The sequence below is a fragment of the Callithrix jacchus genome, chromosome 15 (genome assembly GCF_049354715.1).
Source record: "Callithrix jacchus isolate 240 chromosome 15, calJac240_pri, whole genome shotgun sequence".
Taxonomy (NCBI): domain Eukaryota; kingdom Metazoa; phylum Chordata; class Mammalia; order Primates; family Cebidae; genus Callithrix; species Callithrix jacchus.
Window position 1 is genome coordinate 65,150,754 of NC_133516.1, and position 288,358 is coordinate 65,439,111.

The 288,358-nt window shown below is 39.7% G+C and overlaps 3 long non-coding RNA genes across 12 annotated transcripts; 1 reads left to right on the forward strand and 2 right to left on the reverse strand.

Moving 5' to 3' along the window:
* Positions 1 to 33,827: 33,827 nt before the first annotated feature.
* Positions 33,828 to 42,565, reverse strand: LOC118148047 (uncharacterized). Its single transcript, XR_004734809.3, has 3 exons — positions 39,149 to 42,565; positions 37,028 to 37,880; positions 33,828 to 36,814 (listed from the first exon to the last, which is right to left on the reverse strand). It is a non-coding gene; the product is annotated as an uncharacterized LOC118148047 (long non-coding RNA).
* Positions 42,566 to 42,678: 113 nt separating this feature from the next.
* Positions 42,679 to 198,454, reverse strand: LOC118148048 (uncharacterized). Of its 9 annotated transcripts, XR_013527466.1 has the most exons (14): positions 191,030 to 198,454; positions 181,055 to 181,333; positions 179,550 to 179,612; positions 178,122 to 178,298; positions 177,697 to 177,913; positions 167,889 to 168,076; positions 121,394 to 121,506; positions 101,293 to 101,504; positions 99,561 to 99,781; positions 94,993 to 95,182; positions 69,926 to 70,061; positions 62,231 to 62,393; positions 56,956 to 57,140; positions 45,157 to 45,248 (listed from the first exon to the last, which is right to left on the reverse strand). It is a non-coding gene; the product is annotated as an uncharacterized LOC118148048 (long non-coding RNA). The 9 variants fall into 9 exon arrangements; XR_013527463.1 differs by having other exon boundaries at positions 178,122 to 181,333; positions 191,030 to 192,383; positions 193,024 to 198,454; XR_013527462.1 differs by having other exon boundaries at positions 178,122 to 181,333; positions 191,030 to 191,166; positions 191,249 to 198,454.
* LOC118148049 (uncharacterized) lies at positions 46,957 to 74,028 on the forward strand. 2 transcript variants are annotated; one of them, XR_004734822.3, is made up of 4 exons: positions 46,957 to 47,193; positions 66,305 to 66,418; positions 70,280 to 70,354; positions 70,498 to 74,028. It is a non-coding gene; the product is annotated as an uncharacterized LOC118148049 (long non-coding RNA). The 2 variants fall into 2 exon arrangements; XR_004734823.3 differs by having other exon boundaries at positions 46,957 to 47,073.
* Positions 198,455 to 288,358: the final 89,904 nt, after the last annotated feature.

The following is a 288,358-nucleotide window of genomic DNA, read 5'->3' on the forward strand; positions in this document are numbered from 1 at the left end:
AGAAAAGGATCAGGTGATTCTGATGGGAGTGGGCAAGTAACACACTTGGAGAATCTCTGTCCTAAAATAAGGTGGTTTCATACATTCATTCCTATGTTGAGTGTTTACCACATCAAATAATGAATATATAGAAGTGAATTCTTGCCTTCACAAAGTTGAAACTCCATCACAGCACAATCGTGCAATATTGTCAACCCCACATCCACCCAGTTAGTCTGGAAACCTGTGTGTCTTTTCTTCTCTGTTTTCTTAATGGGATAATAAGGTATGCTCAGTAAATGCTTAGCAGTTGAAGTAATAGTAAATTTGTGATCACATAGACATGACTTTAAATACTGGTTATGCAACAGGGATTCGGGGACTCTAAAAATGAATGAAAATGTATAAAACCTGGCCACTCCTGGCAAACTGGTGAGGTTGAACCATCTTCTGGCTCAGATTTCCCCCTTCTTTCTGTTCCTCTCTCCAGCCACAATATACTTTGGAGATCAAGGTCTGATACCCTATCTCATCAAAGAAACCCCTCTGCCCCATGCTAAAATGTCTCCTACATTTCCCCAAATCTGGATACTTTAGCTCTTGCTCTGAGCCAAAGGCATCAGTCCCCAAAATTAACACCTAATGTTGCTGTTTTACACATCAGCAAAATGATGATTTGTAACTGTTTACTGTGTATATGAGCCATTCCAAGAGAAGATGCTCATTAAAGCAGAAACAATGAATTGTTTTGTTGATTGAAATCTAGATAAATTGATACCTAATAATAAAGTTTTAGAAAGTATACTATACTTAAAGGAACTCATTTTTGAATCACGGACCTTTCCCCTGACTTTTAAAAGATATAGAGGAATGTGGTCACCCTTGATAATAACACACACCCCCATGCAGTTGCTAGTGCATTAAATTATACAAAGCTTTGAACCTTCCACTTAGTAAAACTGTCTGTGGGCTTGGTTCACTATTCCTGTTTTATAGATGAGGAAACTGGGATATGTCAGGTTTAAACCATTTGATTAAACACAAAATGCCAGAAAAGGACAGAGTCAGAATCCAAACTCTGATCTTCACCCTTGAGTTCCAGTCCCCTTCCCACCTCATTGTACCCAATGGGGATAGAGACTACTGGGGGAAAGACTATTATCAACATGATCTGTCCTTGGTCTCTGAAAATCACACTCCCACTTGGGTGGTTATCCGCCATGAATCTAATCATCAGTTCCAGCATCCTGAACATGGCCATGATTGGTAAAATTCACAGTGAAGCACAATAAGGGAGTGTGCTATCTCAACTGGAAATACAGTCTGGGTACAGCAAGCTTCCTAATTCAATAGCATTGGACCAGAAAGGCACCCTTTCTCGTTTCCGTAGCTTTAATGCCCTCTAGTGAGAAAATCTGACATCACACCCGAAAGGGATGTGCTGAGTGAGAGGGTGTTACAGCCCTTTCTTATAGGGTGTGACATAACTCCAACTCGCAAGCTACAATGTGCCTGAGAATAACTCAGCCTTATGCATCATTGCAACGTTGGGTCACGGTCTCAGATTAAGATGTAGGAGCCTCCTTACAGCCTCAGAATGAAGACTTATGTCATAGATCATTTTGTTCCTTCATTTTGAATTGTGCAAGTTTCTTACAGGGCATTGCCTCCTTACACAGAGACATCACACACACATCATAGAAAGCAACAGCTGGACCTGAAAGCTATCTAGCCCAGAGATTACAAACAGGAGCGCCGGGGACCATGGAAGTGTTTTTGCCTGCCCTGCACAGCGTTTTGCTTGTTCGTATGCTATTTTTCTAAAATAAATTTAAATGCTTCTAGGTAGATTTGCACTCTCCAATTGCTCACAGTTTTTACAACTTCTTGTTGGCTTAGTTTCCCGAAAGCCCATCCAAAACAAGATCTTGTATATAGGAAGTTAATTTGGTAGCGGACCTGTAGAGGTAGTGAGAGATAGGGAGAGTGAGACAGGAGGAGAGAAACACCAATGAAGGGCATGCCAATAATGGGCTGAATCCTGTGTGCCCCAAATCCATGTTTAAGTCCTAACCCCAGTACCTCAGCCTGTGACTGCATTTGGAGCTAAGACTTTTAAAGAGGTAATTAAGATGAAATGGGGCATATGAATGGACCCTGGTGCAATATAACTGGTGTCATTATAAAAAGAGATTAGGACAAAAATGAGTACAGAAGAGAACACCATGTGAAGACACAGGGGGAAGGAAGCCATCTATAAGCCAAGAAGAGGCCTCAGAAAAAACCAACCCTGCCAACACCTTTATCTCGACTTCTGTCCTCCGGGACTGTGAGATGATCTATTTCTGTTGTTTATGTTGCCTGTCGTACTGTGTTATAACAGCCCTGGCAAGATCAAACAGTGTGTGTGGATGAGGGGCCACTACTGTGGGCAGCTGGGGCTTAGACTTGCCAAGGGCCCTGAGAAATTTCAGGGAAGACACCTCAGAATTATGTCAACAGGGAAGTGGGAGGCTGGGACGTTTATCCTGAGACTGGTTCCCCTTGGCTGAGGGCTGGTCCCATCCCCGTAGCATTAACTCCCCTGCATTTCCAGGTTGCCCTGTGAATTAAGGACCAGGAACACCCACAGAGAGAAAAGCAGGCAGTTGGAGTGAGAAGCATATGGAATGTTAGAGGTAATTGTCCACCTTCCCTGCTGGACTCTGAGATGGGCCAAGGGGGCACAGCTGAGTATCCACTGCACCTGCCACACTATTATCTCACAGCTAACTGTTTTGCACATTTCCATCAATCACGTGGTTTCTAAGTAACTCACAATAGCAGCCCTTCCATCATAAACCCCCATCCCCTGGACTCAAGCACAACTTTCTTCTGGTTTTTCAGATCTCAGCCCAAGTGGCTGTTCCAGAAAGCCCTTCTCTGACCGCAATATAGTGCTAGTGCTGCCCACCCTGTGGTGTGCTGGAGAGACTTGTCTAACACAGAATTCCTGCTACTCCCTGCAAGTGTGTCCATGGTGCTAAACGTCCCCAAATATTTGTATATAGTGCTTTTTATATGATGATTTATGTGCATTCATGTGATGGTTCTGAATCTTAATGAGAAGATGTTTGTCCCTGCTGTACAAAACAAGGTATACGACAGCTACGAACTTATCTTTTACATTTATCAATTTATCATCTACCCTTTTCAATCACACGGATTTTTCCTTTAGTATTCGGCAATGCCAGTGCTGATGACCTTGCACTGAGTGCTGCTTTCAGAGCTACAAGATGCTTTCATACGCTTTCCTTCAGGGGACCCTCAAGCTCATGAAATACAGTAGCAAGGCAATACTACCACACATTATACAAATTTGGAAACCAGAGGCCAGGGCAGCTGTGTGATGTGTCCCAAAGTCACTCGGCGAGGTTCTGACAGACTGAGACCCACACTGAGATCCCAGGTCTCCAGATTCCTGGCTTGGAGTCCTTCAATTTGCAGAGGCTAATAGGAAACATACTCTCCTTTCACAAGCAACATAGAATGATTGCAATAAAAAAAAAAAAAAAGTATCAAATCTGGCTTCCAGGAACTTCCCCTTGAGAACTTGACTCTTTCATTGGCTAGATCTTCCTCTTTTAATTGAAATTATTTGGTTATTTGGTGAACAATGGTTTTCAGCTGCTACTGTGCAATTCAACTCCTTGCTGATTGAAAAAGAAATGATATGATAGCATACTGGAGTGGCTTATTCCTCCTCCCATGAAGAATCTATGTGCTTATTTTTCTAAGGTTTGTTTTCTGTCTAAATGATGTCACAAATTAACAGTCAACGATTGCACTTGTAATCATGCCAAAGGCATCCCAGCTTCTCTCTTTGTGTTTTCCCGACTCCACACAGCAACCAGAGTGATCATTTGAAACCACATGGCAGTCTCTGTCACTGCTTTGCTCAGAATCTTCCAGTAGCTTCCTATTGCTATAGGAGGAAAAGACAAAATCATTACTAGACCCTGGAAAAGACTCTGCCCCCACATCTCTCAGATCTCTCTGTTCATCTGCTCCTCCCCCTTCCTCATCATTCTGCTCTGGCCTCACCAGCCTCCTATCTACATTTACATTTTTTTAACACACCAAATGTATGTGTGTGTGAGACTTTTGCACTTGCTGTTTTCTTTGCTGGAAGTCTCTCCCAGGTGTATACATGCCTGCCCCTTTGTCTCCTTTAGATCTTTGCTTAAATGTCATCTTTCCAATGTGCTCTTTCAGCAGGGAAAGGATTTGCTTGTTTGGTTTGCTGCTGAATGCTCAGCTGCTAGAATACTCAATACATATTCATTGAACTGGTAGAATGAACAATAAAGAGGGATACACACACACACACACACACACACACACACAGTGTTTATCATATACCCTATTTAAAATAATTTACATGAGGAATATAAACTTATGCAATGAATATATTATGACCCTCTTCACAATAGAAGTCTTAGATACTGACCTGTTTCATTATAGAGAAGTGTGTGTAGTTTCTGACACTGGCAGAGAGAGACAAACAGCCAGTGAAACTTCATGTTCAAACATTAGCAGGGACTACTCACCATCAGTAGGGCAAATCAGACAGTGGGAAATCAGGTCTTGATGTATATACAACCCTTTAATATCTACCTTTTTCATAGTCTGAGGTGGCACAATATTCGGTAAGTAACTTAAATCTCTCATACTGACTGTTCACCAAGGATCCACTCTTTGATTAAACCAAAAAAATAAAGGAGTACTCTTAGGAGGCCCACTGTTTTGTTTTGTGTTTCTTCAGAGCAGACCCTGAGAAAAGAACTGAAGGGCACATAATTTATTTGGGAAGGGATCCCAGGAAACAAGACAAGATAAAGGAGGGATGAGACAGGGAAAGGAAAAATGCCAATAAAAGGACCTTTAATAAGCAAATGATGACTGAAGACAAGTGGAACTGAGTCTCCTTGGGAAATCGGGGCGGGGGGAGGCTGGATAGGAAATGCCTCCAGGAAAGGAGGATGCTTAGTGGTCTCAATAGTAGAGGCGCACACACGGGGCTAACAGCCTGGAGGAGGGAGAAACCGCATCTGTAGGAACTTCTGGAGACATCTAAAGGAGGTGATGCTCAAGAGTAGATGTGCCAGGGACAACGGAGCAGGGCAGTCAGGCCCTGGGGGAAGCACAAAGGGCCATTAAAGATGTCAACTCACATACCTGGCTGTTCTAGACATGAGACCATTTCTCCAATAGTTGAATTTAATTCTTCCTTGATCCTGCATCCACTGGATGGCAGATAATCAGTTTATCTTATGTCTCCCCTCCATCTCACTCCAGGGATTTGCAGAAGCCCCAGAGAGAATAAGGGAAGTGGAAAAATCTGATTCTCTGTTTTGGGGTTCTAGTGGTTTAATTTTGTGGGTCAACTGGCTGGGCCACTGGATACAGGTATTTGGTCAAACTTTAGTCTTGATATCACTGGTAAGGCATTTTTAAAATGAGATTAACATTTAAATTAGTAGCCTGAATAAAGCAGATTATGCTCCAGCATGGGAGTGGATCTCATCCAATCGGTTGAAGCCCTAAACAGGAAACCAACTGACCTCTTCATAGGAAGAGAGAATTCTGCCTAGAGATGGCTTCTAGACTAGAACTGCAACATCCATTCTTCTGAGTCTCCAGCCTACAGCCCTGCAATGCAGAATTTGGACTTACCAGCCTCCACAGTCTTGTGAACCAATTCCTTAATCTCCTCTCTCTTTTTCTCTCTCTCTAAAATATATACTATCTATGAGATTAGCTACTTCAACAGCCTAAGCCAAGGATGATCTGTCTTGAAGTCTCCAAACTTACATTTTCATTTTCCAGCCCCTTGCCAGAATTCACTGGGGAATGGGTTTGCCAAGTGTGTGGAAGGGAGCAGAGAGGGGTCTTTCTTGATGACTATGCTAGTAAATCACTCTGATTCCCCTCGAGCATCCCATCCCTCTCCACAATCCTCAGCTGTCACTTACTCATCCTGTTTTCTTCCTCCTGTTTTTTGTTTCTTTGTTTCCTTGTAGAATCATTTTTATAAATGTTGTTTTAATTGTAAATTGACATATTATAGTTGAATATATTTATGGGATACAAAGTGATGTTATGATTTATAAATACAATGTGAAATAATTAAATCAAGCTAATTAATATATTTATTACCTGAAATACTTATCCCTTTTTGTGGTGAGACCATTTAAAATTTACTCTCTTAGTTATTTGGAAATGTATGAAACATTGTTACTATATTCACCCTGCTGTGCAATCTATCCACTCTTAACACATACATTACATTCCTCCTTTATCCCAATAAAATAGTATTTCCAATGCCTATAAACTGTATTACAGTAGAGCCAAATGAATGATTTCCTGATGACAATATTAACTAGCATTTATTCATATTTTTAAATGTTAGTTACTCTTTCTCTGACAGTCTCTGACAGAGACATGGAGGTAACTTAATCATGTTTCTTTTGGCACCATTTTCTCTGAAAAATAAATTCTCAGAAGTTGTTTACTTGTATATGCAGAAACTTTCTTTTATTGAGTTTTGTATAAAATATCATAACCTTTCCTGCAGAACACATTGTAAACTGTTTATCTTTGGTCTGCAAGTTTTCCAATGGCCTGCACCCAAAGCAACAAAATTCTGACATTTAGAAAGAGTCAAATATCTATCTCAAACAAGTTGTTTCATTTTGTTTTTTTAGTCTAAAAAAATCCAAGGTGATCCAGCAGCTGCAGATGATTAGAAGTGAATGGCAAAGCAATGTCAAGGGGTTCTACATCCACAAAACAAGAATTTCAATCAAAGAAGTGGATGAGGAGACAAACTCAGACTCCAAAGTTGTCAAGTGCAAATAATACAAAGCAGCCAGGCACAGTAGAGCACACCCACCATAGTAGTGCCCTTTGGGAGGCTAAGGAAGGTAGATCATTTGAGCCCAGGAATTCAAGACTAGCCTCAGTAACATGGCAAAACCCCATCTCTACAAAAAATACAAAAAATTAGTTGGGCGTGGTGGCACGTACCTATAGTCCCAGCTGCTCAGGAGGCTGGGGCAGGAGGATTGCTTGAGCCTGGGAAGTTGAGGCTACAGTGAGCCTTGATTGCACCACTGCACTCCAGCCTGGGTGACAGAAAGAGAAACTGTCCCCAAACAAACAATATGAATCACTGATCTGGAAGACATGAGATCGCGAATCACCCAAGTATTTTAAACAATCTGGGCCTTGTTTTCCTCATAGCAAACCTGGGGAAAAAATATAATTCCCAACAGAATTATTTTGAAGTGAAGTTCACATGTAAAAAACACTATGACATTTTATATATACAATGTCAGCCATCATTAGTAACAAACCATTGCATTTTATTTACTAAACAAAACTATACACAAAACATTGCATCTAGATGGGATATCCAGAACAGTTTGAAGCAGATGCTTGCTGTAAGAATAGTCTCAGGAGTCCAGGCACGGTGGCTCAAGCTTGTAATCCCAGCACTTTGGGAGGCCGAGGAGGGTGGATCACGAGGTCAAGAGATCAAGACCATCCTGGTCAACAAGGTGAAACCCCGCCTCTACTAAAAATACGAAAAGTTAGCTGGGCATGGTGGCGCGTGCCTGTAATCCCAGCTACTCGGGAGGCTGAGGCAAGAGAATTGCCCGAATGCAGGACGCAGAGGTTGTGGTGAGCTGAGATCATGCCATTGCACTCCAGTCTGGGTAACAAGAGTGAAACTCCGTGTCAAAAAAAAAAAAGAATAGTCTCAGGAAAAACCCATAGGAACTGGAGAAACAGAATAGGGCAGAGAGTGAAAAGCCCAGACAAGATGGGGTTTCCACTAAAGTATAGCCTCAGCCTGATCCCATGGGGAGCTCTGGGATGTAAATGGCATCGTAGAATCACCTTGAGACAAGGGGTCTTTTGTATCCTTACAATGACATCTGACATCTGAGGAAGGTGGGAGCAATGCAGTATCCCAGGGATTTGCAGGTGAGATAGCTCCATCTATGAAGAACAATTCTCCAATGAAGGATATAGATATAGCTGACTGCAGCTAGCCCTCTGACCATGGGGTGCATGGACCAATCAGCTACCTTTCCTATCTGGACAGGGTATCAGCAACACCTGCTATCATCTCCTTGTTGACACAGAAAAATACAATGGTGCCCATATCTTTCTCATCTGTATTCCCTATGTAGAATCAGATTCTTTGCTAGTTTGCTCAAAGCCTTCATCAACAAAACCAGCAACAGGTGAAGTTAGATTAACTAGAACTAAGTTTTAGAATCACCAGCTACGTATTTTTCAATAATGTAATCCACAGCCTAAAGCTAGACATGAAAATGATGTTTGTCCCTGTTAATAGATCCATCTGATATTTACTGAACTCCTACTATGTGCTAGGCACTCTGCTAGCTACTTACACATGGTATTTCATGATATCCTTAAAATAGTTCTGTGAAATTGGTGTGTCATCTTCCTTCCGCCCACTTTTTATTTTTATGGTTCAGGAAAACTGAGGCTTATTTGAAAAGTATTCATTTTGGAGACAGAACTGCAAATGTTAATGCCCAATGCTTCAAAGTACCAAGACTTGAGACCCTCTTTGTGATCTCTAGTTCATACTTAGGCAATGTTGAAAGTTATATTTGGTAATTCAATTTCATAAACAATTTAAATTTTCCATTTACAATACATTGCATATGGGTGCAATAAGGAAAAGATCAGTAAGACTTAGTCCTGTCCTCTAACAGTTAAGGGTACATGTATTTGATGGTCCAATGGTTCTGCAGTAGTGGTGTATCTCCAAAGAGAGTAAAGGAATGAATTCAACATGTCTTCACTAAACATCTATTATGTTCCAGGCCTTAAATCAGGATTAAGGGTAGGAACATAAAGGAATAAATCACAGTCCCTGCTCCAGAAGGGTGTATGGTTTAATGATATGATTTCTTTTTAAAAACTCTATTTTTTGGCACTTAAGTCTAAATCTTAAAATGTAACCTTATTACTACCCCAATGTTCTGTTTAATTTGTTACAGAATGGGCAGCAAGGCAGCCATTCCATAGGCTACATCATTTAACCAATTCATTCATGTGCAATGCATCGAGTTATTGCTAGAGAATAAAAATTGACATTGGTCCTACTGGGACCAAATAAGACAAAATAAGAGTTAAGTTAGATATTTTTACTTTTGTAACACAGAAAAAGCATACTCTTAGAGGACAAGGTTAGACATTAGCCATAATCTGGAATAATCTGAATTGCAATGGTAGCCACTTGAAATAGATATATTTAACTTACTGGAATAAAAAGTTCAATCATGCTTTGCATTTCAAGATCTGTAAAATGGAAGCAGTAATTTAATTATCCTCCCTCCTCCATAAGATTTCATCTTCATTTCAGCCAAGATATCAGGTATCATTTCTTTTTTTGAACTTATTAGGGATTTATCTATTTGTGACTAATGATATTGGTCAATTCTGTCTCAAATGAGAGAACTTCTTTATATGTCTCATGTCTTATTTCTTTTACTAGATCTCTGCTTTTATTTTTTTTCTGTTTCCATAACAGAATACCACAGACTTGGTAATATATAAAGAAAAGAAGGTTATTTAGGTTATGATTCTGGAAGTCAAAGACCATGGCATGGCATCTGGTGAAGACCTTCTTGCTGCATCACAACATGACTGACAGAGGGCATCACATGGTGAGATGTCAAGAGCAAGAGAGCCAGAGAGAGCTCACTTTTATAACAAAGCCATTCCCCAATAACTAACCCACTCCAGTGATTGCAACACTATCCATTAATGGGGGCAGAGGGGTTAAGTTTCCAACACATGAACTTTTTGAAGATGCATTCAAACTATGTGATTTCACCCTGGCCCCTCAACTTTATGTTCATCTCACATTCAAAATATGTCAGTTCCGTCTCAGAAGCCCCAAAGTCTTAACTCATTTCAGCACCAATTCAAAAGTCAAATGTCCAGAGTCTCATTTAAATAGGATATGGACGTGATTTAAGGTGCGATTTATACCATAGCAAATTCCCCTCAGCTGTGAGCCTGTGAAATCCAAACATGTTATCTACTTCCAGAATACAAAATGGGACAGTAATGGAGCAGACATTCTCATTCCAAAAGGGGGAAAGAGGCAACAAAAGAGGGGTAACTGGTCCCAGGTAAGTCCTAAATCCAACAGGAAAAATAATTTTAAACCTTATAGCTTCAGAATATCTTTCACTCCATGAGCTGCCTCCTATTCACACTGAGGGATTTAGGCCCGCAAAGCCTTGAGCAGCAGTGCCGCTACAGTTTTGCTGTTCAGACCACGCAGTGGTTCTCACAGGTTGGTGTTTCAGGCCTGCAATTTTTCTAGGCTGGCAGTGCACAGAGGTAACTCTACAGTTCTTGAGTATTGAGGGTGGCCCTGTCCCTGTGGCTCCACTTGGCATTGCCATGGAGGAGATTCTCTGTGGTGGCTTCAGCTCTGACACCACGTTTCCATTCAGCATTGCCCTTCTTGAGACACTCTATGGTGACTCTGCCCTTATAACAAGTCTCTGCCTGGGCCCCTCTGCTGTTGGAGACATCTTTTGAAACCTAAGTGGAGGAAGTCCTGCCCCTACAACTCTTGCATTTTATACACCTGCAGAATTAGAAACACAGGGACACTGCCAAATCTTACAACTTGTAGCTTCCAAAGTCACTGGTTGAGTACCACATGGGGTCGCCACTCAAGCTACAGCAGGAGTGGCCAAGATGTGCTGTACCAGGATGCAGAGAGCACAGACCTTAGGTGGCCCTTTGCACTGACTCATCTCCTGAAGCTATTCTGCCCTCCTAGAGCTCCGGGCCTGTGATGGGATAAGGAGCCTGAAAGATCTCATTCATGCCTTCTGGATTTTTCTCCCATGATTCATATGAATAGCCTCTGCTTAGTTCTATCCATATTAATTCCTTATCAATCTTGTGGCTTGGTCACACACTTGATTTCCTCTGCTGAAAAAGTTAATTTATTCTCTACATGGCCAGGCCACAAATTTTCCATATCTTTCCACTATTCTTCCCTTTTAATTATAACTTCTGTCTTTAAATCATCTCTTTCCTTTTAACATAAAAATCACACAATCTATACATTTGGAAAAGGAGACTTTTTTTAATAAAGAATTACAGCCTGCAAGGTGGCTGTCCTGTAGGCTGGGAAATGCAGCCTTCAGCAAAGACAAGAGCCAAGCACTTCCAGGGAGGTAGGAATAAAATAAGAATTTATGCTGAATGGGTTGGCTAAATATATTCAACAGGATATAGGAGAATCTGTGAATATTCATGAAAGGTGGTCTTGCACATTTATTATAAGCAAACATGCATGTTACATGTCACCCATATTCACTATGAGGTGGAAACAACATTTAAGGCATTAAAATTAGGGTATAGGCCGGGCGCGGTGGCTCAAGCCTGTAATCCCAGCACTTTGGGAGCCCGAGGCGGGTGGATCACGATGTCAACAAATCGAGACCATCCTGGTCAACATGGTGAAACCCCGTCTCTACTAAAAATAAAAAAATTAGCTGGGCATGGTGGCACGTGCCTGTAATCCCAGCTACTCAGGAGGCTGAGGCAGGAGAATTGCCTGAACCCAGGAGGCGGAGGTTGCGGTGAGCCAAGATCGTGCCATTGCACTCCAGCCTGGGTAACAAGAGCGAAACTCCATCTCAAAAAAAAAAAAAATTAGAGTATATACATCAAAAGGTGAAGCAGGGACACAAAAACACTGAAATGTTCAGCCTCTGTAGACTGGCCAGAAGGAGTTCATGGTTGAGGTCTTCTTATTAGAAGAAAGTTCCTGATATCAGTCTCTTGTCCAGTCAAGGCTGCAGTTATGGCATGCAGAACAGAGATCAATTAGCACCTGGCAGTAGATGTGCTGCAATTGTTTTAACATTTCTTGTCTTGAGATCAGTGCTTGCTTGGCTGCTAGAGAGAAAGAAAACCCTTGGGGCAGTAAGAACAAAGTTTCTTCTTTAAGTGTAGAGGCAAGTGCCTTAACCCTTACCTGGCATGACCTTAGGCCCTGTTTATAATTTGATATTTTATTGCCACAATTAGTCCTTCTGTTGGCCTTTTGATCCTTATTTTAACATTTTTTAACATTAATGCTGGTTGGTTGTGTCTAAAATGCAAAAGGGAGGGGGCATAATGAGGCACATCTGATCTCTGGTCCCAGCATGGCCGGGAACTCTGTTTTTAAGGTTTCTTTGGCATCCCCTTGGCCAAGAGGGTGTCTGTTCAGTTGGTCTGGGGACTTAGAATTTTATTTTTAGTTTACACTCTGGTTTTACTGTAAGCAGTTAAAAATAGCCATGTAGCAGCCTGAATGCTTTGTTGCTTAGACATTTATTCCACCAGATATTCTGGTTCATCACTCTTAAATTCCGCCTTTGACAAAGCCCTGAAGCATGTTCATTCCGCCAAAGTCATTCCACTTTATAACGAGGATGGCCTTTGCTCCAATTTCCAATAGGTATTTTTGTGTCTATTTCAGACCTCATTGGAATGGCGTTTATTGTCCATATTCCTACCAACATTCTTTTTTCTTTTATTTTCATTTTGAGACAGAGTCTTGCTCTGCTCTGTCACCCAGGCTGGAGTGCAGTGGCATAATCTCGGCTCACTGCAAACTTCGTCTCCCGGGTTTAAGCAGTTCTCATGTCTCAGCCTCTTGAGTGGCTGGGATTGGGATTACAGGTGAGCACCACCACACCTGGCTAATTTTTGTATTTTTAGTAGAGATGGGGTTTCACCATGTTGCCCAGGCTGGTCTCGAACTCCTGACCTCAGGTGATCTGCCTGCCTTGGCCTCCCAAAGTGCTGGGATTACAGGCATGAGCCACTGTGCCCAGCACCTACCCAACATTCTGTTGGTAATCACTTAGGTAATCACTAATAAGTTCTGAACGTTCTCTAGTCCTTTATTCCAAATCCTCACCAGAATCACCCTTAATGCTCTGACCATGGCAAGGTAGGCCTTTTTCTAGCCTGCTCCTTCAAATTCTTCCAGGCTCTACCCATTACCCTTACCTAGGTCCAAAGATGCTTTCACATTTTCAGGTATTTGTTATAGCAATAGCCCCCCTTTTAGTACCAGTTTTTGGTCTTAGTCCATTTTCTGTTACTATAACAGAATACCATAGACTGGAAAATTTATAAAGAAAAAGGTCATTTACTGCAGAGGATATCACATGGCAAGAAGGCAAGAGCAAGAAAGTCAGGGAGAGCTCATTTTTGTCACAAAGCCACTCCTGAGATGACAAACTCACTCCTGTGGTAGTGACATTAATTTATGGATGAGGACAGAGCCCTCATTAATCCATTAATCTATTTTTGAGAGCAGAGCCAACATTAATTTATTCATGAGTGAAGAGGGATTAAATTTTCAACACATGAACTTTGGAGAAACACATTCAAACCATAGCAATCTAATTCTAAATTTTCAGCCCCTTGAAGGCAAACTATTTTTTTCTGATTGGTCTTGGCCTCTTTTGCAGCACCACGAAGGCATTCAATAAATGATAATTGAATAGACATCTGGACTGACAAAAGGACTAATAAATACATACATGAAAAACACTGCACTCTCTGCTAATATTCTCTTAGGGCAGATAAATACTACAGACATGATTTGATTCACCCAGAACGAAGAATAAAGGGTAGAAACCTAGGGGCAGAGAAGTTGCCAGTGGGAAAAACCAATGGCAGATGACATAGGCTTTGCACATAGTATACTCAGAAAATTATTTCTGAATTATATCTGAATTGCAGAGTTTCATGCTAGGTTTGGGATTTTCTGCACACATATACCAGGACAATGGATTGGTCAAAAAAAAACAAGAAATTAATGTATTAAACAGGGCCCTCCATCCCATGGGCTATACAGTAGCCCTGTCTTGCTTTTGGCTCCTGACATCTAAAACCTCTTTAAGAGATGATGGTTAAAGAAAAATATTGAAATACAATTCCCCTGGGTGATCATACTAGATAGTTCTGTTTTGGCTTCACAACATCTATTGTTTCTCCTGTAGGAGAAAGCTTCAGCTTTCATTGGGGATCACTTCTCCTCAACTTTAACCCATGGAATCTGGACTCAAGTTGCAATAAACCAATTGGTGCATCACAGTCCCCAGGCCATAATGATTTGTTCAAAGGTTGGCATGTGACCTAGGCTAGTCCAATCAGAGTGAAGTTTAGAACTTTGGCTGGACATTCTAAACAAAAATGTTGATTCCTCTATTGAATTTGAACTTAGGAGGATATAGAGCCACATGTTGCTAGCAGCCACTTTTGGGCTATAAGTAAAGAGCATTTAAAATAGTGCTACCTCATGGTGGAAATGGGAATGACTTAGTGCCACAACCCCTGCATAGTTCAGCCCCTAAAGCCAAAGTTTCTTCTGGACTTTTACCTGATCCAGCAAATTCCTTTTTGTGGTTAAGAGCCAATTTGGGTTCGATTTTCTGTCAATTACAATCAGACTTGAGACAGGACTCCAAATGTCTTGAAAGAGAGGTGATCCAATGGCTTGAATTCACAATTAAAAATAAATGGTTACATCACACACAATTGGTACCCCCTTCCAATATTCTCTTTCTGCTCCCCTGGTAGACATGAGAACTGCAGCTTCAGGGGACAATAATCATACCTGCTGATGCCTTTCTATCTCAAATGCCCACGTATCTGGAAACATTATCTGGCCACAGGAGTATATTCCTTTGTGCATATATCCCATGCACAAAGCAGAATGGATAAAGTCCCCAGGAACAAACTTTAGCCACTGAAGGCTAAGAGTTGACTTTCCTTCAGTGGGACCATTCTGAGGTGGGTTTCACAGAGCATACCTGATGGAATGGAGTCCTGATTGTCAGCATTAACTCACTCCTGGTCCTTCCTCTCTCTTCTCTCTTTTTCTCTCTGTGTGATACCTCCCAAATAAAAACCTGTGTGATCATCTCCCAAATAAAAAACTTTCACCCTAAACTTGGTCTCAATGTATGTTTTGAGGGGAGCTCAAACTAAGAAAATGATTGATAGAAATTGTTTCTAGAAAGCAGTGGAAGGAGAAAAAGAAGAGTGCAAGGGGAAGCAAATGTCATTAGGAAACTCAAGGCACAGAACAAATACTGGAGCCATCTTCTGTAAGGAGTGCCCCACTGCCCAGTTGTTAGGGCATGGAGTTAGTCTTTTTACTCAAAGCATTTCCTTCTCTGTTATTATGAAACACAGCACAAGATTTGGAGCTCTAAGATCTGAAACTGACTTTCAGCTCTACCCCTTCCTGTTACTGTCAACCTTCAGCAAGTGACCTAACACATTTAAACCTTATTTTTCTTATCAAGGGATAATATCTATTGTAAGGAGTGGTTTTTGGACACAGGATAAAAGATGGGAAATAATTTGCAAACTATAAAGCACTAGGCAAAAGCAATTATTTCTGACTGTTGAGTAGAGAAAAGACATTTCCAGACTAAATCCACATCTGAACGTAAAGGAGAAAACCACATTGAAAATGCAAAGTGAAAATATTTTACCCCAGGAGAGTTCCCAGACATGAAAAAGGCTAAGTGCATGATTCAAAAGTGATCACCAGTTTATGCTGATTTCTCAAATAAGGAGAGCATTCATACAAAACCTATCCTCTACAAATGCTATAAGAATCAAATTGCTTTTAAAAGAAGAAAGTGGATATTGTTATTTGAACACATGAGAAAGGTCCCAGCTGGCTATTTTGGAAAAAGCAAGGCAGAAGTGAAAGTGTTTTATGGCCTTAGAAACTTAACTAATTTGGACTCAGAAGTTTACTGCTTCACCAATATTTATGGGATAACAAATTTATCTAAGAATTTGTTTTTGTCCCACACACCCAAAGTTATTAATGGCCCACCTGCTGGTTATTAATCTTCATTTCCTAAAACAAAACTAGCCCTATGTTTCTTGCTGGCTGTACATCTTACATACAGACCACATCCTGGAATCCAAACTGAGCTCAAGTCAATAGCTCATAAGAGCTAAGAGTTGTGAGCAAAAGCCATCGGGAGCTGCATGCCTGGAGTTGTAATGCTAGAACCACATTTAGATGTAGAAAGATTTCGGAAACACTACATTTTTTTCATTTAGCAAATAATTTTTGACTTTACACCTTGTTTTTTTGTTTTGTTTTGTTTTTTAAACTCCACTCTCTTTTTGCACAGATGTTTCCTTTCTTAAAGACTGAGCTTCAAAGACAAGGGGTAAGGAGGGCTGAGCCATAACCACGTATTGACAGGTGAGAAACAACAAAAGACTGTGCTCATGAAGGGAAATGCTAATAGTATACATTTGATTGTGAGCTCACCATGTTCTAAGAGTTTTGCTAAGTGTTTCAGTGACAATTTTATTCCTAATTTACTAACATGACACTGAGACTCAGAGAAATTCAGTGATATATTCAAGGTTATACAGAGCATTAGTTTCACAGCTCAGATGTGAACTCAGTTTATTCCAGGGCTCTGTTCTTATTAACTATGCTTTCTGTATCACCTACAAGAAACACATTAATTGACTTTAATAACCCATGTTGGTCAGGAGCTATAACAGAATGTACCAAAAAATTGCTTGGACTTTCAATATTCTTTACCAGAGTAGATGGTATTTTACACCAACTTATAAACTGAATTTGAAACTGACTCATTGCAGCAGATGACCAGGGTAAGGAATAGCTCAGATAATTTGGGAGGAGTCTATAAAAGGTTGGAAGCAACAAATGAGGCTTTAAAAATGAGTCCAAATTCCATCCTTTGTAATGCCAGCTAAGAAGTTGCTCTGTATGTATACACTAGGGAGTGAGGGTGCAGGATGGCCAAAAAGTTCTAAGATGAGCAGAGAGTAACCCCAGTTCTGAAACACAACTACCTCTGACCCCTCTCCACTCTCTGATCCACAAATTTCTGGCCAATAATGGACTTCAGTAGCATTTTGATATCTTTTAACACATAGTGAACATGGCTATTGTCTTATATGGCTACATAAAGAGTCCTCCCTTTTGGAACTCAATGTCTCAAACAGTGTTCCATAAATTCAATAAGTGTATCAGGACAGATAACAAGAGAGGCATGGCCCTTCTACTTCTGTGGCTAACATTCTAGTTCTGGCTCTGTATTCCTTTTTCACACTTACCTCTGGATTGATGTATGCCTCTCTAAGACAGCTCAGTAAAATGGAAGTTTTTATGTTTTTTACAACAAATACCATGCAAAACATGTTCCCCCAAAATGTAAACACAGCTTGGAATTCTACTTGCTAGGGGTTAACAGGAGATCCCATGTTATCCATCAGTGGGACTCCCTCTCATAGGGAGTGCAGAACTCCCACGGAGATTAATTCAGTATAAGAAATTTGAGAAAGACTTTTTGGTCTTCACTGCACCACAGTCCCATTGGATCATTTACTGTTCAAGGCCATTTGGTCTATTCGAAGTTAGAAGCCTCAAATGCCCCAGCATTCAGGTCCCTTATGCTCAGCTTAGCTACTGGACATCTGATGCTGCAAAGTTTATAATCACTCCTCATCTTAGAGAACCTACCCATTCCTTGGGGGCTGCATGGATATGGAACAATGGACTGTGTTAACCTAGGGATGGGCCACTTTGTTTTTCTGCCTTAGTCTTAGAAACCAAATTTCTCCTAGAATGAGGCTTTAAAACTACATTTAGCCCTCCCTTTCTCAGGCAAAAGAATATTTAATTTAGCTTTCTCCTGGGAAGCACTTGGGAAGAAGCAAGAAAGCATGACTCTTATTCTTTCAAGATAAGAGTACAAGAAGTGAATACATAAAACAGTTAATTTTCAACTGTATTCCCTTGCTACATCTATTTATACAAAGCTTCATGACTCTTCTTTCCTCATAGAGAGGATGCTGCTACAATGCTTATTTTATATATTTTACTCTGTGGGTGAGATGTGTCAATGAACAGCAAGTGAACAGATCTGCTCTGCCACACACAGTAGGAGAGGTGGTGCACTGCGTAACCTTGAGCGACCATTCATGGCAACTTATGATGGACATGATTCCCTTCGACTTCTGAGCACACTCATTTATGCTCTTCTGAGGTTGGACAAGTAACATGAAGGTTCTACAGAAAAGCTTTTGACATTATTTTCATCAAGTAGATATTCATGGAAATCCATAAAATCCTTTTATTAAATGAACATGTCAATGACTCTAAGCAACTCTTTTGGAAAGAAAATATGTGAGGTCATTGTTGCCCTTCTGACCAAACCAAAGATGTAAACTCAAGTAATCTTGAAGTATCATTTTATACTGTAAAATTAGCAAATATTACTATTAATAATTATGAGTTAATGTTCATCCTATATCAAATGGACTGGCAATCCAGTTCTTGTGCATTTTTCCTCTGCTACACCAGGTTGCTAGGTTGAGATTGCTTCAGATTGCTTTTGATAGAGCAAACTCCTCAACCACTGATAATAATTTACCTCCAAACAACATTTTTGGAATATAATACATAGAAAAAAAACCATAATATTCTCATTCACTTTGATGTAGTAACTCCACTATTGGAATAAATACTTCAAGAGAAGAAAAACAAATATGCAAACAAACAAAAAGCAGTCATGTGAATAATGAATATATTACTTATCATCCCAAGCAGGAAGCCATCAAAATGTTTAATAATGGAGAAACAACTAAGTTAATTGTGATCCATCCAGACAATCTGTAACACCAAACATAAAAATCATAAGCAGAATTAATTAATTAAAACTATAAAATCAGAATAACAAATGACATGACTGCAAATATGTAATAACACAAAGATACGTGAACAAAGTTGGGAAAATAATTTGCAAAATGAAATTGTTATATTTGAAAGATGGTTGAGTCTTCTTTTGAAAATGTTTTAAATACCTATTTTTCAATTTAATTTTTATTTTTTACAAAAGTAATGCTTTAAAAATGTTTAAAAATTAAAGTGGCACACATGTTAAAGAAATATTTTTTACCCAACCCTTCCTACCTCTGATATCCATTCCCTGGAGACAACCACTTGGAACTTCTACAAGTTACTTCCACATTTTTACATAAAAATTTATCTGCTATTTATTAATTTTAAAATTCCTCTATTACTTTTTATTATGAAAAATGAGTCCAGGCATGGTGGCTCACAGCTGTAGTCCCAGCATTTTGGGAGGCCGAGGAGGGTGGATCACCTGAAGTTGGGAGTTTGAGACCATCCTGGTCAACCTGGTGAAATCTGTCTCTACTAAAATAGAAAAATTTGCTGGATGTAGTGGTACACATCTGTAGTCCCAGCTACTCAGGAAGCTGAGGCATGAGAGTCACTTGAACCTGGGAGGTAAAGGTTACAGTGAGCCCAGATTGCTCCATTGCACTCCAGTCCGGGTGACAGAGTAAGACTCTCTCTCAATAAAAAGAAGGAAAGAATAATGACGATTTGCCTTTTTTACATGGTTCCCACAAAGCACACACATGCACACTGTCCCTGTCTGTATCATTCTGGAATAGTTACATTGCATTTCTTAGTTAAACCAATATTCAGAGATACGCTCTTTTTGTTGTTGTTTTCATTTGCCTAATGTCCTACATAGGTCACACAAAATACAACTATTACTGCTATTAACTACTTACTATGCAATAAGCAATCTGTAGAAAAACATATCATTCTTCCCTGTGAATTAGAAAGTATCTCCATTTTACAAATAGAGATTAAATAACCTGCCCAAGCTCTTACAATTAGTGCTTTTCAGAGTTGGAATTTAAGCCCCAGTCTGTAGTCTATGTAATAAAACATCATGATATATTGCCTATCGCTGTGGGGTTTAATGTTGCTTTGCATCCAGAGAAACATTATAGATTCATAATACTTTCATATTTTTATCCTCGGCATTTGTGGCAGGCAACCTGCCAGACGGCTCTCAATAAACCCTGGATCCTGGTAGTCATTGCCTTGGGTAATTCCTTCCCTGTGTGCATGGATGGATCTAGTGAGTTGATTCAAACAAGAGTGTGGCAATAGTACTGGGATTTCCAAAGTTACATATGAAAAGACTGTTTTTATCTTGCTTACATTCCCTATCTTATCATCTTGATTGCCCTCTCTGACAATGCAAGCTACATGTTGCAAGTGATCCTGTGGAGAGGCCCCTGTGGCAGAGAACTAAAGGAGGCCTCTGCTGGCAGCCAGGGAAGAACTCAGGCACTCTGTTAAAAGCCCATGAAGAATGGATTCCTGACAAAAATCTCTTGAGTAAACTTAGAAGCAGATCCATCCCCAATCAAGCCTGAAAATGAGACTGCAGCCCAGCAGGCACCTTGATTAGACCTCATTAGTGGCCAGAGAACTCAGCTAAGCCATGCCTAGGTTCCTGATGCACAGAAATTGTGAGGTAATGACTAATGGTTTGTTTAAGTCACTAATTTGGAGAGAGCAATTCATTAAACAACAATAACTAGTACAGCAATGTTGCTACACATATACATCTTTAGGACTTAGGAAATCCACAGTAAAATAACCAACTAAACAGTGGAGGTTATCATTTTGAAGAAGGGCTGTCCATCAAGATAGGGGTAAGCAACCAGAAGAAAAGTTTTGCAATTATCCACTTTGAAACTTGAAATTTATGTACTTGTTTGATGATGCATTAACTTGAAGTGCTTACAATAAAAGGTTTTCCATCATGATGTAGAACATTTTTTAAAATCATTGGAGGCAGCAGAGAAAGTAGACTTTCAAATTCAATGATGACTTAGGACTGTCCTTTGTATTCATCATAAAGCTCTTTACCCATAATAAAGTCATTAGCGCAGGACACTGATATTCTCAACTAAGTTGTGTTTCCAGAATGTGTGTAATTTATTTCTCATTTATGTTATGCATCTTTGTCTCTCTAATTTCTTTTTGTTAGGTATTTGGAAAGACATTACTTCATAACCAAGGAATTAAAGGGAGACCAGTGACAGGCAAATGGCTTTACTAAATGCTCTCAACCTTTTCTGAAGACTTTATCCTGTATGGAAGATGAGCCATTATTAGGTTCTAAACAATAGCTTACTTACTTCTGGATTTTATTTCCACTTAATGAATAGAGATGCACTAAGTAATAACCACTTATCATCCTTTGCAAATCCTAATGCCTACACTCTATAGTTTATTATTTTGTTTTCCTACACTTGCTTCCACCTCCTGAGAGGGGTCTGTAACTTACATTCAAGATCTTGCTAGAAAAACAAGTGGTGAGAAACTTACTTTAAATGATGTGAGGGCTAAATTGTGAGTAAAGGAAGTTAGTAGCAGAAAGTCAGGGACCTGAAATGGTTGGATCAGCATATACAGTGCTTACATCAGAACAGAGAAGGCGAGGGGGCTGTAACTTAACATTCACTTGTAAAACTCAAGGTAGTAAGTGAGACCCGATGTTCCAGGCATGTGGGTATGTATTCTCTGTTCTAGAAAAAGACTGGGACCAGGTGTCAGGACGTCTCAGCTTCCCTGTGGACTGGCTGCTAAATAAATAGACCCATGTTTATTATTTGACTTGTTGCCTTATTAAGTATAAAGGAAGTTCTTTTCCCTTCTGTGTGTTTTGTTTTCAGAAAGCAAATATAATCCTAATAGGACATTTCTGCAGAAACTTGACATGCATTGCCAGACATGGGGATGGCACTATACAATGTCAGCCTTCTGTGATGGCACAGATTGATCAGTGTCTCTCCTCCACGCCCCACTAGGGAGGTCATGAGAGGAAATTCTGAGGTATTTTCATGAGTTTGACACAGGACTATAACTCTAAGCCCTGTGAGTCAACTGCTTCTTTGTTTCTAGTTTTTGCACACTCTATAGATATTACTCAAAATGCTTTATGACCATTTTTCATTGGTCAGCCCAAGTTTGGGTCCTTGACTGGGACCAGGGTGTGGTACCAGGGAGGACAAAAGTTCATGGTGCAGAACTGATGTAGGAACTTGAGGACAAGTCAGACTGAACGTATAGCTGACTTCCAGAGTGCCAAAACTGTTTCATGCCCTTACTGTTGGACTAAACCAATCTTATTTAATCCTCACAGTGACACTGTATGGCAATACCTATTTGTTATTTCTCACTAAAGTCTCAATTTGCAGTGAAGGAAGCTGAGTCTCAGAGAAATAAAGTGACTTGGTTCAAGCACAGAATACATATGTGAAGGAGGCTGGATTTGAAACTGGATCTCCCAGTGTCTCAAGCCACACAGGGCTGCCTCTGGAAATTGCTTGTTCAGAGGACTAAGGAGATACCCTGAAGCATCAGGACACCACCCAGGAAATGACAGGAAGGAAGGGAAGCAAAAGCCAGTGAGGGTCCCTGAACAAGAATGTGGTGACAGCATCTTTATCAGGAGTATCTGGGTCTGTGGTTCTAGATGGGGACCTCAAACTCTACTCAGCAAACAACAATTCTTGGGAGAGACATTGTATCCCAGGGAGGAACAGAAAAGGGAACTCATTCACTCATTCTGTCCTTTATTCATTCAGCAAATATTATTAAACATTGATTCTGTGCCAGGCACTGCATCAGGCATTTGAATATAACAAAGGGTAAGAAGAGAGGTAAAGTTCTCTACTCTAACAATGTTATACTCTAACACAAGAAACAGGTAGAAAGGGAGACAGGCAGATTTTTTTTAAAGAATGATTGCAAACACAGTTGACTCATAAACAATATGAATTGAAACTTCACAGGTCCACTAATAAGCAGATTTTCCTTCACCTCTGCCACCCAAGAGACAGCAAGACCAGCACCTGCTCTTCTTCTTCCTCTACCTCCTCAGCCTTCTCAATGTGAAGACAATGAGGTTAAAGACTTTTATGATGATCCATGCCCACTTAAGGAATAGTAAATATATTTTTTCTTCCTGATGATTTTCTTAATAACATTCTCTTCTATAGATTATTGTAAAAATACAGTATATAATACATATAGCATATAAAATATGTATTAATCTACTATTTATGTTATTAGTAAAGCTTCCAGTCAACAGTAGGTGTTATTAGTAGTCAAGTTTAGAGAATCAAAAGTTATACTCAGATTTTTTATTGTTCAAGAGGTTAGTACCCCTAACCCCCACATTGTTCCATGGTCAACTGTGGTGGTAAGAATTATAAAGGGATAAAAAGGTTAACAGCATAGATTGACATAAATATCTCTGGGCACCATCTGGGTCAGCAAGGTTTCATTGAGCTGAAAGATAACGTAAGAGGAAGAGCCTGTGGGGCATGATGTGAGGGACATGCCTTCCAGGCCAAATGGAGCAAGGAGTTCAAAGGCCCTGAGAAGTGGCAGGTTTGGCAGGTTTGAGAAACAAAAGATCGTTTTGGTTGGAGCACAGTGAACAAGAAAGAAACAGAAAGATATATGATTACGTGGGTGCTTGTAATATTATAGTAAGTGGTCCAGGAAGCCTTTAGAGGGTTTGGACTAGGAGAGTAACAGGACCCCAAAGAACCAGGAGACTGCAAGGAATTGAGAACCACAGCCAGGGCGCCAGGCTTGTGCTGCCATGTGGGACACTAGCTGGAGAAGGTAAGGTCAGGGCCTGCACAGGGAGATGGGATGAGAGAGGGCTGGGCAGCTACTTGAGAGTAACATGGGAGCCTAGGGACAGGCCTTGGAATCTGCCACCTAATGCCTGCTGAAATATTCATTCAACATTTTTATTGACAGCTACTCAGTACTTGGGTAAAGGATTCAGTGCACTTAAAGAGCTGGGTATTTGATGGCAGAGATAAATTAAACTCAATTAGATAATTCTTCCTTCTAATAAGTGCTCCTGAAATAGAGAAGCTGGGATTGAGCTTGCTTAGATCAGAGATGGTCTCATGGAAGAGGTGACTCCTGAGGGTGAGAAGGAACCAGTCCCTAGAGGTGAGGGTGAGGGTGCTGGAGGGAACAGCATGGACCAAGACCTAGAAGCTGAACAACTGCCATGTTGGAGGAAGAGGAAAGCCGCCCTGTGCCTGGAGCTTAGAGGGGTACTAGAAGAAACTAAGAGGATCCTAGGGACAACTCATGTTGCTAGGGTCAGAGCTGGGAATCTATCCAAAAGTATAATGGTTTTCCTAAGAATAAATGCACAATTCACTGTTTTAACTTTTAAAAGGTTATGATGGTTTAATGGTAACTCAGTACTTGCTGACGAATGAACACTATGTCTGTGTTGCTGTCACTATACGTTGAGTGGGCCTTCTCTGAAGTAGGTGGGACGAGAAGTGCTTTGGGTTTCAGATTTTTCCAGAGTTTAAAATATTTGCAATATACTTACAGTTAAGCATCCCTAATCTGGGAATCCAAAATCATTTGATCATGACTCTTGAGTGACATATCGGTGCTCAAAAAGTTTCCGATTTTGGAGCATTTCAGATTTAGGATGCTCAGCCTGTGCTATGTGCTAGTATCTGCTATAAGCACTTTGCTTATGTTAAAGCTTTTACTCTTCAAAACCACACTTCAAGTTAGGCATTCTTTCCCTTATTTTGCAAATGAGAAAATTGAGGAACAGAGAGATTCAGCACCCAAGGTCATACAGCTCATGAATGGCATAGCTGGTATTTGAATCCAAGCATTTTGATTTCAGATGCCTTCCCAGCCACTGTCTCCTTTCTTCTGAGAAGCAAGGGTTTTGGGAAACCTACTTAGCCCCATTGGATATAAACTTGATGGGACTATTATTCAAAGTGGTCAACTTGGGGTGAGCATCAGAGGCTCTTTCCTGGGAATATGATCTTTGAGCACAGATATATATTCTATGGATGTGAAGAACCTTGGAGAAGGCGTTTCATATATGCCTTCAACCCAGGTTCTCAGAGCTACCTTCTTTCAATCCTAGTTCTTAGTACTAACCTTCCCTCCAATAATTTCAGTTGACTCACTGGATTACTCATTCATTTACCCACTCACCCAAGTACCATTCTGTAAGTTTCTACCATGTGCCAGAAACTAGAGGCCCATTCTAAACCAGAAATATTTCTTAGGAAGAGCTGTTCATATAGTTTCATATATACTTGACAAAAGTAGTATGTAATATGTACTTACCATTTTATTCAGAAAAATATCAACAGAAACTTGGTTAAAAGCATTACTCGAAATCCAATCCCCCTGGAAAGCAAAAAACAACCCCTCAGGAAAGAAGGCGGGGAGGAAATTCTTAATATTTTGCTTTAACTTTTGCTGTAATAGCTAGCTAGCTAGACAGAGATAGACATAGACATTCATACAGACAGATTAATAGATGGAGATAGGTATACATGTATATGTATTTATAAACATAATTTATGTATAAAATAAAAATCTAAACCAACTCATACTCTATTTTATAAATGGTTTTTGAAATAAATATTATAACAAGGATGGGTAGCCTGACAATTTCTAGTTAGGAATTTCTAATTGAAAAACACCTTCATATTGGGTATTCATCAGAGAGCAATATGTTCTTACCATACTTCACTTAGTGTTATGACAAACATTTATCCAGTGAGCCTGGGCTTATTGTACACTTACGGAGCATCTTCTGATACAATTTTTCCACGTTTTACATATAACTGTGTTTCTACCACCTGGGATTAAATTCCCTCTAGCTTCATATTTTTCTGATGGGTATAAATTGATTTCTTTTTTACTATGGCTCCTTCAATACAGTTGCTATGTTCCATATATAATAATTTTGTTTAACTGAAAGTATCTCCCCAAAGCTTAGAAAGATGAGGATGGGGAAGGAAGTGAGAAATCAAGAACAGTGAGTGCAGCTGGTTCTTGAACCTGCCTCTGTCTCTATTTCCTATGTCAACTCAGATAAGTAACTTAATAGCTTCTGGGTCAAGTTTCTTCATTTACAATGTGCCCTAGATCCCAGACTCGCCCATGTGTTTTAAAAGTTCATGTTTCTGTATTTTACCTCTGATCTATTGAACCAAAAATCCTGTAGTTGGAGAATCAAAAACAATTTTACAAAGCCTCTCCTAGTGATCCCAAACCAATTGATCCCTCGATGAGTATTTAGGAATAATAAAAACGTAACAATAGTGGCTCATGTGTAGAGAGCAGTTGCCAAGTGAGCTCAGTACTGCTGTTATCTTGCTTTTATAGCTAAGGATTCTAAACCCAGAGATGTTAAGAAACTTGCCCGAGGGTTTGCATCCAGTAAGTGGGGAGCTGGAGTCCCTGTGGAGCCAGTCCACCTCCAGAAGCCTGCCTCTTTTCACTGCACTAGACTATTCCTGGGAACCACTGGGTTAGATTATGTCTATGATCTTTGATAAATGTATTAGTAACTTTGATTTTGCCCAATAGCTTTGTTTGTTTCTGAAGGTCTATTTTGTTCGTGATGTTTTAAACCTGTACTTAAACAATTTCTTGGCATATAGGGAGAATCCTTTTATCATTAATAATGTGGTTCTTTAAAATGCTCCTCTGCCTGTAATACCTTCTTCCCAATCTTAGCAACTTTTTCACTTGTTCTCCAAGATCTTACTTAGGTGCCTTCCCATCTGAGAAGTCTTCATGACACTATTACTATTATTAGTGTGCATGAAGCACTTAATGTGGGGTAGATTACATATTATCAATTGATGGCAACACTTACATCTCTGACCTTTCAGTGGTTGGGCTAAAACCATAGACATTTACCAGCCTTTCCTTAGACTTTTTGCCTGGGAAGTGCAGCCAAAGTTGCTGAGGAATGGATGAAGCTACTGGAGGGCTCAGTCCCATCCTCATAAGCGGTGTACTTTTCCTCTCATCTCCAGAGTCTGGTCCTCGACTTCCAGCAGCTCCTTCTAGACAGTTTTCTAAACATCTAAGCTTTGGGTCTGTGCTCCTCTGTCTTCTGCCTAAAGCATGTATGTCTTGGGATTATTGTCTGCAACTAAGATACACACATATGCATGCACATGTGCGCTCTCTCTCCTTTTCTCTCTCTCTCAAGCAAGCATTATCTAATTTGGCAAGAACCTCTTTACTAATTCTTTTTCTTTAAGGAAAATTGTGTAATTTATTGAAAATGAAAATAAAAACTTCAAACTCAAAACTCATTACTATCATATTTCCAAAAGGAGTCTGGCCCTGCAACTTGATCCATCTATTCTAGCCCACACCTAGGTATCTTACTTAGCTGCCCCCTCACATTCAATCTAATCCTGTCGCAATATAGACCACCATCATCTCTTGCCTCTTAATAGTCTTGTTGCCTCCAATCCTGCTCCTGTCCATCCATTCTAAACAGAGTGATCTAGGACACAAGTTTTATCAAACCACCGTAACACCTGTCAGGAGCCTCCCATTGTTCCAAGAATAAAGTCAAATTGTTTAGTTAATGAAACAATCTGCTTGCCTCAAGGCAACTCACTCTCCAATCTTGCTGAACAACTATATTTTTCCATACATTCTCCCGTATATGGTTATTTCCATAGCTCTTTCTTTTACCTGGTAAACTTTTGTTATGCTCTACTATTTTGTTAAGCATCTTGTTTGCCCTTTGCTACCCACCTTAGATGTCATTTCATTCAACGAGCCTTTTTTGACATTCTCTTCTCAACTCTCACCAAGTGGGTATGATGACTCTTTTTGTAGTTCTTGTGTTATCATCCCCACTTATAATACTTTGTTCTCACTGTAGGCTGATTTTATTCTCCACTATAAGCTCTTCTAGGAAAGGAACCCTGTCTTCTTGAATCCTGATTGCATGTTTTAAGAATTGGCAAATGTTCAGCATTTCGTACATCTTTAATAAACAAAGTAAGATTAATATGCTTCTGATCAGCCAAGGGTTTTTGGTATATTTAATGTCCATAATGGCAGCCTGGTTAGAACATGACTTGAAAAATAAATGTTCTAGCAAGAACAGGCAGAATTTACTTCTCATGTTTTCTGGAAAGGTGTGAAGCTCTAAAATCACTATACCCATCGATTTAGATAAATATGATAAGACACAAGGAGTGTTCTATTTTAAAAATAGAGACCCTCTTTGTTTCCCTTGGATAATTCTGAAAATAAGAAAAAGAACAAATTTATTTCCAAGTTAATACCCAAGATCTTTCTGTGGAGGTAGTTTTAGCAGCCATAATTTGACCTGAGTGTATCTGAATCCTTGTGATAATACATAACATTATAACAGATTGGTACTTTCAGAGTAATATAGAACTCAGAGAAATTTATGATACTGCAATAAAATAATACAGATTTTAAAGACTACTTTCTGGATATAGATTTCAAAGGCTACAAGCAAAATATGTTGTTGTTTTCTCTATTTCTCTTTACTTACCCAAATAATTTATAAAGGGTTTCTCTAAGATATAATCATCTCTCTCATCTCAGGGACTATTAAGAGATGGTGTACCTTGACATAATGCAGAATGGAAAGCACAGATTTAAGGACATTGCAAATTACATGGGACTAATTCCAATTCCTTCAGAGGACAAATTTCTGAAGGAAAATTTAGAATCTAGCCTGGTTGCACAGCTCTTTCCCAATCAGCTGAATGACCAGCCTTTCAATCTCCGATCATTTAGCCGCATGGGGACCTCATTTAATGCTGTGTACAAAAAAGATCAACAATTCCTCACATCGAAAAAAAAGGAAAAAAGAGAAGCCCTTCAAGAAAAACAACTGAATAAACACTGTAAATGTTGCTAAACAGGAAAGTACAGAGAAGTACCTGCTGCAAACAGATCCTTGGCAAAACAACAATAACACAAAGACAGATTCTCTGTCATCCATCAAGGTCCAATAGCAGTTCTCCAGGCTAAGCAATGATTTGATTAATTAGAGATTTATCACCTGTTCAGATTTCCGATTTTTAAATAAATAGAACAAAAATTAAATACACTCAAAGTCATTTACTCTTTTTCTGGCAATTCAGAGAGTTTTAGGACATGCCAGGAACTCAGAGAAACCCAAGTCAAATGATTTCTTCATTCTTATATTTTATTCTCCACCAAGATCAAGTTTCTCCAAAAGCTCTGCCACCAAGAGCATCAAAACGTCAACTACACTGGGGCTTCATAATATTTGTTCAATATTATTGAACAAATAAATGTGACCAAGATTCTAGCTCTCTCCCAGTTTTAACTAAATAATAATAAATAAATTCTCTTTGTTGTGAAGTTATACTGATGAGGAAAATCCAGTTATTGGCTTCTACAACCACAGTTTTGTTTTTCTATATAGACAAGTGCTATGGTCTCTGACCATTGTTGAATTCCTTAAAGGAGTTGTCAGAAAATCAGATTGGAGAGACAACTTCTTGTGTTGTTAGATTCATTAATTTAGAGATAATCATTTGGTGTGTTTAAGTGTCTTGAATTTTTTACATACTTTCTCAGATATAATTCCTTTATCGCATCTGTGTGTTTGTCTTCACAGTTAATATTCTGACACTAAGCAATCTGGAGTAGAGACAATGAGCAAAAGATAGTTCACTAAAGTCTAAAACTAGAGCTTCAAAGGAATACACAAATGCTAGGTTATTTTTTCTTCTAAAGAGGAGGACATCACTATTATTAGCTGCTGAAAAACCAACCTTTTTCTAAAACTTTCCATATTATTGACAGCTCTTAAGAATTATTCTCATTAAGAGGTTAGGAGTCATTACACTTTATTATCTTCCATGTCAACAAATATTATTGGGAACAAGTGAATTAAATATTCAAGGCATTTAATGCATTCATTTACAAATCCCAGGAGTGGATTTGTTCATGCAGTTTCTGCTTCATCAAGCATTAAAAGCCTTATACCTCATGCCTTTCATAGTTTGACAAGTCTGTCAGCCTAACTTTACCCATGTGCATGAATAGGTAAATCCATAAAGATACAAAGTAAGCTTTAAAAAATTTGGTTGTTTTCAAATGACTGCACTAATATTTTAATTGTACTTTTGCTGAAATACCTTCTTAAAGAACTCCAAACTGGCCAGGATAGTAACAAATTCTCCTCCATACTAGGTCAAGCCAAAATTTCCCATACATTTGCCATTCATTTTGTCTTTTCTTTTCAAATCTGTGGGTGATTTTGTTTAAAAAAGTCACTTAAAAGAAACAAGAAAAATAAAGCTGGAAATCTTCCAAAACAGGCGAGTAGCTAAATCACACAATAGCCAATGCCCTGTGGGAAGATTGACATAGTAATGCCAATTCAGACGACACCCTAAAGTTGTGTTTGTTGAGTGAGTTGGAATCCTGCAAGGTAAGAATTCTCTTTGGAACTGGTATGTTTTTGAAACAACATATTAGTACCAGATTGAATCAGATATAAAAGAAGACCACTGACCAATCACCGTTTCTAACTGAATTTCTGAGTGATCCTCTGAATAAATTAAGCCACATGATTGCCCTAGTAAGCAGAGAATAATAACACGACAATTTAAAAACAACTAATATTTTGTTAATGGTGGACATCACAGAGTCCTATAAGGAAAATCTGCATTCTCTTATTTAAAAAAAAAGAAAAGAAAGACTTTAGTGGGAAGGAAAAATTAAAATAAAGCCAGTGTAACTGTCAATGTAGATGAGAAGTTTGGGAAAATATTTAAGAGGTTTATTAAGATTTATTACATAAAAGTTGAGCATACAGATTACAAAAAAAAGTTCTTGAAAATATTTAGGCAAAGAAAGATGAAAAGCATAGAGAACTAATAAAAGAATTCAGGAAAATTTATTTTTTAAAGTATTTTTCTCCTAAATATATCATCAGGAATGCTAGTATTTTGTTTTTTGTTTTGTTTTGTTTTGTTTTTTAACTAAGCTTAGGAATGACCCATTTTGATGTCGTAATGTTTTATTCCCTTGGGGTACCTACTAGATGAATATCTGAAAAGCTCCCTTACAGATCAAACATATAGGGAACATATAACACCAAAAGACAGATCTGGAGGGAAATTATTTGACCTGTAGCTATAGCAACCAGAGTAATCAAGCGGCACACCTTCTGAGTTGGGAATAAAAATGATTCAAAACATTATTAGAGGGAGAAGGACTCTTCCTTAACTCACTATGGGGTAAGTGGTGATGGAAGGAGGAGGTTTTGATGGATTTGTGTTGAATGAGAGAGTCAAGAGTACTGTGCCAAAGCTAATGTAGGATTTTAGCACATGATGCAGCCCACCCACATCCATTAACATAAGTTGCAGAGTAACAGTTGATGTGCTTCTTCAAACTAGAGATTGTTCAAATTGTAAAGCCTTGGTGAGATTGAAGGAAAGGTAAATCTCAGCAAAAGGGATACTCTGCTAAAATCAGAGGGAAGATGCATTATCGTATTCATGTATCTGTTCCCTCACCTCACATCTATATCTGAAGCACCTGCACCATTGGGCCATCCAATCAAAATGAGGGTTGTCTAAATGGGAGAATGACCAGAAAGTGACAAGTAGACTGGCAGAAGAGATCTTTTTAGAGGGAACAAAAGTCCTCTGTGTAGCTATCCAGAAGCACAAACCCTCCCCTAGCCTCCTCTTCTAGTCTATAGGGGCATGCTCTCTGCTTCTCCACCACCAATTTCTTCTGTAACGTGGGACCCTACATGCATGGGATTCCATTAAAGCTTATAGTGCTGGTTTTTAAACATTAGCATGCAAAAGAATTATATGGGGAGTCTGTTGTATATTTGGATTGTGAAGTTACAAACCTAGTGATTCTAATTCATTAAGTTTTCAATAGACCCCAAGGATCTGTATTTTTAACTGGACTCATATTTGATTTAAGGCAGGAAGTGCTTGGACCTCAATTTGAGAAACATTGGCCTTAGGAACCCATACTTCCTTCTTGGAAATATGCACCCTTGGAAAGTCCAGATAATATCAGGTAGAGTCCACTTCCTCCACACATGGAGAGCGGGGAGAGAGAGAGAAGTAAACATTTGCTTTCATTAATAAAAGGTAATTAATATATATAATATAACAAGGGTTAAATTTTAAGTCCTGATATTTGAATCACTCAAAACTCATCCTGGAAAAAATGGACATCTTGCAATTAGTTATAGTGATTGTCTGTGAGAGGTCCCAGTCTGATAAAATGACAGTGGAAATGAATGAGACTTTGAGAATCATATCTGATCTTAAGAAAGTCCTCATCTGTACCACAACCATTCCTAGCAAAAAGTATACACATGCACAACGGCCAAGTAGATTCTTTTCCTTTTCAAATAAAGACATTATCTTTGGAGAGGAGACTGGACTCTGTACTAGGGCATTCTGTTATGGTCATAACATGACCAACTGAAACAAAGAAAATACCATAATGCGATAATCATGTGTTTTTTGTCTTTGCTTCTGTTTATGTGGTGAATTATGTTCATAGACTTACACATGTTGAACCAAACTTGCATGCCTGGGTGAAGACTATTTGATGGTGATGGATAAGCTTTTTGATGTGCTGTTGCAATTGGTTTGCCAGTATTTCACTAAAGATTTTTGTTCATCATGGATATTAGCCTAATAGAAAAACATGAATATCCATCCCACTATGAACTGTCTTTGTCAAATTTGACTTTTCATATAACAAAGCTAATTTCTTATTTCTAAAGTATGAGTAAAGGAGACAGAGAAACCTGTAAGCATACTGTTAAAAATTAAGATTTTTTTTTTTTTTTTTAAGAAAGGGTCTTGTTCTGTCAACCAAGCTGGAGTGCATTGGCATAATCTCTGCTCACTCCAACCTCTGCCTCCTGAGCTCAAGTCATCCTCCCATCTTAGCCTCCTGAGCAGCTGGGACCAAAGATGTGCACACCATACTCAGATAATTTTTGTATTTTTTTTGTAGAGATGAGGTTTTGCCAAGTTGCCCGGGCTGGTCTCAAACTCCTGAGCTTGAGTGATCCACCTCCCTGAGCTGCCCTAAGTCATGGGATTACAGGCATGAGCCAACTTGCCTGGTCTAAACTGAAAGCTTTTTAACACAAAGGATTAGCCCTTTCTCTCTTTGATAAGTTCATTATTATTGTCCTGTGCTCCAGGCAGTATTATTCTGAAAACCTTAGATTCTGAACTCCTAGAAAATTGAAATTCTATTCTAGCCCAACATTTTATCTTAAAAGGCTCACAATAAATACACTCTAATTATCAAAATATCCTAGACTGATTTCCATCCTACAGCTCTGATCCAGATAAGTTCATTCCCATACCAGAAGATTTGAAGAGAAATAAATAAATAGCAGCCATTAACTTTGGCCATCAGTGGAATAGCTCACTTAGCTGTCTCTGGCTGTTTCCTAAGTCTTACTTTAGAGACAGGCTGATCTTGCTGATTCATCTATGAGACAAGCTTAGTAGCTATAGAGGAGACTAGTTGACATTTTCCAAAGTGCATTGATATCTCTTTTCTCATTTACTCTAAAGCACTGGACTAACTCAGCTAGAGCAGAAAGTATTATTCACAATGAAAATAGCAGAAACATAGGCTAAAGGAAGTGATATGCTTCATATAAGATATTTATGGTATCACTTGGGCCTTAAACTCAGATGTCTTTACTCCCAGTCGCAGCCGTGTAGCCCTGGCCAAGTCCATTATTTTCCCACTTGATTGTATTCTGCTCTGAAAGCTCCTCATCCCAAAGATTCATCATCAAACAAACATTTACTGAGCATCTATTATGTGCCAGACACATAGTTCAGCTATACAGGTCAAGATTTCTTGTTTGCAACCTCCTCTAAGAGGGCCACAGTATCCTGATCTGTACAAGATAGACTGGACTTTCCTCTAGTTTTTTTTTTGTTCATTTGTTTTTGTTTTTTTGCTGGGTCCAATTATGTGTTTGGTTTTCAGTATATAACAAGAAGAAGGAAGGTACAAGTTATCCAGGTATTAATCAAAAAGTTTGCCTAATCAATTTCCATTTTATTTTCAGAGAAGGCGAAAGACCTAAGCACCCTCACTTGTTTCCAGTAAATTAATAACTTTTACATTATATGAAATGCTAGGTTGCTTAATGATAGATCATAATAAAAGGTTGTAATAACCAGAGGGTGGATGCTTGTCCTGACCATTTGTCATGCTGTTGACTTGAAATCATTTATTTCTCTTAGTCACTATGTTACAGCCCCAGTTTGCATTTGTCTTGCAACATTAATCAGTGGTTTAAATGGGAAAGAGATCAGAGTCCTATTAATTGCAATTAGTCTATGAGACAACTTCTCAAAAAATGTGTATATGTGTGTGTGTGTGTGTGTGTATATGTGGGTGTGTATGTGTGTTTCTGCATGTGTGTGTGTTTCTCAAGTGAGCAAACACAACAGGTGTAATTTAGTCTACCTAGTTCTTATCTCCTAAATCATTTCAGAAGAAATTGCTCTGACATAGTACAATTCTGATATTACATCATTTATATATAACCAGGAATTTAAAAAATATTTTTCCAATAAATTGCCTAAGAATGAAAGCCTTACTCTAATATATTTTCTGCAGTGTAGGATTTGGCTTCAGAGGGCCCAACTTGTACTCTTAAGAAGATTAAAGCAAGCATTTCTCACTTTTTGAAGTGCTTTTATTGTTTGCCTTTCCATAGATACCTACCACAAGGTAGGAACATTGGATGAAGTTGCAGATGAGAAAGGAGCTATATTTACACAAGCCAATAGTGAACAGCCTGAGGTCTTATATCAAGCCGATGACATAGACAAAAATTAGACCCAGCATCCCTGGCGCTTGGTTCAGGGGACTTTGCCTTTCACAGTGCTATGGTTTTACCTAAAATAGGCTGAGTGTTAGACAGAGAACCACCGCAGTGTTAGCCTCTGGGCTCCGATTCAGTGCTCTCCACAAATGGGTTGCTCCTGCCTTTCTTCTTCCCTGGCCTCACCCAGCTGATTCATACATGAAGCTGGGCCATTGATTAGGTCCTGATAAGATGCTCAGAGACTCAAGTAATGCAAAGTGGTGGTGCACATGTCAACCCAAGCAACGCTAATTTAAGTAATAAGTCAGAGATGTATCAGAGAAGCCAAGGTAGTTCCTGGTTCTCCTCGAATGATTACCTGGATGTGTTTATTCACATATCAAAATTTTCCAAAGAACATTTTGTAGGGGGTCTCCTGCCTTGTAGATACCTTAAGTATGTACCCACTGGGATGTCAAAGTTGGCTACTGAAAAAGAAGCAAATGGTAAAAAATACAACCCTCTCCCCACACAGACACACTCCTCCTCATCCCACCCATAACCAATGCCCATAGAAGGGGTCTCTGCCAAGCCAGTGCCACCTGAGGCCCAGTTCCCTGGAGTCTTCTGTCAGATCTCTGAGGAAATGCTTCTGTGAAGAAAGTTATGATAAACAAGGAGCTTCCCTGAGGAGCCATGCTGTCAATTCTGTTTGTTTCCACCAGGGCTAGAAGCTCGAGTGCTTTTCTAACTGAGTCAGAATCATTTAACTCATAAATAATCCTGTCACAACCAGTGACACGCTCCACTAGAATCATTCAAAGTTAATAGAAGCGTAAGTTTAAGAACTTGATGGAATCCAAACACAGCTTCCCTGATGGGGGTGAAAGTTGTGGTAAATGAGAGGAGTCCTGGGCCCAATAACTTGATAACAAATCTGAACCTTCAGTTGTCAGTGGGAGGGGAAAATTCCCATGTGTCCATTAACTCAGAAACTGCTCCCTCCATTTGCGAGTGAGTCTTAAGGAACAATTTGCATTTCCAACCACGATGTCTGGAGCCAGAGACAAGATTTAAGTTCCATATCAAACTTCACTTTGGCAACTGTATATTATCCTGTCCTAACTCTTCGATTAGACATTCAGTTATGAAGCAATTTCCCTGGCAGTTGTTAATTCTGTGCAATGGAAGGGAGGCAGAGTAACGTACTGATGTGAAGCCGCCCTCACTTGCAGCTCCAATTTGCTCATGTAGACATGCAAATCATATGTCTGTTTATGGCAGCAGCCGGCCATAATGGCCCAGTTATGTTTGAATTCAAAGTACAAACCTTAACAAAATTATTCATGATTTACTATGGAAGAAAGCTGGGGTGACGGCTAGCCACTTTCTTAGTACATAACCAAGATAATAACCAGGCAGCAAATGTAAATGATACCAGTACACATTTTAAGCAGCTATGGTGTCTCTGCTAAAACAATACTTTATTCTAAATTATGTTTCATCTAAGACCAATAATATTAGGGGTGAGTTATTAGCCTCTGCACCTCTTTACAAGAATCTGATTGTGTGGTATTGATTGCAAAGGACTATTTGTAGAGCTGAGAGCTACACAAAAGCCTTCAGGATGCTTGCTTTGCCAAGCCAAAAATAACTTTCCCCACAGGACTTACATTCCCTGCCTCCATGAAGTTGAGCACTGTCAACTGGATGATCTGCTGAAATAGAAGGTTTAAATTTGGGGAACAGGGAATGAGCTCATTATAGCCTCATTGTCCTACTGGCAGAGAGCAGGGTCTTGTGGAGTTAGGAAAGAAAAGAGATAGGTTTTGACCCTCCTGACTCCTACAATCTACTCCTGTTTCTATGCTTGGAGCAGCCTCGCTCCTTCCACCTCCCTCTGACTTCAGCTCCCTCACCCACATGTATGCTTCTGCAGGCACAACCTTATCCTGGGTTCCAAGATTAATCCTGACCTGAGATTGAAAGGAAGAGTGAGTCAACCCCAACGTCACCCTCCTGCAGGTCGCGTTTTCCTCCATTATCTCTTTTTCACTTGGAGTAAATGGTGTAGACCTGACAGGGTCAAAAGATGGAAAGACGCTGGACCCCTAAAAAACCAAATGGAGAAGAACTTCCACTTACTTGTCGTTAACTTAAACTTGAGCAAAAACCAAACCCGATCTGAGCTAATTCACTGAGATGGGATTTATTAATTGTTAACAAACTATGAAATAATGTGTGTCTCTTTTCCTGGACCCCCACTAAGCACCATCATTTAGCCAGCATGACATATGTGCTGTCATTTCAAAAGCAAATCTTACCCTTTAGAATCCTCCTCGATCATTAGTCTTCCTTTTAAATCTGGCAGCTCTCCACCACCCATTGAAATGTTGGCCATCCTTCCACTCTGTGATGGGGTCAGTAAGAAATGAAATGAATCAAAGCTCTGGCTGTGGCCTGGCAGGTCTGCTGCAAGTACAGCCGGTCTTAATTGATGGAGCCACTTACTGAGTCTCTAAATTAAAATACTGGATTTGAGCCACATGACATCCTAGGATCAGCCTGACCTCTCTTTGAAGCTCATAGGTGGTGACATCAGAATACAGCAGGCAGTGGCTGAGTGCACTGCTTCTGTAATTAAGGTCCTTCTTCAGCCTCCAGGGAATGGTGACAAAGCTGTGACTTAAGACGTAGGGCAGATAAAATGTTAATTGCAAACATGTAGGAGGAGGCACAAGGTGTTAGCTGCACTGCTCACCTTGCTCAGACTTCAAAAAGGTGGCATCTGAGGGTTGATGGCTTTATTAGTGTTCTGACTGCGCCTTTCAAGCCTGTAATGTTGTGGAACAACTCTCTCCCCAAACATACAGTTAAGAAGAAGAGAAAAAGGTGCCCAGTAGATAATAGCAATGGGGCTCACAAATGGTGATAACGTATAGGATTGGGGGTATATTATCCATGAAGAATCACTATTATTAAGGTTTTTACATTAAGCTTGGCAGGGCTGAATGCTTATTACCTAATTATATCAAGCATGGAGCACCAGAAGGCATGTGTTTTCTTAAAATATGTTTCCTTCAAAAATATCCAGATGAAGATACTTGCTGGACTAACTTACAAGCATGTGGTCCTTTGGTATATCAATAGGTGGTTGAAGAATTGGCAAATGCAACCCTGAAAAGCAAAGGAGAAATGTTGGGTATAGCTCAGAAATCAGGCCTAATAGCAATCCAACTGGCTGTTCCCTGTACCCCTGTCAAGTGTCACTGTGGTAACACCCTTCCTATCGGTACACTAAGGTCAAATATATGGCATTTGGGTAGATACTATCTATCTCCACCTGTGCCACATGTAGCTAATCAATCTCAGTACTATTTCTGAGCCACATTCTCCAGATGACCACTACCAGTGTACCAAGGTTAACAAAAGAGATAAAACAGTTTTTCACCCAGGTACTAGATAATGCATTTATTTTTCTGCTAATAACTGCTTAGGTCTAGTGCACTAGCCCCAACCTCTCTCCCCACGCCCAGACTCTCCCCCACAGTCTTCTCAGAAAGTGAGGCTGGACAGGGCTCAATCCACCTTCATTACTCACTAGCTGTGGGTCCTTGAAGAACTCAACTGACCTTTCTGGTCCTCAGTTGTTTTATGAATGTGAAATAATGAAACATCTCCTTGATTGGGAGGATTAAATAAGATAACATGTATGAACATGCTCAGCACCATGCCAGGCACATAGTACATGCTCACAAAACATGGGTTCATTTCATTTTCCAGTATGGAAAACACAGACACACCCCCAGGGGCAAAAATACTAAGAGATGAAGATTTCACTGTTTTCTCAGAACAAAAAACTAGAATTTAGAGCCCACAGAACTCTTCTGGAGCATTGTAGAGGCTGGATAAAGTCAGTAGGTTATAAATATCCAGCTTTGAAATGCAAACAGAAGCTGCAAGCCCACAGGCCTGGCTCTGGTGGGGCTGGGGAGCTATAACACTGCAAGATTGAGAGTTTTGAGCAACAGATAGTGTCAGCAACCTCTGACCAGTGAAAAATCCCCAGTGCCATAGAGAAGACCAACGAGACCAGAGTGAGCCAAGGGAGTTAGGACACTAGATTACCTAACATGTCTGATGGGCATGTTAGAGAATGAGGTCTGGGGCCAATTCATTTAATCCTGGCTCCCCACAGACTTCAAGATAAAGACATGAAGATAGACTTCAAGGTAAAGACCATACTTCTAAGCCTGACCTACAAAGCTCTCCATGGCCTGGCCCCTCCATTCCATCCAGTCTCATCTCTTACTACTCTGCCTCATTCAGCATCTCCACATGGCTTATAACACCAAGCATCCCATGGTGCTCCTCTTCCATGGATCTCTGTTCATGCTGTGCCCTCCATCTGGAAGGTCCTTCCTTCCTCACTGCCTTCCACCAACCTCCTGTAATTCTCCTGCTTGATTCCTTGTCTTTTAAAACTCAGTAATCCCTGGAAGTCTACTGTAGGCTGTGCTGCATATGCTTCACATGTGTTAAATGGTTGTTATATGTACACCATAACATTCTCAGCATTGGTTCCTTCATTGCGCTTATCATCTCTGGAAGACAGAACAGGATTATGAAACACAACAAAAGGACAGGAATCATGACTGTACCTCCCAGTGTTGTACCTCCAGTGCTTAGCATTGTGCTTGGTGCAGAGAGTGTGGGGTAGTGCAGAAATGTTACTGGATGAATAAATAAGTAAATGAATAAAGTGGGGAAAGGAGGGAAACTGTCCCTTGTAGACCAACTAATATCCGCTCTGAAATAATGGGAGCCCTGGCCAGCCACACCCATGTATACAGAAGTGCCCAGGTGACTATGTATTGTAAACCCTTTAAGAGTGGGGTTTCTAGGTCAGACACTGTGGCTCACACCTGTAATCCCAGCACTTCAGGAGGCCAAGGAGGGTAGAGTTGTTGAGGTCAGGAATTTGAGACCAGACTGGCCAACATGGTGAAACCCCATTTTTACAAAATGCAAAAATAAATAACTAAATAACTGGGCATGTTAGTGCGTAGCTGTAATCCCAGCTACTTGGAGGCTGAGACAGAAGAGTTGCTCAAACCTGGGAGGCAGACACTGCAGTCAGCCAAGAGCACACCAGTATACTCCAGCCCAGGTAACAGAGTGAGACTCCATCTCAAAAAAAAAAAAAAAGTGGGGTTTCTAGAATTATCACACCAGACTTCTTACCCCACATGGCAGCAACTTACCTACCTAGCCTGAATGTGATCCAGTGTCTTTCCCCAAGATCAACTTAAGGTTTGCATTAAAAGAAAAAAAAAATCTTCTTCAATGAGGAATCCCCAGTGCTCAGTCAAACACTAATTACATTAGACTATTTGTCACTTCAGTCAACACAAGCCTCGAAGCTATGTCCATCATAGCCAGGGCTTCCCATCAAACATGACAACACTGAGCGGATAAGAAGTGACAGTAGACATAGCTGGCATACGCGTGCCACCCACTCTTGGTGCTGGGTGAGACTTAGCTAAAAGGCCTTTACGAGTGGGAGGAAAGGAAGATTTTTTTCCCAAGAATGTGTGGTTGGAATGCAAAGGGTAAATGCCAGCTGCTCTCCAGATACTATCATGATGCAAACAATATTAAGGGGTGTAGTGTTTTCCTCGAGTGATTGAACCCACTACTGTTTCCTCCCTGTCATAACAATAAATATGTTACAAATGTTCAGCTCACATTACAGCCTTGCTTTCCAAGAGACCAGCTGATCAGTTACTTATACCACATAGGAGTTAATATAGGAGAGAAGAAATAGAAGAATGTCTATGTTACTGCTCCTCAAGAGCTTATTAATTCAGTCTATTTGCGACAACATATACTTTCTTCCATTCTACACTTAATGAGTATTTGCTGGGTGCTCACTCTATGAGAAACTTGGTGTTAGGCTTGAGGCACAGTGGGCTCAACAGGTAGAAAGGAACACAGGACTGGAGGGTTAACTGATATCTAAAATTGAAGTAAATGGGATTCTAAGAGAAATCATCACTTGGGAATTTTTCAGTGGCTAGTGCCCCCGTTAAGTCTGCAGCTCTAAATTGGACTTGCATCATTTGTAAAGGTATGTGCCAAGTTTATCCTCTATTTATCTTAAGAGTTGAATCCGTAGCTTTTGAATACAAGGGGAGCCATTCACTTAAGACGCAGCAAAGGTTGGTTTACTTATTAATAAAATATACAACGTCCCCAGTAACCCTGCTGCAGAACAACCTGATACAAAACTAGGAAAGTGAAAAGATGACAAATGACCTTCAGGGGCTTCAAAATAATCTAAAGAATGAAAGGTATTAGAAAGTTAAGTAGTTAACTGAATAACTAATGCATAATAAAATTAATAGTAACTAATAGCAACACAACATGTCCTTTTAACACCTGGCATCAGATGTCATCTTAGGGAGAGAACTTAAATTGCTGGAGAAATCACTTATAATTACTTAAGTAAGTGCTGTAAGCCTAAGAATTTCAGAACAGAATGTCTGAGGAGGGTAAATAAAAAAGGGAAGGAGCATAGTTTTCTCCCAAGGGCAGGGGAGATGAGTGAGAAGGGGAAATGGAGAAGGCAGTTGCAAGGCTGGGCACCAAGAGGCATGCTGAGAGAGCCACCTGGCAGGAGCATGGCTCCAAAGGATCGTAGGGAAGAGAAATCCTAATATCTAAAATTGAAGTTGTTTTGTGTGCAAGTATGGAACGTAGACTTCACTATCCCTCTAACACCTTCCATTAAGCCTACAGTTCTCAAAATACTTGAGGCTGATAGAGTTTTCATGGAATTCAAGAAGTTTTAGATTCAATTATACAGAGAAGCATAGAAAACTACATGTGGGAATGTGATTTAAGGAAACACTCTCAAACTGTGTTTCCTCTGCTCTCACACAATCACAGCAATCATCAACAAAGAAGACATTTTTGACCAAAGGTGTGGAAGATTTCCCATAAACCAAAGAGCAACACCAGCTGGATGTTCTCCAATTCAATTCAAATCTTACCTACATGGAGATGGTCTCATATCTCACAGCAAGGGGGCTCAGTCCCCAAAGCTGCCCTCTCTTTAGACATCAGTTGAAAGTCCAGGCCTCTGGAACTTCTGACCAACCAGGTTCAAGGTGGGGTGCCCCCAACTTCTCTTTGGGCTCAATTAATTTGCTGCAGAGACTCAAAGAACTCAGAGAAACATTTACTTAGGTTTACTGGTTTATTTAAAAGGATAGAGATACAGAGGATAGAGATAAAGAGACAAGTCAGGTGAGTTATAGAGGAAAGGACACGGAGCTTCCATACCCTCTCTAGGCACTCCACCCTCTAGAAACCTCCCCTGTTCAATTCCTCAGAAGCTTTCAACCTGGTCCTCTTGGATTTTTGTGGAGGCTTCATTACATAGGAATGATTGACAAACATGTGGAAATGTGATTGAACAAAAAGCACGTGATCTAAACCCAGCAAGGCTTGTGTGTTCAGACTTTTCTTGACCTCTCTATGTAGCCTTCTTTCCTCTAGGGTCTGGGGCAGGATCCCCTCTGGAATGAGAGTCTTTGAACCAACAATCAAATTAGAGTCCTGCCTTGAGCAGGTAAAAGGAGAAAAGGAGAAAGAGAGATTATGTTTTTCTAAGGCCTGCTCCTGAGACCTAATGCGCCCCAACATTATAACAAAAGGCTGTAACGAGGGCTATGAGAGTTATGAACGAGAAACTGTGGACAAAACACACACACACACACACACACACACACATATACACACACATGCACGCACATATATAGGAAGTATATATTTATTATATATGTATTAAAAATAGGTTTATTGTATATATATATATTTATTCCATATATAGTACATATGTATTATATATTACATATATTATATATATAATCACGATTTTATGTATGTAAGAGATTATATATAATAAATACTATATTTATTAATATAAAATTATACTATGTCAGAATAAAATTCCTAGAGGCAAACCAGGGGAAGGGGATATAATCCCTTCAAAGAACTCACTGAAATCTTAAAAACTCCCACAGACTAACTGGCAGAGATTCAAGCCAGTTTTACCTAGATCTTAAGGAATTGATTCCTAGGTTACTTTCAGCTTTCTTTCATATGAGAATCCCTGCCTTTGGTGATAACTAAAGAAAAATTGAGACTATTTTGCAGATATTTATGGGCACTGGAATTTGGTACCAGGGCACCAATTGTTGTGCATCTATCTGGGTTATTGTGATCTTGTCAACATCCAATGTCAGCTTGCCCTCACACGGTCAAGATCAAAAATATAATCTTTCTTTCCCTGAAAAAAATACATGTTTCTTGTCAGAAATAAAATTTTGGAATTTTAAGTACAGTTGAGTTTTCATTAGAGTGGTCAAGTGGTGCTACATTTTTCCACACTCATCTGTCACAAAGCACAAATAGGCAACAGAGATAAACATTTCATAACATAAATCCACGTAATTTGACCACAACTTTCAAGGGGCAATTGAAATCAGCAGTTGAGGTAAACCTGTTTTCTCATCTGCAAAATGAAGTCATTACCAGTGAGACTTGAGTAAGGTGAATAAGGTCTGTAGTCTAGATAACTGTATTGTACCAATGTCCGTTTCCTAGTTTTGATAATGTGCTACAGTGATGTAAGATGTCATCTTTAGCTGAAGGAAGGGTATATGGGGCCTCTTTGTATTATTTTTGCAACTTTATGTGAGCTTATAATTATTTCAAAACAAAAGGTTGAAAAGAAATAATGTTAATAATATCTTCTTCATGGGGTAATGATGATTACATGGGATTAAAAAATACTAATATATTGTTAAACTGCCAAAAGTATATGATTATTGGTTGATTAATGAGCCCTCCTATTTTCAAGCTCTCAAAATCAATGTTCTAGTCCTTTTTTCCCCAGATAATCATAGTTAACACTTATAGCTCTTACATGGGCCCGCCACAATTCTTAGTTCTTTACTTTTATTATATCATATAAGCCTCTCAACAATTCTAAGAGAAACCAATAATGATTTTTCTTTGTGCAGGTGAGAAAACTGAGGTTTTGCATTTGGCAGAATGCATATAGTTTGTAATTGGGTAGAACTGAACCACAAACCTGGGTCTAGGATTCTGGAATTAGAGCTCTTGATTGCCACTTACATTGCCTCTCCTCCTGTGGTTTCGTCTGCCGCAAATGTCAACAGAAAATGGGTGAGGTCTTCTATTCATTTTCTATTGCTCCATAATAAATCACCACAAACTCAGTGGCTTAAAGCAATGCTAATGCATTATTTCACAGCTTGTAGATCAGAAGGTAGGGTACACCATGGCTGGATTCTCTGCTCAGATACACATGGGCTAAAATCAAGGCACTGGCTAACACATTCTTAACTGAAGTTCAAGATCCTTCTCCAGTGATTGTCACAGAATTCAGTTCCTTGCGGTTATAGGACTAAGGTCTCTGTTTCCTTGATGCTGGCCAAGGGGCACTCACAGCTCCTGAGGCCACCCTTAGGCCTTTGTCATGTGGCCTCCTCCATCTTCAAGCCAATAATAAAGACTTCACATGGAATCGCTTTTGCATTTTAAATCTCTCTCTTCAGGAAGAGCCCAGGTCATCTAAATAGGTTAAGTCTACCTAAGATAATCTCATTTTCTTAATTTTAACGGTTTCACATAACTAACCTAATGACAATATAAAACCCATCATAGATGCAGTCTTGGGAATTACATGGGAATCTTGGGGGCCATCTTAAAATTCCACCCACTTTCCAAAATGATCAAGTGTATTCTTTATCCTTAAAAGATTGGAATTTGATGGCTGGGCACCCCAGTACTTTGAGATACCAAGGCAGGTTGATGACATGAAGTCAGAAAGTCGAGACCAGCCTGGCCAACCTGGTAAAACACGATCTCTACTAAAAATACAAAAATTAGCTGAGCATGGTGGCATACATCTGTAATCCCAGCTACTCAGGAGACTGAGACAGGAGAATCACTTGAACCCAGGAGGCAGAACCTGGGTGACAGAGACCTTGTCTCAAAAAAAAAATAACAAAAAGGATTGGAATTTGAAAAAATAAACTATCATCTGATGTTAACCTCCAAATACAGTTAATTAATGCACCTAGTCCTTCCATATATATGACACAATTGATAAAGGGATTTTGCTTATTTCCATTCCAAAGGTTGCCTAATTAATGGAGCTTTTAATATAGATTGAGAGTTGAAGTCAATCTTTTGTTGTTGTTTTTTTGTCACATTCTTACTATAACATAAATAATTATAAAAATAATACATAAAGAAGCAGACAAAATGATAATTTATCAAGATAACCAAAAGTATCCATACCAAGACAACAAAGAGACTCTTACTGTTGATATCTTCCATTCCTGAAAAAAAAAAAAAAAAAAAAAACAGAATATAATGAACTGTTCTGGCACAAAACTTGTTTCAGCTTTCAGGGCTGGATATTCATACGCCTCTGGTTGGGGAACACTGAAATCAGAAAATTATCCTGTTAGCTTCTTATATATGTCTCCCTGAAACTTAGGTTATGTGACTCATCTACTCTTCAGAAGACTCAGATAAGGCAAAATTCTCTAAAAATATAGTGTTTTGAAGATTTTTCTGTCAGATCAATTGATGATCAATGAAAGTTATGCAGAGGTAAAAAAAATATATTAATTCCTAGGTCTCCCCCTCTATCAGAAGCAATTAAAAAAAATAGCAATACCATATGCACCATTCACTCTCCTTATCCCTCTCTACACCTGGGAGTGCTCCCACTCTTCAGAAGAGGCCATCACACCCAACTGATTATTAAATTTGTCAGTTTACAGTTAGAGGATGGGCAGAAAGACACAAAATTAAGAAGGATATAGAGGCAGGAAAGTCTAAGACTAAGAAAGATTGGGTCCCTCTACATAAGAGAACCCTTGCAGAGAAAGGGGTGATGAAAGAGAAAATTGTGTGTAGGCTGAGAGCAAAAATCAGAGGGGTTCAGAATAAGAAATAAGAAGAACTAGGCCAGGCACGGTGGCTCAAGCCTGTAATCCCAGCACTTTGGGAGGCCAAGGTGGGTGGATCACAAGGTCAAGAGATCAAGACCATCCTGGTCAACATGGTGAAACCCCGTCTCTATTAAAAATACAAAAAATTAGCTGGGCATGGTGGTGCATGCCTGTAATCCCAGCTACTCAGGAGGCTGAGGCAGGAGAATTGCCTGAACCCAGGAGGTGGAGGTTGCGTTGAGCTGAGATCATGCCATTGCACTCCAGCCTGGGTAACAAGAGTGAAACTCCTGCTCAAAAAAAAAAAAAAAAAGAAGAAAAGAAAAAGAACTAAGAAGAACTAAGAATCATATAAAATCATATAAAAAGATTATGAGAAATTTTGAGAGTGTCAATTGAAGTCACATTTATTGTATTTTTGAGAGACAAGTTAACGATTGTAATTTTTTTAGGGAAATAATTACTCTTGGCTATTTAGAAATCGGACCACATGAATAAATTCTGATTCCTGCATAAATTTTTCTCTAATTAATATATAGACTGCCTTTTACCCTCTTCTAGGAAAAAAGCGAAACAAAACCTTAACTCCCTCTAAATAAGTATTAATAATAAGGGGAGGAGTGCTCCTGAGTCTACTAAAACTATATGCAAAATGGTCTATGAATTTATTTTTCTTAAAAAGTATGTTTATACTTTGAGAAGGTTCTGAAAAGGTTATTTGACTCCAAATATTTGTGGGAAAGATACCACAAGTGTGGTATCTTAAATTATAATTATAATCAAATCATAAAAGGTCTGGATTCTTTTGGGGAAGATAGCAAGAGATTTGTTACTATTATAGAAAAGGACTCCAGCCATTGCTGGCATAAAGGAGCCCTGGAGATATAAGTCAATGGCTTCATGGCTATGCATGGGGTATAACATACCTATCAGATACAAAATAAAAATGTACTCAATCTCTGTTGATTGATAAAGCTGGCCTTAGTAGGTATTCTATTGTCCCTTGATAATAGTCAATAGCTGCCAGATCCCAAAATAGTCACAAATGATCCTTGATTCCTTGTTTTCACACCATTTTGAGCTCTGTTTCCACCTTGAATCAGGGATGACTGATGTAACAAATAGAATACAGTACCAGTAATGATGTGTGCCTGCCAAGGTTATGTCATGAAAGGCATTATGGCCTCTGCCTTGGCCTTTGGGATGGCTCATCGGAGAAGCTAACCACTGTGTCGAGACGTTAAGAGCCATGATGTGTGGACAGACCCATGTGAAGAGGAACTGAGATCTACCATCAATTTGTCAGTCATGTGAGTCAGCCACATTGGAATTGGATCTCCATCCCCAGTCAAACCTTCTGATGACTGCAATCCTGGATAACAAATGATTGCAATCCTGGATAACAAATGACTGCAATCTCATGAGATACTGTGAGTCAGAGTGACACAGCTATGCTCTTGCTGAACACCACACACACACACACACACACACACACACACACAGTAAGAGATAATTAATTATTGTTCCAAATTTTAGGTTAATGTGTTATCCAGTATTTAATTAATACACAGACCAGTGTTCAGAATTGGTGCTCAGTATCAATTGCTAATATTGGTATTTAATCCAATATAAAAAAGGTAATATTCAATCCAGTGAAAACAAAAAGGTGTCTGCTAATGTTGGATGATAATATTACTATTACTTATAGACACAATAATGTGTTTTCAAAACTGACTAATTGTGATGTTTATTCTGAGGCACACCATAGGCATTCCATAATTGTTGACTGATAATGTTGGCATTTGTTTATTTCTGGTTACTTTGGGAAATTACTGATATTTGCTTTTGATATTTTGATATCACAAATGCACTATACATATCTCTCACTCTAGAGTAAAATCACCACCTCCCTACAAAAAAATTAAAAGCCACATCCTTTTCATATTGTTTGCCTTTACAATAATAAAAAAGAAAGGCTTATGCTAACCCTCAGCTGAATTCAGAAATGGAAGAAACTGTAATTTGGTAATACCTTTAGTGGCATAATAATGAAAATAATCAAATCAGTATTAATACTCTTGATGGAATTTATGTAATGAATTTAAATGTATTTGCTGCATACCTTGCATAATTTAATGTTCTCTACAATCAAAAATTAATGAGCATAAAAATCTACAATGTATTTATTCCTGAAAATAATAAGTATTATGGCCTCATAAGAACAATTGAATGATCTCAATATTTTTCCCCTCAAATTTAACACAATTAAAGATAAATCAACCAAGGAAAAAACACAAATAATTACAAAATGGAACCCATTGAAGAGAACTTGCAAACAAATAACAGAGTGTGTAAACTAGATAGATCATTAAAGCCTCGTAATTTCCAAGGTCTTGCTGAGCAGATAAAATATTACTTACAAGATAAGAAATTACAGTTTTTCGCTTTTGTAATATTCTGCTAATGACATACATGGTGTCACTTGACATATTTTAGGAGGCAAACTATATATTTTTAGAAGTTAACTGTAATTAACTTGTAATTGGTTTCAAAGAGAAGTCCAGGAAAAGTCGCTAGGTGATCCCTGAGCTAAACCTTTTCTTGTTTGTTTGTTTTTGTTTTTGTTTGAGGTAGAGTCTTGCTCTATTGCCCGCCCAAGCTGGAGTGCAATGACATGATCTTGGCTCACTGCAATCTCTGCCTCCTGGGCTCAGGTGATTCTCCTTCCTCAGCCACTCTAGCATTTGGGACTATTGGCATGCATCACTACCCTTGGCTATTTTTGTTGTTTTTTTTGTAGAGACATGGTTTTGTCATCTGCCCCTGGCTGGTCTTGAACTCCTGGCCTCAAGTGATCCACCTGCCTCAGCCTCCCAAAGTGCTGGGATTATAGGCATGAGCCACCACACCTAGCCCCTGAGCTAAACTTTTAAAAAGTCTAGTAGCAAGGGTAATAATGTCTGTAGCAAGTAATAGAAAATAAAGCAGTTTAACAAACAATAATAATGTCAGCAACATATAGTGAGATTTATTGAACACTTAATGTAGCAGATGGAAAAAGGTAGCCGTGATCATTCACAGTTGGACTGCAGCTTCTCCCATGTAGAGGTAGAGTCTACTTTATGATTTGCTTTGGTCACTAGAATGCACAGAAAAGACACTGTGCTAGTTACAAGCCTAGGCCTCAAGGGGCCTTCCACTCTTCCTCTTAAAACTGTATCTAGCCACCAAAAGGTTGTGGGCAAGCCTGCTGAAGGATGTGTGACCACATGGAGGTGAACTAAGCCATCTCAGAAACTGACCAAGATGCATGAGTAAGCGGAGCTGAGATGAGAATAACCACCAAACAGGACCCAACCCAAACAGCCAGACAATCCACAGAATTGTGATCTCAATGAACAATTCTTTTAACACTAAATTTGGGGGTGTAATAAATAGTTTGTAATGCAGCAATAGCTACCTGATAAGTTTCTTCACTTTGTTTTGCATGCATTATTTAATGTAGTCCTTGCTACATGCTACAAGGTAGGTAGTAGTATTATCCACCTTTCACAGGTTAGACCTGAAGCATAGAGCAACAGAGAATTTGCTGCTTAATGAAACTGGAAAATCTCAAGGTGATAATCTTGCTGGATTCAGGTCTAGAACTTCAATGTCACCAGAGCTTTGCTTTAATTTTTCATTTTTGGTTCATTTGCCTCTGCCTAGATTTTTTTCTCATACAAGCTCTTTCCATGCCACACATGTTAACTGTTTGTAGCCTCACATTTGCTTTGTTCTTACAGCTCATAATCCAGAGAAAGTTTGCTTAGGTGACAGTCTAGAGAGGTTCTGATTGGCCAGAACTAGTGATGTGTCCAATCCAAGAACTAGGGGGCAGGTAAAGCCTTGTGATTGACAGTTCCACCAGAATCACCTGATAAGGAGGGGTTGAAGCAGGAACAGTTTTTGAATGGAGAAAACAATATTGGGAGGCAGTAATGTTATGTCCTCCACAGTAACTCACAGGTTCACAAAGTGGGTTCTAAGAATCCTTAGTGGTGACATAATTAGAAACCTTTGAATTCCTTATCTAATTCATCTAGAAATTAGTGGTCATTACACAGAATCAACAACCCCACTCCTTGGGTCCTAAGCAGTCAACTCTTCCCACATCTCTTCAAACAGCCTCACGGCAACTGCTCTCCCTGAATAATAAGAACATCCTCTGGCACTTTTTAGTTTTATAGATTTACCTGATGTTTGAAGAACAGCATTTTCTCCCAAGCTAAATTGGAGAGTGGATTATTTGCTTTACAAAAGGATTCTTGACTTTACAAAGGATTTCCAGAATAGGACTTTAAATAGCAACCACCCCTGGTGCATTTAAACTATGATTCCATCTGCAAGATATTGTTTCTAAATACCTCAAATTCCGTTTACCTGGGGGCTAGGTTAGGCAGTTTCTAAGAGCCCTTCCAATGTAAAAATTCCATGAGTCTGTAACTCAGAGCACGTAGCTGCAAGGAGGCAAGGGCTCAGAACTGAGCAGCCTGGGCTCTAACTCTGGCTCTCTTACTGATTAACTAGCTGTGTGCTGACTTCGGGCAAGTTGCTAAACCACTCTGAGCCTCGGTGTCCTCACTTGTCAGTGAAACCCTCCTCAGAAGTGTGTTGCGAGGATTAAATGAGTGAAAACATAAAATGTTTAGTACATTCCTAGGCACATATTAAGTGTCAGTATTCTGCCTGCAGCTACTTTTTGGCTAGTTTCCAATCTATTTGTTCTCTGCAGACAGAGAGATCCCTTCAAAATGTAATTCTGCTTTTGTCAAATTGCTCTGCTTAAAATCTCAATGGTTTCCCACTTCTCTAATAAAAACCCCAATATCTTAGAATGTCTTACTGGGGCCAATATTACTGGCCTCCCCCTGCACACCCAGGGTTGTTATGCACCACACTCATTACCATCTGCACACAAACCTGCTGCTGCTTTTCCCAAGTTCAAAACAAAACAAGACTTCCTCTTGATCTCACTTCTCGTTAGCCTCAGCTTTACTTCTCTGCTCTCATTGACCATGAAACTTCCCAAAAGATTTGTACATATTCTCCTTCAAATTTTCTCCCCACAACTACATCCTTGGCGTCTCCACTTGCACATATCATAGAAATCTTGTCACAGCATCTCCAGAAATGAACCCTGATCCAATTCCTTCCCCAACTTGCTTTCCTGGACGCTTCCTTGAATCAGTCAGTGGCAACTCCAACTTTCTGGCTGCTCCAGCTGGAAATCTTGAAGTAATGTCTGACTGTCCCTAACCACTGTCCACCCGCTAATCTTGCTGCCTCCCCGTCACAGTGTAGCTGAAAGATTCCCATTCTCCCTACCTACACTGCTGCCTCTCCCTGGCCCAGGCCATGGCCATCTCCCTGTGAATCACTGCCATAATCTTCTTGTGGTCTTGGCTTCATCTTCATTCCATACCCCTCTGTTTGTAGTAATGGTAACAGGAAAAAACAAACTCTGTAAAAATTTTCAATAGATTCATTCTAAGCCAATATGAGCAACCATGGCCCAGGGAACACAATCTCAAGAGGTCCTGGAAGAGTGTGTCTCAGGCAGTTGGGTTATAATTTGTTTTTATATAATCCAGGGAGACAGCGGATGCAGCCAAAGACAGAAATCCATACCTGGAAAGAATACATTCTCTCTTCCAGGAAAGGTGTGATACCTTAAAGTGGGGTATACAGCTTATAGGTGTATCCAGAGATTCTTTAGTTTGCAATTGGGGTTAAAGGAGTAAACTTTTATCTGAAAATTTGGAGTGAGCAGAAAGGAAGGTTTTAAGTTAAGATAAAGAAGTCTGTTAACCAAAATACTGGGTCAGGGTGACCAGGGAGGGTGTGTGATTTAACCTTTGTCTGGCATGGCCTCAGGTCCTCTATCTTCTTGTCATCAAGAGTCTGTTTTGTTAGTTTCTTTTGTTGTTGTTGTTTGAGACAGAATCTCACTCTGTCGCCCAGGCTGGAGTGCAGTGGCATGATCTTGACTCACTGCAACCTCCGCCTTCTGGTTTCAAGCAATTCTCCTGCCTCAGCCACCTGAGTAGGTGGGATTACAGGCGCTCATCACCAAGCCCAGCTAAGTTTTGTATTTTTAGTAGAGACAGGGTTTTGCCATGTTGCTCAGGCTCGTCTAGCCTGACCTTAAGTGAGCGCCACCTGTGTTGGCTACCCAAAGTGCTGGGATTACAGGCATGAGCCACTGTGCCCAGCCCATTTTGTTAGTCTTATTGCCTCTACTTTAACATTAATGCCAATCAGTTGTGATACTTAAATTTCACAAAGAAGGGAGTATAATGAGGTGTATTCGACCTTTCATCCTGTCATGGCCAAGAATTAAGTTTTTAAGTTTTCTCTGGGGTCCTTTTGAGCAAGAGGAGGTCTACTCAGTCAGTGAGGGGCTTTCAATTTGAATTTTAGTTTACAACACTCAGAGAAGTCCTTTTAAAACAGAAGTCAAGGTCGGACGCGGTGGCTCAAGCCTGTAATCTCAGCACTTTGGGAGGCCAAGGCGGGTGGATCACGAGGTCAAGAGATCGAGACCATCCTGGTCAACATGGTGAAATCCCATCTCTACTAAAAATACAAAAAATTAGCTGGGCATGATGGTACGTGTCTGTAATCCCAGCTACTCAGGAGGCTGAGGGAGGAGAATTGACTGAACCCAGGAGGCGGAGGTTGCAGTGAGCCAAGATGGCGCCATTGCACTCCAGCCTGGGTAACAAGAGTGAAACTCCATCTCAAAAAAAAAAAAACAGAAGTCAGATCATGTCTCAGCTGCTCAAGGCCCTCTAGGGCTGCCTCACTCTGTCAGAGTAGAAGCCAAAGCCCAGCGTGGCCCTAAGGCCTCCATGATCTAATGCCCCAGGCGTGCCTCTCAGGCTTTATCTCTGACTTCTCTCCCCATCATCTGTTCTGCTCCAGCCACACTGGCCTCCTTCCATTCCCGAACATGCCAACCGTACCCTCACCTTTGAAACTGCTGGTTCCCTCTGCCTGAAATACCTCCCTCCAGGAATCTGTAGAGCTAACCCCATCACTCAACTGTCACCCATGTCATGAGGCCTGACTTGATCCTTCTATTCAAAGTGACTCACCCCAACCTAAGACACTCATGATCCTCCTTGCCCACTTCCCCCTTTTTCATATCATTTATTAAACTATGGAACTTAATTATGTTTTTGATTGACCCCCTGTTTTCCAAATATAAGCTTTTCAAGGACAGGTGCCTTTGTCCATCTTGCAGATGTATCCCTATCAATCAGCAAAGTGCCTGTCACATAATAGATGCTCAATAAATAGCTGTTGACTAAGCATATGCTCTTGCCACTCTGGTCTATTCTCTCATGACCTGAAGTTGCATTTGATACATCATTTCCTCAGAGAAACCTTCCCTGACCTCCCTGATCAGCTCCACAATTATAGGCTCAGTTTCTCTCTCCTCCATAGCACTTTTGAGAGATTCAATTTTGTATTGGTTTTGTGACTATGCAAGCCTCATCACGGCAGGTTCAACCCTGTAGGTTTCTCCTTACGATCTTATCATTAATACCTAACAGTATCTGGCACATAGTAAGTACTCAATAAATAGTTGTTAAATACATGAATATTAGATGGTTATCCATATTATTTTAAGTAGTTAATATTTCTTTACTTATTAACAGCCTTCAAGTTCATGCACAACACGATTAAAATCAACCTTTATTTGCTACTTGATAAACTGCTACTTGCCCCTAAAACGATCAGTGGATATCTTCAGGGCTTTTAAATATACACCGTTTGCTACTTTATGTAGCTAAAGAAGTGTACCAAGGGAACTGTCTGCCGTTCATTAGAATTTCACCTGAGTATTGTTTATTTGCATCTGAAGCAGATCCCTTCCTCTCTGTCTTCGAGGCATGCAAACACTTTTGTTTATCCGAGTGATGAATCAAAATTTGTAGATTGTACCCAAAAACAAAATTCACTTTTTAACCTTGCCAATCTAAAGTGTTGTTTTTTTCCATACCTACTTTATGTATGAGGAATCCAAGATTCACATCAGGGTGGTTAGAAAGATGAGCATACTAATCTAGTACAAAGAAAATGGCACATTTCTAATCTATAGACTGTGTAACTCCCATAATTCCATGGGCATGGAATCATGACTAATAGAATTAAAACTAATTCCATATCCCCTAGTTTAGTTGGTCATATCAGTAATTTAACAAATTATTTATACAATACTGTGCTTATTAAATGTAGTGTTTCCATCTTGATATTTAGCAGCCATTTGTCTAGATTTTTAGATGGCTTCAGAAGGAAGACACTTGGATTAACTACTTATGTATTCTTAGCTTTTTCCGCAGAACATTTACATAGCATGTCCCTGTTGGAATGACTGCTGAGCACTAAATAGACGGGGCTCACACGCAGGAATAGATTAGTACACAGAGCCTGATGGAATTTTCCTCTGATAAAAAGCTCCACCCCTCCTTCCCACCCTATTTCTGAACACACACTGTAACTCTTGTGTGTTTGAGGCCTTGGCAAATGAAGCAGCCGGTACAGAGGAAGGATCGCACACCTTACATTTGGCAGGGACTCCTGGGAGTAAAAGCAGACACTCTAACAATTTCATTGCCAAATATTTCAAGCATATAAAATGCACCCAAAATAATAAAATGAACACCCTTGCACCTACTGTCTAACAGAATAGGCGTTAGGCTATATTAAAAATGGCTATGTTAGAAATAATCACAGTTATGTTTTTTTTGATTTAACTTTCTCATGTTAATATTTGCCTTAATTGTGTCAGACCCTTTGGAAACAAAAAGAAAGGAACTGCCAGAGGCATCGCTGAGGCTTCACTCAGCACTCCTTCTATGCTATCTATTTGCCCATCTTCTTCTATGGAGATATTTACTTTCTTGAGGGTGAGGTTTACTTTGACATATGTGCTTTTATTCTTGTTACCTACAAACTTTAATTTGTGTGTGCTTTAAAACTTTATATAAAGGCTATCATACTCTATGTCTCTTTATGCAAGCTCTTCACACACATAGACATAGACTTCTTGGCTCACTATTCTATTTTTGAGATGTATTCATGTTAAAACATAAATATATACTCATTCTCATGGAATTGTGTGTTTACATGGTTTTCTTTTTTCTGGTGGTGAGGGGCTCATGGCAGGGGTCAGTGGAGGATACAGAGGTGCTGTTTCTTTCTAGAGATTTAAATCTGTGCCCAGCAGGAGAGCCTGTGTGATTAAAAGATGTCTGCTATGGTTAATTTAATGTGTCAGTTTGGCTGGAACACAGTACCCAGATATGTGGTCAAACACTACTCTAGATGTTTCTGTGGAGTTTTGAGGATCCAATTGCGATTTAAATCAGTAGGCTTTAAGTAAAGCAGATTACCTATCCTTCATAATAAGGCAGTGATAGAACTAGACTAACCTCCCCCAAGCAAAAATGAATTCTGTCAGCAGAATGCCTTTGGACTCAGACTGCATGGCTTCCCTGGGTCTCCAGCCTGCTGGCCAATCCCAACAGATTTGGGACTTGCCAGCCACCTCAACACATGGGCCAATTCCTTTCAATCAATCTCAATCAATACCTCTCTCTCTCTCTCTCTCTCTCTCTCAGATTATTCTATTATGCTACATGTCATATTGACTTTAGGGACTGAGATTAATCTCTCTCCCCCTGGTAGGCACACAACTAATGTTTAATGACTAATTAGTTAGATAAGTGCATAGTAATTTTAGAAAGTTCAAACACAGGGCAGTGGTGAATGCCTATAATCTCAGTACTATGGGAGGCCAAAGCAGGTGGATCACTTGAAGTCAGGAGTTTGAGATCAGCCTGGCCAAAATGGTGAAACTCCATCTCTACTAAAAAAAAAAAAACCACAAAAATTAGCCGGGCATGGTGGTGTGTGCCTGTAATCTCAGCTACTCAGTAGGCTGAGGCAGGAAAATTGTTTGAACCAAGGAGGTGAAGGCTGCAGTGAGCCGAGATAGCACCGCTGTACTCTAGCCTGAATGAGAGAGTGAGACCCTGTCTCAAAACAAAAATAAAATAAAATAAAAATAAGAAAGCTGAAACACAGGGATTATACTAACAATGAAATCAGTTAACCAACAAATCCATCAATAAAAATGTACCTCTGAGGCATGGTCACTTATTTAGCACTATGCAGGGAGCTGTTGGATAATGGGGAATCCACAGAGACTAAAAAAATTTTCAGTTGGTGGTGTTTCAGGTCCAGAAATAATCACTGAAAAAATTCTGGAGCAAATGATAAAAGTAATTTGGTCTAAAGGCAGTGAATGATGAAAGTAATTGTTTAAAAAATTATAAGAAAATAATGATGAAAAGTAAATATGATGAGGGTGAGTTTGAGGGGAATAACAGCTAGCATAATAGAATACAAAGAATGCTGGATTTTGAAACTGCAGGTCCATATTGAAATCATAACACTATCGGTGCCTTTTCCATACAATTGTTGGTTGAGATAATTAGCTTTTTATCCTTGATGCCACTTCTACAAAATGATGTTAAATCGTTATCTCTTTGTGGCCATCCTCTAGCTCACACATGTATTGTCTGGTGAATAGGCCAGTGATTATAATCACTAATTTGCTGATTTTTTTTCCCATTCACTATCCCCCAGACAGAAAAGCTCACCCAGCTATCCAGAGGCATCAGTATTCAATACTCAAGGGTACCATCATCAAAAGAAACTATTGATCTCTGTTAACATCCAATGACATGAACTAATGTAGGATGCAACATCCCATTTTCTCTTGGGTGATTCCACATTCCACATTCTATTCTGAAAACTTCAAACTCTTGTAACATTCATGAGATAATGGAATATGGGTCGAATAAGTGCCTCCAAGTTGCTCACATCAGCAATCCCATAACTAAACAGGCAGTCAGATGAAACTGTCAGAAGCACAGATGGCACTTGACTGTGTTTAGCACAGGAGAATTTCCTCTCAAAACATACATGGCTTGAGTTCTCCCTTATGCTACTCCCTTTGTGGAAAAATGTTATGTGTAATCAACCTCTCTTTTCCCACATGTCTGAGAAATGCAATTCCCTTCTTGATAGGGAAAATTGGCCCCTGACTGATTTTCATTATATTTGTATAGTCTCACCCTTGCTGGGCCTGCATCAGCTGGGTCTCTGCAATGCGAAAATGATGGATGGGGCTCTGTGGAGCAAAAAGGAGATGCATTCCCATGGGATGAAGTTTCGCTCCATCTCTCTGTTCTGAAGGTATATCATCTCACAGCTGGTTGCCACAGGAACAAAACACAGAGATCCTGAGACACAAAATGTTCTGAGAAAGAGAATTTGCGGATTTAAAATACAGTGAAAAGGTTCAGAGTATTCAATTCTAGTCTTGGCTCTGACACTAGCTAAATTGTGACCTTGCATGCATCACATAAATTAATTGGTAAATGAGATTCTTTCCTCTGCCTTACCTATTTCAGGGACCAATTTGAAGGTGAAAACTGACATTAGGAATGGAAAGTGTTTTGATAAACATTATCACACACCATCTATCTGAGATAAAGACTCAAGGTGTTTCCTGCAGAGCACTCATTTGACCCACAATAGAACAGCTTTGGGCTTACTTGTAAGTGGCGTGTTGGAGGGTTCCCCAGGCTTTCAACCCCACCTCCAACTCTGGCTACATGTGAGAGCCCTGGCAAATTACTCAAATTTAGCTATAAACCTTATTTTCCTTAGCTACAAAATAGTTAATTCACAGTTATTGTCAGGTACCTGCCATGGATGACAAAATTTAACACTAGTGGGTTGATTCTAGCTCTGGATGTTCTGAGGGTTTGATTCCCCGCTGGGTCTATTTGGTGCAGTGTTTGTTTAAAAAAATGAAGTCAACTCATGGAATGTTCAAGACAAGTCATGGAGGAGGCAAAGTTGCTTTCTGGGTGCCTGTACCAGTGCTCACCATCAGGCCCTTCTTCCTCCTCTCACGCCAAGCATCTCTTCAGTGAGCCCAAGTTTTGGGGGGGATATTAATGCAAATCTTTCTTTACACTACCCAATGAAGAGTAACTTAAACACAAGACACTGTTTCCCAGAATGAGCATCTTGTGTGGCCAGGCAGAGGACACGAGGGAGTCTGGAGGGTAATGCTGAAGTATGCTTAAAGATGCTCAAGAGGTAGGAAGTTAGAGAAGAGAATGCAGCAGGGGAAATATCCTAGTGGAATATTCTCTCAATATTCCATGGCTATATTAGAAATAATCACAGCTGTTTTTTGAGCATCTATTGTGCAAACGTTTTCCAACATACTGTAATGTATATAATACCATTCAGTCCTCATAAAGGTGCTGCAGGTTAAACATTATCGTTCCCATTTTACAGAGGAGAAGAAGACTCAAAGTTATACTGCCTGGCTGAAGTCAGACAGAAGTGAGGAAGAGGATTGGTCTAAGGAATCATGTTGCCTCGCAGCTACGTCTTACACCCCACACTCTAGGGTTTTCAAAAGTTCATTTGGCCAAGCATATCATTCACCCCCAATGGCCAGGGCAGTCTACTGGACCTTGGGCATAGGTTTTCCTCCCTTTATGAATCCACAAAAAGCCCCAGTTCCTAAATCTCTAAATAAGAAGTAGTTCTCTGGATTTAAAAGAGAGAAGGAAATAATAAATAGAAAAGATCCCAGTTACACACAGAAAAAAAATGATGGTGAAAAAAGGCCACTAAAAATAGAAACCAAAATTTCCTAGAAAAATGGAGAGAGAAATTTAAGACTTTATATTAAAAAAATGAAAATGTATGAAAATAAGATGATTTGAAATTTAATAGAAGCACAGGCTATATTGCGATTATTTACTAATTATTAAAATTAACACCTAAGTGTTTTAAGACCAGTTTTCAAAGAAACTGTGATGTGTTAGCATTTCACTGCACAACATAAACACCTTTTCAGAAAAAATGGAGGTTTCATCAGTTTTCCCAAAAGAGAACCCATTCTCTTTTAAAGCCTATCATGTCATCATTCTTGTCAATTTTCTCTTCTTCAGTTATTAATGGTCTAATTCTGTCAGATCCTCATTTGTCAATTACTTTGCATGTGATTAGAGAAATATTCCATCATCCCTTTCATCTTGGCAAACCCTGCCTCTTTTCCAAGATATGCAGTTTCCTTTTGCAATCAAATTGCAATATACTTGAACTGTGTTATCAGACATTGAGGAGCAACCTGCAAGGATACTGATGCTGTGAAGAGCAAGGAATAAAGAGGGACCCTTGCATAGGGACTAATTTTAATAAGTTCAGTTTATTAGTACAGGCTGTCATCAATGATGTCTTTTGTCTCACTCTCCTCCATAACCTTTTAGCTTCAGGGATGGTGATAAATAATATTTGGTAAGAGTATTCTCTCTGGTAGAAAAATAATAATTCTTAAACCATGCAAAGCCCTTCACAACCTAATCTTGTATCCATCTCTTTGTGTCACCCTAACAGCATCCCTTAGAGATAGGTGGCACATGCATTTCACAGATGAGAGAGCAGAAACTTAGCAAACTGTACACTTTTCAGAATTTGCAAACTAACCCATTCTCTGTCTTCTAGCAGTAATTTTCATGTATTCTCTTCTTGCTTGGTATTGGGTACTGTGTTAAGTACTCAGCATGTATCACCTCCTTTATTCCTGATAATTGTCCTACTAGGTGATGGGCATAATTAATTTTATTTTTAAAAGAACAAAACTTGAGAATAACTAAAGTTAAGGAACTTTCTGTGCTGTCAGTTATTGTTGTAATAATATCACACAACAAATGACCTCAAAAATCTCAACAACTTCCAGTAATCAACATTTATTTCTCACTAAAAGGATCAGCTGGAGGGTTGAGCTCACTCTGATTTAGGCTATTGATTGGGTTCAGTTATCTTCCATGTGTCATTCATTTGTAACCTAAGCTGAAGGTACAGCAGCTACTTGGGGCAAAATCTTCTCCTGACTAGTGGCAGTAGCATTCATCATGGGTGGCATGAGGCCAAGCTAACCCATCAAGCATATTTATAGCCTATCCCATTGTTATATCTGGTAACCTATCGTTGTCCAAAACAAGTCACTGAACAAACTACAGTCAGTAAGATGAAGACAAAGAATCTGTCTATCTACTGGTAAGTATTGAAAGTTACATGACTAAGGGTATAAATGAATAATCTTATTGTGGATGTGTATTGGGGTGGGGAGAAGGGTCATAATTAAGAATCTTCAACAGTAGATTTCTCTGTACTACTGACCTAAGTTCCTACAGAAAGTTCTGACTCCAGAACTCATGCTGCTAACCATCTCACTTCCCTGGGACCTGCCTACAACCTTCAAAGGTGAGTTCTCATCGTCATGTTGATATGACATCATCTCCTACCCATGAACAAGGTTGTTTGGCATGTCACGGTTGGACTCTTTTCAACCTGTTCTCTATGTTTGGCCCCACACGGCTTTAGCACCAACCCAGACCTCCAGGTAATGCTGTCTGTGTCTTCAGGCCAACAACTAAGCAACAAGAAAAGATTTCTTTTTCCTGGCCTACTCTAATCTTAAATACAGTTAAACAGAAATTCCCAGTTCACAAAGCATTGTCATAGCTCTTATCCCCACAAAACTTTCTTTCCCAAATTCCATGGAGTAGGTGTTGTTAGACCCATTTTATATATTTACAAGTTGAGACTTAAGGTGAAATGACTTGCCAAATATACAGCTTAAGAGCTCTGTCGTCCTGATGTGACCTGTGGCCTTTTATTTAATATACTTTTATATATCTGAGCACTTCCTCTAGAGTCCACGACTGGCTGAGAGTACTACAAATGTGACTCCATTTAATTTTTCCAGCACTGCACTCGGAGGGGGAAGTGTTCTTATCCAGTTGTGTTCATGAGAGGGTAAAATGTTTATCCCAGGTCGTGAGCCAGGAGGTGGCAGAACCACAAATCCCATCCAGTTGTGTCTCACTGCAGTGCCTTTGCCCTGAACCCCACACGATGCCTCTATCTGATTTATCCTTGTTCTACTTCACTCCTTAGTAACCTGACGCCAAGAGCTGGATGGTCTCTTGCCTTGAGCTCTGTGATGCAGCCAAACTACAGTCTGATTTTTCATCTCCAGCATGTGTTCTTGACTCTATGCCTGAACTTCTGCTTTTGGTTTCTGTTCTCAGACCCTTGTACTTGACCCTGACCTTTACGTCTATGTGGGGACAGTTACTTTCTGATCCTCCGGCCCCTTGGCTAGGTTACACAGCCTGTTCCATCTCATCCTGTTATACACATCTCCTCCCTGCATCTGCTGCCCCATGCCAAGGCTGCCTCTCTTACATAATGTCCTATTTTCAGGCATTTCTGCATATAGAACTCTTATTTCAATTTATATTGAAATTTCTTCAAGGTCAAACTTGGGATTAACAAATGGTCAATATGTTTATAAGAATAAATTTATTATTGCACCTTCCATCTTCAATATTTCTCAAATATTTACTTTGACCTTTAAATTAACATATTATAAAATCGACCTTTGGTATACAGTTCTATGAGTTTCAACACATGTCTAGATTTGTGTAACCACTGTCACAATCAATACACAGAACAATTGTACCATCTCCACCCACCCCCACCTGTCCCCATCATTATAGTTGTGTATTTTCAAGAATGTTATAGAAATGAAACCATTCCCTATGCAACTTTTTCAGACTGGCTTCTTTCACTCAACATAACACCTCTGAGGTGCATCCATGCTGCTGTAGTTTTAATAGTTCATTCGTCTTACCACTGAATAGTATCCTATTATATGGATATACCACTGTTGTTTGTTCATTCACCTGACATCTGAGGAGTTTCTATTATGGAACGATTATGAATAAAGGTGCTACAGGCAGTCCTATAAACAGATTTTTGTAGTAGTGTAAGTTTTCATTTTTATCCAGAATAAGTATCCAGAAATGGATTACTGGATTGTGTGGTAATTTTGGCTGTGTTCCCACCAAAATCTCATCTTGAATTGTAGCTCCAATAATTCCCACATGTTGTGGGAGGGACCCAGGGGGAGTTAATTGAATCATGGAGGTGGTTCCCCCACACTGTTCCCATGGTAGTTTCATGAGATCTGATGGTTTTATAAGGGAAAACTTCCACTTGGCTCTCATTTTCTCTCTTCCCTGCCACCACATAAGACGTGCCTTTTACCCTTCTACCATGATTGTGAGGCCTTCCCAGCCACATGGAACTGTAAGTCTGTTAAACCTCCTTTTCTTTATAAATTACCCAGTCCTGGGTATGTCTTTATCAGCAGCATGAAAACGGACTCGTACATATGGTAGGAATATGCTTAAGTTAATAAAAACACTCCAACCTAACTTCTAGAGTACGGCAGTTTATTTTCATACTTACCTGCATGCAATTTTATAGTATAAGCAGATTCTATTGCTGTCCCTCCTGTTTTCCGTTTTTTCCTCCAAATTGACCCTCGAGCCTTTACCATGTCTTGGGAGACTCATGCCTCTGGGCTACACCAACAGAGTCCATGGTCCTCTGGCTTGGCTGAAGAAAAGCACTGTCAGGAGAGCAGAGGGCAGGAGAAAAAGGCTGTTCAAACAAACAAGGAAGTCGCCCCCAGCAGAGCCCTGGCTCTTGGTGCTACAGACAGTTGCACATCTCTCTAGAGCATCCACTGTTTGTGGAAGGTGCCCCTGGATCTGCCTTTCACTACCCTTTCCTCCTCAGGCCTCCTCCTGCTCACCACAGATCACTGCACTGTCCCTGATTATTTATATATTCAGTATCTTACTTAACCCTTCCAAAACCTCTTTGAACAGAAGTGATGAAGGCAGATAAAGAAACTATGAAGGCAGACAAAGAAACTGAAGCATAACTTGCCTGAGGTCACATTGCTGTTAAGCAACAAAGCCAAGCAAGACTGAAATCCATGCCTTTTGACTCTTAAGCCCATCCTTTTTTCAACAGACTCTGAGTTCACCCCATTTGTGTCAATGCTTTTGTGTCCGCCTTGCAGGGCATGTGATTGGGGTGCCGCTCACTTCTTCAGTGCCCTGCTGCTCAGACCTCTAGGGGAGCATACAGACGGGCAGGCCGTGGGGCTCCGACCCCACAGCAGTGTCTAGGGGTGAATGTTACAGCTCCTGAAGCCCCAGTGGATGTTTGTTACAGTGTGCTCTTTTAGTTTAGCCTTCTGTAGGCAGCTTGTGTTAGCTCAATTAGACCCCTGCCTTATCTCAACAACAGAGGGCTTTCTATATCCTGGGTTCTTCCCTTGGTGTACCAGAAGAATTGGATCACACCTCGGCTTGGAGAATGAGTGCAAGGTTTTAATGAGTGGAGGTACCTCTCATCACACGGAGGAAATTAGAAGGGGATGGAACGGGAAGGTTTTCCCCTGGAGTAGACCCGGCTGTCCTCTGACTGCTGCAGCCAAACTCTGCCTTGTTCCACCAGTGGATGGCCTACCAGTCTGCCCATGCTCTTCTTGACGTCCTCTCATTGTCCACCTGCTTGTCTTCTTCCGCCAATGTGTTCCTCTTGCCATCCAGCATCTCCTTGCTAGGGTCTCTGCTTTGGTAGGGTCTCGGGTTTTTATAGGAACAGGATGGGGGCATGGCAGGCCAGGGTGGACTTGGGAAATGCAACACTTGGGCAGGAAATGCCTGTCCTCACCTAGGTCTGTGGGGGCAGGGCCCTACCCAAGGACAACACCCTTCTCTATCCAGCACTTCCCTTCCCCACTTTGGTAGCATTTAAGGGGACCAGGCTCTTCCCTTCCCAGCACTCCCATATCACTTTTGTTACAGTTTTACAAATATTGCATTGTACCTGCTACAAACATTTAAAATAGACTCACTAGTTCTAGAATTCATGATCCAGTTCTTCTGAGCAGGTTATATGTATTAATTTGATTTTTTCCCTTAATTCCCAATACTCATGGTATCTTTTACATCAATTCTAATAAAAATGATCAATATTTCTAAATAAAACATGCAAAGGCTAAATAAAATATTTTTAAGTGAACATTGCATAATGCTAATATGTTTTATATTCATTATTTGAATGAATTGTTGATTAGATTTATTGTGTATTTTAAACTTAAATATTTAAAATAAACTACTACTGGCATATAATTAGCAATAGTGAAGCTGAAAGCAACTGATTTTGCTTAACTAAGCAACCAATGCCTACTATTGAACTGGCTTTATGGAATCATAGCAAGGAACATAAATACAGGGGAAATGGGCAACTCTACATGCACAGTCACTTATTCATGTTTTTGCAAATAACCACTGACTTTATTTAAACCCTTTACCCAAGATCTCACTTCTAGTGAATATGAAACTAGTTTTCTTGATTTTCAGAGCAGGACTCTGTTTCCTACATAAACTTACATGTGTAGCTTTAACTGGGGCCTGCAGATTCCTAGGGGTCTATATGCCCTCTTGAGTGTCTCCTAGGTGGCTGTAATTCAGGGTAACCACTGTCCTGAATTCAGAGGAATTCCCTGAAATGTGGGACTTGCAGTGCTAAAACTGGGAAAGTTCTAGGCAAACAGGGTCACTATAACCAGGCATCATGTGCTCAAATTCATTTATACGAAGGTCACCCAGATCATCTAGTATATGTTTATTGTATTAGCCATTAGCCAGGGTTCTTCAGAGAAACAGAACCAATAGGATACATACACACACACATACACACACACACACACACCCCAACATAATACAGATAAACACACACAAACACACACTTATATATATAATACACACACACATATGTATTTCTGAACTTTATACCAACTAGATCTCTAATTAAGAGAAATTACTCAGATTTCTGACAAAGCCTCTAGAAGCACATGGACCTAAAGAGTGCTTAATCTAATCATTCTCAAACAGTGTAACCCAAAGCCTCAGGGTCCACGGCCATACTTCAGAAGCTGAGCAGGAGAAACTCAGTAGGGACCCAAAGGGAGATGTAAAATTTCCTCATCTTTTCATTAAACTGGCATTAAACAGGCAGCTCTACTTCTCTGTTTTGTTTATTGATGTTTCACTGGTAAGATTTCACTGGTTGAAAACTACTAAGGAATCCAATCCTATCAAATTACACAAAAGGAAATGACACCCAGATAGAGGAGGGAATTGGTGGCTTAAAACTCACAGCAGAATTCTACATGTGGCAAAAATAAAATGATAGCCTCCTCCAAGTGGAATAGTTTCAAAGTGGCCCAAATCTCCCTTTCTATCAAAACAGCCCCCAGAGCCCTCTCCCTATAATATATACTGTGGTTGGCTGATCAGACAGCATTATTGATATCACTTAGAAAGTATAATGGTCATCGCTAGTGACTTGCTGAGAATCTCAGTGTGTGGGTCTGTGTCATTCTGTTCACGTATGTGGGCTCCAGGGACTCTTCTGCACAAGTAATCATCCTGTCACTAAGTCTCTGTAAAGCCACACTGCCAGCGGTAATTGTGGCAACATCTGTAACCAGCATAACATCGAATAGATATTTCAGGGAAAATGGACACATCTAGGCTTTACAAAAATAGAATGAACCCTGGCATTTGCATTTGCATCTTGGGTAGTAGGTTCTATCTTCTTTGACTGTTTCTTTCCCATTTAGTCTTTCTGCCTCTCTAATGACATACAGGTATAAGATACTTGTTTTCCTATTTTACAGTCCTGCATGTAGAGTCACCGAAAATATAAAATTAAGTTCATAAAAAAAGGAAATTATTTGAGGAACTATATACCAGATAATATAGAAAATCTCCTAGCCCAGTGGAAACTCTTTATTTTTTAGAAACATTGCCACTAATTTAACTGTTCAAAGATATTTTCTTTACCCAAATGCTCATGATAGAAAGAGACAGAGAGAGGCAGACACACAGAGAGAGAAAGACAGAGAGAGAGAGACATGCACAGAGAAACAGACCTCTGATGGAGAAGTTCAGAAATGATGGAAAAAAGGTGGATAGCAAAATGCCTCTTCAAGAGTTTATTCAAAGGACAAAAGTATCTCTCAACTGCTATTTTCAACGTCTTTTGGTCTTAATATAGATTTCTATACTTAAAAAGAAGACCCCAAAGACCATTTACTTGTGGGAAATAAACATCTTTCAATATGTTCTATACTTAAAGTTAAGAAACATAAAGGATACTTATTAATTTGTTTTAAAATAACAATAATAAACTCATTACATGTTAACATACACATTTCCATAAAAATAAAAAAGAATAAAAAAATACCATAAGCATTGGCAAGCCACCAAGCTCTGATTAGCAGATGCAAGTTTTTCCAAAATTCTAAAACTGTTATTCAACTGATGCTTGAATTTTTTCATTGGCAACAAAGGTGGTTAGTCATGTCTCTTGAAGTAACAAGAACACTTCATTTATTTAAAAGGAAATGTAATGCCCATGTCTAAATAACCATGATTTGTCTGTCATTTATTTCAGGTGTCAATGTCTTCAGTGAAAAAAGCAGTTAGTTCTGCTTACAGTCTCAACAATTGCCAAAGTGCTTTCTCTCAAGACAGCCATCATGCTTGGTTTGCAATGGAAATATTTCACGTGAGTTTCTTATTTCTTCACACAGTATAATATACAAGATTCAAAATTTAATAAGATTAATAATTTTATTCCTTCATCGAAGGTATTCTTCTACACTAACATGAGTTTTATTTTTAATTTTCATGGATACATAGTAGGTGCATATATTTCTGGGGTATATAAGATCTTTTGTTATAAGCATAATAATCACATCAGGGCAAATGGAATATTCATCACCTCAAGCATTCATCCTTACTTTGTGTTACAGAAAATCCAATTATACTTTTTAAAGTTATTTTTAATGCACAATATATTATTGTTGACAGTAGCCATCCTCTTGTGCTATTAAATCGTCTATCTTATTCATTCTATTTAACTACATTTGTGTACACATTAATCATCCCCATTTCACCCCCACTACCCTTTTCAGCTTTTGATAACCATCATTCTACTCTGTCTCCATGAGTCCAATTGTTTTGATTTTTAGCTCCAGAAATAGGTGAGAACATGCCAAGTTTGCCTTTCTGTGCCTCGGTTATTTCATTTAATATATTGACTTCCAGTTTCATTCATGTTGTTGCAAATGACAGAATCTTATTCTTATGTCACGTGTCACAATTTCTTTATCTATGCATCTGCTGATGGACATTTAAGTTGCTTTGAAATCTTGGTTATTGGGGAATATTACTACAATAAAAATGGAAGTGCAGGCATCTCTTTGATATACTGATTGTCTTTCTTTGGGGTATATACCTAGCTGTGGGATTGCTGAATAATGTGGTAGCTCTATTTTTAGTTTTTTTGAGGAAGCTTCACACTGTTCTCCATACTAATTTCTGGTGCTTTATGTATTTCATTTGGTGAGGTCATGTTTTCCAAGATGGTCTTGATGTTTATGGATGTCCTTGGTATCCAGGTATTGAACAGCTGTGGATTTATTGTAGTCTTCACAGTCTGGGCTTATTTGTACTCATCCTTCCTGGGAAGGCTTTCCAGGTATTTGAAGGGACTTGGGTATTATAATTTAAATTTTTACTCTCTGCAGCCATATCTTCATGAGGGGATACCCAAACCCCAGTAACTCAGCGGTGGCTCTTGCCACAAGACAAGGCTGTTCCCACTCTTCCCTCCCCTTTCCATAAGCAGCAGAGTCTCTCCCTGTGACCACTACCACCCCAGGCCCATGGTGAATACTGCCTAGCTACGTTCACTCAACGCCCAAGGGCTCTTTAGTCGTCAGCTTGTGGTGAATGCTGCCAGACCTGGGACCCTCCCTTCAGGGCAGTGGCCTCCCTTCTGGCCAAAGGCAGGTCTAGAAATGCCATCCATGAGCCAAGACCTGAAATCAGGGATGCAAAGAGCCTGCCTGCTGTTCTACCCCACTGTGGCCAAGCTGGTACTTCCTGGCTGGGAATGTGCTGGGTCTCACCTGAAGCCAGCACATCTCTGTATCTCACTCAAGGCCCACAACAAGTATTGTCTGGCTACCACTGCTGATTATTCAGAGCCCACATTCTCTTCAGTCAACAGGTGGCGAATCCTGCCTGGACTGGGTCCTTCCCTTCAAGGCAGCAGGTTATCTCTCTGGCCCAGGGTGTAGCTTTAAGCGTTATCCAGGAGGAAGGGCCTAGAATGGCAGCCCCAGGATTTGGCCTAATACCCTATCCTACTGTGGCTGAACAGGTATCCAACTTGCAAGACAAAGTTCTCTTTACTCTTCTTACTCTTCCCTCTCCTCTCCTCAAGTAGAGGGAAGGAGTCTTTCCTAGAGTTGAGAGCTGCACTGCCTGGGATTGGGGAAGGGATGGCACCAGCACTCCCTTGGCTGCCTCAGCTGGTGTTTCACTAGGTCTTGTGCCTGCCAAGTCCATTGGCTCCGATCCCAACATAGCACCAGGACTTATCCAGGAATTGCAGGCCTTGTGGCCCAAACTGCCTTTCAAGCTTCTTTAGGACCCCAGAGCATCCAGTGCAAAGCTTGATGGAATTCAGGTTTCAACTACTGGGACGGGCAATTCCCCTTTGGCTAGGGCTGGTATAAATGCACCCACCCTTAGTGGGTGCCCGCTGAGCTCTGTCTGACATTGCTGTCCACTGTGACAGGGAAGCACTGAGCTCCAAGGCAAAGTTCCACCATCACCGTGCTCTCCCTCCCACAACCACACAGATTCTCTTTCTGTGCCATGTGGCCACTGCCAGGGGGTGGGGAAGGGGCCACTGCCAGGGGGTGGGGAAGCAGCAATTCAATTCCTACTCTCTTCTGCGCCTCTTTCAGTGATATGAAATTAAACCCAGATACTGTGACTCTTCACCTGACTTTTGGTTACTATGAAGGTGCTTTATTGTGTGGTTAGTTGTTCAATTTGGTGTTGCCACAGAGAGGACAATCAGTAGAGGTTTTTAATTCAGCTATTTTGCTCTGCCTCCAGGCTGCCTTTTTTTTTTCAATGTAAGTGCATAGTATAAAAGAATACAATAACTGCTAATATAGTTTGGTGTCACTACCTCAATTTGTGCTAAAGCACCAGTAGTTTTACTTCATTATTTTTGGATTACCAATAACATTTCAATGGAAAATGTATATCACAAATTTGTATTATTGTGAAGACTTCTGAACTCTCAGAATATCTGAAAGGGCCTCAGGGACCCCCAGGGGATTACTGACCAGACTTTGATAACTACTGTCTTAAATTATGTCTTTCTTCCCTTTCTTTCTTACTTCCACCTGTGAAAAAGTTTAAGATAAGCTTGAAGTCAGATACTAGTGAGTAATCATGGATAAATACAACATGTTCTCCCTCCACACAGACCCCAGTTCCTTCCTCGAAGAGCTTATTTCCTAGTGATACAGGCCTTTTCTTACCTCCCGCTCCTGCTAGTTGGTTGACTCTGTCACTTAGAATCAAAGGTTCCTAATCAAACAGAGCATTCAAAAGGCCAAACCTGGAGCCCTCCAGTCTAATTCCACAACCAAAATTCATAGTGCTTATGGACTTTGCACTACATACTTAATTTATTTTCTAAATCTATAACTAATTACCATGGATTAATTACTTGATTAATATTCAAACACTCTCTTTCCTCGTTTCCCTTTCTCCTTCTCATTTTCTTATAAATATTCTGCATCATATTCTATCTATATTTATTAGGGTGAGCTACATGAAATTGATGCTTTTGGTGGGTAAATATTACACATCATCAGTTTCATGTAGTTCAACCTCATAATAACCAAAGCATTGTTTTCCACCATTGTTAGAGAGGTACCAAAATACATCAATTGAAAGAAAATTCCCAGTGGTTGGGTGAACATTACTCAGAGAAAAAGGGAAGATTGTGAGGCAAACATCACGTGACTTTAAGTGTGTCTTAGTCAAAACTACTAAGGCAATTTTGGACAATATGGGCCTCGTCCAAATATCGAGCTCACCTGTTTTATGTTTCCGTGACCCCATGTTGAGGACAGATTTCCTTCTGCTGTGGAAGGAGATCCATCCATCACTGGAACATTCCCAGCCTCTCTCTACTTACCTTATCACTTGCTCTTCCTCAGTGAAAAATGTGAAAGAAGGAACAGGGCGTGCGTGGCTCGGCCCTTCCCTTCCTTTTTCTCTTAGGATTACGTGTTCTGTCTCCTCTTCCAGGTGCACGTTGTTCAGTGGCAGATCTCCAGGTAATAGAGAGAGAGGGACAGTGTTAATGCAGTGTTATCTCAAACTGGGGGGCAAAGTTTGTAATACTCAGGGGTTGAAAGTAAAGAAGCCACCACTGCCACATGTCTACGACCATGGGCAATAAAGATACTATTTCAATCTCTGTTTTCATGGCTCCTCATTGGCTAGCTCCCAGAACAAGAAAGATTTTTTTTTTTTTTTTATTCTTTAGATACCAACAGACATCTGCTCATAGAAGTTGATGCCAGAGAACTCACAGTATAGAAGTGGAGCCCCCAACATTTGTGTGAGAAAACCTTAGTTTTACTTTTCACTATAGGTTCTTGGGTAGGTGTTGGGGAAACGAAGAGAAATGTGAGATGGTGATAGCCCCAAGCAGAGGAAAAGCTCAGTTCATGCTATAATTTCCTCTCTTCCAAAAAATTTCAGAGAATGCACTGACTGAGTCCTGGAAAAGGGATTGCAGATTTACCTAAGAAGACTAAGAATAGCAATATTCTTATCCGAGTTCTTCTACTTACCGGCCATGCCTCCATAGGCAAGTATTTTACCTGTCTATACCTTAGTTTCCTCTTCTGTAAAATGTAGATAATTATAATCTGTCCCTCATCTCATTGTTCCAAGGATGAAATACATTATAGAAATACAATTAACTACACTGTATTGTTATAAGCAGCTGATCTTCATTTATTTATTCAACAGATATTTGAGTTAGATTCATATAAACAGCACACTCCTAAGCCTGAGGATAGTGACAATGAAGACAAAATTCCTACTCTTAAGAGCTTCCATACTCTGTTGGAAATCTCTAAAACAAAGTGAAATATATTGGAGAAGGGGGACATTCTTGGAGACCTCATTTTAGATATGAGTGAATATATATTCTGGGTAGCACTGCTGTAAATGGTTAGTGGTGAAAGGCTTGGTGTCAGGCAAATACTTTTAGGCAACTAAAGAGAATTTGTGTAGTGTCTTTAAAAAGTAGGTAGAATGTGGGAGTATTAATTTATATTTGCAAAGTACTTTAGCCTTCAAATTGCAATCATAGCCTTTTGATATTTAAGGCAGCATGAGACGGTGAGAAATGAACATGCCTCTGAATCAGAACAAGAGGCTACAATCTCATCTCTAATAGCAATTTTCGGGTTCCTTAACTGCATAGTAGGGTTAATCACATAAAAAAAATTAGTAACACCCCCCCGCACACTATTTCACAGAGTCGTTGTGTAGATGAGATGATACACTATGAACAGGAGAGCATGCATTTTTTCAGCAAATATTTAGCCAAGCATATAAGGTATGCTGGGCTTTGCTGCACTGCTTGAGGCCCTGTCCTTATGCATTTACATCTTAATGATGGGAGCAGACACTAAAAGAGCAGCAAATAATTGAGATAATTTTCACTTACAGTATGCGCTTTACATATACATATATGCATGGTGTTGTAGAGAAATTCTCCCTTACAAGAGAGTTCAGGGAATGTCTCTTGGGAGGAAGAAACTGGAGCTGAGAAGGGGCTTGGGGCAGAGCTGGAAGCAAAGTGCTGGATGGAGTAAAGAGTGTATAAAGAACAGAAAGCAGAATAAGCTGTAGTGTGCAAAGGAAAAGAAGACAAGCAACTGGAACAAGGCACGTTAGGTAAGGATAGCCTGAGACATAAGAAAAGGCCCAGACATAAGAAAAGCTCAAGGTTTGTAGGGCTTTGAAAGCCATGGGGAGGAGTTTGCATTTTATGTTAAGGAAGGGGGACCCCAATTGAAGGTTTTAAGCAAGAGAATACATAATCAACTTCCTGTTTAAAATTATAATTAAATACTGTGAAGGCAAGTGAGAATGTGTTTCTGCTGGAAATGCCAACACGGACAGGTGGAGGGGAAGGCAGAGAGAGGATGTCATATGGGTCTGTTTCCATCTCATTACTTTCACGGTCTTCTGTCTGGAGGTGAAACAGGGACATTTGCATCTGCTTGATCTCAATAGGTAAATACTGTTACTCTTGTCACCTGCCTCACAGTGCCTGGCTCTTTGTCCTTGGTACAGTCAGGCCTCTCTGGGGCCTGTGATGACAATGTCAGTATTTCCCCCAGTGGGAAAATAAAATTGACCCTGGAGTATTATTGATGAGGTTCAGCGATCTGCTTCTCAGAGATAAAAAGCTTTCCACACATTCTATGACTAACAATCTAAACACTCTTTAACAGTCATTGTAGTCTGTTGATTGTGGGTGTCAAATGGGGACACACTAAAGATGTGTCTTTGCTTTCTGTCTCAGAACTGCTTTGTAACCAGACTGGATGGAACATCCCAGAAATGACAAGGGTCTTATGGACCCGCTTCAAGGTTTTTAGAGTAAATTTACTGCTTTCTGCCCTTGACTGGGGAATGGACCTCTCCTCTACGAGAAAGTCATCTTAAGTAAAGGCTACCACATCTACAGCAAGGATGGAGGAAGAGGCTGCCTGCTCCATTAACTAAATCAATAGGGTCAGTGATAGGTATTGGAGGAAGACCACCTGCACAGCCAAATGGTAAAAAATTTCTGAAGTTGGAGTTCAATCCAATAGTGATCATGAGTACATGAAAGTAGGTTTTACATTTTCACAAGGTTCAAATAGAAGCTATTATCAAGTAAAAGTAACAGGAAGCGTAATAGCTGTTGGTATTTTTTTCCCAGAGACCTCAACACTTTCCATGTGGATTCCTGCTGGGTTAAGAGGCTTTAGATCATTCTTGCTAGTGAACAACACGTGGGTGAAACCATACCACCCTTCCAGTTTTATGCATGACTGAGTGTTGACCTTTATCATTGCCAGATTCTCCTGAGAAGTGCTTGCTTATAACTTCAGTTGTGCAGCTTTTTACATGGATAAGCCATAGAGTCATATACTTAAGAAGCTAAATATTTGTAAACATTCATTGATTTAACAAATTTTCAGTTAATAGGTGCTGTGTGTCAGGCATTGCTGACTGGGTAAACATGTTTGAACAAAAGAGGCAAAGCCTATGTCCTCATGCATACATATAGATGCAGGCACGTGCAGAATTTAGAATTTTCCATTTCTAACTAAGGTATCATGAAGAGCAATTTAGTCTACCTTATCATTATACAGATGGGGATAAGGAAGGAGACTCAAGCATCTAAGATCACTTCCCCCTTGACTTCCGCACTGCATTTCAATAGAAGAAAAGGCTGGCTGACTGGCACATCCTAAATCACCTTCCTATAGATGGCAGGCATGGTATGGGGGAATCTCTCCAGAAGGCATCGTTTTTACTTAAACAAGATCAAACCCCCGCCCCACTCCTCCATCGACCAAGACCCTTTCACATGTAATTTCTAAGGCTGTAAACCCAAGACCCCTTCACGTGTAACATCACACAGGTAGTGGACAGAAGGATCATGGGTGGTAATAAGCATTGTTAGCCCTTTTTGAATGCTAACTATGTGACAAGTATCCGGTTAACAAGTACTTGGCATGGCTTATTTTCATGAATTTTCACAAAAATCTCTCTGAAATAAGTACTGTTATTATCTGTCCTTTTCTGGATAAGAATACTGAGACCCAAGTCTACAGGGCCGTGAAACCGTTGAGCTGGGAGTTAAATCTAGGCAAGAGGATAACAGAGAAAGTGCTTCTACTCATTGTCATACTGCATTATTCAGGGTTCTTTAACTCCAACATTCAAAAAATATGATCTCTTTAACAGGGTTGCATTTCAATCCCACAGCCACTCGTCACCAGTTGTTCTAATACCTGACAGTATCCATAGAAAGGGAGGAATTTACCCAACTTATAAAATGATGGTGATGGAACCCTCTGTTTGCTTGCATTTAAGCCAGCAGTGGCTATTAGGAACCAAAATAGGTTTGAGCGTCTCAAGAAATACCGAAATATTTTCTACTGGTATTTTACAATATTAAGTTTTCATGTCGGAGTGACACATGGAGATAGAAAACAATTGTCCCCTGTAATCCCAGCACTTTGGGAGGCCGAGGCGGGTGGATCACGAGGTCAACAGATCGAGACCATCCTGGTCAACATGGTGAAACCCCGTCTCTACTAAAAATACAAAAAATTAGCTGGGCACGGTGGCGCGTGCCTGTAATCCCAGCTACTCAGGAGGCTGAGGCAGGAGAATTGCCTGAACCCAGGAGGCGGAGGTTGCGGTGAGCCGAGATCGCGCCATTGCACTCCAGCCTGGGTAACAAGAGCGAAACTCCGTCTCAAAAAAATAAAAAAAGAAAAGAAAACAATTGTCCTTAATAAATGGTGAAAGCAAAGCTGATTTCGTGTAAAGATAAGTACTCTTCTTTTTCCCACATGACTGTCAAGGCCAGTGGAAGGCCCAGATCACATTTAATAAATACTTTTCTCTTTCTTGTCTTGAAGAAGGCCCTTGAAATACTATAGGTTCCAGACCCCTCCAAGCTTACATTTGTCCATGCTTTACCCCAATATAGAAGTTTACCTCAAGGTTTTAGAGACAGTAAAACCTCAATTTACTAACTCTGGCTTTGCTGTCTACCAGCTGTGAGAATTTGGGCAACTTATTTATCTCTTGTAACTTCTGTTTCTGTATGTGTTAAATGGAAATATATACTCTTGAAAGGATATGGTTGTTGAAGAAAAAGAAGAGTGACTATTCATCTAACAACAAAGATAAAATGTTAATAAATGTTGACTCAATACATTTCCCTGAGAATTGTGTTCATCTACAGTAACAACACATGAACACCAGTGGCTTCATTGAGCCCAGGTCCATTTTTCTCATTTAATAAGAAGTCTGGAAAGAGGCTCAGACATGTCCTGGGGACATAAACTCATAGTACCTTTCTCTTTAGCCTTCTGTAGTGCGGACTCCAACTTCATGGTCACAAAGTGGCTGCTCTCTTCTAGGCATTGTCTTTGCCTTCAAATAAGAGAGGACACAAACAGATTGAGAAACATTCCATGTTCATGGTTAAGAAGAATTAATATCGTGAAAATGGCTATACTGCCCAAAGTAATTTACAGAATCAACGCTATCCCCATCAAGCTACCATTGACTTTCTTCACAGAACTGGAAAAAACCACCATGAACTTCATATGGAACCAAAAGAGAGCCAGCATAGCCAAGTCAATTCTAAGCAAAAAGAACACAGCGGGGGGCATCACACTACCAGATTTCAAACTATACTACAAGGCTACAGTAATCAAAACAGCATGGTACTGGTACCAAAACAGAGATATAGACCAATGGAACAAAACAGAGGCATCAGAGGCAACACAACATATCTACAACCATACAATCTTTGATAAACCTGACAAAAACAAGCAATGGGGAAAGGATTCCCTGTCTAATAAATGGTGTTGGGAAAACTGGCTAGCCATGTGCAGAAAGCAGAAACTGGACCCCTTCCTGACACCTTACACTAAAATTAACTCCAGATGGATTAAAGACTTAAACATAAGACCTGGCACCATAAAAACCCTAGAAGAAAATCTAGGTAAAACCATCCAGGACATAGGAGTAGGCAAGAACTTCATGAACAAAACACCAAAAGCATTGGCAACAAAAGCCAAAATAGACAAATGGGACCTAATGAAACTCCACAGCTTCTGCACGGCAAAAGAAACAGTCCCTAGAGTGAATCGGCAACCAACAGAATGGGAAAAAATTTTTGCAGTTTACCCATCTGACAAAGGGCTGATATCCAGAATTTACAACGTGGCAATCCCAATGCTAAGGGACATGGGGAAGTAAAAATTTTAACTACAACATTTCTTAAGGGAAATTGAAGTTCTGGATGGATGAGAGCAAAACTAATTTGTCTAGAGCAAGGGTTCTCAGACTTTAACTAGCATCACAATCCCAGATCACCAGGCCCCATTACCAGAGTTTCTAATTAGTAGGTCTGGAGTGTGTCCTGAGAGTTTGCATTTTTAACAATTTCCTGGATGATGCTGATATGGCTGGTCCAGGAATCATACTTTGAGAACCATTTACCTAGCAAAACAAAAAGAAGACTGGATTTGTTTGGCTTGTCTGTAACAACTTCTACTGAAGTCCATTTTATGGTCCAAACAAAGAAGCAAGTACTAAACCTGAATAGGGTTCATTTCTATTTTCCTGTGGAAAATGCATATGTATATAAAATGTGCATGTGTGTGTGTTCACCCGTGTTGTGTGTGTGTATGTATATATATATTTATATCTTTCCATTTCATTGGTTTTATTTGGTGTGAGGACCAGAAGAGTGCTAATGAAGGGGCTGGATATTTGGCCAAGGTTTTAAAAACCCATCTGAGAAGTTAAGAGTGAGCCATGTGTGCCAAGAGCCATATGAAGAACACGGAGGGAAAGTGACAGATGAATCCTAGGGACAGTCAGCTCTGAAAATGTCATTTTCCACAGTGAAAATATGGCCAGAGAGACCATGTGTTCAAGAAGCTGCCAAGCTAGAGTAGCAGGGAAAAGAGGGCAGTGAAGTTGCTAAAAGCTGCTGAAAATGGATGATCCCAGCCTTACATCTATTTCTTTACTTCACTAGGAAGAATGTCTTGTGGTCTGTCATGGTAAGGGGAGGTTGGGGCTTCCTAACAAGCCATCAGAAAAAGTCCCTAGACCAAAATAGCTTCACTTGAGAAATGACTAAACTGTCTCTGCTCTTCTGAGCGCTGAGGACCCATCTCCTATCCCTTGTTTGACACAGGTCTATAATCCCTTATCCACAGTTTCAAACTCAAAATGCTGAAATCTAAAAATTTGTAACTCCTTTGTCATGAAACATGCCCTGACCTGAACACATTCAGCAGCAACATCTGACTGACCTAACTACTCATATGCTTAAACATGTTCTTATTGGATGCTAGCAGTTACATATCTCACTGAAGAAAGAGCAAAACGCTTGGTTATGAGATGCTGCCCAGATATACTGCAGGGATTTTACATAATTAATGGAGTATACACCGTGTTACCCCTCAAAAATAACAAAAATTCTGAATTCTGAGACAAATCTGGCCCCAGAGGTTTAAATAAGGTACTGGGGAACAGACTCCTGGCTTGCCTGTTGGTACTGGTTCCCATTTCTGATGAACCTTTCAGCTGCAGCCTTGCCACAGCTCTCCTACTACTTTATTGAGCACTCTTTTTAACACACCCAGATGTTCCTGAGTTCCCTAGCAATTGGAGTTCCAATGCTACTAATCCTGGGCTGAGGCATATCTTGAACTCAGCAAAAATCCTTGTTGACAGAGTTCTTTCTCATTGGACTCGTAGAAAGGAGAGGAAGTTTCAGCATTCTGTCTCTAGTACTTACTTGGAAAAATAATCCTTATAGGTTAAGCCTTTGGTTTCCTCTCCTTAGACAGCAGTCTCTCTATATATACAAAGCTTCTTTATATATGCGATGTAGTCTCTTTATATATACAAAGAGAGGAAGCCAAGGCTTAGAGTAATTAAGCAAGTTTCTACGTTACTGTCCTAACATGATTCAAAAACACAAAGTTTTTAACTCCTTTAGGCAAGAAACAGAAACTGCCACCTTCTATGCAGAGAAAGCTGCCTCTTTTGCAGAGCCCTGTAAAAATAAAAATACAGGGCCCCTTGTCCAAAATTTAATAATTTTAAGATGGCAATAGCAGAGCATTTATTCAAGTGCAGGGCCCTGTGCAAGTGTACAAGTCAGATACCCTTGAAGCCAGCACTGTTTCTCTATTTTCCACAGCACCCAACATAATATGACTTGATAAAATATTATTTTAATTGAGTGTCATCAACAACAATCAACAGAAGATAATGCTGAGCAACAACATCTACAAAATGTAATAGAGACGGCTCCACAATATTCTCCTCCAGTTTAATGCTATCCATTAGATAGTCTGCTTAACTTGCAAACTGCTTTTTTATGGGTGGAATCAACACTTCTTGTAGCAGGCATATTGCCCAGAAGATGACAACACTCCTAAAAATCTATCTGTGCTCAAAGCCATTTGTTATCCTCAAATCTTTTACCTTTTTCTATGCACCAAGTTGTAACCTCTTCCAGAAAACATCACCTACCACTTTCTCAAAACACTATCTTTCAGCAGCAGCACTGTGGATTTCATGGTATGTCCATTTGTCATAGTGAGTTTATAGACATCCAGCTTCTTGCCATGGAATATTTCGTTTATTCAAGTGCTGCCAACTCATGATATGAAAAATAAGCTAACCAGCTGGTGAAGCCAGCATCTACAGACAGAATAACACCTAATGGGTAGAAAAGGCTGGACTAGTAGTTGAGCCAGTAATGTTAAATTACCTGTACAAATGAAAGGAAGCAGAAGCACATAAAATCTCCAACAATGCACAAAATCCTCTTTTGTGACTGGAGTTTTGTGAGGTTTTTGCTTTTTTTCTCTCTCTCCAACATTCTGATCAGTTATCATTCATGTATGCCACATGAAGAGCTCCATTTAGACTTAATAAAGACACAGGGAATTGAATCAGGTAAGCCAGAGACCTGTCTAGTGCCTCTATTTTGTTACCTTGTACAACTCTAAGGAGAAAAGAATGCTCAAGCTTTGCAAACCTTAGAGATAAACTGTTTCAGCTTCCCCATGTCACAGAGAACCTAAAGCTCAGAACTTCTCCTTGCAGTCCTATGCAAGCTGGAGACTGGAACAGGATTCCCATTTTTCTGCTCTCTCTTGAAATTCTCAGTGTTGCCAATGGCTTGGTTTCCACTATGGGTCTAGATTTTATGTCAGAAACAGGGCTTAGATGTCAAGGAAAAGGAAACTGTTGAAAGTAGGTCAGGTGTCTTAGTATTTTGACCCTTAAAGTGTCTGCAAAATAAGTTTCTAAGGTTGGTAGACCTTAACTGTTACAGTTTAAACCATTTACTGAGTCAGGAAATAGCACTTAACATTGGCTAAATACTTAGAACCCTGCCAGGCACTGAGGGAGTTAACTATGGCAACAAAGAATGAGTGAATAATATAGTCAGCCCCTTCATGAAAGGAGCAAACATCTAATTTTGAAGATAAAAGTGAATTCCCACCGGACCCTGAGCTCCTCTGGGGCATGTACTGTCTGCATGCCTTTTATCTCTGTGTAGCTGGAGTGATCTTTCAAAAATGAAAAATCTTTACTAGCTTCCCTTGCTCTTAGAATAAATGTAAAATCCTTAATATTCCTTATGAGACACGCCACAATATAGACTTGGGATCGGGAAACATTTGAGTAACGTGACAGATAGTAAATATTTTTGGCTTTGCAGGCCAAACAATCTCTGTGGCAACTACTCTATCATGGTAGTATGCATGCAGCCGTAGACACTTAGTCAATAAACAGGCATGGCTGTGATCTAGCAATGCTTTGTGCACAAATGCAGGCAGCAGGAAGATTTGACCTGCAAGAATAGTGTGCTGACCCTTGGTATGGATTGTGCATTTCAAGCTGTATATCTACTAATCACCTGGGATCTTGTTAAATACAGATTTGAACACAATAAATCTGGATGAAGGCCGGGCATGGTGGCTCACACCTGTAACTCCAGCACTTTGGGACGCCGAGGTGGGTAGATCACCTGAGGTCAGGAGTTCAAGACCAGCCTGGCCTACATGGTGAAACCCCATCTCTACTAAAAGTACAAAAATTATTCAGACATGCTGGTGCTGGCCTGTAATCCCAGTACTTGGGAGCTGAGAATCAGTTGAACCCAGGAGGTGGAGGTTGCAATGAGCTGAGATTGTGTCACTGCACTCTAGCCTGGGTGACAAGAGAGAAACTCTGTCTGAAAAAAAAAACAAAATTTGTAATGGAGTGTGCGATTTTGCATTGTTAGTAAGTTCCCAGCTGATCCTGATGCTGCCTGTACAGAGAATAGTGTCTCTATCATTCTAGCCTCACTTTCGACCTGGCTCTTCCTCACTTTCTGGGATGTTCCACACTCAGCTTCTCTTTCTTTTCATGTTTTCTCCTGCCCCAGGGTCTGTGTGCATGCTGTTTCTCTGGGCTGGATTTTTCTTCTCCTTTTACTTAATCTACTCTTTTAAATATTAGCTCAGGGTCCATGTGTTAGTCCATTTGCATTGGTATCAAGGAATACCTGAGGCTGGGTAATTTACAAAGAAAAGAGGTCACAGTTCTGCAGGCTGTACACAAATCATAGTGCCGGCATCGACTCCTGGTGAGGGCCTCAGGAAGCTTCCAATTACGGTGACAGATAAAGGGGAGCCAGTACGTCCCATGGCAAGAGGGAGGAGATGCCAGTTTCTTTTAAACAACAAGATCTCACATGAACTCAGAGTGAGCACATTACCAGGTCATTCATTACTATGAGGACAGCACTGAGCCATTCAGGAAGGATCCACCTCCCTGATCCAAACACCTTCCACGAGGCCCCAACTCCAACATTGGGGATTTCATTTCAACAAGAGATTTGAAGGGGTCAAACATCCAATCTGTATTAGTCCACTTCCTTAGGAAATGTGCTCCAGACTAGATCAAGCACACCTCTTCTATGCACTCATTGTTCTCAATACTTCCCCATCAAAGTGATTCTCACAGCTGTAATTTTATATTTACTCATGTCATTCCTCATCAATATCTGTCCCTCTTCCATTTGAATGTAAGCTTCTTGAGAAGAGATAACATTCTAGTTCTGTTTATCATTTTGTACTGTGCACCTAGCATAGTTCCTAGATGAGTTGCTGCTCAACACATAATGAACCAATCAATAAAGCAGTTAACAGTCCTCATTTTCCAGCCTCTTTTTCAAGATCCTTAGTAGACATAAGTAAAGAGGCACTCAGTAAAGATTGTTGAATAATTTTCAGAAGGTTTTGGAATTGAGAGGACTTTTAAAATTCGGAAACCTTTCAGACTCCTTTATCCTTCCCCTGATCTCCTTCTTCTCTTCAAGTCATCTCTCTCCTTACCACCGATGCCCAGTAGAACTTGGACTTTCATTCTGAGATGGTGGAAATTTCTGTGCTATCCAGTATCGTGGTCAGGTGTGGCTATTGAGCTTCTAAAATGTGCTAGTCCCATCAGGAAATCATATTTTTAATTATATATAAGGCACAGTGCATGAAGGTCTAGATTTCAAGGAATATGTAAGCATGTTTTAGAGCCCCTGATGAATATCTAATTCCCCAGATTTTTCTTTTGTTTTCTGATTAGCCTATGGCTTGCCTTAACTGCTATTTACTGCCTCCAGCAGATGCAATGTTAATCAATCAAGTTGCTGCTGATTGTTTTTGATAAATAGTCTCTTCAAGGAAAGGCAGTTTGTACAAGTAAGCTCCGAGTCAGGTCAAACAAGGACAATCATCCACTAGACTAGTCTAATGACAATTCTCTGAGAATGGGATTTTGAAGAATTTCCAACTCCGTTATGCCTCCTCCAGTGCCTACTAGAATTCTGGTTTTCACCATGGCCAGAGAATGTGGGTTTACAAGGCTACTGCAATGCCAGGGTGATGAGAAGGGCAATAGAATAAGAAAAACACAGGAATGCTCACCGTTCTTACTGAGATTCAACCATTGTTCTTAAATAAACCCTCCCCAGATGACTACAACATGTGATTAATTTCCAGCATTCTAAATTTTGATTCTGACATTTTTTTCATTCATTCATGACAGTGTTTTCATTGATTGATGGAGAAGACTTTCTGAGATCTTTACTCTACCATTTTTGCTGATGTCACATCCACATCCATTCTTAAAACCTTGGATCAAATGCCACCTGTTCTGAGAAAAAGCTGTTGACATGATTTGGTTCTTTCCCTGTGCTTCCTTGGCAATTCCTACACACTTCTATGAGATTCTATTATTTATACTCAATTCATTCCCTCCCTATGCAGATACATTATTTAATGAGCTCCTGTTGTGTATCTATTTCTCCCACATTAAATTGGATTTCTTAAAGGACTGAGACTATATCTGATGTGACTCTGTAGTCCCATTGCACAAAGCCTGGCACGCTGTAGGTACTTTAAAAACATTTGTGGCGCTACAGACCTCATAAGAGGACTGACTGCAGGTCCTTATGCGGGACTGGTCTGGAGCTGGCTGTCATTCTGAGCACCAGCCCTCTGCCCCTTTTCAGCCCCCTCATTTTTTTCCAGTGCTGCCTATGCTTTAATAACACACCTCTGACCAGTGTTTCAAAAATCTTTGACTCTTGAGTTTCTTTTATTTGCCTTTAAGAGACTCAAAATGGAAACTAAATGCACATATAAGAGGCAAGTTTCAAAATATTTGTTACTAAATACAACCCAAGCCAATGAAGCTGCAGGTGAAGCATTTCTGTGGGGTTCCATACTCTTCTCTGTGTTATTTTTGTTTGTTTGTTTGTTTTTTGAGACATCTTACTCTATTGCCCAGGCTGGAGTGTAATGGCACAATCTAAGCTCACTGCAACCTCTGTTTCCCAGGTTCAGGCAATTCTCCTGCCTCAGCCTCCCGAGTAACTAGCTGGGATTATATGTGGCTGCCACCATGCCCAAATAATTTTTTTTTTTTTTTCGTAGAGATGGGTTTTCACCATGTTGGCCAGACTAGTCTCGAACTCCTGACGTCAAATGATCCACGTGCCTCAGCCTCCCAAAGTGCTGGAATTACATGCTCTCCTGTGTTCTTTTTCCTCCGCCCTGCTGCTTCAGTTTCTTTCTGCTCTTCAGTGCTCCACATCCTTCTTTGTCTTTCAAGTTAACCAAGCACCTTCCTTTCCTCCAGGAAGCAGCCTGTGTGTATTCACTGGAAAGTATTAAGTGATGAGTGACTTATTACAAACAGTACTGGAACTTGGCCTCCAGAGATTTTTTTCTGTCCAGACTTGGTTCATAATTTATTTTGGAAAAGTTTCTTCTCCCTTTTGTGCTTCAGTTTCCACATCTATCAAATAAAAATATTGATCTCCATGGTTTTACTTCTAATGTTCCACAATTTTGTTACTATTAAGTCACCACCCCAGACACTTCCTTTTTAAATAACATATGAATTTAAAGGAGAATATAAAAAGACAATAATGCTGTATTGTAAGGAATGATTCTCCAGCAGTGAGATTTCAAACACCACATGTTTATTTTACAAACATTTATTGAGGTTCCATGCTCAAGGCCCTCCCTATGTGTTAGTAATACAGAGATATGGCTCTGCCCTATGAAAGTGGCTCCTGCCCTATGAAAGCACATAGTCTTATAAACAACTGACTTTTGGAAAAGATGTAAGCTAACCAAGGCTGCTAAATCAATTTTATATCCCCTGCCAATTTCAATCTGTTGGTAATGCCCACCTGAAGAGTTGTTTTGGCCCTGCAGCATAGTGTGTTGTGATTGATAGGTCACAATGCTGTCCTTACTCCAATACCTTAGACCACATCATTTAATGATTGTCTCTTTGCATTAGTTTCCATCTCCTTGTATTAGTTTCCTGTCTTGGTCCTTTAAGGCTACCAAACAGAACATCACAGATGGAGTAGCTTATAAACAGTAGAAATTCATTTCTCACAGTTCTGGAGGCTAGAAAGTCCAAGATCAAGGCTCTGGCATGTTTCATGTCTGGTGAGGGTCAGCTTCCTGGCTTATAAAGGCACTTCTTACGTCTTTGAATGGAAGCAAAAGAGACAAGGGAGTTCTCTAGAGTCTCTTGTATAACGGCACTAATCTCATTGCATATGCTCTTCCTTCATGACTTAATCACTCCAGAAAGGCCCCACTTCCAAATACCATTACACTGGGGATTACGTTTTAACATCTGAATTTTGGCAAAATACAAGCATTGAGTCTACAGCATTTCCCTTTTCATGTACTATCCTTCCCCTCCATCAATTTTATGATGAAGATAATGGCACTTACTTTATGGGACTGTGTAAAGATTAAGTTAGTTACTGTATTTAGAACACTAAACACAGAGTGTGACACACAGCAGACTGTCTTACTCTATTCCTGCTGCTATAATAAAATATCATTGACTGGGTAGCATATACACAACGGAAATTTAATTTATTTTTTATAGCTCTGGAGGCTGGAAAGTCCAAGATCAATGCACCTGTGGATTTGGTGTCTGACAAGTGCCCATTCATAGCAGTTTCTCTTTCTGTCCACACATGGTAGAAGTGGGCAGAGTAACTCTAGGGAATCTTTTATAGGAACACTAATCTTATTCATGAGAACTTCACTCTCATGACGTAATTACCTCCCAAAAGACCCCCCATCCTAATACCATCGATTTGAGAGTTAGGATTTCAACACATGAATTCTGGGGGACCCAAACATTCAACAATGGCATATGTTCATTATCCTCTAAATCAGTGGCTCTTTATGGTGGAGAGAGAAGTTTATTTTCTCCCCAGGGAACATTTGGCAATGTCTGGAGGAATTCTGTGTCATCACTACTTGGGGAGGCACATTACTAGCCTCTACTGTGTATAACCCAAAGATGCTGCTAACCAGCTTTGCAATGCACAGGACAGTTTGCCACAAAAACTTTATTCAGCCCAAAATATTGACAGTGTCAAGGTTAAAAAATTTTGCTCTAAATTAGTGCTAGGACAAATGCCAGAGCAAGTTATGAATATGAGAAATTAATTCTTGCTACCTTTTCAAGCTAAATATTTGTTTTCTTAAAATGATAACACACAAGAATCAAGAAAATTGATTGTTGCTCAGTTCTAGGTACCAGAAAAAGCAGAAAATAAAGCCTACTTTCCTTCCCTTCTGATAGGGTTTGGCTCTGTGTCCCCACCCAAATCTCATCTGGAATGGTAATCTCCACGTGTAGAGGGAGGGACCTAGGGGTAGGTGACTGTATCATGGAGGCAGTTTCCCCTATGCTGCTCTTGTGAGTTAGGGAGTTCTCACAAGATCTGGTTGTTTGATCAGTGTCTGACATTTTCCCCTGTGCCCTTTCTTTCTCCTGTCACCTTTTGAAGAAGGTGCCTGGTTCCCCTTTGTCTTCTGCCATGATTTTAAGTTTCCTGAAGCCTCCCCAGACATGTGGAACTGTGAGTCAATTAAACTTTTATCTATAAATTGCCTAGTCTCAGACAGTATCTATAGCAGTGTGAAAAAACTAATAATACACTTTCTTCCCTCCATCCTTTCCTTACTTTCTTCCTCCTCTCTGTCCCTCCTTCTTTTTCCTCTCCTTCCTTTTTGTCCAAACTCTGTAGAGATGGCTGCCAGGTGCAGAAGAAGATCAAGCCAAATAATATGCATTTCAATTTTACCATAAAAATGTATGCTTCCTGCAACAGGCAAGAAACATGTGAAGCTGAATTTCTCTATGACATATGCCCTCCATAAGGCAGAAATTGTTGCTGTCAGAAGAACTGAGCTAAAATATCAGGATATTTGCCTAAACTAGGAGAGCTTGTCACATAAATTGCCACTGAACCAGGGCTGCATATGAGATTAGACCCTGCCTTTTGGAGGGACGATTTGTCAGCCCCATTGGCAGAACTAGCATAGTAAATAACACTAAAATGAAATGAACTACATTCTCAGAAATGCTGTGTTTTATGTCACAATGGGCAGTCAGGGAAATAGAGAAAAGTAATGGCTGCTGCCTGCATTCTCCTATTCCTACCCAACCATCACTGCCTGGGCCATAGGCAGTGCATGTCAGTGAGGACCAAATATGGCCTGACATTCTTCATGGGACTGTATATATGCTTATGGTTCATAACAACATGGTTGCATATAAGCAAACCATAAGTAATACATAAGAGTCTTTAAAATAACATGAAAAACCATAATGCCATTGGGGTTAAAAGAGGTAGGTTAATTCTAACTGATTGGGATTTGGGAGGACTTCTTTGAGAAGGTACATTTGAGCTAAGCTTTAAAATATGAGTAGGATCTAGATAAGGACTTCTTAATTTGAAATCGATGGACCTTCAAGTGAAGTCTGTGGATTTGAATGGGAAACAAATTACATCTTTTTTTTTTTCCAATCTTTAGCTGACATTTAGCTTTTCCTTCAGGTACTAAGGTAGGCTACATGCACAGTAGTATTGGCAGAACCAGTGATTTTGTCCCCAGTACAAATCCCAGAGATTCTCATGTCGTGCTACTACTATTGCAGATAATTGAAATATTATTTATGCTAATCACTCCTTTGAAATAATAGTAATTATTAGATAAATTATTGGATCTTGCTATTTAATGCAACTGTTAAAAACATGTCTATTGCCATATCACAAGTTTAGCTATTTTAGGTCTTTTTAATTTTCTTTGTAAACTTATGAATTTTTAATTAAAGATTTAAAATTTTTATTCTGAAAGGATGTGAATAGGCTCTACCAGATGCAAGGTAAATTCATGGTACAAAGAGAGCTAAGAACTCATGCTAACACAGGTAGAAATGAGTGGGCTCCTATGTCACAAAGCAGCATGGACAAATGCATAGATGTCTCCCTGCATGATTGTCTTGAAAATGACAACATTAAGACTACCATTTTTACAGTGCTTGCCGTGGCTCAAATGCTGCTGTGTATTGATCAATTTAATTCTTTCAAATAACCATATTGGGTAGCTATGATTATTTTCTACATTTCACAGATAAGGCAAAGGGAGGTTAAGTGACTTTTCAGTAGCTGCATAGCCAGGAAGAGGTAAGCTGGCCCGCTGACTTCAGAGGCCAAGTTGATAACAATTATTATTATTTTACTGCTGCACAAGAGTAACAACAGCAATCATGGTAACAGCAACGATCACCTGCTGAGTGATGGATAAGTTTCAGCTATTGTGCTATTTCTTTAGCGACATCATCTGGTTTAGTCCTTACAACTCTAGAAGGCAGTTATTATCTATATTTATGAAACAGAGGCTTAGAGAAACTATGAAATTTGCCCAAGTTAGACATCAAGTAGCTGAGCTAAAATCAGAATCCAAATCTACATGATGTCATTCATGTCTGAGTTCTTAATGTCTGCAGCAAACTATGTAGCAGTGAAGATCAGAATCCTGTAGTGCAGAATGTACACCACATTAACTTGAAGCCAAAATACAGATAGCCTTGAATGCCATGCCAAGAAGTTTGATTTCAGTATATGGCAATGGGGAGTTATTGATGGCTTTTGAGCAGAAAACCAACATTATATAATCTTCATTTTAGGCAGATCATTGTGGCAACAATATGGAGAATGAATTGCAGGAGCAAATAGTTAGAAGCAATGGAACCAGTCAAGCAGCCATTGGAGCACCTGGCCTAGGGGAGGTTAAGCTAAAGGTAGAATACTTGAGGAAAAGACACTACCTGACACATGTTAAACATCATAGGAGGTGGTGTGGGGAAGTAGAGGTGTAGAGGTGTCAAAGATATCCTCGAGTATCCAGCCAGAGCAATTAGAATGAAGGTGGAACCCCTGACTAAGTCAAAAACACAGGAGGACAAACAAACTTAGTTTTAAGGGGCAAGGAGAGTAGAAACGTAATGGATTCTTCTTTGAACATATTGAGTTGAGATGCTCATGAAATACCTTGGCAGGCATATTCAATCAAAAGAAGAAAATTTGGGTATGGTACTCCATACTGAGATATAGTGTGCTCTTGAAGGATGCTCCTACATTTCAGAACTCAACCAAGACATGGAACCAATGATAGAGCTGAGAAATAGGCATAGTGGTACAAGACATAGAAGTCAGGAGAGGAAAGTGTTCTCATTAGTGGAGGGAGATAAAAGAGCCAACGGAAAATGAAAGTGTCATAAAAAAACGGAAATAGTTCCCCAAGGAAGATTTTTTTGGAGGCCTTTTAAAGAAGGTAGGAGTTGGCTTCTTTTTGGATTTATTTAAGTCATGATTTGTATAGAGGCAGAGAGATGGGAAAAAAATGGCATTTCTAGATTCCATCTGGCCCATTCACAGACTGCAAGTTCTATGATAAGTAAAGAGAGAAACATTAGAGTTTCCAGGCACAGGAAGGAGAGGAGTAAGCAGTTGTCTAAGAAACCTATTTTTTCATTGTGAAACAGGAATAATAAATGTGTGTGGGTCGAGTGGAGAGAGAGAGAAAGAGAAAGAGAGAAAGAAAGCAGGTGCATTTTGAGGATGGGGGAAAGCATTATTAAATGAAAGCTTTAAAAATTGGCCTTGAATTGCTCACAGATTTATCTGCCAATGCTACAACATTTTGTGAACCCTGGAAACAACTAACAGAGAAATTTCAACCATGGCTATTTTTAAAATAGCCTGAATATAAATGTGGCAGTATCTATAAAGAGCTATGGATCTTAGGGAGGGGTGGGAAATATAGAGTGGTGGATAATAAACTAGTCAAGCAGGTGAATCATTTTAAATACCTGGAAAATCTCATTAACCCAGGAAGGGAACGAATCCTGAAGCTAAGCGATTGAAATTTATTATAATAAACAACGTTAAAGAAGATTTACAACATAGTCACAAAGCTGATTATTAAATTTGGCAGGGAAACTTGGATGTGGAAGGGAGAAGATAAAAAAGACAATATGGTAGAAGCTGTTGAAATGAAATCTCCCCTTTCACTTGAAGCTTGGATAAGATTTTAAGAATGAAAATATGTTTTGGTTAATATTGGTAATCAGTGGCCAGAATTTGCTTAAACAAAAAAAGAGAAAAGATAAACTAGAAAACGTGTTGAGAGAATTACTAAAATCTAAAACTGTAATTAAATACTCAGTAGAAGAAAAACAGCTTGAAAATATTGCATAGAGAGGGACCTTGGAATGCCAGTTAGTCCAAATCAAACAAGCCATCACTTTGATGATCCTCTTTCATCAAAGATAAGTTTGCCCATCAAATTATGGGTCCCCACTTCCTAATGCAAAGGGCCAGCACTGGTCCTCTTGATGCCTGGCTCAATCATATGTACCCCATAAATATATGCTCCTATTATATAACCATAATAATTAAAAATTAATTTTTTAAAAGAGACATCATGCAAATTGTCAGTGGCAGAAATTTGCATACTCCCTGAGTAAACAGAAATGTCCTGACATGAATCAGGAAGTTCCAGGGCTAACAGTGTATCTAAATTCAACTGCAGACAGTGGCTCAAATGATTTCTCAAGAATCTGTTCTCTTTGTCTTTGAGATCAGCTCTGGTTTCCCCATGCAATCCCTTTCTCACCCAGGCTCTCTCCTCATGGTCTCAAAGTAGCTGCTGCAGTTCCAGACCTTACCTCCTCTCAGTTTCCCAACCAGTGAGATAGAAGCACTGCACGCCCCACAACAGTCAAGTATAGGTTCTGGGTATGATGCTCACTGGCCAGAATTAGGCCATGGGCTAGTCCCAAGTCAATCACTGTGGTCAGGGGAATGGGATATTATAATTGCCTTAGGCCAATCTGGACCCACCCTAATATGGAGGGAACTGGTTAACATTTAATCACATGAGTTAAAAGTGGGCGAGGAATGGTTTCCCTAAGAAAAGGTAAAGAATAGTTTTTATATATATAAGGGAGCAAGGATTGCAAAAACAATAAATGTTCATACAATAACGACCTTCAGTTTTGAAAGTCCTATTTTTATCTCATTTAAGCTTCTTGTGCTAAGGTTTCAATCCATTTCATTTTGTTTTAATCAGTAGAGATGTCAGGTACATATTATTAGGCAAAAAAAGTCCCTGAAAGATGGAAAAAGTCTTTTAACACTTTATATTTATTGTCTGCCTGTTACTTACTGGAGTAATTCTAGTTATTGTAGACAAGCTGTTCTTGTTCTCTTTCAAATAACGTAAAGAATATGATGACAGAATATATATTTAGGAAGATAAAATTATCTGCCCATACAGTCATCTGGCTATTAGATTGCATAATGTATAAAAAGCTATTTCTTTTTCTTTTTTAGTTCCACTTGTCATCATCTAAGCCTCTCTACTTTAGGGTGTCTGCTGTTTACTTGCTTCAGCCTGAGGAGGAAAAGTCTAAACATATGAATTACAATCTATTAGACTTTGGTACAATTAACGCTGTTGAGAACATATAATCACTTGGAAAATAACCATGGAAAAATAGTTGAGAGCACTGCAGAGATTCTGTGCGATACACAACAAAACATGGCACATTTTTTAAAGTACATAGAATGTGATTATTATACAGAAGAAGTCAAGCAGAGCTTGATCTGTTGCTCCTTGTGTGTGGGTAACTGAGCACATGAACAAATTAAACTCTTTTGCATAATCTTGGAAGAAAAGTTATACTCTCCCCTTACATTATATTTTCCCAGTGTGTAATTACAAATGCCAATCCAGATGCAGCAAAGACTTCCCTTGAATATATTAAGGTGAAACCACACATCTCTAGAGGGAGAGAAAGCAAGAGAAGCAGATTGTCTCGTGCCATCCATCAGGCTGGGGTAGTTATCTGCATAAAGAGTGCAGAAGAAGGAAATATATGCATGTGCAAAGATCCCAAAGCATGAAGATAAATATCAGCAGTGGTGGCATTTTATTCTCTCTGCTCAGCCCCACCCTCTTTCATTCCACACTCCCGCTTCCTTGCCTGAAAAAACCTCCACAAAGAATAGCAAAGACTGAGGAGTCATTAGAAAAATATGTTTCTTCCTAGAAAGCAAGATCTAATTTCTCAGAAGCTTATTTAAAATATGAGAGAATTTAAAGAAAAACAAAAAACACTCTGATTTTCCTCACATTTCGTTGTCAGAGTTTTCAAATACAAAATGAATTGCATTTCTGTTTCCCAGAAATGAAAATCTTCCAAGAGAATGCATTCAAGAAACTCAGCAAATCATGTAATACCAAACAACATGTTGCCTTAGAAGTATATAAACCAGCTCGTTGTCAGTTTCTACAAGCAAGAGAGAGACATTCAGGAGCACAATATCCCATCAGTATCTTCCATAGGGATTTCAGGTAGCTCTGAAGCACATTCATTCATTTGCCGAATCAACATTGGTTGATGCTTATTGTATGCCTGACATGTTTTATTAGGTTGATTTCAAAGTAATGGCAAAAACTGAAATTACTGTTGTACCAGCCTAATATTTGCATCTCTATGCTGTTTCATTCAATCCTTTCCTTATCCTTATGTAATGATCAAGAAACTGGGAGCTCAGGGAGGTTAAATAACTTGTCTAAGTTCAGAAACAAAGCAGTAGAGACAGTTTTGGACCAGTGTTTAATTTAAAAGCTCATACTGTCTCTAGTATGCCATGTTGCTCTTTGTGGAACGTACACAAGAAAAGTTCCCCATCCCACTGTGGTGGTAGAGCTTCGTGAGAATGATGCTAGAGAGTGCAGAAGAAAGAAACATATGCATATGGAAAGATCCGTAAGCATCAAGATCAATATCAGGAGTGGCATTTTGTTCTCTCTACTCAGACCCATACCCTTTTATCCCATACCTCCCCTTTCTTGCTTGGGAAAACCTCTACATAAAATAGCAAAGACTGAGAAGTCATTAGAAAAATGTGACTCTTCATAGAAACCAAGATGATGCTACCTGGACCTCAGGCCCTTCGGATGACAGAGACTCAGCTGAGGCAAAGGGTCAATCCCAGGACCTCCAGCCCCCCTGCATTAGCACTGTCCACATCAGGACCATGCCAACAAGAGAGGGGTCTTCCTTCAGGAAGCAATACCATAATCCAGAAAAGGATGGGTCTCAAGGAGGCACCACAGCTTCTCCTGGGCTCACCCTCAGAAATGAAAACCAAAGCTCAAGGTTGATGAGACATTCACCTAAGAAAGGAGGTCTGAACACAGACAGCTCAATGGCTTAGAGAATGCTTAGAGACCTATGGAATTTACCTCTTCTTTTTGCATCTTATTTATGTTAAATCTATGTGATTCATTTCATTTCAGTGATTAGAAATAAATACCCTGAAGCCAGAGAGGTGAATGGAGGAGACACAGGGATACGTTTGCCTCAGCAACCGTGGGAGATGGGGCCATGAAAATGGCATTCTCCTCCACAGCTTGTCCAAGGGAGAGTGTGGTGGTTTAAAAATATAGTCACACAACCAGGTGTGGTGGCTCACGCCTGTATTCCCAGCACTTTGGGAGGCCAAGGCAAAGACATCACCTGAGTTCAGGAGTTCAAGACCAGCCTGACCAACATGGCAAAACCTGTCTCTACTAAAAATACAAAAATTAGCTGGGCAAGGTGGCATGCGCCTGTAATTCCAGCACTTTGGAATGCCAAGGCAGGTGTATCATGAGGTCAAGAGATCAAGACCATCCTGCCCTACATGGCAAAACCCCATCTCTACAAAAAATACAAACACTAGCTCAGCATGGTTGCATGCACCTGTAGTCCCAGCTACTCAGGAGGCTGAGTCAGGAGAAATGCTTGAACCCGAGAGGCAGAGGTTGCAGAGAGCCAAGATCGCGCCTCTGCACTCCAGCCTGGGTGAGAGAGCAAGACTCCATCTCAAAAAATATACAGTCACCCCTTGCTTAACGATGGGGATACATTTGGAGAAAGGTGTGGTTAGGTGATTTTGCTGTTGTGTGAACATCTCATAGTGTGCTTATAAACCTTGAGGACATAGCCCATTACACACTGAGACTCTATGGGACAGCCTATTGCTCCTAGGCTACAAACCCATACAGCATGTTTCTGTACTGAATACTCAACTGGAACATAATTAAGGATCCATGTAGCCAAACATAGAAAAGATACAGTAAAAATACCATATAAAAGTTTTTTTAAAAAATGGTACACCTGTCTAGGGCGCTTACCATGAATGGAGGTTGCAGGGCTGGACGTTGCTTTGGGTGAGTCACTGAGTGAGTGGTGAGTGAATGTGAAGGCCTGGGACATTAATGTGCACTACTATAGACTTAGTAAGCTCTGTACATTTATGCCAAACCAGATGCAACAAAGACTTGAACATTGGTTGGTGCTTATTGTATGTGCAAAGATCCCAAAGCATGAAGATAAATATCAGGGGTGACATTTTGTTCTCTCTGCTCAGCCCCACCCTCTTTCATTCCACACTCCCCTTTCTGTGCCTGAGAAAACCTCCACATAGAATAGCAAAGAATGAGGAGTCATTATAAAAATACGCTTCTATTTTTCTTTTATGGTAAACATAAATTTCAATTTAGAATTTACATTAAATTTATTTTTAAAATTCTTTCCTGCTATGCTGGGTCATGAGAAAAAGAAATTATTTCCTCAATAACCAATTAACCTTAACTTACTGTAACTTTTTTACTTTATAAATTTAAATTTTTTTTAACTTCTGACTTTTTTTCTCGTAACATTTAGCCTAAAAGACAAACAGATTGTACAGCCATATAAAAATGTTCTCTTTTTAAAATCCTTATTCTATAAGCTTTCTTTCCCTTTTTAAAGGGTTTTATTTATTTTTTACATCTTAAATGTTTTTGCTAAAAACTAAGACTTAAACACATGCATTAGCCTAGACCTACACAGGCTCAGGATCATCCGTATCACTGTCTTCCACCTCCATGTCTTATCTCACGGGAAGGTCTTCAAGGAAATAACACGCATGGAGCTGTCATCTCCTAAGATAACAATGCCTTCTTCTGGAAAACTCCTATAGACCTGCTTGATGCTGTTTTACAGTTAACCTTTTCTTAAAAATAAATAGAAGGAATACACACTAAAATAATGATAAAAATATAATATGGTAAACACACAAACTGGTAGCATAGTCATTTGCTATTATTGTCAAGTATTACACACTGTACATAACTGTATACCCTAGACATTTATACAACTGGCAACACAGTGGTTTGTTTCCATCAGCATCACCACAAACATGTAAGTAATGTCTTGCACTATGATGTTATGATGGCTTCAATCCCATTAGGCAGCAGGAATTGTTCAGTTCCATTATTATCTAATGGGACCATGGTCATATATGTGGTCCATCATTGATAAAATGTCATTATGTGGAGCATGACTGTATATCCAAAAATTCATACTTCCTCCTTCAAGAGATAGAGCCTAATCGCCCTCCCAGGACTGGACTTAGTGATTTACTTCTACAGAATAGAATAAAGGAGAAGTCACAAAGGATGACTTCAAATACCAGATTATAAAAAGGTGTGTGGCTTGCTCTCTCTTTTTTATCTCAGCTCACTGCAACCTCTGCCTCTCAGGTTCAAGGTATTCTCCTGCCTCAGCCTCCAGAGTAGCTGGGATCGCAAGCACCCACCACCACACCTGGTTAATTTTTGTATTTTTCATAGAATTGGGGTTTCACTCTGTTGACCAGGCTGGTCTCACACTCCTGACCTCAGGTGATTCAACCACTTCAGCCTCCCAAAGTGCTGGGGTTACAGGCATGAGCCACTGCACCCGGCCTTGGTGGCTTGCTCTTTTGAATCACTTACTCTGGGGGAAGCCAGCTGCTGTGGATTTTAAGCATTTTATGGAGAGGCCCATGTGGCAGGGAGCTGGGTTCTCCTGACAACAGCCACATCAGTGAGCTTGGAAGTAAGTCCTCAGTCCCATCAGTTTCTGCACCTGCACTGCAGCCCCATGAGAGACTGAGCCAGGACCACCGACGTGAGCCACTCCTAGATTTCTGATCTTTGATACTCTGTAAACTGATAAGTGTTTGCTGTCTGAAGGTACCAGGTTTTGAGGTAGTTTTTTACACAGCATTAGATAAATGATACAGAGAGATACATTAATTTTCAGAGAAAAGAAGGGCAGCAGAGAAAAGAGCTGGATGATTCTTGAGGCTTTGCTGACTCTTGAAGTATTGCTTCTAGGCCCAATCTGGAAGAAAATAGCACAATCTGGATTCCACATGTGGAAAAAGTCCAAAGAAGTCCCCAAAGAGGTGACAAAAGGAAGCTTTCTTTTTTCCCTTGTGCATTTATTATATATAAACTAAACTGAGTTAAATATCTTCCACATATCCAATATAGAATGATAGGAAAGGTATTAAAATATGAACTAAAGAAATAACTATGTAAAGGAGAGTGGCCACACACAATTAGCTATCAAAAAATTAAGTTAAATACTCACAATATATGCTGCAAATGCATATTGATGGTCTGTTTTCTGGAAGATGTTGACTGGATATAGGAGATCAGCGGTGGCTCTCGTCATCAAGGAGCATGACATCTTGTTGGAGAGCAGAGAGGCACAAACATTCAGCATCTATTCAACAGATGATTCTCCACCAGTTCTTATGGGTCAGGTCCTGAATTTGCTCCTGAAAAGATGAGATGAAATAAGGTACAGTGTCGTCCTTCAGGATCTTTAAGTTCATACAGACACAGCCAAGATAAGAAGATGCCATGATATTATGTGTGATAAAGGATAAGACCTGGACATTCATAGAAGCACCTCTGGGAAGCGTGTAGAGAAGATAGCTAGTGATCTCCAAATGTTCTATGAGACCCACTAAGCTTCCAGGCCTCCCTGGCCTTGAAGTTGGGGTCTTGGAGCTAGTTGGAGCTGTGGTCTAGAAGAAGAAGAGTAGGATCATAGGTTCTAGCTGGTGCAATTCCAACATGGCAGAGCTCCCTCAACCTGTAGGTGACTGCGAGTGAAGTAGAGCCTTCCCATCCTTGCTGAAACTGACTTTTTGGACATAAGTGAGAGAAATGCTGTTTTGATGGTAAAGCCACCAAGGCTGTGGGTTCTGATCTGTATCTGCAGCACAGAGCAACTCGTCTTGACTGAGACAAGGGACATGATCTAGCCATGGAGAGGAAGAAAGGCTTTGCAGTGTAATGCCTGGTGTACTATGGTAACTGTCTGGATTCAAGTGTGTGTTGAGAAGACAGAGGTAGAAGAAAAAGTGATTCAAGTGTAAGGAACAAAATGCACAAAGGTCCAAAAGTGAAGATAGTACAATGTGTTCCAGGAAATGAAAATTACTCAACATGGCTAGAGCAGAGCTTATAAGTAGGGAGACAGCAATAAATGAGGCTGGTACTATGCGGGTTCTAGTAAGAAGCTTGTTCCCCATCCCAAGGGCAGAAGGATCTCCTGCGAGACTTTGAAAAGGGGACTAATATGGTCTGATATATGCTCCTAGAGAACTAGCAATATCAGACAAAGTTCAAGTTGTGAAATAAGAGGTGTGAACACTAAGTAGTTTAAAGAAGGGAAATGTCCCCGGGAGTTGTGGTCACCACAACAAAAATGATGGAAGAAGAAAGATATTGGAACTTGAAGGACGAGTGAAAGAGCAAAAGGTGAGGAAAATGGTCAAAAAATGTGAAGGGGACATATTACAGAGACCGCTTTACCAGCTTTAAGTATTCACATATGGGAGAGTTTAAAAGATGAGAAAGAGCATTTGAGTCCTCAATTGTCAGGACAGTCATTTATTATTGCTGTAGTAATACTGTGTAACCAACAACTTCCAAATCCCAGAGGCTCACAACAAGGAATTCATTTTTGCTCTCACTCACGAGTGTTTGGGCAGTGCCAGCAGCTCTGTCTCAGACTGTGGTTTGGGCTTAGCGTCACTCACAGGTCTTCACTCCACAACCAAGCTAATAGGATAAGGACTGCCGGGGACATGCTTTTCTTATGGTAGGCCACAGAAAGGAAAGCCTTGTAAGCAGACAGACCTCTGTTTGCATCATGCCCACTCCCCTTCCCTCGGGCCCCACAAGTCACATGTTTAAGTTCAACATCATTGCAATGGACAAGTATATAATCTGCTGACATGAAGAGGTACTGCAAAGGCTGGAAGGTATATTCATATTATAGGAAGTGAAGAATAGGAAACAGCAAATTCAATCTATCACAGCCAGTTGGAGAATTTTAAATTTATGGTACAAGCAATAAAGATCCATGACATTTTGAGCATCAGAGTGGCAGGCATTGGAAATATTTTAGCAGGACAAAGATAAGAAGTTGGAAGGGTTGGGAAGCAAGTGCAACCCTTCACATGTATGGTAATAGTACCTTTACTAAAATGTAACCACAGTGATCAAGAACAAATTTCTGGGGAAATTGTCTGATGGGCAATTAAGAGGACTTCAATGACTGATTGGAAATGATAACAGGCAGAAGGATGCCAGGATAATTCTGGTATCTCTGATTTGGTGGAGCAGAAGCTCTAGGTGGCATCAATCACTTAAAGGGCAGGAGCTAATTTGAAAGATGGGAAAAGAACAGAGTGTTGTGGGTAATATGGGGTCTTTCTGGTACGTTTGATGTAAAGATGGCAGAAACGCCTGGCAGAAGTTAGAAAGGTCTAATTAACATCTAGGAGAAAGGCCATATCTGAGTGTACAGAATTGAGGGTCAGCCACAGGAAAGAGTAGCTCAGATTTCCAAGGAAATGAGCATCAAACGAAAAGTCCTAATTTTACAGAAAGGGGATATGGAGGAGTGGAAATGAACAAAGATGGTGAGATGAGAATAGTGATGCTACTGCATTAAGGAAAAGAAAGTCTTTGGAGATAATAAAGCATAGGAAACAAACTTCCCACTGTGATTATCTTAGTTATGGCTTTCTCCACATTAAAATTGCTTTGAAATTTTGAAAACAAATTGCATGTCTGTTGCTTTGTAGGACTTAATCCATATAACAAGAACATGTAAAGATGGGAATTTATGGAAGTTAAAAAGCTGGAAGAGAAATGCAGCAGCTGGGATGTTAATGAAAGCATAATCTGTTATGTGTGGAAATAAGCAACATACATTTGCTGTGATGTGGCAAGTCTTACAAAACTTCAGTGCAGCACAGTGAAAAATCTGAGCAGGGAAACTTTTGCAGCCAAAAGGAAAATACATGATGAATTCTTTTAATTTTCTTTAAACTCAAATGTTTCCTTGCATATGCCAGTGTTGCAAGAGGGAAACAAAACTGGCTGTGTACTGGCATTGTACACTTTAAAAGAAATTAAGTGAAGCCATTTAATGTATTAGATAATCATCAAATCATTTATTAAAGACCATGTTATGTATGATGTCAGATCTGACATCCAAAAATAGTCTTTTTTTTTTTTTCTGTGAGTGAGTCTTGCTCTGTCGCCCAGGCTGGAGTGCAGTGGTGTGATCTTGCTCACTGCAACCTCTTCCTCCTGACAGGGCTCAAGCAATTCTCTTGTCTCAGCCTGCTGAGTAGCTGGGATTATAGGCACATGCCATCACACCCAGCTAATTTTTGAATTTTTGGTAGAGATGAGGTTTCACCATGTTAGCCAGGCTGGTATTGAACTTGCTGGTCTTGAACTCCTGACCTCGTGATCCACCTGCCTTGGCCTTTTAAAGTACTGGGATTACAGACATGAGCCACCATGCCAGGCCTATAATAGAATCTTAATTGAAGCATGGACTCAAAGTCACTGATTCTATCCTCCACTCTACTGCCTAGCCCATTCAGAAGGTTCCGATTTTTTTTTATTGCAGTTTTCAGTTCTGTGATTTTTTTATTATTTCCTATAACTTCTGAGAATTTTTTTCTAAGAATTTTATGAGAATTTCCATTTTTTAACTTGTTTCAAGATAGTTTGTAGTAGATTGTTGAAGTATTTTATAATTTCTGCTTTAGCATCCTTGTCAGATAATTCCAATGTGGTATTGGTGTCAGTTGTCTTTCCTCATTCAGTTTGCAATCTTATTGATTGTTGCTATGATAGATAATTTTCAATACATGCTAGACATTTTGTCTCTAATGTTAAGAGATTATGGATTCTACTTATTTCATTTTGGCACACAGTCACCCAGTTCAGACTTTGTGTACGGATCTTGGCCGTACACATTATTTGTAAGCTTTTTTTTCAATGGAAGTTTGTTTGTTTGCTTGTCTGTTTGTGACAGAGTCTCACTTTTTTACACAGGCTGGAGTGCAGTGGCACAGTCTTGGCTCACTGCAGCCTCTGCCTCTTGGGTTCAAGTGATTCTCCTGCCTCAGCCTCCCAAGTAGCTGGGACTACAGGAGTGTGCCACCACACCCAGCTAATTTTTGTGTTTTTTAGTAGAAACAGGGTTTCACCATGTTGGCCAGGCTGGTCTCAAACTCCTGACTTCAAGTAATACACACCCTGGCCTCCCAAAATGTTAGGATTACAAGCATGAGCCACCACATCAAGCCAAAAGTTTAATTTTAAGAGTTTCTGCAGTTTTATTTTGATCTACTTTGTTTATCTGGTTGATGACGGTGCCCTTTCCAGTCCCTGATGGTGCTGCCCCAGTGGGGCAAAAAGGAGGTTCCCCAGGCTGGGCCACCAGGTGTTTCTCAATGGGAGACGGTGTGAGGGGCTCTCTTTCGCCATTGCCCTCCCTGACTACCACCGACTGTGAGCAAAGGAGTAGAGTCTTGGCCCTTGGGGACAAAAAAGGTTTCCTAGACTAGGCCACTTGCTGTAACTGGGTTCCTTTTTCTGATTCTTGTGCCTGTCTGGAGTTTTGGGGATCAGGAGAAAAGTCTTGGGCCTGTAGGTACAAAGACATTTTCTAGACAGGGCCTACTATACCTAAGTCTCTCTTGCCAGCTCTGCCGACCTTTCTTCTGTATCTCTTGGTATAAAAGGGGAGTCGTCAACCAGTGAGGAAGGAGAAGCAGCTTCCTGTTTTTGGCAGAGCTCTCAATCTATCTCACTTGCAGGTGGTATCAGGCTCACCTGATGGTGTCAGAGGGACTTTTGTCCAGTCCAGGGGGAAAAACTGTTCCTGAGCTATTTTCTGTTGCTAGTTCAGGTATCAGGAAATGCCAGTTCTGATGACTTTCTTCTGTTGGGTGAGGGGCTTCAGAACATCCTGTCACCAGCTAACCTGCTTCTGATCATCTGTCAGAGTTTTCTTTTGGTTGTCTCTTGTACCATTTCCAGGGTTTGCAGTTGTGCTTAGCAGAGAGGAGCAGAGAGAACAGGTTTATAACATCTTACTTGAACCAAAACTCAATTGGTTATTTTTACATACCAATGCCAGGAATTTTCTTGCTATAATAACATTATTTCAGACATGAGTCAGTAACTTTCTCTACCTTTCTTGGTCCTTTCTTTGGCCCCTCTCTCCTTCTTTTTCCCAGCCTCCTTATAACCATCTTCAATGCCCTTACTACAAACTCACCCAACCCCTTTATATCACTGAGCTCCTGCAACTCTCCTAATTTCTCCCATCTTTCCTTAATGTCCTATCTAATAATAATAGCAACAAAACCAATCATCATCATCACCACAATCATCATCAAGAATGAAAATGAAGCTGGTGAGAGAAGCCCTGTAAAGCATGCAGGTATCACCACCAAGGCTAAGGGAAGAGAAGGACTAAGGGCTGAGACCACCCCTGAGGTCAACCAGGAGCAAGAATTCGCAATGGCTGAGGACTGAAGTGGAAGAATGCTGAAAATCAATATGGCTAATATTTTACATGATAAGTATAGTGCTTATATAACATTAGTATGTTCATAAATTTACATTTTACCTGCATTTCAAAGTGCTTATAAATTTATATTTTGAAATATATTTAATACTTAGCTTCACTCATTTACTAAATCCGGGAATTCTGAACCATTTTAAACACTACTACTGGCACTAGTATTTTTGTATTATATGGAATAAATAGTAAAATGCAGAAAATGACACCTTTTGGCAGAAATGCAATCATTAATCACACTATTGTTTGAACCTGTCAAAACCTGGACATTTTAATTTCCATTTATTTCTGGTGTTTTAACAAAATACAGGCTTCTGCTGTATTTTGCAAAAGACAAGAGCAGCCTTTGATCGTTTAGGTAAAACAGACACTTGGACAATATAGAAAACACCAGCTCACATCAAAGTTTGACATGCCCCTAGGCTACTGTTCAGCGTGGCAATCAGCAAGTCATCTTTGCACGTTGTAAATATATTACTGTAGAACCCACACATTCCAAAAATTCAAAGATACAAGTTAATGAAAACCCAGGGGCTTTGAGAATATTGAATCTGTAAGGAATAGGTATCATAAAATGTCATATTGCATGATAGAAAATAGACAGGCCCATTGAGTAAAACAAATATACCATTTCCATCCACACTTACTAAAACCACAGATATTATAATTTCAGTGGATGAATTTTAAAAATACAGCCATCTAACATTTTTCCATGAAGTACTTATTAATCCACTATTCTATTTTTTCTGTTTGATAATAACTATTTGAGAAAGATGAAAGGTAACTGCTGAAAGAATGTTTGAGTTTCCATTGACCAAACCTTATATGATGACTAATTAATAATAATAACAGAAAATTATTTATTTATATATGTGTGTGCATGTGTGTGTGTTTATTCATTGCTTATTCCAGCTACACATATATCCTACACAGAAGACAAATTGACAAAAGAGAAACAGTTGCTATTATCATACCTACCTCAAATAGGTCACCCATATAGCTTCCTCTTTTACTTTCCAGAATTTCATATAGGGTTCATTTTGTTAGAAGAAGTCTGCACTTCCAGGTTGCTAAAGCCCACATCTGTGTTCACAATATTTTCTGATGCAGAAAAGAGGCTCTGTCTTCTCTCCTTCCTTCAAACATCAGCTGGCCACTAGCCACAGAGAAGAGCCTGTCTCTCCCAACTCCTGGAGAATTACCATCATAAAATCAGATAATCTTCCGATGAGACTCAATTCTAACTTTTAAAAACCTGCCTTTGGATGCTTGAGTTCATTCATTTATCTGTTTATTATTCAATCAGCATTTATTAAGCCTTAGTTCATAGTCAGGCACTGTTCTAGACATGAGGATGTAACAGTTGAAGAGAAACACACACTTCATACCCACAAGGAGCTTATCGGCCCACCTTTTCTGAAGGTTAAACATAACAAGCCCTCTCTCTTTCACATTACAGCCTTTAAATAGCTCAAGATCTTGCTGCATCCCTTCTCTCTCTTGATCTGAATTTCTCCAACTCTACTGAACCACTTCTACTGAAACACTGCATAGTTTTTGCCTTTTGTTTTGTAGAGACAGGATTCTCACTTTGTTGCCCAGGCTGGTCTCAAACTCTTTGCTTCAAGCAAACTTTCTACTTCAGCCTCTCAAAGTGTTGGGATTACAGGCAAAAGCCACTGCCCTCAGCCCCTGCATTGTATTTTTAATATCTACCTATGTGTTGATTTCCCCACATAAGCTGTGAGCTTTTAAAAGCCAAGGTTCATGTTTTCTTAACCTGTATTTATATAGCATAGGGTTTCTCAGCCCTAACATGGTTGACATTTGAGGCTGGATAATTCTTTATTGTGAGAGGGCATCTGGGCATTATAGGATGTATAGCAGTGTCCCTAGCCTCAACTCACTAGCTGCCAAAACAATCCCCTCTCCTGTTTGTGACAACTGAAAAATGGGCACTATATCCTGCAAAGAACTACACATTGGTATGTAATTCACAGTAGAATAATTTACCATTTGCAAAACTTTTTTTTTAATAGAATCTCTCTCTGTTGCCCAGGCTGGAGTGCAGTGGCGTGATCTCAGCTCACTGCAACCTCTGCCTTCTGAAAACCCAGGAGGTTTGAGGATATTGGGTGTGTAAGGAATAGGTATCATAAAATGTCATATTGCATGATAGAAAAATACTTTCTATCATGCAATATGACCTCTGCCTCCCAAGTTCAAGTGATTCTTCTGCCTCGGTCTCACAAGTAGATGGGACTACAGGTGTGTGCCACTAGTCCCGGCTAGTTTTTGCATTTTTGCAGTAGAGAAGTGGTTTCACTGTCTTAGCCTGGCTGGTCTCAAACTCTTGACCTTGTGATCCTCCCACCTTGGCCTCCCAAAGTGTTAGGATTACAGGCATGAGCCACTGCGCTGGCCAAAACTTTTTAAATACATTGTTTCGCTATACAAATTATATTTTTTGAACTATGATTCCATGCCCATTTTGTATTTGAGATTTAAACCTGGATGCTCTGAATCCAGAGCCAGCACTCTGAACCTAGTGGTGTAATCTTGGGAGAGTTACTCAACATCTCAGAGCCTCAGTTTCCTCATCAATCAATAAGAGAAGAAAAATAGCCACATCTATCTCATAGTGTTGTGGTAAGGATTTAATGAGATGAACCGGGAACACAGGGGCTCAATGAAAGTTGATTCATATTATTATTGCAATCAAGTACAATGTTTTTTCTTTTGACCAGGATGACTGTTTCATTAAGTTATGAGAAAAAAAAATTAGCCATGTGAAAGACTAGATTCAGTTCAGAATTGACAAATGTATGTTGATGGGTAACCATACATCCTAGTTTGCCCTAGATAGTCCTTGTTTTATTCTGTTCTTATGAAATTATAATAGACAAAGGTATATGATAAACAATATGGACACATTAATTAGCACTCATTTTATACAAAACAATTTTTTAGGTCCTCTAATAGTACGCCAAATAAAAGTTGAGGTCATCTCTGATCTGATATGCATTTCTCTGGGGGGATGGGTACTCAACGTTTAAGAGATGGTATATTGAAGCATAAACACAGTTATTTGGGACAAAATTGAAAGATGAAAGAAGGAATTTTAATGCGTGGCTGATGCCAATTTTGCCTCCCGATGTACACATTTATGCCTGCATGCACACAAGCACATACAAACACACAAACACACACATCACTCTGTATTCTAATACCCTTTTAATCAAAAGGAAGATGAAGTAGAAATATACAAATACAAACATAAGTCCATGAAAATTACGACCAAATATAACAGTCAACTCAAGCTGTGAAGAAAGATTTGTCACATCATTGTCACCTCAAGTGCAGCATTAGATTTGTGGCCACAGTTCTCATTTATTGTTTGTAAGCCAGAAATTTTACTTTCAATCAGAATGAAGCTGAGCTGAAGATTAAAATCAGAGAGTTAGTTAAAAGTAGCAGAGAAAATTCGTCTCCTCACCATAAAACCATTCATCCAGAAGGTAAATTTGGGACTAGTAAGTCTTCTGAAAATATACAAATATGTTTTCTTTTCAGGCTATAATTTTTTTTCTTTTTAATAATCTGGCTTTTGCTACACCTCTATGGTATTCACATTAAGTTTGTGTTTCCTTCACTGATCATTGCTTCAAGTCTGACGTCTTACAGCTTTCTAATTTTCCATTTCTCAGCTTGCAAGAAAAGAAAATCCTCTTAGTCAAATATGTCAAGACACAGATTAACAAACTAAGCTACTGTTCAAATCTATGTACTCACTGTGAGAATGAACACATATGAACACTGAGAGAAAATTTACTTTCAAAATTGAATGGATCAATCATTCTGGCCCACCTATCCCAGGGGAGCAGAATGTGACGTTATAATAAGAGTCAACATTTTCACGGAACTTTGGAATTAAGAGCATTTTCTCACATTCATAAATTAATTTAATCCCCTTGCTGGGTTAAGATATACATGTTTTCACTTTTATTTTAAAGGGTGAGAAAATAGAAATTAGGAGAAAGTTAACAGACTTCTCCCAAGTTACCATCTAGAAAGCAATAGAGTTGAACATCAACTCATGAGTTAACTCCCATTCTCAATTGCTACAAAGAGAATAAATACCTAGGAATACAACTTACAAGGAATGTGAAGGACCTCTTGAAGGAGAACTACAAATCACTGCTCAAGGAAATAAGAAAGGACACAAACAAATGAAAAAAAAACACTCCATGGATAGGAAGAATCATTATTTTGAAAATGGCCATACTGCTCAAAGTAATTTATAGATTCAATGCTATCGTCATCAAGCTACCACTGAGTTTCTTTACAGAATGAGAAAAACTACTTTAAATATCATATGGAACCAAAAAGGGCCCATATAGCCCAGGCAATCCTAAGCAAAAAGAACAAAGCTGGAGGCAGCATGCTACCTGACTTCAAACTATACTACAAAGCTACAGTAACCAAAACAGCATGGTACTGGCACCAAAACAGATATATAGAACAATGGAACTGAACAGAGGCCTCAGAAATAATGCCACAGATATACAACTATCTGATCTTTGACAAAGCTGACAAAAACAAGCAATGGGGAAAGGATTCCCTATTTAATAAATGGTGTTGAGAAAACTGGCTGGACCCCTTCCTTACACCTTATACAAAAATTAACTCAAGATGGAGTACAGACTTAAACATAAGACCAAACACCATAAAAACCTTAGAAGAAAACCTAGGCAATACCATTCAGGACATAGGCATGGGCAAAGACTTCATGACTAAAACACCAAAAGCAATGGCAACAAAACCCAAAATTGACAAATGGGATTTAACTAAACTAAAGAGCTTCTGCACAGCAAAGAAAATTATCATCAGAGTGGACAGGCAACCTACATAATGGGAGAACATTTTTGCAATCTATCCATCTGACAAAGGGCTAATATCCACAATCCACAAAGAACTTAAACAAATTTAAATGAAAAAACAACCCCATCAAAAAGTGGGAGAAGGATATGAACAAACACTTCTCAAAAGAAGACATTTATGTGGCCAAGGAAAAATATGAAAAAAAGCTCATCGCTGGTCATTAGAGAAATGCAAATGAAAAGCACAATGTGATACCATCTCACACCAGTTAGAATGGCAATCATTAAAAAGTCAGGAAACTACAGATGCTGGAGAGGATGTAGAGAAATAGGAACACCTTCACACTGTTGGTGGAGTGTAAATTAGTTCAACCATTGTGGGAGATAGTGTGGTGATTCCTCAAGGATCTAGAGCTAGAAATTTGACCCAGCAATCCCATTACGGGGTATATACCCAAAGGATTATAAATCATTCTATTATAAAGACACATGCACGTGTATGCTTATTGTGGCACTGTTCACAATAACAAAGACTTGGAACCAACCCAAATGCCCATTAATGATAAACTGGATAAAGAAAATGTGGCACATACACACCACAGAATACTATGCAGCCATAAAAAAGGATGAGTTCATGTTTTTTTCAGGTATGTGGATAAAGCTGGAAACCATCATTCTCAGCAAACTAACACAGGAACAGAAAACCAAACACCACATGTTCTCACTCATAAGTGGCAGTTGAGCAATGAGAACACATGGACACAGGAAGGGGAACATCACACACTGGGGCCTGTTGGGGATGGGAGGGGATAGCATTAGGGGAGTGATAGCATTAGGAGAAATACCTAATGTAGATGATGGATTGATGGGTGTAGCAAACCACCATGGCACATATATACCCTATGTAATAAACCTGCCCAGTCTGCACATGTATCCCAGAACTTAAAGTATAATAATAATAATAGTCTAGTAAAACAAAGCAAAATTTGGAAAAAAAAATCTGTACGGAAGTCATGCTGCCTCTATGATCTTCCCCTTGAGACTGACAACCCCAGTCCAATTATGAGAAAAACATCAGAGAAAACTCAATTGTGGGACAGTCTACCAAACAACTGACCAGTACTTCTTGAAACTGTCAATGTCATCACAAACAGGGAGAGACTGAGAAACTCTCACAACCAGGAGGACCTAAAGAGACATGTTGACGAAATGTAATGTGTTATCCTGGGTGGGATCCTGGGGATTCCAGAGCAGAAAAAAGACATTAGGTAAAAACTGAGTGAATCAGTCTGTTACCATCATAATACAATAAATATTTATCTATTAATTTTAACAGGTATACCATACTAATATAGTAATGATAATATAACTTTTATATTTCATGAGTAATTTTATATGCAAGTAAGGTAATAATAACTTATAAACATTATACCAAATGTACCATACTAATAAGAACATTAACATACTAATGGGAAACTGGTTGAGGAGTATATGGGAACTTTCTATACCATCTTCACATTTTTCCCATATGACTAAAATTTTCCTAAAATAAAAATTTACTTAAAAATAAAATCAAAATAAAGGCTTTCTTGGGCTCATAAATTAACATACAACTTATCACCAGCTATCATGTACTCTAAGAAATTTCAAAGGATGTCCCTTAGGCAGAAGTATAATCAGACAGAAACTTGCATTTACATAAAGAAATAAAGAGATCTGATATGGCCAAAATAAAAGTAAACATAATTTTTTTTCTTTCTTGTAATGGAATTAAAAGAAAAGCCACTAAAGAAAACTTGTGACATTGTTTTGTAGAGTTTATAACATTTGTAAAAGTAAAAATGTATGACAATAGCACAAAGGACAGAAGAGTGGAATTGGAAGTACCATGTTTTAGGATGCTTGCCCTATATATGGCCTTAAATATCACTTGAAGGTAGACTGCAATAAGTTGAAAATAGAAATAATGGATCAAATAAGCTGCAAAAATGTAATTGTTGCCACAAAACTTAGCTTATGATTCAAAAAGGCACAAAATAGTTCAGAAAAGTACACAGAAAGAGACCAAGAGAGAAAGACAATGAGAGACAGCAGTAGCCACATCATATTTTTTAGAGGGTGTTTATGTGTGTGTTTTCTTGTAACTAGAAAGATAGTAATGTTTAAAGTAACAAAAAGACAATGATATAGTGATTTTATCCCTGAAGCTTTGGAGCTATGATTTTGCCTATCCCTTTCACCTTATGCCTGGTTTGGGGCAGAATGAATTAAACATGTGAAGATGAGGGACATACTTTTACATAACTCTGGACTCTCATAAGAAGGTAGGGAAAGATTAGGAATGTGATTACTTAAGGAGAAAAATAAAAGGAGAATAAAATGAATGAGCCAAGATTCAGCTCTTGACTTGGCCTCTTAAGAATGCACCCTTGGGCTGGGTGCAGTGACTCATGCCTGTAACCCAGGACTTTGAGTGGTAGAAGCAGGCAGCTTATGAGGTCAGGAGTTTAAAACCAGCCTGGCCAACATGATGAAACCCCATCTCTACTAAAAATACAAAAAGTTAACTGAGAATGGTGGCACGTGCCTGTAGTCCCAGCTACTTAGGAGGCAGAGGCAGGAGAATCGCTTGAACCCAGGGGGCAGAGGTTGCGGTGAGCAGAGATCATGCCACTGCACTCTAGCCTGATGACAGAGCAAGACTCCATCTCACAAAAAAAATAATGTGCCCTTAAGTAACACTTGACTTTACACAAACCTCAATTTCTCATGTATATAATGAGGCAAATGCTCTACTTTAAAGAGAAGCTATGAGGTGCATAAGAGGTCATCCATACATTTTTGCTGCCTTCTCTAAGAGAAAGATGTGGAGGGAGAATATTTTCCTCAAAATTAAGGGTGAGAATTAAAACATGTACCAGACAATACAGCAGAAACATTGCCCAATCCAGACAGAAGCAAGTCAGAATGATGTGCCATTTAAAAAACAAAACAAAAAACTTCAGTAAGACTTTGCTAGGTTAGACTGGCTGAATATCAGCTATGCTGGAAACTGCAAGTTATTTTGATTTCTAAAGTTGGCCCAGTCATCCTGTCCAAATTGCCAGAGGCTACTCCAAACAGAAATTGTTTATTATATTTTATTTGTTTCTATGATATGCAAAGCAAACAGCATTTAAAGAACCTATTTGTATGTAAAGGCTGAGTTTTAGATGTTTGGCCATAAATGAGCTGTGGGATGAGTTCATATAATATATCGACACATTATATTGTGCATTTCTCTTCTAGTTGGGAGCCCAGGATAGCACACAAGTCTGTCTCTAATATTTAGCTCCAGTTTTCTCTGGCACAAAATTATCATTGCTTCTTCTCCTCCTCTTCCTCCTTCTCTTTCCTCTTCTTTTTCTGTTTTTTTGTTTGTTTATTCTTCGTAACCTCTTCTGGAAGCTAAAGCTTTGTCTTACACTGTAGCTTTTATATTCACCAGCAATTTAGCCTAAGTTTTGTCTGATTTTTCTTTCTTTCTCTGATTTTAATTCATTTTGTTCAATTAACAGTCAGTGAAGATCAACAAGATACTAAGTGCCAAACCACTAATAAAAGAGTAAACCTGTAAATACACCGGTGAGAGCTTGGAAGCATTTCTGGTGGTGTAGAGAGATGAGGTCAGCAATGAGAATGGTTGCCATCCAGAGGTAGACATAGAAATGCATTTGCTTGTATGACTGAGTTGGCAACATCAGTGAACAGGAAAGCCTGAGTGACAAGTCAAGGGAGCTAGGCAGATGAAGGTCTCAATGAAAAGCCAACAAGAAGAGGAAAGGATTTTCTGAAAAGAAGTAGAGGACACTGTACTAAGAGGTTTCCCTGAGTAGATGGACCACAACCTGAGGCCCGAGCCGTAGCTTGGCCAAAGTGCCAGAGCTGCCTGACATGAGGAGGCTGACTCAGGTAATCAAACATACGAGATTGAGGCACCTGGTCCATTAGCCAGTTTGCTAGTTTCCAATGAGGCTTACACTGTTCTGATCAGTTGAATTCTTAGTCCCCCATTTAAGGCCCCACTCCTTAATTCAAAAACCTAAGACATCAAAAGGATGCCATGTCATAGAATGAAAGCTATATTTTGAATGCTAAACACCCACAAAACTTAGGAATGGCAATTCTGAATGTCTGGGGTGGCATACTCAGTATGTAACTGTGATCACTGAAATCACTCTGGTCCTGAGGAAGGAGACCTAAGCATCTAAGACCACCTCCCCCTTGGCTTCCACATTGCATTTCAATAGAAGTACAGGCTGGCAGACCGGGCGCCACCTTAATTGCCCTCCTATAGATCGCAGGCATGGTATGGAGGAATCTTTCCAGAAGGCATTGTTTTTGCTTAGACAGGATCAAATCCCCACCACACACCTACTTCATAGGTCAAGACCCTTTCACATGTAATTTCCAGAGTTGTAAACTCAAGACCCTTTCACATAGAGTTGTAAGCCCAAGATCCTTTCACATGTAATTTCTAGAGTTGGAAGCCTTTAAAAGGGCAGGGACTTTCTTTGTGAATTCGAACTTGGCTCTTGGGCAACTATGCCACCTTTCTCCCAGCGGAACAAATCAATACTTCCTTCCCATTTGGTGTTCGAGGGGTTTGTTTCTTGGTCTTTTCTGCTTTAGTTCCACGCTTGCAAATGTCAAAACATAACCAAAATAAATTATTTTCACAAACTTATACAATTGTTACCTTAACACAAGTCTAATTTAATGCAAGGTGAAATAATGTCAAAGATATATTTAGTATGTTCTTTTAAATGTTGCTGCTAAAAGTAATAATATCCTGGATCTTCTTTTTTTTCTCTCTAGGAATCACTTTTTTCATGATAGTGTACAGCTCTGATACTTTGTCACTAGGAAAGAAAGTTTCAGTTTATAAGAATTTGGTTTACAAGCTCTGAGCTGTTCGGCTGCTTTGTAGATGTGCTCCTGGATGTTCCCTGGTGGCTACCTAGAGTCAATACATCTCTCATAAATGCCCCACTACCAGCTCTTTTGGTTTCCCCTTTGAACAGACTGCAGCCTGTTCTGGGAATGTATTATCATCACATATTATTAATACATCTGAAAGGAAAACAGATATCATCTGCCTCCACTTACTCATTTTCAACCGGGGAACTAATGCCCAGAGATGCCAACATTATGTCCAGAGTGATAGAACCAGCCACAGACACAGCTGGGACTGAGTTTCAAATGGTCACACAACCAGAGCCCCACATAGTTTTATGAGCTCCCATTCAGCAAGCCAAGAAGCCTGCGTCTCCTTGTTTTCTTCTTCCATTGTGAATATATGCAAAACAGTAAAATTGTAATTGCAAGAATTGTATACCCTCATTGAGCTTATTTGGTTTAAATGCGGAGTGCTATGATTCTTGTCGTTTATCATCCAGAACTAAAACTCCTTCATGTATTTTGAAAGAAGGAAATGAAACAGCAGAATTATGATGCATCAGTCCACTTAATTAATGTTTACAAGTCTCAGTAAAGCAGCATGCCAAGAGTTTTCTTTGCCACCCAAGCTGTACTCTAGACAGAGAGCCATAGTTTCATAGCTGCCAGGGAGTTTGAATAGTCCTGCCAGATTTTCAGCAAGTCAATCCATCAAACTGGAACTAAGTGAGTATGCAACAAATACTAGAATTTCTACAAATGTGAGAGGAACAGTGAGCCTTGAGTCATTCAAAATAATTGTCTCAATTCTGAATATCTTTTTATGAGAGATGGCTCAGAGCCAAGGACTGCTTAGATCTTCAGTCAGGATGATAGGCTCCCAGAACAGTTCTAGTGGCCATTAGAAGAGATGGCCAAGTGATCTCTAACTGACAAACAGGAACACAAATGCCACAAAACAGAAAAATGATACAGATTCAATAAAGATGTTGGGGCCAATGAGAGATCCTTTCAAGTCACACCTGAATTACTTCATGTCCTTTTAACTCTAGACTCAGAGACTAGGTTTCAGCACCCATTAGTTATTACAGACCAACAGGTTCCAAACAGGTTCCTTCTATCCATGTATTCCAATTAAGTGCACAACCCTCTTGAAGGTCCCAAAAAGTTTTGTTTTTGTTATAATAAAGTCAGACAAAAGCCACAATAACAAGCAAAGGGAGATTTGCAGGGCTGGAAAAGTTGATCAGATTAAAAATAACACACACCTTGCCAAAGAAGATATACAAATGGCAAGTGAATATATAAAAATGCTCAATATCATTTGTCATTAGTTAATTCTAAACTGAACAATGAGACACCAATGCACACCTATTAGAATAGCTAAATCAAAAAAATAAGAATACCAATTGTTGGCAAGGATGTGGAAAAACAGGAACTTTCATATACTGCTAGTGGGAATGCAAAATGATATGGCCACTTTAGAAGAAAGTTTGGCAGTTTCTTACAAAGCTAAATATAGTCTCATCACACAACCCATTAATCATACTCCTGGATATTCACCCAAATGATCTGAAAACTTCTCTCTACACAAAAACCTGCCTGTGAATCTTCATAGCATCTGTATACATAATCACTAACCACTGAAAGCAAGCATAATGTCCTTCAATAAATGTGGAATGAATTAACTTACTGTGCTATATTCTTTTTATTTATTTATTTATTTGTTTGTTTTGAGATGTAGTTTCACTCTTATTGCCCAGACTGGAGTGCAATGGCATGATCTTGGCTCACCACAACCTCCATCTCCCAGCTTCAAGTGATTCTCCTGCCTCAGCCTCTCAACTAGCTGGGATTACAGGCATGTGCTACCATCCTCAACTAATTTTGTATTTTTAGTAGAGACAGTGTTTCTCCATGTTGGTCAGGCTGGTCTCAAACTCCCAAGTGCTGGGATTATAGGCATGAGCCACAACACCTGGCCTTATTTTTAAATTACATTTTATTCTGTTTATATGGAAATATAATGTTACATATATGTTATATAGATAATTATATATTCACATAATGGAATAGAGGTAAATTATCAAACCATGAAATGTCTTAGATGAATCTTAAATGTATACTGCTAAGTGAAGGAAGTCCCTCTAAAAATGCTACATACTATATGGTTACAATCATATGGCATTCTGGAAAAGTGAAAGTATAACAGTAGTAAAAAGATCAGTGGTTGCCAAAGGTTTGAGAGGTGAAGACAGGGTTGACTCCTAGGTGAATGAAATGTAGAGGATTTTTCGAGGGTGGTGAAGCTGTTCTGTATGGTACTATAATGGTGGGTACATAACACTACAGATTAGTTGAAATCCTTAGAACTAGATTCACAGAGAACTTTAATGTATATAGATTTTTAAAATAAATGTATTGTTCATATCTGAGGTTTACAACATGACATTATGGGATATATATGGATAGTAAAATAATTGGTATAGTGAAGCAAATTAACATATCTCTCAGCTCATATTATTACTTCTTTTGATAAGAGGGATTTTAACAAAATTTCCTAATCCAATACAATTTTGTTAGCAATAGTCTACATGATATACATTTAAAAATCATTCAAGCTCATGGATCCAAGATGGCCAAATAGGAACAGCTCTGGAGTGCAGTTCCCAGTGAGAGTGCAGAGGGTGAGTGATCACTGCATTTCCAAACGAGTTTTTACTGCCCACAGACCAGGAGATTCCTGGGCAGAAAAGCAACACGAGTCTCCAGCATGGCTGTTTCAGCTGGCACAGTGGGTCTCCGCACAAAATCTCACACAAACCTGGGCAGCTGTTTCAACTGGCACCTGGAATGCCTGGGAGACAGAGTCATCCATCCAACTGAAAGAAAGGGGGCTGAAATAGGGAGCCAGGTGATCTGGCTTAGTGGGTCCCACCCCCATAAAGACCAGCAATCTGAAACACTCTGGATTGAGAGTTTCACAGCAAGCACAGCTGGACCCAGGATGGTTCAGCTCTGTCAGGGGAAGGGCATCCACCATTAATGAGGCAGTCCACCACTACCAAGGCAGTCCACCATTACAGAGGCAGTCTGCATTACTGAGGCAGACCACCATTACCAAGGCAGTTCTAACTATACCTCTATAAAGAAAACCACAAGGAAGTCCACACAGCAGCTGGGCAAAGACCACAGCAGCTCAACAATGCCTTTTCTGGCAGACTGTGACTACATTACCTCCTTGCTGAGCAGAGCATCTCCCAAAAAAGGCAGCAGCACATCAAGAACTTACAAATAAAGCCCCACCTTCCCAGGACAGAGCGCCTGGGGAAAAAAGGCTCTTATGAGTCCTGCTGCAGCAGACTTAAACGTACCTGCCCAGCAGCTCTAAACAGAACAATGGAGCTCACAGCTCAGCACTTCAGCTCCTATAAGGGACAGACTGTCTCCTCAAGCAGCTCCCCGATCCCTATATATCCAAAGAGACACCTCATAAAGGAGAGCTCATGCTGACATATGGCGGATATCCTTCTGGAACAAAGATAACAGAAGAAGAAACTGGCAGCAACCCTTACTGTTCTGCAGCCACCACAGGTGATTCCCAGGCAAGCAGGGTCTGGAGTGGACCTCCAGCAGTCCTACAGCAGAGGGACCTGACTGTTAGAAAGAACACTAAAAAACAAAGAAATAATTTCATCATCAACAAACAGGACATCATTCAGAGACACCATCTGAAAGTCACCAACTACAAAGACCACACATGGATAAATCCACAAAGATGGGAAGAAACCAGTGTGAAAAGGATGAAAACACCCAAAACCAGAATGCGTCTCCACCTCGAAGGAATCACAACTCCTCACCAGCAAGGGAACAAGGCTGGATGGAGAATGAGTCTGACAGAAACAGGCTTTAGAAGGTGGGTAATAACAAACTTCTCTTAGGTAAAAGAACATGTTCTAACCCAATGCAAAGAAACTAAGAACCTTGAAAAAAGGTTACATGAAATGCTAATGAGAATAAACAGCTGAGAGAAGAATATAAATGAATTGATGGAGCTGAAAAACACAACACGAGAGCTACGTGAAGCATACACAAGTTTCAATAGCCAAATCGACCAAGCAGAAGAAAGAATATCAGATATTGAAGATCAATTCAATGAAATAGATTGAGAAGGCAAGATTCGAGAAAAGAGAGTAAAAAGAAATGAACAAAGCCTCCAAGAAATACGGAATGATGTGAAAAGAACTAATCTACGTTTGATAGGTGTGGCTGAATGTGATGGAGAGAATGAATCCAAGCTGGGAAACACTCTTCAGAATATTATCCAGGAAGATTTACCAAGCAAATGGAGAGCAAAAAAAAGCAGGAGTTGCAATCCTAGTCTCTGATAAAATAGACTTTAAACCAACAAAGATTGAAAGAGACAAAGAAGGGCATTACACAATGGTAAAAGGATCAATGCAACAAGAAGAGCTAACTATCCTAAATATATACACACCCAATACAGGAGCACCCAGATTCATAAAGCAAGTTCTTAATGACCTACAAAGAGACTTGACTCCCACACAATAATAGTGGGAGACTTTAACACTCCACTGTCAATATTAGACAGATCAATGAGACAGAAAATTAACAAGGATATCTAGGACTTGAACTCAGATCTAAACCAAGCAAACCTAATAGACATCTACAGAACTTTCCACCCCAAATCCATAGAATGTACATTCTTCTCAGCACCACATCCCACTTACTCTAAAATTGACCACATAATTGGAAGTAAATCATGCCTCAGCAGATGCAAAAGAATGGAAATCATAACAAACAGTCTCTCAGACCACAGTGCAATCAACACTATAAAGCTACTATTTTTCCTCTTTTTTATATACTTTTTTAAATGACTTATGGAAGTCATTATGCCACTATGAGCAGGGCACACTATAGGTATGGGACATCATATAAAAGGGGGTCTCCCTTTATTTATCTGCAAAGCCCCACTTCAGTCATGAGAAACCTGGCTTCAGCATCTGCCATTATTTAATTTCAGTATACATGTATAAATGTATCAGAATTGTTAACCTTTACTCAATGGGAAATAAGTTTATCAACTGGAGTACAGTGCTGATGTACAATTTATTCTGCCTTTAGTCTTACAGCCTCCACTCATTTTCAAAGCTACTTAGATCAGCAGGTTTCTATTAATAAAGAAGAAGGAGGAAACTCGTACAGGGGAAAACTAGCAGGCCTTTGTCACAGAGGAGGACCAGGCAAGGTCCACAAAGAGATGTTATTTCTTTCAGCCTGCACTGGCCAGGAGCTTACTAAATATCATTTCCTCCACTCAGTAACCTTTCCTACCTCCTCCCTTCTTCTTTTCCTGGACTAATTCTACTCAATATTCTGGTCTCTGCATATGCAGTGCACCAATTTATTCTGAAATCTTAGTCTATTTAGGCTTCTGTAACAAAAATGCAGGCTTCTGTAACAGTTGGATTGCTTATTTTTCTACTTTGATGTGTTTGGAAACAAAAATCAATCATTAACATATAAGTGTCCCTAGTCATTTTTTTTTCTTTTCTCTTACCCATTGAAAGAGTGCTATGGTCAGATTGGCTTACCAACAACAGAAAAGTACTTCTCACAATTCTGTAGGCTGGGAAGTCCAAGTGGTGAAGGAGCTTTCTGGGGTCCATTTTATAAGGGCACTAATCCCATTCTTGAGGGGCTTTACCCTCATGACCTAATTACCTCCCAAAGACCCACTCCACACAGATAACTCCACACATCCACAGATATCATCACATTGGGATTAGGTTTCAACATCTGAATTTGGGGGAAGGAGGGACACATATATTTACTCTATAGCAAAAGCCTTCTTTGACCTTATAACTTTGTGATTTTGAAAGCCCTAATGACCAGGTGAAATGTTCCTCTTTTGTGTTCTCATTATACCTACACTTACTTTTTAGTAACATATAAATCATTTGGTGGCAGTCACCTGGGTCAGCTGTCTATTCTCTCAACTAAACAATGCTCTCTGAAGGCAGGAGCCATACGTAACTTAGTTATCATAACAGTCACAAGGCTGACTAAATGGTCACTGAATAAATACCACTTGAACAAATATGTATATGAATAATTTATTAGTTTCTCCACTGGACAATTAGCTGTTGTGTCTGTTTATGCTTGTCTTCATTATTTTGTCTTCCTAGTATCTATTACTATGTATATATATATACACATATATATCTGAAAATAACATTACTGAGTTTGAAATAAATGCTGTCATGTGGAAGAGGACTCAGGGAGGAGAAACTCCCCCAAATAGAGGGCATTTTAGGGCTTATCTCCTCCAATTCTCTTTGCTCAGTAGCCATGTACTCCAGTTACCCTATGAAACATGAACATTTACATACACATGAATTACCACAAAAAATAGGAGGGAGATTATGAAGGTGGGAACAGGCAGATGTAAAAAATCCTTAAAGATGAATATTTGTAGCACTATTTTTGTAACTCTATTAGAGCCATAATCCAGGTGATCTAACTTACAGCAAAATTCAGGTTTAAGAAAAATGTCCAACAATCAAAGCATACTTTCAAAATAACTCCAAGGTCTTCTCACTGCATTTCTCAAATACCATAAAATATACTTTTTAGTGCTGTATCCTTTCCATGCCATCCCTCACACACCACGATAGTCCTGTGCTTTTCTATCCAAAATGCCATGACAACTTTCTGCTCCCAGGTGGAATAATTAACTCTTGCTCTTCTGTTTGCTCTTCACCTCATGAAAATAATTGATGCTGTAGCCAAGTCATCATGTTCCAGGCCAGAGTCATCCAACTCCCACTACTGCAATTTATAGTCACATAAAAATGCTAACTACTACACTCAGTTGGATTCGTTATTTTTCTACTTCAATGTGTTTGGGAACAAAAATCAATCATTAACATGTAAGTGCCTTGGTCATTTTTTCTTTTCTTACCTATTGAAAGAGTGCTATGATTTGCATGCTTCTATCCCCTCCAAATTCACATGTTGAAATCTCCACCCCAAGGTGACGGTATTCAGACTAGGACCTATGGAAGGTGATTGGGTTATGAGAATGGATCCCTCATGAATAGGACCAGTACCTTTATAAAAGAGACCTGGGAGAGACCTCTCACTCCTTCTACCATGGGAAGACACAGCAGGAAGGTACCCTACATGAATAGAAAGTGGGCCCTCACCAGACACCAAATCTACTGGCATCTTGATCTTGGACTTGTCAGCCTCCAGAATTATGAGAAATATACATAACTCTAGTGTATAAACTAATCAGCTTATGGTATTTCATTATAGCAAAGCAAACCGTCTAATACAAGTAGACAAGGCCTTGCTGATTAGTTTAGTGTCCTCACCAGCCCCTAAGTTCACTCTGTTTATAACAGCAGAGTGGCCCTGGGAATTATACCTGAATAATTCAAGGCAGTCTTGAATCTGACCCACCAGCCCTACCGTGATGTTGTAAATACTTAATTCCCTGAATGTCTGCCAAATAAAGCCAGAATCATTTATTTTTTTTAAAACTAGACCCCAACTTATTCAAACTTTACCAAAAATTTATCAGGCACACTAAATCCTGGATCTAAAGTAAAAAGGAAACTGTATAAATGGATGTTTGGACCCTTAAGGTAATTCTCAAATCTCTGCCAGTGAATGGGATATAAGCAAAATCTCAAGTTGTCCATGGTGTTGACAGATTTAACTCTGTGCTGTTTGCTGGTAATTGTACATGCTAATAGATTTGTCTGTTCCCATGAACATTTAACAGGATAATGTGGTAACAGCTAACTAAGCATTAGATAAATTTGAATTAATTAAGTTGGAAGCACAGATGAGTTCTTATTTGGGGTCCTTTCAGAGTACCTAGCATGATATGTTGTTGCCCAATAAAATCCTGTTGAAATAAACTATTCCACAGAAAAATCTCAGTATCCCAGAGGAACAAATTTGAAGGTACGTATATCGATGTAAAAATGCTTTTACTACCCTCACCTCATCCCACACCTAAGGCTTGTAAAATCCAAACACAGGGTATTTTATTTTCTGTGAAATTGTTGGGTTTTTTTTTTTCAAGTTTTAAGTCTTTTGTTTCATATACATTATCACATATATTAGTAAAACATAAATTTCCAATTTGAAACTTTTAGAAGAAAATAAACCTGACAAGAACTCACCACTAAAATATAAAAAGCAAAAACATTTGCACATAAAATATTAAATTTATTCTTTCCTACTAGTGAGAAGTCTCCATTGATTTTCTGAAGTCAAAGCCATGAGGTTAATTAAAGGTTTAATGATGTAATCTAGCTCTCTTTAAAGGGACTCTCTTCTTTCTTTGAGTCTTTGTGTTTTACATTATAAATGTAAAACTTGCTTCAGCAACTCTGGAAGGAACTTGGTTATTGATCTTCCAAAACCCATTACTTGAGATTTGGCCTTTTTGCTCCATGGCAGAATATATAATGTCTACCTGGGAGTCACTGAATGCCTATCCACTATCTGAAATAAAAATCAAGACATTATACAAGTGTAAAGAGGAAGAAATTGGGAAAAAGAAGTAAGGAAAGAATCAGTGGCCCTTTGGCCTCCTTTTACATCCCATCTTTGCAAAGTGGTAATTATCTGACATCTTTGCCACCATTTAGGAAAGAGGTCATGTCTTCTTGTCTTGAAAAGCATCATCAGAGCAGAACAGTTACGTGTTGCTTCTCCTTCATTCTTCTCATAGTACTGGCTACCATTCCAATTGGAGTGCAGCACTTACATGATGAATCACTGTTAGTTACTTGCATATTGCATGTATTTCTATAGCTAGATTGTGAACTGCTTGATCAGAGGGTCCCTCAATAGCTAATCGAGATTAGATTGCAGGAAGGTTGCTGAGGAATACTCTGAGAATACTACCTAAGGAACAGAAGGGAAGAAGTAAAACTGGGCAATGAAACAGTGGGGCTGCAGTGCAGTCTCAATGAGGTGAATCCTATGGAGAACTCTGAAGCGAGGATGGCCCTTTAGGGATAAAACTTCACAAGAAAACAGGTTTAATTGAGTCACAGTTCCACATGGCTGGGGAGGCCTCAGCAAACTTACAATCATGGTGAAAGGGGAAGCAGATACATCTTACATGGCAGCAGGTGAGAGAGAGTGAACAAGAGCAGAAAAAAACTGCCTTATAAAACCGTCAGATCCTGGGAGAACTCACTCAATATCACCAGAACAGCATGGAGAAACCACCCCCAAGATTCAATCATCTCTCACATGGTCCCTCCCTTGACATGTAGGGATTATAGAGATTACAATTTAAGATGAGATTTGGGTGGGGACACAGAGCCAAACCATATATATCTTTGCTATAGCGGATAGTACTGCAATGAACATTCATGTGTATGTGTCTTTATGATAGAATGACTTATATTCCTCTAGGTATATGCCCAGTAATGGAATTGCTGGGTCAAATGGGAGTTCTGCTTTTAGCTCTTTGAGGAATTGTCACACTGTCTTCCACAATGGCTGAACAAATTTACACTCCCACCAACAGTGTGTAAGTATTTCCTCGTCTCCACAACCTTGCCAGCATCTAAATGATGAAAACTAACGGACACAAAGCAGAAACAACAGACACTGGGGCCTATTTGAGGGTGGAAGGTGAGAGAAGGAGGAGGAATAGAAAACATAACTATTGAATACTAGACTTAATACCTAGGTGGTGAAATATTCTGTATAACAAGCCCCTGTGACATGAGTTTATCTATATAAAAAGCCTACACAGGTACCCCAAACCTAAAATAAAACTTTAAAAAGGTATGGAAAAATAATTTGAAAACATTAAAATGCTCTAAGATTTTATTCATAATTCATTTAGAAAATACTTTTTATTGTGTCTATTCATTGTGTTTCTAGCAATGGGCTAGGCACACATTTAAGAGACAGGGGCCTCATGTAGTTTACAGTGTAGAAGGAGAGACACACAAAAAACAAATGAATAAGTAATTCAGGGATCCGTTCTATGCCATAAGCAAACAGAAAACTAAAATAGAGAAGGAGAGCTATCTTGATAAGGTGACCACAGAAAACTTGTTTGAAAAGATCACATTTAAACTAAGAGTTGGACAGGCAAGAGGGCTCACCCTGGTAATCCCAGCACTTTGGGATGCCAAGGTGGGAGTATTACTTGAAGCCAAGAGTTTGAGATGAGACTGGGCAATATAGATCTGTCTCTATAAAAAAATCTACAAAATTGCCAGGTGTGGTGGTGTGCACACCTGCAGTTCCAGCTACTTGGAAACTGAGGAGAGAGGATTGCTTAAGCCCAAAAGGTTGAGCTACAGTGAGCCCTGATCATGCCATTGCACTCCAGCCTGGGCAACAGAGTAAGACTCTTTCTAAAATAAATAAATATATAACATAAAAATAAAGGCATTAAAAAATAAACTAAGAGTTCAAGGTTGAGAAGGAACCGAGCAATGTGAAGAAGAAGATGGTGACAGTATTCCTTGATGTCATCAAATATCTGGCCACCTTTTTTATTACTCTGCTTGTTTCACAACTTTCCTTTCCACAGTTTCTTAGGTCAGACCAGGATCCAAACAGGTTTAATAACTGGAATAATACGACTCTTAAGTCTCTTAAAATCCATACCTTCCCCTCCTTTTTCTTTGCTTCCAAATAATGAGAGTTTCCCACAGTCTGAATTTTGGTCTTTGTATCCCTGTGGTGACATTGTTTGCCAGCTCCTCTTGCCCCTGTATTTCCTGTCAGTTGATAGGTAGATCTTACTTAACTGATTCAGGATCAATATTCTGACAAGAATTCCTCATAGGAGGTTTTGTGTACTTCCATCAGGAAGCACATACTGTTTAGTTGCTTCTTTTTTGTGTGATATTAACAGCCACTGATGATCACTGCCTGTTATGTCCTTGAGATTACAAAACAATGGTCCTTTAATCCAGTAGTTCTCAACGGCTGGTGGTCACCCACTGGTAATATCAGCATCACCTGGGAACTTCTTAGAAATGCACATTTTCTAGCCCTACCCCGGGCTTACTGAACCAGAAGCTCTGGAGCAGGGTCCTGCATCTTTTCTTAACAAGTCCTCTGGGTGATTCTAATGCACACTGGTATTTGAGACCCATTCTCTAGTTCTACCATTTATATCTTATTGATTAGCTAGACAGCTTCTATAAAGAGAAACATCGCCTCATTGATTCTTTGGTTACCTTGACACAGTTCATGTAGCAAAAGCCAGTTAAATGCTTGGTTCTTTTCTTTCACTTATCAACTTCTGGAATAATGAGTTGTCTTCCCATCAAGGCCATTCTTTTGAAGGTGCCTGCATGGAGGTGACATAAGAGGAGAGCTACTCAGTTTGCTTCTTATTTATGGGGTTCTGTTGGCTCCAGCAAAAGGAAGGATGCTGTGATGATGGAGAATGAGCATAAGTTCCTGCAAAGGAAGCACTCACAAGTGTTAGCAGCCAAGGCACCCCAGGAAATCAGGCACTTGCCATTTTATACCATTTCTGATCTGCCTTCCCTACAGGTATATGTTACACAATATGTGCCAGGTTTTATTAATCCAATTTCCTGTCCCTATGCAAAGACAAGAAGGGCCCTAACAATGATCAATACCCTTACTCTGATGACAAACAAAAACAGATGAGCCTGTGAGGCCTGGATGGTATTTGTAATTACTGCCTCTGTAGGCACTCAATTACAGCTAATGAAAGGGTGACAGGCACTCCCCTCACTGACAGAGGAGCATTTATGCAGGCTCCCTCACTTGGCACGCAGCTGACAACAGATCTCTTTTCTTTCCTCCTCCTACTTCACTTTGCTGCACCAGCACAGTTTCCTGGGATATGGAACCTCTAAATGCCATGCCACCTCCCCTAATGGAATTTTCAAGAAAGAAGTCCATTTTGCTCATCATAATGCCATCTTGTCAAGCCACTCCTGAGCCTGCATGTGGCCTGTCAGCATGATTCATTGATGTGCTGTGATTCCAGTGGGTTGTGCAAAAGCAGGGAGGTGAGCTCAGGTGAGCAGCACTGCCTGTCGGCTCTCCACTAAAAGCTTTTACTTACAAGCCAGGCAGCAAGAAGGCAGCACAGGCAGCAGATTCTGCTTTTCAGTATTGCAGATCAGGGTGTATAAAAGTGTGTGCATGGTATACTTTTTTAAAAAAATTGAAACAGATGTCATTAAGGGACAATCAATTCTGTTTCCTTTGCTATGGGGCTAATTATAGAGGACACCTGTTGAGTGCCTGACTAGCATCCATTTCTAGTGGTTGCATCTTTACGGACCACCCCTTACACTGGACACTGGTGGTGCCTTGGCAAGACCCTTTTTCTGGGCCATGCAACTATCCCTGGCTGCTGTGTGTGTTGGCAGGTAACAACTCACAACTGTCACATTATCTAAAGAAATGTACTCAGCCAAAGAGAGCTGCCTCCCTCTGCCACTGCTAGACCTCAGCCAATGACTGATGGGCATGGGAACACAAAAAGCAGGCCCCTTTGCCTTACTTAGTGAGATCACTCTGAAGCTAGTCTTCGCCTGAAACCAGCTTCTTGTGTAGTATCATCCCCCTTCTCTGGGGCACAACTCTCCCCACTGGAGAGTTAGAATCTCGTTTCAGGTTCTACTTCCAGCAGGCCTTAATCTTAATAACACACCCTTCTTCAACACTCTCAAGATGAAAGGGACTGATCTCACCCTGGCTCCAACACCCAATCAAACCACTGCATTCCGTTTAAGCATCGATGATTGGTTCAGGGTTGGGCATGGGACCAATGCCGGGCCAATGACAATCATATCTGGGGGAGGTAGGAACTAGGAAGCTAAGAAAGGAAAGCTCTTTTGGAACTAGTGGGTATTGCTCTTCAGGACTGGAACTAGGGTGAAGTGAGCAAGACACTTGCTCATTTGCAAAATCTAAAGAGGGTTATTTAAAAACTCAGGAATCAAGTAAAAGTTTAACTTAAAAAAATGCATAAAAATATAATAAACAACACATCAAATTTTAAAACAAAGATAGGATCCAGATTATGTTGATTTTTCCTTTTGCCTCAGACTTCAGTCGGCTCAACATGGCACTGCAACTTTGCCACTACTCTGGAGAGTCTGCCAACAATCCAGCCAAGACCGAAGAAAACAGAGCCAAGAGATGTGAAAAGATAAATTCCTGTTGCCGTTCAAACTATCACATGGGATAGTGGTGAGGATTAAATAAGTTAATGCATGCAAAGCCCTTAAACATAGCCCAGCTGAGAGTAAGTCCAAGATAAATGTTGTTAGGGTTTCGCTATTGTCTCTTCTGTTGGAATTAATCTCTGCCTCCTCTGAACACCAACGGCATTCTCTCTTCGCCATGTCTGTTCTCAAGTTCTAGTCAGTAATAAGGGAGTATACAGTGCTAGGTAAGTTGGTTGGTAGATAGATAGATATAATAGGCAGATAATAGATACAGATAGATATAAGTACGTATGTAGATACAGAGATGGATAGATACAGGGATAGAAAAATATAGTTATAAAGAGATAGCTAAATGTGGGTGTGGTAGTGGATGTCTGTAATCCCAACTACTTGGAGGCTGAGGCAGGAGAATCACTTGAACCTGGGAGGTGGAGGTCAAGTGAGCCGAGATCTCACTATTGCACTCCAGCCTAGGAGACGAGAGAGAAACTCCATCTCAAAAAAAAAAAAAAAAAAGACATAGCTAGATAGCTAAATGATAGTCCCATTTTTTTTATCAGTTTCTTATCTCCTTGGGATAAGGAATAATTTATTAATTTTCACTTGCATTCCATTTCCAAAAGTCTCAGTCTAATGCTTCTCACACACACAAGCCATTATTTGTGTTAGCAGAAAAATGGGAGATTAACATGAGGGAAGAGCCTGAGAAAAATTCCATAAATCATGGTCTTGCATCTTCTAGGGAGCCTACATCAAATTATAGTATTAGATGTTGTGCTATTTCTTACTGTGCATATTCCAACAGCTAAACTTGGGACTACACAGTCTTAGCCACAGGAAGTATATCTCTCTTGTTTCTGCACTTATTCAAAACCTGCCCGTCATTGAGAACTGGCTCAAGTACTGCTTTTTCACTGGAGTTATCACATTTACACAAGAACCTAACCTTTGCTGCACCTCTCTTTCTTGCTTCCTGATGATGTATGTCATTGGATCCACCATATAGCAATATTTCTCCACTTCATTAATCCAAATTAGCTATGTGCCCTTGGGAAAGTGCACTGTGGACATGTTTCCTTGTGTGTTAAAAATAAATGGTCTAGACCTGATGGTGTCTGAGGCCCTTTCTGGCTAAAATTTGGCTCTATGTTTCTCTTTTGCTAGCTTCTCACATCTCAGTGTGAGAGAAGACATTTTACCTTCACTGAACTGCTTGGCATTTGTTGATTTTTATCATAACCTTAGTGTTATCCTTTTTTTTTTTTTTTTTTTTTTTTTTTTGAAGATGGAGTCTTGCTCTGTTCCCAGGCTGGAGTGCAGTGAAGTGATCTTGGCTCATTGCAACCTCTGCCTCCCAAGTTCGAGTGATTCTCCTGCCTCAGCCTCCCTGGTATCTGGGACTACAGATATGCCACCACACCCAGCTAATTTTTGTATTTTTAGTAGAGATGGAGTTTTGCCATGTCGGCCAGGATGGTCTCAATCTCTTGACCTCGTGATCTGCTTGTCTTGGCCTCCCAAATTGCTGGGAATACAGGTGTGTGTTAAAAATAAATGGTTTAGGTGTGATGGACTGCACCTGGCCATCACAACCTTAGCATTACTCTTTAAAGAAGATTTCTGTTTAAAAACAGTGCTGACTTATGTAGGGGAATAATTCCATGCACTTAAATCACCTCTTGGCTTCTGAGAGCTCAAAGCGCTTTGCAAGCAATTGTCTCATTAATCCTTGTTCCCTTTTCAGGATTAAAAAAAACCTGTCAAGAATAAAAGCTTTCCTCAAAGATTACCTGCTATTCAGGATAAGCCCAAGAGAAGGCAAAATAATGTATTTCTGATGTTGTCTGTCTCCATAATTCAAGACACTACCAACCTAGCGAAGTCTGACATGATTGAAACTTATATCCTGGTCAACATGTGGAAAGCGATTCTGAGGATGATACAAAACATCCGTTGTGCAAACTTTAGACTATATTTATCTTTGAAATACAATATGTGAAGATTATATAATGAGGTATGTGAAGACCATATAACAAGCTAGGAATCCAATTCTCTAATCAGAGTGCCTCGGCTTAAAATTCTAAACTTAAACAACATAACAGCTGCAGACTTTGGAAATTACTTCTCTTCCATTCAGGAATAAAAGAAAGAAAGAAAAAGAAAAAAGAAATACTTTACCACATTGGATTGTTGGTAAGATTTAACTGAGAAAGCTGATTAAATTACTTCCTCCCCCTCATTTGTTAGAGATGAAAGACTAAGTCTAGATAAACAAAATGCATGCTGAGGAGAGGCATGCTGAGGAGAAGAAAAGTTTTATTTTGTTGGTATTCTTTGGTATTAGCTTTCGACAGGTAACTAACATCCTAATAGCGCAGTGATTTCCAACAACAACAAAAAATTATTTCTTGCTTGTGTTGTGTGCAGAATTCAATTGGCTGTGACTGCTAGGCTTTGCCTCACATGCTTCCTCATACTGGGTCTCAGGTCGAAGGAAAAGCCATGGTCTGGAACACTCTGATCTCATGATGGGGGGCAGACAAGAGAAGCAAAGCAGGACTACTTAAACCTTCTGTTCAGACATATTTCTTGGCCAAAGAAAGTCACATGATTGAGCTAAAGGAGGTAGGATAGTATACTAATGCTACAGAAAATTCAGTCAAAAATGGAGCAGAAACAAATAGTTGTCAATAATACAACTTGCCACACCTGCAACAAAAAATGATAGCAAGCTTTGTATATTAAGATGAGAAAATGGAAGTGGCCATATTAAGTAAATGTAGGCTTTCCCTTGCAGAATGTAGGGTGCTACAGAAACACTACCAGTAGAATATGTATCTCCTAGTGTAGAGTTGGGGGAAAAAGTCAGAAAACAGGGTTTTTGGAGAAATGTGTTTGTTGCTTTTCACACTTCAAATTCTGGTTGTAAGAGACATATGCTTAAAAAACAGTTTTGTTTTGTTTTGAGACGGAGTTTCGCTGTTGTTACCCAGGCTGGAGTGCAATGGCGCCATCTCAGCTCACCGCAACCTCTGCCTTCTGGGTTCAAGCAATTCTCCTGCCTCAGCCTCCCGAGTAGCTGGGACTACAAGTGTGCGCCACCACGCCCAGCTAATTTTTGTATTTTCAGTAGAGACGGGGTTTCACCTCATTGACCAGGATGGTCTCGATCTCTTGACCTCATGATCCACCCGCCTCGGCCTCCCAGAGTGCTGGGATTATAGGCATGAGCCACCGTGCCCGGCCCGGTTTTTTTTGTTTTTTTTTTTTTTTTTTTTTGTATTACCTTATTTCATTTAAGTTTGTAAGAAAGAATGAAATATCATTCCTCAAGCATCACATTCTTACCTTAGTGGCTAACTATAAATTAATATAGGGCAAAATCAAAACTTAACTCTAAGAAATTCATCCACCTATGCAGTCATTACCTTACATATTATTTATTTGCCAGATAATAAGATTTACACCAGGTTTGGTTATATTTTTAACTTTAGGTATCATATATGAAGGGAATAATAATTTTTCAATGTTGTATTTTCAATTGAGATATATTTTAGACTTTTGAACAAAACCAATTAGCTGAACATACTATTGGTTTGTGGGGGACAATGTATAAAAGAATCCGATTTTTATGTTATTTTGTCCTGAAGAAAAAGTCAACAACCCTTTGCTCATTTAGAGATTTCATGCCTGGGATAATGAATATCAGTCTACTACAAAATTCAATAGTACATATTTTAAAGGTATTATTCTTGCTTTGATATTACAGCTTTACTTTTTATTATTTAGCATTTTCAGTCACTAGTGAGAACATAGCCATGGCCTCTGGTTAAAAAACAAACTATTGAGGGGCAATATAAACTAATGTTCAATTTGTTCCATTTCAAATTGACAAATACAGATTAAGCCAATGATAAATTTTAATAACCAGAAACCTAGGAAAAAATGGATTAGTTGTCTGAGCAAGAAGGGACTCAGAGATACTCAGAGATTCTTCAAGTTCAAATGCTGCTTTTTCTTTAAAGCCAAGTATCTCTGTGTCTTGATCACTGTTTGGGAATTGAAGGCAAGATTGATGATATAGGAGGTAATCTGAGAAAAGCACATTGGTTTCTGAAGGCTCAACCCTGAAATAATACAAACCCAGATGGGATTACTAAAGACCCTCTGTGACATTATCCCACTCTAATCTCTAATCCAAAACAGCCTAAAGTAAATGCTGTTAGTGCATTACATTTACTATGGTGAAAGAGCTTAGTCTCAAGATCAGCTATAAAACCTTTTGTTTACTACAGTGGAGCATGAAAGTGTTGTCTCTATTCCTTCCCACGTAGTTTTGCAGTATCCTGATAACATCTCTTAGACTCATACTAAGGAGCATTTAATTTTCCATTATCTTAACCCTCTTGATATATGAGAGTTGTGTGTGTGTGTGTGTGTGTGTGTCTGTGTGTGTGTGTGTGTGTGTAGTCTTGAGGTCTAGTTTTCTGAACTATCTGGCTCTAATACTATCTTTTTATTTACTATTAGCATATTTTTTATTAAAACATTGGAAATAGTTATAGTAAGTACTTTAAAATCCTTTTCTACTATTTCCAACTTCTGTATTATCTGAGATTCAGTCTCCACTGATTGTATGGTGTTTTTTTCCTTTTTCTTATCTTGTGGTAAAATATACATTTAAAATTGCCATTGTATTTGAAAGCATACAATTCTATGGCATTGAGAATTTTCCAATGTGGTTCAGCCATTACCACTGTCTAGTTCCAGAGTTTTATTACCTCTAACAGAAATCCTTCACCTCTGAAGCAGTAATACCCACTACCCTCACCCCACATCCCTGGCAACTACTAATCTGCTTTCTGTCTCTATAGAAATGTCTATTCTGGATGTTTCATATAAATGAAATCATAGAATATGTGGACTTTTATAGCTGAATTCTTTCACTTAACTTCATGTGTTCAAGGTTTATCCATGTTGTAGCATGTGTCAATAGTTTCTTTTTGTAGCTGAATAATGTTGCATTGTACAGGCTATTTGCATAAGGTATATCTCTACATTCTTTACATTTAGTTTTGTTTTTTTTTCTTGTCTTTGTATCTAAAGTGATTCTCAAGCAGACAGCATATAGGTGAATCATGTTTTTATTTCTAATCTATTCTGTTAATCTCTTTTTTAATTGGAAGATTTAATCCACTTACATTTAAAGTAATTATTAATTCAAAAAAAGCATTTCTGCCATTTTACTATTTGTCTTCAGTATGTTATTTACTGTTTCTTCCTCAATTACTCCACTACTTTCTTTTTAAAATTTAATTGATTTTTTTGTAGTGTACCATTTTGATTCACTTCTCATTTTTTCTGTATTTTTAAGTTCTTTTCTTAGTAATTACCTTGAGTATTGCAATTAACACCTAAAAATTAGACAACTACTTTGAATTAATACCAATGAAATTTCAATCATATACAATAACTCTGCCCCTATACACTTCTGTCTCTGTCTTCATACTGTTGTCACAAATTAAATATTTACATATTACATATACAGTCACATAGATTTATAATTACTGTTTTATAGATTTCTCTTTCAATTGCATAGAATAAAATGGGACTTACAAATCTGATAACCTATAGGTCATATTTGGCAGGCTTCCAAATTAACCTACTTGAGGGAAGTCATAATTAATGGCTTACATCCTGCCTCTGAATAAAGAATCTTGTCATGAGTCCCTCAAATCTTATTGTGAGTTCCTCACCAATAGCCTATTGACACTGAAAAGGACACTGATTTGTTTCTGAATCATGAAGTCATACCAATTGTCTTGCATGTAGACATTTTAGCCTGTGTGTTGTCATATAGCCATAGCCAATGATTTAAACTTCTGTAGGGTATCCTACAATGAAAAGGACAACTCCCATATAAGGAATCCTCTTCCCTTCTTCTAAGTGTTCCCATAAAAGCCTTCCAACCTATAGCAGACTTTGGAACGTGCCCAACTTTGTTGGTATGTCTTAGGTTGACCCCCAAATCTGGCTTCCAATAAATCTTTTCAAATTATTTCTACCTCATTTAGTACTAAAAGACATATTTTATTTGTCTATGTAGTTACTTTTATCAGTTTTCTTTATTTCTTCATATGGCTTTAACTTAATAGTGCCTAGTGTCTGTTCATTTAAGCCTGAAGAACTTCCTTTAGCATTGCTTGTAAGCATGCCTATTACTAATAAACTTCTTCATCTGGGAATGTCTTAACTTTTACTTCATACTTGAAAGTTAGTATTTCCAGGTATAAAATCTGTGGTCTAAGCTTCATACGAAAAAGAGAAATAAAACCCTTTAAGGACAAGCAACTGCTGAGAGATTGCGTCACCACCAGGCCTGCCCTACAAGAGTTCCTGAAGAAAGCACAAAACATGGAAAGGAACAACCAGTACCAGCCACTGCAAAAACATACCAAACTGTCAAGACCATCAACACTACGAAGAAACTGCATCAACTAACAAAATCATATGACAGGATAAAATTCACACATAACAATATTAACCTTAATATAAACAGGCTAAATGCCCCAATTAAAAGACACAGACTGGCAAACTGGATAAACAGTCAAGACCCATTGGTGTGCTGTATTCAGAAGACCCATCTCCTGTGCAAAATAAAGGGCTGGAGGAAATTTTACCAAGCAAACGAAGAGCAAAAATAAGCAGGGGTTGTAATCCTAGTCCCGAATAAAACACAATTTAAACCAACGAAGATCAAAAGAGACAAGGAAGGACATTACATAATGCTAAAGGGATTAATGCAACAAGAAAATCTAACTATCCTAAATATATATGTACCCAATACAGGAGCACCCAGATACATAAAGCAAGTTCTTAATGAACTACAAAGAGACTTAGACCCCCACACAATAATAGTGGGAGATTTTAACACCCCACTCTCAATATTACACAGATCAATGAGACAGAAAATTAACAAGGATATCCAGGACTTGAACTCAGATCTGGACTAAGCAGATGTAATAGACACCTACAGAACTCACCACCCCAAATCCACAGAATACACATTCTTCTCAGCACCATATTGCACTTATTCTGAAATTGACCACTTAATTGGAAGTAAAATACTTCACAGCAAATGCAAAAGAACAGAAATCATAACAGTCTCTCAGACCACAGTGCAATCAAATTGGAACTCAGGATTAAGAAACTCATTCAAAACCACACAACTACATGGAAATTAAACAACCTGCTCCTGAATGACTACTGGATAAATAATGAAATGAAGGGAAAAATAAAGATGTTCTTCGAAACCAGTGAGAATGAAGACACAACGTACCAGAATCTCTGGGACATATTTAAAGCAGTGTCTAGAGGGAAATTTATAGCACTAAATGACCACCAGAGAAGTGAGGAAAAATATAAAATCAACCCTAATGTCATGATTCAAAGAAATAGAGGAGCAAGATCAAACAAATTCAAAAGCTAGCAGAAGGCAAGAAATAACTAAGATCAAAGAAGAACTGAAGGAGATAGAGACACAAAAAACACTTCAAAAACATCAAAAGGTTTTTTCTTTTTTTTTTCTTCAAACAATTTAAATATGTCATTCCACTGCCTTCCAGCCTTCATGGTTCCTGCTGAGAAATTGATTATTAATTCTGTTTTTGATCAATTGTATATTATGCATCAATTCTCTATTGCGGCCGTGAAGATTATCTTAAACTTTTGAACGTTTGATTGTAATGTACCTCAGTGTTCATATCTTTGAATTTATCCTATTTAGAATTTATTGAGCTTCTTAGATATGTAGATATATGTATTTTTTTATAAAATCTGGGAAGTTTTAGACTATTACTTCCTCAAACATTTTCTACATGCTTCCTCTGTCTTTTTTATAGGAATCCATTATATGGATGTTGGTACACTGGATATTGTCAAATTTGTAATTTCCTAATGGCATATGATGTTGAGGATCTTTTCATATTCTTATTTGTTATCTGTATATCTTTTTGGTGTGGTGTCTGTTTATATCTTTTGCCCATTTTTAACTAGGTTGTTTTATAATTGAATTTTAAAAATTCTTTGTATATTTTGGATATCAGTACCTTATCAAATGTGTTTTCTCCCAGTCTGTGATTTATCTTTTCAATCTCTTAACACTATCTCTTACAGAACAGACGTTTCTACCTGTAATTAAGTTCAAATTCTCAATTTTTTTATTTTATGGATTATGCATTTCATGTTGTATCTAAAGTCACTGTCAAGCCCAATGTCACCTATATTTTCTCCTATTCTAGCTTCTAAGTTTTATAGTTTATATTTTACATTTATATCTATGATTCATTTGAGTTAATTTTTGCAAAAAGTATAAGGTTTTTGTCTAGATTTCTTTCTTCTTTTCATGTGGATGTCGGTTTGTTCCAGTGTCATTTGTTAGAACATTTAAGCAAAGAGAAGAAAAGAAAAATCACTCAAACAGGTGGCCTTTTCTCTGAAAGGTATTGTTACTTATGGTTGTAGGTACATTATATGAAAACGGTATTTTCCAGTGTCCCACCAATCTAAGAAAGCTTAAAATTGAGAGAGGACAATAGGTGAACAAAACAATAAATTAGGGATGTAAGGAGTCATCATGTATGCTTTGGGATCAAATATAGAGAGATGCCCTGTAATTTGTAGGAATAAAATGGTAAGGAAGGAGACAGGGGGAGTTCTTGTGGCCCTAGATATCTTCATGCTTTTGTACAGAGCATGAGACAACAGTTCAATCCAGCAAGATGTCAGGTTCAAGAATCTCCCTTCTCTCTGCTAACAACTATTATCAATGGAATTCATTCATAACCCCAACACAACTCAAATGGTACATCTAATTCCTATCTTATAACCACCAGAGGAAAACGTATTTTAGAAGATTAAAAGGCCCAGTTAGTAAAGCCATGGACTTTACCTAAGAGTTTTTTAAATAAATCCCATACAAGTTCACTTTTGTAAGAATCCACACTTTACATTCAAACTCCTATTGAAGTTCCAAGGCTAACCAAAGATAAAATTCTTCAAGACTGGACCAACAGTCTACAAATCAGATAACCTATGCCTCTATAGCCATCCTTGTTTCAAGTGCCAATTGTTCTTCAGACTGAGGACCTATTCCAAGTCCATTCACAACCAGATGCAACTGGCTACAATATAATTCACAGCCAAGTTTGGCTATCTTTTGGCTATAACTGTAGAGCAAAGTAGGCTGACATGCCTATATCCCCCACCAATATCCCACCAGTACCAGTTGGACTTGCAGCTGTTTGCCTTGAAATATTTTTCTAAATGTTGGTTATGTAGGCAACATTTTATGATAGTACACTGTTGATATGTACTATCATGTGTATGTATTTCCTGATGCTCTGAGCACAGCTGTACATGCTGTACACAGCTTTCCCAGTGGAAAGCTCAGGGGCCAGACTTCCCCACCCTCTCCCAACCAGTGAGCACAATCCATGCTGTCTTCAAGTCCATGCTGTCACAGACACATGCTGTGTCCTCTACTATGGCCTCACGTCCTATCTATTTTGTATCTAGTGAACAGTCTTGATGCATAATGGATGATAACAGGTGTACCAGAGGAGCACTGAACTTACCAATATCTAATATTCTTCATAATGAATATAAAATGTAGGGCAGTTGAAAACGTTTTGAAGAAATGATTGAGAAGCAAAAATTAAGATCAGCAGGCAGCTGAGGAATAGTGGAAACCATTGCATATAATGAAGGTTACTCTAGCCAACAGAATGAAACAGTTATTGCATGTAGAGTGTATATCGTAGGTGGATAAACATAGAGTTCAGAGCTTGTAAGAGCGTGAGGAGATTTGGGGAAAAAAATGGAAGAGGTATTGCAAAGATACAGTGTTGGGAAGCACCTCTGTAGAACTGTGATACAAACTGTCAAATACGATGCTGTTTAGTTACTGTACTCATGTCTAAGAACACATTTTAAATAGCACAATTTTGTAATATTAAGTCCACAGGAAGAACTGTATTTTGAAGCCTGTATTAGAGTACATGATACCTGATGCAACAAACAGCCTTAGTAGATTAATTCAATAAGAGTTTATACCTTGATTATGAAAAGTTTAATGTGGATGCTCCTGGACAAGGGGCTTTCTTGCATGACTTTCCTTCAAGAAAGAATGATAGGAGGAGGGGACTCAAGATGGCGCTGTGAGAACAACCCAGGATTGGAGCCCGCGTTGAATCCACAAACGGTGAGTCAGTGCTGCATTTCCAGACTGATCTTTGTTGCCCACAGAACGGGGAAACTCCCAAGTATAAAAAGACACGGGACGCCAGGCAGTAGGTCTGCCTGGCGAAGCCGGCAGCCGGGCGGCAGCGGCCGGCCCTACCCAGCAATCCCCACAGGGCACGCTTATCCGGGTGCCTTGTTGAACCGGCAACCTGAGACTTGAGAGGGCTGGACTTGAGACTGAACGAGACTTGCACAGTAGCCCAGCCCAGGGGATTGCAGGGACAGATCGTTTGGGATACCCAGTGGGACGAACAAAATCGCGATTTCAAACTATCCCAAGCAGACGGCCTGAGACGCTCTGTGGGGGAGGGGCGTCCACCACTACCGAGGCAACCCACCCCAACTGAGATACACGCCCACTGCTGCAGCCAGCCGTTGCCGAGGCAACCCGTCCCTACTGAGATACACGCCCACTGCTGACGCAGCCTGCCGTTGCTGAGGCAACATGCTACAACGAAGAGACTCCGCCGCAGGACGTGGCGGAGACCACAGCAGAGCCTGCAGGAACACGGCGAATCACACAACAGCAGGGCGGAGCCTGGCAACCAAACAGTGGCTAGTCTGCCTTCTAGCTGGGCAGGACACCTATTCGAACATCCAAAAATAAAGCCCAAACCCCTCAACACAGAGCATTTGAGAAAAAAAAAAAAAAAGGGTTTTTTAATGAGCTCTGTTGCAGCAGAATCAAACATAGCAGCCTAACAGCCCTGAAGGAACAACAGAGCGCACAGCTCAGCAATTAAACCCCTATAAAGTACAAACTGTCTCCTCAAGCAGCTCCCTGACCCCTCTATATCCAAAAGACTGACATTAGGCAGGCATCATCCTGGGACATAGATAGCAGAAAAAGAAACTGGTAGCATCCCTCGCTGTGCCACAGCTGCTAGAGGTGCACCCCAGACAAGCAAGGTCTGGAGCGGACCTCAGCAGTCGTACAGCGAAGGGGCTAGACTGGTAGAAGGAAAACCAAGCAACAGAAATACTTCATCATCAACATTCTGGGTGTCCACTCAGAGACCCAATCGAAAAATCAGCAACTACGCAGACGACCAGCGGAAAAATCCTCAAAGATGGGAAGAAACCAGCGCAAAAAGGAGGAAAACACCCGAAACCAGAACACCTCACCTCCTAGAAAGGACCAAAACTCCTCACTAGCAAGGGAACAAAGCTGGACGGAGAATGACTGTGACGAAATGACGGAATTAGACTTCAGAAGATGGATAATGAGAAACTTTTGTGAGCTAAAAGATCATGTATTAAATCAATGCAAAGAAACTAAGAACCTTGAGAAAAGATTTGAAAAAAGATTCGAGGAAATGATAACAAGAATGGATAACTTAGAGAGGAATATGAATGAATTAAAGGAGCTGAAAAACACAATACGAGAACTTCGCGAAGCAAACACAAGTTTCAATAGCCGAATTGACCAAGCAGAAGAAAGAATATCTGAAGTCGAAGACCAACTCACTGAAATAAAATGAGAAACCAAGATTAGAGAAAAAAGCACAAAAAGGAATGAACAAAGTCTCCAAGAAATGTGGGACTATGTGAAAAGACCTAACCTACGTTTGATAGGTGTACCAGAAGGGGACGAAGGGAATGAATCCAAGCTGGAAAATACTCTTCAGGACATCATCCAGGAAAATTTCCCCCACCTAGCAAGACAGGCCAACACTCAAATGCCGGAAATACAGAGAACACCACAAAGATATTCCGCAAGAAGAGCAACCCCAAGGCACATAATCGTCAGATTCAACAGGGTTGAAATAAAGGAGAGAATACTAAGGGCAGCCAGAGAGAAAGGTCGGGTCACCCACAAAGGGAAGCCCATCAGACTCACAGCAGATCTCTCGGCAGAAACACTACAAGCCAGAAGAGAGTGGGGGCCAATATTCAACATTCTTAAAGAAAAGAACTTTCAACCCAGAATTTCATATCCATCCAAACTGAGCTTCAGAAGTGAAGGAAAAATAAAATCCTTTGCGAACAAGCAAGTACTCAGAGATTTTGCCACCACCAGGCCTGCTTTACAAGAGCTCCTAAAAGAGGCACTACACATAGAAAGGATCAACCAGTACCAGCCATTCCAAAATCACACTGAATGCTAAAGAGCTTCAACATAATGAAGAATCTACAACAACAGGCAAAACAGCCACTTAGCATCAAAATGGCAGTATCAAATTCACACATAACAATATTAACCCTAAATGTAAATGGACTAAATGCACCAATCAAAAGACACAGACTGGCAAATTGGATAAAAATCCAAAACCCATCAGTGTGCTGTATCCAGGAAACCCATCTCACATGCAAGGATACACAAAGGCTCAAAATAAAGGGATGGAGGAAGATTTACCAAGCTAATGGAAAGCAAAAAAAAGCAGGAGTTGCAATTCTCATCTCTGATAAAATAGACTTTAAAGCAACAAAGATCAAAAGAGACAAAGAAGGCCATTACATAATGGTAAAAGGATCGATACAACAAGAAGAGCTAACGATCCTAAACATATATGGACCCAATGCAGGAGCACCCAGATACATAAGGCAAGTTCTTAATGACTTACAAAAGGACTTAGACTCCCACACAATAATAGTGGGAGACTTTAACACTCCACTGTCAATACTAGACAGATCAACCAGACAGAAAATCAACAAGGATATCCAGGGCTTGAACTCAGACCTGGAGCAAGCAAACCTGATAGACATTTACAGAACTCTCCACCCCAAATCCACAGGATACACATTCTTCTCAGCACCACATCACACCTACTCTAAAATTGACCACATAATTGGAAGTAAAGCACTGCTCAACAAATGCAAAACAACTGAAATCATAACAAACAGCCTCTCAGACCATAGTGCAATCAAGTTAGAACTCAAAATTCAGAAACCGACCCAGAACCGCACAGCTTCATGGAAACTGAACAACTGGCTCTTGAATGTTGACTGGGTAAACAACGAAATGAAGGCAGAAATAAAGAAGTTCTTCGAAACCAATGAGAACGAAGACACAACGTGCCAGAACCTCTGGGACACATTTAAAGCAGTCTCTAGAGGAAAGTATATAGCAATAAGTGCCCATATGAGGAGAATGGAGAGATCCAAAATTGACACCCTATCGTCAAAATTGAAAGAGCTAGAGGAGCAAGATCAAAAAAACTCAAAACCCAGCAGAAGACAAGAAATAACTAAGATCAGAGCTGAGCTGAAGGAGATTGAGACACGAAAAACCCTTCAAAAAGTCAATAAATCCAAGAGCTGGTTTTTTGAAAAGATCAACAAAATAGACAGACCACTAGCCAGATTGATTAAAAAGAAAAGAGAGAACAACCAAATAGATGCAATAAAAAATGATAAAGGGGAAATCACCACAGATTCCACAGAAATTCAAACCATCATCAGAGAATATTACAAACAACTCTATGCGCATAAACTAGTAAACCTGGAAGAAATGGATAAATTCCTGGACTCCTGTGTCCTCCCAAGCCTAAACCAGGAGGAAGCTGAAACTATGAATAGACCAATAACAAGGTCTGAAGTTGAGGCAGCAATTAACAGCCTACCACACAAAAAAAGCCCAGGTCCAGATGGGTTCACAGCCGAATTCTACCAGACACACAAGGAGGAGCTGGTACCATTCCTTCTAAAACTATTTCAAACAATCCAAAAAGAGGGAATCCTTCCCAAATCATTTTATGAGACCAACATCATCCTGATACCAAAACCCGGCAGGGACCCAACAAGAAAAGAAAACTTCAGGCCAATATCCATGATGAACATAGATGCAAAAATCTTCAATAAAATATTGGCAAGCCGATTGCAACAGCAAATCAAAAAACTTATTCATCATGATCAAGTAGGATTCATCCCGGGGATGCAAGGCTGGTTCAACATACGCAAGTCTATCAACGTAATTCACCACATAAACAGAACCAAAAACAAAAACCACATGATTATCTCAATTGACGCAGAGAAGGCATTTGACAAAATTCAACAGCCCTTTATGCTAAAAACCCTCAATAAACTCGGTATCGATGGAACGTATCTCAAAGTAATAAAAGCTATTTATGACAAACCAACAGCCAATATCATACTGAATGGGCAAAAACTGGAAGCATTCCCTTTGAAATCTGGCACTAGACAAGGATGCCCTCTCTCACCACTCCTATTCAATATAGTACTGGAAGTTCTAGCCACAGCAATCAGGCAAGAAAAAGAAATAAAGGGTATTCAAATAGGAAAGGTGGAAGCCAAATTGTCTCTATTTGCAGACGACATGATAGTATACCTAGAAGACCCCATTGCCTCAGCCCAAAAACTCCTGAAACTGATAAGCAACTTCAGCAAAGTCTCAGGATATAAAATCAATGTGCAAAAATCACAGGCATTCGTCTACACCAACAACAGACTTAAAGAAAGCCAAATCAAGAGCGAACTGCCATTCGCAATTGCTACAAAAAGAATAAAATACCTTGGAATACAACTCACAAGGAACGTAAGAGACCTCTACAAGGTGAACTACAAACCACTGCTCAACGAAATCAGAGAGGACACAAACAGATGGAGAAACATTCCATGTTCATGGTTAGGAAGAATTAATATCGTGAAAATGGCTATACTGCCCAAAGTAATTTACAGAATCAACGCTATCCCCATCAAGCTACCATTGACTTTCTTCATAGAACTGGAAAAAACCACCATGAACTTCATATGGAACCAAAAGAGAGCCCGCATAGCCAAGTCAATTCTAAGCAAGAAGAACACAGCGGGGGGCATCACACTACCGGATTTCAAACTATACTACAAGGCTACAGTAATCAAAACAGCATGGTACTGGTACCAAAACAGAGATATAGACCAATGGAACAAAACAGAGGCACCGGAGGCAACACAACATACATACAACTATACAATCTTTGATAAACCTGACAAAAACAAGCAATGGGGAAAGGATTCCATGTTTAACAAATGGTGTTGGGAAAACTGGCTAGCCATGTGCAGAAAGCAGAAACTGGACCCCTTCCTGACACCTTACACTAAAATTAACTCCAGATGGATTAAAGACTTAAACATAAGACCTGGCACCATAAAAACCCTAGAAGGAAATCTAGGCAAAACTATCCAGGACATAGGAGTAGGCAAGGACTTTATGAACAAAACACCAAAAGCATTGGCAACAAAAGCCAAAATAGACAAATGGGACCTAATCAAACTCCACAGCTTCTTCACGGCAAAAGAAACAGTCACTAGAGTGGATCGGCAACCAACAGAATGGGAAAAAATTTTCGCAGTCTACCCATCTGACAAAGGGCTGATATCCAGAATTTACAAAGAACTCAAACAGATTTACAGGAAAAAAACAAACAAGCCCATTCAAAAGTGGGCAAAGGATATGAACAGACACTTTACGAAAGAAGACATATATGAGGCCAACAATCATATGAAAAAATGCTCATCGTCACTGGTCATCAGAGAGATGCAAATCAAAACCACATTGAGATACCATCTCACGCCAGTTAGAATGGCGATCATTAAAAAATCTGGAGACAACAGATGCTGGAGACACTTCTACACTGTTGGTGGGAGTGTAAATTAGTTCAACCATTGTGGAAGACAGTGTGGCGATTCCTCAAGGCCTTAGAAATAGAAATTCCATTTGACCCAGCAATCCCATTACTGGGTATATATCCAAAAGACTATAAATCGTTCTACTATAAGGACACATGTACACGAATGTTCATTGCAGCACTGTTTACAATAGCAAAGACCTGGAATCAACCCAAATGCCCATTGATAATAGACTGGATTGGAAAAATGTGGCACATATACACCATGGAATATTATGCAGCAATCAGAAATGATGAGTTTGTGTCGTTTGTAGGGACATGGATGAATCTGGAGAACATCATCCTCAGCAAACTGACACAAGAACAAAAAATGAAACACCGCATATTCTCACTCATAGGTGGGTGATGAAAAATGAGAACACATGGACACAGAAAGGGGAGTACTAAACACTGGGGTCTATTGGGGGGAAAAGGGGAGGGCCAGTGGGAGGGGGAGGTGGGGAGGGATAGCCTGGGGATAAATGCCAAATGTGGGTGAAGGGGAGAAGAAAAGCAAAGCACACTGCCATGTGTGTACCTACACAACTGTCTTGCATGCTATGCTCATGTACCCCAAAACCTAAAATCCAATAAAAAATTAAAAAAAAAAAAAAAAGAATACAAAAAAAAAAAAAAAAAAAGAAAGAATGATAAAGGAATCCAGTTCCTTCCATGTATGGGCCATTCTCTTCCTATCTTTGGAGTCCATTATTTCAGCCATGCAGATAGGAAAAGTATGAGAGCATATGAAAGGTCACATGGAATGCTTGGGATATTTTATGGCTAAGCCCAAAAGTGGAGCACTTCAGTACTGTCTATACTCCACTGTCCAGGATTAGTTACATGAACCTACAGAGTTCCGAAATAGCTGAGAAATTCCAAGTAGGAAAATGGCACATTGTGATAAACTCGTGAAGCCACAATTAATCTTTCTTTCCTACTTTCAAACATTTATTGAGAACCCCACTAGGTGCCAGACATTGTGCCTTGTGCAAGTGCTATAGACAGGAGTAGGATAAATTTCCACAACAGGTGACTCCCAAATTTCAATCTTAACTGATGGTTATATGGTAGTCAAAACATAGAAGGTGTAGCTTAAGAGAGAGATTATTAAATTCAGTTTTAAATATGCTCAGTTTGATATTCTAAAGGGACAGTCACATGGTATCTAAACTAGAAAGAAGCTTCAAATGAAGATTCAAATTAGGAAGACAACAGAAAAAAGGCCAGTAATATATGAGGCCTTGTATACATAGGGGACTTCAAAATAAGGGAGGATTTTGTTTTACTTTGTTTTTGTTTTTAAGATGAGAGAGAAACTCCTGAGTTTTTAAAGGTGAAAGGAAGGAGAAGATCTAATTGAATGAGCGAAGCTGAAGATATAGGAGAGAGTAGAGAAACTCTGTAACTTTTTAAAAGTAGTAAGAATAACACATACTCATTTAAGCAACACAGAAGTAAAGTAGAAAACGAATTCCCTCATCCTTTCCTTCAGGACCTATCACACTCAGCCTCAGATGTTGTCACTGTCCACTCTATTATTTTTTCTTAGTGTTTATGTTATTTTTTATTATATTAGGTAGCTCTCCTATTTATTATGTCTATTGTTCCCATTTCCCTCCATGAAAATTGAAGTTCCACAAGGCAGATTTTTTTTTCTGTTCACTGCCTGACATGTAACATATACTCAGTAAATATTTGTTAAATATCCTTCTGGATTTTTCTGTACATAAAAAGAAGGTCTTACAATATACATTATTCTGTAACTTTCCTTTTCAACATTATACATATATCATTGCAAAGAGATCTACCTCATTCATTTTAACAGTTATATAAAATGGCTATACCAAGATTTATGTAAACAGCCTTTTACTGGTGAAGCTTGAAGACATTTTTAATTTTTATTACTGCACGTAAGCCTATACATGCTATATATCCCATAATAGAATTTCTGTAAGGTAGATATTTCCAAAAGTGGGGTTACTGGGACCAAAAATAGGCACATTAAAATGTGAAGCCAGGCATGGTGGCTCACACCTGTAATATCAGCACTTTGGGAGACCTAGGTGAGAGGATTGCTTGAGGCCAGGAGTTTGAGATCAGCCTGGCCAACATGGTGAAACCCTGTGTCTACTAAAAGTACAAAAATCAACCTGATATGGTGGCACATGTCTGCAGTCCCTGCTATTTGAAAGGCTGAAGCATGATGAGAATCAATTGAACTCAAAAGGCAATGGTTGCAGTGAGCCAAGATCACCCCACTTCAGCCCAGGCAACAGAGCAAGACTCTGTCTCCAAAAAAATTAAAAAATAAAAATCAAACTTAAAATGTTAACAACGCATCTTAAAATTGACCTTGCAAATACATAGAAATATTTGCATTTTCCACAAAGAATATATGAGAGTAGAGAGGAGCTGCGTACAGAGCAAAGTTCCAAAGATGAAGGATTTAGACTAGGAGAGGATGTGGTCAAGGCCATAAGAAGAAGTACTGAAGAAGATGCCTGGGCAAGGAGGGTGCTGTAGAATCATCATCTGAGAAACAGGGATAAAATCCCTCCCAGATAAATTTTCATGGCAGCTGCCTTTCAGGAATCCTCCCCCTTCCTAGAGCCGCATGGGGAGCTGGCAACATAAGCTGAGAAACTATTTAGCATTCCTTCTGTGAGCCATCCCTTTCTCTACTGTTTTTGCCAAAGGGAAAAAAAAAGCCACCAGGGCTCCCTGTCTCCTTTTAAAAACATAATTAACAACATTCTCAGTGGGGCCGGTTGTGCACATTACTTGCAGATGGATGCTTCCTGTCTTGTTAGTGTTCATGCTGGCTTCGGGATAATATGCCAAGCAGTGCTTTCAGTTCCATTTTTCCTTAATTAAGGAAACCTTTACACTGCTACGTTGTGATTCTTGCCTTCATCAATTCAACAAACCTGTATTGAGTACCTACTACGTGTCAAACACTGTGCACACTGAGATAGTCCTAGGTCTGCTTTAAATAACTCTACATATTTGAGAAAATTAAACCCATTTTTAACTATAAAGGAATGTGTTAAGCATTAGGATGTAGCATATACAGAGTGTACTTAGAAGTTTTAGAAGTAAAGGGGGTGGGAAACAGGAACTGATACTGCCTTGGGTGTAGAATTGGGACGCTCTTGCAAAGAAGTGACATGGAAGAACAATTTGGTGTCAGAAAATAAATCAGTTCTTAGCTCTAGCTCCCCAACGACCAGCTGAGGACCTCTGGCCTCATTTTTCTTATTTTCAAAATGAAGACCAGAGTCATCACTCACTCCTTGGAGTGGTTGTGAGGACCAGGTGTGATAAAACATGAGAACCTCTTACAAAGCATAAGAAAACATACCAATTTGAACTAGCATGAGCATGTGGATCATTTGGCTACCATATACTAAGTACCAGGTATCGTTTTGGGCATGTTCTATACTTCAGCAACTTTAAGTCTCTCAAAAACTCGGTAAAGTGGATGTTATCAGCCTCATTTCACAGCTGAGAGTAAGTCATTAAAAATTTCCAAGTGGCAGGGTCAGAATTTGAACACGTAACTTCTAAAACATGGAGCAGTTATGCAGTCTTTTCAATTTGCCACACTGCCTTCTACTTTGTCAGTTAAGCCCTGGAGTAGCCAAGAGGCTGCAGACTCTGAATGTCTTCATCAGCTTCTCCCTTTCATACTGAGGAGCCACTTGCAGTCACCACCGGTATTTTTCTATGAATTAGATTTGTTAAGTGTGTACTGTGCTGAAAGCCACATAATGTTGTCCTCAAGAAAGGTTGACTGTTTCTGGAAAGGTAAAGCGAATGCTGTCTGGTAGTGCAAAGCAGTCTAGCTAGTTTACCCTAATGCATCCCGAGGCTGAGACCTTGAGGTGAAAAGGTCCAGCAGGAAGGTAGAAATTTGTATCTGAAGCTTTGCATTTTGGGAATCGTCATCAACATACAAGTAACAATTGAAATCAGTTGTGCAAGCATTGATCCAGCAATCAATTCCACTTTGACTTCCGAAGTCCACAGCAACTCTGCAGAAGTACAAAGGGAGCAATAAACTTGGCCTCAAATAATTGATTATTTTCAGTTATCAGGAGAGAAATGTCATATAATTTGTCTTCCTTTTTCCCATGTGTTTCCACAAACCTCTCACCCCATCTTTCTCAAAGACAAGATCTACCCTAAGTATGTAAATGCAAGAAAACCGATTTTTCCTCTGTCTTTAAAATTATAAATGAATAAATATGAGCATAATGGGTCTAAAATATAGTATGTGGAACCTTCAAAGCCATGAATAGCTACATTATTAAGAACCATGTGGCATATATTTAGCCCTATCCCACTACTAGTAGCATACAAATCAACCCTCAAAGTATTCTTTAGCTATCCAAATGCAGTTGGTAGAATCCCGGAAGGCATTTTCATAATAATGGTTTTCTATATGCCTGCTCTCTACCAGAAATTATGGGTTCCATAAAAAGTAATAGCAGTATGATTTTAGTTAAAAACCAATTTACATTCTGCATTTCTGTTCAATAGTCTGGTTGATTGAGGCCCTTTGGGAACAACTTTCATCCTATGGTACTGAAGCTCATTAAATAAAAACCATGAATTGTGCAAAATGGTTACACACTTGGTTTACAAGTTCCTTAAATGTTATTTACTTTTCTCTTTGGCTTAAAATATCAAGCAGAAAAAAATATAGATATATTGTGACTAAATTTTACACATATGGGGAAGAAACCATCTTAGCTGGAAATAGCAACCTGGTCTATGCTTGGGAAAAGAAGATGGCATAATTGCTTCAGAAATTGGAAACAGAACAAGAGGAGCCACTAAATCTACTATAGATGAACCGGGAATGTTTAGACAAAATTCGATGAGGCACTTCCTAACTAGGCAACAGAAGGAAACAAGGTGATTAACTGGTTTTAGAGCTGAAAGCAGCTGCAGAAACCTTGCTGTTATTCATCTCCAACATCTATTATTCAAAAATCCTGTCAACATTCCCATATTATCCCAGGTCATTCATTATCAACTCACCATCACTTCAACCCTTCCTGAGCCTCCTCTGAATTTCAGTAGAGAAGCTGAGAACTAAACTTCCCCATAATCCCTTTCCCGCCATAAGTTTCCTGATTAGACTTTGTCAATGAGAGGCGCTTGTGTGAGATTTGCATGCAGATTCCTAAGTAAAAACAAACACTGAAATAGCTCTTGGGTGGGTGTATTGGGGACCCCCTGTACTTATGCTACAGCCCTGTGGTTCTCTATCTAGTATGCATCAAAATACACCCCCCCCAAAGACTTTTAAAAATATAGATTGGCAGGGTCTATGAACCAGGGTATGATTTGGGATGTCTAAGGTAGAGCTTGAGAAAATGAAATCGTAACAATTTAGCAGTTGATACTGACACAGCCACATATTGAGAACCACTTCTATAGGTTGAGATTCTTGTAGGAGCTTCCCAGATACTCGAGGAATTCACAGAAGCTTCCAGGTGAACTCCTGAGAGCCACTTGGATCAGAGCTGCAAGCTGAGATCACAAAGTCTCCATCATGACTTCTGTTCCCTGTCCCCCCATTTTCAGTGGTCATGTAAGCCTCAAATTTTCTTTACATAGAAACCTTCACATACCTAAGATAGAGATGGGCTTCAGTTTTCCTAACATGCATCTCCTCACCCACAGCCACTGCCCCAATTTATTGTCCTTTTCCTAACCCAGCCATCTCCAAACAACAGAATAATTCAAATCTCCTCATCAAAACATTTACACTGCCAAACTGGAAACAGGTCAAATGGTATCAATGGTAGATAGATAAATGAATTGTGGTACAATGAGAGCTACCAATGACAAAAATTACTGGTGCATGCAACAACAGAGTAATCTCAAGAATAATCACTAAGTGACATAGCCTGTGACTTTAACCAAGTTACTTCCCTTTCCTGTTAAGATATAAAATGAGATGACCAGATTAGATTATTCCAGCACTGTTTTGGTTTCTATAGATTTATTTTCTTTTCTTTTCTTTTTTGAGACGAGTCTTGCTCTGTTGCCTAGGCTAGAATGCAGTGGCATGATCTCAGGGCAACCTCCACCTCCCAGGTTCAAGTGATTCTCCTGCCTCAGCCTCCCGAGTAGCTGAGATCACATGTGCACACAACCATCACCCTGCTGATTTTTGTATTTTTAGTAGAGATGGGGTTTCATCATGTTGTCCAGGCTGGTCTTGAACTTCTGAACTCAGATGATCCACCCACCTTGGCCTCCCAAAGTGCTGGGATTACAGGCATAAGTCACTGTGGCCTGGCCTTTATTTTTATTTTTAAATCTTTTTTAAAGATCAAAATTGCCATCTCATTTTTATCTTAACAGGAAAGGGAAGTAACTTGGTTAAAGTCACAGGCTATGGCACTTTTTTCTTTTTCTGCCTCAAAGAATATTGGTGAGAGTTTGGTCCAGAAATGAAAACTCAGGCTCATGAAAGCATAGCATTCAATATTTACTTATATCATGGGCTGGCAGAATGTTTTGAAATTATGGAAACCTGATTTCATTACAAACATTCCAAAATTGTTCTGAAAAACATCAGCCATCAGACGTGCACATTTAATGGTTAAAAGTACAGTTCCCACTCTGTGTTAAAGGCTTCTAATATTCACCTATGTCCAGTCATCTTCTCCCTTGGGGTGCATGGAGGATAGTGCCCTTCATATGGGCAAGGCCATGTGTCTAATGCCAACCAATAGGCTTTGAGGAGAAGTGGCACATGTTACTTTCATGCTAGAGAACGTATATGATGGTGTGGGACATTCCAGCACTCCTTTCTTGGGGCAGCAATTAGGAAGAAGGATTCAAGATGAAATGGAAGGCATTCTGGATTGTGGAAAATGGAAAACAACTGCTCTGAACAATCACCTGAACCCCCATAGGACTTGCATGAATGTGAAATAAATTTTTGTTGTCTGAGGCACTGAGCCCTTGAAGTTGTTTGTTATAGCAGCATGACAAAGGATATCCTAACATACTAGTATTGACTCCTAAGTTTAATGTTAACTGAGAGAGGTCATTAGCCTAGTTAGTTTTGTCTGGGGAAAGGATTATTCAATTCACAGGTCATGTAAATTTTTCTATAAAAAGAGAACAATACTTGCCTGATGGGAAAGACCATTTGTTAAGTAAGTATTATCCAGTGAACCTTTGTTTCACTGCAGCTCAAATTGCCTGTTTCCATGAGGAAACTCTGCTTTGTAAACAGACAATGCTTATCAGTTCCCTAATCTCAAACATCTCCAGTAATACTGTTATTATACTAGCACTTAAGGCAGTGGTTGTATTGAGTGCATGTTTTCTGGGAAGCCTGAGGCAACCTTCTCTTCCTTTGCATTTTAAGGGTGTTGGACTAGAGAATAAAGTTCAGTAGCCAATTTCTGTGACAGGGGATTAAGAGGTGAGCATCTGTTTAGAAGGAATGCTTCAATTGTGTAGAACTTTATATACATTGAGAGCATTTTTATTGTGTCTATATGGAATGTCCAATAGATATTCTACAAGGATTCAAATGTTCTATATTTGTGCTATGTACATGAGACTATTGAGCACAAGAAAAGTCATTAGTGTAAGTAACTGAATCTTTGATTTCATTTAATTTAAGTGTAATAGCCATACAAGACTAGTGGCTGCCATGTTGGACTCTGTAGATCTGTAGCAATGAATGGGATTGATGAAAATTTTCATCCTCAGCATGATCACTTGTGAGATAGGAACTTTTCCAAAATAGCCACGGTCTTTAATTAAGCCATAATAAAAAATATTCCCCAAACTTTCTAAATTATTGGTGGAATCTAGCACAATCACTCTTCTGACACTTTTGTATGATGTTCTTGTTACTGGAGGGAGATGGGGAGAGCAAGATAAAAACCAATTAATTTAACCAAATAGTTTCTTATTATATCAGTTAGGATAAGCTGGGTTATGCTGTGATAACAAACAACCCCCAAATATCAGTGGGTTTACACTAGAAGTTTTTCTCACTCACTATTGGTGGTCAGCAGGTAGGCCATGCTCACTGCTGCTGCTCTAGCTATGCGCTCCCACAATGGCTAAGCCAGTGGGAAGAGGACATGGCAAATTACATATTGCTTCTTCAGCCTTTCCTCATATGACATGTCAAACTTCATTTGTCAAATTAAGCCACATGGCCACATCTAACTTAAAATGATATGGCAAAATATAATCCTACCCTGTATCTGCAAATAATAGACTCCAAAGTATTTGATGAACAGCTAAATATGATTATCACAGTTGGTGTTACTCATCTTTTGCTATGTCTACTTTATAATATCTTATATACAGTCATCTTCCTTAATATTTACTAATGTATAGCAGTCATTGCCTAAAAATATCAGACAATTAAAGATAAAGGACCAGAATTCATTGAATACTTGCTATATTCCAGGTGCCATGCTAAGTACATTTGTATATGTTGTCTTGAATCCTTCTTCTTATGAAATAGACACTTTTACACTTATTTTACAAAAGACAAAGCTGAGACTTTTTTTTTCCTAAGGTTTTTTCTAAAGCTGCATGAAGAGTAAGAGGCAGTGGAGGAATGGATTTGAACCCAGATCCAAAGTCTGGCCTCTTTCCACTAAGCTTCATTACCTGCCAACAACCAATGAAGAATCAATATTGCCATAGAACTCTTATTAAATGAAAAATGTTTGCTCCATGTCATAGGTATGCATATTCAGTTCCTCAACTGGTTGGATTTGTGCATTAAGTGGCTTTATATGTCCCCAAATTTTAGCTGTCATGAAGCTACACACATCAAAAAAAGTGAAATTATCAATTTTAAAACTCCTCTCAAGGCTTCTGGATAATAAAATACTGGTCCATATTCCCAGCTGACAGGATGTTGCACCAGGACAAAGATGACAAAGGTGAACACACAGAAACTCTGATCCAGAGTGTGATTTTGTTGCAGGTGGTACAAGAGCAAGTGAGGAAATTCAACACTGCCAGACACAAATCTCAAATCTCATGCCTGGCAAAGTATTCCCACTTCCCCCTTCAGTCTTCATCAGCCTGCTCATTCAAGGCATCAGTATTCCTGTCAGACATGCCATCAAATGATTCAGCAGCAACATGCCACCCATTTTCTGGTATAAAATATTATTTAGAGAGTGACATACATTTTGACATTTGAGATTTTTTACTGAAATTTGAAACACAAAGGCAGAGAATTGCTGCTAGCAACTGAAGTACAAGCATTTACCTCTCGTTCAATAATAAGATCTCATCGAGAAATATGGACAGCTAGTGTCCTAATGGAAAATTTTGTCTGCATTTTTAATATTTCTGCCAAAAAGTTTGATAGCTGAAGCTGATGCATTTTCCACAAATAATTTTTTATTCAGCAAAATCTCTGCAATGCTGGGTAATTGAGGAATGATTAATTGAACACTTACTCCTGATTCCTATAAATCAGAGTCTCATGGAAAGGGTATGCAGGATGGGCCCTGCTCAGGGATACCCTGCTGAGGAGGTCAGGGACATAGAACCCAATCATCCACCCCTCACCCAGGTATGGGCGCAGGGCTGCAGAAGGAGATGAGGGCTACGTCTTCTAACACATGCAAACATGGCAGGGTCCTGATAGAAGCCCTTTCAGAAAACAACCTTGAAACGCTGCCTTCCAGTTCATCTAGCTCATCTTGCCCTCCCCCTCCTATTTCCTCCCCACCTTTCATTCCTGGTTTTTCTGCTCTGAACCAGTCTCCACTTTTCTGCTCATTGTGTCACAGTCCAGGGTTTTTCATGACAGGCATGTATATGAGATTCCAGGAGGAAAATGCTGAGGTTTTGTTTTTGGTGCCACTGGCTCCCTTAAACTGAGCCCCAGTGGTCTCTGTGATCCATCTCAGACCCTTGCCTTTAGGGGCCCATTGCCTTGGAGCACCCACCCCAGCTCTGGTTCCCCAAGAAATCTTGGAGAACCTAGAAAGTGATGGACACATATATTACATTCTGCTCTAGTCCATTGGCATCTCCTAAGGAACTCTGTCTTTCTTAAAAGGCTTTTTCTGCAAGGAGAGGAAAGTAAAACGTGAGTAGCCAGAGAAAATTACCCTCTACCTGTGAGGTTTTTTGTGGTTTTGTTTTGTTTTTTTCTCATCAGGAGCATAAAACACTAAGAGGATTGCAAAAGGACAATGTGGGGGACCTTTGGAGAAGAATGTTCTGCTTCTTGATTTTGGTGGTGTTTACACAATTCTACACATTTGTCCAAACATAATTTGTAAACTTAAAAATAAAGTTGTAAATATTTTAATGTGAAATAAGACCATTAAAAAAAATCTAGACAGGAGACTGAAGCTGGAGGATGACTTGATCCCAGGAGTTTGAGGCCACGGTGAGCCATAATCATGCCACTGCACTCCAGCCTGGGTGACAGAGTTAGACCCTATCTTTAGAATAAGTAATTAATTAATTAAAGAAAATAAAAATAAAGAAATCTTGAAAGACGCTAGTGTTTGCATGACTAGCAGGAGAGTAGAGGGAAACACTGAGATTATCGGCAGCGAAAAATACCAGTAGAGGAGCAGGTCTCCACTCTGGGGTGGTGAAGGAGAAAGACAGCGATGCAAAGCTTCCAGGTGCTGAGATTCAACCCAATGCAACTTGCTACCTAGCTAAGCCAACTCTGACTTCCATGTCCTGAAGTCCTCAGACTTTCCTTTTACTCCTCTCCCAAACTTGATACTCCAGGGACATTCCCCCAAATTGTGGGAGCCACCAGCAGAGATGAGATCTGGGGAAATACTGGTATCAGAGCAGCCCAGGGAAGGGAGATGGATTCCTGAAATCAAAGGTTGAAATTCTGCTTATACATTTTCCACAAAAATATGGATGTGTTTGGTTCCAATAAGAAAAACAAAAATAATTGAAGAGTAGGCACAACTACTATTGCTTGAGCAGTTATTGAGGGCCAGACATGGCTTAATCTTCTCCAGTAACCCCATGAAGAAAGCATTTTCATTTTGATTTGACAAATGGGCAAAGTGAGGCATAGATAAGATCCCAAAGTTAGTAGTGGCAGCTAGAAGTAAACCCAAGTACACTGAAAATTATATAAACCCAGGGGAGTTAAGTCTTACACTCTATATTCCAAGGGGTTTATGTGTTGAATGGGCATTTGTGGGCTGAATCCAGGCAACTAATTCATACCTAATAGTGCTTCTGTGGGGAAAGGGATTCTGTTTTCCAGCAATCAATGAGCACAGGCAATGGAGGCCTGTCATGGGTTGGGAATGATCCAGTAATCTGTACAAAATTATTGTATGTACCTACACAGGTTTTTCAATGCTCAAAGGCTTTCAGTAGAATATTATATTTGAGATCATCTAGATATAACTTAATTTCTTTTGTAAGGATTCAGAAGGCATTTCAAAAATTTTCAAAATCTCAGAAATACCACTGTGAAGCATAAACCCCCCCCAGATGGTAAGATTCATACTACCACCGTTCAGAGACCCATGATTGGCAGGAGACAGCTAGTATTCACTTCTACGGCTGAAGAAACAGGCTTGGCGTGGCAAAGTAACTTAGCTCTCAGTTTCACAGACAGCTCATAGTTAAGTCCAGGATTCAAATCCAATTCTGTCTGACACCAAAATTCTTGCTGTTTTTATAACTCCATGCTGTTTTGCAAAAATGAAGTTATATCAACAATGATCCCTATATCTAAAAACATGAAAACTAAATTTAAAGATATATTTTAAATATATTTTAACAGCTAAAAATATATTTATATAGATTTTAAATAGCTAAAATACATATAATTTTATAGCTAATATATATATTTTATATGCTTTAATAGCTAAATTATTTTAAAATAATATATATTTATATATTTAATAGTTTTTAGCTAGTAAATATATATATTTAGCTATTTTATATATGTGTTTATATATAATATATATATTTAGCTATTAAAAATTTATCTTTAAATTTAGTTTTCACATGCTAGTAAGAGGGAAAAAGAAATTAAGCTCTTAAATTCATCTTCCAGTCCTTACACTAAAATACTTAGACTATGTCCATGTTAGTTCTCTTACTTGGTCTCACTGTTACAGAAGAAGCAGCCTCCTCCCTGGGGTTTTCATGGCCTGGAAACTTCAGCAGGAAATCAGCAGTGCTGACATGAAAATTCAAATTTTTTTTCCTGCTTCTGATTGAAAAATAAAATAAGTTGATAACCTTAGAGATCTAAAAACAGCCACTGTAGACATTAGCTGATGGCAAACAGTGGGTGTTTCATAGACAATAACACAATTTTAATATTATAACAGCTAATACATCTCAATCTAGTTCTATACCAGGCACTGTTCTAAGTGTTGCTCATTCATAACTCATTTGGTTCTCACAGCAGCCCTAGGCAGTGGGTCCTTTCATTACCTTCACTTAATGGATGGGGAAACCAAGTCAAAGAAAAAGGAAATAATTGTTAAACGTAATCTGGTTTGTAAGTAAAGGTAATTTTAGGTGATAATAGAATTAGTCTTGAGAATGGGGACTTGGAAGAAGTTAAAGGAATACTGATTAATGGCATTACTCATATTCCTCCTTTTTGTCATTCTAATATGCATATATACATTATCATATGCATTCATATATTCTAAATTACATATATAAAATATAATATACATTATTGATAATTATATATATACATCAACTTACATATATATAGTCTAATACCCAGCAAATAGTATAGTAATATATAATAGTGTTAAGATCATCATACCCATGGAAAATGCGACATATCTGTGGAATCCCTGCAGAAACATGGAACTCTAAGTCAGGCTGACAAACACATGGTCCAGTCTCCTATCCAATATCCATGACAGACATTGCTAACTGTGAAAGAAAAATAAATCTTGGGGCCCCAAAATCACTAAGCTAAAGGGAACAGGCAAGCTGAGAACTGCTTAGGACAAACCTGCCTTCCATTCGACTCAAAGTCATCTGAAGATAAATGCATTATCTGATTGCCTCCTTCAGAAAGGCTAATTGGAAACTCAAAAGAATGCAACCATCTCTCTCTTAGCTACCTATGACCTGGAAGTCCCCTCCCCACTTTAAGTTGTCCTGCCATTGCTTCAAGATGTCCCACCTTTCCCAACCAAGCGGTGTTTATCTTGCATATATTGACTGATGTCTTGTGTCTCCCTGAAATGTATAAAACCAAGCTGTGGGCCAGGTGCAGTGGCTCATGCCTATAATCCCAGCACTCTTGGAGGCCAAGACAGATGGATCACGAGGTCAAGAGATCGAGATCGTCCTGGTCAACATGGTGAAACCCCGTCTCTACTAAAAATACAAAAATTAGCTGGGCATGGTGGCGTGTGCCTGTAGTCCCAGCTACCCTGTAGGCTGAGGCAGGAGAATTGCTTGAACCCAGGAGATGGAGGTTGTGGTGAGCCAAGATTGCACCATTGCACTCCTGCCTAGATAACAAGAGCAAAACTCCGACTCAAAAAAAAAACAATAAAACCAAGCTGTGCTAGGACCACCTTGGGCACATATTGTCAGGACCTTCAGAGGCTGTGTTACAGGCATGTATCCTTAACTTTGGCAAAATAAACTTCCTAAATTGACTGAGACCTGTATCAAGTATTCGGGGTTCATATAACCATCTCTGCATTCTTCTTCACTGAGGCCAAAATGGAACTCAGAATTATTAAAATAGTTCTTCAGGCAGCCACAACCAATGGAGCAGAGACACCTTGGCAAGTTCAAGTCTAGGCAGCTGAGTCTGAGGACCGCAGCTCAGTATGGTGCTGCAGAGTCTGAACCCCAGGAGGTTCCTTGGCACCACTCTGCCATGTGGGTAGAGCAATGGGCCCTCGACAGTGAGGAGACAGGAGAGCTGGATCCAGGAGAGAGGCAACCCCAGGGGGACCCACTTCTGCTTTCCCCAACCAAGATTCCCAGTCAACAACATGGTTAATTTTTTTGTGTGTGACATTTACATTCCTGAATATCAGGCACTTCCACTTGAGTGGCATGTGAAAATGAGCCAAAATTTCATCTCAAGTTAATTTAATTAGTTCAAGAGGTGCTCTATATGGAGAAGCTAATTGGGATACTCAATATACAGAAACTCAAAAGAACACTCAGAATCTTTCCTTCAGGGATTTCCTCCTTTCCCACTTAAAAAAAAAATGTAGGCAGTGTCATGAGTCCCTTGCTGGCAATCTATTTGCAGCCAATGTTTGTGACTGAAGCTGAACATGCAGTAGCAAGGCTGTGGAATTAGGAAGAGTTTCACGTCCAACTCTAGGGGTGCAAGCCTGTCCCTTGTCAGCCAAAATGATGCGCCATCTGGAGGTGCTATTCTCTCCAACAACATGTGTTACTCCACCACCAAGAATAGCTGTCTGTATTCAGTACCTACTTTGTACAAGGCACTTTCGTATAGTTTTCACCACTCTACAAATTAATTATGATTGTTACGCTTATTTTGCAGATAAGGAAACGAAGACTCATAAAGGTTTAACAATATATCCAAGGGGTGGCTGGGCACCATGGCTCACACCTATAATTCTAACACTTTGAGAGGCCAAGGAGGAAAGATCACTTGAGGCCAAGCGTTCGAGACCAGGCTGGCCAACATTGTGAAACCATGTTTCTACTAAAAAAAAAAAAAAAAAAAAGTGTACGCCTGTAGTTCTAGCTACTCAGGAGGCTGAGGCACAAGAACTGCTTGAAACCAGGAGGCAGAGGCAGGCATAATCGCAGCACTGCATTCCAGCCTGGGTGACAGAGTGAGACTCTGTCTCAAAAAAAAAAAAAAAAAAAAAAAATCCAAGAAGCACAAAGTTGGTTGTCTTGGTTTCCCCCTGCAGACAAAATTCAGCTGAGAACTCTGGAGAGAATGATTTATTATGAAGCATTTCCAGAAAAATCTAGTAGCTATTGGAGTAGGGACGTAGGACCCAGAAAAGAAGGAGACCATGTAAGGGTGGGATATCAGATGAATATCCCTCCAATGGAAGGAGATGTGGTTCAGTCTAACAGAGGAACTCTGGACACAGTGTGGGTCACACCTTGGAATTGTCCCTACAGGGGCTGAAGGAAACCAAGGTGTTTATATCAGTCATTGGTTAAGGGCTGCTCCTGGGGGATGTACATTCTCAGGCACTTCCAGGCTTTCTGAGGAACTAGCAAAACGGGTCCAAACCTATGTGTCTCTTTTTACCAAAAAGAACAGCAGTGGGTGCTGCTCTACACCACTGTTCTACACCCACTGTTCTACACCAATCTCCTTTCAGATCCAGAGTTTTTATTCCTCACCTGAAACGCTGCCCAGGAATTGCCCTTGACCAGAGGAGTAGCCTTGCCCAAGGTTACTCCCTCTCCTAGAGGTAGCCACATTTCACAGCTGGCCAGTGTGGGGGCACAAAGCCTGCCCACGTCAACCCTGGCCTCCTTTGCACAGCTCCAAAAGGCTATTTATGCTTCTCGAAGCCAGTGTGATATAAACTAGCAAAGGGATCTAAAGGATACTGGAGGGGGTGCATCTCAGCATCACCCTGGTGCCTGATAGTAGCAGTATGCACTACCAGAGGTGCAAAAAGGCAAGAAGTGTCATTGTTCATTATTTTGTTAAATCAAATTTAATTAAGCTCTGCACTCATGCAGTTGGATGGACATATGTTCAAGCTTAGTCCCTTTTCAGAACCCGCTCCTTAGGATTGCGCCTCACGCATGAACGCTCTGAGGACTGGGAACTGGAGAAAGGCATTGTCTGTGGGGGTGGCGGGGTGGTAGTGATGGTGCTCAAAGGAAGGATGAGGGTTATACGAGCAACTGATGGATATCCCTTCTTAAATGCTGGCCTTTCAAGGTCCACCAAGGCCTGAACAAGCCAGAGCTTTATAGCTGCTCCCTTGGTACTCACTTCTAATCTGTCAGGGAAAAGTAAGCCCTCACTAGAAAGCAAAGCAGTGTAACCTCCACGCAGATGTTGAATCTTCTCCCCTTGCCTTCCAAAGGCACTTTGTAATCTGACCCCCTCCATCCCACAGCTTCCCCCAACCACAGCCTCAGCTGCAGTCAGGCAAGTCTCATCTCCATCCTGCCTGATCCCTGGCTGCACCTGTGTGCCCTCATCCCCAGTGACTCTTCAGGCTTTGATTTTGGTCAGAAACACCCTTCCATTCTTTCTTCACTTGTTAGAATCTCATCCCATCTCTCCAGTTTCAAAGTAAGCTCTCCTTCCTCCAGGAAGCCTTTGCTGGCTGCTTCAGTCCACACAGTCAGTTCCTTCCCTGACTGCCAAAAACACTCTCAGCCGTGACCTGTCACCTGTCGTCATTTCTGTGTGGATGCTTCACCTCCCCAGATGGACTGTCAGCAGAGATATTAAGTAATAAAAGCCTCTCAGAATTTTCCACAGCACAGAACATGCGAACACAGAGGATGTTCTCAGAAAAAGGTAATAAACCCACTGATGGAAGTATATGAAAGTTAAGAGCCAGTAGTGATTCCTAATTCCAGTTCTCTTTCTTAGAATTGCGATTGTAAGCAATGGGCTGAACTGTATCCATTTTATTTCTCCATGCTTACTCTTCAATATTGGCTGAGCTGCATTTCATGGTGGGAAAGAAAGAGGGACTCCTCCCACTTTCTTCCTCTGCCTCTACTTCCCAATCCTTTCCCCAGATGAGACCTTGCATCAAGTGACCCCCCACCACCACTGCATTGCCTCTATTTACCATGAGAAGCAAACCCGCAGTTGTTAAACATCATGGCCTTCCAAGTATAAACCACAAAAGCATGTGCTGTGGGTCTGGATGTGTCAAGCCCCAGAGGAGTTCATGAGAAAGGATGTAGATCCAGCCACCCATGGGATAATGGGTTCTGCTATATGCTCAGAGACAACACGTATTCTGGGAAAGAAAGACAACAGGTATACCTGGAGAGAGATCCCAGATGGATTAATGCGTTTGCTCAGTAGTGGGAGACTGACATGAGAACCATATCTTGTAATCTGAAAAATGTAGCAGATGAGCAGAATGTAGCAGATTATGTTTCCCAGATCTCTTTGCATGTGAATGGGGTCGTGTGATTGAGTCCTAACCAACAGACTGTGGATGATAGCAATATCCACCACCCCTAGGCCTGACCCACAGGAACCTCCACGTGAGGCTCACACAACAAGCCTCTTGATGTAGAAGATACAGCAAGTGACTTTAGGCTGCAGGGATTCACAGACTGGAAAGTAGAAAGCACCCTGGTCTTTTAGTCATTTTGGAGAAGAGATTCATCAATCAAATTCCCATAATGTACTCATGAATATGCAAGAAATCAACTATCATATTAAGCCACCAACACATCAAGGGTTTCCGGTAAGAGAAGCTTAGCCAAAACAAGGATTGCATGTTATATCTAAAGCACTTAGCACCATGCACGATGCCAAGTAAGCACATGGTATATGATTGCTATAGCTTTGGGTATTCCTAACTCTATACAACACTTTATAACTTCTAGAAGACAACTAGAGAGATGAATTTAATTTGTGTTGCCAAGCATTTAGGATGATACAAAGACAGAGATACCATCCTTCAGGGACTCATATTTTTATGGTGTAATTAGACCCAAAATCTAAGGAATTATTATTGCAAGGTAAATTTTATTAAATGCTTTGAAAGAGATTCAACATGTGATAAAAAGTCGGAGACTAATTTTAGCTGAATAATTTGAGGTGTTCCTGGAGGAAGGATGATGTGAATAGGGTCTTGAGGCAGAGGTGGACATTTGACAGTGGACATTGGTCAGAGTGATTGGAGCAGGGAGAATTGTAGACACTGGGAAGCACCCTGGAGGGAATCAATAGAAGTTTCTAAGCCACTTCCTCTGTTCTTCTGTATAAGGAAGGCTAGGGAGAAGATAAGCTGTGTTAGGACCACGTACAGGCAGAGTGGACAGTGCTTTGGCAGTGCAGTAGGAATCAGGGCTACAAATATCATCTTGGACTAGATGGAAAGGACCCTGGAATGCCAAGCTGAAGAGTTCAGATTTTACTTTATTAATTCTGAGATGCATTTTAAGGCCCCGGCTAGAAATGATAGAAACCTAACTGGCACTAGTTTATGCAAACAAGGGTATTTACAGGCTCTGCACATAATCAGAATGTGACTAGGATTAGAGCTGGTCCTCAGGAACAAATGAAATCAGACAGATAAACATCATCAAGAATCACAGGTAGCAATCCCCCATCCTCACCCCCATTCACTCTCATAATCATCTTTTAAATTACTTTTAGCGGTTTTCACTATCTAAAACTATGTGTTTATCGACTTGTCCAACTTCCTAGGATATTAGCTTCCTGAGGATACGAGTCAGTCTGTTTTGTTTACTATGACACCCAGCTTCTATCATGGCCTCCTGTGTGCCTGGCACATAGCAGGTTCTCGGTGAATGTTTGTTGAAAAAATGGCACAAATGAATCAGAGATTTTAAGATGTGCTGGTTAGGCAAACATGAATATTTAATCTCCCTGACTGCTCCAGTTCCTCTCTATAAATCTGTACATTGGCAAAAAGGTTTGAATGGCTCAATATCTCTGTGATTAATATTCCCGAAGACTCGCCAGTAAGAGTGAACTTCTGGTTCTGCAAAGCTGAAGGTCAGAAGCTGGTCTCTGTTGGAATTATTGAGATGAATCATCTTGTAGTACCACAGGGAAGCAGACCAGCCAGCCTACACTAAGATGCTTTGACAATTTCAGGGGGCATCTTTGAAATGTGTACAATCTTTGCCTTAAAAACTCATCATGTTTCTAAAACCAAACTCCATCCTTGAAGACTCTGAACAGAGTATGAGGGCTTTAAGTCACATAAAGGGCCACAGTGATATTTTCTTGACCCTGTCCTGCAAATGGAAGTCACTGGGGGGCTTTGTAAGAAGCCTTTACCTAGGCATAACCAAGAGACTTTTAATCTCCTATTATTCCATGGTTGGATAAATGCTAAAACGAGCTCATCCTCTCTTTGTTCTGAGGCCCTACCATGTTGTTTGGTTTTGCCAAGGCAGAAATTGTTTGAACATACTGGAGAGTTCCACATCTGTTCTCTGGTATCACGTGACAAAAGATGATCACAGCCCTATTTTGAACCTCTTTGTCTAAAATAGCCTTCCCTATTTTTACTGCCATTTAACTAAAAGCAGCCAAAGTTTTTTTTAGACTCAAGACAAATAATCATCACACAATGTTCTGGGTGGGTTGACCTTTTTTAGCCACTCCACCCCCACCTATCTTTGACCTATAATATTTTCACCTTGATGTGCTGAATATTTTATTCTTGTGTTGCTCTGAGGATAAATGAGGTACCAAAGTGTTATTCTGTATTTTTCTTTCCCATTTTTATGGTTTGAAGTATGTTTTTGTTAGCACAGTGAAATACCACCAGAAGTCCCAGAGCAACACAGGCATAGCAGCATATTACACACCAGAATGTCCTGCTTTTTGTCCATTTTAAGGAATCCTATCTGACTAAAACCCAGAAATGAAAAGAATAAAGTAACAGAGAGAATAGTCCTCCCTAATTTTCTCAACAGACAGAATGGCTTTTTTGGGGAAGGTGAAGAGTAGAGTAGTATCTGTAGACTATATTCACATTAAGGCAGTCACTTATAATTACAAAGCCTTTCAGATGAATCCAAAAATATATCTCATCATACACTGAGGTGAAGTAATAGTTAGGCATTAGTGGTACAAGAAAATCACTGTGGTTCACCTCATACTTCTGTGGTCTAAGCTTTGTCATTAGTAGGAAGATGAATTTATGCCAATCCATTCCTAAATCTCACTTGGTCTTACCTGGAACCAGTGATATTTATTGACCAGCAAGTAATCAGGACATAATTTCCATCTGTGGCCATCATGAACCTGAGGCTCAAATTTACATTTCACCAAAAATCTCCATTGAACAGCAACCAGATACAAAGATTTATTCCAGAGATTTAGGGGACATAAGAGTGATAAATGAAGTGGGTGGATCATGAGGTCAAGAGATTGAGACCATCCTGGTCAACATGGTGAAACCCCATCTCTACTAAAAATACAAAAATTAGCTGGGCATGGTGACGCCTGCCTTTAATCCCAGCTACTTGGGAGGCTGAAGCAGGAGAACTGCCTGAACCCAGGAAGTGGAGGTTGCGATGAGCCAAGATGGCGCCCTTGCACTCCAGCCTGGGAGAGTGAAACTCCATCTCAAAAAAAAAAAAAAGAGTGATAAATGTTCTGTCCTTTAGAAACTATCATTTTAAAAGCAGAAAGAGAAAAAAATGCCTAAATATGCTAAAACAAAAATAAGTGCCCTTAGAGGTCAGAAGAAGGAGTGATAAAGCAAAGATCACATCTGTGGATGTGAACAGGGTTTGATTCTCAGTCTACATGTATCAGTCACCTACTGCTACAATAATACTGTGTAACAGGCATCCTTGAAAGTTTCAGAGTTTACAATAATAAACATTATTATCACTCTGTAGGAGACAAATGTGCTTTGGCTGATCTAGATTGTGCTCTTTCTAGATTCTTGGACTTGGCTCTAGATTGTAGCTTGAATTCCTGACTTCTCTACATATTTCTCACCTTCTTGGGCCAGTAGCCACCTGAGACATATTATTCTCATTGCAAATGAAAGGCAAATGACCCCAGACTTTGACCACATGTGCTTTATGCATGATTCAGTGAAGAGTTTCTTCATAGAAAATACCATTTATGAAGGCTATAATTTCTGAACAGTAAGAATAATACACACGTGAAGGCAGGTAAAGCCCTCCCCAGCCCCTATCTCTTTTTTTGCTTTCTCTTTCTCTCTTGGAATTTATTTGGGTGGTAAAATCTATGTTAAAATAACTACTACAACCATTGTGGCAATTTGTGTTGGTATTATAAGATTGATGACCTTTCCAGGATGCATTTTGCTTCACTAAGTTCCTTAAAAGTTTTTGAGGTTGGCCGGGTGCGGTGGCTCAAGCCTGCAATCCCAGCACTTTGGGAGGCCAGGGTGGGTGGATCACGAGGTCAAGAGATCGAGACCATCCTGGTCAACATGGTGAAACCTTGTCTCTACTAAAAATTAGCTGGCATGGTGGCGTGTGCCTGTAATCCCAGCTACTCGGGAGGCTGAGGCAGGAGAATTGCCTGAACCCAGGAGGCAGAGGTTGCGGTGAGCCGAGATCATGCCATTGCACTCCAGCCTGGGTAACAAGAGCAAAACTCCGTCTCAAAAAAAAAAAAAAAGTTTTTGAGGTTATGAATTCCTTGAGGACATAAATTGAGGTAAGGTATGGAAAGTGAAAATATTATAGGGACAAAATGTCATAAACTCTGGAATATTAGAGTCTGGAGTTTAGTGAGAGGAAAAGTGTTAAGGGGAAGAATTGACCAAGAATATGGTATGGAGTTGGTGCTTGAGTGGAACATGGGTTTAGGAAAAAACTCAGTATGGTGAGGAATGGTTGGAGAGTATTGCCTGATATTAAATTTTAAATTGTTTTTACTATGCCATACTGAGTTTCTTTGGCTCTCAAATACTGCATGTGCACATCATGGTCTGGACTATGCAGTGATCTTCTATAAGTGAACTTGGGGGAGTGAAAAAATATAGATTCTGAACAGTATGAAGCCAAGGACAGTTGGCCCTTGAACAAAATAAATTTGAGCTCCTCAGGTCCACTTAGACATGGATATTTTTCAATAAAACTTATACCAAATTTGCCTGCCTCTCCTACCTCCCTTTCCACCTCCTGCATCTCTTCACCTCTGCCACCCCTGAGACAGAAAGAACAACCCATCTCTTCCTCCTCCCCTTCAGTCTACTCAATGTGAGGACAATGAGGATAAAGACCTTTATGATGATCCACTTCTATTTAATGAATAGTAATTGTATTTCCTTTTCCTTATGATTTTCTTAGCTGGGCATGGTGGCACCCACCTGTAGTCACAGCTACTCAGAAGGCTGAGGTCAGGCCTGATCAGTTGAGCCCAGGAGGGGAAGGTTGCCATGAGCCTAGATCAGGCATCTCTCCCACCTCTCCCATCCCTGAGACAGCAAGAACAACTCATTCTCTTCCTCCTCCTCTTTAGTCTACTCAATGTGAGAACAATGAGGATTAAGACTTGTATAATGATCCACTTCTAATTAATAAATAGTAAATATATTTTCTCTTCCTTATGATTTTCTTAATCACATTTTCTTTTCTCTAGCTTACTTTATTGTAATAATACAGTATATAATATGCAAAACATATAAAATATGTATTAATTGACTGTATGTTGCCAGTAAGGCTTCTGGTCAACAGTAGGCTATTAGCAGTTAAGTTTTTGGAAAGTCAAAATTTACATATGGATTTTTGACTGCATGGGGGGTCAGTGCCCCTAACTTTCACATTGTTTAAGGATCAGTTGCAATAATAGGAAAAAAAAAAAACACAGGAATTGTGAGATGCAGGGCAGACAAAGATGGAAAACTAAGCAGCTGGGAGAAATCACAGTGAGAGACAAATAATAGAAATATAAGCCTGCCAAGAATTATTGAATTCTAGACTGTCTTCAAATTTTTCAGCTATCCTTAATTTTGCTTTGATTTTTGCTGGGAACTCCTCTCCCCCTGCTGTTGGGCCTATTAAAAACATGGCCCTTCTCTTCTATTGGAGAAGAAAATGCAACACAAAATGCTTAGTACAGAGCCTTTACTCTCCTGAGCACAGCACCTGGTTCAGTTGGGCTCCAAGCTCAATCTGAGCCCTGTGGAGTGGGCATAGGGGCTGTAATAGATGCTGGGAAAAAGAGGATATCTTTCCTTCAGTAGCTATAAAGTCTAAGGGTCCTATATAAGTGCAGTTATAATAGTAGTCATCTTTTCTACCATGTAGAGAGAGCCTGCCTGAGAATGAAGCTCATATAGCAGAAGGTAGAAGCAAGAGGTGGAGAATAAGAGAGGCTTGGTGACTGTCTTAGTCCATTTGTGTCACTGTGAAGTGACACAAATGGACTAAGGCTGTACCTGAGGCTGAGTAGTTTATAAATAAAAGACATTTATTTGGCTCATGGTTCTACAGGCTATACAAGAAGCACCGTGCCAGCATGTGTTTCTGGTGAGAGACTCCAGGAGATTCCACTAGGCCCGGGAGCTGGCCAGTAAGAGATTACATGGTGAGGGAGGAGGAGGGGCCAGGCTCTTTCAACAACCAGCTACTCAGAAAGTGAGGAAGGAGAATCACTTGAATCCAGGTGGTGGAAGTTGCAGGGAGCTGAGATTGCACCACTGTGCTCCAGCCTGGATGAGTGGCAAGACTCTATCTCAAAGAAAATAAAAAACAAACAAAAAAAATCTTTATTTATAGCTGGGTGCAGTTGCTCGCACTTGTAATTCTAGCACTTTGGAAGGTTGAGACAGGTGGATCACTTGAGCCCAGGAGTTTAAGACAAGCCTGGGCAACATGATGAAACTATGTCTCTAAAAAGTTAAACAAAATAATTGGCTGGGTGTGGTGGCTGCTGCCTATAGTCCCAGCTACTCAGGAGGCTGAGGCTGGAGTATCACTTGAGCCCAGGAGAAGGAGGTTGCAATGAACTTAGATCATGCCACTGCACTCTAGCCTGGGTGAGAGATTGAGATTCTGTCTCAAAAAGCAAACAACAGCAAAAACAACAACAACAACAACAACAAAACTTTATTTACAAAAACAGTTTAGATAGATTTTGCTCTCACCTTGGGATTTGCTGACCTCTCCACTCTACAGATACCTTAAATAGTGGATTCACATTCCTTAAAAAGAAAACTTTATATAGGGGCTTAGGAATGGCTCTAAAAGTCATTGCCATAGTAAAAAACTGGCTTTTTTTTAAAGTGGCATAACAGATTCTGCATAAATTTGCATTTTTTATCCACTCCGTGTATGGAATTAAACACATGAAACATAAATGTTCATAAAGCATAGGGGATAACACTGGACTTCCTAGTCCTCAATCCAGTGAAACTTTGAAAATTAGTTTACTGCCTAATCAGCACTGTCCAAATCAGTAAAAAATAATGCATCCTCAGTTTTATTTTCTGTATTATATTTTTCATGATGACTGTTGCCATCCAACAATACTCACCAACCTTTACTTTATCCCTTTGCCAACAGACTCAATGAAAACTCCCTTCCCAGCTCACTAATTGTTTTATTTTCCAATCTCTTAATTCTCTAACGGAGCTCCCCTCTTTGAAATAGGTCTTAGCACTTTGTGCCACACTGATGCTAGTGGATGAAATGTTTTCCTAGTTAGCATTATTCCTTTCTTAGAAAACATAATCAGAATGGCCACCAGAAACATGTATATGAATCAATTAGAACACACCGTTAAATATCAGTCATAATCAAATAAAAATCTGTTTTACACATATCAGTCAGTCACAACTACAGAAAATATAGAGACAAGGCCTAGTTCTTCCATCATCTAGTAATCCCATCTACCATTTCCATGAGTTCTGGAAGCTACTGTTGGGTCATATTCTATTGGGCTGCATATCACCAAGTTCTAGAATTTGCTAGGATGGCATCCATCTCTCTGGGGGCCTCAGAATCCTGAAGACTGATGTCTGGATCTGACAAAGCCCTGGTTGCCTCCTTTATCTTATGCAGTCAGTCTCCCCAAAACACTTACGTTGAGCCTTTTTCTGAACTTAGGACCGCAGACATGGATATTCTCTATAGACCAACATCATTTTTCCTGGTGTCTCTCTGAAGGCCAGAGACTGGTAGAAAGAGCTTAGTCTTTGAAGTATGAAAATTGTCAACTATATTCACTGACCCCAAGATACAGACCTCCAAAACCTTCTATCTATTCCTTTCCCAGAGACCAGGATTAACTCTACCTCTTCGTCCGTCAGATTATGCATCAGTTGGCTCTCCTAGCAGGATTCCAAGATTCACAGGCTCCTAATTTCCTCTGCGTTTTCATTATCATAATTTTAGTGTTCAGTTACTGTGTGCCTGGCACACAGTAGGGACTCAATAACTGTTAGCTGAATGCATAAGTAAGTGAATAAATATGTTGGAACCTTGCACATGCTCCTGATCTGGCAGATGGTTGTGATAGAATAGAATACTGTTTGCCAAATATCCATCCCCTACCACCCTTCTACACAAGAAATATACTTACCTGCTTTATTGATATTAGTCTTGGGCATTTGACCTTTGTTCTCATAATAGGCAGATTATGCTTCCTCATCCTTTGAGTTTAGACTTGGCCAAGTCACTTGCTTCATCTAATGTGTTGTGCACAGAGTTGATGCAATATTGGCTTTTACAGTGTGACTTACTCTCTTACATGGCTATCACTGTCACGAGAAAAACTCCCACTCTTCCCCAGTACCTTCTAAATCCAGCTGGATCTGCACCATATACACAACCACTCAGCCTCACACAGCCTATGACAACCCACCACCAGGCTAGTAAGAATAAATAACTATCATTTGAAGCCACTGAATGTGGAGTGCTTTGTTATGCACCATTATTGTAGCACTAGTTAACAGATACTTCTGTTACCAACAACAACAATAACAGCACTGTCATTACTGCTATCATTGCTATTAATCATGAGACATATGATTATGGACATGACATTGTCCATTTGCAGCAGATGCACCTGCACTGAAAAGACAGAGGACACCACGGCAGCTCTAGGGCCTAAGCAGGTGACAAGTAAAGAAGAAAGGGAGATGCTGGGAAAGGGAAGAGACTTGAATACATAGCTTGTTAAGTACACAACAGAGCCAAAGACCTGCTTTGAAGGTAACAGCTGACTGGAAAATCCTTTCTCTACTGAGGAAGAAAAAATATGCCCCAAATTTTCTTTGCATTTGCCCATGAAGTGAAGAAATCAATTCCCTCTCTAAAATTACTCTTTCAAAATGTCCTCACAGAGTTGAGTGGGCACAACCAGTTTAACAATAACTTCCCACAGTATTAAGATGCAGGTGCAGGCATTTATCAGGGTCCTAAGCTCTCAGCAGTGGTGACTATTAAATGCAAGCCCAAACATGTGCCTTCCAACCAGCCTTGGTTTCTGAAGTAATATAAAACCTTGCATATACATTCATTGCCTTTTCCCTGAGAAGTTTCTATAAAAAAAAAAGAAGAAAGAAAGAAAGGAAGGAAGAAAGAAAGAAAGAAAGAAAGAAAGAAAGAAAGAAAGAAAGAAAGAAAGAAAAGGAAAGAAAATGGCTTTTTGTTTGAATTTCCTTAGAGTCATTTGCTGAAGCAAGTATTATTGGCTCTTGTAAACACACACAATTCATTTAACTGATCTCTGACTGTTCTGAGAAATTGGAACCTGAAGCTTTGTAGCAAATTGTCTGAGACAGATCATGGAATGTGAAATGCATATGATATAGGCAAGATTGCCTTTATGACAACTCAGTGAAGGAACAATTGCTGGCGCTTTTAGCACTCTGGGATAGGGCTCCACTCTCTGCAATTTTGATAGGGAAGTCGCCCCAAAACTTGGGGCACACATTCTGCAAATATGACTCAGAAAGCTGTGAACAAGGATGGCTGGAGGAGACAGAGGCCTAGGAGACAACTTAAGTATTACCCAGACTCAACCAATCTGTATGCCAAAAGTTGCTCAGATTATTTCACTCTCCCTCCTCACACATCTGCCTCTTTCTCCATCTTCCAAAGAAATATCTAAATAAGCCAAGGGAACCAAACTGTGCACTCAAGAATACTGACTACTGCATGCTGGCTTTCCCTGGGTGTGCCCCATAAATAAAGGTGGGTGCTTTGAGGCATCTTTTCACCTCCTTCTCTCCTTTCCTTTGGTTCCCTTTCCCTGGGAGATCTCATCTACTCCATAGTTGGTGACTATCAAAACTTTAATTCTAGACTGATTTCTCTGTTAAGAAAAATCCGTAAGTCAGGAAACTGAACTTGCATATTGCACAAGCATTCAGACTCAACATGACCCAAACAGAACTCATTAATTTTCCACAGATATATTTCTTCTCCTGCCTCTCTCATATCAGATAAAGGCATCATCCCAAGCTGAAGATCCAAGAATCCTTCTTATACTTTTTTTTTTCGCCACCCTCAAAGCCAATGGGATGCCAAGAGGTGCAATTTCTATACTGCTAATCTACATCTTTCTTTTTTTTTCCAGTAAACTGCCCATTCATTTACTCATCTAGTATTTATTGAGTCCTTATGCTATGTCGGGCATTCTGGGTGATCTGAGATATAGTAGTGAGCAAACAGACAAAGAACCCTACATTGGAGCTACATTTGAGTGTGGACAGACAATAAACAATAAATAAAATGAATATGAAAATTACATAGCATGCTAGGGGGTGATGCATGCTGTGGAAAATAATAATTAAAAAAGAGAGGCAGTTAAGTGGATGAGCTGTACTGGGGAAGAGGAGGAGATTTGTTAGATACGGTGAACAGGGAAAGCTTTCCTGAGAAGATGAGCAGGAAGTAAAGGGATTGAGGGAGTGATCCAGGTGGATATTTGGGGGAAGCAGGATTAGATCAGCTGGAGCAAAGGCCCAAAGGAAGGCTGGAGTTTGCGAAGGAGTTTGTGAAAGAGTCAGCCTAGCAGGCAAAGAGGGGAGTGAGGGAGGGAGATGGTGAGAAGGGTAGAGTCAGTGATTGGCTAAATGGGTGTACAAAAGAGAAAAATCAAGGGAAACTCCAAGATGGCATCCCAAACAACTGAAAGGGTGGAGGTGCCATCAACTGAGATGAGGAAGGAAGTGGGGAGCAGGTTTGGGGTAGGCAAGATCAGAAGATATGCTTTGATCATGCTGAATTTGAGATGTCTATTAGATATGTGAGTGGAGACATCAAGTAGACAGTTAGATACAAGGGGCTGGAATTCGGGAGAGAGCTTCAGACTGGCGATATGACCCTAGGCTAGGTCCACATCATCACTCACCTGCATTATTGCAATCATCCCATAACTAGGTTCCCTGCTTTCATCTCTGTATTTTCTACAATTGCCCTCTACACTTCCACTAGAGAGGTATTTCCAAAACCAGAATCAATTCCATTTTTCATCTGCTTACAGACCTCCGATTTTCCTCTAAATATCAAATCCATACTATTCCATAGCATGGCATTCAAGCCTATAGTTAGAGCTCTCTTTCATTAGGGTCAAGTATATAGAGATAATACTCGAGCTCCTGGACTTATGGATAGTCTGGAATGTTTCCAGTGAGAGTTACTTCATGTTCTTTTACTCTTAAATACCACCCTCCCTGTATTGTTGGCAAACCTACTCATCCTTAAAGTCCCAATAGAAATGTTACCTCCTTGCTAAACCTTGGTGTACAACTCCCAGTAGAATTAATTGCTCTTCCATCCATCTTGCAATTGCACTTTATACATTCCTCTGTTGGTAAAACAGCTTTCTACCCATAACTAACCCAATGACTAAATGCCACTTTGTACACTTCTTTTGAGAAGGTGGCTAGCACAGTGCATAACAAAAGTGCAATCAAATTGCAATGAACTAAAATAAACCCAGCTACCTTCTTAGTGCACACATCCTGTGGCACTATCTAGGATCCTGGAGTAATAGAAGAGGGAGTGGAGAGTTTTGGTGTCCATCAGGTGGGCCAGCCAGAGGCTGGTAGTCAGGGTGGCGACCTCTGCAGGTGGTTGACAGTCTTCGAGCCTGCGGCAGGGAGCTCCTTCTTCACTCCCTTCTCCTGGAATCCTGGCAGAGAAAAGCAGTGGAGTTTAACAGGCTTGAGTTCTAACAGTAGGGGTTTTGTTTAGGCATAAAGAATGTCCAATTAAAGCAAGAAATGAGATGGAACTTGCAGAGAAACATTAAGGGAAATAGAAAAAATTGTCTCTAAATTCACCAGGCACCAGGATGCCAGCTAGCAATCCAGTTCATCACATTTTGTTTCCCTCATATATTTGCAAAGGATCCCCGGCCCTAGTTCTGCAGGTGATTAAGAAACATGCCTCCCACTCCCATATTCCCACACACATGCCTTCTCCCACCCTCTGTCTGCCAACTTCTGCAATCCTCTAACATTTAGAATGTCCGGCCTCCTAGTTCCAGGCCAGTCCCTCCTTCAAAGGTTGTTTGAAAACTTAGCACTTTCAAAATTAAAACAAAGCAAAACAAAACTATCCCTAGTGGAGTGGAAGAAGAAGTTCGTTGGTTCATTGCAATTGGATGCACTTTTTCTGCACACTGCTACCACATCCCAATTGTAGGGGAACTTCTACCTCCTGCTAAATAAATAATCAACCACAAAGTTAAGTCTGTGCTTTTCTCTGGGATTTGGTACCAATTCCTGATTATGAACATCAACTCAGCTCCAGAAAGGCTCTGAGTCCTGAACATCATAAATGAGGCTCTTTGAGAGAAAAGCAAAACAAGAGTGTCTTAGGGAGGAGATTTGTTCTTCAGCAGGTTTTAGGTCTTAATTGCTTCTAAGGAAAATAGAGTGGTGGATAGAAATGCTCCAGCCTTGCTTTCCTGCAAAACTTAATCAAAACCCTGAGATTCCCAGGGTGCAAAAGAGGCTGCTCTCTGAGGACAGGGAATTCTGTTTGCTTTATTTATCATCATATCCTGAGGCCTCCAGAACAATGCCTGGCACAGAATCACTACTCCATAAACCTTTGTTTAATAATACATCATGGCACTTAAAAATTAGAGACAAAAAGAAGGACAAGAAACCAAACTTTAGATGTTGTGATAAGGAGCCAAGGAGTCATTGCACATTTTAATCTGGTTAAACAAACTGTCTTCAAAACATAAATGAGCAAAACAATAAGATGTTCTTTTTGCATCTAATAGTTTTATGTCTAGTGTTTATGCAGATAGAAGAGCAAGGTTAATGGAAAAATTCAGTCAAATATTTACCAAAGATAGGAATCTCAGAAATATCCCAATCCTTCTTCTCCCCCTCTTTCTTTCTTCCTCCTCTTCTTTTCTCCCTTCCTCACTTTCTTTTTGCCTCTTCCTTCTCCCCCTACTTCTCTTTCCCCTCATTTTCTGCCTCCTCTACCACCTCCTCCTCCTCCTCCTTCTTCTTCCTGTCTCCTCCTTCTCTTCTCTCTCTCTCACACACACATACACACACACTGTCCACAGGCAACCTGCCACCACATGTTGTAGTTCCAGTTTCTCCACTGAGTCTTTTTTGTTAGCATCTTCTCATCTGTCTCCTGCAATAGTCTTCCAACAGTCTCTTTAGTGCCCCAAGTCTCTCATAGGTGCATTCTTTCTCCACTCTACTACCCAGTTGGCCCTTCTAAGCTGCCTATCTGACCAAAAACCACACGGCTCCTCACCACATAAAGCACAATGTTGAGGCATGTCTCAGAAGCATTCAATCTCTCTTCATCTTCATTACCAGCTAACGCTGAGCATGCCATGTGTAAGGCCAGTTGCCTTGCCAGGAGGCTAGACACACCCACCCATTCTGCTCTCGGCACCCGACTCTGCACCCAGCACCCACCTCTGCACTTGGCACTGGTCTCTGCTCCCAGCACCTGGCTCTGCACCCAGCACCTAGCTCTGCACATGGTTCCCCTGGCAGGCCCTGGCTGATGCAAACCTGGCCGGCTCTTGCATCAGAAAAACCCGCCCGACAACCCAACAACCAATAACGGCCCACCCCGTCCCAATCCCGCTCCTCTGGAGCCAATCAGAGCACCCAGCTGTTGCTCGGTACTCATAGCCCTAAAACCCCCATGCCCCAGGAAGTCAGCGTGACTTCTCTGGCCCCCTTTCCCCAGACCAAGGAACCTCGTCGGGGAGCTGAATAAACTAGCACTTAATTTTCTTATACTGGCCTCAGTTTCTTCATTTTAAACTCGGCAATAACTCTTACACCATGGTGTGTGAACTTTCACTGCCCTCTCCCCATACTCTGCTTAGCAAAATCCTCCCAATTCTCCCCAGCCCCTATATCTTAAAAACAACGATAAGTAAAAAGATGAAAAAAAAAATAAAAATAAAAACTGAATCTCTGAATCCTTATACTATCTATACAGTATGCCTAGGAGCAGAAAGTCATGGTCAGTATTTCTCCAAAAGCCTGAAAGAATTCCTGGTTTAAAAGATATAAGAACAAAAAAAATACATGGTTCTGGTCCCTGACAGGGGTGAATCCTACATTTCTGTAGCTACCTGTTGCATATATGGCCACAATATCTTAGTAACAAGTATCTAAGCTGTGGCATTCTGGATGTTATTGCTGTTTATTCTATTTAGGCATCTTATCTCCCTTTGATTTTTGTGATTTCTTAATTGTTTCATTTCCTGCAAGGATTGAGACTCCCAATTATTGCCTTCTGAATGAATTAAAATAATGTACTCTCTTTTTTCAGCAGTGAGGGATAGAATAATTTAGAATCATATACTATTATGAGCAGTTTGGAAATCATTTCACTGGATTTGTTTACTCCTGCAGAATTAAAGACAAGAAGTTCCAGGAAGATAATAAACTAAATATTTAGCAATACATCTCTTTCTGTCTTAGCGGTCACACATCAAAGATGGCAGCCTGGTTTGGAGATAGTCTAGTTAATAATTCTTTTCTTGGTGGTGGGAGAAGTGGTTTGCAGTCATCTCAATCACGGACAATATAAAAAGGCAATAACTGCAAAAGGATATGAGAAAGACACGAAAAGACTCAGTAAAAATAAGTTTAAAATTTTAACCTTCTGAAAAAGGCTTCTGTGTAAATATTGTCAATAAAATATAATGTCAGCAGGGTAAAAATTCTACCCTTGAATTTTTAATCTGTATTTCAAGTTCTCTAAGATAGTTAATTGGTAATATTTAATATATGTCATAAAATCACTTTTAAATTGCTTCTAGGCTTCAAATAATTTGCAATCTGTTAGGAGAGACATTAAATGGAAAGACTATTGAAAAACATTTTTCCAGTGGACAATATTGGGAAAATATTGTCATAGGGAAAGATAAGATAAGTAGTAACTTTTCTTTGCTATATTCTGCTTATGGAAGAGGACTGGTGCAGAGAGTAGCTCTGTCTTGCGAATAAAATGCAAGTGTGATTGGGACCCTTTTCAGAGATGAGCAGGTGGAAGCCCCAGATAAGGTCCTTACCCCAGAACAATTCATTAGAGGATCCTCTTGACCCTGTTGAAAGCCCAAGAGAAACCCGAAGGCCTTCTCTTTTTAGGCACAGAACAAACACAGTGGTAAATCCACTCTTGCTTGATGCAAAGCTTCCTAGATTAAGCAGTGACTGAGACTAGTTGAACTATAGTCAGAGCAGCTGGTGTTTATACCTAACATTTTCATCTCTTGATCATGATCAAAATGCTGAGTCAAAATATCCTGCGTCTGGCATTTTAAGCCAGATAAAGTCAGGGAGAGGAACAGGGTCACAGTTTGTACTGACAGTGGCTTCCTGAAAAATTGCATATGCGAGATTTTATGACTACGCTCACGGAGGACAGCACAGAACCTTGCAAGGATTGGATCCCTTCAATGTGGGTTGACTATGTTCAACTAACCAACACAGGGTTTCCTGTAGCTTGTTCACTGTCACAGGCTGCATTCTCTTGTACTCATGACTATATTTGATAGATGTTTACTGTCAGCCTGGGTGAGGCACTAGAGATATAAAAAAATGGAAGACCCAGTCATCATCTTCACTGATTCAGGGTCTAGCTGGCATGATTTTGAACACAGAAGGCAGTAAATGCCAAAATCTCTAATATCTCTAATGATGAGGAAGGGTGATGCTTTGAAAGAGCATATTCTAATGTGATCAAATATTTCACATTTGTAAGATACAAAAATCATTCTTGTTTCTGTCATACAAACTGAAGGAAATTGTGCTTGAGGCTACACAGAAAGCTGTGCTGATCCTCTGGCTAGAGCTGTAGGGAAGCTATTTTATAATTTATAAAGGGGAGGTTTCTCTGAGGAGGTGGCATTTAAGATAAGACAGAAAAGATAAGAAAGAAACGGGGAAGTGATTGCTATATTACTGTACCATTACCATAGAATTCCCACAGTACCTAAGGGTTTGTATTGGCCAACTCTAATAGAGATTTTGAATTCTGTATTTGACATCCCTCACCTTCACTTTCAGCCTCCTTTGTCCCTTTGTACCTCCTTAGGTTGAAGTGTTCCTGTAGTCAGTGGGGCAACTGTCCTAAATAAATGTTGCACTCTTGATATATTAATTTATCAGTAGTTTTTGCATTACTTAACACTTCCAGCAAGATACAGAAAACTGAAGATAGTATGCATACATGTGTATTTAAAAAGGGAAGGTTGGTATACACACGTGTGCTTTTATATGCATATAGTAGCTAAAAAATACACAAAGACATTGACAACCATAGTTGATTCTGGGGAAGAAAACTGGAGATCTTGGGATACGGAATAAGATGGAGACATCCTTTCACTGTCTGCCCACTTGTAATGTGTTATTGTTGTTGTTTGTTTGCTAACCGTGTACATGTATTACTTTTTCAATTTAAATTTAAAAATAAAAGAAATGGCTACCAAAAAGGAGACAATCACCATAAATCCCAAAGAAATAAATTACAAAGGTTGAATTCAAGACGCTGTGGCATAGCAGGAAAAAAATTTGAGGGCTCAGAGGACTACCAGTGATGGGTGCTTTCTACCTCTGTTAGTAAGAGCTCAGCCTAGCCCAGTGCTCCCACAGTGCATTAGTTGTGCTATTTTTAAGTCCAAATATACCTAAGATGCTATCTTAGTCAGCTTGGGCTACCATAACAAAATACTATAGGTGGAGTAGCTTAAACAACAGAAATGTATTTTTTTCACAGTTCTGGGGGCTAGAAATCCAAGGTCAAGGTGCCTATATGGTTGGTTTCTGATGAGGGCCCTCTTCCTGACTTGCAGATGGCTGTCTTCTCTCTCACTGTATCCTCACATGGCAAAGAGAGGTAGAGGGAAGGGAGACAGCAAGCTTTCTGGTGTCCTTTATTAATAGAACATTAATCCCACCATGAGGGCCCCACCTAATTCTTTCCTGAAGACCCCATCTCTAAATACCATTGTATGGAGGATTAGGGCTTCCATATAGAAATTTGGGATGCACAAAATTCAGTCCATAGCTGATAAATATATGTTAAAAATGCATCTTAAGAAGTTCAGATGCATATTTAATACCATCAGAGAAACTTACATGGTAGATGTAGGTCTAGTTTAGAGGGCTGGCTCTTAAAGAATGCTTCCTATTGTTTTAGGCCAAACCCTTTAAGATTGAGGGTTGAGCATGGGACCTGGCTGGAGAAAATGTTTTTGTCCTCTGTATCCAGGAAGACACAGAGTAGAAGCAAAGCAGTCTCATTCAGAAAGAAAGTACAAAAAGGGTAATAAGGAAAGTCTTATTGCCTCTTGCTCTTATAACAGAGGGTAGAAAACTACTCTATAAAACTAAGTAAAATGCCATCTGTGCTCTTGCTTCTGGAAATTGCTTAACTGATAGTACACCAGGAAACAAAGTAACCTGCTTCTAATTCACTCAGTTCAGTCCCACCTCAGGAGTCTCAAAGACACAGAGAGCTTGTATTACGCCTAATTTGGAAGTTTAAGCTCTTCTTCCTGCATCAGATTTGATTCCCCAACAGTTAAAATATCTCACTGCAGTTATGAGGCAATCTAGTGAACACGTGGCCTTGGTTACAACCTGGCTTGAAAATCATCACTGCCTTGGAGTCGTTCTATTCCTAGCAGAGTTACAAAAAGAACACTGGAGGTCGCAAATGGATTTCCTCTACTATTTTCTCTTAACATATTTTTCTGTAGTTCCATAAAGGTCCATTTTGTAAGAAAGGCAACTTGTGTTTTCTCAGAATGGAAGGCAAAGTTACATGCAAAGAGAAATTAACAGGATGGCGACTCTCTAGAAAACTGAATACAAGCTTGTTTTATTGCAACTCACTCTTGAATTCCATTGAAACCGACAGGTCTGAGATCAATATTTCATCAACCGAGGCCATCTCAACACCTTGAGAATCAACTGGCAACATGCCAATCTCCTATACAATACAAAGCTATTGACCCAGGAGCAGTGCCTTCTGCAGATATGACTGTGTTCCTTGCTGGTACCCTGGGCTTTCCTGATAACCCATTAGTGTGGTGGCCAGAAAAAAAAAAATACCTTATCAATTCATTATCTTCTGGGGAGAGAATTCTGTAACACCACAATAGATGCTTCAAAATATGCACTAGGTCATTCCAACCAAGTTTTGAGACCCTTAGAATTCCAAGGTTCTTCCATTGATTCTATTCTGCAGAGTACTTAACTTCAATCTGTGGCTGCACTACCAAGTAACTGAAGATTATGATTCATGATTTAGAAGGTTCATCTCAAATGTTTTAAATCTTTAACTTCAGAAAGAGGGGATGTCTTTTTCTTTCCTATATGCCATTTCTCCTTCTCTCCATGGGGAAAGCCATGGTTTAAGTTATTTTAAAAAGTGTAAAACAAGGAGGCAAAAAAAAATCAGTGTTAACCCAAGTTTGCAGGCCAAAATAGCTAATAAATGCTAAGAAAATAGATTTTAAGTGTTCACACACACACATACACACACACACAAATGGTAAGTATATGAGGTAATACATGTGAATATCAATGGCTTGAGTTATTCATTCCACAATGTACACATATATCAAAACTTCATGTTGTATACTATAAATATATGTAATTTTTACATAATTAAAAAATACCCAATATATATGTAGCATTTATATGTACCAAACATCCATCTAAATGCTTTACATAAATTCACTTATCCTCACAGCAACCTAGGAGGTGGGTGCATTTTTACAGATGAGGAAACTGAGGCAACAGAGAGATTAAGTATCTTATCCAAAGTAAACAGGCAGGGGCCATATATGTTAAGGAGTCCTCTGGTCAGTTTTTTTTTTAAATTTTTTATTGCATTTTAGGTTTTGGGGTACATGAGCAGAGCATGCAAGACAGTTGTGTAGGTACACACATGGCAGTGTGTTTTGCTTCCTTTCTCCCCTTCACCCACATTTGGCATTTCTCCCCAGGCTATCCCTCCCCACCTCCCCCTCCCACTGGCCCTCCCCTTTTCCCCCCAATAGACCCCAGTGTTTAGTACTCCCCTCCCTGTGTCCATGTGTTCTCATTTTTCATCACCCGCCTATGAGTGAGAATATGCGGTATTTCATTTTCTGTTCTTGTGTCAGTTTGCTGAGGATGATGTTCTCCAGATTCATCCATGTCCCTACAAACGACACAAACTCATCATTTCTGATTGCTGCATAATATTCCACGGTGTATATGTGCCACATTTTTCCAATCCAGTCTATTATCAATGGGCATTTGGGTTGATTCCAGGTCTTTGCTATTGTAAACAGTGCTGCCATGAACATTCGTGTACATGTGTCCTTATAGTAGAACGATTTATAGTCCTTTGGATATATACCCAGTAATGGGATTGCTGGGTCAAATGAAATTTCTATTTCTAAGGCCTTGAGGAATCGCCACACTGTCTTCCACAATGGTTGGACTAATTTACACTCCCACCAACAGTGTAGAAGTGTTCCTTTTTCTCCACATCCTCTCCAGCATCTGTTGTCTCCAGATTTTTTAATGATCGCCATTCTAACTGGCGTGAGATGGTATCTCAATGTGGTTTTGATTTGTATCTCTCTGATGACCAGTGACGATGAGCATTTTTTCATATGATTGTTGGCCTCATATATGTCTTCTTTGGTAAAGTGTCTGTTCATATCCTTTGCCCACTTTTGAATGGGCTTGTTTGTTTTTTTCCTGTAAATCTGTTTGAGTTCTTTGTAGATTCTGGATATCAGCCCTTTGTCAGATGGGTAAACTGCAAAAATTTTTTCCCATTCTGTCTGGTCAGTTTTAACCCAAATGCCAGCCCCCATTTAGTTTCTTTAATCTGTGGGAAAAGAAATTTCCCCTCAACAAATAAACAATATTTGAAAAAATCAAATGAGCATGATATCCCTGAAATTCTCAGTGCTCTTATGAAGGTAGAATGAAGGCACCATCCCAACTTGCACATGACCTCATCTCCCTACACCAAGCAGATACTCAATGAATCCTGGCAAAAGGAAAAAAGGTTGGGAAGATTCCCAGTGCTGTATCTGTTACTTGATAGTGCAGCCACCAATTGAAGTAAGTACTTTGCAGAATAGAATCAACTGAAGAACCTTTGGAATTCTAAGGGTTTCAAAACTTGGTTGGAATGATGTAGTGCATATTTTGAAGCACCAACTGTGCTGTTACAGAATTCTCTCCCCAGCAGTTCCTCTGAAAAGCTCCTCCCAGGGCTATGGCTTCTTGTGAGAAAAAAGGAGCCTTCCTTCTAGTTTCAAGATTGCCCATGACTTCCTCCTCCCAGCCCTGACAAATTAGTACCTGGCTGACTCAGTCACTTCTGGTCTGTGAGTTAAACTCATCCAATGTCCATTGACCCACCTTCTGCTTGCCTCTGCAGGGTTTGCACCACCATTCTATCCTATCTGGCACTCCTGCCTTTCCCAGGGCCCAGGCAGTAAGCGTGGTATATGAGGGGTAGACCCCCAGGCCTTCAAGTGGGTCAGGCTGACTGCACATGATCACCACATCAATGAGCATGTCATTGACACTTTCTCTCAGAGGAAATTCTCTCACTCCTTCTGTCTCCCCCAATTAGAGGAATAATAAGCTAGGACACACTTGAACAATCAGAGTGAGCAATGTGGTAGAAGTAAGCACTGGAATTGAGTCAAGACACTCAGACACCTTGTTACAGCATGCTGTGTGACTTTGAGTAAGACAGCCCTATGAAAAGAGAAACCACTGAACTATAGAGGGATAAGAGATCCCTGACATGTCCATCACCATGACCCATTTCCAGACCCGCAGCAGGTATCACTAATCAGTCATTTTCAACCGAGCCAAAATTAAGTGTCACAATTCTTCTCCATAGACAAGCCCTATCAATAATGCAGGACTGGTACACTGGCTTAAAACTCTTTACCACCCTAAACTTGATCATCCCTAAGATACTTTCCATTAGTCAATTTGGTTCATACTGCATTGAAGTCTAGTACAATTGGTCTATACAGATATATAATAATCTATATATATACATATATATTTTTATCACCACATACTTCTCATCTCATCATGCAGTACTCCTCTCATTTTCCATACCTCCTCAGAGGCTATGAAACAAGTTTGCCTACCGTATTCTCAGAACCTAGGAATGATTCATCAGGATCAGGAAATTTGGAATACTTTCATCCACCCATCCATCCATCCATCCATCCATCCATCCATCCATTCATTCATACAAACTCACTTTTTAAATGTTCTGAGCAGCAGCCACATGCCAGGCCTAGCCAGATGCCCTCTTGTTGATTTCTCTCCTGTTTGGGTGGTGATTCTAGTTTGGTTTTGTTCTTTCCATTCAAGACCATTTTTCCTGATGGACACCACTTCACTGCTTAGGTTCAGATGACTTTCCTTTTAAACTGCTACTTTCCCAGGGAAGTGTTCGTCATTGAATTCCCAAATACCTGTGGTAAACAGACACCTCAGATGAGGTTTGGGTGTGGTCAACCCCAAGATGTTAACAAAATGACTCTGAGCTCCTAAATATAGAAATTTTGGAAGAGGGAAGAGGACTCAGAAGTGTTACAAAGGAAGCTAAAGTCCAGTTTTGCTGACTTGTAAAATTCTGTCTGTAGTAAGGCATATTAGCTGCTGGGACTTCAAGCAACCCACCTTAGGCCTCGGAAGGAAGGTTCATAATCCAAGGTCAGGATCAAATAGTGACGGCAATGAAAGAAGCTACTCAAGGGATTCCAAGTATGTTTTTCAAATATCTGAAGGAAACTCAGGGGCAGAATGCTCAGATGGCTCCAAGCCCATTGGGTGCCAGTTACAATGCTGAAGCAGAAACTGGAATCAAAGGATGAACAGTATTAGGGAATAGATTCTGGCTTCATGGAGGGTACGTTTGAACAATGAGAAGCCCAAACACAGTGGCTCAGAACTGTAATCCCAGCACTTTGGGTGGCCAAGGTGGGAGGATCACTTGAGGCCAGGAGTTTAAGACAAGCCTGAACAACATAGAGAGACCCCATCTCTCAAAAAAAAAAATTTCTTTTAAGTAACAGAGCATCCCAGAGAGAGAGAGTGAGCAGGCCAGCCTACCTCAAGGAGTAAGGAGCTTCCCGGATCGGGGAGGGAATCAAGCAAGGCTGCATGTAGAAAAAGAGGTGGGTCCGTGCTTGTCACGTTTGCCTCTATAACCTCAGTGCCAGGCGCACAGTAGGTGTTTAACAGATACTTTTAAAAGAGAGAAGGGGTATCTTGGTGAGGAAAGGGAAGGGGTTAAAAGAGGAGAAGCAGGCTAACAGTCTTGGTTCTGGAGGGAATTTTCGTTCTGAGAGAGTGGTTAGACTAGACGATTTCTGGTCCCTCCTATTTCTGAGATTTTATGATTCTAAGAAAGAGAAGTTTATGAAAAGCTAACCCGGGTTTTTCAGCAAGTATGTGTGACTTTTTAATGAGGGAGCTCCCTCTACTGGACAGAAGTCTTTTCTTCAACAGAATTTTGTCATTGCATCAGCTTTTGGAACTCAGAGGTAGAAGAGTGTTCCTGTGCCAGTGCTTTTTAAATACTAAAGAAGCCACTATCCCATATGTCACACCCTGGTCTGGAAACTCAACTGTGGGAATGTGACTTTGTCATCAGTAGCGAAAACACTATTGGTTAGAATCCTCAGATCTAGGTTTTATTGTTAGCAAATAGCACAGGGAATCTGTGCCGTTACCTAAAGGAAAGCTACACCCCATTACGCAGCCAGCTGATTAATCAGCCTATATTGAACACCTACTGTGTGCCAAGCTGCCTGGCACTGAGGATACAATGGTAAGCAAGTAAACAGAGATAAGCTTTAAGAAGGAAAATTACAGAATCCTAGGAGAGCAGATGGCAGGAACTTACACCATGTGGACGGGGGGATATAAGAAGGGTGGTCCACAAAAGCTCCCAAGAACTGATTTCTGAGCTGACCTCTGGGTCTGGCTGAAGGATGAATAGGAGCTCATCAGGCATAGAGTAGGTGCTTGCTATTTATAAACACTGAATGGCTGAGACACACAGCTTATTATTCTCTAAAGTTTATTTCATGGTTTTTTACATACCTGCTCTTGAATAGGCTGCAGATGCTTTAAAGTCAAATACTACAGCTTGTACACCAGGTAGCCCTTGAACAGAATTATTTAAATAGAGCACATTGGGTTATTTCAGGTCCCCATATTGAATTAAGGAATTATACTAGAAATCTATGTTGGGTGTATTTTCAGCAATTTCACCTTTGACCTGGAAGTAATTGCAATGTTAATAACATTTTATTTAATCGCCAAATATGGCTCACAGGTGTATTCAAGGGAGCTTTGATAATATAGACTCATCTTAACCTGTTTGCAAGGTTAGCATGAAGAGTCAGAGTGGGAAGGAGCCCAGGCTAATGACTGTTAATACAGATAGAGACAATATCTGCTCTTGATGAGAAGGAATGAAAAACTGACATTTATTGAAGACCTTCCACAATCCAGACACAGGTCTGTGCTATTGCATTTGGTCCTTATAGAAGCCATATGAAATAATTCTGATTGTGGAATTGACATTGTTTCAGCCCTACCTTGCAACGGTTGCATAAGACTAACAAGTAGATTTCTGCCAGGTTTCTTCAAATGTTAAGACTATAAAACAAGATTTTGAGCTGCTACCATGTGTCAGACTCCATGCAGAGCATTTTAATATAAGTACACTGTTTCACTTAATTCAAAGATCATAATTATCTTTTCTAGCTGGGTCACTGAGACACCAAGAGATTTTATACTTTGCTCAGAGCCATACCAGCTGCTGGATGCAGGACGCTTCATCCAGACACGTAACTCCAGAGCCCCGGCTCCTGGCCAAGTGTTACACAGCATTCCTGTCTACCCAGACAGGCAGGTCTGGAGGATTCAAGAGATTTGAATCACACTGGAAATCACTTATAAGCTATCACAACTCCAGCCAATGGCCCATGCTATACACTCATTAGAAAACAAAATAGTCACCCTTTTACTCAGATGAGAAGGAAAACAGCGAGTTTCATTTTCCTAGCAGCATACTTCAGGCTATAAAAATTTTAATGAGAGAATTTAAACCTTTAGCTAATGCCTATGTGAAAAAAAAATGCTCCAGATTGCTGTAGTTTAATATGTAGATGCATGCCATCATTTACACTCTGCAATGCGTTATACAATAAAGCAGGGCTTCACTAGGAAGAACCCAGTCAGGAAGTTTGTTGAACACAAGATCAAACAGACAAGACCAAGAGTGGGATTTAAACTGTGGGAAGCCCTTGGCCTCCTTCCCCTTCAGCCCAACACAGACTGGAGGTCACATCACCCATGGTAATTATACCCAAGTCTTCTCTCTCCACTTAGCACCATTTGTCTGCACTCTGGGGCTTGAATACGTGTGCTCACCTGCTTGGGTACCTGGTGTACCCACCAGGGCAGGGTGCTTATACATTTTTGTCATCTGCAGTCTCCAGCACAAAGGCTTTTCACGTAGATGAGGGTATTTGCAAAATAATCAGGACAATAGGCATTAATTGTAATTATTGATTGTGCTGCCAATATTATGTACATACCTTATAAATATCATTTTTCACACACAACTTCTAATTCATCCAGTTACTGTACACAAAAAAGATAAATTTTTGCTCCTGAAATTAACTGGAGCCATTGACTCTTCTCCTTTATTAGTTCAAAAAGTTAATATCTTGTGAGAGAAAACTGTGTAGTCTGGCAAATGGCCACTCAAGGCAGGTTCTCTGGGATCAGATTACATGAATTCAAATTTCTGCAGTGCCATTCATGACCTGGCTATCCTTAGGTAAGACATTTGTCTTTGTGCCTCAGCTTCTCTTCTGAAAAATAGAGGGAGAGTAATGCCAATGAGTAGATGTAATAACATATGTGAAATAATGGTTTTTCTTGCATTTGAGAGCTGCAATATCCTATATCATCTATGAAACTTTTATCTTTTCTTACCAAAGACTTACCACACATGACCAAGGGATCTCATGTTTACTATGGTCTTAATAGAAAATAAAAATCATCAGAAGTTCTTTGCACGGAAACATTAGCAGGTTGTATTTAAAATAAAGTTTTGGGGCCAGGTGCTGTGGCTCAAGCCTGTAATCCCAGCACTTTGGGAGGCCGAGGCAGGTGGATCACGAGGTCAAGAGATCGAGACCATCCTGGTCAACATGGTGAAACCCTGTCTCTACTAAAAATACAAAAAATTAGCTGGGCATGGTGGCATGTGCCTGTAATCCCAGCTACTCAGGAGGCTGAGGGAGGAGAATTGTCTGAACCCAGGAGGCAGAGGTTGTGGTGAGCCGAGATTGCACCATTGCACTCCAGCCTGGGTAACAAGAGCGAAACTCCGTCTCAAAATAAATAAATAAATAAATAAATAAATAAATAAATAAATAAATAAAAATAAAGTTTTTAATGTGAGTTTATATTGTTAGTCAAAACATGTACCAGTGACATGGAATAATGGCTTAAACCATCAGTTGACCTGCAGGGACTAGTACTTTAGTTTTACCTAGAACAGGGCACATGATATTAACACCACATGTACTTGACTCTAGCTTCACCTATGACAGGGCACATGGTATTAAGGCCACTGACGGCTAGAAAAGGAAGTCCCACTGGTGGAGCTATGAGAAAACTGGGACTCAGAGAGGTTAGGCAAGTGACTCAAGGTCACATAGGTATTAAGTCATAGAGTCAGGGTTTGAACTCAGGTCTACAGGACTCCAAAACCTCAGGAATTCGCTATTATGCTGCAGTATCTGCCCACCAGATAAACATCACCCTGCCCTCGGGGCCTTTGCTTTTTCCAAGATAAACCTTAAAGATGATCTGAGCAAACGAGGGCAGAATGAAACAGGCTACCACATCACTAGGTACACTTGGGGTGCATGTGACAAGTAACTGAAACCCAAGCAATTAATCCAATGGGATGCTGGTTCCTATGACGTCAAACAGCCTACTGGGGCTGAAATTTTTGTGCAGTCTCTCAGTTTTAAATCACATCAACCCAACTCTGGGTGCACTTGCTCTGTCGCCATAATGGCCAATACCTGGAGCCAGGGGAAATAAACCCTCATTTAGATGTCTTGATGTTCATTAACATCACAACATCTTATTAAGGACTATGGTCATAGCATTGCATGGTCTGGGTGTTTGGTAGGGAAAGGACTACTTTTTCTTATATTCCAGATCTGTTATGTAACAGAAATAGAAACATTGTCTCAATCTGCATAGAAACAACATGAGCGAAATAAAATGGCAAGGATGATAAAATAAACATCATTGACTAATTCCCATGGAATTAGCAGGATTTATTATTAATAATGCAATGGCCATTTATATCTATGGAAGATTAATGGCATGTTAAGCAATATGTTGAATGCTGTATGTATATTACTGTCACATTTAATTTCTGTAACATTTCCCATTTGAGATATAAATAAACCAGGATTTGGCTGGTCACACAGTGAGAAAACAGGTTGGATGTATGCCCATGCCTCTCTGACTCCACAGCGCTGGCATTGGTGACTCTTTTTACATCTTTGATACTCAAGGCATGAGGTAGGGGCCAGCAAAAACTGTCTTTTCGCAGCTCCTTAGAAATGCAGACTATCAGCCCCCTTCCCTAGTCCTGCTGAATGAGAATCTGCACTTTAACAGGTACCTAGGTCATCTTGCCACCTAACCACAGTTGTTCCACACAGTACCTAGGTCATCTTGCCACCTAACCACACTTGTTCCACACTCTGGTACTCTTCTTGGGTACTTGGTGTGTTCATCAGGAGCAGGGACCATTACTTTAGGTGTGATGCATAAACCCCTTGCATTATATCACCTGAAGTTTCCTGGGTTCCATTCCAAGGTTGCTAAGCAAGATTCTCTGGTGGTGGGACTCAGGAATCTATATTTTAACCAGTTTTTCAGACTATCCTAAAGGCATACTACTGTCTGAAAACAAATGCTGTAATACATCCCTTTCTCTTAAGGTTTACATGTAGGATTCTGTGCTTTCTTTCCAAACTGAAAGTGCATCCAAAAATTGAATGAGTATGCAAATAATAAATGAGTCCATCAAGTGATCCTAGAAAGACATTCAGTTGTTGTTGATTTGGAGTCATGGCAAAGTGTCCATGCTTCCTTTTAAAGCCAACTCATCAATCCTACCCAATGCAGCAAACATTTGCCAAGCTCCTCAGGTCAGCATCCACAGAAGGGGTGAGTTTTGAAGCAGCAGAGTGATACACAGAGATGCAAGTAAACCCAACCCAAAGCACAGAATTCTGGTGACACGACAGAGAAGAGCAACATCCACATCAGCTTTTCTGAATTGGAAACTCTGATGCCCTCCCTCAGCCAACTGGCCCCATATGGCACCACAGCCACCATCCCCACCAAAACAGTAGACTGCCCACAGATTGAGTCTGAACTTTGAGTGCTGCTTGAAGTTAAGCTGGTGGACAAATAACCCCACACCTGTATGTGGGGTTATTTGTCCCCTAGCATGTGTTTGCACACTAACCAAGTTAGCCTAATGAACTCAACTGGATTTGTGCTTTGGTTTTTCTATTTAGCAGTCAAATAAATTACTAAGATGAAAACTTCCTTCTTTTCAGAGTATAAACTCTTTACTGATTTCTAACAATCTCCCTGTCTGCTCCCTGAGTGGTCTAGGGTCGTGATTTTAAGCATTCATTCATTTCATAAACACATGCTCAGGATGGAAATACCCTGGAGAAAGAAAGACTGATATTCTATACTTCACTTATAAATCTTATTTAGAGACAAGCAGTGAAGGAAGTTAGCCATTTATTACAACGAGAAATCAATTCAAGGAAGGTAATATTCTGGGTCCTGTGAAAGTGAACCACAGGGGAGCTGAACTCAATCCAGGAGAACTTGGAAGGCTTTCCTGAGGAAATGGCATTTCAGTGGAGACCTAAAAATCCATTGGGAAGGAATTGATTCCCTTGCCTGCAACACTTGCTACAGGTCCAGAACACTTGCACCTGCACTTCCACTGCTCTGTGATGCTAATGACTGCTTAAGATATATTAAACATTTGCTATTTGTGAAAGAATGAGGCTTTTTGTTTTGTTATAGACTGCATGTTTTCATCTTCTCCCTAATAAACACGATATGATAAGGTCCTAATGCCCCAGGTGACTATATTTAGAGATGGGACCTTGAAGGAAATAATTAAGATTAGATGAGATCATAAACGTGGGGCCCTAATCTTACAGGATGTGTGTCCTTATGAAAGAGATGCCAGAGCACTAATACACACTCCCTCCTCTCCCCCTGCTTCTTCCCCCTTTCCCCATCCACTCCCACTTTCTCTTCTCTCCATCTTTCCAGTATGTGAGTACTCAGAGGGAACACAGCCATCTGCAAGTCAGGAAGAAGTCTCACCAAAAACTGAACCCTGCCAGGACTTTGATCTTGGACTTCCCTGCCCACTAGAACTGTGAGAAAATAAGTAAGTATATTTTTGTTGTTTGAGCCACCCGTCCTGTAGTCTCTTGTTATGGCAGCCCTAGCAGATGAATACATACAGCGTTTTGATATAAATTTACTAAAGAAACTTCTTTATTTGCTTACCATTCCTTGACCAAAAGAGAAAAATTAGACTTGGGGGTTTAAGGATTTCTTTTCTTTTTTCTGATTGACAACATCTACATAATATTTGTAGTTATGGTGTAAATTATAATAAGGTCAGGGATCATTTTATAGCTTAGGTAAACAAAATGATCATCCGTGGAAGCTCCCCGACACACAGAACATGTGCAATCAATTCTCCCTCCCCTATTATCTCCATACTCAGGACAAGGAAGAAGTGCACACACTTGCATGGTGCTCAGTGTGCCCCAAACTCTTCAAGCTCCTTGCATGTATTGTCTCATTTTATCCTATCACAACCCCATAAGGTCACTTATGCTATTATCATGCTCATCTTAGAGATAAGAAAACAGACGGATGGAGAAATTAAGTAACTTACTCAAGGCCTCCTAGCATGCCAGAGCTTGGAGTGACAGTGGCTGCAATTGGTGGGCATTTGAACATAATTTTAAGCAAATAAAGTAAGGCACGTAAGACAGGGTTTCTCAACCTCAGCCCTGTTGATATTTGGGGCTAGATCCTTCTTTGCTGCGGGGCTGTCCTACGCTTTGCAGGATTCTTAGCAGCATCCCTGGCCTCTTTCCAATAGTTGCCAATAGCACCCCTTCACTTGTGACAATAGAAAATGTCTCCAGGCACTTTTGGAGGACAAAATTGCTGCTTAGTAAAAATCACGCTTATAAGGTGTTACCTCCTCTCTACATGCCCCTTTCTCCACCCTTTACTCCTGCCTTTGCCTAGAAAATGTTATTTCATGGTCAGCTGAGACACTGCCTCCTCCTGAAAGCCCTCACTGACTTCCCAGGGCAGCCAGGTGCCCCTCCTCTGGCTTTTGCTAACCCTTCTTTCCTCATGTGAATTACGGTATCTGTCATTCTTTATGGCAATTGCCTGATGATCCTCCAGTAGACTGTAAGTTCCTTGGGGTCAGGACTCACTTACTGCTCATGTCATATTCCCAGTGCCTAGTAAAGTCAGCTAAATTTGAGACAATCAGAGAATTCTTTGTGGATAAAGAAAGTAGGTGAGGGCCCACAGCTCACATTATATACATGGTAAAAAGCTGAACGTTCTAAGATCAGAAACAAGACAAAGTTGCCCACTCCCATCACTTCTATTCAACACAGTAGTGGAAGTTCTAGCCTGAGTAATAAGGCAAGAAAGAAATAAAAGGCATCTAAATAGTAAAGAAAGAAATACAATTGTTTCTGTTTGCAGATGACATAATCTTGTATGTAGAAAACTCTAAAGATTTCACCAAAAAACTGTTAGAACTAATAAATAAATTCAGTAAAATTACAGGATACAAAATCAACATATAAAAATTAGTTGTGTTTCTGTACACTAATAAAAATATCTAAAAAAGAAATAAAAAATCATATACTGTACATCGAAAAGAATGAAATGTTAAATTTAGATATAAATTTAACCAAGGATATAAAAGAACTGTACACTAAAAAAATATAAAACAGGGATGCAAGAAATTAAAGAAGCTGCAAAGAAATGAAAATATATTTCATGTTTAGGAATTGGGAGAATTGATATTGTTAAAATGTCCATACTACCCAATGTGATTTACAGATTCAATACAATTTCTATCAACATTCCAGTGACAGTTTTTACAGAAATAGAAAAAACAATTCTAAAATTCCTATGGAACTATAAAAGCCCCAAATATCCAAAGCAATCTTGAGCAAGAAGAACAAAGCTGGAGGCATCCCATGACCTGCTATTAAGCAATGTTACAAAGCACTAGTAATCAAAACAGTATGGTACCTGCATAAAAACAGACAAAGACTAAAGGAACAGAATAAACAACCCATAAATAAACCCATGAATTTATGGTTGACTAACCTTTGACAAAAGTGCCAAGAATACACAACAGGAAAAGAATAGTCTCTTCAAAAAATTGTGTTAAGACAGCTAGATCTTCACATGCAAAAGAATAAGCTTGGACACTTATACCATACATAAGAATAAACTCAAAAAAGATTAAAGACTTAAATAATCAGAAACCATAAAAAAATTATAGGAAAAAAACATATGGGAAAAGCTTCTTGATATTGGCCTTGGATATTATATTTTGGATATGACACCACAAGCACAGGCAACAAAAACAAAAGTAAATAGTGAGACTATATCAAATGTAAAAGTTTCTGCACAAAAAAAGAGAAAAACAAATCAATAAATTGAAAAGGCAACCTGTGGAATAGAAGACTATATTGCAAACCACATATCTGATAAAGGTTTAAAATCCAAAATACGTAAGAAAATTATACAACTCAATGGCAATAAATAAATATACAAATAAACAGAATAATCTGATTAAAAACCAGACAAAGGATCTGAACAAACATTTTTCCAAACAAGATATACAAATGGCCAGCAGGTATATAAAAGTGCTCGACATGGCTAATTATCAAAAAAAGGCAAATCAAAATCATAATGAAATGTCACCTTACACTTGTTAGGATGGCTATTATCATAACAAGTACTGGCAAGGTTGTAGAGAAAAGGAAATCCTTGTAATGTTAGTGGAATTATAAATTGATACAGCCATTATGGAAAACACTACGGAGCTTCCTCAGAAAAACTAAAAGTAGAACTATCATATGATCCAGCAATCCCACTGCTAGGCATTTATCCAAAGGAACTAAAATCTATCTTGAAAAGATATCGCCACTCCCATGTTCAGCAGCATTTTAAAAAATAGGCAAGATATGAAAACAACCTAAGTGTCCACCAATGAATAAATGGATAAAGAAAATGTGCATATATGCAATGGAACACTATTAAGCCTTAAAACAGAAGGAGATCCTGCCATTTGTGACAAAATGGATTAATCTAGAGGACATTCTACTAAGTGAAATAAGCCAGGCACAGAAAGACAAACAATGCATGCGTCACCTCACTTAACATGTGGAATGCCAGGAAGGCAAAGTCTTACTTAGAAACAAGGAGTACGAATGTGGTTGCTAAAGGGTAGAGGTGGGAGAAACAAGAGGATTTTGGTCAAAGGATACAAACTCTCAATTATAAAATGAATCCGTTCTGGAGATCTAATGTGCAACACAGTAGCTATAATTAATGTTAATATATACTTCAAATTTGCTAAAAGACTAGATATGAAGTGTTCTTATCACACAATACACACACACAATGGTGACTATAAGAGGAATGAATATGTTAATTAGCTTGATTGTGATAATCACTTTAACATATACAAATATCAAACCATCCTGTGGTATACCTTAATTATACACAGTTTTTGTTTGTCAATTATACCTGAATAAAGCTGAGAAAAATGCCTATTATGATGGAGAAAATTTTACATTTCAAGAAATCATAAAGAAACATTATCATGACTTAAGAATTTCTCAGTTGGAAGTGAGTGTTAACACTTCAGGCCATTACTTGGTTACTACTGGTATAGACAGGAGCTTCATTAAGCATTCAGAATAGAATAAACCATTAAACTGGAAAATTTGGTGGTTTGAAAAAGAGAAAACAGAAAGAAAAAAAGTAAGCCAAGTAATATCAGCAACACTATATGAAGGAAAAATCTCAGCGCAAGATAATCAACTCACTTCCTTGTCCAAGGCTAGTTAAATTCAGCTGATTTTACTTCCTAACTTTCTCTGGATTCCATGTATTTCTCTCCATCTCCATGGAAATCAACCATGTCTGAACATCATTTCTCTTCCAGCCCTTTTACATCCCTTCCAGCCCACCTATCAGCACCCACATGTGAGCCTCGTGGTCTTTGAGAACCCAATTCTGATCACAGCTATCCAAACTATAACCTTCAATGGCCTCCCTGGATATATCTAACCTAATAGGAAAGCCCCGCCTGTCTTTCCACCCATCTCCCACCTTCCCCCACCACTCTCCAGCCCTCTCTGACTTTCTTTCTGCTCCTTTTGTGGAACAATTCCCTCCCAAATCAGGGCATCAGCACATATTTCTTCCTTTCCTGGGATGTTCTATTCTTTCTTTTCACCTAACAAATCTTTCTCTTCCTTCCACTCTCAGTACTAAGGTCACTTGCTCCTCCTTCCTCACCATCCCACAGCATGATCAAGTCCTTCTGCTCTAGGCTCTCATGACCCCTATACCTTTCCCTCATGCCACTCACCATAACTTCTAACTACTGTATATATTATAGACTCAGTATGTTTGATGTCTGTCTTTGCTACCCTTACTCTAAAATATAAACTGCATGATGGTAAGTCTATAATTATTGTGCATTACATTACACAATACCCTGCCAGATAGTAAGCACCCAATACATATTTATGGAAAGAAGGAGAAAAGAAAAGAAGGACAGAGGGAAGGAAGGAAGGAAGGAAGGAAGGAAGGAAGGAAGGAAGGAAGGAAGGGAGGGAGGGAGGGAGGGAGGGAGGGAGGGAGGGAGGGAGGGAGGGAGGGAGGGAGGGAGGCAAACTATGATTAATAAGCAAAATAGAACAATCATTGATAGTGCTAACCTTAAAGAAAATTCCCCTTTTCTCTCCCCTTGGGCAAGAATTCCCAAACCTTCCCATATTAAACCACCCACTCATCTAATCTATCATGTAAGCAATTGTTGTTTGGAATCTGCTACACACACACACACACACACACACACACACACACAAACTGAATTAGAAATTAATAGAGTTTGTGACCTTTAAAGGAAGTGACATTTTCCAGAATGTATCTGTGGCATGTTGAGTACACAATGGTTCTCAGGCAGCATGTGCACCTCCAGAGACATATTTTAGGTTTTCTTTCTCAATTTCTGCTTGCACTCAGGCTGTGGTTGGGTTTTCCTCTCATGGAAACATTAAGTTTAGGCCCCATTCTTCCCACAGACAGACAAATACTTGCAATGGGAGCCACTAAAGACTGGCTCCCAATGGAAGTATTTGGAAAACAGCAGTGGCAGCAAGGGAGGCTACTTTCTCTCTCTTTTTCTTGATGTATTTTCTGGTCAAAAATGGGAAGAACAGAGAAGCCTCGCATTTCCCAGAGCTGCACAGGTAAGTATGATTCTCAACAAAAAGGGTGCTTTAGGTTGACTTGACATTCTGCGCTAAAGCTCATTTGCCCTGCTCCTCTGGCCCACTAGGCTTGCCCCTCTCTGTGTTCCCATGTAGGACATTCTGATCTCAGTCTCCCAAATGCTGCAGACTTGGAAATTCCCACTCGTGATGGTTAATTTTTTGTGTTAACTGAGCAAAGTTACACAGCTTGGGGCCAAACGTCAGTCTAGCTGTTGCTATAGAGGTATTTTTTTTTTTTTTTGATGAGGTTTGCATTTGAATTGGTAGACTTCCAACAAAGCAGATTATTCTCAATAATGTGGGTGGGCCTCATCCAACTTAAGGTGGTCTGAAAGGCAGAATTCCATATTCCTTGGGGGAATTTCAGTCTTTTCCCTAAAGACCTTTAAGTCTGCCTTTAGACTTGAGCTACAATATCAGTTCTCCCTGGATCTCCAGCCTGAACCTGCCCTGCAGATTTCAGACTTTCCAGCATCCACAATCATGTGAGCCAATTCCTTAATATAATTTCCTCTCTTTTTCTCTCTATGTGTACATATCCTATTGGTTCTATTTCTGTGGAGATCCCTGACTAATATACCACTCCTCCTCCTGATCACAAATGCACAACCTTGGGTCTGGCCCCCTGAGCCTGAGACCATTTGATTAATTATGTCTGGCTACAACATTATTGGATATGAACCGAGTGGGAGCTTACCCTTCCCAGAAGAGCTACACTGCAGCTAAGGTCTACAAGTATGTTCACAGACAGATATCAAATTATCATACTTCCAGACAACCAAGATTGAGCATCAGTATGTCCATTTTTAAAATAAGGAAAGTAAGATCAAGGGAGGTAAATGGTTAGCCCAAACTCACATGTCTAATAAGTGTCAGTGAGAACACAAACACACATGTGTTTGTTCTCAGTTTGGCTCATTTCTGGATGCTGTGTTGCTCTTCTGGAGCCAGGATCTTGACATTGAAGAGTCAAATTGCTGGGACTCTGAGACCTACTGTCAGACAGAGGCAGAAGCTGCAAAATGTGGCAGAAAGAACTTGAATTTCAATTGAGTCAGACTGGATGAAACATCTCACCTGTGCTGCTAACTCCCTGTTGGGTCTTGGGCAGTCATTTCATCCCTCTGAGCCTCAGTTTACCCATCTTTAAAAGAAGGAGATTGGACTAAAGTAGATGACTGATTTCTAGGGAGAGTCTCTATAGCCTTTAAAGTTCTAGGATTAGAGAGATAGGTCCAAAAACCAAAAATAAAGCAACCCAAGAAAGGAACAAAGGTTTCTGAGGGGTGTGTGTGCATGCGTGCGTGTGTGTGGGTGTGAGAGTGTGTGTGTTTTGTTTTTATCACTTTTCCTGGCTGCCAGGGTCTGTTTTGAGTTTTTCCACCCTTGACACCCGTGTCTGACACATCTCTCCAGCTCATAATGAGCTTTCATTCAAGTCACTGATCAATAGCAGGAACCAGCAGGTCTGCCTCCCCTGCTTGTTTTCTCTATCTTCAATCTGCCAAGACAGATTAGACTGTTTCCAAGGTCACTCAATATTCGGGGAGAGAATGGAAAGATATCTGGTAGGCTGTTCGTAGAACAAGGCTGCAAACAGACAAGATGAGAGCCCAACTGTGTGTTCCGTGACAGATTCGATTTACATCAAGGTCAAAAAGAGTATGCTTTCTTACTGAGTCTTTCTCTACCTCACAGCCACCACACTGTTCATCAGCTGCTGAGCTGGGGGTCTTCCCTAATGGAATACTGATTTATGAACACAAGACCAGCCTTGCCAGTCTAGGAGTGCTATGTAATCTCGTAATCCAATGTGTCCCTTGCTATACAATCTACTTTATCAGCTTGTTAAAACATTCACCACTGGACTAAAGAGCAAGGCAGGGCACAGGGCTCCATTCTCTGCCAATGGAAAGCAGATACTTTGGTTACAATGGCTAAAGTCTAATCTCTTGACAGATACCAGCATTCAATCAGTTCCACAGGGCGATTCCCTCCAGTTATTTGAGAGGACACTAGAAAAACAAAACATGACAGATGGCAAGTTCAAAAGGTTTTAAATTTTACACTTGTAAGCATTGGTTCAAAAATTGTAAAGATGAAACTCAGGCTGCAACATACAAAACTTGGGGGAAGATTTACCTTGGGTTTAATCATGCCTCCGCCAACATTTATATGTTGAAGTCTTGAATACCAGTGCTTCAGGATAGGACTGTATTTGGAGATAGGGTTGAGTAAGAGGTAATTAAATTAAAATGACACCATTAAGATGGATCCCAACCTAATATGACTATTGTCCTTATAAAAAGAGGAAATCTGGACATAGACATACGAGAGATAACCCTGTGAAGACACTAGCAGAAGATGATCATCTGCAAGCCAAGGAGAAAGCCCTCAGCAGAAACTAAGCCTGCTGATACCTTGATCTCAGCTTCTAGCCTTCAGGACTGAGAGAAAGTGGCTTTCTGTTGTTTAAGCCAGTCAGTCCGTGCAAATCTGCTATGGTAGCCCAGGGAAAATCATACAACTCTCTCTAAAAGCACCATAACATTTTCCCAACAACTAAAGAAGTATATTTAGATGTAGCCATTCCCTCTCTGAACAATGACTATGGTTTCCAATGACTATGAAAATGGTCAGTGTTTGGAAGCATATGCATTCTAGGAAACAATGTAAATATAATATGCATATATATGAGAGAAAAAGAATTGAGAGAGAGGTGGACTTTCTTCTAACCTCTTATTTTCTCTGATACTTTAAGAGTGTCAAACTCTACTCAGTGAACCACAGTATTTTTCAGAAGTAGCCCCTGGGTGTTAAGAGATTTATTTATACATTATCCAAATATTTACTGAATTTCCATCATGATGCACTCTTCTGGACACTGTAGGTACAACTGTGAACAAGAAGTCTCTACTCATGGAATCAGGAGATAAACAAGTGAGTACATCTATAGTGTACCAGGCAGTGATGCATGCTATGGAGGAAAATAAAGCAGAGAAAAAGGATTAATTGTTGTGAGTTATCATTTTAGACAGAGTGTACAGGGCATGCTGGTTACTGGCTCAGTGTTTTTCTCCTCTCTTCCAGTCCTTCCATGCTCATGCTCAACTCTTTACAGCAAGGGGCTATAAGCCTGCAAACTGCCTTTCCCAGAGTCCCTTGCAGTGGGAGTGGGTAGGCTCCAGCAATGGGTGTCAAGGAAAGGAGACAAGAGGAAGGCAAGAGGAAGGGGCAGCAACATTCTTTCAGCTCCTGATGGTGTTTTAAGCAACTGCAGCTACCACAGCAGAGTGTAGGGCTGTTGAGTTCCTGCTCAGTTAAAGATACCAATAGCAGTAGCTACACAGCATTTAATGCCTCTGGCAGCCATAACATCAGAAGCAAATATCTTTTAACTCCTGAGTGCCAGAGGGAGTGGGAGAAGATCCAGCTGCAGCCTCTCTATGGCACAGAGAGCCGGCGCTCTGGGTATACCATCTCCCCCTTTGCCTTCAGCCCTCCTGCTGCAGCTAATCTCTGCATGAGCTCATCTGTCCCTTCTGCTCCTCCAGTGTTTTCATTTTGTAACCAATAACCTCTATTAAATTCTCTGAAATACCTATAGTTGTCCCTATGTTTCTGACTAGACATCAACCAAATGGTCTCACTCAGTAGGTGACATCCGAGTAGAAACCTGAAGAAAGAGGAATAAGGTTTGTGACTATCTGGGGGAAAATCATTCCAAGCGGAAAAAAAGAGCAAGTGCCAAGGACCTGAAGAAGAGCATGTCTGGTGTGCTCAGGAAGCAACAGGGAGGCCAGAGGAGTTGAGGCAGAGCAGGGAAAGAGGGAAGTGGAAGATTAGATCAGAAGGAGTCAGATCATGAGAGACTCATAGCCCCACAGATCATGAGATGGCTCTATTGCTCTCCAAAATATGTGAAATAGCGAATTTTGCTATTCTACCTCAGTGCTCGGAGTTGGGTGGAACTTAAGCAGAGGAAAGAAAGGTGAAGTAGGGGAGGGTACTCATTTTGTGGGTATGATTGGGAGGACAGAGTGAGACCTGGGCATGCATTCTTCCCTCTCCTTGCCCCAGGGTCTAGGATTCGAATTGGCTTTCCAAAGGCTGTGAAGGTTTCTCTTGTCCAGCTTTCTAGATTTTCACTATGTCTTGGACATCAGCTTCTATTTTGTTCTGAAAACCCCTGACTAAATATGTGAAAATGACAAAATAAACTGGGAGTTGTCAGAACTCCAAAGGAATATTAGGGTCCAATGTAAGCCTATTCCCACATTATGAAGACAAAGAAACTATGGGAGCTATGATTTAGAGCAAGGGCTGTTAAATGATGGCCTATAACCCAAATCCAGCTCACCACCTGTTTCTGTACATAAAGTTTGTCTAACAATTTTCCACAGCCATTCCCTTACATATTGCATATGGTAGATTTTGCACTACAATGATAGGGTTGAGTAGCTGCAGCAAAGACCATATGCCCACAAAACCTAAAATATTTCCTCCCTGGCTCTTTATAGAAAAAGCCTGCTGACCCTTATTTAGAGAGTTAGTTATCTCAGTGATAAAAAGGAGCTGAGTTCAGAATAGGAAAGTAATCTTACATGAATAGTGAAAAACGCTAAAGTAGCCTTTAACAACATACATAGTCTTGGTATGAGAGAGTACAAAGATTAGAAGACAGAAACCTCCAAGCATCACCACATTTTCCACTTCAAAGTAGTCTGGATATTGTCAGGTGCATTATCACTGAGTAGCAGGTGATGATTGGGACAATCTCTCTTTATTGTCCCAATAAAGACAATAAAGAGACATGACATGAACTCTTCAGCAAGATGACATTTGCTTAGAAGTTTTCAGAACAAAATAGAAGCTGATGTCCAAGACATAGTGAAAATCTAGAAAGCTGGACAAGAGAAACCTTCACAGCCTTGGAAAGCCAATTCGAATCCTAAACCCTGGGGCAAGGAGAGGGCAGAATGCATGCCCAGGTCTCACTCTGTTCTCCCAATCATACCCACAAAATGAGTACCCTCCCCTACTTCACCTTTCTTTCCTCTGCTTAAGTTCCACCCAACTCCGAGCACTGAGGTAGAATAGCAAAATTTGCCTTTGAATACGGAAATTCAGCTCCTCATTTTCTTAGAATTGTACAGAATCAGAGACCAACATTTGCATTCACAGTCTCCAGATTCTCACAGACCTTGATGAGCCAAGAGGAAGTTAACACCAGCATTCCTGGGTAAACTGGCTTTTCTATTGGCAAATAAATCTTTTTATATTAAGGTGAAACAATAATATTCATTTTAAACAATCATGTGGAGTGTGATTACAAAATAGCTCATTTGGAAAGAACATTATCAGCTTATGAGATCCTCAGAGATTCTAAAATGGAAGGTGCTACAAATAAAACCAACTGTTATGGGGCTTTGTCATTTCCACAGTACATGATGGCAAAATTCACACTTTAATACTGTAATGAGAAAACAATGCAAATTCTGATTAAGTAAAAAGTGAAAGTACTTGTCACAGCCAAATCTAGCATCTCTCATATCCTTGCTGGCATTAGGGAGGAATCAAGATGGGAAGCTTCTAACCTTCGAAGGCACCTCAGGTACCATTCAGATCCGCATACTCAAATTCAAAGCATGCATCCTTTGGCGGCTAGGTAATAGGAGGGGTTTGCCAGCAAATGCAAACAATTACACTTTGCAATACCTCACTCACTTGCTATTTACCCAAGGTTTCCTGTAAGCAGAATCCCATCTGGCCCAGTTTAATTCATGCTGACCTCGTTTCCATGGCATGTTTTCCACAGCAGTATAACTGCTCTCACTTGGGCTTGTTGCTAAAATGTCAAGCCTGGTTACTCACAGTCAGAAGGATCAAGAACATTGAGTATTTTTGCTAACGTATCTTTCTGTTACTTCCAAGTACTATAGGAACTCCTAGAACATGAAAAACAAAAAAGAAAAAAACTAGCACTCATTCATTTGACAATGGATAATTGAACCCCATTCTGTACCGGATGCTGTCCAAGTGCTGAAGCTGCAACTGAGTTTTTTTTCTTCATGGAACTTTGTATCTAAAAGAGATGGGAAAGATGAGCAATATCAGATCTATGGTCTTAAGTTAAGAGGGCACGAAACCTGTTTCCTCCTGACCATGGCAACCATCTCCCTTAATCTTATTTACACAAGGGCAAAGATTATTTACCCTTCTTTCATTTTTTGAATTTTCAAAAATTAAAGGTAGTTTTGAGCAAAGCCACTATCCAAATCATGAATTCTTGAAATCAAACTAATGCAACTTAATTCCTAATTGCAATGGGAAAGATTTGTTCTATTTTCTGAACTATCCTTGCATATTTTTTTAGCTCCTTTTGGTGTTTTCCTATTGCCGCATGCATCGAGCTTGCTTCTTTCAAAAACAGAAATTGCGGCTGCTTGGAGAATACATTCTCATTCTAATCAGACATTTACATCTTTATTTTATCATCTCCTGCTCCCTTCTAACCAACTACAATCTGGCTCCTGCCTCCACCTTGCTGTGTGACTCTTTCTGAGTTTATTAATGACTGCCCCATTGGTAACTCTAACAGACATGCTCTATGCCTCAGCTGATTTAGCTCTCTGGTGCATTCAATATAGCTTACCATCTGCTTTCATGGCACTGCATTCTTGCAGTTTTCTTCTTTCCTTCTTGGCCTCCTTTACCCACTAATTCCCCCTAAAATGTTGATAGTCCTCAAAGGTGTGCCTACAACCTTTTCTCACAGTTTCATACCCTTACCTAACTAACATCTCTATGCCAATAACCTGCAAAGTGATGTGTCCCACTCATAGCTCTCTTCTGAGTTAAAAAATAATATACTCAACTCTCTACTTGATTTTTCCACTTGGTTCTATTACAAATACCTCAGAATCAACATATATTAAACTAAACTGTTGATCCCATCCCCAAACCCATTTTTCTCCAAAGTCCTCTGTGTCTATGAATGACACAATCAGTTGTTGCAAACCAGAAGCTTCAGAGACAATCTTCCTCCTTCCTGACTCATGACACTCTAAACAATGTCAAGAACCATTGATTATTCTTTCTAAATAATTCCAGGGCAATACAAAAATTAACTCCAGATGGATACAAGACTTAAACATAAGACCTAACACCATAAAAACCCCAGAAGAAAACATAGGCAATGCCATTAAGGACATAGGCATAGACAAGGACTTCATGACTAAAACACCAAAAGCGATGGCAACAAAACCCAAAATTGACAAATGGGATCTAATCAAACTAAAGAGCTTCTGCACAGCAAAATAAACAATCATCAGAGTGAACCGACAACCAAAAGAATGGGAAAAAAATTTTACAAGCTACCCATCTGGCAAAGGGCTAATATTCAGAATCTACAAAGAACTAAAACAAATTTACAAGAAAAAAAAAAAAACAAACAATCCCATCAAACAGTGGGCGAAGGATATGAACAGGCACATTTCAAAAGAAAACATTTATGCAGCCAACAAACATATGAAAAAATGCTCATCATCACCAGTCATTAGAGAAATGCAAATCAAAACCACATTGAGATATCAACTCATGTCAACTAGAATGGCAATCATTAAAATATCTGGATGCTGGAGAGGATGCAGAGAAATAGGAATGTGTTTACACTGTTGATGGGAATGTAAATTAGTGCAACCACCGTAGAAGACAGTGTGGCAATTCCCCACGGATCTAGAAATAGAAATACCATTTGACCCAGCAATCCCATTACTGGATATATACCCAAAGGATTATAAATTGTTCTAATATAAAGACATATGCACACATACATTCATTGTGGGACTGTTTACAATAGCAAAAACTTGGAACCAACCCAAACGCCCATCAAGGATAGACTGGATAAAGAAAATGTGGCACAAATACATCATGGAATACTATGCAGCCATAAATAAGCATGAGTTCATGTTCTTTGCAGGGACATGGATGAATCTGGAAACAATCATTCTTAGCAAACTGACACAAGAACAGAAAACCAAACACCACATGTTCTCACTCATAAGTGGCTGTTGAATAATGAGAACGCATGGACACAGAGAGGGGAACATCACACACTGGGGTCTGTTGGGGGTGGGGGGTGAGGGGAGTGATAGCAGGGGATGGGGAGGTTAGGGAGGGATAACATTAGGAGAAATACCTAATGTAGATGATGGGGGAATGGAGGCAGCAAAACACCATGGCATGTGTATACCTATGTAACAATCCTGAAAGATCTGTACATGTACCCCACAACTTAAAATATAATAAAAAATAAATAAATAAATAAATAACTCCAGGGCAAAGCTCTCCAAATCCACTACCACCACTATATTCCAAGCCAACATTTTCTTTTTCATGGACCACTGCCAGCCACATCTTCCATTTTTATCCCTTTTATATGCATTCCCCACATTATAGGCAGAGTAATCTTTTAAAACATGAACACTATGATGTTGCTCTCCTGCTTCAAGCCTTTCAATTACTCTCTATTAGTCTTAGAATAAAATCCAAACTATTAACCTGGCCATGCCTGATAAGGCATCTGCCCTTTTTGCTTCACTGTTCAGCCAAACTGACTTCATTTCCTTAAATCAGTCATACATCTTCCAAAGAACCATCTTCCATTTTCCACAGGACTTAAGGTCCTTTGCACATTCTGTTCCTATCACATAGACTACTCTTCCCACTCCTTTTAAATTTAAATTTAAATACAATTTCTTCTCAAATAAATACTCACTGATCCCTAAACTATAAACACCCCCTTTTCCCAAGCATAGAAGATCTCATTGTGCATCTCCTTTTTAACCATTATAGCAATTATAATAAAGAGATGGATGCATGTTTTACATGTAATAATGTCAGCTCCATGAGGACACATAAAAACTTGACAAGTACAATTCAAATAATGAGTCAGTTAATGAATTCACGACTAAAATAATGTCAAGAATGGGCCAGGCGCTGTGGCTCAAGCCTGTAATCCCAGCACTTTGGGAGGCTGAGGTGGGTGAATCACGAGGTCAAGAGATTGAGACCATCCTGGTCAACATGGTGAAACCCTGTCTTTACTAAAAATACAAAAAATTAGCTGGGCATGGTGGTGCGCACCTGTAATCCCAGCTACCAGGGAGGCTGAGGCAGGAGAATTGCCTGAACCCAGGAGGCGGAGGTTGTGGTGAGCCGAGGTCGCGCCATTGTATTCCAGCCTGGGTAATGAGAGTGAAACTCCATCTCCAAAAAAAAAAAAGAATGTCAAGAACTTCCTAATACATGGGGTATGGCAACCCATGACTAACAGCCCAAATACCACATGTCTAGTGATTTGGTGAGAGCTCTCTAAATTTTTTATAAAGCACAGGAGAAAAAATCTTGCAGTGTCATCACAAACTGGTAAACAACAGGAGAAGATGCATGTTTTAAGTTAATTCATGCTCAAATTCAATTAGTTTATCAATTAAGTGTTTTCTTCCAGCCTTCTTTATCTTCTCTCCATGACATAAGCAGCCAAGAATCCAATGAGATTAATCATCCTGTTACATCAGACCCAGTCCTGGTTGGCTCAAAACAGTCTCCATCTGTCCCACTTCAGCTCACCTTTATATCTCATGTACTAATGCAAGTGTACACCAAAAATGTTTAAAAATCCAACTGTTGACATCAACCTTGACTCCACTCTGTTTCATCTACTTTGACCTCCTGTATTAGTTGATTTTCACACTACTATAAAGAGACTATGTGAGACTGGGTAATTTATAAAGGAAAGAGGCTTAATTGACCCACAGTTCAGCGTGGCTGGGGAGGTCTCAGAAAACTTACAATCATGGCAGAAGGTAAAGGGGAAACAAGGAAATTCTTCACATGGTGACAGGAGAAAGAGAGAGACAGAGGGTGAAGTGCCACACTTTTAGACCATCAGATCTGATAAGAACTCACTCACTGTCACAAGAGCAGCATGAGGTAAACCTGCCCCATAATCTAATCGCCTCCCACCAGTTCCCTCCCCAAGCACGTGCGGATCACAATTCAAGATAAGATTATAGTGGGGACACAGAGCCAAACCATATCACATTCTATCTCTGTTCTTTCCTTTTTCAGATCTCCAACTCCTGATCTGCCCCCCAGTATCTCACTATCCATCTCTGGTGTCCTACTGTATCAGAATCCTGCTCCAGTGAGTCAGGTAGCTATTTCTGCATAACAAATGAGTTCAAATTCGAGTGGATTACAACAAAAACACTTAGTATGTCTGAAGTGTCTGAAGGCTGGCTGGAGTGAGTTGATTTGTATTTGGTTCAGCCAGAGGCAGCTGTGTTTCATATGCCTCTCATCCTCCTGCTGAGACCAGCAGGCTCACCTGAGCATGTTGTTCTCATGACAAAGGTAAAAATTCAGGAGGTTGAGGTCCCACTGCACAAGTCCAAGTTGAACCTCTGCTCATGTTACATGCTAACATTCCATTGCTGACAATGGTATTGCTAACTGGCTAAAGCCAGTTATGGCCACGCCTAGAGTCAAAGGGTAGAACTGTCACCACTGTACCACAAAGCTGCAGAGAAAAAGGCATCAATGTAGAAAGGGTTGAAAATTAGTCTAAGGCTTGAATCTATCACCTTAACTACAATCCTGGTGTTGTACATGCAGCACAGTTTAGAGACACTCTAGTATCCCTCTCTCTCACTCCTTCCTTAGATCCCTAAGCTGGCTCTGCTTCTTGGCTGGTCTCATCTTCAGAAAGAATAGACAATATCATCCATGATGACTATTTGATAATAATACCCAAAGAAATTGGCAAGATTTTGGATGTTCTAGTTTAAATACTTAAATACTTTAAATAAAGGGGAGTTGCTATTTCTTGACAGGGTGATATTTACTTTGAAATCAAATTAGAATAATATGAGGGTTTGTGCTATTTTGGTAGAAATACAGATTCCCAGGACACACTCCAGACCTACTGAATCAAAACCTGCCTTTTGACAAGATTCCCAGGTGATTTACATGCAATGTAAAGTTTGAGAAATATGGGCCTGTACCAAGATTCTTTTAAAATCAGGGAAATGCCAATAGGTAACTTTGGAAATGATTATGACTGAAAGACTGTATGGCCAGTCTTTATAGAGATAGAAATGGACAACAAATAGCAACGCTGCTGTTGCCATTAGGTTATTAGACTCAGAGCTTTGGCTTTCAAAATCTCCCCTGGGAAGGTAGACAGTGCATTCCTCAGTGAACAGTCTATTTCTTTTGAAATCATAAAATTTCAAACAAATTACAAGAAAGGTCAGGCTGAAAATTAAAGCTATAATTTTATTGGGTGACTCCTTTCGGGCAGACAAAGCTGTTTTCCTTCACTGCATTGCTTTTATTGAATTTCTGGGTCATTTAAAAGGAAAAAAAATAAAATGTATACACAGAATGAATGGGCATATACAGTCTGGTTGAGTAAAAGAAAAAGTATAAAAGATTCTCGTTAATTGGCAAATTATAATGGATGACAAAAATAACTCAATAATTGTCTAGAAAAGACAAGCATTCAAGCAATTTTCTTATCAGGAATAATGTAGGCAGGAAAGGTGAAAAAGGAAGTGTATTTTCAAATATAATCTACTTATCAGGGGAAAATGTGCTAAATGTAATCTGGACAAGAGCAATATATATGGTCAAATAAATCCTAACAGTTTCCTTGTGTCCCTTTGTAATTCATCCCTCCCTCCACTGCTGTGCCAGGCAATCACTTACCTGCTTTCTGTCATTAAAGATTAACTTACATTTTTTTAGAATCTTGTATAAATGAAATCACACCTGATGTATTCTTTTGGTCTGGCCTGTTTTACTCAGAATAAAGATTTTGAGAGTTATTCATGTTGTGTGTATATCCACAGTTGACCCTTTCTGATTGCTAGGTAGTTTTTCATTGTATGAGTATACCATCATTTGTTAATGGATATCTGGGTTATTTCTATCCAGGCTATCATAAATAAAATTGTCATGAAAATGTGGATATAAGTCTTTACATGGACTTGCGTTTTTATTTTTCTTGTATAAATACCTAAGAGTGGAATGGCTGGCTCATACAACAGGTATTTGTTTAACTCTTTTTTTAAAAAACACTGTCAAGATTTTGCTAGAGTGGCTGTGCAAGTTCACTGTTGGTAAGACTCCGTAAAAAATTGTTTTGATTCTTCTTCCACCAATTCCTTTATGTGTTTTCCCATGAAAGAATCATATTTGAGCGTTGATAAGGTAAAAATACCTAGATATTTCTGATCAATTGCATCATTTGGACAGCAGAATACATTGAAAGATATAATCTGGTAGTAGAGAATCTGCAGGGTGGGTGAGTGGCTGTGCAGCAACCACACTTCAGAACTGCGCCAGCATAGGTCTCAATGCCCCAGGACTCAGCTGCTGCAGCTCAGTCCACAGTCAGGCCTCAAACACCACACCTGTCTCCAAAAGCCGAATGCCTAGATCACCACTATTGCCAGTAAATGGACTTCGTGCCCTGCTGCTGCCTCTTGCCACTTCACATCAAAATCTTCCTGATGCATGCATTTTATTGGTGGGGAGCCTCAGCCATATGACTGCACCCAGTAGCAACACAGGCTGGGAAAATGCACAACTGGCTCCCACGTTGGGTGGGAAAGAGTCATATTATGGGAAATTATCCAAGCAAAAAAGGACTTTTCAGAAAATCCTGTATGACCACAAAACACAATAAATCATTCTCACTAACATTCAATTTTTTATTTTTATTCATCTCTTATCAGAGGTTCAAGTCAAGCTGCAGCCTCAATTGCTGCCATGAAATGATGGGGAAAAAAATGAGTCTCTGCATTCTTGTTGCTGGAGAACAAACCTACACTCATTTTAAAGACCTTTTGTCTGCTTCATACACAATAATGATTAGCTAACAATTGCTATTGTATTTTGGCAAGTATATTGAGACTTGCAAAAAAAAATACTTCTATACTTCTGTGGGAGCAAAGCTAAATGTCTGAACGATGATAAATTCATTGGCAGCCACAGAGAGTGGAAAAGTTCCAAAGAATAGTAAAGACTATTTTTCAGATAAGGGCAGCTGAAAAGAAGGTCATGTTGGCAAGATAAAGACACTTTCTTAAAAAAGGTGATCGAAGCAACCCATTGAAAATGAATCTATACTATTCATATCACCAAGATGAAATTTAATCCTCTGACTTGATTCATGAAATAAAGATTAATGATTATAAACCAGGAGAGAAGAGTCAAATTGTCAGGGTGGATAGATAGCTATAATGTCAGATAAGTTCTGCTATTAGAGTGAAGTCAGTTCAAAAATACTCAAGTAGGTATCTGTCTACATTTACCGAAAATATTGCACATTTGAAGAAATGTATAGAAACACACACACATACACACACACACACAGTAACTTGGGTAAAGCATCAGTAAAAACATGAGAAAATTAACCCTATCAGGCAAAGGTAGTTGACATTTTTCAACTAACTTTTTCAGGAAAAAAAAAAATCTCATACCTGTTTTCTTCTTAACAACACCTCATCACTTGAAATGCATCAGTGTCACTCAGCTGTCTTCACAGTCCAAAAGATATGAAAGAAAGCATTTAATATCCAGATTGACTTTTAATTCTGCACAGACACATTTTGTATAAATTCCAAACTATACCTACTGTGTATTATAAATATAAAATATATATTTCATTTTAGATGAAACTTCAGTTTTTAATTTTATAATGGCAATAAGTATAAACAGAAATTGGGTACTTGACACATGAAACAGCTACCAAAATTTATGTTACAGAATTCTTATTGTCTTATGTGGGGTAATGAGTAAAAGTTCAGACTCGTAGTAGATGTCTCTTAAGTGAATTTCACATGTGAATAAAAGTACTTTGATCAAAATAAATATCTTAAGGCTGACAGCTTTAAAAATATGCCTAGAGTTAGTTTTAGAAGTGTCAGAAAACTTAGGAAATTTAAGCATTCAGTCCACATGATAGTTTATCTTAAAGAGCCATTTTGTGAAAAGATATTCTTCTTTTAACAGCGGTGTGGCTGTCAGACTGGACAACCTCCTGATCACGTTTAGCAAGCAGCCTGCCTCCCAACAACAGGACTCCATATATGCAGAATCCATAGCTTTTCAAATAGTCCTGTTGGAAGTAATGGGACTTCACATATTCTAAGCTTTCAAAAGAACTTTTTAATTTGCACTGCAAAAATTCACATAGCAACCTTTTTCCTACCTCTGTTGACCCAGAGGCTCAGGTGGCCCCACAAGGGCACCTTTCATGATGGAAGAAATGTTCTCCAACCCCTAACTGCCATTCTCCTCATCATCTGCAGAGACAAAGATGAATGGAAAGAGTGGATACTCGACCAGGAGGCGATTTCCTGATACAGGCACTAATCATGCTGGTGACATTAAGCCTGGACCGAGAAGAATTACACCCACAGCCAGATGGAGAGAGTGCCCTTTATTTGCAAGTTCCTGGGTGTGGAGTGCTGGTCCTGGGCAAAATGGTAAAGTTAGGAGAAAGTTCACCGCAACTTGGCACACTCTTGCCCACCTTCAAGTGCCCTGCATTCTCCCATTTTTCCCTTAAAGGAGAGCACCCTTACCTGTCTTTCAGCTGCTCTGAACCTTTGGTTCTACATCTGTAAAATGAAGATGAAAACATAATGGTGTTTGTGAAAGGAACTGTAATAGGTAGACATGCTGGACTAATGTACATGATAGAATAATGTAAGACCGTTTTTATTTCTATCAATCAGCACAGATGATATTAATCTAGTACTGTTGATCATATCTTCTGGTTGCTGTGTTAAGGTAAATCTCATAAGTCTAGCTACTGCAACTCATTAAGAGCACCACCTGTTCCCACTGGTTCTGGAACCCTGTATAAATTGGTTGGAACTGTGGTTTTATAACACATTTGTGATGGTACCATGCACTTAGCTCTTACTATGCACCAAGCATTATGGTAAGGACTAAACACACGCAAACAAATTTAAGCTTCGCAACACAAAGCCTGAGGAGCTAGAGGTGGGTAGAGAGAAAAGGAGAAGGTCTTCCTAGTGCTCTTCAAATCACTTGCAAGCAATTATCTATTATGTCGATTTAAAGGACTAGTGTTCTGGGAGCTTGAACAGGTAATTCTATTTCTTTTAGACTAAGTTTCCTCAACTGGAAAACAAAGGCTAGATGACATCTGTAGTTCTTTCCATCTCTAACCTAACAATTACCTAAGGCAATATCACTCTTGTTGCAGAACACAGGGGTCCATTTGAGTTGGTTCATGAGGAATAAATTTACCATAGTATGGTCAAGGTTAAAATTTGCAAGTGGTGGGTCCTAAGAAAGCCGTGTGGCCACTCCTTCTATCATGGAGCCTCTGCTTCTCTCTGGGCTTCTATTCTCTTTATTATATCCATCTTGGCTTTCTCTCATAACCCTAGTAACGTCGGTTTGAATTTCAGTTTGCCCATTTTCTTCCCCATGGCCTTTTGCTCCCTGTTGTTAGCTGATTCAGTCTTTTTGTTTTCCAATTCTGAGAAAATGAATAGTTGGTCCAAGCCAACCCAACGGTCCTAGGTCTGTTCATCCTATGGACTGGCTGCTTCTGGGTCAGGGCCCAGCCCCGATGCATTCAGCTGTGATGAATGAGGGGAAGGATCTGCCTATCACAAGCACAGTCTTTCTTCTCAGGGAAGTTTCTTTGAGAAGGGAAAATATTCAGTGAGGATACTGGAATGTCTCTAGAATGACTACTAAAACATGTCAATGTCTCAATCGATTAAGAGATCGAGACCATCCTGGTCAACATGGTGAAACCCCGTCTCTACTAAAAATACAAAAAATTAGCTGGGCACAGTGGTGCGTGCCTGTAATCCCAGCTACTCAGGAGGCTGAGGCAGGAGAATTGCCTGAACCCAGGAGGCGGAGGTTGCAGTGAGCCGAGATTGCGCCATTGCACTCCAGCCTGGGTAACAAGAGCGAAACTCCATCTCAAAAAAAAAAAAAAAAAAAAAAAAAAAGATGTGTTTTTACCAGTGAATGGCAGCCATACACACTGCTGAGCTTGAAAACACACACACACACACACACACACACACACACACACACACAAAAGAACACCGACTCTGTATCTGTACAATTGCAAATGCAAAGCATCCTGCTTTTCTACAGTACATGAGAAAGAGAAAAGCAGTCCCTGGCATCCAGGAGCTGACCAGGCATTACCAGCTAGACCTTGATATCTTCTGTTGGACATCAACAATTTCACAGAACATTAACATCAGACAAGGCCACTCCATGACCAGAAACGATTGAGACAAAAACAGGACCATTATGTAATTATGTCTGAACACAAACAAAGCTTGATGATGGCTCAGACCACAAAAATAACCAGACACCCTCCTTTCCTAATATGACTGAAGGCTTCTTCTTTATCAATTATAGCTTCAGCCTCACTCTAATCTGTTCTCTCTAGAGATAAGATTACTTAAGGTATGCATTCATAGACTTGCCCACTGCTTGACAGCCTCCAATCCAGAGAGAAGCCCTACTTCCTTATGCCCTCCTCAAAATCTTGACACAAAGCCAAATTTCAAACAAGTCTTTCCTGACACTCTCTTACTGAGACACCCTGTAGCTCCCTGTGGAACAGTTCTCTTTCCCTTCTGTGAGAACTGAACCCAAGTTGTTCAATGACAGGTGTGTTCCTGGTGGAAGACATTCTGCTGGAGGACACTGACATGCTCTATAGCCTAGGAAGTATTTTCACTTATGTGAAATTCACTTATTTAACCTCACATTTGCCCTGTGAAAGCAGCATCACTAATCAATAAGTGAAGAAACTGAGGCTTAAAGAAGTTACTCAAGGTGCACTTCGGGCCATCATCAAAGGTCAGATTTAAGCATAGCGTTGGCTAATTCCAAACCCAGTGCTCCTTATTCCAGAGGAAGATAACCTCTGCATTGTGACTGTTTTCCTGACGATTACTAGACAAGCCAAAGACAGTTGCATTTGTAATAGTCTGTCTCTGTCAACTCTATCTCTGTCTCTGTCTTTCTCTCACATACATACCCTCTCTTCCTGCTCTAAAAACCAAGATAAACAAGACAAAACTATCATATTTTTACCCAAAACTTGTGATCAGTTAGAATCTGAAGCTTGGAGGGAAACAAGAATCAGTGTCATGATTTAGGAGAAAATGCCAGTGGCACTTGGAGACACCTGTCCCAGAGGACGTGCAGCCCCTGGGGACATCTTCACCTCTGTGCTGCCAGCCTGGGTCAGGTTGGCCACATGGTTTTCTTACCCGAATTCCCTTCTCTCTGCAAACTGGCATAGATCCAGTCTCTATTACTACTCAAGTGAGTGGACAGGAACCAATTCCTCCTCTCAAACTTTTCATTTAAATGGAGGGGAAAAGTCATCCTAATGTGTACTTACTGTGAAGAGTTGCTCCCATAAATGGAGTACTGAATGACAGAGTTAATAAAACATAGAAAAAGAGGCATTTTCTCACCTGAGAACTTAATTGGTACAGCAAATTTAACAAGGAGCTCTTGACATTATATTTCATAAAGAGTGTTTTATTCTCAAATTGTACCTTTGATTTATAAACTACAGGGTGAGAGCCCATCAATGGCCATGGGGAACATTTCTCTTCCTAAATACCAACGTGTAATTTATGCATGTCAAGACTAGAACTAATTTATTTGGTTTACAATATAACTCAAAGTACCTTTATGTCATTATAATTTTGAAAAATTAACTTTGAAAATAAATTGCCCATCTTCACAAATACAAATATATCATGACAGTTTGTTCAGGCCAAGGGCTCAAGTTTTCATGGTAAATGCCCATTGAAAAAGGCCCTATCTTATCCCCTCTGCAATAGTTTAAACTTGAGATATGAATAATAGAATAAATATTTTAGGACTTATTTTTTAAAGCAAGTCTAAATAAGGGTTTAAGTTAGCCATATTAAAAGAATTTTACAAAAGGATTTTATATGATAGAAAGAATGAGTATACCTTGTTTTCAACAAAATATTTTTTAAAATGAACTGATTTCATTAACACATATTGGTTGGGTGTTGATTCCATCAATCAGCAGCTCAGCACAAAATAGGTGACACACTCAATTAAATACTCCTTGGAGATTTTGTTTGCAAGGGCACAGTTTACAAAGGTGTAGGTTAGGGCAATCAAAAGGGGTGATGGTGGACCCCCTGGGCTAGAAGTAATAAAGCTGTTAGAGCCTCCAAGCCACAGGGACTAAGGGAGGAAATTGTTCCCAGACCCTAGAAGGAGGGAGTCCAAAGGCAGAAGATCTAAAGGATCTGTGGCCATGATGGAGACAGGATCTCCTTCGCAAAGAGAAAAAGAAAAAGTGTGAGAAAGAGAAAAGCAGGCTTTGGGGTCCAGGAGCTGACCAGGCATTACCAGTTAGACCTTGATGTTTCCAGTTGAACATCAACAATTTCACAGAACATTAACATCAGACAAGGCCGCTCTGACACCAAGAAGGATCAAGATAAAAACAGGACTACTGATCTGAAGAAAGCGCACAGGAGGGGACAAGGGAATAAAGACCCTGATCTTGCTCTTCAATCTCCCTCCTTTTTTTTGAGGAGTTGAGGGGTGTGGGAGACTGGGCAGAACACTGGCCAAATCTAGGTAGGACCCAGAAGACATGAGAGACCATTGATATAATGCACAGAGGTCAAGCTTTGGAGACAGACGAGTAGAGAAGGGTGGGAGTGGATGAGAAGGGGCATGTGGGTGATGTCAGCACACCTACTACACCCAAGGCACAGTGCTCTCTGAGGACACGAAATTGAATAGCACCCCTGTCTTCCCTGAAGAAGCATGAAGTCTATGAAGAGAGAATATGAGTGTAAAATAAATGAAATAAATAAATTCTATATTTTCATCATAGAATTTTAGTGGGAGAAAATTTTTAAATTGAAACAGCATCTGTCTTTTTTGCCTGTACGGAAGCTCTTCTCATCTATTTGCTAACAGCACCCTCACTTTTCTTGGGGTAGTGAATCTCACACTTTAGAGTGCATGTGAATCACCAGGAAGGCTTGATAAGCCACACATCCCTGGGCCTGACCCCAGGATTTTTGATTCAGTAGCTCTAGGGTGAGCCTCAGGAATCTGCATTTCAAATAGTTTCCCAGGAGATGCTGATGCTGCTGGTGTCCAGGGATCACAGTTTAAGAATCACCGTCTTAGGGAAATTACCTGTCCTTCTCCCTCAAAACCTTAGTCCCTGTGACTGCAATAGGATTATGAACTTCCCACTACCAATGCTGGTTCCATGACTCAGGTCTGACCAGTCAGCATCATCCATCATCTGAAATCCGCGGCTGCTCTGCATGGAATAAGAGGTCAGCTCCCCTCTTCCTTTCCTTCTCCTTCTCTGGGAACTGTCCCAGCTCTCATCTGCTCATGACCTTGCTAATTCAGGGAATTTACCTTTAAGAAATAACTCAAGGTATGTACCAAGATGTAAACAACAAAAGTGTTCATCATAACATTACTAACTACCTAAATATCCAGTTACAGAGATTTGATTATTACAGGGCCCCACAATGGTATACCACAAAGCCATTATAAACTTGAATACAAAAATACATTCCTTTATATAGAATAATGTTTCCAACACATTAAGCTTTAAAAAAGCAAGTCATAAAACTATTTGTAAGATATTAACCCTTTTAAAATCTCTATATTAATGAAAGTAAACACTATTGTATGAACTGATCATTGTGGGTGAATGATGGTTGTATTTTCATTTTATTTTTTGCTTTTTATTTCTCTGTTCTTTTTAAAATGAGCAAGTATCACATTCTAGTAAAAACAAACAACCAAAGAAATTTTATTTTGGAAACGTAAAACATACACCATTGTCATTCTGACTGTATCTAGTTTTAGGGCTTGTAAACACTTATATTCGTTCTCAATTTTCTCAGGTCTCCATGGCTCTGTAAAATCCAGATGTATTTGTTATAATTAGGTTTTGCTGTATGTGACCCATGTGATCTCTAACCTGAATTAGCAGGGGTTTAGAACTGAGAAAGTTTTATTCTCTCCCATAAAATTTCTAGAGATGAGTGTCTAGGGCCAGTATGTGGTTCTGCAAATACTCAGAGATTCTGTCACCTTCCAGCCTTCTGCTGCATTGTTTCTGGAATGTGGCCTCTTCTGTAAGGTCTGAGATGACTGCTGGAGTCTTGGCCATTATATCCCTATTCTAGCCAGCAGCAAGGGAAAAAGGCAAAGGAAAAAAAAATGTCCTCTTCCCCCTTAAAGACATTTGCTTGAGTTGTGCATACCACTTTTACTTACATCCTACCTACTGGCTAGATCTTAGCAATGTGGCCACACCTAGCTACAAAGGAGGCTGGAAAATGCCTTTATTATGAGAAGTCATATCTTTCACTAAAATTGAGAGTTCCATTACTGTGGGAAAAGGAAAAATGGATACAGAAAAATAACCAGCAATGTATAATATCATATGTCATATAAAAGACATGATCTAGTTAAACTTTATGCAGCAATTCCTCCAAAGAAGCCACTGGTCTCATTTAAGACCTAACGTCTGAAATGGAGCTGATTTCCAAAATCGGTGAGGTTCTACTCATGCTGGCCACCAGGTCCTCCTTGTTGTTCCATGCATGTGCCAGGCAGTTCAATGCCATTGAATTTACTTGCCCTGTATTTGGAATGCTCAGATATTTACTTGGCTCATTGTCTCACTCCTTCATCTCTTCAGGTCTCCATGCAAATGTCACATTATCAGCAAGACTGTACTCCCCTCTCTATTTAAAATTGCAATTTAAAAATAGTCTTCCCCACCCAACCCTCTCTACCTCCTGTTTCCAACTTGATTTTTGTCTTTTGCATTGTGTTTTGAGTGTTCGCTCTCTGCCTCACCTACTCCAAACTAGAAAGTAAAAACTCCATGAAGGCAGGAATCTTTTTCTGTTTTAGACAATTCATTGGTCCCCTGATTAAGAGCTGAGCCTGGCACATAATAGGTGTTCAACAAATATTGAATCAATGAATTAATAAGCAAACAAATCTTACATCCCAGCAGTCAACACAGTTGAATGTGAATTTTATGCAAAAATAAATAAAAGAGTTTCAGAGGTGGCTCATTAAATCCAGAACTCAATTTTGTAAGTAGTTATAGAGCTCTTTTCCCCATTGAGCTCTTTGCTAGGCAATAAGGAAACAACAGTGAGTAGGGGTGCTGCTTCATAAAACTGTCAATCTGATTAAATAGAACAATATGAGTTAAATTGTCCTAAAAACAAATGTAAAAGTAAACTGTGCCAGTCACTACTAAGGGAAGGGACTCCTTCTAAGTCCTCATTTGATCGTTCATACCACTTCATATTTTTCTAATATCTTTCAATGAGTCTTATTTAATTTCCTATTTGTTTACCTCTTTATTGTGTATCTTCCCTCACTAAAATAAATGGAGATCCTGTGATAATGAACATCTTGTCTTCTTCTTTTCCATATCCCTAGTACCCAGAATAGTTCCTAGCACTTAAAAAGGCATCTGACAAATATTACTGAATGTGTGAATGAATGAATAATGCTATGAATGCCTTGGAGGTATTCAGAAAGGTAATGGGAGGATATGATTGATACGAGGAGTGAAGACAAGAAAGAGTTAACTGGGCAAATAAGGAGAGGAAGAACATGCCACTCAAAGGAAAAATGGCATGTGCATAAGCTCTGTTCAACTTATGGTTTGTATCACAAACAACTCAACCCATCACTGGTTTTGTAAATAAAGTTTTATTGGAATACAACTACATTCATTCTGATTGTCTATGGCTGATTTCACACTACAAAGGCAGAGCTAAAAAGGCATAATTGAGTAATTGAGACAGAAACCAAATGAAATGCAAAGTTGAAAGTATTTACCATCTGGTCCTTTACAGAAAAAGTTTGCTGACCATGATACAAAAGCTCAATGTTGGACTACAATGTGGTTGGCAGAGCTGCTCAAAGTGTGGTCCTCAGACCAGCAGCATCAGCATACCCTAGGAAAGGCTCAGAAATGTACTTGTCAGGCCCCATCCCAGATTTATGAAATCAGAGTCTTTGGGGGACAGGAGTGCAGCAATGTGTGTTTTGGCAGGCTCTCTAGATGATTCTAATACATGCTGTCTATTGTGGCAGTGAATAAGAGAAATAGAAGAATGTGGTGAGAGATGAGGCTGGAGATTTTGGCAGAGGCTAGACCATACAGGCATAAGGCCATAGTCAAGAGTTTAGTCTTTATCTTAATAACAAAAGGAAGACATTGAAACGTTTTAAACAGGCAGATGATAGTATGAGCAAATTTGCAATTTGGACACGCTGACTGCAGTGTGAAGAATAAGTTGTAGGGGGCGCTAGAGGGCAGGAAGCAAGATCCGCCGAAGAGATGATGGTAGTTTGAATTCGGAATGACATCCAATCACCATATTCTTGTTTCTCTCCTTTAACCTTGCTGAATGTCAGTTTTCTTATCAGTAAACTGGGGATAGCAACTCATAAATTTGCAATGAGGTTTAAAAAATAAAATTATATGACAAACCCAGCACCGTCTCCAGCACAAAATAGGGACTCAACTCATAGGAATTCTCTTCTTGAGACCTATTCTTCTGCTTCACCTTCATTCCTTCAACTTGAATGATGATTCTTGCACTCCACTTTGGCCAATATACAATATGACAGCTTGGAAGTCGTTGAATATGATCCTATTTCCTTTTATCTGCAGCAAGATTAGATTCTACCTTTATGATGAAGTTTAAAATACTACCAGAAGCAATGAAAAACTCATTCATCCAAGACTTTAAACTAATTAAGGGAGCCCAGCATTTATCCAGTCATTTGCAGAGAATTCTTTTTTAAGGAGAAAAATTTTTCTTCATTTATAGCCCACTCTATTCCAAAAGGGATTCGAGATGGCTTCCAAAAATGTGCACGTCACAGAAAAATAAATTAAAGGAAGAAAAATTAGACAAAGGGAAAAGAAAGTGATTTAGAACTATAAGCAAATTTAGTAAACTCCCTATGACTGTGCCACAAATATAGCTCTGAGTTTTCTAAAAGTCAGTATGTCAAGGAGGTCACAGTGGGTTATGAGATTCAGGTTCCATAGGATTAAAGCATACCAGTGTTCAAGAGGAGCTCTTAACACAGAGGCCAAAGAGATCCCTCCCTGGGGTCCGAGAAGATACCAAATAATTTAACAAACAACATCTTTGGCGGCTTCCAGAACAGCCTTGAAGAATTGCTTCCTAATTGCAAGGTTTCGTAAAGCCCTGATTCCAGCTAGCATTCTCTGTGATTTAAGTGGTCCCCTTGAGGGCTGGAGAATTAATGTTGATATTTTATACTGCTGTATTGGTCACACACAACGAGAACATGGAAGCTGAAAGGCCAGAGAGGTCTTTCAGCCCAAGGGTTCTCAGGCTGTTTCTTGGATTCCTCAGGTTTTACAGAAATGCTTCAGAGGAAGTGGGGGCTTGGAGGAGCACAAAAGAAATGCCAGAGTCTTGTGCTCCATGTCCCTGGTTTTAACCACAGCAGCACTGCCTTCTTTTAAAAACGTTGAAAGCCGCAAGGGTCTCAGCACAGTGCAGCAGTTCAGAAAGTGAACTTTGGAGTCATTTGGAGGTCAGAGAGCCTGGGTTAGGATTCAAAGTCAGGTACTCAGTAGCTGTGACTTTGGGCAAATTACTTCACCTGTCTGTGCCTTAGTTTTATCCACCTACAAAGGAGGATATCAATAGTACTTACCACATAGGGACACTGGGAAAATTAAATTGCTTGATGCAGATAAAGCCCTTTAGCAGAATGCATGGCACAGAAAAAGTTCAATAGAGGTTTAATAGCAGGAGCCTGAGAAGGAGAAATATTAACCTCTTAATCTACTCCAATATCCCATGTATAAAGAAGCTCCTGCTATAAAAATACTCTGTCTGCATAAAGGCTTATCCAAAAGAAAAGTGTCCAGAAGTTGAAGTGACTTGCCCCAAATACATTCCCACTAGCAGAAAAGGTGCTTGAACTCAGTGCTCCTGACTTATTTTCCAATTTCCCATCCATATAAAAAGGAGACTGCTTTCCATTTCTCATGACTGTGCTCCATTTTGCTCTAATTGCCTCACTGTACTCATTTTATGAAATCCAATATATGGAGCAGCAAATGACTCTTATCTCATGGGTGAACTCCAACTGTTAATGGCTTTCTAGAGAAAGATTTTATACCACATTCAGGATTAGCACTATAGAGTTTGGCAATCAACTAGTAATGTCTGCTACTGGAAAGAAAAGGGATAAGTTTGTAAATGCATATCACTGTAGCAGAAGACAAGCTGCATAATAACTGCTTGATGGTGGAAACCAAGTATCAGTGCTTTCAACTCTCCACAGCACATCTTCCCATTCTGAACACATAATAGGCTGTTTGTCAGTGTTCACAGAGTGACTCATTGATGGATGGATTGTTTGTACAAAATACTTTGTAATCATAAAAATCAGTGGTGATAGATTCCACTGATCTTTTACAGAACATAAGGCAGGTGGTATTACTTGAGGCTAAGAATTATGAGTATCAATTATGTACTTTCTCAAGTTCCTCCAACATATAGTAATGCCTTACTCGTTTTGGAAGGTCCATTGCCCGGAAAATGGAGAGAAACGCTGCACTGATTTCTGTGGGAACATGCCCTTCTATGAAAGTTCTAAATCAATTCAAGATTCTTGTACAATGTCTGACTTCAACATTCACTGCCTAGGAAACAGAAATCACTTATCTTCAAACTGTTTTGACACTGCAAACAGTTACTGGGGCTCTACTTTACCAAGATGCTGTCCCGCTAACTGTAAGCCATAGGACGATGAATTGGAGTTGCTGGCTTCCAACAAAGATACAAACATCAACTAAACTCACCTAACTCGAGAATGTGAATGCATCTAATATAAGAGCAGGAAAAGTGTTAATAGTATGTATGCTTGGGGCTATTTATCCTCTCTGGTCCCTGAAATACTTTCTTGCTCAGTTGACAGGACATGGCATCGTTGGCTGTTTCTCTAACTGTGAAGTTCGAGTCTCTTCCTGGTTTTTCTTATCTTCCTAAGTTCAAAATCTTGGTGTACACCAGAACCCAGTCCTTGGACCTCCTTCCCTACATATTAATACTCGTGCGTGGTGATCTCATCCAGGCTCATAGTTTTACATGCAATCTGTGTGCTGATGGCTCTTTAATTTACATCTCCAGCCCTGGCTTTGCTTCTGAACTCAGACTTGTACATCCAAGTGCCCACCTAACATCTTCATTTGAATATCTAAAGCTGTTTCAAATGTTGAATGTCCCAAACCAATTTCTGATGTTCCCTTGCAAACCCACTCTTACCACAGTGTTCTCATTACACTACATTACAATGCATTTTATGTCAAACCCACACTTTCAGTGGCTTAGGCCCAAAGCATTGACTCCTAACTTTTGCTTGTAATTCCTAACCAGTCCACCAGCAAATCCTTTCCACTATTGCTTCGTCTTACCTAGAATCTAATCCATGCTCCCCACCTCCACTGTACCACTATCCTGTCTCACCTGAATTACTGCTTTATTTCCCCACCTGAGCTCACACTTTTACCTTTTGCCACCTATATGTCTCAATGCAGAAGCCAATGTGATCCTAACAAAGTATGTCAGATAATTCTCATCAAGTCCAAACTCTCCAAGAGACTCCCATTTCCCTTGGAGAACAAGCCTAAGACAATAGAGAGAAACACTGTACACTTTTTACAAGGGTTTATAAGGTCTTGAATGATGTGCTGCACCTCCGTTATCTCCCTGCCATTACTCTCCCCCTTGTTCATTCTGCCTCAGCCACACTGTCTCCTAGCTGTGCCTGAAACCTTTCAAGCATATTAATATTTTTTCCTCAGGACCCTTGTACTCGCTCTTTGAAATTCTTTTCTCAGATATTCACATGGTACAACCCCTCACTTCCTCCAGTTCTATTGTTCTGCAATTTATGTTCTGCAAGCCTTTTCCTGGCCACCCTATCTAAAATTGTAAGCCCTACCCCTAATACTTCCTATGCTTTTCCTTTGCCTTACTTTTTTTCTCCTTAGAATTTATCACTGTTTTCTAAATTTTTCTTAATCAATTTGTGCATTTAAAAATCTCCCCCATTAGAATGCAAACACTGTGAAGGTAGGAATTTTTCTCTCATGTTTAATGCTGTGTCCTCAGCACCTGGAACACTGACCAACCCATAGTAGGCACTCGAGAAATATTTATTCAATGAGCAAAGAAAAAAAAAGTTCAATTGCAGATAGGCAAAAAGGAGAGAGAGAATAGCATGATGATAAGAAATAGTTTGTATTTCAAGCCAGGTGCAGCGGCTGTTGCCTGTAATTCCACTGCTTTGGGAGGCCAGGCAGGAAGATTGTTTGAGGCCAGAAGTTCAGGACCAGCCTAGGCAAGACAAAGAGACCCTGTTTGCAAAAAATGAAAAAATTAGTGGGACATGCTAGTGGATTCCTGCAGTTCTAACTACTTGGGAGGCAGAGGCAGGAGTGTTGCTTGAGGCCGGGAGTTCAAGAAATAGTCTATATTCCTTTAGTGAAAAATAATTAACATATTCAAAATGTGTCTTCTAATGTTAGAAGACAGAATCTGGAAAAAAATTGCAATGACAAAACTATATAATGAACATGCTTTGCTTTTTGTGCAATTTCTAATCACTTTTATTTAAATGTTTTATAAATATTTTTAAAAGCTTGATGAGTTTGCAAGTGCCTCAAAATATTTAGAGGTTATTTTGGAACACTTCAAATGGTTTCAAAATCATTTTCAAAAAATTTCAACTCATCAGCAAGCTTAGAAAATAAACTAGTTTAATATCTAAAATGTTTTGAAATTGTGTCTTAAGATGTTTAGACTTAGAATGGGGAAAAATTATTTGGAAACAGTTGTGAAAGCCAACTCTTCGAACTGATCATTTTGAAATTTAAAGTTCATGTTATCTTGGTGAAGAAGGACAGGAAATGAATCAAATATTTTAAAGTCACTTAGAAAGCAAAGTTTTCAAATTTTGGGGGAAAGTAAGTTGAAAGTTTGCAAGTATGCTTTTTATAGCCTGGTACTTAATAGTAAAACTTGAAACTATGTCTGTCAATAGAAAAACTGGTAAACAGATAAGGTTTTTAAAATATAATACAGAACATATTCAGCAAAGAATGTAGGTTGTGAAATAATAAGCAAATCATTATCCCATTTGGTCTTTCCTAGGAAGCTGAATGTATGTGTCTATAAAGCATACCCATGCATATGGTTGTCTGGAGGGATGCTGCTCCCTGTGAGAAAACATTTTAAATGGTCCATTTTCAAGGCATAATAAATCTAAGTACTGACAGCCAGCCTGCAGATGTAACAAACCACACAGCTCATGCACCTAGAAGGTCACGGTAAGTGAACAGAATGTAGAGGCGGGGTCAGCCTATAAAAGGAGAGAATGTTTCTTTACTGGGAAAGCGAAACTTAAGCAGGGAAGAGGACACGGTATAACCTTATAAAGGGATAATAAAACTTAGGCAATGTCCGGGAAGATTGTAACCCCATAATACTCAATCAATGAGGAACTGGGGGAGGGACTTGCCTGCTAGGAGATAGATTACCTGCATAACCGCTCCAGATGTGCCTGCCTACCAGACACCCCATCTTGCAGGACTGCTATTAAAAGTCTTGCTTCTGCCGTTCTTTGTGACTCCAAATCCATCTTTGAATTTGGGCAGGTTAATGAGATTCCCACACTCCCCAGCTTTAATTGTGGTTACCCTAGAGTAAGGCACTGGAAGGGCCTGAGGAACTGGGAACTTTTATTTTAATGTATCCCCATTGCATCATTTTAAGATTCTTTGAAATGTAGTACGTTACCTATTGGGGTTTTTTCTTTAAAAAATAAAACTATGAAACTGTTTCAAATGTTTTAAGCATCAAAGAGTTTGAGATATTAAGATGAGTTAAACCTCTTCCCAGTTTTTGAGGGATTGAAAATATAGCAACATAGTAAGAAATGTTTAAAAATAATTCCTACAATATAATAAGCTTTTTATCAATAGCACAAAGTTCAGAAGATACATAGATAAAAGAACATCTGAATCTGTTGGGAATCCTTCCCAGAAGATAATTAGGCCAATTCTTGAGGGACACATACAGTTGGGTTGAGATATTTCAGACACAGGAGCAGAGCCAAGGAACAAAAATGCTCATCTGGGGGAAAAAAGTTTAGCTTGACTAGGGATGGGATCCAGGCTCCTTCAAGATTATTACTAGGAAGGCAAAGCTCAAATTGTGAGCTCTGGAATAAAACAAGATGTAAATGAGTAAATATGTCAAGCTAGAGAACCATTTGGTTTCAACTCCCAAAGCCATTTTCCTCCTACTATACCCCAGATCTTTCCTTTAATAAAATGCTCCTGACACAGCTTTCTTTCTAAAGGTAAAGTGACACTTCTACCTCACATCATATTCAGCTTTTAGTCTTTTTCTGCTATGCCCATATCTATGAGTGTGTTTGGCCTTCCCAGTGATTTGAAGGAATAGATGATGTGGGTTATTTTTATCTCCATTTTACAGCCAAGGTCATGGAAGCCCAGAGACAAGTCACTCTGCAAATTGCTGACTTGGCTGGAAGTTGAGCCTGCATGCCTCCTACCTCCAGACCTGAGCACCTCCCATTGGATCACATCATGAAATGATAATGGGTCCTGAGGGGGCACTGCAGTAAAAATATGAGGAGATGTTTATTTCCCCCTGTTATTTCTTACAGAAGTTCTTCTTTCTTTCTCATAATTGAATGAGATAACACTTAATTTGCAGCCAGTTAATCCCCAAAGAGGTCAAACTCCATAGAAACTTATTTTGGTAGAAATCAATGTTTCCAAAAATAATAAAAGAGAGAAGTTGGTGTTCTAGAAGAAAAAATGGGCATCACTATGATTTCATCAGGAGTTAACTCACAATCATTAAATTTAATTTAATTTTAATTTTTTATTTGACATGTAATCATTGTACACATTTATGGTCTACATAGTGATGCTGGGATATGTGGAACATATAGAAATCAGATCAGGATAATTAGTACATCTGTCATCTCAAACATTTATTATTTCTTTGTGTTGAAAGAATTCAATATACTTTTTCTAGCCATTTGAAATTCTATATGATATTATTTTTAACTATAGTCATACTATGGTGCTATAAACACTAAACTTATTCCTCCTATCTAGTCATAATTTTATATCCTTTAACAAATCTTCATCTCCCATTTCCCCCACTCTTCACAGCCTGTAGTATGCTCTGTTCTACTTTTTACCTCTATGAAATCTACTTTGTTTTAGCTTCCACATATGAGTAGGAACAGGCAGTGTTTCAGTTTCTGTTCCTGGCTTATCTCACTTAACGTAATGTCCTCCAGTTCCAACCACGTTGCCACAAATGACAGAGCTTCATTCCTTTTTATGACTGAAGAGTATTTCCTTGTATATATGTACCTCATTTTCTTTATTCATTCACTGTTGTTGGTTACCTAAGTTGATTCCACATCTTGGCTATTGTGAATAGTGCTGCAATAAACATCAGGGTGAAGATGTCTCTTTGACATACTGATTTCCTTTCCTTCCAGTAAATGGCAGTAGTGGTGGTATTGCTAAATCACATAATACTTCTATTTGTAGTTTTTGAGGAATCTCCATACTGTTTTCCATAATAGTTGTACCAGTTTCCATTCCCACCAACAGTGTGTGAGATTTCTCTTTTCTCTACATTCTTGACAGCATTTGTTATTTTTTATCTTTTTGATAATTGTTATCCTAATTGGAGTGAGATGATACCTTATTGTGGTTTTGATTTGCATTTTCCAGTAACTAGTGATATTAAGCATCTGTCATACATTTGCTAGCCATTTGTATGTCTTCCTCTGAGAAATGCCTGTTCAGATCATTTGCCTATTTTTAAATTAGATTATTTGATTTTGGAGATTTTATTTTGGTATGGTTTTTGATGTCCACTTGTTTGAGTTCCTTGTATATTCTAGACATTAATCTCCTGCAGATGAATGATTAACAAATATTTTCTACTATTCTATAGGTTGTCTTTAACTACATTGTTTCTCTTACTGTATAAAAGCTTTTTAGTTTGATATAATCTCATTTGTTTATTTTTGCTTTTGTTGCCTGTGTTTTTAAGGTCTTATTCACAAAACTTTTTACCAGATTAATATCCCTGTATGTTTCCTTCTGTTAGTTTTATAGTTTCAGGTCTAATATTTAGGTCCTTGATCACTTCTGAGTTGATTTTTTAATAAAGTGAGAGGTGGGGGTATAATTTAATGCAAAAATATCTAAAATTTAAGAAGACAAAACTTACAGTGTCTGACACCTAGCTAAAAACTAGCAGGTACGCAAAAAGCATAAAAATACATTACAAAATTAAGAGATAAACTAATTACTCAAAGCCAACCCAGAACTGAAACAGATGTTAGAATTAGCAAATAAGAACACTAATAGAGTGGGAGGCCAATGTAGACAGATCATGAGGTCAGAAGACAGAGACCATCCTGGGCAACAGGGTGAAACTCTGTCTCTGCTAAAAAACAAAAATTAGCTGGGCGTGGTGGTGCACGCCTATAGTCCCAGCTACTTGAAAGTCTGAGGCAGGAGAAACACTTGAACCTGGAAGGTGGAGGTTGCAGTGAGCCAAGATCACGCCACTGCACTCCAGCCTGGCAACAGAGCAAGACTCCATCTCAAAAAAAAAAAAAAGAATATTAATAGAGTTCTTATAGCTTGACTCCATATGTTCATAAAAACTACAATTTCTGAGATGAAAATTACACAGGTTGTGATTAATGGCAGGTGTTAGAATTTTTAAAAAATATATTACTGAGCTCGAAGACATAGCAATAGAAATTATCAAAAAACAAGGAATAAAGAGCATAGACATTTTTTAAACTAAATACCAGCAAGTCATGAGACAGCTTTCAGGACGTTTCTGGAAAGGAGATATGTACAGAAACAACACAAAAATACTTGAAAAAATAATGACCTAATTATTTCAAATTTAAATAAAACTACACTTACAGTTTATTTATTGAGACACTTCCAGTTTCAATAAAATCGATAAACCAAAGCACCAAAATACTAAAATAAAAAGTAACCCACCAAAATACATCATAATCAAACCATTCAAAACCAGTGAAAAGGGGGAAATCCTTAAAGCAGTGAGAGGGAAAAAATAACTTTTTACACACAGAGGAACAAAGATAATGAAGACAGCAGATTACCTGTTGGAATCAATGCAATCAAAAAGGCAGTGGAACAACAACTTTAAACCACTGAAAGAAACACTGCAAATTTAGGATCTTATACTCAGTGCAAATGTATTTCAAAAAAGAAATGAAATAAAAATATGCCCAGATTTACAAAAATTAAAAATAAAATAATTTATCATTAGCCAACAGGGACTATAATAAATTTTAAAGAAAGTTTTTCAGGCAGAAGGAAAACAATACCAGGTATAACTATAAATACATAAGTAAATAAATATACATATATATACCAAATAAAAGTATAATATAAAATATGAATATATGTATACTAAATCAAATATATATCTAGACAAAGAATAAGAGCATCAGAAATGGTAAATACATGGGTAGTTATGTAAGATATTCTTTTAGTTAAGTATCCTTAAACATAATAGCCTAAACAAAAGAAATGTGTTAGGTTTACAACATATGTAAAATTAAAATATATGCCAACAATAGCACAAAGATCAGGGCAGAAGAAATGAAAGCATATTTCTATAAGGTTATACTATACTTGAAGTGGAATTGCATTATTTAAAGATAGAATGTAGTAAGTTAAAGATGTATGCTGTAAACCAAGAAAAAAATATCAAAGAAAACCAAAAAATAGTGACAGATAATAAGCCAGAAAAGGTGATAAAAGGGATTCATTAAAAATATTCCATGAATCCAAAAGTAGGCAGAAAAAAAAGGGAAAGGAATGGATTAGTCTGTTTTGTGTTCCTATAAAAGAATATTTGCCATTGAGTCACTTTTTTTTTAATAGGCTTATATAGCTAGTGATTCTGCAGCTGAGAAGTTCAAAAGCTTGGCCCTGGCCTCTGCTGAGAGCTTTTGTGTTGCATCATAACATGGCAAAGAAGGTCAAAGGGGAAGTGGACACCTGCAGAGAGAGAAAAACCTGAGGGGCATCCTGGCTTTCTAAAAACACTCCCAGAAATTAACCCATTCCCAAGAGAAGTAACACAGTCTCAAGAGAGTGAGAACTCAGTCACAGCCATGAGAAGAATATGAAACCATTCATGAGGGATCCACCCCCATAACTGAACAGGTCCCATTAGGCCACACCTCCTATAGCCACCACATTTGATCCACATTAGGGATCAAATTTCGATGTGAGTTTTGGTGGAGACAAACCATATTGAAACAATGGCAAGGGGGAAAAAAGACAATATGGGACAAATAGGAAACAAAAGGCAAGATAACAGTTTAAACTTAAGCATAGCAATAATAACATTAAATGTAAATGTTACTTTCAAATTTAGGTTACAATGTAAAGGTAACATTTACATTTAATGTTACACCCTAATTAAAAAGCAGACATTATCAAATTGGACAAAAATTCAAGACACAGCCATATGTTACCTACAATAAACACTTGTAATATCAAGACACAAACATGTTATTGTTAAAAGAATGAAAAAGATATGCCATGCTAGCATTAATCAAAAGAAACATATGATGGCTCTATTAATATTAGACAGAGATGGTAAATTTTAGAGAAAAGTATTATAGATAGCAAATGTCATTTCATCATAATAAAGGGTCATTCATCAAGATCATAAGACAATCCTAAATGTTTATGAACCTAGTAACTAAGCTTTAAAAGACATGAAGCAAAAGTTTTTTCAAACTGTGAGAGAAACAAATCAATCCACTAATATAATCACAGACTTCAACATTTTTAAATAATTGCTAAAACAAGTAGACAGAAAAATTAGTAAGGATATAGATTTAAATAACACGATCAACCCATTTTACCTAAATGGTGCTCATATTTACATTTATAAAGCACCCCGTAAGTTAAGTATGAATCAACATCCTCCTTTTTTTGTTTTGGCATCTGAGTATCCAATTATTCCAGCACTACTTGTTTAAGAGACTATACCCTGAAGTGCATTTGCACTTTGCATCATATGTGAAACTTAACTCAAACTGTATTTTAGACCTAGATGTAAAACTTAAAACTATAAAACTTCTAGAATAAAACAGAAGAGGAAGCCTTTATCACTGAGTTAAACAAAAATTGTATATATACAACATCCAAACCACATCTCATGAAAGAACAAAAAGATAAATTAGACTTTACCTAAATAATAAAAAGTCAGCCTTTCAAATAAAAAGCGAATGAAAAGACATTCCACAGACTGAGAGATTTGAAAATTACATATATACTAAAGAACATGTATCCAAAATAAATAAAGAACCCTCAAAATTCAGAAATAAAAAAACCAAAAGCCTGATTTTAAAACTAGGCAAATATTTTTAAATTATTTCCAAAGAAAATTTATAGTTGGCAAGTAAGCAAGCAAGGATATGTACTATCATTGGTTATTAGGGAAACACAAGTTAACATCATGAGATACCACTATACACCTGGTAAGACATGTAGCATTTTAAAAATCGACCATACTCAGTGCTGATGAGAACATGAAAGAACTCTTGTGCTGCTGGTCAGATTATAAAATGGCACACCACTTTGGAAATCAGTGTGGTAGTTATTTTTAAAGTTAAATGTACGCTTATTATATGCTCCAACCACTCCATTCCTAGTATTTATCCAAGATACATGAAAGCTTACGTTCACACAAAGATTTATATGTGGATGTTTATGGTGGCCTGGAGGCTCCCATGAACTATAAATTTTCCAGGTGGGGCCACTCTTCCTCTGTCCCCATATTCCTCCTGCAATAGGCAGGCATGATCAGTTGGGAAAAGCAAGAGAGATGGGCCCAAATAGACCAGAGTTCAAAGCTGCCTCCACTACTTTCCATTTGTGTGATCCTGGACAGGTGAGTTGAGGACTCACCTCTGGGGACAAAAAGGTAGTGGGGGAGGGAGATAGGAAGGGAAAGAAACTAACAGGTAATGAAGACATAGTATGCAACAAACATGTTATGAATGTTAACTGCTTTAATCCCCAAATGTCTCTGTAAGGCAGGCATCCTGTTCCTTGCTACACAGGTAAGAAAATGAACTCAGAAGATGAAGTCACCAGCCTGCTATCACAAGGCTCATGAACGGGAAGACAGGCAGGAATTTAGTCCTGGCTTCAATGAGTCCAGAGCCTAACTTTGTTCCATTGCTTCTGCTTGAATAAATAAATTTAATAACAGTAACAAAAATATTTACATTAAATAATAGGAAAAGAAGTAAACATTAAGCACTCACTCTGTGCTAAGGACTTTAACACAGTATCTCATTTAATCCAATTGACATGCTTTTGAGATATATCCTATCATTATCCGAATTTACAGATAAGGAAACTGAGGCCCTAAAAGTTTAAGTGACTTGCTCAAGGCCACAGAGCTGGCAAGTGGCCAAGGCAGAATTTGAACTCAGGCAGTGTGACAAGAGACCCCATTACTTATCACTATAGGATACTGGCTCCTCTATAGAGCAACATTTGGGGATGCAAAGTCAGGTTCCCAGTTCACACAGAGGTGCTTCCAACCTAAACTTGATGAGGTGGGAGCTCTGAGACCCCACACAACATGAGATCTAAAGTACTTTCCTAAGTGCCTCCCTTAGACAGACCTTTCTCACTCAAACTTCAAGCTCCCACATGTTCTGTGCTGTCACTCTGTCCCTATCATGGGTTAGGGGAGGATGCCTGTTCACCAGGCCTTCTGTGCTATATGTCTTGTGGGACTACCCTCTGCCTCCAGGGTCATCTGCATGTGCTTACATCCATCAGTAGTGCCACCACCTAACAGAAGCTCTTCAGGGCCCTGGGGAGTGCCACCTCCTCCATGAGGCCTGCATGCCTCTCTCTTCTATCCCCTCCTCCCTTGCTCCCTTCTCCCTCCCTCGATCCCTTCTCCCTCATGCTCCACCCCAAACATTTATCTCACATCAGTGAGTCTGGGAAGGCAGAACTAAGCCACTGTCTTTATAACCTTTAACTTAATTATCTTATTTAATGCCCCCAGCAACCCTCAAGCACTGCATGAGATGCTCTCGGGGGTCCCTTGAGCTCTAATAGTCCACATTTCTACTTCTATTAGAACTTTGACTAGTTGATATCCCATGGGAGAACAGAGAAATCTGTGATACTTCCTATACCAGGAAACAGACAAAATCTTGTGAAAAACCTTCCTCAGAGCTTGCCAACCTCATTCTCATCCTCATCTTCATCCTCACCTTCCTGTTTATTGAAGAAAGGTACACACTCTCCAGAAGAGGAATTACTGCATTGTATATTCTGCACTTTTTGACATCTTCGAAATCGGGATGTGTCTTACAATCAATGAATGACACAACAGGATTTGGTTGTCAGCATCTTGTGTTTCCTAGTTGTTCCTAACATAGTGGTGCATCTTATAATCGACAGCAACCTAAAGGCAACGATAGACAATCTGCAAACTCCCACATCCCCATCCCCATGACTGGAAAACACAAGTTAGAAAAAAATACCACCTCTGACTGATCGGTGGTCCCAAAGACCATCGTTTTGTAAGTGGCCAGCACATTTGGAATTTTTTAAAAAGCTTTTTCCTCCAAGAAGACAGAGGGCACAAGGATTAGAGGCAGAGCACAGGCTACATTTCAGCCCCAGGTGCATTTGTGTAATGCATAACCTCACAACTGTGCATGGCAGCCCTGATGTCTCTGACCAACTCTGCCTGGCCCCAGAGACTAAGAATTAAAATGCAGTCAAATATCACTGGATTTCACATAGCTTCTCAGAGCTCGAAATAATTTCAAGCCACCATTTCTTTAAATGGTTTTTATTTTTTTAAAACCCCTAAAAGCAGATTTTTTACAGACTAAGAATGCCAAACAATTGCCTGCAACTCAAAGGCAAGCGAATAAACATTCATGAATTAAAAAAAAGGAAAAGAAAAGATTGGGAGCAGGATTACTCTCTCAACAGCAGACAAATGCAGCAAAACATCTATTAATATTATTCCCTGAAGAAGAATGAGTTAGTATAAAACTAGGAAGGACAACAGCCATGCATCTTTCTCTGTCTTCATAAAATACAGACTTCCTGAAAATTGATGTGATTACTTGTGAAGCCAATGTCTCTCTATTTTTTTCTTCTTCGATAGCTATTTGGGCCTTAATGTGCTTTAAACGTGTAATAAAAATATAATGAAAAACATACATTTATTAAATGTGGCTGCTACAACATATGCTATAAAGCCCGAATCCTATAAAGTTGAATTTTATGGCATTTCTTAAACCTGTTCCTTCTACTTACAGCTGCCCTACAATATTGGTCACAATTTAATGCTTCTCTCTCCCACCTTCGCCTGGAATTACTATGCTTGAACTTGCAGTTCCCATTTCTGCTTCCTCCTCTTTCTTCCATCTTCCCTCCCATACTATAGCGTAATTCCCTATTCTTCCCACCCTATGCCCCAATATCCCACCACAAAGAAGTATATACTAGGTGTGACTTGTCAAAAAACCTACACCAAAACCTCACAGTTGGGCTCCCCTAGCTAAAAACAATCTTTTATATAAAAATGTTAAGCAGTGGAGTTAGAGCAGGGATCAGCAAACTACAAAAAAACCAATCTGACCCTCCTCTGTTTTTATAAATAATATTTAATTGGAACATAACCATGTTCATTTATTTGGGTGTTGTCTAATGCTGCATTCCTGCTGCAAAGGCAGAGTTGAGTAGTTGTAATCAGGACTTTATGACCTGTGGTCAACTTTACTGGATTAAAGTTTGCAAAGTATTATTTCTGGGTATTTCTGTAAGGGTGTTGCCTAAGGAGATTAACATTTGAGTAAGCGGACTGGGAGATGCAGACTCACACTTAATCTAGGTGGGCACAATCTAATCAGCTGTCAGCTCGGCCAGAATAAAAGCAGGTGGAAGAACGCGAAAGAACCTGACTGGCTGAGTCTTCTAGCTGACATCTTTCTCCCATGCTGGACGTTTCCTGCCCTCAAGCATTGGACTCTTCAGCTTTTGGACTCTTGTACCTTTGACCACAGACTCAACCATACCACTGTTGGCTTCCCTACTTTTGAGGTTTTGGGACTGGCTTTCTTGCTCCTCAGCTTACAGGTGGCCTATTGTGGGACTTCACCTTGTGATCATGTGAGTTAACACTCCTCAATAAACTCACTTTCATATATGCATCTATCCTATTCATCCAGTCCCTCTAGAAATCCCTCATACAGCCTGCAAGGCCTAAAACATGTATAATCTATCCCTTTCAGAATAATTGTGCCCATCCCTGGGTTACAGTCAGATCTCCAGAGCTGGTATACCTGGGTTCACAACTAGCTTGGAGACACCGTGGACCACATTCCTCTCCGGCATGGATTTCTCTCTGGAACATCCATCCAAGGGTGTCAATTGACTGCAGTTGCTTCCAGTTTTCATGCTTTGGAGAACATCAGTGCTTTTCCCATCTCATCCTGAGATAGAAAAAACAGGGTGGTCTCAGGACAGTCACTAAGGAACAACTAACACAAGGCAGCCATTAAAGCCTCACGTGAGGCTGGCCACGGTGGCGCATGCCTATGATCCCAGCACTTTGGGAGGCCAAGGTGATGGATCACTTAAGGTCAGGAGTTTGTGACCAGCCTGGCCAAAATGGTCTGTACTAAAAACACAAAAGTTATCTTGGCATGGTGGCTGGTGGCTGTAAGCACAGCTACTCAGGAGGCTGAGGCAGAAGAATCGCCTGAACTTGGGAGACGGAGGTTGCTGTGAGTCCAGATCACACCACTGCACTCCAGCCTGGGCAACAAAGCAAGACTCCATCTCAAAAAAAAAAAAAAAGACTTACGTAACTGATGAGGAAGGAACTGTTAAAACCAGTTAAGTAGTTGCAGCTGCAGCAGCAAGGGCTGGTAAGTCCCTGACAAACAGGATGTGGGCAAATGCTAGTTAAAACAGGCTGAATCCAAGATGGCACTAGATTTGACCAGGCTTTCACCTAGGACCTAATTATATGCTCATTAGCATACTAAATCATACACCCATGGGCACTGTGACAGTTCTGAATATGCCCATGTTTGGTATAACAATGCGTGACACTTCATTTCAGGGAAATCCCTGCCCTTTCTATAGAATTTAATGAATATCACCCTCTAATTAAAGAAACCCCATAATAAAGGAAAGTTAATACCCTGAGGGGCACTCCTCTCCTGACTGTGTACTTACGCTTTGCAATAAAAGCTCTTGTATTCTCACTACTCTCTGACTTGTCCTTAAATTCTTGCCATGGTGTCAAGAGCCTGAACATTGCCTAGGGTCAAGGTCCTACTACTGTCCAGAGATCTCCCCTCACTGGCTGGCATCAAACCCCCATAAAAGCCATTGTTGAGGCCTCAGGGACAGATATCCTCACCGCAGCTGCAGGCTACCCACCCAACTTATGCCTGCATGTTCCCTGTCCTCACTCGGACAGTTGCCTTCATGATTTGAAGATATTTGACTACCCACTCTAAGGACTGAAAATAACTTTTCTTCCTTGAAAACAACTGCTGTACTTTGGATTCCCCAGAAGCAGTCCCCGAGACAAGACTGGAATGACTGGAATGTAAGTAGCTTATCTGGGAGTAATCTCAGCAGATATTGGAAGGCGAGGGGGAGGTAAAGCACAGAACGGAAGAAAACCAGTAGGTGTGTGATTGAGCAAGTTAGAAGAATGAGAAACCAGAGCTTAATTCTGATGGATCTTTGGAAGTCAGCGTAGATCACTTCTCCAAGGCATCCCAGTTGGAGGTGAACAACAGCCCTCTGGAGGCTCTATCCACCAATTCCAGTCAGTCCATCATTGTTGGTTGAGGAATGCTCACAAAGGTGTTCATTATCTGGCCCTCCCAGCCCACCAAGCATCTTGCTCCAGCAGTCAAGAGAGAACCCTGAATGGAGATGCAGGGATGGCAATTGGTAGTCAGCCCAGACAGAGTGCACTCCTGGCAAAGAGGCCAGGAGATATGGGCAACTACAGCATCCAATACCACATTGTGTCAAATAAAGTACCCTCAAAGGAAAGGGGATAGAATCTGGGTTAGGAGATATTGAGATTTTACATAGAAATGTAAATAGCTTGTCAAAACTGCCATGTCGCTGTTAGAATACAATTGCCTCAACCAAAGGCAACTGCAAGTGTTCAAATTTGGAATAGAGGGTATTTATTCTTCTGATAGAATTGCTCTGGGATGTTTAAAATAAGAGCGGCTCTCTACCTTCAAGGTGTTATTAATGTTACTAGGCTGTCAATCGAGCTGTTTTCATTTCTTTTGTCCTGGAAGAAAATGTTCTGCTTTCTCTGTACTTAAGACATATCATTTCTCCACTAATACTACAGAGAAAACTGTCCTTGTAATGCCATATCAAGTTTTTAATACTTCTGTTTTCTTTCATGTAAACACAGTTGACACTTTCAAGCTAGCTTGGTCTATATTTTCCAATGCATCAAGTCAGGGACAAAGATATTTTTAACATTAAGCCACTTCAGATTTATTCATTTTGCTGCCATTGGTTCATGTACTCATTCAATCAACAACCAGTTCTGGAACATTTCTTGAGTCATTTGTTAAAGGTAGAATGGGGGTGTTAAATAAGCCATAATTACTGCCTTTAGGGATCTTAAAGAATAATTGTGTTGCAGAGAGCATTTGCCATTTTGGGTCTGTGCAGCATCTTTCCCGCCTTTTTGGTGATGGTGACCTCACCTGCTTGAAGAGAATTTTCCCCTGCCCTGCTCAATACATAGGGTCCCCAATGCAATTCCAATGCTGAGGTACATAACTCAGACTGGTCTGTCAGTTCACTGAATCCTCTAAGACAGTGATTTATTCAAAGATGACCACACAATCAAGCTTATTCTATCAAAAGGAATTCCAAGGCTTATTTGAGACTTTCAGGAAGTGGTGCTTTTTTCTTCTTTAGTTGAACCTGAACTGAGAATAATTTAAGCTGGAGATGCTGCAGTCATCTTGCTCCCATGAGAGGAGAGGCTGTCTGAGAGCATGCCAGGACAGACAACGGAGAGCTGAAGGATGAAGAGATGGAAATGGAATCTCAATGACATTGTACTGTGGACCAGACATTCACCTCTGCCTTGACATTTTGGGGATAGGATCCAATAATTTCCTTTTAAAGAGTAGGCCAGATAGCATTAGTTTTTCTGGCAAAGATAAAAAGGCCTAGCCAATTCAAGATGAAATAAGATGTTCTTTACTGATGAGGCATTTTAAGTGCCTATCAATTTCATGACACATGTAATGTGGCCACTGAGAGATTGTCCTTAGGTTGTAATGACAGAAATATATAGTACAGGACCACAGAGATATTATTATTGATCTTGATCTTGATTTTGACTGGTCAGGCTTTATCAAGAATATATATAATTCTGGGCACATCACCAGATAGAAGATACTCAGAAATGAGAGAACAGAATGAAGTAGCTTCTGAAAACTATGTCATAAGACAAATTGAAATGCTTGAGGTATATATCTCAGAGATTAAAAAAAACAGAAGTTATAATTCTATAGTTATTTGCATAATTTTTAAATTATCTTAAGGTTGAAGCATTTTAAGGATCACAAAATCAATATTGCCTTCCTTTAAAATGTGTTTCAAACCAGCTCTTGGCTTTTTACTTTGGCTAAGGGACTTAATATCTGACAACTTTCTTTGCTGGCCTATGAAAGTAAGCCTAAAACTAGAATTTATCAATGCTGCTTGAAAGTTAATTCTATTACAGGTAATAGTGGAGTATTGGATGTCATCCATTCATCCAGTGGTGCCTGGTCTCATTAATCACCAGAGGTAACAGTGCAGAAGGAGTTTTCAAGTCAGCATAGCCAGATTCCTTAGCAAACTGATACTTGAAAAAGTAGACACTGCAATGTAATGCAACTGCCTGATCAATGCAGTCACAGCTGAGCTCAGAGCTCTATAATCTTTTGTAAGTAAACAGCATATCAAACATTAGGAGATTTATTTAACAAACATTTTGGAGTGCCTAATGATCATAGAACATTGTGCTGGTAAGCTCAAGAATCAGGTATATAATTCAGCAGGATACAATTTATGCCTTTAAAGAACTTAGCAATGAGTGTAAGTGACATCGTATACCTAAGAGAAGACAAGGGGAGACCACAGAGAGCATCTAGACAACATTAATGTCTCAATTCCTCTTTCATGCTCTAGATAGACAGACATTGCTAATAAACATCACAATCTTTCCTGTTAAGCCTAGATACAGCCTCAGAATCCTTCTCAAGACAATTCTCCAGGAAGCTTTTATTAACCAACCATATTTTGTTCCTGAGATGAAGTCTACTTGCCACTCCTGAATTGGAGTGGCAAGGTGAGATTGAATCCCATTGTAGAGATTAGGAAAGTCAGTTGAACTGGCACTAGAAGAATAGCTAGAATGTCTTCACTTAGGGATTTGAGTAACTTTCTCTGCATATGTAAGAAATGACATGAGCCATGTCTGAGGTGCCAAAGAAAGAGTAGTGTGGTCTGGCTAAAGTCTATGGGAGTGGAGGTAAAGCTGGCCAAAGTCTTGGATGCTACACTAGTATTTGGAGTGCAAATAGAACCATTCACAATACTATATCATAGAAGTGATTTTAGAAATGTCATTAGCTGGACTGTCTAGGAAAAACAAGAAGAGTTAAAAATAAATTTAAAAAAGAGAAGTTATATAGTCAAAACATAGCAGGAAGAGGGTATGAAGAAGGTATGAACAGTGAAAGTAAATGGTGGGTGAGTCATCCTGGAGAAGAGACAGTATTGATGATGGTCCAGCTCTGGGAGTGGGAGGATGGCAAACGAGCACAGCTGCACATGACTGTGGGGTGTTGAGTGAGAGTGAAAAGAGAATGTGGTATCTTTAACTGCATTAAGCCATTCTCATGCTGCTATAATGACATACCTGTGACTGGACATACCTGAAACTGACACTTAATTGACTGTGAGTCAATTAAGCAAAGAGGTTTAATTGACTCACAGTTCTGCATGACTGCGGAGGTCTCAGGAAATGTACAATCATGGTGGAAGGGGAAGCAAACATGTCTTCTTCTCAGGGTGGCAGGAGAAAGAAGAATCAGACTGGATGGTGGGGAAAGCCCCTTATAAAACCATCAGATCTCATGAGAACTCACTGTCAATGAGAAGAGCATGAGGGTAAAGGCCCCTGTGATTTAATTACCTCCCACAGGGTCCCTCCCATGACATGTGGGGATTGTGGGAACTATAATTCAAGATGAGATTTGGGTGGGAACACAGCCAAACCATATCCTTAACTAAGACCGATAAATCTGGTTCTGTTTGGAACACACTGAACATGAGGTGTGGGTGGAATACCCTGTCAGTGTATTCTAGATAGAATTTTAAAATATGGGTCTAATATTTTGGGGAAAATAGAAAATGGAGATGTAAACATGAGAGCAACAGCTACAAATAAGTAGGATCTCAGCATGGATGAGAAGGACCCTGGCCAAGAGACAACTTGGAAGTAGCCCGAAGGAAGAGAGGCACACAAAGGAGGTGCATTTTTTTTCTAAGATAATAACTCCTATACAGGGTTATAGAAAATTTTGAATCAAATAGGATTTTGTTTTGAAACAAACTCGTACAACAACTTTGGTCCTAACTCTTGGTGTAGTCAACTAGAGATCATCATCAGAATCAGTCAATTCCTAAATCCAGGTTGCTCAGGGTAGAAAGAACTTCCTGGGACAAAGCTCTGAAGAGGCTGTTAGAACTACAAACAGCTCCCAGCTACATTGGCCTTGCAGGGCTGAGTGGAGAGAAGCATTCACTCATGTACCCCAAATATATCTATGATACCCCTCCTGAGTCAGGTTTTGACTTGATGCTGGGAATACAGAAGTGAATGAAACTCAAACCCTTCAAAGCCTTAAGGAGGCTGTAATTTAGCAGAGTTGATGCACATGAAAATTTTAACAAAACCATGGTAGACAAAACAATTTGTCTGTTGAAAGAGAAGGGTAATAAGAAAAGGCTAACCAGGTCTAAGAGATTTTTCTTTGATTTTCAAGGGCCCTGTACTTGACCTGGCACCACTAAAATATGGATGGATGGATGGATGGATGGATGGATGGATGGATGGATGGATGATGAGTGGATGGATGGATGGATGGGTGGATGGGTGGAGGATGGATCAATAAAGTATACATTTGTTGATGATAGTGATGTGGAATAATTGTTTACACATTGGAGTTACTATCTTTCCCCTGCTAGCTAAAAAAGATACTGGGATACTGGTTGAGTCTCTTTCCTTTCTATACCCTGCAAAAAAGATGTTTCAACTCCCAGAAGTCTTTTTTCCAATCTCTGATGGATTGGAAGAAAGATTAAAAGGGACAAAAAAAAAAAAAACACAAACCAAAAAGAATCCCCCACATACCTACTGATTCCTATGTAGTAAAAAATTGAGAGTTAATAAATTATACCACTCCTACCCCTAACCTCTGCTGTATGTGGGTGGTGGGGGGTAGGAGTATGATATCTAGAATGAGGAAGAGAGTTATTTCTAGGTATGCGTTAGTAGCCCCAGAATGTTACTGAACTGATAAGCTAGGAAATGACAGGACCAGCATGTGCTCCCAAGTTCTATATAACGTCCAGGTAGAAATCAGAATCAGCTTGGATTATGCCTCTGTGATTATGTGATGAAAACACTAGCTTTCTTTGAACTCAGAATTCAGACCCTGTGACTAGTACTCATCAATGAACTGTAAATGGACATGGCACATGTCCCTTCTAGACTGATGCAAATAAGAGCTGGTGAGCCTTCTCCACTCTTTCTTCCCACCCTGGTGATCTAGAAATGATCTAGAAATTCTAGATGTCATAATCAAGATGGAAGAGGCTACCAGAGGGAGAAATCTACCTTTGATGACTTATACCAACATAATATTAGGCTTTATTTGTTCTTGCAGCATAGCCTAGCTTGTTATAACCAACACTTAACACCACCCTGACCATAAATTACTTGGGTCACAAATTCATTATAGTTATTACAGTAATGCTAAGTATTTTAAGGCTTCATACTCATTTTTATACTGCTTCACCTCCCAATTCTTCACTAATCCTTCATCTCCCAATGCTTCATCAATTCTAGCCTCTAAAATATATAAGCACTCATACCCTGTTTTATTATATATATATCATATTTTAATAAAAATGTAAGCCAGAAATTCAAAGAAAAGATATTAATATTCATATCTATCCAAATCAATCATTGTTTTTCTTAAAGACACTGTATTGGACGATGATACATTTTAAACATGGTTTTTATACTAATAAAACACTTAGAAAGGCAGTAATAGGAGCACAATTGATATTACATCTGTATGAATAGGAAACTAACATAAAGTTTAGTATCTTGTTTTTAAGACAGTGCACTTAATTTCAAAGAACATTTATAGAGGTGGCTTGGAAGATAGATCATTTTTATTTCCATAGTTTTAGGGGTAAATTTTAACTACCCTCTCATTTTTTCTATTAAAAAAGGTACAGAAAAAAAAAGAAAAAAGAAATTTTTAAGCCTCTAGCATAAATATTAGGAACATCCAGAAACACAAAGAAAGAAAAAAAGAAGGAAAAAAAAGAATAAGCTTTTGGCTATTATATTGTTACAATATATCAATACTGTCCCATAAAGTTTTTATGTGACCGTCTCAAGATGTGATAAAAAGAGTCATAAGTTTAAAATAAAACTCTCCCTGTAGTTCCCTTCTAATCACTCTACATGTGATGCTATGGCAAATATTATCTCTAAATTATGAAGGAAAATAGAAGGTAGACTCAAAAAAATGACGCAAAAAATATTTTAAACATCATCACTCATTAAACCGTTCTCCAAGTATGTAGAAAGATGACAAAGTCTCTATCATCTAATGTCAAGTATCGTAAAAGCCACAGTTCTTTTTCTCTTTTTAAAAAATTTTTGAATTGTAAAAGTTATTTTTGGAAAAGAAATTTTTACTTTAAAAACTATTTTTGAAAAGAATATTTTTTTCAAAATTGCATGAAGGTAAAGCCAAGCTCTAGTTGATGGAGGTGTGTTATGTAGGTGTTAGCAGTACTGCCTGCATTACATACTCATTGGACACCAGTGCAACTCCAAGAAAAGAATAGTAGCAATTATTTTTCTATTTCCCCCTTGACCCATCCATCCCTTCATCCATCCATTCCTGCAATTATGTACCCATTCCTCCATCTAACTCCCCTTCCATGCATTCATTCATTTCATTCGCTAAATGTTCAATTATTCCATGAAATGCCAAGTGCCACCCGCAAAGAATGTGGTAAACTATGATGTCAATAATTTTAGAGGAAAGCTGAGGTAGATATAACATTAGGAGAGATACCCAAAAAGTGCTAGAAATGGAGAAGAAGTAATCCTTCTCACAGTGGATGTGGGAAGACTCATGAAGCAGAAGTCTGAAGGTAGGTTGAAGACCTAGTGGCGGCTAGTTCAGTGCCTTACAGATGAGGCTGAAGTGGAAAGCAGTATTATTAATAAACAACCACCCATCTCAAAGCAGGTTTCTTGCCTGCCAATGAGACCAACAATAATTTCTTCAATCCACTCTTGAAGATCTCAGTCAATAAAAGCAGGAGCAAAAGTTTTAGCATTTTCTTTAAAAACAAAAAAAAATACAATGCAGATTGAGGTGGTGGATTTGTCATTTGCTTTTGTCTTTGTTTTAACTTTGTTAAGCAGAAAGTTCCACAGTGCCCTTCCCAGTGAGGCCAGCAATCAAAATGTCATCAGCTTGCCTCCTCCGATTTTCCAATCTCTCAGGAAAATTGCTGTTTAAAAAAAAATAGCAGAACATTTCAACATTATTTCTATGCAGCTGCCCAAAAAGGTGACATTTGGTGAATGTCAGCATTCAGGTATCATTCACATCAGACACTGTGATTTTTTTTTTAATTTGGGGATTTTACTTTTCTAGTGACAGCTAAGGTTATCCCCCACCTACCCAACGCCACCAAAAAAAAAAAAAAAGGCACCAAATCCCTACCTTTGGGTATTGAAAGGGGAACTGGGATGGACCTCTGGAGACCACGCATGGGATTGCTGTTAAGGAGAGCACTGAGTTACTGTTGAAGCAGCCAGCTTGTGTCTTCTATTTTTCATTTATCTTAACTCCCTGGAGACACAGAGCTGGAAATTCTCTTTGCTAGAGTGGCTGGCTCCTGTCCTGTTTTCCCATCAGCTGCACCACTATTTAATCAAGCGAGCTAATCAACTGTGGAGTTCTTAATGGATGTCAGTAACATTTCCTGTGTTATGATTGACGAATCTAACTTTGGACTTAATGCCTTTGTTCCAAATTAGATGACAATAGAATCGAGGTTAATACCTTTTTTTAAAAAGCTGCATTATGACAGCTAGTAAAAGTTCTCTCACCACAATAGCACCACATCAGAGGTAGTAGAGACTATTTCAGGCAGAGCCTGAACTATTTTAATTCTAATAACTACATACATTTTAACATGCATTAATGTTAATCTTCTATTTATCATGACTGATAGTATTTTTTCATTAGGGGTCATGATAAAAATATCTTTTTTATATGAAAGTGAAAAAAATGAGTTCTCTCCAGGTATGTCTGTGTGTGTTGAATAAATAATCCTCTATCCATTTCCTCTTCTGCCAAAAATCAAAAACATTTATTGAGTCATCTTTCTCCTATCTCTTCTACCTCTCCAATCAATTCCCTCCCTTAAAATAAAAGTTAACAATATGCAGACTACCCATAGAGAAGCCCTTAGGAATTGCCCTCCTGTCTTCCAGGAATGCTGAGTGAAATGAGTGTGGGGTTTGTCCACAATGTAGCTTCTCTCTGAGTATGGGTTTAAATCTAACTATTTCATCCAGAGCCCAGCAAGCACAGGCTTCCTTTACAGTGTCTTCTTTGTTCTCTCTTACTTTCCTTTCTTTTTTGATTAACCAACAATGCTTCTTTGTAATAATCTCAAAAGAACATCTTGATAGATTGCAACTATTAAAGGAGTTTTCCACAGAGAAATGTACTTGAAATGTTCATCAGGTTGAGGGGAGAGGGGGCCCTGTGGGAGAGTTCTTAACAGTTATAATAGGAAAAACTAATAAGACTAAAAATGCTCATTTCAATTCAACGGGAAAAGAGGTTTTTTTAATTATTAAGTTCTTAAAACAACAAATTATATTATTGCGCCATAAAATTGAGCAAAACACAGAAGGATCTTCTGCATAATAATAAAGAACCATATTAGCTTGATTTTTTAAAATAATGTTTCATCAGTCCCTAGAAACAGTAATCTTTGATAATACAGAAATCCCAACACTTATCCATTTCTATAAATCCTTTCTCCGTGTGCATTACTTGAATTTTCTATCACTGTGCACTAACTATAACCTATTTAGGAGTAGGTCTTAATTTGTTGGAGGCTCAATGAGAACTGTTTTTATCTTTTTTAAGTATTGTCACCAATTGTCCCTTGTAGAATTCCTGTGGCTCCCTGGGCAGACGTGTTCTTAATGGCAACTCAGTCTGATTGTGTAACTTGCCGGTCACTTTCGGCTATTAAAACCATCTCAGGTTGGTCCTTCAGGCTCATTCATGTTGCTATCAATGCATCTATTTTATATTAAATTTCAGGCTGGCTTCTTTTCCTAACCTCCTGAATACAGGCTAAAATAATGACCCCAGACCCTGGAGACAGAGAGGTGGGCAGCACCTGCAGTTTCTTGGTGAAAAGAGGTGAGGCAAAGAAGGAGAAAAAAGTGGACATCTCCTTTTGTGACCCCACCCTCACCCCATGGCTGAGCTGAGCCTTCTCCTTGGCTGACTGCAACCACTCATCTGTTTCTTTGTCTCTGGGCTGGAGGAATTTGAGCTGGGATGCTGGCAGATGCTTCTGATGGGGCTTCACTCCACTCCTTGCCCAACAAGTAAAGCCTCAACTCCAGAATATGAAATTTAAACCTCTTTATAATCTGATTTAAAACTCCCTTTCACTTCAACTCCTTCCCCACTCTACTCCACTCCAGGGACCCTATATTTCAAGATGCCTTTGTCAGTTTGCCAAACGTGATGTGCCGTGCCCTGTCTCCAGATTGATCCATTTGCTTTCTTTTCCCCTGCAATTAGATTGCCTTCTGCTCTTCTCAGCTCTCTAAATTCTCATTTATCCACCCAGAAAGCCTTGAGGTGCTTTGGTTATCTAGGCAGATTAGGGGCTAGGGATGTTCCTAGTTCATCGAATTCTCTGGAATTCTGAAACCGAGAAGTCTGGCTACAAGATTGAAATCCAAGTGAAAACTGAAATTATCCAAACCTTTCTATTAGTCATCTACACATCTAGGTAATATTTTCGCCCTTGCTTTCAGTACTTTCTATAAAGCTGCCATAATTCTTCTATAACTAAAAGACAATTTGAAAATAACAATAAGCCATATATAAGAAAAGCCATAGGGAAAACATTTACAACGTATTCCACAAGCCCTTTTATTAATTCTCACATAAGCAATGCTATTGTCTTAAAACAAATGAATTATAAAAATAAAGCAGCAAAATAAAACTCTGTTTCATACACATGTACACAACGAAATTCCATCAAGAGAGCTTCAATATGTAGTCTTCTTAGTGAATAATGCAAAGTGATACTTCACACCAAAAGCAACAAATGCATCAATTAATGTAAAACATCATATTTTGTGCCAGAGAATAAAGCAGTAGAAAATATTCTGTATTTACACATAAAAAATGTAATTTTTACAGGAGAGGGGATATTTATAATTGGTTATCTGAAATAGAATTTTCTATTGTGTTATTTATCTCCCCTCTGTTCTTCAAAATAAGCAGCATGTCTAGAAATAAGCCAAAGTTTAGGAAGAATGTTTGCTTTAACTGTGTAAGACATTTGTTTCCTTTCTGAAATGACCTTTGTTTGAGGTTTCAGTGTGCTGTATTCAGGGGAAGAGATATAAATTGAAACTTGGTTTGGGCTTTTGCCTTCTTTAGAAAGTTTCACAAAATGTCCATAATGGTCTCCAGGGTGGTGGCTGGGCTGAAGTCTTGTGAGAGTCAGCACACAGGCTGGGTAATTGTATTACCTAACACCTGATCAGGCCTCCACTGACCTGGGACCCCAGACCTGAGTAGCAGATCTGGTCATGCAGAACCAGACAAATCTCTGTTCTCTGACTCTTAGATTTTCCCTGCTGTGCTACAGGGAGAATCCAGTACTACTTCCATCAAGGCCAAAAGCATCATAGATTTTTAAATTTAATTTAAAATTCAATTTTGTATTTGAGGCAGTGAGTTTAGGGAAACATAATGGCTGGATGGATTTATATGAAGCAAGAGAATGATGTAAAATAAACATTGGCTATCATCAGCTTCCAGAAAACTACATTACTGACCTTTTTTTTTTTTTAAACCACCATCTGAGGTATGGATATGATCATATGAACCTTCTCAAGGACAAGGTCATAAAGCATGCATTCAAAATCTGTATTAAGACACTGTATGTAGAATTGCTGAGGCTCTCAACTCCAGATAAATGTCAAGCAGTCTCTTGATATTGTGATTTTTGTTCACAAATTGCTCATGCTGATAAGTGGCTTTGTTTAAAACAAACAAACAAACAAACAAAAATCAGACACAAGTCTTTCCTCTGGTGGGAATTTTGATGGTATGGAGCCCACACAGTATAGTTAGAACTGAAAGTTTGGGAGTCTCTGGTGCTGAGTAGAAGTCCCAGCTCTGACAATAACTAAATGTATTATTTAAGGGAAAATCAGCTTCTGTGGGCCTCAACCCTTCCACTGCAATTGGATGAAAATTGAGGGTCTTCAAATCTTTTAAAACTAGTTGAGAAATGCTTTGCTCAAGTGAATCTTATGCAAAGTCCCATAATATAAATGGATATCAGATTGGGATACTCTGGTTGAAGGGAGGAGGTGGGGCAGAGGCCCAGCCATCATGGGAAAACCCTGGGATCTAAGGGCCATGGTGTGCAATAGCCTGGGATACAGGATATGAGTAGATGACTTCCTACCACCCTTCCAGCCCAACACTCTAAACCAGGGATCTGCAAGACACAGCCCATGAGCCAAATCCAGCTCACTGCCTGGTTTTGGTTTTATCAGAACACAGCAAGACCCACATCATTTGTTTAAGTATTGTGTATGGCACTTCATGCCATACTACAGAACTGGTAACTGTGACATGGCCTAAAATATCTGCTTTCTCTTCTTTCATAGAAAAATTTGCCAACTGCTGCACTAAATACTTTTAGCTCAGTACTTGGCACACTGTTGGCATTTCACCAGTGCTTCCAACTTTACCATCACTCCATGCTATACTTTAAAAAGAGCATAATGCCAAGTAACTGTTTGGAGCACTTCCCCAGTAGGAAGCCAATCTAAAAACATTACACGGACAAAGAGAATAGAATATGTAAATTAATTTTAAATAATGTAAGTCAGTCATTATTCCTATCATGCAACTGATACACAAAATTACGGTATCACTTCCCTCCAATCAAATTGAGCATGGTCCCAACCTAGAGACCTTCAGAAAAAGAAACTCCAAGTAGAAATCTCAAATAACTCATGTTCCAAACTACTTACTGCCTCAATTATTTCAGTCAGGCAAAATGTAGAACCTTTCTTTTAAACTCTTAGTTAATTCTAGATTTCTAGATTTAAAAAAGAAAAAAAAAATAAGAAGAAATAGGAGAGTTGGCTGGGCATGGTGGCTCATGCCTGTAATCACAGCACTTTGGGAGGCCAAGGTGGGCAGATCACGAGGTCAAGAGATTGAGACCATCCTGGCCAACATGGTGAAACCCCGTCTCTACCAAAAATACAAAAATTAGCTGGGAGTGGTGGCACATGCCTGTAGTCCCAGCTATTGGGGAGGCTGAGGCAGGAGAATTGCTTGAACCTGGGAGGCGGAGGTTGCAGTGAGCTGAGATCGCACCACTGTACTCCAGCCTGGCACCTGATGATGGAACAAGACTTTGTTTCAAAAAAAAAAAAAAAAAGAAAAGAAAAGAAATGGGAGAGTCTACAAAGAGAAAACCAGTGTAATGGGGTTATTTAGTCAATTAAAAGCAAATAAAATAACTAGTTTGGTTATTTGAAATCAAATCTGTGAAAACACCAAGATATAAAATCAAAATAAAATACTGGTGATATCAACAGCCTGGGAGATCAAACTTCTTAATAAAGCAAGTAATTTTAATATTTCAACTTGGGATTTATTACTGCATGTGGAAGATTCTTATTCATCACTCAAATGTGAAAAGCACAGGCTTTGGCCACTGGTTAATTACTAGATTGTCATAAATAATTTCATGACTTGCCATCTTTTTTTAATAAGCTGACTTTGTTTGTACTTTTATTTGGTAACTGTAGTCACCTGACAAGTGCCCTCTTATACCTGCTGTTTTACAACAGAGTCTACCGAGAGAGGGAAAAAAATTCCTCTATGGATAGTGACTTCAAATACCTTACCATCTGCTCCCAAAACATAGAGCTTTAAAACAGTAAGGGAGTAATATTGAACTGCCATTCTGATGTGATATTAGGTTAGTAAGAGGCCTTAAGGAAATATATAACTTTTAAAGAACATATATAACTACTTTTAAACGTATCTTCAAAATTAACAACCCTATCTTAGATGCATTTTCAGTGAATCCTAGAAGCAGCTCTCTATTCAGGCTGATTAGTAGTTATTTCTGAGATCCTATAATTATCAAGATGACTAATTTAATGAGCACCATGACCAGTGTTCACATTCCTCATAGCTGTGTATGTGGTGAGGCTTGCCGAGAAAAAGAAAGGGGTGTTTTCACAGCCTCCTTACAGAGAACATGAAGATCAGAATATTTTGCTACTTCTATGTTAGTCATATTTCACGATCCAAAAAGGATGGTATTTTTTTGACCCCTCTGGGTTCTCACAGCCCTTCTGTCATCCAGCCATATCTGTGAGTATTCACTGTGTATCATGGTGCTGGCTGGTCACAGTGTCAGTGACTCAGCTCTCTGCATGGCCACTCTTCCAGACTAGGATTCCCTTGAGAGCTGAGACAAAGTCTTGTTTATTGATAAGTCTCTCATCCCTCACATAACATCTGGCTCATTTTAGGTTCTATTCGGAAAGTATTTGTTGAGTTAGCTTACACATGGCTCTGCTGGTATGAGGAAGCCCATGCAAGCTGAGGGCAATGCTACCAAACTGTGAAATTCTGAAGGATGCAAGTCATATTTCTGTTCTGTGTATCGCCAATGCCTAGCACTTAGTAGCTGCTAAATGAATGTAGAAAGAAGAAAAGATTTCCACGCAGACATGAAAAGTCCATTTGACAATATAAAAATCCAACTTCAACCAAATATGTTGCAGATCTAAATCAGGCCTCCACAAGCTTTTTCTGTCAAGGGCTGGTTAGAAAGTATTTTAAGTTCATGGGCTATATGGTGTCTGTTGGAATTGCTCACTTTTGTGGTTGCAGTATTGTGACAGTTAATACTGAGTGTCACTTGATTGGATTGAAGGATACAAAATATTGATCCTTTGTGTGTGTCTGTGATGGTGTTGCCAAAGGGGATTAATATTTGAGTCAGGGGGCTGGGAAAGGCTGACTCACCCTTAATCTGGGTGGGCACCATCTAATTAGCTGCCAGTTCAGCAGAATATAAGCAGGCAGGAAAATGTGAAAAACGAGACTGGCCTCGCCTCCCAGCCTACATCTTTCTCTCTCCCATGCTGGATGCTTCCTGCCCTTGAATATCGGAATCCAAGTTCTTCAGTTTTGGAACTCAGACTGGCTCTCCTTGCTCCTCAGCCTGCAGATGGCCTATTGCACGACCCTGTGACTATGTGAGTTAATACTTAGTAAACATACAATGAAATATATATATATATTAGTGGCATATATATATTATATATATAATGAAATATATATATTCCATTAGTTCTGTCCCTCTAGAAACCCTAATACAAGCATGAAATCTTCCATAGATAATAGGTAAGTGAGTGACTGACTGTGTTCCAATAGAACTTTACAAAATCAAGTCATTGGCTAGATTTTCTCACCAGCCATGGTTTTCTGACATAAATGTTAAAAAAATGCAAGACTTTAAGAAGACAATAAAGTTTATGTATAATTTTGGCATAAAGAAGGAGTGTTTTAAATAAGACACACAAAGCAGTTGCCATTCAGGAAAATAATTTGTAAGTGGACTATATTAGAATTAAGAACACTAGCATACTGTGTAGCCACGAAATGAACAAACTGTAGCTACCAATACAATGTGAATAAGCCTAATGTGGTTATAGCATAAGGGTGAACAAAAAAGGCAGCACACAAATGTACACACACACACAAATGTACACACATTAGGAAAATAAAAAGACAAGCCATAGGATGGAAAAGGAATTTGTCACTTATATAAAAAGCAAAGACCATCTACCCATAATACATATTTTTATATCTATACTATATATCAATATGGAAAAGACAAAGCCCAAAAGAAAACCGGAAAATGACAAGAATAAACATATCACCCAAAAGGTATGGCCAAATGACTGTAAATGTGAAAATACAACCAACTTCATTAGCAATCAGAAAAATACAAATAAAAATCACAATGATGTGCCACTGCATATTCAGCAGAATGACAAAAGTTAAAGACTAATAATACCAGGTATTAGTGAAAATGTCAATTCACAGAACTCTGTTGTGCTCCTCTGGGAAAGTGAATGGGTGCCACCCTTTTGGAAAACAGTTTCTCACTCGCTATTCATGCTGAACATACTCTCCTAGGTGATACCTAAGAAAAATGCATGTCCAGGTGCAACAGATACATATTTTTTAATGTGTATACAGCATTATTTTCTGGAAACAATTGGAAGCAACCCACGTTCATCAGCAGTGGAATGACTGAATATTCATACAAAGGAACTTTCTCCAGTGATGACAAGCAAACCACTGCTGCACTCACAATGTGTATAGAGTTCACAAACTTAATATTTACAGGGAAAAAATTTAAATCCCAGACACAAGTGAACACAGGCATTATTATTCAATGTACATAAAGTTCAAAAACAGGTAAAATATAGATAATGGTTATCAGAGACGTTGACCCCATAGTCAGTTAGAGGGAGTGGAGAGAGATTATGACTCAGGCAGGCATGCTTCGGCTCTGCAGTTCTGACCATTTGCTTCTTGATCTGTGACTACATAGGGATTTGCTCAATTAAAATTTATTCAGCTGTATATTTACATATATGCACTTTTTTATATTTGGTGATATTTTATAATTTTTTCAAAAAAGGTTTTATGTTACCTGAAGCCTGCCACAGGGACCTGCCACTGTGAAATGAGATTAAATAAAAATACCAGTATCAGAAGAGCTCCTTTTTTTTTCATTGATGCCACTGAATTATAAAGGATATGTCAGATTGGTTACCATGAAAGTGGCATAACATGACTTTCAAGGCTAGGTCATTAAAGGCCTCCCAGCTTCTGTATGGCTCCTTTGGCATGCTTTTCCTCAGGATGCTGCCTGTTGGAACACAGCCACCATGCTCTGAGAGGCTCCAGTCATACCAAGGCCAACAGGTCTTCCAGTTTAGTGCATGTCCAGTTTAGACACGAAACGTGTCATAATCCCAACCAGGAACCAGCCACATGAGTGAACAAACCTGCAATAGATCTCCACCCCCAACCATTGAAGTCTTCCCAGATGCTGCCCCAGATATCCTGGAGCAGAGACAGGCTACCTACCCTCCTACTCCCAACCCATGCCCATGGAAGTTCCCAACCCACAGAAATCACCAGCACAATGAAATGGCTATTGTGTGGGGCATCAAGTTACAGGTGTCTATTTCACAATAGCAATTAGAATGGCCACTATAACTCCATTACTTCTAGTTGCTGTAAGGACTTCATGAAGATAGGCACTTTATTCGCCTTTTCTGGAGGGCATAGGTGAGGCTTGGAGTAATGAGGTGAATTGCCTTGTGTTGTACAGTGGAGCCTGGATTTAAACCTGAATATGTCTGTCCTGAAAGCCTGTGCATTGCCTGTATGTTATAGACTGAATGTTTGAGTTCTTCCCAGATTCCTATGTTGAAACCCTAACTTTCAGTGTGATGGTATTAGGAGGTAAGAACTTTGGGAGATAATTAGGTCACAGAGGTAGAGCCCCTGTGATGGGATTAGTGCCCTTACATGAAGAGACATGGGAGAAAGATGATCTCTCTCTTTACCACATAAGGACAAAGAAAGAAGGCACCCATCTGCAAATCAAGATGAAAGCCCTCTCCAGACACTGATTCTGCTGGTACCTTGGTCTTGGACTTCCAGCCTCCAGAACTGTGAGAAATAAATGTTTGTTGTTTAAGCCACCCTGACTATATTTATTTGTTATAGAAGCTCAAGCTGACTAAGGCAAGAAAATGGTACTGAGAAGTGAGATGCTGCTATAACAAATACCTGAAAATGTGGAAGTGTCTTTTAAACTGTATGATGGTTAGAGACTGGAAGAATTTGGTTTTACAGGTTCACAGATAGAGCACAATTTTGCCTAAGGAGAATCACACCTCAAGTCTCACCCATAACTGACATAGTTGAACTATCTTTAGATTTTAGAGTTATGCTGGAATGAGTTAAGTGAATCTGGGGCTGTTGGGCAGGATTAATGTATTTGGGGAATGTATTTGGAAGGTCCAAGAGAAGAATGCTATGAACTGAACGTTTGTGTCCCCAGCAAAACTGGTTACTTGCTACAGCAGTCTGAGCTGACTAGGATGTAAGCCACACTGCCTTTCTTTCAGGAAGGGGTTCATCATCACAACAAAATACCTCAGAAATGTGTGTAACAACAATAAGAGGGTTTCCTTAATGTTACACTAGATGTAGAACAGAGCTGGACTACCAGAATATTCCTAAGACTAAGAGGGTTTAAGGTAGACTCTGTCACGTAACAGCTCCATGACACAGGCTATCTGCCCAGCCCCATTTTCTCATCCATGAACTACTGCCTAAGACAATTATTGCCTGGGATATTATCCACTTGGGGCTATCTTTGAGGATTTTTATAAGAATAGAAATGAGGGAATAATGGACACTAAAAGTAATAATGATGCCATCAGACATGTTGATTCTTGGCCAATTGACTAATTTTAGGAATGTGAAATTCTCACACCCATTTGCACAGCATTGTGTTGGTTTCAAAGGGTTTCCACAATACACCTGGGGGAAAAGTGCTCAGTAAATTGTAAGGCACAATGACAGACTACATTATTATTGACATATAGGGAGACAATAAAAGGCAGGGAGTTTCAATCTGCTATGATAATGACCCAAAATGGAGGAATAAAGGAAATAAATGAAGGATGGGGCGTGACATGGAAATGGAGTTTTCCTTCTCTGTATCATTGGCATCAGATACACAAAATAGTGTCAATTCACCAGAACAGTATCTGAATGTAACCTTTCAAGCTAGCCACTGAAATTTTCAAGATCTCAGAACTGGCGAAAACTATGCAATCTTATAGGAAAACAATTTCTCCCAAGTTTGTTCCTTCAGATAAGAACTCGGCAAAACTATTCCACATCATATGCAGGAGAAAACGAGTGAAAGCCTATCAGCATAGTATGACGGCCCATGTAATGTTCTGCTTTGTGAGCTGAACCTCTGTAATAGGACACTCAGAAATATCCATCCCACCCACCAAAGAGTGGTTGTAACTTCAGTCAATGGTCTCAATTCAAGGGCTTCCTGCTTTTCTAACCTATAGGAGTTTAAAATGGGCTGGGTGACTTGCTCTGATTTTTTTCCCCACTGCATCACACACAATGGAACAGAACATGGGGTCAAGAAAAATGTAGAATGGAAAGCATTCTTTTCTCTGGAAGCAGATGGGAAGATAGCAGATCATGTTCTGAAGTGATTTTTACTGCTCTCTAAGGAGCAAAATACAATGAAAGACTCAAAAAGTAAGGATAGAGGCCATTTCCTTGCACAGCGTTTGAGCTGATGCATTTTATTCTTGGAATGTGTTCTTGTATTCTGCTCTTTCTGGGCAGGGAAGGTCACTTCAGAACTTGCCCAGCTATATTCTGCTTTTAGTGGAAACTGTAACAGTCAGGGGTTGGACTGCCTTTTCTTCAAAGGACAAAGGATTCCTTTGTTAGTTCAAAGTCTTTATGGGGCTCCTACTATGTTCTCACACCATGTTAAGTTTCGTGTCTGACCCAGTGCCATAAATATAGTTGGTGATCAAGAGATGGTGGGTTATTCATTCAAATATTCATTGTGCTAGACCCTCAGCTCAGCTATTGAAAGAGACAGTCTGCCTCACAGAACTTCTGATGTAATGTCAGTGGCACTGGACACTGAATACTGCAGCAGGAGAGGCAGACGGGCCTAGCTATCGGCTACAAATTAGTGTTTCCATTCATAAAGTAGTTGCTGGAAAGCAGTTGTCCACTACATTTCTAGCCTCCTTTGTATCTAAGTGAGGTCATACATAACTCACCACCCCCCAAGCCCTCAACAAACAAGAGGGAGGAAGAGGCAGAAGTGGTCCATAAGGACCATAACACTTTCTGTGCAATTCTCCATCTTCTCTCTCTTCCCACCTCTGGTGACTGGAGGTCAACTTCTGTGGGAGCCGTATAATGAAGGTGGCAAGACCTCTTGTCAGCCTGAGTCCTTGAATGGCTCTATGGAGCACAGAGTAAGCCTTCATACCCTGTATGTCCACCCTGCCATCAATGATTGAACTGACATTCATAAAATAAACAAGCTTTTAGTTTATGAAGCCACTGAGATTGGAAAGTTTATCTATTGTCACTGCTAGAACATTTGTTCTATTAACTACTTATTTAGCACCTTCCAGCTCATTCATGCATTCATTTGTTTTATCTATTTGACACACAGAGTTCTAGGTACAAGAGACATCAAGGCATGGGGAGTGGAGTGACAGGAAATAAACGAACGAAAAATACACAAGGTAATTCAAACTGACTAATGATATGAAGGAAAAGCAAACACTGCTGTGATGGAGAATAATTGAGAAACACCTGTGAGGAGTTGACAATTTGGCCTAAGACTTGAAGGGTGTGAAAGAGCTAGCCACGTATGTATTTGGGGTTAAAGAACTACAAGCTGAAGGATCAGAAAATGCAAATGTCTCAAGTAAGAAAATCAGTAGGCATATTCCAGGAACCAAGTAAAGGTGTATATGCCGTGCAAGCTAGAGCAGGACCACAGGAATAAACTGAGACAACATAGAAGCACCTACAGAATCAGGAGGTGCGGTCACCCTCCTCATGGCCTTCCCAACACTGCTCCTAGGTCAAACTCTGCCACCTGTAGTCCCAGAGCCTTACTCCCTTCCCAGTGCTCCACGCTGTGGCTGTGCCTGTCCCTGGCGAGAACTGACGACTGAAATAATTTCTTTTCAGCAACTGCAGCCGCAAGCATAATTCCTAAATGCCGCTTGGAGTCATCTGCTTCAAGCAGCAAAACATTAAACATTTTTAAGTTCTTTTTTAAACTGGTCAAACTTCTGGTGGCTTGAACATCCCTTAACATTTTGACTTGAAGATTTTAGGAAAGCAACAACACACAAATTGCCAAGTCTTTCTTTATGAAAAAATAAATAAAAGGATAATGGCAATAACATCACTGTGAAGTGTTTCCCCTAGTAGGGAAGGAGGAAAGTGTAATAGTTTCAGTGCAGGATCTGGAGACAACATTTGATATGAACTCTTCTGCCCTTACATGAAATATTGAATTAATTTATGTTATCAATTGGAATATGTTCCTGTCTTATTCACTGTGAATTACCCTGGCTGAAAATATTTGCTGTTTTTTTTCTCCTAGAGATTCTCCTGTGTCAATAGCCTGGGGAATAAACTGTCTGATTTAGTTATAGGGAAAATAACTGTTTTTATTTGATGCCTATTTTTTTCCAAGGGGAAAAGAAAAACATTCTCACTGCTATTGACTTGTTTCTACGGAAAGAAGAAGATGCCATTTCACTAAAAATCTATCACACAGCCCAATAAATGAAGTTACTCTGAGTTGGGCTGGGGAAAAGCTCCTGGATATGAACTAAGTAGGAAGGAGAATGTGATGCTGAAATGAAACAGAAGAATTGAGCAGTTCCCGATGTTACCTCAACCCTGAGGGCAAAGGAAACATAAGCTTTGACTTTCAAAGGTCTCTACAGGGGAAGAAGGGTCGGGAGGAGTTGAGAGGGAGAGACATAAATGGAGTCAGGAAACTGGATTCTGGGGCTGACTCCATTCCCAAGTGAAACTAAGTTGGTAATTATCACTGCAGGTCTCAGCTGTTTTATCAGAAAGATGAATTTGGTTTGGTCTCTGCCAGTCTTAATGGTCTGTGGGAGATGTGTTGAGATGATTAAAAGTAAATAAATACCTAAAATAAAATCCCAGTGTGATCATGGGCTGCAATAGAAGGAGATGTCTTGTTTCACCCTGCTTCTCAGATCATGCCCAGAATGTGCCCAACTGCAGTCAGTTACAGCGGTCTTTGTGCACCATTAGCAAACCACTGACAAATAAAAACGCATCCAGGTGAGAGAGATCAGATTGTTGAAGTTGGCCAAAACTATACTTCATGGGGAACAGTGGGAAAATTTGCAGATATTTAATAAGAATGTGGCTCTCAATTGGGAATGGTTTTGCCCATAGAGGACATTTATCAGTGTCTGGAGACATTTTTGGTAGTCACAACTGAAACTGTGTCCCTAGCATCTAGTGGGTAGAAGACAGAGATGCTACTAAGCATCCTACAATACACAGGGCAGTCCTTGCGATAAAGAATGATCCAGCTCAAAATGTCAGTAGAGCTGAAGCTGAGAAGGCAAAGATCTACCTGCTTAACTAAATGCATAAGGCAGTTTGAGAACTATGCAAACATGGAATCAGATATTCCAAAGGAATAAGTCTTGCGTTGCAGGACATTTCCAGTCAGAAATTATACAATGAGTTGTTGGGGATACTATAGAGGATCCTCAAACCCTGAACTATAAGTGATTCTTGAACATGTACAGGAAGCCCCAAGGAGAGGTTCATGAATCTTTATCCAGTTCAAGAGTGAAGAAACATCAGAAGCCACATGACTCAGATGAAATTCTGTCATCCTCGGGGAGCAGAATCAATATTAAAACTTATGGCTATGGAATCTTGCATAGCAACTGAGAAAATACATCTTTAATCCTTCTCTTTTGGCAGATACGATAACTTAACTGCCTGATAACCAAGTCCATGTTCTCCTATGTGCTCCAGCTACACAAATAAGAGGAAGCATCTAGAAGACTCTATTATCAATGACTAAGCAAAGCATTAATGATGCTGCTTGGGCAGTGGATTATATTTCATTGCTAGAAATTACTTTTCCTGAAAATCTGGCAATAAAACCTCTCTGACCTTTATCCTTCTGTCAGGACATCCCAGAGAAATCAGTAGAGGTTAGATCCTCATCTCCCCAGGCATAAACTTCATGACTTGTGAGCAAGGGACGATGCCCCATAAATATGAGCAGTCTGCTGCAAGTACTATTAAGATCATTTATCAGTCAGGGCCCCAACAGGAAACAGATGCAACACCCAAAATCAATTCAAGGAGGGTTTTTTCATAAAAGGATTCATTCCAAACTTCAAAGGATATTGCAGGAATCTGGACTAAAAATGGTGGAGCTGTCTGGATACCTATGCACAAACAGACAAAGGAGAGAGTAGGTCCCAGAACACAGAGGACAGAGAGTTCCATAGAGAGCTACCTTGGGAGGACTGGGGCTCTTGTCACAGGTGGCCACAGAGGGAAAGAAGGAACCGAAGGAACGAACACCCTGACCTCTCTCTCCTCCCTTCCCTAACCCCATCTTCCGCTGGGCTCCCCACTGGGTGAACCCAACCAGAAGCCACAGGCATGGGAGCCCCTTGATATACTTCTCATAGGTCACCCCCCAGGTCCAGGAGAAGAGAGATGAGAGGCATGTGATATAATGGAGATATGAAACACACGAAAAATGTGTAGCCTCACTGGGATTGCGGAGTTGAGGGAGAGGGGACTTTTAAGGTAGTATTTTTCACAATAAATTGGGAAGAAGTATTTTTAAAGGTGAATTTGATGAAATGAACATACTCACTATAGCTGATTGAGACAAAGATGTTTATTGTTTCTAGAAGGCCATTTGAAATGAGTAGCAAGAAGCGTTCAAATATCCTTGTCTTTGACTATTTCAATTGATGAATCTACAGATATTTCTATACTAGAATATTCGTTGTAGCATTATTTATGATAGTGAAAAATTAGAACATTAAATGACTAACGATAGGACTTTAGTTTTAAAAATGACAGTATGTTCATATGGATACAAAAATCCCATAATCATGAAAAATCATATTGTTGAAGAATAAGAATATAATAAAATGTTCAAGATATAAAATGTGTGACAAACTTTCAGCTCTCAACTATATACTGTGAAACCCAATGCCAGCAGATTGTGCATGTGTACCTGGGAAGACATCGGAATTAAATCAGCAATGAAGTACACCAAAATATTAGCAGTGACTACTTCTGGGTAGCAGGATTGTAGGTGATTCTTAACTCTGTTAACTAAGGGAATAGGGAAGGGAGGAAAGGAAAATAAACATCAGGCATTAGTATGCCTCAAATCAACAGGGAAATCAGGCTTTTAAATTTCGAATGAAAATTGTGTGCCATTTTCTAAAGCCCTTAAGTCATATCAGAGAACCCCTAACAGAGGAGGGAATAGAAGATGCTGCCATAGCCCTCTTCTCTGGATGGGAAACATGAGACTCTAAAAACTAATAAAAAATACAAGTCAAGGATCTATTATTTCTTAATGTGGTGATTTAAAGTCAAGCTTTACTTTAAACAATAAACCTCAAAGTGAATGCCTCGTTTTAAATGCATGCCTCCTCATTCTCATTTAGTAATACCATTTACTGTCAGCTGGTCTCAAAGACTGCACCAACAGTTTCCGTGAGTGAAAACTCTTGAGACTCAGGCCATAAAAGGAATCTTCTCATAGCCCTTTACAGTTTACCAAACTGTTTCACATATATCATTTCCTATAGATTATCCCACATTCATTCCTACATTTAAATGGAAAGAGCTATGCAAGTCCCTGGCACAACTGCTGGCCTGTCGTAGGTCATTACTGAGCTCCACTGCAACCTGAAGGGCCAATGTCATGGCACTAATTTTGTAGATGAGGAAAGTGAGGCTTGGAGTGGTCAAGATCCTTATGGAAGGGGACATAGTAGATGAGGACTTCAACCCAAGTATCCTGAGGCATTTCCCTTCTACCAACTTCTCCTGGGGTGGCTGAGTGTGCTTCAGCCAAACACAGCCTCCCTCCCTGATGTGGCTTGGATGTTTGGTGCCTCCAAATCTCATGGTGAAATGTGATCCCCAATGTTGGAGTTGGGGCTCAGAGGGAGATGTTTGGGTCATGGGGGTGGATCCCTCATGAATGGCTTGGTGCCCTCACTGTAGTCTGCATCTTGTAATCCACAAGGAAAAGTATTAAATAATGATGATTTCAAGAAAAAAAATGACTGCTTCTTGCAATTGCACAAAGCAGGCACTAAGCAAATGCCTACTGGTAGAATTTTTTTCTCTTTTTAAATAAAACAACTTGGAATCACCAAAAAATTCTTTCTTTGAAGTAGTTCAACAAAACTGCATCTATTTTAGTAACAACTTCGTTGGTGATCATAACTGTAATATATACGCAAAGCAGAAAACTTTACAAAACAGGAAAACAAAAGAAAATAAAAATTATTCATAAATTTAATATTTACCCTACCCAGCCTGTGCCCTCAAGGTGGCCACTCAACATTTTTGTCCAGAACCTCCCATTTTTCTCCCAAGATACAGTCACTCTTGACCAAGTCTTAATATTCTTTAGTTAATTGTATGAATGAAAAACAAAATACTCCTTAACCCTACAAGCAAACTTTACCTGTGCCCTCTTCTCTCCTCTGTTGTTAGAATATGAACTAAAATTTAAAAAATAAATGCTATGAACCCATCAAACTTTTCTTTTTCTTTCTTTCTTTTTTTTTTTTAATAGACAGAATCACACTCTGTCACCTAGGCTACAGTGCAGTAGCTCACTGTAGCCTTGAATTCCTGGGCTCAAGGGATCCTTCCACCTCAGCTTCCCAATTAGCTGGAACTAAGGCACAATCTACCACATCTAGCTTCAACAAAACTATTGACCAGCCCTCCCTGCCCCAAGCATCATCAAGGTAACTCTTTCTTTCCAATGAATGAGTAAATGAAGAAATGCAAAAGTCTAGGCAAAAAAAAAATAAATAAATGGAACCTAATTAAACTGAAAAGCTTCTGCACAGCAAAAGAAATAATCAGCAGAGTAAAAAGCCAACCCACAGAATGGGAGAAAATATTTGCAAACTACACATCCCACAAAAGACTGGTATACAGAATCCATAAACTCAAACAAATCATTAAGAAAAAAAAACAAATAATCTCACTTAAAAGTGGGCAGAAGATATGAGTAGACATTTCTCAAAAGAAGATATATGTATGGCCAAGAAACATATGAAAAAAATGTTCAACATCACTAACCATCTAGGAAATGCAAATTAAGACCACAATAAGATACCACCTTACACCTGGAAGAACAGCCAGTATTAAAGAATCAGAAAAACAATAGTTGCTGGCGTGGATTGGGGAAAAGGAAATGCTTATCCACAGCTGGTGAAAATGTAAATTCTACTGTTTAATCCAGCAATCCCACTACTGGGTATCTACCCAAAAGAAAAGAAGTCATCATACAAAAAAGACACTTGCATGTGTGTGTTTATAGTAGCACAAGTCACAATTGCAAAAACATGGAAACAATCTAAGTGCCCATTGGCTAATGATTAAATAAAGAAAATGTGGTAAATATACACCAGGGAACAATACTCAGCCATTAAAAGGGACAAAATAATGTCTTTTGCAGCAACTTGGATGGAGCTGGATGTTGTAATTCTAAGTGAGATAACTAGGAGTGGAAAACAAAAAACTTTATGTTCTCACTTATAAGTGGGAGCTAAGCTATGAGGACACAAATGCATAAGAGTGATATAGTGCACTTTAAAGACTCACAAAGTGAAGACTGGGATAAAAAAACTACACATTAGGTACCATGTACACTACTCAGGTGATGAGTGCACTAAGATCTCAGAATTCACTGCTATATAATTCATCCATGTAACAAAAACCCACCTGTATTCCAAAAGCTATTGAAATTTTTTAAAAGTCCGGATTAATAAATGTATGCAGAGTAAATGTTTCCTGGCCTGGAGCAAAGAGTACGAGGCCCTCTTCAAAGCTGCTTTCTGGCCCATAATAAACCAGAAAGATGGAACGCAATGCAGTGTTGCCCAGAGGTACCCTCTATCTTGCCACAGGAGCAGCAGAACTACTGTTTACAACTCAGTCAGTCTCATGAACACAATTCACTCCTTATGGTACTTTCCTTTTCCTGAAGGGTTTTTAACTATGGTCAGTCACCACATAAGACATTTCAGCCAACAATGATCACATATGCTACCGTGGTTCCATGGGATTTTAATGGAGCTGAAATATTCCTAACACCTAGTGGCATTTCGATGATCTTGACTCTGGGTAGATCTAGGGTAATGTGTGTGTTTCTGTGCCCATCAACCAATGAATAGATAAAATAAATATGGTATATATACCATAGAATACTACTCAGCCATAAACAATAATAAAATAATGTCTTTCGCAACAACTTGGATGAAGCTGAAGGCCATTATTCTAAATGAAGTAACTCAGGAATCAAAAATCAAATATTATTTGTTCTCACTTATAAGTGGAGCTAAGCTATGGGTATACAGCAAAGGCATACAGAGTGGCATAATAACACTGGAGACTCAGAAGTGGGGAGAGTGAGAAGGGGGTGAGGGATGAAAAACTACCTATAGGGTACAATGCACAGTACGTGGGTGATGGGTGCACTACAGTTCTAGACTTCACCACGACACAATTCATCCACGTAACCAAACACCTCTTGGACCCCTAAAGCTATTGAAATAAAAAAGTTTTTAAGAAAGACCATATGGAAAGAAAAAAAAAGTTTAAATCAACATCTTGAAAATAAATAGGCAAAGGAGATGAACAGAAAATTCACAAAACATGAAAAACAATTGGCAAACTTAGTAGTAATAAAAGAAATAGAACTTAATTAAGTGTTAACATTTTTATTTAGTAAACTCACTTTTAGAAATAAGAACATTTAAAATAGTGCAGTAAGATAGGCATTCGCATGCCCCACTGTGAATCAGAAAATTGGAAGCCCGATTTTATAAAGTAATCTAGCATATTAAGTAAGAAGAAATAAGTAAAAAGAAATACATAAATTACTATGTTCACTTCTTTTTCCCATTATTCAACTTGCAACAACTCTAAAGTAATAACCTAAACTGCAGCAAAGGCTTTCTGTATAACAAGTGCATTGGCATTACAAACTAAATATCTGTCAATAAAGAAATGTGGACATAAATTAGTTCATTCCTGTAATAAAACATGTAGCTGTTAAACTTTATGAATACTTTTTAAATTTTAAAATGTATAAATATATATATATATTAAATGAAAACAGAAAAAGCTTATAGAATAAGAATATGAAGAAAGGAAATATTTTGTATGACTGTACAATGGGTTTGTATTTTAAGCTATGTGTTATTACAAAAGAGTCAAAAAGTTTAAAATTTTTAAAGTTTATGAAGTTAAAAAGCTATAGCAAGTGAAGCCTAATTTATCGAAGAAAGAAAGATTTTTCAAATAAATGTAGTGTAGCCTAAGTGTGCAGTGTTTATAAAGTCTACAGTTGCACACGTTAACATCCTAGGCCCTTCCATTCACTCACCCAGAGCAACTTCCAGTCCTATAAACTCCATCGGTAACTGCCCTATACAGGTGCAATATTTTTAATCTTTTATATTGTATTTTTACTGTGCCTTTTCTATGTTTAGATACACAAATAAATACTCAGCATTATGTTCCAGTTGCCTACAGTATTCAGGACATAACATGCTGTACAGGTTTGTAGGCTGGGAGCAATAGGCTACACCCATGCAGCCCAGGTGTATAGTACGCTATACCACCTAAATTTATGTGAGTGCACTTGATGATGTTTGCACAACAATGAAATAGCCTCAGAACATATCCATGTTGTTAAGAGACATGTGACTATATTTGGGTTCTAAGTGTTCATACTGAATGAGGCAGCAGGGAAGAGAAAACAGTATCTGCGAATGAGGCTTAATTGTCATGAGCTCACTGAAGATGCTCTGCCTTTGGAACTGCAAGTGTCCTTGAGTCCTCTAACCTGGTCAGGGCTATCTCTGTTATATCTTGCTGCCTCCTGGATGCAAGGAACAGGTTGTCTACAGAGTTATCACTCTCATGGCCACTTCACCAGCCATTTTCTCTCATTCATAAATATCTAAGTATTAAGAATCCCCATCACACACATTTACCTATGTAACAAACCTGCACATGTACCTCTGAACTTAAAAAGAAAGAACACAGAGTTCTGGTGTCATTTTGATCATAATCTTATCCAAGAATAAATGGTAGAGATACTGGGCAGACATGACCCTTCTTTAGTAAGTTCAGCATTACTTTAAGACACAGACAAATGTGTGTCTTGACAACTATCTAGAAAGTTCAGCCAATGGGTAAAATTGCAAAATACGTTAAACAGCCAAAGGTGGCCGGAATTGAACTCCTGCAGGCCATGGGTTTGCATATGCAGTCAGCAACCTGCAAGGTTGGTTATCATTAAACATTTATTATTCATTCATTCAGGAAACATATATTAAGTGCCTATCATACTAAGCCCTATGCAATGACCTGGTGGTACAACAGGGAAAAAGATAAACATAATCTTTATCCTTGTGGAGCTCACAGTTCAGTGGGGAAATAAAGAAATAATAAGGATTTTCAGATAGCAAACTCTGCAAGACACCAGATGGTCAGAGAAGGCTGTGTGGTAGATGCTACCATGTTGCCCAGATCCTCTTCAAGAGGTATTTGTGCCCTAGCCCCTGGGAGTACTGTCAAACACTTGGCCTTCAGTTATCAGTCCTTCTATGGATTGCCTTGAGGAGAGTCACCTCCCCAAGGTCATATCCTTCTTGGCAGGAGGGGGTCCGCATTTAAGACTGATTAATAAAAGAGTATGAGGGCCTGGCCATAGCAGCCAGTTGGCAGCAACTCGGAAAGACCATTCCAGCTCCAGGGCTCTCTGTAGGGCCAATGCTGCAATAGGCTGCATTGTTCCACTTCTTCCTCTGCCCACTCCTGCTCCATTCCCCTTCCTTCCACAGAGGTTAAGTTCAACAACCCTCCACAATGTGAAACTCTGCCTCAGGATCCTTTCTCTGGGAAATGCAAGACAAGTGGACACTTGGAGGCTGAGAAGGAGCCAGCCATAGCAAGAGGCAAATGAAGCCATACAGATGGAGGAACATCAAATTCACATCACTGGGGCATGAACCAGTTGGCATCTTCAAGGACCAGAGAGGCAGCTGATGCAGTATCAACATAAGAAACAAATCAAAACATTTGGAGATGGCATTAGAGAAGCAGGCAGGAGCCAGACCAGGAAGGGCTGTGCAGATCACAACAAAATCGTGGATTTTATCCCAGTGCTAGACAAAGGAAGGGTTGTAAGCCTGGAAGTGACAAGATTGAATGTGCAATTTTAAGAGATGACTCCAGTGTCTCTCTTTGCTAGAGTTGGAAGCACAGAGACATAAATCCCTATTTCAGCTTTCCCAAATACATGAATTTGGACAGAGAGTAATTCTTTTATGATTTGTTCAAAAGATAACTTCACAGGTCAAGAAGATGAAAAATCCCTTGTATATAGTAAGCACCTACTATGTGCTGGCCCTAACAATACTTTCAGTGCAAAGTATCTTCATGTAGCAGAGATAGCAATGAGGGCAAAGAGGAAGCAAGAAAGTGGTCCAAATTTACACAGATTGTTATTAGGGTGGTGCAAAAGTTACTTTTCATGGCAAAAACCATGATTACTTTTGCACCAATCTAATAAAACCAAGTCTTTATTGGGGTGTGAATCTGAGTCTCTTTATTCCACAAATTACTTCTTTTTAAGTATTATTATATCATAATTATGTATTACATGTTTTTACTGTATATAATTAAAGTATTTATACATAGTATATATATTACAAGATACTATATCTATTGTAAGGCCAATGACAATCATGGCATTTAAATGGACAATTACTGCCATTTTACATAATCCCTCATCCTATTAAACAGCTGCACTTGCCCCCAATATAATAATCAGTCTATGCAGGAAAAGGAGGAACTCAAATGTAGCTGATGGTATCCGAGTTCTGCTCTGTGTTCTGAAGAATCCCTGGCAATGCCCGTCAGTGCTCCCTTGGCCCCCTGCCCCAAGATACCCCCCTCTTGGCTGTTTCATGAGAAGGGCCTCTCTTGTAGGTTATTGACTGCAGGCACAGATCTATGGTGTATGATAGCCTGATTACCAGCCAACTTTGCTTGTTTAAAGGTATTCTGCAATTGTATCCATTGAAATTCAATGTAAGTGGCTGAACTTTCAAGCATCTCCTTCTGCTTTTCCTCAATTGAGAACAAGATAGCAAGGCAAATGCCTCTGATTGAGGAGCTTTTGTAGTGTGGTGATGTGAAGGTCAGAAGAAGGAAACTCGTTCCCTCTCATCTTCTTCCAAGCCTTGCATAATGAAGATTTCTAATACTAACAATGTAAAAGATCAAAGCCAAGATGAATGTCTCCTCTTCTTAAACACTTTTGGAAGAAACCAAGCTCACTGAGGCATTATATCATTTCAAGGACTGAGCTTCTTTCCACAACATGAAAGGGCAAATAGAACTCTGGCCCCACCTCTTCTCACAATGAAATTCAGTAACCCAGTAATTTTGTGTGTGTGTGTGGTTTTTTTCTAGATAGTATTTACTCATGCTGTGTTCCAGTTCTGTTACCTTGAACAGAACTGCACCTAAAATCCTGAGCAGGCTATCTAGGAAACAGAAGAAAGACCTTGCAGCCATTACAATTTTTCCAATTGTTTTGAAGTCACTATTAATTATGTCCAAAAAAAAAAAATCTTGAGGCAGTTTAAATTAGAACGTACACAGAAATGACAAATTTGCAAAATCCTTAAATCGAAGTAAAAAGACAAGAACTGAGAAATAACCATATTCAACTGGCTGTTATTTTTTTAAGTGTGAGTCAGGAGAATTGCCTGAACCCAGGAGGCGGAGGTTGCAGTGAGCCGAGATCGTGCCATTGCACTCCAGCCTGGGTAACGAGAGCGAAACTCCGTCACAAAATAAATAAATAAATAAATAAATAAATGAATGTGTTTTCATAAATTCACGAATAATTCCCTAATTTTCCCAGCACAGCAGGTGGGCATTTCCTCCTGGGCTGAGCTGCTCTTGTAGGAATATGTATTTTATTTAATAAACTTTTAAAGAGTAATAAAAGTTTATTACACGAACTTTTTTCTTTTTTTTTTGTCTTTACATGAACTTTAATATACATATAGAAGAGTGTAATTGATGGAGCACAGCTTGATGAAACTTCACAAAGTGAATATTCTCATGTGTCAGTAGCCAGATCAAGAATTTGAGTACTGTCCAGGACCCAGCAGCCCCCTTAGGGCCTTCAGTCTCTATCTTTCCCAACCTCTTCACAAGATAATCAACATCCTAACTACTATCACCATAGGTTAGTTACCTGGCTTGAAACTTTATATAAACAGGATCTTGTAGCATGTGCTCTTTTGTGCTTGATTTCTTTTGCTCAATACAATGTTTGTGAGACTCACATTGTGGCAGGCAGTAGTGGTTCATTTTCATTACTATATCATGCTCTCTTGCATGAATATGCACTGCCCACTGTCCTGTAGATGCACATTTTGTTTTTTCTAGTCCCCAGCTACCATGCATAGTACTGCTGCAGACATACTTGTACATATTTTGGCACACAACTGTACACAGTTCTGTTGGAACCAAACTGGCTGGTTCATACAGTGTGTGTGTAGTCAACTTCAGTAAATACGGCTAGTTTTCTGACGTGATTGCACTAATTATACTTCCACTGACAGAGTATGAGAGTTCTTGTTTATCTAAAAAAATTTTCAAGGTTTGGTTGGTTTTGACTTTTTATCAAGTAATGCATGTTCATAGTTGGAAAAATAAAATCTCACCCAAACCATCTCATAAGGCTTATTACGCAAAGGAGCAGCACTCTGCTCTGAAGTCCTGCTCTGCAGAGCCAAGAATTTTCAATTCTTTTAGCTCCTTTTTTCAGTATGTATCTTTTTCTTCTATACATTTATTTTTTACTTTTTACTTGATTTTTAAGAATTATCTATTAACTTCCTTCTGTAGAAAAATAAAATTTTAGCACTGTTACAGCCTACATTTCACATCTATGTTATTCATAATATAGCTTTATCATAATGTTGGTTATATTAAGAGTTACTGTTTAAACTGCTATTATTCACATTTGAAACCAATAAAATACTGTGACTACATTTCCTTTCTTATACAAATGTTTGTTTTTCCTAAAGTTAATGATTGCCTTTATTTTTCATCTACCTATTTTTCTAACTATCACTGGTTTTTCTGACTCTCTGATGGAACACCTCTTAAAAATGTTCAACTCTTAAGAAATCTGTTAATGCTGCATTTGTTCTTTGAAGCTCTTTTCTTTCTTTTTTCTTTTAGCTAAAGTTCTCTTTCTTCCTATTCACAAAGCCTCTGGAACAGTTGTTATTTTAGGAAATCCCTCCCATCATTATCCTAAGAATTCATTCATGCATTTTTCTTTTCAAGGACGAATCCCCTGTCTCCAGGATCTCACACTTTCTTGATGGTTTCCCTTGCTTGCTGGGTCAAATCATCCCATTCCTTCTTGGATGTAAATATTTTGAGATGCCTACATTCTAAGTCTGCGTCCTACCTTCACATTTGATTGACACTTTGCATTTGCTGGAACAAGCAAACCTGATAGACATTTACAGAACTCTCCACCTAAATCCACAGGATATACATTCTTCTCAGCACCACATCACACCTACTCTAAAATTGACCACATAGTTGGAAATAAATCACTCCTCAGCAAATGCAAAACAACTGAAATCATAACAGTCTCTCAGACCACAGTGCAATCAAGTTAAAACTCAGAATTCAGAAACTAACTCAGAACCACACAGCTTCATGGATACTGGAACAACTGGCTCTTGAATGTTGACTGGATAAACAATGAAATGAAGGCAGAAATAAAGAAGTTCTTTGAAACCAACGAGAACGAAGACACAACATACCAGAATCTCTGAAACACATTTAAAGCAGTCTCTAGAGGAAAATATATAGCAATAAGGTGCCCACATGAGAAGAATGGAACGATCCAAAATTGACACCCTATCATCAAAATTGAAAAAGCTAGAGGAGCAAGATCAAAAAAACTCAAAACCAAGCAGAAGACAAGAAATAACTAAGAACAGAGCAGAACTGAAGGAGATAGAGACACAAAAAACCCTTCAAAAAATCAATAAATCCAAGAGCTGGTTTTTTGAAAAGATCAACAAAATAGACAGACCACTAGCCAGATTGATAAAAAAGAAAAGAGAGAACAACCAAATAGATGCAATAAAAAATGATAAAGGGGAAATCACCACAGATTCCACAGAAATTCAAACCATTATCAGAGAATAATACAAACAACTCTATGCACATAAACTAGTGAACCTGGAAGAAATGAATAAATTCCTGGACACTTGTGGTCCTCCCAAGCCTAAACCAGGAAGAAGTCGAAACTATGAATAGACCAATAACAAGATCTGAAGTTGAGGCAGCAATTAACAGCCTACCACACAAAGAAAAGCCCAGGTCCAGATGGGTTCACAGCTGAATTCTACCAGACACACAAAGAGGAAATGTTACCATTCCTCCTGACACTATTCCAAATAATCCAAAAAGAGGGAATCCTTCCCAAATCATTTTATGAGACCAACATCATCCTGATACCAAAACCCGGCAGAGACCCAACGAGAAAAGAAAACTTCAGGCCAATATCCATGACGAACATAGATGCAAAAATCTTCAATAAAATACTGGCAAGCCGATTGCAACAGCACATCAAAAAGCTTATCCGCCACGATCAAGTAGGATTCATCCCGGGGATGCAAGGCATTCAACATACGCAAGTCTATAAACGTAATTCACCACATAAACAGAACCAAAAACAAAAACCACATGATTATCTCAATTGACGCAGAGAAGGCCTTTGACAAAATTCAACAGCCCTTTATGCTAAAAACACTCAATAAACTCGGTATTGATGGAATGTATCTCAAAATAATAAAAGCTATTTATGACAAACCAACAGCCAATATCATACTGAATGGGCAAAAACTGGAAGCATTCCCTTTGAAATCTGGCACTAGACAAGGATGCCCTCTTTCACCACTCCTATTCAATATAGTACTGGAAGTTCTAGCCAGAGCAATCAGGCAAGAAAAAGAAATAAAGGGTATTCAAATAAGAAAGGAGGAAGCCAAATTGTCTGTATTTGCAGACGACATGATAGTATATCTAGAAGACCCCATCGTCTCAGCCCAAAAACTCCTGAAACAGGAAAGCAACTTCAGCAAAGTCTCAGGATACAAAATCAATGTGCAAAAATCACAAGCATTCCTATACACCAATAACAGACTGAAAGCCAAATCAAGAACAAACTACTATTCACAATTGCTACAAAGAGAATAAAATACTTAGGAATACAACTAACAAGGAATGTAAGGGACCTCTTCAAGGAGAACTACAAACCACTGCTCAACGAAATAAGAGAGGACACAAACAGATGGAGAAACATTCCATGTTCATGGTTAGGAAGAATCAATATCGTGAAAATGGTCATACTGCCCAAAGTAATTTACAGATTCAATGCTATCCCCATCAAGCTACCAATGACCTTCTTCACAGAACTGGAAAAAAACACCTTAAACTTCATATGGAACCAAAAGAGAGCCACATAACCAAGTCAATTCTAAGCAAAAAGAACACAGCAGGAGGCATCACACTACCAGACTTCAAACTATACTACAAGGCTACAGTAATCGAAACAGCATGGTACTGGTACCAAAACAGGAATATAGACTGATGGAACAGAACAGAGGCATCGGAGGCAACACAACATATCTACAACCATACAATGTTGGAGAAATCTGACAAAAAGAAGCAATGGGGAAAGGATTCCCTGTTTAATAAATGGTGTTCAGAAAACTGGCTAGCCATGTGCAGAAAGCAGAAACTGGACCCCTTTCTGACACCATACACTAAAATTAACTCCAGATGGATTAAAGACTTAAACATAAGACCTGGCACCATAAAAACCCTAGAAGAAAATCTAAGCAAAACCATTCAGGACATAGGAGTAGGCAAGGACTTCATGAACAAAACACCAAAAGCATTGGCAACAAAAGCCAAAATAGACAAATGGGACCTAATCAAACTCCACAGCTTCTGCACGGCAAAAGAAACAGTCATTAGAGTGAATCGGCAACCAACAGAATGGGAAAAAATTTTGCAGTTTACCCATCTGACAAAGGGCTGATATCCAGAATTTACAAAGAACTCAAACAGATTTACAAGAAAAAAAAAAAAAAAAAAAACAAGCCCATTCAAAAATGGGCAAAGGATATGAACAGACATTTTACAAAAGAAGACATACATGAGGCCAACAAACATATGAAAAAATGCTCATCATCACTGGCCATTAGAGAAATGCAAATCAAAACCACATTGAGATACCATCTCACGCCAGTTAGAATGGCAATCATTAAAACATCTGGAGACAGCAGATGCTGGAAAGGATGTGGAGAAATAGGGACACTCTTACACTGCTGGTGGGAGTGTAAATTAGTTCAACCATTGTGGAAGACAGTGTGGTGATTCCTCAAGGACCTGGAAATAAAAATTCCATTTGACCCAGCAATCCCATTACTGGGTATATATCCAAAGGACTATAAATCATTCTACTATAAGGACACATGCACACGAATGTTCATGGCAGCACTAAGACCTGGAACCAACCCAAATGCCCATCGATGATACACTGGACTGGGAAAATGTGGCACATATACACCATGGAATATTATGCAGCAATCAAAAACGATGAGTTCGTGTCCTTTGTAGGGACATGGATGAACCTGGAGAACATCATTCTCAGCAAACTGACACAAGAACAGAAAATGAAATACCACATGTTCTCACTCATAGGTGGGTGATGAACAATGAGAACACATGGACACAGGGAGGGGAGCACTACACACTGGGGTCTGTTGGGAGGAATAGGGGAGGGACAGCAGGGGGGGGAGTTGGGGTGGGATAGCATGGGGAGATAAGCCAGATGTGGATGAAGGGGAGGAAGGCAGCAAATCACACGGCCATGTGTGTACCTATGCAACTATCTTGCATGTTCTGCACATGTACCCCAAAACCTAAAATACAATAAAAAATAAAAATAAATAAATAAAATATATATATCTTTAACTATATATAATATAGTTATATAATTGCAACTGGTAAACATAGATATGTAACTATATATAATTATATATCATATAATATATATTTATATATAATTATATAAATATATATATAATTATATAAATATATATATAATTATATATAAATATATATTAATATAATTATATATATATATTATATATAATTATATAAATATATATAATATATATAAAATAAAATTTATATATAATTTTTATATATCATATAAATATACATATTAATATATAATGAACCAAGGAATGCAATGAATGCAGCTCTAGGAACTAGAAAAGGAAAGGATGGATTCTTCTCTAGGGGCATCAGAAGGAGTACAGCCCTGCCAATGCCTTGATTAGGCATCATAAGAGTTAGTTTGAATCCATGGCCTCCATAAGAAAGGAGGCCAAAATTATTACTTGTGAGAGAATACATTTTTTTGGAGTCTCTAAATTTGTTGCAATTTGTTACAGTTGCCATAGAAAATAAAGAACTAAAAGGGTCAATAATCTCTGTGGGAACAAAACAATGAAAAAGAAAGGCATATACTACAGTGAAAAGGAAGTTAAATCAGGAATTAAATGTCCCAGGCATCCTCAAGTCCAGATATTGCCACTTATAATTATGATAATTATGTCACCTTGGAAAAGACACAATCTCAGAGCCTCATTCTCTTACCTGTAAAATGGGATGATAATACCTAACTCAATTTATTCCCTTGTTTGTTTTGAATTTAAATGGGAAAAAATAGAATTAACATTGTTTTATAAAGATAAAAGCTCAAATAAAATGTGTAATGGTTATTTTTAATCGATAAACCATCCAAAACATTAATACTCAATTATTAAGTACTACAAGTATAGGTTACCCGGGCTTTTTATTTTAAAAATATAGAACAATCAAACCCACAGAATTCACTTGGTAGAACACGGAGCTTGAGAATTTAGCTAATAGAACCCTGAGTTTTATAGAAAGGACTGATTGATTTTCTTCATTCACAGCCAAGAATTTCAACCACCTAGTCAAGCCCATCCGCTCATTCCAAGCTAAATGTGCTTAGCTACAAAAGAATAGATGCAATATGTCACATCTGCCAGGCATGATAAAATGAGACTTAAAGAAAAATAAGTTACTTTGAGAAATTAAACCCATTTAAATGACACCATCACTGCTCAAAACGTTTGCAAAATGCTTCTTTTAGAATTCTTTTTTAAAGCCAATGTCATTTGCCAAACAAACAAACAACAATTCACTAGCAATTCAAACTCAGCCTTTGATTTGACTCCAAACTGGTATCTCCCAGCATAATTTCCCACCTTATTCACAAGACTTGGCTCTCAAAGACTTTAGGGTCTTTTCCAAATATGAAATCTATTCTCAAAGAAACAAGACTTGCTAATATCAAAATTGTTCTTAAAAATAACAATAATTAAGAGGGTTCCAAACAAGAGTGTTCCAAACAACAGCACAGCAGTCCAGTGAGTTTCTAGTTCCGTGGGGAGATGTGCTCAGTGCCCTGTACAGAAGCGGAGACTCTGGCAGGAAGGGTCCATCACTCCCCTGCTAGGTGATCTTGAGCAAATAATTTCCTTACCTATATTTCTAATTTCCTCCACCACGAAATAAAGATAGCATCTCAGGTAATCATATTATGTATTGTCCAATCCAGTGCACTTTAGAGAGAGAAAAGGTGGCTTTTACTAAGACAGTCATGTATCACATCATGACATTTCGATGAACGATGGAGTTTACATGCAATGTGCAATGCTGATCCCATAAGATTATAAGGAAGCTAAAAACTTCCTATCACCTAGTGACACAGTAGCCTCTGGGCCATTGTAGTGAAACACATCACTCACATGTTTGCGATGATAGTCCTGTAAACAAACCTACCACCCTTACTTCTCATGGTTATCTTAGAGTATAATCCTTCCGCTTATTAAAAAAAAAAAGTAAGTCAACTGTAAAGCTGCCTTAGGCAGGTCCTTCAAATGGTATTCGAGAAGAAGGCATTGAGATCCTAGGTGACGATAGCTTCATGCATCTTTCTGCCACTGAAGACTTTCCAGTGGGTAAGAGGTAGAGGTGAAAGACAGTGATACAGATGATTCCAACTCTGTACAGGTCTAGACAAATGTGTGTCCTTGTGCCTTACTCTTTAACAAAATTTAAAAATACAACAATGTGTTTTTTTAAAAATAGAAAAAAGCCTATAGAATGAGGATATAAAGAAAGAAAATATTTTTGTACAGATGTACAATGTGTTTATGTTTTAAGTGTTATTACAAAAAAGCCCAAAAGCTGAAAAAGTTAAAGAGTTTATAAAGTTTAAAAGTTGCAGTAAATTAAGATTAGTTTATTATGGAAGAAAAATATTTTTCTAGACTTAGTGTAGCCTAAGTGTACAGTGGTCGTAAAGTCTCTAGCAGTGCACAGAAGTGTCCTGGGCCCTCACGTTCACTCACCACCCACTCACTGACTCACCCAGGGCAACTCCCAGCCCTGCAAGCTCCATTCCTTGTACGTGCTCTATACAGATGTACCATTTTTTCTCTTATACCGTATTTTTACTGTACCTCCTCTATGTTTAGATATTCAAATTCTTACCATCATGTTCCTACTGGCTACAGTATTCAGTACAAACACATACTATACAGGTTTGTAGCCTAGGACCAATAGGCTACACCATCTAGCCTAGTTGTGGTGTAGTAGGCCACACCACCTAGGTTTGTGTAAGTACACTCCATGATGTTCACACAACAATGAAATCGCCAAATGCGGATGCATTTCTCAGAAGGTATCCCCGTCATTAAGTGACACTTGCATCAGGACAGCAAGCATAGGCTGCGATTGGCACATGCAAACCAGGATGCCTGGTGACCCTAACACCCCACTTTCGTAAGAATGTTTGTGAAGATTAAGTAACATAATAGGTTCACAAGGTGTGATTGAGAGGTAACCCTGTATAATTTATACCAGGCTAAAAAGCAAAAAGTAATATCCTTTGTCAATGATGCCTGTCTGCTCCATTGGGCCTTGCTTTCAAAATCCTTTCATCTACAAATATATGCAGGTCTGGCAGTTTGCCCCATCTGGTATGATAAATGGGTGTGCACTGACACAGACACAGCCCTCCCTCCCACCTGGGGCACTACCACAGAGCAGCAGCTTTCCCTTTGAACCCAGCCAGGAAGGTGGCAGCACAAGGCCTATTTATCATTTGCTGCATCCAAGGCACTGGCCATACAGCGAGGTTTCCAGACGTGTGACAGGCTCAGCATAGACACGTTGCTCTCAAGGGGTGGAACCTCCTCAAGAGAAGTAAATGAAGCCCAAGTACATCCATATATCCAACAGCAGACAGGTGCCCACACTTCCACACTTCATCCTGGCAGGAAGCAGATATTACAATAATATGAGCTCCTATTTACTTTAATGTTACCTAACTACCTCACTAGGCTCTTGTGTTTTTCTGACACCAAATATATCTTTCCAACACCAGTTTTCATATTCTGTGACACCAGTCAGGTGCCCAACAATTCGATTCGATTCTGACAGTATTCCGAGTTAGCACAGACCCCACAGGTTAAGGGCTCTGCCCTAAAAAACTGTGCCCACTGCAGATGCTGGCTAGAAATGGGGTCCCCAGACCACTTTCACATTGGCCCAGCAGATGGCAGGTTCAGGGGTTCCCAGAATCACTCTTTAGGTTTGATAACTTGCTAGAACAACTCAAAGAACTCAGGATGGTGGCATGTTTACTATTACAGTGTATTATAAAGGATTCCAGTGAACAGCCAGATAGTGAGGTCTGGAAGTGTTTCAGATGCAGGAGCTTTTGTTCCCATGGAGTTGGGAAGAGCTACCCTCCCAGCACAGGAATGTGTTCACCAACTTGGAAGCACCCTCAAATCTCAGAAGCCTTTCCACTTCAAAAACCTGCTTGGCACACAGTCTTCCCCATCTAAATGAAGGGCTACATTCTCCTACTTGGTGCAGCCCAGAAATCATTAAGTCTTTCTTTATCTCTTTTTCTTTCATATTACCAATTCATCAGTGATCCCAATGGCTCTGCCTTTTAGATATAGAGAGCCATTGGCCAGGCATGGTGGCTCAGGCCTATAATCCCAACACTAAGAGGCCAAGACAGGAAGATGGCTTGAGTTCAGGAATTTCAGACCATTCTGGACAACACAGCAAAACCTCCTCTCTACTAAAAAAAAAAAAAAAAAGAAAGAAAAAGAAAAAGGAAAGGAATTAGCCTGGCATGGTGGTTCCTGCCTGTGGTCCCAGATGTTTGGGAGGTTGAGGTGAGAGGATCACTTGAGGTCAGGATATAGAGGCCACAGTGAGCTATGATTATGTCACTACTCTCCAGCCTGGGTGACAGAGTGAGTCCCTGTCTTAAAACAAAACAAAAACAACAATACTGAAGATATAGAAGATATAGAGAGGAAAATACTCCCCACACCCTACCACTACCAGGGTGGTCCACTCCTCATCATCTCCCAACTGAATCTTTGCAACAGCTTCCTAACTGGTCTCCCTCCATCTACCTGTTGTCTCCATCAGTATTTTCACAGCACAGCAGCACCCATAGCAATCTAGTGAAAGCATAAGGGAGAGCTCCCCTTCCACTGGCCCCTATCTCACTTGGAGTGAAAGCCAATGGCCTCATGATTCCCCTCTGCCCATCTCATCTCATCCCATACCCCTGCTCACCCCTCTGCACAACACTGCCCTCCCTAAGCTTCTGAAAACACACCGGGCCACACTTGCCTTGAGACCTCTGCATCCTCCATTCCTCTGCTTGGAATACTCTTCCCCAAATATTCCTGTGGCTTCCTCCCCACCTCCTTTAGTTCTCTGACTCCCCATTTAAAATAACACTTTTCACCCTTTCTGCCCCCCAATCCCAGCACTCCCTAGCTTCTCTTCTGTGAGTTATTCTGCCCTTTAGACTTACTGCCACTTAGCATATATTCTTATTTGTTTTTTGTTTAATGTAAAGTTCAAAGAAATAATTGTTTGAGTCTGGTCCTTTGTGACCAGATCAGTGTCTGTCTCATGGAGGCACTTAGAAAACATTTGTTGAAAAAAAGGAAAAAAGGAGTGACGAAAATGGAAGAAGGAAGCAGAAGGAGGAGTGAGGAAGAGATCTTATCAAGGAAATATTGTTACCAACCATGTTTCTGGGAGAGAGGAAAGGGATACCCCAGCTTGAATCCAAACTTTGTCCACCTCTGATATGTCTGGCCAAGTGCTGCTAGATGTTGAGGTGGGACAGCCAGAAGTCCACGGGAATGACAGCCTGGGAAACCCCCTGAGAAGAGGACATTGCAACAGGAATCAGACTTTTGGTTTGACCCAGCCTCAGAGTCCAGCAGTCAGAGTGGCAGGGAGTGCCCAAATGAAGCAGGCTGTCTCTCACTCTGACGTGTCCCGAGTTTAGCCCAATGGACTCACAGCTTAGCATCCTGCAAAGGGAGAAAACTAAAAGATCTGATTCACTCTTTGAACCACAAACATTATGAGAGTGAACCCCACTTGGGTGCCAAGTTCAGTGTAAAAAGATTGTGTGCTGAATCTTGTGTTTTTGCAGCTTTCTCCTCACTTCTCGAAAGCATGGCTGGCATCCAGTTTGGGAACTGAGGAAATACTCTGCCTGGCTGCAGAGGAAGAGAGAGAGGTGGTGGCAGAAATGGCAGGTGGGCCTGGCAGAGGACTCCGTCTCTTATGGACATATCAGTAACCATAGCAGAAGATAAAAGAAAGAGAACATTTCATGACACCCCTGGTCACTCAAGTGATAGATATGTTCATGAGCTCATGAAAATTCCCTGGCAAGACTGCAAAATGTGTGGGGGTGATTTTTAAGGAACAGAGGCAGTGTGAGCAAGAAGAGACCAGCAGCAGCAGGAATGACACTTAGGACTCCATTGGAACCCACCAGCTGATAGCTAAGACAAATCCAACACCAGATTTGATTTCAAAAGAGCAACTTTTGATGCATCCTCTCCTTATGTATATAAAATTTAAGAGCCCAGAGAAAGACGATTAATTCCATTGTTGTTTTTCTGCAGTCAGAAACACACATTATTACATCCAGGTGATTGGTTTATATGTGGAGATAGCCTGTGAGCATGAGATCTAAATGGCCAAGTACTATTTTAATTACATTATGACCACAAGTTAACTTCTTTAGTCAATTGTTAGTGTTCCTATGAAAGTCCTCGTTCAGGCAAATCTATCCATTTTAAGATTGTAACCCCTACTAATAAATAATGAAAACGCTGCTCTAGACAAAGCAATGGAACAATGAGAGGTTCATTTGTGTCTCTCCTGACCTCTAAAAGTGAACAGCAGACTGAAAATTCTGCCGGTGGTGACATATCGATTAGGGACATAAAGAGCTTCTTATTTAATAGAATCATTTAGGAGTCTCAACATCAGAAGGGTATCAAAAGAAAATAAATAAGTCACCTAGGGAAATACATGAGCACTGTGGATGTAAAGTCTGTTTTTTTCAGGTTCAATTTTATCTTGCCTTAGCAGCCACCATCATTAAGCAAACATTTTTAAGTTAAATTGCCTCTTGAGTGAAGCCAGCCACCATCATTAGGCAAACATTAGATTTGGGACATGTGTCAATACAAAAATGATTTGCTCTATTGATTGCCACACTGATGTAGAACAAATTCTGGGCCAGCTTGAGTATATCAGAGTCAGCTTGTTTTATCTGCAACTCACCCTTTCCCCCACTCAACTCCAAAGCTCCTGCAGATCAGAGAAAATTTTCCATTCCCACTGTTTTCTCTCCTTTTCTCCAAAACCCACTATGGCAGAAATGGGGGAGCTTAGCCAGACATGGTTGCTCATACCTGTAATCCCAGCACTTAGGGAGGCCAAGGCAGGTGGATTAAAGGTCCAGAGTTCAAGACCAGCCTGGCCAACATAGTGAAACCCCATCTCCACTAAAAATACAAAAAATTAGTTGGGCACGGTGGCAGGCACCTGCAATCCCAACTACTCAGGAGGCTGACGCAGGAGAATCACTTGAACGTGGGAGGCGGAGGTTGTAGTGAGCTGAGATCGCGCCACTGTACTCCAGCCTTGGCCACAGTGAGAGACTCCATCAAAAAAAAAAAAAAAGAAAGAAAGAAATGGGGGAGCTTGCCTCCCTTTTCTTCTTTTCCCTTAAGACTCAGTCAGAAGTGGACTCCAACTCCAATTGGTTCAATGATCTTGCCTTAAGGGACACATTTAACAAATCAAGCACCCTTTGAGCTAGGTCACATGTTGACCAATGTAAAATTATCATTGTTTCTTGAACTATTTCTAGCTTAAACACTTTCAGTATCTGAACTGTAATCATCTGTTGCCTTTTTGCTACTGTTTTTCTAAAATTATCCTAGCACTACTCTGCATCAGGAAATTCACACACAGAAGCTGACATCTGCTTTGTGTTTTCCATCCCAGTCCCCAGTCACAGATTCACAGTGAGGACTTAAACAGTCTCCTATACACTTACTTTAGCATCCATGCTAATGCTCATGGCAAGCAATGGATAGAGAGGATTTTATTCAGGGCAGACTTTCTTAGTAATGGGTGTGAATCCCAGGGAAAATGCTCCAAAACTGTTGGCTAATATTCATGCAGCAAGGAGACCAGATCCATCATACTGGGTTGCAAAAGTCAAGCCCCAGTCTCCTACAGGGAATTTTTATTAATGTTTTAAGGATCATTTGCAAATTGAAGATGGCCATAAATTTATTTAAATGCTTCTTCCCTCAAGAGAGGAGATTTATTTATTCAACCCTTGAAGAAAGAGGACTGGACTCTTTGACCAGTAAATAGGGCAAAAGTGATGGTATGCCAGCCCTGGGCCTGGGCTTTAAGAAGACCGGCAGCTTCTGTCTTGGTCTCTTGGAAGGCAACACCCAAGTGAGGTGTTGCAAAATATCCAAGACTGTCTTGCTGTGAAAAGCCCACGCCATATGAGGAAACTCTGGGGATGTGATACCATGTAGAAAAGAAAGAGACAAAAGAGAATCAGGGTGTCTGACATGTAAAGGAAGACCCATCTTGAAAGCAGATCCTTCAGCCTCAGCTGCCCTCATGAATGCCAAATGAACCAAAATAAACCACTCAGCTGAACCCTTCCCGAATTCCTAATGCCAAGAAAATTGTCAGCAATATAGATAGGTCATTTAAAACTGTGGAGTTTGCAGCAAACTGACACAAGAACAGAAAACCAAACACTGCATGTTCTCACTCATAAATGGGTGTTGAACAATGAGAACACATGGACACAGGGAGGGGAATATCACACGCCATGACCTCGGGGTAGGGGGCTAGGGGAGGAATAGCAGGGGGTGGGGGAATTGGGGAGAAATAGCATTAGGAGAAATACCTAATGTAGATGATGGGACGATGAATGCAGCAAACCACCACCACGGCACGAGTATACCTATGTAACAAACCTGCACAGTCTGCACGTGTACCTCCGGACCTTCAAGTATAATAAATACATTTTTGAAAAACTAAAAATAAATACAACTGTTGAGTTTGGGAATCATCTGTTAGGAAGCTCTAGATGATTGGAATAGGATTGACCTTTGAGAGGTTCTTTTCTTGCACATGACAAGTTTGATCCCACATTAGGGCCTTTGCATGTGTTTCTCCCTGGGATGCTCCTCTCCTAGGTGTGTGCCTGAATAGATCCTTCTAACCATTCAGGTATGGATCAAACCCCTCCAGCTTGGAAAGGCCTTCTCTGACCACTTTAAGTAAAGTTGCACTGAAGCCACCCTTTGGAAATTTCCTTATTTGCTCTTGTGTTTACTAGTTGATAATGAAAAGAAATGCAGCTTTGCCTTCTCTGAGTGTGGCCTTATTTCAATCACCCAGAACACTGCATGGCACACATGAGATATTAAGGAAATATTTGTTGGCCAGATTCATAGATAAATAACATATTTATCAAACAAAAGGAAATATAAGCATAAGTTGCCAGAATATTTGAGGAAATAAAATAGATCTCTTAGCCCATCTTGCTATAAAGGCATGATTCTGGGTAACGCTGAGAAAAAAAGTTTATTTGGCTCATGATTCTGATGGCTGGAAAGTTCAAGATTGGGTGTCTGCATCTGGTGAGGGCCTCAGACTGCCTCCACACATGGCCAGAGGGAGAGTAAAAGAGAGGGGAGGCACTGGGGTCTTTTTAATAACCTGCTTTTCAGGGAACCCTTAGAACAAGAACTCATTACCATGAGGACACCTCCTAGCCATCCATGAGGGATCCCCCCCCCCACAACCAAACACCTCCCATTAAGCCACACCTCCAAAGCTGGGGATCATATTTCATCATGAGGGTTGGGAGGCAAAACCCAAGAGAAAAAAGTCATAAATCGTGATAAGATGATGTTGTAATAAAGCAAATAAAAGCTTTTATCCCTCATTTACCTGGTTCTTGAGTTCTTAAATTTCCAAATTAAGAATCTAAAGGAATGCTTTAGATTTTTCCTTCCTGATTCTCCAGAGTAAAGACCCTAGACATTAAAATATCATTTACAACAGACATTATTCTATTATACAGCAATGCTTCTCACTTAAATGCAAGCCATTTTTCTCACCTCAAGACTCAAATTTAAAAGGTGTACTAAGGTGATAATTTGTTACGCTAAAACTCCGAAATCAAAGCTATTACCACAGTGCCATCTTGTGGCTAATGCTGATTCTGCACCTTTTACGTTTTTATTTTTATTTATTTATTTATTTAGAGACAGGGTCTCTCTCTGTCATCCAGGCTGGAGTACAGTGGCTCAATAATAGCTCATCAAATCCTCAAACTCTGAGTTCAAGCAATCCTCTCATCTCAGCCTCCTGAGTAGCTGGGACAATAGGCACACATACCACACCTGGATAATCTTTTCTGTTCTTGTTTTCCTTTTTCACAGATCAAGGTCTCAAACGCCTGGCCTCAAGCAACCCTCCTGCCTCTGCCTCCCAACATGCTTGTATTATAGACATGAGCCACTGCACCAGCCACATATTTTTCTTTTAACACCAACTGGGAATGAAGAAAAGTGTATCTTGCACCCCAGGTTACAGAAAGTGTTTGGTATACATGATCATATTTGAGATGTTGTGATTCTGAGGTAGGTAATGTTATCCCTGTGTTTTGGAGACTAGGAGAGAGAAAAGGACTGTGACAAATACTTATTGCTATCTAATGTGTGCTGTATTATGGAGGGCTTTTTGAATAGCTTATATTCCTTAACATTTGAAATTATGCTGGGACTTGATACTAACAACCTTTTTGTACAGAAGCACATTTGTGCATAATGATGTTAAGTGTCTTGTCATACGTCTAGTACATGAAGATTGGTCCCAGGAATGCTGACCTCTGGAGCTGTTTTCAGCCTATGGCATAGCACTGCCTCTCCAACAAAGTTAAACTTCACCAAGTTTGACAAACCTGCCAATTTGAGAGATGAAACTCAAACCCTAGAGTTCTGGCTCTAATGTTCATTCATTCAACAAACATTTATTGAGCTCCGATATGGTTTGGATCTCTGTTCCCACCAAATCTCATGTCAAACTAATCCTTAATGTTGAAGGCAGGGCCTGGTGGGAGGTAACCAGGTAGTTATGGTGAATTTCACATGAATGGTTTAGCACCACCTCCTTGGAACTGTCCTCATGTTAGTGAATTCTCCCAAGATCTGTTTAAAGTGAGTGGCACCTCCCCACTCTTTTGCTCCTTCTCTGGCCACGTGATGTTCCTGCTCCCCCTTTGCCTTCCACTATGATTGTAAGTTTCCTGAGGCCTCCCCAGAAGCCAAGCAGATGCCAGCATCATACTTCCTGTACAGTCTACAGAACCATGAGCCAATTAAACCTCTTTTCTTTATAAATTACCCAGTCTCCAGCACTTCTTTATAGCAATGCAAGAATGGACTGATACAAGCTCCTATTGCATGCAGAAATTGTGCTGGATACCAAGGATATGCCAGCCAACCATGTCTATCTTTATGTTCTTCATCTTCTTAGAAAACCAAGTATCACCCATTTCTTTCAAAGTTTGTTCACATATCAAAACCCAGTAGGCTCTAGTAAATTCTGGATAATGTGTTCATTCATTCGCTCATTCATTCATTCAATGGTCATTAAAAACCTGGAAAAACGTCTACTGTGGGCAAAAGCAGTAGTGGTTCCTGGCATCATGAAACTTATACCCTGGTCAAGGAGAAAGACATTAATCAAATAATCACAGTAACATGCAAAATTCCCACAGTTGTCAACACAATACAACTCTCCTAAGTAAATGCTCTTATGTACCACACAAAAGCATGTGATTGGGAGAACTGACCAGTTCAGGTCAGCACACAATCTCCTGAGTAAGTGATGACCGACCAATAGAATAAGTAAGAGTTATGAAGGAAAAGGGGGAAGGCAAAAAAAATCCCGGGCAGAGGGACCTGGAGTGCAAAGGCCCTGAGATGCTTGCAGGAGATGGTATGAGTATGATTCTAAAACTAAAATCCTTTCCCCAGGGCTTCTGCCTTACATTAGAAAATGGAAACACATCCTCAGCACTTCAGCTCCTGCTCCAATGTGCTCAGAATCTTCTAGGAACCTAAAAAATTGGAACAACTCCTAAACACTCATTTTGTGACCATGAACAATATATTAAGAAAAGCCTCAAATATGGGTAGTACTTTTACTTTCCAAAGCATTTTTCTGTTCATCTTATTTTGACTCTCCCCCAGAAGCCACGTGGGCTAGGTGAGGTGTATAGTTATTCTTGCATTCCAGGGAGAGGCATACCAGAAAGACTCGGTGACTTGTCCACATTAGTGTGTTAGTATGTGGCCCAAGCAAACCTTCATTCAACCTCAATCTAATTATCTGCCCACCAGTCTTCACAGTGTAATTTAATCACTAGTTACTGCTCACTTACCACACTGCAATTGGCAAATAATTATTTGATACCTAAGTTAAAAATAATTTTAATGTTCACATTATTCATGCTTTTAGCCATCTGTGCAACAATTTTGTTGTATGATTTTATCAGCAGGAACTACTTTGGTTAATACTTTGATCTTAAAAACAGATAACTGTCTTGTATTTTCTTGGCTATCATAACAACATTCAACTGGGGGACTTAACAATTGGTCGATTCAAACTAGTTTAATTAATTTTTCTACTGAATTGCTCTACTCTGATAATTTTTTATCAAATTGATCAGTTATATAAGAGTTAAGAAGACAGAACAGGATAATACAATTAATTTTAAATTTCATGGGAGGGCAGGATTGGGGTGAGTACAAAGAGTCATTTGCTGTTTTGTGTAGATAAAATTTAAACTAGAGAAAATTGCATTCTCTAAAACAGCTGCCAGAAAAAAAAAACAAACCCTGTCATTCAGTCATGTATGCATGCAATCATGAATTCATTCAATCATTCAGTTAACATTAATTTTGCATTTACTAAGTGCCTGACCTGTGCTAAGTGGAATGCTACAGAAATGATTCAGAGGAGTGTATGGTACAAACCTGTGCTAATTACCAATTTATTGCCTTCCAGCTAGCTATAGGTCCATGCTTCATTGCCAGCTCTGTGAAAAGTTCTTTGAAGATGACATGATGCTATACTTTGTCAGTAGAGAGCACTGGAGAGACACTGCAGGAAGAAGGGGAGTCTCTGTTCTGGTGCTCTTCTGTTGGCTTCTGGCTCCTACAAAGAGCTGTTGCCAGCAACATATTGGGAGAGAACATTGGCACTCATCCCCATGGAGTTCCAGTGACATCCCCAGGGATGGGTTTCCAGTGAATCTCACAGGCCCCCTAGCAGTCTGCTCCCAGCTTCAGTCCACCTGCCCCCATGAGGGGTGTTTCCTGCTTGCTGGTCTCTCCCTCCATTTTCTGCTCACCCATACTCAGAGGGTCAATTCCTGCTTGTAGACCAGCTCCAGTCAGGGTAACCAGAGAACCTCCTCACACAGTGGACTCTAGCCACACCTTCAGCAAGGTCTGAATCCCAGCATTGCAGGAGGGACTCTTTCCAAGTGGATCCCTCATTTAGGATTCTTCTTCATTCCTGGGATACTCTACAGTGTTCTCTTTATACCTTTCTAGATAATCTCTGATTTAGCTAATAATCAGAGATTTAGCAGTGTTTCTCAACTGGGGTGCATTTCACAGACCAGAGGACACTGGTAATGACTGGAGACACTGTTGGTGATCACCACTGGAGTAGGGGTGGGAGGTGTGTTGGCATCTAGTGGGTAGAGGCCAGAGATGCTGTTGAACATCCAAAAATGCACAGAACAGTGCCCACAATACAGAATCCTTCAGCCCACATGCTAATGGTGCTAAGGTTAAGAAATTCTATGGTAAATGTTTCTCATTTAACTTACTGTGTGGTTTCTTTCTCCTGATTGGACCCTGACTGATGCAGAGAGTGAGAAGGAAATGAAGGCAGATAAATTATTCCCTGGAAAGTTTTATCATGAGGCTTTTGTTTTAGCCACTCTGCCTTGTCTAAATGATTTGACCTGATGCTGCTGATTGAGTCAGGAAAAACATGAGTGCTGGAGGCTGAGAGAAGAAAACCAGGGAGGTTTTTGTTTTCCTTAGCTTGGCATGGATTTTCCTATTAATGAATGGGGAACACATTTTTCACATGCTCCAACATCTATTTTCAGCTGAAAACAGATGGTAGGAAGGGTGGGTAAGGACACCATGAGATTGCAGCTTATGTGCTCACTAACAAAGAGAATATAAACATGAAATACTAGAAAATAAATTCAAGAAATATGAAAGTAATTCAAAATTACCTCCTATTAGAATGAAGAGGGACTTGAGAGACTGCCAACCCAATGGTACACAAACCAGGAGGAAAATCTATGTCATTTGGAGGTTTTTAAAAAATATACAGCTTCTGGGACCCTAGCCCATGATGATTAAATATTATTATTTATAGAGGCAATAGAGTTCATTTCCATCATTTTATCCAGGGTCACTGCTAGCCCATGAGGTGCCTTTGTGAAAATTATAAAAGGCACTCCTCCCTCTGGGCCAGGAACATGACATGGCAAATGGAGAATCTGGGTTTTAGTTTTTTCCTACCCCCTTCAGCCAAGTTTCCTTGTGCAGTGTGCAGTCTGCACAATTATACATGGGAGCCCTGCTTTGCAAAATGAGGAAATTGAGGCTTTCTTTTAATAATTTTCTCTCTGCCTCATTCATTCACAAATTCATTTACTCAACCATCATTTATTGAAGACTTGATATAGGCAAGATCTGTTCATGTAAGATGAATAAAACATGGCCCCTTGCCCTCAGGGAATGCACAGTTCAGGTGGAAAACAACTTTAAATGTTTTTGCTTCTATCACTTCATCTGGTTTTCCAACAATGCGGTGAAGTAGGAAGTATCATTATTATCCCTATTATACAAATGGAGAAACAGAGAGTCTGAGACATGTCCAAAGCCACACATCTAGCCAGTCCCAAATTGGAACCAGAAGACAGGGCTCTCTAATCCCTGTGCATACCTGCTCCTCTACAGAACATCACCCTCTGTAAGAGGCTACAGCTTGGTGTCATTGGACCCCTATCCTCTAAAGAAGGCTGTCAAGAGTGATTTTCTTACCTATTTTCACATTCTTGAGTCATTTCTGATTAGTGATATCTATGAGCTGAGCACCAGTGAATACTGACATTATCTCAGTGCCAATGACTGCATTTGAGGATGAATATGACATTGCAGAGAATGGTGGGAAGATATCAAAGTAGCATATGTTTATCCTTTTCATGAAAAATGTACCCAGTGTTAATCTCTTAACAATTAAGTGTTTTTTCTTCATAGCACTAATCACTAGATGATGCTAATGCTTAACCATGGATTTGCTTCTCCCACTAAAATGTCAGCTTTTTGAAGGTTGGGATTTGTCTGTCATGTTCAATTTCTGACTCCCAGAATGAGAAAAATGTCTGGCTCAGTAAACACTCACCAAATAAATGAATGAACAAATTAGTAAATTTTATAGAGCCCATGAGGTAAGCCCAACCAAACCGTTTTTCTGCTTTTAACAGAAAACCCAAAAGTAGTGTGGTTTTATAAATTTCAACAAAAAGCTCATAAAAAGCCTTTGTTTTATAATGTTTTATAATATCTTATTTGTCAGAAAACGTGAGTATTCCCTTCCTAAACCTGTAGTTTTAGAGTTAAGACCTTTTTTTGGCTATATTGTCAGTAAAAACATTTTGTATTGCAGCACTAGCCAGTTTATGGTCTGTTTCCTTTTATGCTGACTAGCCACACGCAAAAAAAATTCATCACATCATTTTGTGCCACTCCAGTGGTTTAGAATAAATTGTCCAAATCAAATGTGGGCAGTATCGCTACCATTCTAGTGATACATCACAGAGTCACAAAATATTAGGGACAGGAGAAATCTTCTTAAACATGAAAAGAACTGCAGACCCAATTGGCTAAAGGAATCTTTGAATATTACTTGGCAAGCTGTATCAGGGCTGTGACTGAACTCCAGCTCTCACTGTTGGTGGAGAGACTCCAGCTCTTGTTAAGGTGTTCACAAACAGAATCACAGCATTGTGCATCTGTTACACAAAGCTGGGAAAACGCACTCTCTGGGAACCACGAAGAAGGAAAAATGTGCCTTTAATTAACCTGTCCTAACTTCTGCCTCTAGACTTACCAGACAATTTTGGGGTGAATGGACATGACTAAGTATATCAGGTAGCTTTTGTTGCATAACAAACTACCCCTGAACTTAATCGCTGAAAACAATAGCCATTTATTTAGTGCATGGTTCTAAGAATTGGCAACATAGGCTGGGCTCAGCTGGAAGATTCTTCTGGTCTCACATCACTCATACATCAGCTGTCAGCTACTGGTTTGGCTAGGAGGCTCTGTTTCTGGGGGTTGGCTGGTGTTTTCAACTAGCATGATAGAAGAAGCTGGGCCATGTGTCTATTATCATCTGGAAAGCTAGCCAGTAAGATTGATCTCTACCTAGTTTCTTGAGCTTCAGTTTTCATACCTGCAAAATGAATATATGTAGTAAATTGTTGGAAGGATTAGTCATAAAATATACAGCATGCTCAGTACAGCACTTAAAACAGTCACTGTCAGCATCTTTATGAACCCTTTTAATAATTTCAACTAATTCCATGTAACATGTTTCATATTTCCATTTTTCACTCACAGGCAAGCTCTCCTCTCTCAACAATGTCTCTGTAGCTCTCTGTTCCACTTCTTTTTCCCTTTCATTATGAAAAACCAGCCATGTTTGGTCACCAAATAGAAACTGAGCATCAGACCCAATCTATTGCAAATCTGGTAGTAACCAGCCCAGCATTGGGCAAGAGTGGAGTACAAGGGAAGTGCTGAGGCCCATGGGGCCAGGTCTCAAGGATAGGCAGCCAGTGACCAGCTCCAGGAGTCACTGGGAGGCATCATGGGCCAGACTAGGAGCCACCTGGAAAGGGGTACAACAAGATAGATGCACTGACCTGGAAATAGTCATTCTCTGGAAAAGTCTGAGGCTGATTTGACTTATTAATTTTGCCAGAAGCATCTTGCTAGCCTGCGGCAGTTTTCAAAGCCTTGTAGGCATGTCTAAGCATTCTTTTGCTCACTGTTCCTAATAGGACATCTGCCAATTTTCTCAAAATTGCCAGTGCAGATTTTCATTTATTGTAGCTCTAATTTATATTTTCCAACCTTGAGTGTGAGATGATTCTTCCTTGCAGGCCTGCCACAATCAGCTCCTTGAGCCCCTCCCCTAAGTAGCTGGGGCCAAAAACCACCCAGAGGAGGGCTCATCCTGAAGGACCTATCCTTATAAACACATCAAGGGCCCTCTGCCCAGCAAAGAGCAGCTTTTCACAAGAACTAAATAAAGGTGCTGCTTTTTTTTTTTTCAAAATTAGAACATTTATATTAACAAAAAGTACTCTCTATGTTTTAATGTTTCACTTAATTGTGAATTTGTTCTTGTTAACTAAAAGATAAAATAAGTTGCAATGGGTCATAGGGGGTAAAATCCCCTGCCCCTTCCAAGTCTAGCAACACCTAATTATTCCATTGGTATTGAATCGATAGCTTGTATGCTCAAGTTGATGAGACCACAAACACTCACCAGCATAAGCTGACATAAGAAATCAATGTCTCCTGGAATTGCACGGCTATTTACAAAGGATAATTAAGTATTTTAGCAAACACATTGTGCTTTCCCTGTGCAAGTCATTGCTCTGAATGCTTTACAAGCACTAATTCTTGGAATCTTTGCAGCAGCTCTAAGAGACAGGTATCAGCCACATTTTGCAGATGAAGCAAGTGAAGCACAGAAAAATAGGGTTACTTGCCCAAGATCACACAGTCAGTCAGTGGTAGAACAGGATTTGGTGCAGGCTGGCCAGTTCTAATGTCTGTGTGCACAGCCACTACACCATGCTGCAAACATCCTGACAAGAACTTTCCATCACACATGGGAAACATGATCACCACCAGGGCTAGAGTGGAATCCGCAAGCACAAAGCATCGAGCTAGAGCAACACCTGATGACTACTCTGAGGCAGCACCACCTCCAAGTCAGCAGCCCTGAACATTGGCGAGCCCAGACCAGTCCTCAGTTCTTGATCTTGGCTGAGTCAACTCACCTCCCTAACCTTCAGCCTCAGCTGTTGTGAGAATTCAAAGGGATAACACTTGCAAAGGGTTTAGAGCAGGGCCTGGCTCATCTTAAGAGTTTTATAAATATCAGTCACTGTTATGATGATTGTTTTGCAGATAAGAACATAGAGATGGAAAGAAGCAAAGGACCCCCTCAAAGCAAAGCCACACTGCTGTTGTATAAGGGGCATGACTGGAGATTCAGGACCACAGGTCTCAGCTGCCCTAAGCAAATTCAACTACAGCAGGTATGCATTCCTTTTGCCACATCCCTTTCTCTGCCCTGCTAGCTTGTATATCCGCTCATGTCAAGGGCACATAGGTACTGCTGGTCCCAAAGGAACCCCAAAACCCATCAGAAATTTTCCAAGGGATTGGAATTCCAGCCTTGCCCCATAAGGGCCGCTCCTAGAAAAGCAGACAGGTTCCAATCCCCTCTCACACACCAGTGTGTTGAGTCGGTGTTTATTTCAAGGCAGAGCCCAACTGCTGCGATGGTTGGAGAAAGCAAACATGATCCAACACGGGAGAGATGGCCACGAAGGCAAACAAACAGCCAGCAATCGATATAATTAATCTGTCAGAAAGCCAGGCACCAAGCTCAAGTGGGTTTGCTGCCCGTTTGAAGCATTTATCTTAAAGGCTGAGATGTGTGGAGTCTGCTGAGAGAACAAGTTTGCATTTCAAAGATGCCTTGAGGAGAAGTGGTACCCCAGCCTGCAAACAAAGACTTTGAAGGTTTGTAATTCCTCGGCCTAACAATCACTCCATAAAGGCGACTTAACTCTGTCAGAGGCTTAGCTATGTGGAGATGGGGCAACTTTTCCCACCAGAGACCCTGGGACTTTCTCTGCCCACATTTTTTATACAGGCATTTGTTTATTTATTTAACAGAGGAAGGGACCAGTGAAGGCAAGAGTGCCTAAATTCCATGACCTGGGTTCCTCCAAGGGCCAAGCGGACATGTAAGAAATGATGATTAAAAGGAAAATGGCTTCCTTTTTATTTTTATTTGTTTTCTTTTTTGAAATGGAATCTAATCATGAGAAAATATCGAACAAAATCAAATTGAGGGGCATTCTTCAAAATACCTGATCAGTGCTCTTCAAAACCACCAAAGTCATGGCAAACAAAGACTGACCAGAGGAGACTGGGAAACACACTAGCTAAATGCATTGAGGTTGCCTGAATTGGATCCTAGAACAGAACAAAAGCATGAGCCTAGAAACTGTTGACCTCTGAGTAAAGTTAATAGTGAAAAGCAAAGAAAGCAGAAATGCGATATTTCTTATAGACATGAGTTTGTAGTTACAAAGTTCTACCACAGGAACAGTGAAGATGAGGATAAGGTAGATATTTCAACTTACTTTAAAGTACTCATTATAAGCATAGGTAGATATTTAAACTCGTTATAAACACGTTGAGACAGAGAGAGAGAGTACTAGCTATAGATACAGATATGTCAGTATTCAACTTACCTTTAATCTACACCTTGGGACAGTTTATTAATATTTGAAGTTCCCTAATCAGGAACCCACACCCCAGGGAGGTTTGTTTAGCATCTGATGAACTCTAATCAGGAGTTCAATCTCCAGAAGCTGCCACCTCAAGCATTTCAAACAGCTCTACTTAAATATGCTCTAGAGGACCATTAATTAGCAGAGGAGATGTTGGAAATAGTTTCTGATTAGATGAGTAGTATTCAGGGTATGGGGTCAGCCAGAAATACGGTGATACAGACCTCCATCTCCAGTCAATTCAGTATGAGAATCTGGTGAGCCCAGCATCCTAACAGTGCCTCCTGTCTGGAATATCATTTGGTCTTATCTGTCTCCCAATTTTATCTGCTGGTCTTTCTTCTCTGATTGGACATTTTAGCCACCTCCTGCTTTTTCAAAACAGAGTACCTAGTCTCTCTCCTCCCTCAGTGCCTTGGTCTATTCAGGCTGCTATAACAAAATGCCACGCAATGGGTGGCCTGTACACGACAGAAATGTGTTTCTCACAGTTCTGGAGGCTGGTAAGTCCAAGGTCAAGGCGTTGGCAGATTCAATGTCTGGTGAGGGATTTCTGGTTCATAGACGGCACCTTCCCACTGTGTCCTCACAAGATAGAAGGAGTGAGGGGTCTCCTTCAGGCCTCTTTTATAAGGGCACTAACACCACTTATTAGAGGCTCAGCCCTCATGACCTAATCACCTGTCAAAGATATCACCTCCTAATATCACCTTGGAGGTTTCAATATATGAATTTTCAGGGGACATGAACACTCAGACCATGACACCCTGGAAGTCTTCCCTGACCACCTCTTTCTGAATAATATTTTCCTCTGCAAGTCTTACACCACTTGTCTTCTCTGCTACTTATGTGTAATACTTTTAGGCACAGACAGAAGCACAGGGATTTGGAGAAAATATAATAGTAAAATACTAACAACAACAACCAAAACACAACAATAGGTGATATATAAATCTGGCTCGTACTGTAGGCTACACTCTATGACAAGCCCTGTACACATATTATCTCAGTCAATTTTTGAAACCTATCATATAGGTCTTCTGACAATCTTCATTTTACTAATGAGAAAAATTAAAAATCTGAGGCACTAAGGTCACAGAGCTTATGGTGGAAAAGCCATAATCCAAATCTTCTAAAGACTTAGCTGGAGCAGAGCCTAGCTCTGCCATTTGCTATCAAGGTCACCTGAGACAAGGTACGTAAACTCCCTACACCTGTGTTACCTTGCTGGTTTGCTATACTCTACCCACCTGACAAGATTGTAAGGCTTGATTAAATAATGGCCCTGGATGAAAGCCTCGGAAGGGGCAGGCACTTAATAAAGTTGTTGAATAAGCAAATAAGCACATAATGGCTATTAGCAACCAGTATTGCCTTGTGATATCTCCTACCTTCAATTTTTCAATCTTCACTACTGTAGGTGGCACTGGCTAAGGTGGCTGTTCACACCGTATTTCCCCAGTGGCCATCACTGGACTATGTTTTGGAAGAATTAATTGGAATGTCTCAGTCTACATGGATTTGGGTAGAGGAGAGGAGGGGCTTTTATTCAGTCCCCCTAGACCAATCAGATTCCTTCCTTGACATTTTTCTAGAGGAATCTAGAAGCCCTCCACTCTGTCTGGTAAGCTTGCAGGATGAAGGCAGAGGTCTGCAGGCAGCCATAGCTATACCATGTGGAAGGAATCGCACCTAGAAAGAGAAAATCAAGCCATCGTGCAGACAGAGAAAGAGAGATGAACCAGAAAACCCTGACAGCATCCAAGTGCCTGGTCCCAATGGTTACAAAGCTAGTCCCATCCCCATCCTTGCTGTAGTTTGGTTTCATGAGCCAGTGAAGTCCCCTCTTTGGCTAAGCAATTTTAATGTGTTTTTCTGTTATTTTCAACCAAAGAAACTCAACTATTACAATCACTTTACTCACCATTTGTTCACCCAACAGAGAGTTACTGAGTGCTAAAACTATACCAAGCACTGTGGACTTAGACCGCGTCCTGGGCTAGGCACTGTGAAAGAGGAAAGGAAAGGGATTGTTAAGTGCCTAAATATGAGGCAAGTGCTGGCCACAAGCAAACGTAATGCCTCCTTCAAGCGCGGCAAGAATTCTACCAAGAAGGTATTCTCGTTCCCACTTTACAGACAACAAACCTGAGGTACAGAGAACATGTTCACTATCGTGTTAGTAACAAGTATTATCATTCATTGAGTGTTTACTATATGGCAGGTGTTGCGCTAAGAGCTTCATGGGAATTAATCCACTGTCTTTCACTGATTTTGAGGTGCCATAACTTATAAGACATGTCATTAATTCAAAAGAAAAAAAATTGTTATGAATTGTCATAGTCAGATACTTGTTATGGGTTAAATCGTGTCCCCTCAAAATTCCTATATTGAAGTCCTAATCCCCAGTATCTCAGAATCTGACCTTATTTGGAAGTAAAATCACTGGATGCAATTAGTTAAAATGAGGTTCCACTAGAGTAGAGTGGGGCCCTACTCCAATATGACTTGTGTTCATATAAAAAGAACTTCAAGTGAAACACACACACACACACGAAGAACGTGATGTGAAGACTGGAGTTATGCTGCTACAGACTGAGGAACTACCATAAGCTAAGAGAGAAGCCTGGAACAGATCCTTCTCAAGCACCTTCAGAGGGAGTGTGGCTCTGCATGCACCTTGATCTCAGACTTCCAGTCTCCAGACCTTGGGACAATATATTTCTGTTGTTGAAGCACTCAGTTTCTGTACTTTGTACAGCAGCCCTAGCAAACTAGTGTGACACCGTTTCTTAGAAGATGCATTTGAATTATGAAATCTTAAAACTTCAGTTGTACAATCACAAGATAAGATAGTTTGATCTTTACAACAAATTCGCAAACCTACAAAGCCTGACAAAGCTGGCCCCATTTTACAGATGGAGAAGTTGGGGCACTAAGTGCCTTACGTAATGATCATATTATGCATTGGTGGAGCCAGGACTGAATGCAATTCTGCGTTCTTAAAAAGTGTCTTGCACTGCCTCCAGATGTTCCCATAACTACACACACTTGCAGACTTGCAGGTACAAGCAAGCAAGCAAACACACACACAGAGAGAGAGAGAGAGAGAGAGAGAGAGAGAGAGAGAGAGAGAGAACTCTTGTTTAGGCCATTTAGAGTAACTGACAAAGTTTCATTTCCAAAGAGGAATGACCATCTATGCGCAAAGGAATTCTGCACTCTCTATTGTTCTTCTAACTTCTGTTACCAAAAACAATTCCATCTGCGGCACTTTGGCCAGATTTTTGTCAGGTGGCTCAAGCTCTGCCTTGAGTCATGGAGATTCCTCAGCCTGCTGCTTGCTGCAGTCCTAACCATAACACATCAGATCACCATAGAGAGTTCCTCAGGACCCAGCAGAAACACTGACAGAGGCCACACTTGCTTCTTCGGCACAATAAACAGTCCCCAGAAGACTAACCCAGAATGTTTTTGAAGTCTCCCAGATGGCTTAGGGGGCATTTGTGTCATGGTCTGGCAGCCCTGCTAAATTCTGAGTGAGCCATTCACCCTTTCATCATGTCTCCAATGTTCTTTTAGTTCTGAGAAGCATCTTGAGAAAAGTGCGTTTGTGACACCCCCGAGAGATATTTCGCTGAGTGAGGAATGGAGAAAATGTAAAAATAAGTGATTCCAGGGTTTGCACTGGGGAGTTCATGATCAAGTGCCATGGCTCCTGCAAACGAGGCTGATCAGAAACTGGTATTTGCCAGTCTACCAACAGGAAAGCAGGCTTGGACGTTTGTTGGTGCCTGGCCCAGAGCCTAGTACATAGGAAG